Here is a 288,358-nt window from a genome sequence, read left to right as displayed (position 1 = left end):
AGCTTAACACTGCAAGTATTTGTCATGAACCACAATTAGAATTTTTCATGATGAGAACAAAAAAACTCTCGATTCCTCTAAACCTCCCTCCCAGAGGTCACACTTTTGAATTATCTATCTCATTTTCTTTGAAACTCCCTCTGCACGAGTCTACCTCTTAGAGCACTGAATTGTCTTCAGTTTTTTTTTTCTTGGGATTCAGATGGGGACTAAGAAATTAGTGCATTTCTGAAAAGTTTGCTTTCTTTATATGGACTACCTTTTTCAACTTATTGAGTGTGTTTTCAAGTTCTTACTAAGTATACAAGATTGTGCTTGGTGTGGTGAAGAGAGAATTGGGAGAGAAGATGCATTACCTATCCTTAAAGACTTGGTCTGGTAGCAACAGAGGCACTGCTACAGCTGGCATCAGAAACGTCCCCAAAAGCTTATGTGTTGAAGGCTTGGTCCCCAGCACGACCTTGTTGAGAGGTGGGGCCTTTGGAAGGCGTTGGGCTCATGAGGACTCCGACCTCATCAAAGGATCAGTCCATTCGTGGATTGGTCCATAACTCCACGGTCTGTTGGAAGCTGGGGAAACTTCAGTTCCAGGAATGGTCACTGGGCAGAGGCATGACCTTGAAGGGTATATGGGGACCTGGCTCCTTCCTTTCTTTGTCCCTGGGCACCACCAGGGATATAGCTCTGCTCCGTCACACTTGCCCGCCATGATGTTCCACAGGCCCAAATTGACGGGGCCAAGTGACCATGGACCAGAACCTCTGACACCATGAGCCAAACTAAACCTTTCCTCCTTTATGTCCATTTTTCTCATTATTTTTGCCCTAGCGACGGAGCCGACTGAAACAGGCCACAGATGCCAAATGGCCAAATGGCTAATAAAGTAGCGAAAGAATAGAGTGAGCAATGGAAGGCAGAGCTTGGGAACCAGGAGAGTGCGGGACACGGAGCACTGGCCTCAGAGCCCAGAGGGTGGAGAGTCGGCCCCCACTCTCCAGGTGGGAGGATGGTACCTTTGTGTAAACTATGCTAAGTGCCTTCACCTAAGATCTTAGTTAATCCTCTCAGGACACTATTCTCATCCTCATTTAACACAGGGGACATCGACGTTCCAAAGGCTCTGTGGATGCTCACATTCAAACACCTCGTTACAAGGCGTAGACAGTCCTCAAAATGAGTTTGGGATCTCTTTCCATTTTCACAGTTGCTCTGTGACTTCAGGGAAGCCTTGGAGCCAGCTGTGTCTCAGCAGTGCGTGGGTGAAATGAGGGGTGTGGCTGACCTCAGTACTTCCTCCAGTGAGCAACGGGGAACACTTCCTAGTTGTGCAGGGCATGAATCAGTGACACAAACGCTGGGAAAATACCAATTTTAATATAACGTTAAATTAGATAAATTTAAAAAAATTTTGATAATTTCTTAATTATTAAGAAACTACACCAATTTGTTTCTTACTTATAATTTTACTAGTTGTCGATTGATTTCATGCATTTCTATTATAACATATTGTGTTTATATATTATTAAGATAGTTAGTAATATCTTAATTGTCATAATATTTTGAAAACCGCTCAGACATCTTAATATGCTAATGAAAATTACTAACCAAGAGAGACGGTCACACATGGAGAGTTTTGGTTTCTTCTCCCACTGGTTTTGGGGGTGGAAAAACTTTTTTTTTAACTGGGGATTGAACCCAGGGGCACTAAACCACTGAGCCACACCCCCAGTCCTTTTTATTTTTTTTGTTTTGAGACAGGCTCTCGCTAAGTTGCTTAGGGCCTCACTAAGTTGCTGAGGCTGGCCTCGAGTTTGTGATCCTCTAGCCTCAACCTCCCAAGTTGCTGGATCACACAGGCTGACCCACCACCTCTGGTGCACAGAACATGCTATAGGACTAGAGAGTCTTGCTTTTAAGAAATATTGAACCCAGTTATTTTTAAGTTCCTTGCATACATCGAATTTTATGAGCCTACGGAGTAAGTGGTGTTTTGAGTTGGAGCAGCAGATGGGGTTGATAGAGGACAGCCTCCTCAGGAGTGGGGTGTGGCCAGTTGGAGGGGCGGGAGAAGGTGCTCCAGGTGCAGAGACCACCAGCAGCAGATGCCAGGGATCTGCCTCAGGAGAAGGTGTTCAGGCCGGTACCACTGGAGCTCGGGGTGGGAGAGGAGCAGGAGAGACCTCGGAGGCCAAGGACGTGGGGACTGAGGAGGTGGAACAGGTGTGTGACCCAGGTAGGCTGGAGCCACTGGGACAGGTCTCTCCATATTCCTAGTACTGCTGTCCTTCCAGGACTCCACTGATACCCTGACCCCATGACAGGCTGCTAGGCCCCATGACTCCCGTGACCAGTGACAGTGAGCCCAGGTGCCGCTGTGGCAGTGTCCCAGTCAGGGGCTCTCTCAGGACCAGATGGAGGAGGACAGAGCTTCAGCCTGCTGGCCTCTGACGGGCGCACTGAACGAGGTGAAGTGAAGCGGGTGCTGCCTGATTCTGGAAAAGATTTCCTTTCCTCTTAAAAGGCAGCCACATTGGGGGTCCTTGGGAAGCCCCTGGTGCCACTGTGAGGCAACGTGAGTCACAGAGGTCAGCTCCGTCCACACTGGAGAGAGGCAAGGAGACGGGATCCTTGGTGTCCTGAGCCCTCCCAGCCGACTCCTGGACTCCTCTGCTACAAACCCCGGGTCTCCTGGTCTAAAGCAGCACAAGGTGAGTTTCCTATTCCTGGTGTGGAAAGCAGCCCAGCTATCTCACAAATGCATTCTAAATTCTTGTGATAATTGACATTAATTGTACAGATCAATGGGTTTCCCTGTGATATTTACAGACATGCCTACATCGTGTCTTGAGCCTGGGCTTGATCAGGTTCTGTCCTCGCTTGCCTCCCCCACCATCCCCTTCCTCTTCCCTTAAAGGCCCCGCTTCTACTTTTTGGACCAACTCCTCCTCCTCCTTCTCTTTCTTTCCTTCTCTTTCTCTTGCTCCTCCTTCTTTTCTTCTTATTCTCCTTCTCTTTCTCCTTTTCCTCCTCTTCTTTTCTCCTCCTCATTCTCTTTCTTGTTCTTCTTCTCCTCCTCCTCTCCTCCTCCTCCCTTCCTCCTCCTCCTCTTCTTCTCCCTTCCTCCTCCTCTTCCTCCTCCTCTTCCTCCTCCTCCTCCTCCTCCTCCTCTTCCTCCTCCTCCTTTTCCCCTTCCTCCTCCTTCTCCTTTTAGTTTCCACATATGATACTTGTCTTATGATACCTGTCTTTTTTTGTCTGGCTTATTTCATTTCTAGCTCCTTCCATTTTCCTGCCGATGACATGATTTCATTCTTCTTTATGGCTGAATAATACTCCATTGTGCATGAATACCATATTGTAGCTTTCCATTCTCCTGTTGACAAGCACCTGAGCTGAGTCTGCACCCTCACTGTGTGAATGGTACTGTGATAAACACAGGCATGCAGCTATTTCTTTTGTTTGCTGACTTCATTTCCTTCTGATGTATTGGGACAATGAGATCATATGGCAGTTCTATTTTTAGGTGTTTTTTTTTTGAGAAATTTCCATACTGTTTCCCACAGTGGTTGTATGAATTTGCATTCCCACAGTATAGAAGAGTTCCTTTTTCTCCACATCCTCACCAGCGTTTATTATTTTTTGTTTTTTGATAATAGTCATTCTGACTGGGGTGACATGGAATCTCAGTGTGGTTTTGATTTGCATTCTCCTGATGGCTAAAAATATTAAGCATTTTTTTAAATATATTAACAGGCCATTTATACTTCTTTTTAGAAATGTCTGTTCAGATCACTTTCCCATTTTTGGATTGGATCACTTGTACTTTTATTAAGTTTTTTGAGTTATTAATGTATTCTGGATGTGTTATTCAGATAACACAACAATGAGAACTTCAAGGTTGAGAGGTAACACCGAGTCAGGAGATCCAAGGAGACATAGACCTGTATACTTACAGAGACCAGATGGGAGCTCCTGAGAAGTCCTGTAGTCACCTTTTGCAGAGAGGCCACAGAGCCGTGGAAGATGAACCTTCCAGGGTACAGGGCAAGAGTGAAGGCAGATTGGGGTGGGTGACCTACTTCTGGAACTTAGGCTAGATATTTGCATAAAGCTTCAGTTTCCTCCTACACGAGGGGAATGATAAGAGTGGCTACCTCTTGGCTTTGTTGTAACAATTAAATGTCATAATTCTTATGAAGTATAGACTTTGCCCTGCGTCAAGAACTTCATAAATGCTCATAAAATGTTAGTTTTATTGTCTTCATTATCATCCCTACCACTGACAGTGCAGTATTTATTCCTGCATAATGAATTTCCCTCATGTGGCCGTTCATTGATTCATGACTCTGTGATTTGATTGGGGTCTGTGGGGATGACCCGTCTCTGTTCCATGATGTCAGCTGGAGTAGACTGGAGGATTCTCTTCCAAGATGGCACACTTCCCTGACTGGCAAGTTGGTGCTGGATCCCGGTGGGTGCTTGGCTGGGGGCCTCAGTTCCTCTGTGCGAATTCCTCCATGAGGCTGCTTTGGCTTCCTCCCAGGGTGATGGATGAGTGTGGTGGAGACGTGAAGCGGAAGCTGTCAAACATTCTACTCCCAGGCACAGCATCACCTCTGGCCAAGCAGCCATGAGGCCATCGAGATCCTGGGGTGGGGGGGACACATAGACCTCAGCCCCCAGTCAGGAGGACTTGTAGCCATCTGTCCTCTCCCATGTAATAGAATCAAGAGGGATGGACACGCCCTTTCCATCAGGAGGCAGAGATAAAGCCGAAGTCTATTAAGTTCCAGAAAATCAAAGCTTTATAACATTCATTTAAAAGGAACTCTGCCTTAAGATTTTATTCATAAAGTTTAAAGTTGATCCAAAGTTGAAGTCAATTACTACTATTTTTTTTTATATTGAACAAAACAGCTTAGAGATCTGAAGGAATGCTTTAAATAGGACCAGAGACCTTTAGGTCTGAAAGGACCTTAGAGACTCTCACTCAGGCCTTTGTGTCCTCGCTGGGTGCAGAGCACCCCTGGCAGGCGGGTTAGTTGGGAGCCCAGCAACTGGGGGCTGGGCAGTACTTTGAGCTGAGCATCATCTGTGTCTATATATAGTCACATTATTAGCACAGCGTCTAGTCCTTCTTGGGTCACCCTCTCCTGCTTGTTTTGGAGAGAGGGGGAACAGTGAAAAGCCTTTTCTCAAATGAAGACATCAACCCCAGCTGAATTCCTCTGAAGGTGTCAGCGAGCCTCTGTGTGAAGCACACTTCAAAGGTGGCTGGCAGGTCTGACGGAGGCTGGCGCTCGCTAGGCGGGTTTGTCAGATCCCAGCATTTGGCATGGGGATAGGTAACTGCCCTGTGCTTGGGGCTGGCTTTCTAGCCAGGGTGACACTGAGTGCGGTCTTGGTGACTGTTATTGAAAGAACACTGTATTGGCAGGCAGCGGGGACACCATGGCTGGGATCTGAGGCTCAGCCTGGGCTCTCTCTGGGTCCTTGGGCCACCCACATCACCACTTCCATAAAAGTGCTTGAAGGTTCTCCTCCGTTTTATTCTTCCCAGAGATCCTGCTTTGGACAGACCCAAGAGGAAGCCTAATGTCAAGGAGAGCACGGTGCCAAGTCGGGGTGGATCCCAAAGAGTCCTTCTGTGGACAGTCTATAGGAAATAAGTGGCTTTGTTTTAGCTGTGGTGACAAAGTCTGGCAGATCCACTCTCGGGCTAATGAGAAGCATCCGCGCATCTCCTGAGGCAGTTTGGGACTTTGTTATTTTTCAAATAATGCTGTGCTGCTGACTCATGCTCACTGGGTGCCCCACTCTGACCTCCAGATATTCACAGCCATAATCACGCTCCACGTTATTATTAATAATCAGAGCCTATGAAATTATGCTGCACTCTGGCTTGTTATCAAGTCCTGGAAGTATGCAAATAGATTAATCAACCAGCTCCCACGCTCGAAACCTTGAATGGAACTTAAAGTGTGGTGGAAGTATTTGCCCTGGCTCTTAGTTGTCTCCTCCAATCAAGCCTGAGGTGTGTTTTCCTCCTAACTTTTAATTGCATGACCTCTGAGAACCTAATTTCCAGAAAACCCATTTATTATTTTAATGCTCATTTGGCATTATTATTTTCCCAAAGCAATCTTTTTGTCTCTGAATCTCTTAGGAGAGTTGAGAAGCAAGCCAAGAAAAGCTTCATTTTCTCTTCCTGGCCCTCAAAGGAAGCAGAAATGCAACATTAAAAAAAAAATCTTCTACTTGGGGCTGGTGGGGAGGGAGCAAGAAAGGAAGGGAGGGAGGAGAGAAAGAGAGAGAGAGAGAGAGAGATTGCAAGGCACTTGCTTTAGTCCCAGATGGAAAGCAATCCAGCAAATTGCCTTTAAACAGCAGTGTCCCTGCAAATAGGGCACTCTAGCTGTTTCGTGTCACTTGAAAGCATCTCGTTGATATTTTTATAGATTTTATGATACATTCTAAAGCATGCGTCAGAAGCAGCCACTTGGAGCTCTGGCAGTAATGAACATTGTTACACTCACAGTCTGAGGAGTCTTTACTTCAAAGGGAGCCGTTGAGCTGATCTTTCATCTTCTCAGCTGTTGCTCGCTAGCTCCCTTTAAATCCTGTTTGAACTCAAAACCCCACATTTCCTGGTTTGAGTGAGGAACTCCCCCGACACTTCTAATCTTCTCACTTGGAAGCTACTAAACTGTGATTGAATGATGCCATTAACAAGGAGGAGGTAAATACATTTAAACGTGCAGCCTTAGCCTGGGCTCAAATAATAAATGACAGAGGTGTTGTCAGGACTCTTGCTTGTCTTCAGACACAGGGTGAGGGAGGGAGAAAGAAAAAACAAGTGAGGAATGAATGAATGAATATTGTAAGCAGGCGGTTTTATTTTATGGAATTTCAAAGCATCTCATGCCCCTCTGAGTGGAATGACAGGAAGAGGAAAGATGAGCCCATACTGCAGCCTTGGAAAAAGGGAAACCGGGTTTTCCACAAAATCCGTTCGTAACTCAGCCTTTGGTCGACCTTATTTTTGGGTACTTTCCACTAAGAACCATTTACCTGCACTGGCTAACTTCACCCACTGATTCCACAGCATGACTTATTTTCTCCCATTACTGCAAATCCTCCTTATCCTGTGTCTACTTAAATGTAAACATCAATAAATTAATACAAAATACAGTTGAAAATTTAGTTCCTCATTTGCGCTGGTCTCACCCGAGTACCTTAGATGGGCCAGTGGCTACTGTATTGCATAGTTCAGATACAGAACAATCCTACCATCTCGGATAGAGCTGCTCCACAGACCTATCAAGTTCTCCTTGTTCTTCCCTAATTATGATTACTTGGGTTCATCATAATCCTTAGTTTGACATATTTTCATCATTGATCCATGCATAAACCAACATTTCTTTATTCATTAATTTCCATTTTGTAAGAAACACCTGTGAAACAGCAATGCAAAATTAAAGTCAGGACCTTTAAGATGACCTGCATATAATCCTGTGTCCCCCGCCTTCTCCTGTCTGCTGCCCCCTGACTTGACATTTCCATCATTGTGGCTCACATATATTCATGAGAGTGTGTGTGCATATGTACAGGTATGTGCGTATGTATGTACTCATATACATAACATTTTTGTTTTCGACTTTATATCCTGCTAAATGCAACCTGGGAGGACTTTGGAAACCTATCATAATGTTGTGTGTAGCAGTAGTTTATTTTTCTAGATATACAATATACTATTCACCGTGGGAACACACCTCAACGTATTCATCTACTCTCTTGTTGATGAGTTTTTGGATTCCTACAGGGTTCTGTTATTGTCGACAGTGTTTCTGTGAACATTCATGTGTGTGTGTGTGTGTATGAATGTTCACACACACACACACACACACACACACACACACACACATTTCTTGCTATATATGTGCAAGAGCTCCTCCTGGGGTATACCAAAGAGTAGAACTATTTGTCATAGATACGTGAATGTTCAACTTCAGGAGATAATGATAAACTGTTTTCCAAAGTGGTTTTGTCAGTTCACTCCCATGAGCAGTGTGAAGGAGACCCCGAGCTTCCACATCTTTCCAGGGATGGTTTTGTCATTTTTAATCAATTAAGTGGGTGTCAAGTGCTGTCTCCCTGGGGCCTTGACTTGTATTCTAGACCACTAACGGTGCTGAACACATCTTCAAGTGTCTAAGCTAAGGTTGCATCCTATTCTGAAAGGCCTGTTCATGTCTTTTACCCATTTTTATGTCAAATCAATCTTTTCTTATTGATTTATAGGCATTCTTTATATGGTCTTGATACTATTCCTTTGTCGGTGTGTGCATAGCAAATATCTTCTCCCAGTTTTTATGATCATTTCCTTTATGATGGTTTTGGATAAACACGATTTGTTAGTTTTAATATATACAAATTGATTAGCGTTTAAAAATAAATTTTAAAAGTAGATTTTCTTTTTTAATTTCTTATCTAAAAATTTTTGTCAATATTTAAAAGACATTTTCTTTTGGTTTTGGCTAAAGGTTTAAAGCTGTTCTTGCATATAAATCCTCGATTCTTCCGTAGCAGTTGATATTTGGCCGTGAAGGGAGAGAGGTTCCATTTGGTGTCTATTTCCACTTAGATAACTTTTACCCCTCAGTTCTGTTTATTGCACAAGTCAGTTTTCTTTACGGATCAGACGCTGCATATTTTTCAAAATCCAAAGTTCTATGCATCCATGGTACTGTTTCTGGTCCCTCTAGACTATTCCATTAGTGAATTTGTCTATGCTGTCACTGATACCACGCAGTGTTAATTACTATAATTTCATGATAAATCCTGATACACAAATAAAGCATGTGCACTCCTCATAATTCTTACTCAGAAGTGTCCTGGTGATTTGTGACCTTCTATTGTTAATATACTTTCATAATATTATCAAGACCAACCAAAAAAAAATCCACAATCCAACTGCTTTGTCATTTTAATTGGAATTGCATTGAATCCACAGTTTAATTTGGGAACAATAATTTTTAGAACAGATCTCCCGAACAACACACCATCTCTTTATTTATTTTTGTAGTATCTCTCTTGCATATATTTTGCATATATTTAATTATCATTAGTTGTTGATTATTTAATTCTTCTGAGAATATTGTAAACAATCTCTTTGCTTTATAATCTCTAGTTGTTTGCTATAGTTATCTAGGAACACAAGTAATGTTTGAATATATAGAAATGTATATATTTAAAAACATAAACACATACAAGTATCTATTTACCAGTCAATTTTAAGCACCTCTGTTATTTTAAATAAAATTTCTACAAATTATTTTGGGTTTAAAAAAATTATCACATAATCTGTAAATCATGACATTTTTGCTTCTCCCCCTTTAATCCTTCTGCCTCCAGTTTCTCCTCCGGGCCTTATTATCCAATATTATGTAGGAGTAGGACAAAATTGTTCCTGATTTTTAAAGAAATAATTAGCATTCCCAAATTTAGGGTGATGTTTACTCTGGGGCATTTTAAAATTAAATCTTTTATCAAAAAGTAGTATTATTGGGCTGAGGATGTGGCTCAAGTGGTAGCGCACTCGCCTGGCATGTGCAAGGCGCTGGGTTTGATCCTCAGCACCACATAAAAATAAGATAAAGATGTTGTGTCCACCAAAAACTAAAAAATTCTCTCTCTCTCTCTCTCTCTCTCTTTTAAAAAAAAAGAAGTATTAATTTAGTTTACTAAAAGTCTTTGTTATGGGCTGGTATTGAATTTCATTGAGAAGCTATCATAATAATATATTTTCATTCAGCATCTATCATAATATGTTTTTTAACCTTCTAATGAATAATGAATTATATTAAGGATTTTTTATTATTGAACCCACCTGTTTTGGTGTGATACACCCTACTTGGTTACATTATATAATTTCCTATATATGCTGTTGAATTCAGTTTTTATTTGTATTTACAGGAGAAGTAAGCCAGGTATTCTGGTTTCTCAGTATATATTATCCTGAGTATGCAATGAAAACTATGCTGTCCTCATAGAATAATAGGAGAAATATTCTTTTTACTATCCTTTTATGTTCAAACCAGTTTGTCTACATTTGGGATTGTGTTTCTTGAAAATTTTGTAGAATTTACCTTTATAATTACCTGGATCTTCTAATGTTATTGTGGATGATTTTAAACTATAATCTATAAGTTCTATAGATTTGTCAATAAATTGATAATCTATATATTCTTCAATAAATGTAGAATTTTCAACTTCTTATTTCTTCTTGAAGTCAATTCTGATTAGTTAGATTTTTCTATAAAAATTGCTCATTTTGTGTAAGTTTTAAAATGTGGGCACCAGGTGCTGATAGCATCCTTTCTCGTATCTGTGGTGATGGTCTCTTTTGCAATTGGTAATATTGTTTATTTATGCTCCTCTTAGTTTCCTGAAAAGCTTTGTCAAACACTTGTCTCTTTTTTAGTTTCAAAGGGTCAACTTTTGACTTTGTTGCTGCTCTGATTTTTGTGGGTGTGTGCATCTATTTCATTAATTTCTACTCTTTATCACTTCCTACTTCTTCAAATTTATTCTTTGATCGTTTACATAACTTCTGAAGTGGACATTTAGGCAATGAACTTTTGAGCTTTCTTCATTTCTAATAGTTACTTAAGACTACAAAGTTCTCTTGAAGCATACTTTTGATGAAATTTCTGTAAAATTTCAACTTGACTTAACCTACACGAAGCTCCCTGATACCAGTTCCTGGCACGTAGTGAATCAGTCAACTCCTTCCCTCCCTCCCTCTTCTCTTACTTCTTTACCTCCTTCCCTGTAAGAGCAACAAGATTCCAGGGTTAGTTTTTCTTCTTATAGATACTGAAAATCATTTCTATGTAAAAGCTGCAAGAATAGGCTGACTTGGCTGGTTTTCTTCTCTCTTGGTCTTTATTTTTCCTTGGGTACACGCCCCACTACATCTTCTCCTGAATGGAGGAATGAGAGTCTAGTAGTAGCTGAACAATTCTGTCTCCCTACCCCCACTTTGCCCCCTCCCCGTATTTAGTGTCACGGACTCCTTCATCTTGACCATGGAAATGTCATTTGGCTGCATATGAAACTGCTGGACCAACTCTTCAAGTTGCTGAACCTGGATTCCTAGCAGTTTATCTCATTTACTTAAGAAAGACTTACCTGTTGAAGGATCAAGTTCACTGATTTACTTGTATTTTTAGCTACTGATTTTCTTCTACTAGGAGGACTCTTGCCCACACTCTCTGATTTAAGTCAAAGAGGTGAAGCCGTCTTGGCCTTGAGGCATTAACACTTTGATATCTTCATATCTCCGTGGAGCTGCCAGTGGCAGGGACAATCCTTAGCTTCCACAGTGGCACAAATAGTAGTATCAAAACTGCAAGGCGCCTGCAAATATGGTTATACTTTCTGGTTCCAAATGGAGAAATGTCTTTAATCCTGCTTGTTCTTTCACTATATACCATTCCATGAGCTTCCAACACCCGAGCCTTTCTCATAGTATAAAAAGCATTAGTTTAGGCAACTAGAATTAAATATGGATCCATTCACCAGTAATTTAGCAGGGAACAGGAAAGATGCCCATTGGCTTCCATAGTTATTCTGGTTCCACTGTGAGGAGTTGATAGCAATGTGGGTTGTCAATCAAGAACCCTGAATATAGCTTGAATTAAAATGACACATGTTTTTCCAAAGCAGTGAGTATTTATACTGTGTCAGAAATATCCCCCATAAACTCGGCCGATATTTTCCTTCAGTGGAAACCTACACCATTCTTGATGAAAAATATCAATGCCTCAGAAGCATCTACTCATTCTTTAAAATTCCACTGCTCTACCTCTGAAGTCTCAAGATGTGCTAATAACAATCTGCTTTCGTTCAATATACCCATCAGCAAGTGAGCCTGGCCTTCTAGACCTGGCTGACTATCAGTTCCCAAGGCCCAGAGATGAGCCATTGTACTCTACTCCTGGGCATCGGGCTTCACTGCAAGTCCCAAAGTTATTTCTGTAAGAGATGGGGTAGAGTAGAAACAGGGCAACACCCCAAATATCCATATCTAGTAACTACAAAACTCAAAGCACAAGATCCCCTACGCTCGATCCAGCGAGCACTCCTGGTAGGGAAGGACAGCGTGCCCAGCCAGTCGTGGCCTGAGCATGCCCACACTCAGACCCTGGGTCTTCAGAAAACACCTTTGCCTTTCCTTCTGTTCACAAACCCCAGATGGAGCCAGGCTGGGCCCCCCTCTTCAGGGTTTGCTCCGTTGTCCTTCTACCAAGGATCCCTGCAGAAGTCATTACTGGGCTGAATGACAAGTCTCACTGTTACCTGCCTCCACTTTTGTTCTGTTAGCACCCCGCCCCCTTAGTTCTGGGGATGCTGGGTGCTTCCTTCAGTTATTAAAGAAGTTCTAGGGTCTGGTTAAAAAAAAAAAAGACTCAAGTCTTAGAACCTCAGCATTTCCTTTTACTGTTTCAGTTTTCAATACATATGTAATGACTCCCTCAAATAAATTATGTCCACTTAAAATACCTTGTTTGGTTCCATTTTCTTCTTCTTCTTTTTTTTTTTTTTTTTTTTTTTTGGAACTGGGGGTAGAACCCAGGGCTTTGCGAATGCAAGGCAGACGCTTTGCCACTGAGCTACACCCCAGCCCTGGTTCCGTTTTCTTGACTGGGTGCTGACTACAAAACCCCTCAGAGTTCTAGCTGTATTACACTCGTCTGAGCTAACCTAATTTAGGTAATCAATGGGTTTAATGAATCTAGCATAGGCTATTTGCTTCATTTATCATAAAATTATTGATTCAATAACTAAAAATCTGTACATATCTTCAATTATTTCCTTAAGGCAAGTTCCCTAGTAGGAGGAAGTATTGATTCAAAGGTTAAAGTTCTTATTAAGTTTCATGAAATCGTCCTCCAAAAAGTATAAATATGCAATTTCGCTAAGAGGATGCAAGTTCTATTTTTTTTATTCTCTCAATAATCCCAGCAATTTCATTTAAAAATAAGAAATAGAAACTATTTCGATGTGAATGACTGAAAGATTGCGTTTTGATAGATTGTTTTTGAAATTGCATGATTTCCTGTCCAGTTATGGTATTTCCCTACAGAATTCCTACCTGAAAGTCATCTTTTATGTATGTTCCCCTTAAAGACTGTTCTTTACAAGTAGTTGGTAAAGCGTGTTCTTGAAATTTCTTCTTAAGTTTATTCTCATCTTCTTAGGTTTATTCTTACCATTTTGGATCAGATATATTTTTTTAAAAATAAAAAGCTTTTCGTTGTTTTTTCTGCAAATTAAAAAAAGAAATACATATTCATTGTAGAAAATCTGAAAGAAGTGATAAGTTAAAGAAAAAACACCTTTAATCTCAGCACTAAGAGATAATCCCAGGGGAATTCCCCCGTGAGTCTCTTTCTAGAACATTTCCATATGTGCACAGGACACACACTTGTATTCCCCACACAACTGTTGTGCGAGCTACAAAAAAAATTTGTGATTGTCCTGGTCTCACTTAAAATACATACCCGTTTTTTTTTCTACAGTTAAAAAGTATTCAATAACATTCTTAGAACAGTGAAGGCTGTTTTGTTTCATCAATTTGCAATTGCTCATGTTTCCGAATTTGTACTATTATAAACATTATTGTGATTAATATTTCTTTAACAAAAATCTTGGCACACATTCGTAATAATTTCTTCAGAAAAAAATCCTGGAAATTAAATGGCTGGCTATAGGGTATATTATACATTTAAACTTAAATATACAGTCTTGCAAAATTGACATTGATATACAGATTATAGAAAGTTCAACCAAATTTATATTTACATAAGAATAATCAGTTCCCTGTACCATTCTCAGTTATTGGATACTTTCCTTAAAGAAAAGAATTGAAGGTTCATAGCATGAGAGTATAAGGTTCTCATTACAATTTATTGGTTACAAAGAAGGCTGAAGATTTTTAATAATGGTATTTATTGTTTATCTTTCCTTTCTGTGAACCTGTATTTCATGTCTTTTATCTATCTTTAAGTTAGGTTCTTTTCTTTTTCTCTATTCTTTAATAAGAAGTTCTTGTGCTCTAAGGACATGAATCCCATATCCATCATGTATGTTAGAAAAAATGTCTTATATGGCTATTTTATTTTATCATTCAGAAATTTTACACTTTTAACAGTTGAGATCCATTAATTTTTCCTTTATGTTTTTTGTATTATGTGTCATCCTTAAAACATCTTCCAATTAAAAGATTAAGTTAATATATGTGTTTTCTTTTAGTTTTAAAATTTCAAATTACTTATCTTGGGAAATGGTACAAAGGAATCCAAGTTGGTGACCAAATTGCTCCAACTTATTGAATAACACAGGTTTTCCTCACTGATTTGAAAGACCCCTTCTGAACACTTGATTAAATGCTGCAAATTAAGCACACGTCAGTCTGCCTCTTCATGAAAACCCAATGAGAATGACAATAAAAGCATAAAAAAACTTTAGCATGAACAACAACAAAAATAGACATCATTAAACAAACAGGTAAAAAGAACTCAAAGGAGGCTGCGACAAGGTAGGAAGCAGAAGAAAAGTTCCAACAAAATGAAAGTGATATCCTTGGGCTGGGGATGTGGCTCAAGCAGTAGCGCGCTTCCCTGGCATGCGGGTGGTGCTAGGTTCCATCCTCAGCACCACATACAAATAAAACAAAGATGTCCACCAAAAACTAAAAAATAAATATTGAAAAATTCTCTCTCTCTCTCTCTCAAAAAAAAAATAATAAAAATGGTATCCTCAGGAAAAGAAGTTAAGACAGTGCATCCTGAAAGGGGGATGGATCCTCAGGTGTGTGTGTGTGTGTGTGTGTGTGTGTTCTTAGTCCACGGGGTGAAGGCAGCAGCAAGTCAATGCTGACCACTTGCTGGGGCTTGGATGAGTGTCCCCAGAGGCCCAGGTGTTAAAGCTGTGGCCAGTAGGGTGGGGTGATCTTTGGACCCGGTGGAACCTTTAGAAGGGGAAGACATTAGGGCACTGGAAGCTCACCCTCATCCTGGAAGGGGATGGCAAGGCCCTGCCCCACCTTTCTCTGTGCTTCCCAGTTGCCATGAGGGAGCAGGTCCTCAGTGATGTGCTCCTGCCATGCTGCCGGGCCTCGCCACAGACCCAAAAGCAAGGAGGCCAACTGTCCGTGGACTGGAACCTCCAGCACTGTGAGCCCAAACAGGCCTCCCCTCCCCCTCCCCTCCTTCCCTCCCCCTCCCCCTCCCCTCTTCCCCTCCCCCTCCCCCTCCCTCCTCCCCTCCTCCTTCCCGTTTTTCATCTTTGGTCCCTTTGCTCATCTTTCCCCATCTGTATCATAAGCAATTCCACTCTGCGTTTCTTCTCCTGCTTCAAAGACCAGGAATAAAATATCTATTCTTTGGTATGGTTTTAAAAATAGAGGAAGAAAAGACAAAGAAAATCCCAAGATGGTGATTTCCAGTTTTTCTGAGTGGCCGTCTTGGCCCTCAGTCTAGGCTCAGCGCTCCGGAGTCCTGCCAGAGCCCTGGGGCAGGAAGAGGAGATGAGCAGCACTCAGTCTCAGTGTTGAAGGGTTCCCAGGCAGAGAGGCTCCGGGGTTCAGGTGCAGGGAGCAGCCACAGATGGCCCAGGCCATTACTCACCACCCTGAGGCAGCCCAGCCCCATTGTTCCCGGAGACAAAGTGCTTAGATCAAGCCTGTGACAAAGGGATTCTCTCTGAGCACTAATTAGCCTCTGAGTAATTTCTAATCTAACTCCAATTTCAACCATATGTATACACAGATGCAGTTGACTCTACTCTCTCCTTTCTGTCATTCTTACATCTTTCTGCCACCTGTCCGTATTCCTTTACCCTTTTTATTCTATTCATCAATTTTTTTCCCACCAAATATTTTTAGTATCAACCTGGCCCTTCAAGGCTGACTACTGTTGGAATCCTGAATATTCTCCCATACTACAATGCAGGGTTCAGGGATCCATCACTAAGTTTGGATTTGGAATGTCCCCCAAAGACTCCTGTGTTGAACACTTGGTCACAGGGTAGAAAGGTTCAGAGGAGCTTTGGGGAAGTGACTGGGTCATGATGGCTCTGACATCACCAGTGGGTTGACCCATTGAGGACTCATAGCTCACTGAGTGGGGAGAGGCGGTGGACACTGTGGGACGCAGGGCCAACTAGAATGCAGTGAGTCTCTTGGGGGTGTGCCCTTGGGGACTATGTTGTTCCTGGCCCCTTCCCCTGCCCCGTGCTTAAAGGATGCTGTGAGCTGAGCAGCTTTTGCCCACCATGCCCGTTCACCTGCCTCACCTCAGGCCGGGGGTCATGGAGTTGGCCTACCATGAACTGAGACCCCTGAAACCATGAGCCAAAATAACTTTTTCTTCCTCTAAGTTGATTTTTCTCAGGCATTTTGTCACAGTGACAGAAAGTTAACTCACACAGTATTAAAACTCAGCCTCCCTCTTTCTAGAATGAAAGACCCACAGGTTCAGGTTCAACTTAGGCAGATGCTGTAGGAATCCGCTGACTGTAATATCACAATTATTTATTTTGAATATGTCTTTAAAATATCTTTATTTATTTTATTTGGTGCTGAGGATCGAACCCAGTGCCTTATGCATGCAAGACAAGTGCTCAACCACTAAGCTACACCCCAGCCCTTGAATATTATTTTAATTTGCTTTAAAAATACTTCTCCATGGTTAACCACAAAAACACTCAGGTGCTTCATTGCTTTAGTTCAAGCCTGCCCCAGGCCTTCAGAGGGATCTTCCTCTCCTTTGATCCTCTTCTTTTTGATTTCAGAGGCCTTCCTGGGTCCTGGAATGCCAGAGATGACTGCACCTGGCCTTCAATCTGACTTAGCTGTCATGGGATTGTCACATTTCTTTGGAAGTTTCTGATTCTTCTTTTCATCTATTCATTGTTTGAGGCTCATTTTTTTCCCTTTTATTTTTCCCATTTCCTAAAATTCATTTCTCCAGTGGCACTGATCATGTCAACCTCCATCTCTTCCCAGTTGGCATGAATCCCAAGGAGACAGTGGAGTGTCCCTAGGCTCTCTCGGATCCCACATCCACCGCTGATGAAGTCCAGCGTGACCATCTTCTCTGTCAGGAGGCTGCCCGGGACCTCCCGAGGGGTGTCCCTGGAGTCCTGTCGCCCAAGGTTAAAGCGGGGTAACTCTGTTTCTCAACCTTGCTAGACCTCAGATTCCTCCTGTTGAAACATGGAGAGAGTGACACCGATCTCGTGACATTATTGTGAGGGCTGGAGTCATTCCATAAATTACCTGGCAGGTGATGGGTATACAGTAAGTGAACATTACTTTTATTTTGCATGAGATTCAAATCCAGTTTTTCTAATTGCTAGAACTTTTTTTTTTTTAAGGCTGTATACCATTTTTGAGTTTCAATTTCCTTATCTGTAAAATGGCACAAAAGTCCATCTTGTTGGATTCCAAGAACAACGATAGCAATTACATAAGACAATTATGCATGCTCCCCACGCATGTTCTTACTCTTACACCTTCTGAATGAGAACGTGCTCTGAACTCCTTTCCTGACTGTTTTTTTGAACAGAATAAAACTTCCGATAAGAATTATACTCGGTTGAAGGCTTTGCTGTAGCTCAGTAGAGCATTTGTTTGGATACCTTGGGAAAGCAGCATCCATTTCCTCCTCCTGATGAATAGAAATAAGTTTTCATAAAAGTCTTCTGCTATTCTCTTTATACGGGGTGTGGATGTCCTGTAGCCCTAGGGTATGATTCAAATAGGAGGGGGAAGGAGTGAGAAGAACAACTTAACTGAAGGTGACATTTCCAGATAGATGTAAAACCAGAGTTAGAGACTATCCCATTATAATAGAGGAGCTTGTAGGCAGTTGAATGAAGTCATTTTTTTTACAGTCAATTAGAAAACAAATTTGATCTTCATTAATTTTTTTTCAAGAACTTTGAAAATGCTAAATAAAAGGAAACCAATAAATTAGGGAACATACCACTCTCACCAGAGCATAAACAGAGATGTTTTGCTTCTCACAGGGCTTTGAAGAAATATGGTCTTAGAATGAAGATTGTTGGGCTGGGGACAGAGCTTGGCGGCAGACCAGTTGCCTAGCCCAGTGTGCAAGGCCCTGGGTTTAATTTTCAGTATACACACACACACACACGCACACACACACACACGCACACACACACACACACACACACACACACACACAATGAGATGGCAAAATTTGTAATTCTGCAGGAAGGCTTTCATATCTGATGAGAAGGAGGGTGTGGGCTTTGATGTCCTGCAGGCTCTGCTTGGAATCCGAGCTTTGCCATTTTTTATCACCGATGCATTACCCCCTTAACACCTCAGTTTACGTGGATGCTAACAAAGGGCACTCTAGTTCTTCCCTTCAGATGGTTTTTGGTAGGAACAAAGAACATAACCGATGTATGTAAAAGCAATTAGCACGAGGCCTTGCATAAAATAGATAATAAACATGGTGCCCCTCTCTTCTTCCTATAGGTCTGTTCAACAGTGTGAACTTGATAATCATAGATGATCAATACAAGTAAATAATGGGGCCTGTTGGAAGAATGTACCCGTGGAATTAATCTCATTTTCACTAGTATAAATCAATTTGAAGAAGCATCTGCTCTGGAGAGGAGCAGAAATGCCTGAATTGTTTTAATGCATGGTATAACGCAATTTTAATTTGGGTGAGCAAGATGAGGCTCCTGCCTGTGTTGTGACTGGTATTGATAAAAATCACTACTACCACGTGCTGACTTGGTCTGAGCCCAGAGTTTGCCTTCTAGGGAAGGTACTATGTGCATCTCACGGATAAGGAAACTGAGGCACAGAGTTGCGAGGAGGCTTCCTCAAGGGCACACAGCTAACGAGGAGCGGAATCAAGATTTGAAAACAGCTCCTCCCTTCCTGCAGTTGAGGTTTTGTAGGGCGCAAGGACAGGGACAGACCGTTGCTCTAGACGTGCATGTTATTTTGCTCACAATACAACTGAGTCCATGATGACTTTTTTAAATCCTAATTTTCATATATTCTCCGGGAGGCATCAGCAATCTGGGAGGAAGTTCATTTGAGTCTTGACCGGTGTTGGTGTGTAACTGTTTACACACCAAGTCTATCTGGATAAATGCCTGGAGTGATCTACCTTTGGACATGAGAGTCTATCACTAAGGGACATATTTACTGTCAGGGAGTTCAGAGATGCACTTTTTTTCTTTCAGAGTTTTGACACTTGCAGGGGGAAGTGAACCAGCATTCAAAATATACCGGCAGCATGACAGGAACTGTAAGGAGGGACACAAGTACATCCCTCACTTAATATGACACTGGGTGACACAAACCTCATTATCTCCATCTTATGGTTGAGAAATGGAGGCTTTGGGAGGACCAGTAGCCCAGAACAAGTAACACACAGCTGGTTTTGGAACCATGAAAATGTGCTTGCCTTGAAGAGCTCCTTCCCCATGATGCTAGTGAAGCAAAGTGTTTTAGTTCTTCGCTCTAATTTTTTACTTACCTTGACAAGGAAACATTAATCGCTCCTCCCGCTGGTGCCTTGCTCCATGCCAGGGTGGTGCTGTCTCTCAATTAAGTGGCGTGCGGTTTGAGAAATGCACGCAGCAGCAGCATCTTCAGCAGAACCCTTGGGCGGCAGGCTGCGGGGGGGATGGGGCAGGGAGTGGAGAGGGTGGGCAGCCGTAATGGAAAATGATGCGGCATCGTGGAAATTTAGATTTGGAAATGATTTTTAATCAAGTTCAACAAGGGCAGCCTCTCTCCAGGTGTCCCCAAGACGCAATCAATAACCGACGTCCCCAGCCCTCCTGTCTCCAGTGTGATTTTATTGAACACAGGTTTAATTGACCTGAAAAAGAAACCTACTTGTTTGGAAAGTTGTATGCACGGCCAGCAGAATGAACTTTCCTTGGCGCCTGTCGTGGGTGGGAGTGCTGGACTGGTTTACACCATCATTTCTGACAGTGGGAAGCTGTCAGAGCCCCACGTGGTAAATGCCTTGGAAGCCTCCGTGTGGGGGTCCATGTTGAGAATGGGCAAAAGCATAAAATGAGGTAAGGATTACTTTTTACTGGACTTGGTCATTCCAGAAATGGAATTGGATTGAATACCATGGAAGGACCCTTTGGTCTTTTTGCTCAAGAGGACCAAGTGGTGCAAAGGGTACATGGCAGGTACAGTGCAGTCTGACGTCCCTTGACATTAGGCAACCCAGGAGGACCCTGCCTCAAGGCAGCGTGCAGCCCAGGCAGCACACAGTGTCCACCTGCCTCAGAGTCATCATCGGTCAGATGATAACGAGTGGTGCTTTCCTCCAAATGGTACGCAGACTCGTGGACGTGAGCAACCCAAGGGAATTTGGGCAATGCCTTCTCACGGATCAGATTCTTCTCTTATGAACCTCATAATATCTTGGTGGCCTGAAAAACCTCCCTTGAGGCCTGAATTTCTTCTCTGAACAGTGAAAGGGTGGAGCTAGGTTATTGCTGACATTTCCCCCCACCCTAATGCTGAATAACTGTGCTTCCACCAATGTCCTGGGAGAAAGGCAGCCCTCAGCCTGGGAACACTCTCAGGCTCAGCGAGCTGCTTTGGGAACCAACCAGAGACCTTAGTCAGGAAGCCTGGACCCTTTGGCCACATCCTTGTCATCTCTAAACCTAAATGGCTTTCTCCACTAAACAAGGAGAACCACAAGCCACCACACAGAGACATGGGAAGGACTTCGTTAGATGTGTGTGTGTGGAACTACGTTTACACGACAAAATCCTACCAATGTTAAACATTTTTGATTATTGTGTAGGACAGCCCACTTATCCATTTCTCCCCAACACAGAGTTTTTAGAACCCAGATTTTAAAATGAATGTAGTTTCTATCAGTCACGAATGTTCATAGTGTAGAAGGTCAGCTGTCTCTCTAGGGCTCATGCAGCAATATGGTCCATACGTTTCTCTTTGGTCACTGGTGTCCTGCTCCCGAAAGGCAACCATTTTTAGCTCAGCTTTGTTTTTTAATGTATTTACCTCCATATATTTAAATAGCTGCCCATAGCACCATTTCTTGATTTTTTTTTAAATTTTAGGTATTATATGACCTACCAGTTACGAAAGATGAGATGTAAGTATATAAATCCTTGTCACAGCTAAGCCTCTTTTCCTCTCTAGCTCAAGTATTCGTTTCTCCTAGATTCCACATACTTTTTAATGTGTACTTGCTACATTTTCTATGGTAGTATCAATGGTTCTTCCTCAAATTCTTTCAGTATGTTTTGATGCATTAAAAAACTTTTTACCAATTTTATCTTCTTGGGGACTGTCACTGCTGGTGACTTCTCATCTCTTCGATCTTGACTTTGTTGGTTGTCGGTCGACGGCGTGATCTTAGCCTGGTGTTATCCTTAGTCATACCTTGGGGATTTCTTTTTATTCTTTTCCTATCAAATACCCCATTTCTTAGGCCCCACATCTAGATCCGTAATGGTTTATTCTCTGCTAGTTAAAGTGAAGCACCTCGTCTAGTAGCATCCTGTGAATGTGTGTATTTTGAGAACTTAGATCTCTGAAAACATGGTCTACCCTTGTGCTCTGTTAATGGCTGATGATGTATGACACCTCCACTGGAAATCATTTTCCTTATAATTTTAGTACTGTTGGTCCAGCAGTACGGTTAAAATGTCTGAGGCCATTTGGATCCTTTGCATATCCCTGATTTTTCTTTCTAGAAGCTTTTAAGATCTCCTCTTTTGCTCAGTGTTGTGAAATCTTATGGCAACGTGCCTGGGTCTATTTTAGTTTATTGTGGGAGTGCTGGCATAAGCTAGATGGCCTTCATGTTCTCCTTCAAACCTGACATTCTGCAGGACTCTTCTTGTAGCTTTTTTAACGTGGTAGTTTAGAGTTCCTCTTCCACAGTGCTAGACACACTTTTCTGTAACAAGCCCGATGACACTGTTGGAGAGTTAATTGTGTATATCCATAGCATAGAGCTAAACAGGCCCCGTATGGAAACTCAACTGTTTTTTGTGGTATAAATGAAAACAAAAATTACTTGTGATCTTCAGACAACATGGATGCAGGATCAATACGTGTAATATGGATATGAAAAATTAAAGATAGAATTTTAATGACTTCTTAGAAAACATATATCTATGTTAGAGATTTCATAATTTGCTATAAATTTTGCAGCTTTTGGTAGTGATTGACTTCCTTACCAGCCTGGACAGATGCTGGGCTACTTACTATCAGGGATCGCTTGGAACTCAGAAGGAGAGAAAAATAGCTTGAGCTTCCTAAGGTTTCTAAAGACCTTTAAAGGCCCATGGTTGGTTATCATGGAGGTGTTTGTAATCGAGGGAAGAGAACTGCTTTGGAGACATACCGTCCTTTGACAATTGAAGGTCCCCAAACAAGAATTTAATCAGAGGTCCCAAATAGATATTTCAAAATATTTAAAATTTGTAACTTAAGATTTGTAAATAGGAAACACAATATGCTCTAGCCAACTGCCTTCCCAAAGGTGCTTTCAGCAGGACTTAGGATTCTGGAACTCCTTGGCATTCTGTGAAGATCAGCCTTTGGCCACCAGCTTCTCTCTCTCTTCCTCTTCCTTCATCCAGGTCGGTTGGGTCCTGTGGCACCCAAGGGGCCTGCACAGGCTTAGATACATGGACATGCTAACCACATGGCTCAGCCCGTGCCCAGGCCCTGCAGACAGCTGCCCCCACTCCCTACCCCCAGCAAAGGGTGAGCACGTGAGCGGCTGGGCCAGCCCTTGGAGGACAGTCTTGGGTCAGAGGCCGATCAGGAGCCATTTGGGAAGGGCATTGAGAGCACCATGGAGAGCAATCCAGAGAGGGGACAAGTCCCCAGCTGTCAAGCGTGTTCCACTGGCCTGGCAGACTCCCCCGCAGGAAGAGGGCCAGAAAGGGGAGCTGTGAGTTCAGGCTGCAGCAGAGCGTCGTCCTGACCGAGACGCCCACAGACTAAGTCAAACCTGGCGTGACCCTTTGGCCCCTTGATGGCAAATCTGGGAAGGAAACAGGTTGTTGGGAGCGATTCCTTTAACTATGTACCCGACTCCGCTAATCAAACAAGAAGGAACTGACCACGTTTGGCGCTTCCTCTGGTTATTTTTAAGAAGCCATGGAACATCAGATTTCTTGATAGCTTACGCTGGTTCAGCCTACATCATAAATCAGAATTTAAATGGTTTGAGGTGAGGTCTAAGCTGACGTTATCCTTCCCCTTTATGAAACCTCAGAGGCTCACCAACCCAGATTTAGACTGGGTGGTTTGGATATTAAAAACTCATTCCTTTACCTGGGTTTTATGTTACCACTTCAAATTCTCCGACTCAAGAAATAAGTGATATGGTGAGAAAACTCAGGGCACAGAGAATGCCCACCCAGGGCTCTGGGAAGGACCCTCAGTAAGAATTTGGAAGCTCAAGAGATCGTCTCCTGATGTATAGACCGATGAACCTGGAAGAAGCTAAATTTTGGATCCTAAAGAACTTCATAAATAACTGATATATATTTTAAATTGGTGCCCTTTCTTTCCCACCCCCACCCCACCCTACCCCACCTTCAACTGCTTTTGTCTTGTTTCAATATCTACAAAGCACCTGCGATCGCCTTCCTTTATTCTGGTCTTTTTGCTAGGCTCTGGGAATGCAAGGGAAAGTGAGCCCAAATCAGCAAGTCTTGGGTAATTTTCAAATAGGCATTGTCCTTTCGGTGCATAGGGTTGGGATGTTGGTTAATAGATAGTATTCTCCCTCTCTGAACCTCTTCTCCAATCTCCATCCCCTAACGTGGAGATGGGATCAATTACTGAAGTCCAGCTCACTGGTGGAGGTGATGGGTTTGGGAGGTTCCATGTGTGGGGCCAGGTGTTGGAATCATGGGCAGCTGAAGCATAGCCTGTGTTTTTGATGCTCCTTCTTGGTCTCTCTAGTAGTTCAGATCTTGGATTGGGTCTTAGAAGCAGCCTGACTTGTTGCTGTGGTTTGAACTGGGTGTCTCCTGAGGATCAGCTCTCCTACCTTCTCTGGCACACCCGTTACCTAGTCAGCTCTGCTCTCCCATCCACATCCACCTCCTGAACTAACTTGTTCCTCTCTGTACTAGCCACTCCACTGGGGCAACCCAATTGCCCAGGTCTGTACCTGAGGCAGGACACTACCTATCTCTAGGTTAGAATAAGGAAATACTTTCACCTCTCAATTCATGACCTCTGGGTCATCTCATGCCTATCGAGTCTTATTGCTTTCTCCAGCATTGTCTTTGTGTAAAATTTGACTGTTACCCTTGGGAGAAGTTTCTAGAAAGCGCTAAGGCTGTATTTTTATTTTTTATTATTTTTTTCCAAAAGCAGATGCAGCAGAACGGACACATTGCCATGAGTGTTGGGTTTTGGTGGAATTTCCTTGAAGCCAAGTGCTCGCGGTGCTGCCCTGACGGCCTTTAAGAATGACTTCTTTGGGTGGTGCCTTAAGAGTCCTTCATGGCGGCTTCTAAGCAATGAGAATTCCTTGAAAGAAGAAAATCAAACACGGTGAGCGTTCCAGGAAGGTTACATACATATATTTAAAGCATAATATCACCCAGCCTCATATTTTAACTTTCCCACAAAATTTGGCTCAGCAAGACTTTTCAAAAAAAAGTCCATCCACAAAGGCACCAACTCTTCAACCACAGATAAAAATATTAAAAAGAATGTCCAGAGTTCTCATTCTGGTTACCATCTAGATGAATGCAATGACCAATTTCACTCCTGCCAAAACAAGATGAAATCACCAGAGAAAAGAAAATCACACTTTTATTTCATGTCACTAAAGAGCCGTGGACACAAAGAGATGGAGGAGAATGAACCTGGAGGAGGGAGCTCCTCCAAGGGGAACGAGGAATGGAGAAGGCCCACGCCTGCAGGGAGGTGATGCTGTGGGTAAGGACAGGGAGGGAGCCTGCCTGGGCAAGGGCAGCCCGATGGACCCGACACTTGGAGGCTGGTATCAACAGATACGACCCTGGAAGTTCCTCCACCAGAAATAATCCTCTCTTCCACGTGACCGAGTGGTCTTGCTGGTAGAGAAGGTGGAAAGAAGGTTATAGGGAGAAGGAGCTCTCAAGGTTTGAAATCTCATGATCTTGAAGCTTCAGGTCCTAGAGACTCTGCCTACAAGTGTCACCAGCTCCCGGCGTCAACTTGAGGTCACGGAGGTTGGCAGCTTCAAAGGCGTATGGTCCCTCAGTCTCACTACCTCTCACTCACGCGTGCTTGTTTGTTTGGGGGTTGATAAATGGGGACCTATTAGATGTTCTCACGTGGTCAGAGGCTAGAGAGTCCCACGTGGCCGTCTGCAGGCTGGAAGGCTGGGGAAACCGTAGCTGCTCAGTCCAAGACCCCAGAGCCTCAGCACAGGAGGGATCAACACTGCAGTCCATCTGAGGCTGGAGGCCTGGGAACTCCCTAGCGAGTCGCTGGTGACAGTCCGTGTTGGAAGAGTGAAGCACCTGCAGTCTGAAATCCGCAGGTGGTGGCAGCAGCAAAGAGGACATCCCTTCAAGAAGGCTCATCTGCTGGGGCACCGCTTTGCTCTTCCTTCCCTTAGGACCCAGCCTCTAGGACAGTGTACCAATATTCAGGACAGGGCTCCCCACTCAGTTTGTGGTCCCAGGGGCAGGTGCCAATCATCTCTGGAAACCCCTCACAGACACATCCAGAAGTCCCTTTCCTAGGTGTCTCAGTCCAATCAAGCCAACATCCAGATTAACCATCACATCCCTTGTCAATTTGATACCCAAAGATTTCTTTCTTTTTTTAAATTAATTTTTATAATTTATATATGACAGTGGAATGCATTATAATTCTTATTACACATTATATGACACAATTTTTCATATCTGGTTGTATACATAGTATGTTCACACTGATTCATGTCTTCATACACGTACTTTGGATGATAATGTCATCACATTCCAACATCATTTCTAACCCCCTGGCCCCTCCCTTTCCCTCCCACCCCTCTGCCCTATCTAGAGTTCATCTATTCCTCCCATGCTCCCCATCCCAACCCCACTATGAGTCAGTCACCTTATATAAGAGAAAATATTCGGCATTTGGTTTTTTGGGGATTGGCTAACTTCACTTAGCATTATCTTCTCTAACTCCATTCATTTACCTGCAAATGCCATGCTTTTATTCTCTTTTATTGCTGAGTAATATTCCATTGTGTATAAATGCCACATTTTTTTTTATCTATTCATCTATTGAAGGGCATCTAGGTTGGTTCCACAGTTTAGCTATTTGTGAATTGTGCTGCTATAAACATTGAGGTGGCTGTGTCCCTGTAGTATGATGTTTTTAAGTCCTTTGGGTATAGACTGAGGAGAGGGATATAGCTGGGTCAAATGGTGGTTCCATTCCCAAGCTTCCAAGGAATCTCCATACTGCTTTCCATATTGGCTGCACCAATTTGCAGTCCCACCAGCAGTGTATGAGTGTACCTTTTCCCCCACATCCTCACCAACACTTATTGTTGTTTGTGTTCTTAATAGCTGCCATTCTGACTGGAGTGAGATGATATCTTAGAGTAGTTTTGATCTGCATTTCTCTAATTGCTAGTGATAAACATTTTTTTTCACATATTTTTTGATTGATTGTATACCCTCTTCTGAGAAGTGTCTGTTCAGGTCCTTGGCCCATTTACTGATTGGGTTATTAAGACATGCTTAGTCTCCAAATAAAACACATAATTCCACTAACTTAATATAGCTATCATGAATACAACCCAAAATGCACTAGTTTCTTCCCCAGATTAAGGCAACATTTTGAGTGATACTTACTCTTCTCCTAACATCCCATAGCTTAAATACTACAATGCAGATTTAATACTCAAGTATTGATACTTCTATCAGTATTATGTCACACAATAAAGGCATAAAAGAGGCAAGAAAACAAAGATATCTGCTTACTCTATGTGTACATATGCATAGACATTCTTAATAAGATAGGAGAGAAATACTCATGAACAATCACAATCTTTGTTCCTATAGCAGGTCACAGGGCTGTAGTTAGTACTTACAACTACCTCCTTGTACTGCCCATTACACTGTATTCCCTCTGCCTTCAGCAAGCACTTCAGTAGGTCCATGGTATTTGCTGGAGGGGGACTCACATCTTCATGCCTGAAGGGTCTGGGTCATTGTCATCCTGCCTGGATTGGGGTGCTGTGCTTTCCCACTGACCTCCATAACTGGACCTGGAGACACCCTAAGGGATCTCCCGTGCTCTAGGCACTCCCTTCCTTACCTCCACTGTGGAGTAATAATTCAATTTCCCCTTGGTAATCTGGATCAATCATCCTGCGAATACCCAAAGTCCCTTCTTCAGGCAGGAGAAGCCCAAACCGACCAGGGGGAAGGTTTAATTTTCACTTCAAAGGAATCATGGTAGTGTCTCCTGGTAGAAGCATTCCTTTCTCCAGAACTAACACTTCTAGACTGGCAGAGCCTAAGGCTACAGGGACAGGAAGCAAAAATTTTGCTCGTGGGTCACCAGGGGTAGCAGCCAGTGCTGTTCCCCCCCCCCTTGATTCCCGTACCCTGTGAGCCCTGGATGTGGAGGAAAGCCTCTGGGTTATGAAATCTAGCAGTCTTACAGCGTTTGGCCCCTTGGACATTCCTGGAGAAGGAGGCCTGAACCTACCTTCAAAGTGTTTGGAGGAAGGAGTAAAAGAGCTGCGATGAACCCAAATTACAACCAACACTATTTGACTTGATTTCTGACGCATTTAAAAATTCCTGCTCCAGCAAGATACAGGAGTGAGGGGCTGGTCTGAAAAGCAGAGAGCCGTCTCTGTGGATCCCTCATGTTCAAATCCAGGGAAATTGAATCTGCCACCTGCCCCCAGATGGTTCAGCTCCTGAGTGGATCACATGGGTCGGCCCCGCAGCCGAGTGGCACACACTCGTTTTCTTCAGACTCTACTGTTCCTTTAGAGCCAGTGTCCAGCACACAATAAAAAATTACGAGACAGGCAGCAAAGCAGGGACATGTGACAGATTTTGAGAAAGCGAATAGCCACAAACCCAGCAATCCAGATGTTGGAATTACCCAAATCCTTAAAATAGTTATTATGAAAGATGTTAAAACTCTTTTTTTTTTTGATATAGTGAAATATATTTTACTTCTCCAGACTTTATAAACCCCATAATATATTGTCAATGATTTTTCCTTAAAATAGTAAATTATATTTTAAAGAATTGTAAAAGGAAAAATTTTTCTTTTATATTAAAGACATATGTTAAACATTTCACAGAAAAAGAGGAACTAAATGGCTGAAGAGATGGCGACATTTATGGAGAAATTCAGAACAAGTTAAAAAAAAAAAAAAAAAAAGATCCCAATGGAAATCCCAAAATTGAGGAGGGAAGAGTCTGAAACAGAAATGTTACTAGGTAAGAGAAATAGCAAATCCAACAAAACAGAAGAGACAATGAACTTGAAGAGAGGTAAGTTAAAATCACCAAACTAAATAAAGGATAGCAAAAAAGAAAAAAAAATGAAGTTTAAAAAAGAAAGGGACCTCAGTGATTGTGAGGCAATATCAAGTAACCAAACCTGGGTGTCTGGAGTACTAGAAGCAGGGGAAGAGAAAATAAGGCAGAAAATCAATTGAGGATATTTTCCATATTTGAATACAAAGAGGCAACCCACAAACCCAGAGAGTTCGATGAAGCCAAGCAGGAGAAATGCACAGAAAACCCCCAGAGATCACAGGACAGCTGAAGACCAAAGAGAGAGAAAATCACAAAATCCATGGAGAAAAGACCTTTACCTGTGGAGGGACAAGGCCCACTGGCTTCCCATGGAGGGCCGGGGAACGGCCCCTGGAAAGGGCGGAAAGTGGAGACTCGTGTCTGTATTGCAGGCCTCAGGGAGATTGAACCAGTGGCAAACTTGCATATAGAGGAAGATATGAATCGCACTTGCAATCATACATATGTGCTGGGATCTAAAAGACATTTTTTTCCTTAAAAATTTAAGATTCATTTTTTTAAAAACGGCTTACATTTAAAGGAAACACTAACAATATGTTACGGGTTTGTAAAGTATGAAAGGAAAGAAACACATGGCAACACTAGCCAAAAGAAAGAAGGTGTGTATTACACATCATAAAGTTACAGAATTCTTATAAGAAAAGCAGCATATAATTAACTCCAAGCGATGGTGGCAAGTTCAGGATGTAAATTGTGATATCTGAAGTAATCACTTTGAAAATATAAATACATATAAATACACACATACATACAAAGGCCTAGAGCTAGGAAGCCAGAGGAAGAGAGAGAAAGGAATACTAAAACATGCCCAATTAACCCAAAAGAAGACACAAAAGGATAAGAAAGGGAATAAGAAACAGAAGGGGCGAATAAAATAAATTAGAACAACTGTGGAATAAAACCGAACCATACTGATAATTGCATTAAATAAAACATTCCAATTAAAAGAGAAGTGTTGTCAGACTGGTGAAAGAAGCAAGACCCAACTATATGTTGTTTCCACGCGAGACAGTTTAAATATAAAGACACAGAACGGTTGAAAGAAAACATATACCATACAAATGCTCAGAATAGGAAAGTCGGCCTGAGCATCGGAGAAAACATACTTAAAGACGGACCAGGAGTACATAGTGCCAGAGATGAAAGGGCAATTTTATATAGAGAAGAGAGGGCCCTTGCACAGATACACAGACACAGCAATAACCATCCAACTGTATACTTTTAATCCTACGCAGTGAAATTGTATTCTTAAATGAGTGAGTGGTGTGGTCTATAACATATTTCAACAAAACTGCTAAACATGCGGAAGAAAAGTGACCTGGATGTCTACCAAAGCTTCCTGAGTCACGCCTGATGCCACTCTTTTACTGGCTCAGGAATTTTTTCTGATACAGCCATGAAATGGGTTGGATTAAACTGCTTAAAGGCCCTAATCTGGGAAAAGGCTCGCTCTAGGCATCAGTCGGTAAGAGAGCAGCGGGCTGACGTGTGTCTGTTCAACTCTGCATCTACTCGTTCATTTCTTTCTCTAGGTTATATTCATAAGGTGCTTAAAATATAACTTAGTTCACACAACCTCATGCTCACCTTTATGTTTAAAATAGGACAAAACATGTTCACCTTTACATTTTTTAACCTTAATCTGATTTAATTTTTAAAATTCTTAGCATAGGAGAAAATGTTTAATGGCCATAATTTACTCTCAGCCTAATACACCTATTTCTGAGCATTGTGGCTTTGCCACCCGTCCTTTACAGAGGTGAGTTCATTTCTCAGTGCCTTGGATAGAGGCTGGCCTTGGGACTTGCCTGGCCCACCGAGGATGCCAGGTATGGAAATCAGCTGGGCTTCTGGAGAGTGACAAGCCCCGTGGAAGAGAATCAGAGCCTTCCAGCCGCCGACCCTCCGTCTGAATCGAGCCTTATGAATGATCCAAGACTAAACCAGCAGAGCAGATGCCCCGACAAACCACGGAATTGTGAGAGTTAAAAACTGTTGTTTGAAGACAGAATTTTGGAGTGCTTCGTTACACAGCAAATGCTCAATGAAAGAGAAAGGGCCACCCAGAAGTGCACTGTGGTGGCAGACTTTGGGACTAGTGGCAGATGGAGGGGACAAGGAGTGGGAAGATACAGATTCCGAAGACTGACAGGGGGCAGGATTGTTCCACTGGAGGCTGAGGCAGACCAAGTTATAGAATGGTGGAAAGATAAGCAAGATTGTCACCTGTGGCAATTTGAAAGCTAGAAAATGGATTGAATTGGCGCGTGGATGTAGACGAGTATCTCTCTGAGCAGGATGTTGGAAGTGCTATTCTTGATAGGGGGCATGAGATGATCCGTGTGCCCAGGAAGGAACTGTTTGGTTTACAAGGAGAAGTTAAAAGACATGTCATTAGGCTCAGGATGTACTAACTTATAAAATCATAGTACTTCTTGTTTGCATTAAAGATTTTCTGCCTAGAATTTCTGGGGGTGTAGCGTAGGGATGGAGCATTTGCCTTGCGTGCACAAGGTGCTGGCCCTGGCCAGCGTGAAGGCGGGGTGGGTGATTCTCCTAGTTCTCAAAATAGGAAACAGCTTCAGGGTGAAGATTAAAGGAAGGGTGTGGTAGGCTTTAAGAGTTTAGAACTATTTAAAGTAGTGCCTGGAAGATCCTTGTCTGTCCCAGAGGAATCTTAGGAACCCCAAGGGTCTTGTCCCACAGCAGCCCCACACATGGCCTCCAGAGAGAGAGAAGAATTAAGGATTTTAGATATAAACCGAGGAGTGGGATAGCTGAGCCATATGGGTACTTCCATTCCAAGTTTTCTAAGGAATCTCCACACTGCTTTCCACATTGGCTGCACCAATTTGCAGTCCCACCAGCAATGTATGATGTGCTTTTTTCCCCACGTGTTCACCAACATTTATTGTTGTACGTATTCTTGATAATTGTCATTCTGACTGGGCTGAGATGAAATCCTAAATATAGTTTTGATTTGCATTTCTCTAATTGCTAAATATGTTGGACATTTTTTTCATATATTTATTGATTGATTATATTTCTTACTCTGTGAAGTGTCTGTTTAGTTCCTTTGCCTGTTTATTGATTAGGTTATTTATTTATTTATTTTTTGTGTTAAGTTTTTGAGTTATTTATATATCCTGGAGATTAATGCTCTATCTGAGGTGCATGTGGTATACTACAGTGATGAAGTCGCATCAATGTTTATAGCAGCTCAATTTGCAATAGCTAAACTATGGAACCAACCTATGTGCCCTTCAACAGTTGATTGGATAAAAAAATGTGATGTATATATATATTTATATATATGTCACGAAATATTACTCAGCCTTAAAGAAGAATGAAATTATGGCATTTGCCAGTAAATGGATGGAACTGGAGAATATCATGCTAAGCAAAACAAGCCAACCCCCCCAAACCAAAAGCTGAGTGTTTTCTCTGATATGTGCATGCTAATTCACAATGTTGGCAGGGAGGGGAGAGCTAGGGAAGAATAGAGTTACTTTAGATTTGGTAGAGGAGAGGGAAGGGAAGGGAAGGGGTAGGGGAGTAGGAAGGGTAGTAGAATAGACCAGACATTGTTACCTTATGTACAGATATAAATATATGACTGGTGTGATTCTACATCACATACAACCAAAAGAATGAGAAGGTGTACTCCATTGTATATGATGTATCAAAGTGCATTCTACTGCCATGTGTAACTAATAGAAACAAATAAAATAATTTTTAAAAAGAATCAAGGACGTGACTTTGGGAGCATTTGATAAATCCCAATTATATTCACAGGAAAGCAACGGGATTTTTTTTTAAGCAGTTGTACCGTAAGAAATGCCACAAGCTCAGACTATAAGGGAGAGCATCAGAGGTGGCCTCCTGGCATAACTACAAATAAACTGGACCAGATGTATAAGGCAAGTCTTTTCAGTCATTGGCCAAGGAGTAGCCCAAGGCTGTGACCCTGGACAGAGGACCAGCTCGGGAGGAGAGCTCCACAGTCCCAGGGCGTGTCCACGTGGTGCACTTTGCTAAGCAGGGTGCGGGGTGCAGTCCAAGCAGGGCACAGAAGTCGTGCCCAGTGCAGGAGAGGTAGAGATCAGAGTTCCCATCTGCTGAAGGAGCTGGAATTCTCAGGGTAGGATGCTGGAGAGAGCTGGGCAGAGGAGGACCCCAAAGCCTGCATGGGATTCTGGGGGTGTCTATGGATGAGCACTGGGATACACACAGGCAGATGGGACTCCTCATGAGCTTGCAGAGAGCAGTGACTGTGGAAGTGAGAGTGGAAAGAAGGTCCCAGGTTTCCTCAACACAGGGAAACACTGTGGTTCCCGGAAGAGAAGACTTTGTTAACATAGCGGGTGTTCTGCTGAGGCATCAGGGAGACTCCACTCGGGAATATTCCACCTGCTGCTCCTTCCACGTCCTGAAACTGTTCTCTCTGATCCTGCACAAACATCCTTCTTCTGTCTCTCCAGGTGATTCTTCTCCAACCTCTTTATGATCATTCTTTCTCTTGCTCCCTAAACAAACGGAATTCTTGGCACTTCTGTCTTCCCCCTCTACATCCATTTCCTGGGCAATCTCCTTTGAGCCCTCTGACCTGCCATTTCTGTATGGAAATTGAACTGTACAGCTTCACACCCTCTCCTCCAATGCCACCGTTCCAGCTGCTTTTATGCCAATAAACCTGTTCTTGGAAGCTCGTTTATGGCAACTAGGGAACTTTATTGACCTGTGTGCCTCCAGAGCCCAGCACACTGTCAAATGCAAGGGCAGCAGTAGAGCTGGCCTGGATTTGAGGGATATTTGTGGTGTTGGGGTGCTCAGCAGGAAGCGTGAAGGATGGCCTCTGGTTTATTCTTTGGGTTCCAGCAGAGATGAAGGCCGGTAATTAAGATGGGGAGTGGACAGAAACCAGGACATGGAAGAGGAGAAGGAAAGAGGGGAGTTAGCCCAATGGGTGCACAGTGAGTTAGGATCCCAGCCGTGTACCGAGATATCCCGACCTCGAGGATGTGTTAGTCTTGCTCACCTGCCCTGGTCCCTCCGTGCTCCTCCTGTGGGTACAGCTATTCACATACAGATGTCCCTCAGTATCCTCAGGGGACTGGCTCCAGCACTCCAGTGGACACCCAAATCTGCAAGTGCTCAAGTCTCTTACAGAAAACAGCTTTGTTATATTTATATATAACATTTCTGTATCCTCCCTATACTGATCTCTAGATCATGTATGACACCTAACACAATATATTGCTATATATATGATAGTTATACTATGTTGTTTATTTCTATTATTTTTAAAAAACATTTTGATCCACAGTTGGTTTAATCTGCTGAAGGGAAAACATGAATCTGGAGGGTCCCTTGCATGTATTTTGACACACAAACAAAACAACTCTTTCAGAGGCTGGAGATTGCGTTTCAATCCCTTCAAGTAACTGGCCTCTCGTGTGACATATATAAATGTTTCATGAATAATTATAAAAACCAAAGAGTATATCAGAAATGAATGAGTAATTGAAGGCACAAAGGAATGAATGGAGGAATGGCTGAGAATATCTGTTCTCCAGTTATTTTCACATGGAGACCCTTCAGTCAATTCTTAATAACTGTGCCAAATGTGCCAATGCTGAATTAAGCATGTGTTAATAAGAATAAGGGGCCAAGATACTCAGCTTGTTTGAATGACTATCAAAACTAGGCTCATGGCTTGGAGTGTGTGGCTGTTGGTCCCAGTTTGAACTCCTGTGCCAATTAGTAGAAGGGAGTAATAATAGAAGCCAAGTGAAGTGCTTATACTTCACCAGGCTCACTGTATATAAATTATTAATACTCCCTGATACCACATTTCCTTTGAATATATTTGAATGTGAATACATTGGTGGAAGCAGACAATAAACTTATATTTCCATTGCTCGAGTGTAATCTAAATAACTTACATATTATGTATTCCTGATTGTAAAATGAGTATGTGTTCATTGTAGAAAATCTGTAAAGCGCATGTGAAGATGAAATTAAAATTATCCATAAGGTCCCCTCTATAAGAGAAATCGGTTAATGTTTTGGTTAAATTCTTTTAGAATTTATTTTTCTCATGGGTAATAGCTTATTTTAACTTGCTTTCTTTCTCTTAACATCTTTAGAATATTTTCTGTGTCAGTACTGTTAATAACTATTCTGATACTCCATCATACCACAAATCACGGAGTTGATCTGTAATTTTGGCCATGGACTCGTTTCGCACACAACTCTATGTAACTCTGGTGCACATCCCTGTACCCAGAGTGCTAGGACCTCTCTTGTATTTTGGTGAATTCTCATCATGGAATTGCTGAGTCCAAGGATGCTCACGATGTTGTGGATTTTCGCACAGAATGTTGTAACTCGGTGGAAGGAGCTGTATTTTCTTTGGTTGTTGCTTTGTTTTTAAGGAATTCACACTCCCATCAATGTTGTATGAAAATTTTCTACTTCCCCATATCCTCTTCACCAGTGTAATAGGTAAAACGTTATACATCATGATTATTTATTTAGATTTATCTGAGTATTTGTTTGCTAAATTTCCTTCTACTTTACAAGCCCTATCATTGGCAGGTTATACCCTTTGTCCCTTTTTGTATTGACATTTTAAGAGCTATGTATAAAGATATTGATTTTCTACCCTATAGTACAGTATTTCCCCAGTGTTTGTCTGCCTATGAACTTCATTTTTTTTTTTAACATATAGAGCTCTTTCACTTTATGTTGTCAGAAATATCATTCTTTTCCTTCTGAGTCCTGCCTGTGTGTGATACAGATTCATACATTTCCCCCTATTTTTCTAAAATTTCATTTTAAATATTTTAACCTTTTGATCAACCTGTAGTTTATACTTTCAGTGTTATGAGATAAGATTATGACTTTATTTTTTTTCTCCAAATAATTAGGTCACTCTCCTAATTCTATTACTGAATAATTCCTTCTTTGAACAATTTAAAACCCAACATTTATCATATATTAAATTCTTAAGTGCATTGTCTGAACCAGACCTTTATTTTGCTTCATTTTTCTATTTATCTGAGAGGATATTTTTCATTATGGTGAAATCATAATGTGTATAAATATTTACTTACATAATTCCACCCTTATTCTCCTTTTCAGAAGATTTATTGACTCTTCTCAGTTATTTATTTTTCCAGATAAACTATAAAAAAATAATTTATTCAAGTTCCAAAAAAAGTCCTTTTAGGATTTATTGGAATATCCTTAACATTCATAAATTAAATATTGGCCAATGACGGCAGAAACATGATTTAACTCCAACTTTTCTTTAGTTGGTTTACTTTTGCATTCAACAATTTTTTAAAAATCGTATTTATGTTTAGGAATCTCATTTTGTTTCTTCTATCATGGTTGGAATCTTAATTCATTATATTTTCTAACAGAGAATTGCTAGTCAAATATGTATTTATAGGGATGCTATTTTACCCTTGAGCATGGCAAGCCTCTGTATTCAAATCCTCCATTATGTTCTATGAGTTGTGAAATTTGTCAACGTAAGTTATGTGCATGCTCAATACTTTATAAAATTTGTTGCAAATGATAGTTTATTTTCTAATTTATTTTTGATTGGTATTGCTGTCAGAGAAGAATGTTATAGAAGCACATGGCTGAACTCTTGTTTATCTGCACAGCTCCTTTTTAGCTGTCTTGTGTAGATGATCAGGAAATAATGATAGTTTTGATCTTTCCCCTCCAAGTTTTCAACCTTTGATGTGCAAAGCTGCTAAAAGTAGCAGTTATGGAGAAAATGCTCGTTTTATCCCTGGTCTCATAGGGAATGTGTTCCTAAGAGTCTTCATTGCGTGTACTGTTTGCGTTGGGTTTTATCAAGTGAAGGAAACTCCCTTTTATCACCAGTTTCCTAACAGGCTTTTAAAAAACTATAAAAAATGTATTTTAATTAACTTTATGTGTTTAACTTTAACCCTGCATCTACCCTCAATGTGGCAAATCACACTGATAGATTTTCTGATGTTAAATCACTCTTGTTTCCTAGGATAAATCTTATTGATCAGGACACACAGATTGGGTCTAATTAGCTAATATTTTCCTTAGAATTTGTGCATGAGTGTGCATATGTGAAATCATTTATAATTTCCTTCTCTCTTTCCTGATGCTATACCCTGTTTATTTTGTTAATATTATCTAGAATTTTAATTCTGGGTTGTAATGGATCTTTGGTAAATCTACAGTCCTCCTTTTATATTATTCTGAATTTCTTCCTTTTCTTGCTGGAATGATTTTTCAAGAGTGTTTCCAGAGAGCTCATTTCCCCCATATCTTTATTGGTGCACTGTACTCATACCTAATGGTGGGATTCCTTGTTATGAATCCGTACGTGCCCATGACCTTACTATACAACTGGCCAGTGTTGCTCCTTGGCATCCCCCTATCCCTCTCCCGTCCTTTCCTTTACCCTATTGATCTCCTTCTGTTTTGATGAGATCCCTCCTCACCTTCCTTTTCCCTTTGTCTCTCAGAGAGGTATTTGAGGCAAACCCTTTTATGCATACAATATCTTCATGCTCATATTTGAAAGGATGTTTCTGTCAATATAAAATTCTGGACTTTATAATAATTTCTTTCAACATTTTGAAAATCTCTCTTGTGCCACCTGCCCTTGGTGGGCAATTTCGAAGTCTGAAGCCAAACTCGTTCTGGTTTCCTGATAGGTGACTTCTTCTTCTTCTTCTTTTTTTTTTTTTTTTTCCTTTTTTTTCTGAAAGCTTTTGGAAACACCTCTTTGGTTTCGATGATTTTCAGTTTTCATAATTGGAGACGTGGGTGTTCAGTGGTGGGGAGATTTAGTATACTCTGCATGCCTTTTTAATTTTGAAAGTTATATATTTTTTGAAATCTGAAAATTTTAGTTATTTAACTCTTTCGAAGGTGCTTTTGGTTTTTTTGCCTTTTTCTTTTCTTCTGGCATTTCTGAATATAAATTTTTGGTTTTTTTTTTTTAACTAGTTTTCTTGATGTCTTCTGGAGGTGCTCATTAATCTGGTCCTCTTAAAATAATTATGTTTTCATTCAGGCTAATAACTGAGTTCTTTCAGTCTTATTTTTCTTACTTGAATATGTCCAGATAATTTCTTCATGACTCCTTCCCCCTTCAGCATCAAAAGGGTCCCTCTTTCATGTTCTGAGCAACCTCCCTTATCTCAGTGACGATATTTAACAAATGCGTTTATTTTGAATTCTTTCTCTTTTCCTGTGCTCTCTCCTTGTTGGTCTTAGCTGTCCCAGTCTGGTCTTTCTTGTGAGCCAGCCTTGTGAAGAGGTCTTGGTATTGTCTTTGGCAACCTGTGGTCTCCTTGGGGGCTTTGATCATACTGGTTCATGATGCAACCCCAGGGGAGGAATGAGAGCCCAGGCCCCAGTTTGTAGCCCCTTCTGCTAAGAAGAGCTTCTCTGTCTTTGCCTGGTTCTGCCTTTTCGGGAGCTGGAGCCCTCTGGCTATTAATATGTGGGTGGGAGGCAGGGGAAAAACACTCAGAACAAGGCCCAGTGGTGAACAGTGCTCCATTCCAGAAAGACAGGTCCACTAACTAGAGTTTAACCTCTTTGTTTGTATCAGCCTGCTTTTCAATACTGTAACAAAATACCCAAGGCAGACATTTCTTCAAAATCTCTTTTGAAGAAGAGAGATTTCCTTAGCTCACCATGTTGGATGTTCCAGGGCACAGGACTGGCATCAGCGTGGCTCTGGGAAGCCCTCCCAGTGGATGGCATCACAACATGGCGGACTGCATTGTGGTGACTGTGCCTGTGGGAGCACCAGGTCGAGCACCAGGTCACACACCAGGCAGCCAGACAGGAGGCCAGTCAGTGATTCAGGTTGGATTGGACTTTTCTGTCTCCCTCTGGTAAGAGCTAGCTTAATCCCCTCCAAAGGCAGGGCTCTGAGGATCTGCCTTAGGCTTCACCTCTTAAGGTCGCACCACCTAACTGAGCACCAGGCTTCCAACTACCGAACCTTTGGGGACTAGTTCAAACCCTATCTTAGCAGGAGAGCTCCTGTGCACAGGCTGGTTTTCAACAGATGCCCCTGGATTTGATGTTAACGACGACATTCTGCTGTGCAACAATGAAGATTCTAGCCTCGTTTAAAAGAAAAGAAAGAGCACATTGAAAAGCCCTGCCTTGTCCTACCAGCCCTCTTTTCCCACTGAGCCTCTTACTCACAGGGACCCAAGTTACCTGCCACTGCCCGAGCTCCAGCACGTTGATTGATTTGTTCCTTGGTCTGTGTGCCCCTTGGACTCACCGCCTCTTCCTGGCTGGTCACGGGCTCTGCAGGGAAACTGGGCATGTCACAGCTTTGGCCAGCAGGCTGGGTGGTGGCTTGTCTCTTCTTTGTCCCCAGGCTCTGTGTGCTTTCTTTGGCCTTTTCTAGCCCAGAAAACATCTGGTAACAACTCCAGGAGGCCCCGGAATCGGCCCCACGGTGCATTTTATGCTCTAGTTTCTTAGGTGTTCGACTGTACAGTGAAACACTCTCCCTCGTCTCTCCCACTTGAGATGAGGAATTTAATGTATAAATCCCCCCTTCTCTTTAACTTCTTGATTGGTCTAGATGATGAGGGATTTTAGATCAGGATCATGGTTCTCGATTTATTATTTAAACAGTCAGTATACCTCTTCAATGGGAAAGGCTCCGATGTAAAGGGACAGGAAAGGCCATCTTTTCCCCGACTTCCCACGTGGAGCACTGGTGATCCTAAAGAAGAGGAGGACATTCTGAGGGCTTTCAGTTTCCTCCCACCCAAACGGCAATTTCAAAAAATAAAAGAAAAAAAAAAAAAAGAAAGAGGGAGGAGGGAAGGGGAGAGAATAAAGAAAAGTGGCATAACTGCACAGGTGATATTCTAATACTTGCCTTTGCTTCAGAGCAGCTTTTAACTTACATCCTAGTTGCGAATGGCTTACCCAATGGACACTGTAAACACTCATGAGCAGACAGAGGGATTTAAGTGTCGAGTATTTAAAGGCATTGGGTTTTAGCAGAATACCAAACCTAGATGGTCCACACCGTGATGGACTTTATGGTCTAGTGAAACAAACTGGACCATCTGGGCTTCTTCAAGCTCACCTTCCACACATGCCGCTCTGTCTTCCATATCTGTGGCTCCACCCAGCAGTGGTTGTCAAGGGCACTTATGGCCATGATGTTGCCAAATCAAATAGACTTTTAACTATATTTGGTAACATGAGAATTGACTGCCCATCTTTCCTTTTTTTATTTTTTATTTGTTTTAATTAGTTATACATGATAGCAGAATGCATTTATGCACTTGGATATCAAACATAGATGGGATATAATTTCTCATTTTTCTGAGTGTACGTGTTGCAGAATATACTGGTCATGTAGTCACATATATACATACAGTAATAATGTCTGTTTCATTCCACTATCTTTCCTATCTCCACATCCCCTCCCCTCCCCTCCCATCACTCCCATCTACCTAATCAAAGGTAATGCTATTCTTCCTTAGCGCCCTCCACCTTACTGTGAATTAGCATCCGCATGTTAGAGAAAACATTTGGCCTTTGGTTTTGTGGGATTGGCTTATTTCACTTAACACAATATTCTCTAACTTCAAACATTAACTGGCAAATGCCATAATTTCTCTCTTCTTTAAAGCTGAATAATATTCCATTGAGTATATATACCACATTGTATTTACCCATTCGTCTATTGAAGGACACCTAGATTGGCTCCATAGTCTAGCTATTGTGAATTGAGCTGCTATAAACATTGATGTGACTGCATCACTATAGTATGCTGACTATAGTCCTTTGGGTATAAACTGAGGAGTGTGATAGCTGGGTAAAATGGTGGTTCCATTCCAAGTTTTCTGAGGAATCTCCACACTGCTTTCCATAATGATTGCACCAATTTGCAGTCCCACCAGCAGTGTATGAGTGTGCCTTTTTCCTTATATCCTCACCAACATTTATTGTTGCCTGTATTCTTGATGATTGACATTCTGACAGGAATGAGATACAATTTTAGAGTAGTTTTGGTTTGCATTTCTCTAATTGCTAGAGATGTTGTACACATTTCCATATATTTTTTGATCAGTTGTATTTCTTCTTCTGTGATATATCTGTTCAGTTCCTTAGCCTGTTTATTGATTAGGTTATTTGTTTTTTTGGTAAGTTTTTTGAGTTCTTTATATGTCCTAGATATTATCAGAGGTGCATGTGGTAGAGATTTTCTTCCAATCTGTAGGCTCTCTCCTCACATTATTGTTTCCTTTGCTGAGAAAAAGCTTTTTAATTTGAATCCATCCATTTATTGATTCTTGATTTTACTTCTTGCACTTTCGGAGTCTTGTTAAGAAAGTCAGATCCTAGGCCAACGTGGTAAAGATGATTTGGGCCCATTTTTCGTCTATTAGGTGCAGGGTCTCTGTTCTAGTGCCTACGTCTTTGATCCACTTTGAGTTGATTTTTATGCAGGGTGAGAGATAGAGGTTTAATTCCCCTTTGCTACATATGGATTTCCAGGTTTGCCAGCACCGTTTGTTGAATAAGCTATCTTCTCTCCAGTGAATGTTTTGGGCACCCTTGTCTAGTATGACATAACTGTATTTATGTGGGGTTTGTCTCTGTGTCCTGTACTCTCTACCATTGGTCTGCAAGTCTATTTTGGTGCCAACACCATGCTGTTACTATACATTTTTGTTACTATAGCTCTGTAGTATAGTTTAAGGTCTGTTAAGACACGTTCTCTCTTTGTTTTGATAAGACCAAATTCTGATTTCCCTCTTAGTTTATGGCTGCTCCTCTACTATCTGACAGGTAAATACTGGAGTTAGGAGGCTGACTCCTGAGTCTTCTTTTCGGTCAATATTCTCTTCCTTTTCAAATCTTATCCAGTCTCATAGCTTCAAATAATGTATAGTGAGGATTCTCAAAATTAATTTTCAGCTTTAAAGTCTCTTCTAGGCTCCAAACTCGTAGGTCTAATTTCCTAATATCACCGTGTAGATATATAATAAACATCTTAACATGTCTGAAACAAACCACAAATTGTCACCCACCAAACCGTTCCATCCCAATTGTTTTCCTTAGCTCAGTAAATAATTCTGCCATCTAGTTACTAAGCCAAAAATCTAGGAAGGAATCTCGTATACCTCTTCCTCATCTTCAACATCTGATTCATCAGATCCTCTGCCGTATAGTCGCATCCTTCTACTTTTCCCATCCCACTGGCACTATGGAGGCTGAAGCTACCATCATCTCCTGTTTGGACCACAGCGAGAGATCCCACGGCTCTCCCTGCTTTCACGGATGCCTCCCATGAAGATTCTCCCGTCTTCTCCACGTGGCAGGCAAAGTGACCTTTCCAGCATAGGAGCCATCATCCTTCTTTAGACCCTCAGTGATCCCCACCACGTGGGCTGCTTCACCTCCCTCACCCTGTCCCCTTCTCCACGGGTCCTTTTCTCTTCTGCAGCTACAACAAGGTGTATTCTGCCTTCGTCTCTTGTGTTTAGTGTCCTTCTCCGACTCTTGGTAAGGTCTTCATGCACACACGGCACACAAAGACGTTTTCTGTGATCACAGTGAGTAAAGTGTTCTCAAGATTGCTTAGTTCCATTAATATTTTCTTCTTTTCCTTTATAATACTATAAAAATTGTCTTTTTAGTTTACTGTTTACCTCACCTATTAGAAAGTAAGTTCATAAGATTTGAAACTTTGAATAGAATCATGGTGGCATTATGATTTGTTGTCTAAATCGAGACGAGTTTTTTTGTGCTGTAATACACTGATGGGTGGGATAGAAGCCTAGCATCTCTACAAAGAGACTACTCAGGAGAGTTGAGATGTGCGGTTGGTCTGCCCACAGCACAAACATGTTAGCCTTCAATAAGGAGCTGTTAAAATCAATCGCAGGATGGCATATCGCTAAGTGAAACAAGCCAGCATGAAAAGGCTGAGTACTGCATAATTTATATGTGATTCTGGAAAAAATAAAGCTATAGAGAGGGTAGGCAGAGCTGTGGTTGGTAGGGTTTTGGGGAATGGGAGGCACTGAGTAGATGAAGCACAGGGGAGTATTGGACACTGAAACTACCCTGTGTAATAAGGTAACAGTGAGTACATGGCATTCTTAAAACCTGTAGAATTTTACAGTACAAACAGTAAACTTTAATATATTTAAGTTTTTTCTAAAAAAAAAATCACTTAGGAGGTCAGGGGATTGCAGAATGGAATGCAGATTATGCCAAAAGAGTTTAACTGTATGACAAATATATAAGATTATCTCTATGAAGGAAGTGGGCAAGAAGGAGCTGACCCAGGTCACTTGGGAAGTGAGTGGAGACTGTGAGAGGAAAGCAGAGGGGTGCACATAAGCAATGCACTCTGGTCCAGTTGGTTTCCACACTGTGCTGTACTGCGACTGGACAGTCAGTGCCAATGCCGGGCAAACAGCGTGAGCCGGGTTCCCACTGTGAATGGGAAAGGTACAGGTTAGCAAGCAGAGAAAGGAAACTAGAATGATCCATGCAGGATTGACTTAGAGACATCAGTATGAACTCACATCTAGTTCAACAGAGATGCAAACGCATGTAGAAATATTTACCAATATGTCTATCAATACCGGTTAGTACATCACATGTATTTCCTTGCTGTGAGCTAAGAGAGCACTCCAGGGTCTGGGTGACCCCACTCAGCACTCAGATCATGGTTCCTAAAAGTGTCTCCTAATAGTGTCTTGAGTGAAAAGAATCAGAGCTCTTTGGAGAAATCGTGCTTTTAGGGTTGGGGCATGGAATCCACAAGAGGAGACTGGAATATTGAGTAGTTCCATAAAGTACTAAAACACACACACACACACACACACAGAGTTAGGGGCATAGCAAAGGATCATAGGAGCCAACCTGAAAGCTTCATATGGCCCAAACCAGAAGAATTTGAGCAACAAAATCAATAATGCCATATTAAGTTATAAAGCTAAAATGTAAGATAAATATTCATACTGTTACAAAGGATTGACAAAGTTAACAAATGGGGACTAAGAGGCAATTCTCACATGCGGAATTTAGATACCCTCCATTCAAGGAGAGGGAACATACTCCTTATTCCCTAAGTGGGGGCTCCACAGTGGTGACTTTTTCCAGAGTCGGGATGGAAAGAGGGAAATAGCTTTCCAATGAAGAAACAGGACAAAGGCTATTTCAGCCAGATGACCCGAGGTCAGAATCAATAGTGGTGAGTTATGTGGAGAGCAGCAAGCCTTGAGCCCCAGGTGCAGTCTACCAGGAGGGAGCAACACACACTCACACACACACACACACACACACACACACACACACCAAACTCTCACACACACACACACCACACACACACACCACTCACACACACTCACACACACACACACCACACTCACACACACACACACCACACACACACACACACTCACACACACACACACACTCACACACACACCACACTCACTCACACACACACACACACCACACACACACACTCACACACACACCACACTCACTCACACACACACACCACACTCACACACACACACCACACTCACTCACACACACACACACCACACTCACTCACACACACACACCACACTCACACACACACCACACTCACTCACACACACACACACCACACTCACACACACACACCACACTCACACACACATCACACTCACACACACACACACACCAAACTCACTCACACACACACACACACCACACTCACTCACACACACACACCACACTCACACACACACACCACACTCACACACACACACACACCACACTCACTCACACACACACACACACCACACTCACTCACACACACACACCACACTCACACACACACCACACTCATACACACACACCACACTCACACACACACACCACACTCACACACACACACCACACTCACACACACACACACACACCACACTCACACACACACACACCACACTCACACACACACACCACACTCTCACACACACACATACACACCCCACTGACACACACACACACACCACACACACACACACCACACTCACACACACACACACCACACTCACACACACCACACTCACACACACACACACCACACTCACACACACACACCACACTCTCACACACACACTCACACACACCACACTCACACACACCACACTCACACACACACACACCACACTCACACTCACACACACACACACACACACACCACACTTTCCAGAACACCTGACCAAAGCTCCTTAAAGCTGTCCAAGTCAAGAAGATGAAGGGAATTCTGAGACCCTCCACAGCCCCAAGGAGCCTCAGGAGACAGGAGGACCAATGGGGAGATGACCCTGGAGGGGACCCAGCACAGGAAAACGACATTAGATAAAAATGGAGAGGCCTCAAGCGCTTGAGGACCCCGGGAAGGGAGGCCTGACTCGCTGGTGGGGTGCAGGGAGAGGGTCCCCGAGGAAGCCACCACGGCCCGCATGGCAGGAGTCAGTGAGCACGAGGGGCTTCTGAGCTGGGAACAAGCTGAGGAATGTTCTAGGCAAAGGGGTGTCCTGTGAGAGGACCCAGAAGCAGGGAAAGAGGGTCGTCCTGAAGAGAAGTCCATGAGTCCACGGTCCCATCAGTCATCCCACGTTCCTTCACGATGGCTCCCGCGGGGATCACCACCTTCCCACGTCACAGAGGAGGAAACCGAGACCCGAGAGGAGTATGGCTTCCAAGGGCACACGGCCAGGAGCGGTTAAAACAGAACTGAGACCCAGGCCGTCACACTGGAGGCCCGCATCCTGCCCTCCATGCCAGCTTCCATTTGCCCGAGAAGCCTCTACCACTAGGCCACGGCGGAGCACCTCCTCACCTCTAAAAGGGAACAGAACTGAGCTGTGGGGAGCCACGTGCAGATCAGTGCAGCGCTGGGACGGCAACCATCAGCTCTAAGTTGCTCTCACAAGAAGCATCTTCTTACTTGCCAGGAACCGGAGCCCTGTGAATCCAGAGGTCAAATTCCAACCTATGAACCCAAGGGAAATTATGCATCATGAAAATATGGCTTGGGAGCTGGAACTCAAAAAAAAAAGCCCTGCTAAGGAAATGAGAATTAGAAATCAGCACAGTGGGAAGTTAGCTGGGGTTGGAGGCTGCACCGAGGTGGTGGGAGACGGCAAGCTGAAGGCTTCAGAATCAACCTGGAAGGGGAGGCCGGAAGAGTCGAGAGCCGCCCGGTGTGGTTGGTGGGTTTTGTTCCACCCCCTGCTCCCTCCTCCTCCAACACCACTGCAAATGAGCACCTAAAGACGCCAAAAAGAATAGTCCAGACCTAGCACCCACCTGAAGGAGCCTGGCTAACCCCAGGTCTGGGAGTGGAGCGGTGTTTGAAGGAGTGTGGTGGGAGAAGGAGACCCGAGACAGAACGTGAGCTCGAGTGTTGAGCAGAAGCAACGTGGCGCTTACAATGCCAAAGAGCTGGTCCTGCGATTTGGGTAGGTTCCCGTGTTGGAGACTTGGTCCTCAGATGATGGGACCTTCGAGAGGTGGGGCCTGGTAGGAGTTGGGGAGTTGGTTAGATCATCGGGATGCTGTCCTCAGAAGGAATTGATGTCGTTCTTGGTTGGTTCTCATGAGAGAGTTGTTACGCAAGAGCGAGCGTGACCTCTGAATCTCTCTCTGGCTTCCTGTCTCATCCTGTCATCTCTTCCTCTCTCATGCAGTGTCCCATGGTGTGACACATTATGTGACACAGCCAAGAGAACCTTTGCCAGAGCCATTGCCATGTTATATGGACCTTCGACCTCCAAAGCTACAAACTAAACTTTTCTTTACCGATTTTCCTGCTCAGGTATTTTGTTATAGCAACAGCAAATGGACTAATACAGGTGGCCAAAACATTTGTCGAGAACACTCCTACCAATGTCAAAAAGCATAGAGGGGATTGAATCGTTGGCAGTCTGTATTAATGGGTCTTCAAGGCTGGGGATAAGTATACTAATAAAAAGGGATGGTATAATACGGTCAAAGGAATGTGAATGTTGGAAGAATAAGGAAAAGCTGGAAATCTGTTTTTCCCAGTTTCTAGGTAAAGCCTTTGCACAAATGACCTCTCTGCTCAACTCTGTGACACCCTGTACCTCTTGAGCCCTCCTAGTCAGCCTCTAGCATTAAGTATGATTTGTCCTGGGTCCCACCCACCTAGAGGATGGCCTTTCCAGAGGTTGACCTGTTGTTTGTGTGGTCGTTTGGTGGATGGCCAGCATTTTCTCTAGGGTGAATTAGATTTGGGGGATGCAGGTTTGGGGCCCGCCTACCATCTCCTAATTACTCAGCCAGAAAGGCTGTTTTACCACACAGATGGAGTCAGGCGTGTTGTTCTCTTTCCAAGCAAACTTGAATCAAAGGGAGGTGTGGTGGAGATTCAGAACTTTGAAGCTGGAAGCAATTGACATTTGGATCCTGGAGGAGGAAGGGGAAGTATTTGTGGTTGGGTGTTTACATTGGCTCAGATAACAGGGCTCCAACAGTTGGGTCTTACTTTCTCATCACCACGCCTTCTGCATCAGCCCCACTGAGCTGGCTAAGTAGGGTCCCAGGGACATTCCTCACCAGCTGACCTTTGTCCGGCTGTTTCTAACACAAGCACCATTAGCCATCCTGTAACTCAGGATATTAAATGTTGGGGAGTGGGGGGTGGGGTGGGAGTTCACCAGGTCAGCTTGCAGCTCTCATTCAGAGCATCGCATACTGTTAGTTGTTTGCCAAGAAGATCTGTACAAGATGGTGGCACAACTCTGAATTTTTAATACAGAAAGTGGCTCCTTGGGGGGAATGTATGCAATATGTATGTTCAACATTATTAAATTTTTAATGAGAAAACATGCCAGAAGAGAACACTTTGAATGAATACCACCAACCTGAGTGTGCTTTGCTCACTGAAGGCAAGCTGTATCTTGGCACCGTCCTGATCCCAACGCTGGACGCACTTACGGTTGGAACTCGTCTTTGGAAGTGCTCTTGGGGGACTTGGCATAGTTCTTTGCATATCATCAATGGTGAGTCTTTATTCTTGGAAGATGCTTTTGATTTGAGAAAAACAGCCAAAATTCATAATGACTTCAACCTAGAATGGTAGGTGATTTGACAGAGAATTGTTTTTAGTAAAAATAATTATACAATTTTTCCTCCCCTCTAGTATCATCTTTCTGACTGACATCATGGAGTAAGACTTTTAGTTTTGGAAAGGCTAGGAAAAATAGCGTAAGGCATTCCAAAAGAACTTCACGCTGAATGCTGTTTGGACAATCTAAACGCAGTTCTGAATTTGGAGTATCAATATCATCTATTCAGGGACTATTTAAAAAGAATGGTATTTCAAGCCAATAAAATTAGTAATCCTAACATTTGTGCAGTGCTTTTAACTTTTCAGAGAGCCTTTGGCACCTATATTTAGTGGTTACCAAGTTTCAATGAGGCAATATTTAATCACAGAGATTTTTAACTCCTTCAGGTACTAAAAAAAGGGGGGGGCCTTAAACTGATATTTTAGATACACTTTTGATGCACTGACTGGTTGAAAACTTAATTACATGCATATGTAAAATTATGTATTTTACATATATAGTCACACATATGTGTGTATATTCATACTTTATGGTAAAGTGGTTAAGAACCTGGGCTTAGGAGCCTGCCTGTGTGGGTTCCAGTCTGTTTCATCATTTATTTATTCCAGTTGGGTAATTCTTGGAACATTAGTGCTATATGGTCTTAGATATTTTCCAAAGACCATGTGTTGAATGTTTAGATCCTAGCCTGTGGAACTGTTGGGAGATGGTGATGCCTTTAAGAGGCGGGGCCTCATGAGAGGAAGTTAGGTTGTAGGGGTGTGGCCTTGAAGGGCATATCAGGACCCTGCCCCCTGCCCTTTCTCTCTTGGCTTCCCGCCTGCCATGAGGTAAGCTGAGCAAACAGAGGCTAAAACTTCTGAAACCATGAGCCAAGATGTTCCTACTTATAAGTTGATTATTTCAAGTATTTATTACACTAATGGGAAATTGACTAACACACTCAATTTTTTTTTTAAATAGGAATAATAGTACCAGCTGTCTTTGGGTTTTGTTTTTTTTTTCAGTATCAAATGAATTTAAGGTATATACCTTGCACATAATAAACACTCTGTAAGTGTCAATTATACTGTGATTAGTTTTGTTACTTCCCAACTACAGGTCAGGTATATTCTAAATCTCAGTGTTTTTTGATTGTGAGAAATAAACATTCCCAAAGAATAAAGTATCAGCATTTAAAACTTTCTAAAACTTCCTGTACACAAGTTAGATCAGAACTGCATCTGTTTTCCTTGCCAGTCATTCTAGTGAACAATATTCTCTCAGTTTTAGAATTCCATGCTTAAATTGAAATCTGTAAATCTCCATTGTTATCTGACCATGTCTGAGAAAGTATAAAATTTAAAACCTACCAAGTCTTTAAAAATTACCATAAAGGTAATGCAGAAAATTAATATTACACAGGCATTCTAAAGTGTGTTCATTTAGAACCAAGGTAAATGGTTGCAAATTCCTTTTCCAGAGAATATTCTAGAAAACTTCAGAAGATGTTTTTAGTTGTGAAGATAAATGAAAATATCTTCCTCAACTAATGATATTAATTTCAGATTTAGATGCTTTCATTTAAATACTTGGATCTAAATTACTTCCTTTTGTTTCTTACTCAAAAGTACTATAATATACTAATACCTCATGCTTGAGGACAATGTTTAATTTATCTGGATGATCTTTGGCCAAGTTATTCCATCACTCTAGTTTTAAATTTCCCCCTCAATGGAGAGGTTAGTAAACATAGTTACCATCAGCCTGGGAAAGAAGATGTGAGAGTATCATGAATACCCTGCAGTCTTTGAATGGGTGTCTTTGTTGGGAGCTAATTTATTTTGAAAAATAAGAAAAGACACATTGAAAATATTTAGCACAAGGCCTGGCAGGTTCAAGCTTTCAGTAAGGATGAGCTGTTAATATTAATGCTATTGTCATTATTTTACTCTGAAGATAATGATTATTATTATCTTCAAGATTTCATTCAGATAAGAGTTTACTGTCCCTCCAGCCCCAGCAAGTGATTGCTCACAGGACATTCTATTTAACTATATGTGTATAACCCGGGAGCTTAAGAAGGTATGCAGACACAATATTTGTCTTCTTGTAACTGACATTTGGCTTAGCATCTTCTCAAAGTTTATCCATGTTTTAACATGTGTTAGAAATTTTTTAAGGCTGAATAATATTCCATGCTCTATGTGTACACACACACACACAAAACCCCCCCCAAAAAAAACAAAAAACATTTTTTTTATCCATTTGGCTGCTAATAATGAACATTTGGATTGTTTTTACCTTTTGGCTGTTGTGAATAATGCTGTTATGAACCTGGGTTACAAATATCTTTTTGAGATCTTGCTTTGGATTCTTTTGCATTTGGATCCAGAAATGGAATTGCCAGATCACATGATAACTCTATATTTAACTTCTTAAGGAATCATACTAGTATTTTTCCATTGCGATTACAACATTTTACATTCCCACTAATAGTGTGTGAAGGTTCTAGTTTCTCCATGTTCTCAACACTTACTATTTTCTGGGTTTTTGTTGTTGTTGTTTTGTTTTGTTTTTTGTGGTACCAGGGATTGAACTCGGGGGCACTCGACCACTAAGCCAAGTCCCCAGACCCATTTTGCATTTTATTTAGAGACAGGGTCCCACTGAATTGCTTAGCACCTTGCTTTTGCTGAGGCTGGCTTTGAACTCATGATCTTCCTGTCTCAGCCTCCCGAGCCGGGGGGATTACAGGTGTGCACCACCATGCCCAGATTATTTTCTGTTTTTATTGTAACCATATTGATAAGTGTGAGGTGCTATCTCACTATCCTTCTGATTTTTTCTTCCTTAATGATTAATGGTGGTGTATATCTTTTCATGTGCTTATTGGCAGTTTGGATCTCATCTTTACAAAGACGTGTCTTCAAATTCCCTGTCCATGATTACAGAGAGTTATTCTGTATTTGTTGTCAGGTTGTGGGAGCTCTTCACATATTCCAGATATTAACCTTTAACAGATAGGTGTATGATTTGCAAACATTTCGTTCCTTCCTGTGCGTCCTTGGCCTTTCTCTCTTGGTGGTGCCCTTGACGAACAAGTTTTTTCTGTGTAGTCCCAGGTATCTGTTTTTGCTTTTGTTCTGTGCTTTGTATCATATCCAAGAAATCATTGTCAAATCCAGTGTCATATTCATGAGTCGGAAGACTTTACATTGTTAAGATGTCAACACTATCAAAGTGATCTAGGGATTCAGCACAATCTATTTCAAAATCCCAGAAGTACAAAACTAGAAAAAAAAAACTATCTTAAAACTTATATGGAATCTCAAGGGACTTCAAATATCAAAAACTTTTTGAAAAGAACTTTTATATTTTCTTCTAGGATTTTTCCCAGTTTGAGCTCTTACATTTAGGCCATTTTCCGTTTGGTGCAACTTTTGCATATGACTATTCTGTTTGGTCAACACCATGTGTTAAATAGATTGTCCTTTTTCCAGTGAGTGGTCTTGGCACCTTTTTCAAAAATTATTTAACATATGCATCTGACAGCTTATTTCTGACTAGCTGTTCTGTCACATGATCTATAGGTTTACTCTCCTGGTATGTCACACTATTTTGATTCTGTAGTTTGTAGTATTCTTTAGGAAGTATTGAGTCCTCTAAGTTTGTTCTTTTCTAAAAAAAAAAAAAATTGTGCATTTAAATACCCTTGAGATTCTGTATGAATTTGTGAAAATCTTAAGTTTTGCTATGTAAATACTGCTGAGATTTTGATAGAGATTGGGTTCAATCTGTAGATCCCTTTAGTAGTACTAACATCTTCATAATGTAAAATCTTCTGATTCATAAGTATGATTTTTTTTCATTTCTTCATAACTTTTGTAATTTCCTTTCAATAATGTTTTATAGTTTTCAGTGTGTAAATCTTTGAACTCCTCAGTTGGGTGTATTCCTAGGAATTTTATCCTTTTTGATATTTTTGTATATGGAGTTCTTATTTTCCTTTGAAATTGCTCATTGTTGATGTGTGGAAACACAAGTGATTTTTTTCTGTGTTGGTTTTATATCTTGCAACTTTGCTGAATTTGTTTATTCTAATTTGTGTGTGTGTGTGCGTGTGCGCGTGTGTGCAAGTGCGCATTCTTTAAGGTTTTCTATGTATAAAATTACATTGCCTATGAACAGAGGAAATTTTAGTTCTTCCTTTCCAACTTGGATGCTTTTTATTTATTTTTCTTGCTCAACTGCTGTAGCTGGGACTTCCAGTACTCTGTGTAATAGAGGTGCAAAGGTGAACATCCTTGTCTTGTTTCCAATATTAGAGGAAAAACTTAGGTTTTCACACCAGGTGTGATTTTATCTGTAAGCTTTTCATACATGACCTTGTTATGTTGAAATAGTGTCATTCTATCCAGTTTATTTAGTGTTTTAATCAGAAACAGTTGTCAAACTTTATCAAAGAGATTTTTTTTGCAGTGGAGATGATCTTGTATTTTCCCTCATTGTGTTAATGTGGTATATTACGCGGGTTGATTGGTATGTTAGATTATCCTTGTATTCCAGAAGAAAATCTTATTCAATTATGGTGAGTAATACTTTTAATGTTTTGCAGAATTTTCTTTGCTAGTGTTTTGTTAAGGTTTTCTTCAACCGATATTCGTCAGGGATATTGGTTTGCATTTTCTTTTTTGGACTGTATCTGATTTTTGTTATCATCATAATGCTGGTCTCCTGGAATGGCTTTGGAAGAGCTCCTTTCTCTTCAAGTTTTTGGAAGAATTTGGGGAAAACTGGTGTTAATTCTTCATGAAATGGATAGTGAAATTCACCAATGACACCATCTGTTCCCGGGCCTTTCAGTGTCTTTCATTAGTGCATGATAGTCGTACATCTTCTTGGAGTTCACTGTGACGTAGCCATACCTGCATTTGCTCCTCTTTTGTCCCCCCCCCTTTTGACTTTCCTCCTTCCCTCTGTTCCTATTCCTCTACTCGATCTAGTCTTCCTTTTAATTACTTAGAGATTTAAAACAAACAATGCTGTACAGATGTACATGAAGTTGAGATTCACTGTGGTATATGGGTACACGTACACAGTGTCATTGGTCCATTTCTTTCTGCAGTCCCTTACTTTCCCTGTCTCTCCTCTACCCCACCCTAACCCCTCCCTGACTCCACTGATCTCCCTTTTATTTTCATGGGATTCTCCCTGCCACACTTTCCCCCTTATTTTGCTCTAGCTTCCACAGACAAGAGAAAATATCTGACCCTGGAGTCTGGTCTATTGCCCTTAGCACGATGCTCTCCATTTACATCCATTTTTGAGCAAAGGTCAAAATTTCACTCTTCTTTATGACTAAAACTCCACTGTGCACATATGTCTCTCTCACATTTTCTTAATCCATTCCTCTATTGATGGGCAACTGGGCTGGTTCCCTAACTTGGCTGTTGTGAATTGCACGGCTATAAACAGTGCTGAGCTTGTTTCACTAAGGTATGTGGATTTTAGTTCTTTTGGATAAATACCCAGACGTGGGATAGCCAGGTCAGGGGATATTCCCATTTTAAAATTCCTTTTGAGGAATCTCCATCCTGCTTTCCAAAGTGGTTGTACTAATTTACAGTCCCACCAACAACGTATGAGTGCCCCCCCATCACGACGTCACAAATATCTATTCATGTTTGCATTCTTGATTCTGCCCTTCTAACTGGAGCAAGATAAAATCTCAGTGTAATTTTGATTGGCATTCGCTGATTGATGAGGATGTTGAACACCTTATCATGCATTGGTTGGCCATTTGTGTTTCTTCTTTGGGGAAATGTCTGTCTAGTTCTTTTGCCCATTTATTGATTGGGTTATTTGTGGGGTTTTTTTTTTTTTTTGGTGTTGAGTTTTTTAAGTTCTTTGTGTATTTTGGATATTAATCTCCTGTCAGAGGAGTAACTGGCAGGTTAATTCTTGGGAAAGTGGCTTCCTGATAAAGGCCCCCCCACCTCCAGTTTCTTTCTCCCTCCCTCTTAGGTGTTTTCTTGACCTCTTTCCTCCTGCCACGTGATGATGCAGCAGGAGGGTTCTACCATATGTGAGCCCCTAGACCCTGGGCTTCCCAATATCCAGAGCTGTAAGGCATCAATCTCATAAAAATGGACCTGGTCTCAGGTATCCTGTTATAGCAGCATGAAACAGACGGAGACAGGGCCAGACACGGCATTTTTTCCTCTCTCTGGCCTTTCCGAAGCATCCTCGTTGAGAGAAGATGGAGGAGAAATGAGCTCCCTACTGTGATCACAGGAGACCAGAGGGAAACATGTGTGTCAATAAGTCTTTCCTTTATTTCATTCTTCTCATTTTTATTCAACTACCTAGAGACCCACATTCTCATTTGAGGTCCTTCCTAGAGGGAAGCAAACACAGCGGATGACAGGCAACGCCAGCTAGCAATTTTCTTTTTTTTTCTTCAAAGCAGGTTAGCAGGTTCAAATAAAACACATTGAAGAGGAATTACATGAAACTGAAAAGGAAACTGTGAAGTGCAAGCTGATATTTTTAGGAGTTTGTATAATGACAGGTCAGATTCCTGAGGATTAGCCAAAGTGGCAAATCTCACACCACTTATTCAAAGGGAGGGCAAAAGATACAGCAGGCAATTATAGTTTAGCAGCAATTGTGTGGGGGTGATGGTGGGGGGGGCGGGATCGACTCTTCTTGAACTTCTTAAGGGAACAGCTTGGGAAGTGTAATTTGAATATAGATGGCCAACCCGAAGGGGTTCTGCAGGGAGGGGGGGGCGCGGAGGAGAGGGGAGAGGGAAGGCAGGCGCGGGTGGCCAGGGCTTGGTTATTTTCATATATGAAAGCCCTGTGTAGTTTGAAAGGAGGATTGCCAGAGGGGACCAGGAAAATTAGTGGTGGTTTGATTCGGGATCAATTTTCAGATCTGCCCGTTTATAATTGTGCGACTCTGGCTGTCATCGCTCATGTGATCCAGGCTCCAGATGTTCAGGGTTGGAACGTCCCCACCTCCCTGGCAGGCCCCTGAGCCTTCCTTTCTTCCCCCACCAAACATTTTTCCTCGGGACTTACTTATGAATATCCGAAAGGCCTACAAGTGGGCGGTGGGAATAAAAAGGGACGGACACAAAGCACTTACACAGGACGCGGGCTCACTGCCCGTGGCCTTGGAGGAAGTGGTGCTGATCCAGGCCACGTGCACCGTGAGTGCTAAGGCCCTGTCCCCTTCCAGAGTGGGTCTTTGGGAGGACAGAGTGCTGGGCTTCCAGGGACCGAGGCAGACGTAGGCATGAAAGGCAGGAGGGAGAGCAGATGACAAATGTGACTGTGGCCTTGGGAAGAATCCGCTCTCTCTGGACCTGGTTGGTCACCTCTACTTTGGAATAATGGCAGAGCTTCCGAGCTGGACAGGATCATGTAGGCCAGCTCTTTTTCAAATGGGGTTTCACCAATTCCTAGGACCCCCAAACATAATCTTAGTAGTCTATGAATTCTTTTTTTTAAATATATTTTTTTGGTTATAGATGGACATGATACATTTATTTTATTTATTTATTTTTATGTGATGCTGAGGATCAAACTCAGGGCCTCACACATGCTAGGCAAGCGCTCCACCACTGAGCCACAACCCCAGCCCCTGTAATTTCTTTATAAAAATTTAGAATTTGATTTGTATTCTTATTTTTTTAATATATGTGCATTTTAGTTGTAGATCGACACAATCTCTTTATTTTTATTTACTTGTTTTTATATGGTGCTGAGGATCAAACCCAGAGCTTCATGCGTGCAAGGCAAGTGCTTTACCACTGAGCTACAACCTCAGCCCCATGTATTCTTATTTTGATGCTGATAAAATTGCATTATCAGAATATTCAGGGTGTCTAGATGAGGATCAGAGCTGTGTGATCCTGGGACTGTGTTGATACTCTTTGAGGGGGCACGGTCCACTGTCAGTAGGCCGAGGGTCCTCATGTCACAGTGACAGCTACCAACCCTGAGCCTCTTAGTTTTCACATGAAGTTCTTTACCAGTCATAAACGCATGACTTATTTTTCCAATGATAATTTACAATTCAAAGACATTTTCATGGGTGATGATGTTTATTTCTCAAGACTTTTTTTTAAAAAAATAAATGAAGACTTTGATTTGGTGTCATGAAAATGACGTACTCCAACAGATGGCCAAAAGAACAGAGTCCGGCTTAATAGATAAATCACACATTTCGTAAAGTTATGATTAAATATTGTCAGGCATGCTGTATGAATTCAAGTTTCCAGTAATTTTAAAAGAGAAAAGTGATAGGAAAATTTAGTCATCCCATAACACACAGAAGTATAGACATACCAAACTGCAAAGAAACTGGGTTGTAGCCTTCAGCACCCTATCCACAGTGGGAATAGCAATTTAGCTTCTGCCAAACAATATTATTTGTTATTTTAAATTAACGAATTTTACTGCTTTTTTTGAGTTTTGTTTCTATCCACTTAAGTGAGTATGACTTTATAACTGCTTGATACTTATAAGGAGTTATACCCAGTTTTATGTTTGTACAAAACATAATAAAAATGTGTTGAGTCAATGCTGTGGGTCTGCCAAGATTTTTTTTTTCCCCATTAAAAGGAGTCTGACTATCACTTACCCTGGAGCAACACTAATCTAGTCCGCGGCTGTCGTTTCTAGAAATCATTCTCTTGTGTTTGTTCCCATGTTGGAACCGCCATAGTCTTTCCAGAGAAGACCCAACCATCTTTCCACCTTCATCCGGGTCACTCTAGTCCATTTATGCTCCTACATCCACCGCAGCACAAGTTCTGCTCATGTTTCAAGGACAGCCTGTCAAAGAAGGCTTCTCCTCTGTGACGGCCTCCTTCTCTTTTGATGCACAAGCTGCCCCTTCTTTCTCTCAGTACCTGAGAATTTTCCCATCTCACCTAACACTTTCCACCAAGGATCTCGACTTGAGCTTCTCAAAGGTGCGGACTGCCTGTATTTCATCCTCTGTTTTAGTCCACGGACTTAATAAAAATTTGTTGAATAAATGTGTTATTTTATGCCAAAATAACCCATCCTAATAAAACCAGTCATCCGACCATGATTTCTCAGACACAGTCTCTGTTATCCTTGCAAGATATCCAAGAGACCTTTATGAGGCTGCTAGAATTATAATTATTATTTTAAACCAAATAAGAGCAAGAGAGGGATAGAACAGAAAACAGGGGGAAATTTTGCCAGCAAGACACCATAAAGATCTTTGGAATTTACAGGCAGAAGTGGGCAGGAAGCTGTCTCTAGGGTCAGCTTGTGACCTTTCCATTTGTGTTTGAGGAGAAGGGTTGGGAGTTGATTCTTGTTTGAATCTGGCCTTGCGATTGGTTGCAGATGGAAAGACTTCTCTCTGCAGGAAATGATGCCATCACATTGAGAAGTTGTTTTTTTGGACTGGCAAATGGAAAATGTTCTTAATGAAAACACAGAATAATCAGTCTGAGCATGGGGGAGAAGCACTGGGAGGAAAATGAGAAAGAATCCATATTAAATAGATGTGCCTACCAGCATACTGATGAGAAGGGGGATTTAGAGGTTATTGTAGGGGGAAAAATTCTTCAAGTTATTATCCTAATGCTTCTCTGCAGCTTAAAAAGTGAATATAGGGAATGTGTCACAAATGGAAGGAAAATGCCAATCAATGACCTCAAGCTAGAAGTGTGGTTGTCACTTTCCCTGGCCTTAATAGAGTCAAATGTTCTGGGCAATTACTCAGCCTAATCCTGACATTGACTTTTACTTGTGCAAATTTTTGTTTAGAAAACATGGTCGCCACGTGATGGGTCAGTTGTTAACAGTACCATAATGGCTCCCAGTTACAAAGCCCTGATAGGGGGTTTTAAGTAGCTCCTTGAATCTTTCCTATCACACTTTAAGGTAGGTACCAACATTGTCCCCATTTTATGCAGGGAATGGAGTCAGCAGGTGGTTAAGAAAGATGGCAGGATCCCATGGCCCGTGGGTGGTGGAATCTGTGTTCAGCCCCCCACGCCTGACTCCAGAAGCCTGCGTCCAGCAGTGTGCTGTACTGGGGCTTCCGTTCCTCCTTAGTGGGAAGAGCAGGAGCTTTGGAATCAGACCAGGCCACACAGAATCCCTGAATGTTGGCTCTTGAGGTGTGACACACTATTCAATGTTTCTGAGCCTCTGTTTTATTACATACAAAGTAAAAATAATAATATTCAACTCAGGGGATTTTTATGTGGATTGAATGAGCCAATGTATGTTTGTTTGTTCTTGGGATGGTACCCAGAGGAAGTGAACGATTTCCTCACACCTACACCATCCTGGCTTTAGGAATCATTAGAAACGGGCCGTAAGGTTTTTGCGATGAGAGATGATGTAGGAGACATGAGTCTGATTTCTGGGCTAGTGAACCCCAGGATGTGTGTCCCGGGGGTTGAGGGGTGTATGAGGATGCCCAGAGGCTCTTTCCCTGCTCTTGGGTGCTCTCAACAAGGGGATATGTCCTAGGAAAGTGAGGACATGAGACTGAAACCGCTTCCCATTAATCCTTTATGTTTCCTGCAAATAGGGTCCAACACCTCCGCAGCATGCGTAAGTTCAGCCGTAATCCCATGGTGGTTTGCTCAGGTCCTTTGTGCAACCTGTAGTCTCAAACAGGCCAGAGTTCTTGTCTTCTTGGGAGAGGGCATGAATAGACTGGAGGATGAGGCAGCACTGGACCTGGTAAGCAACCCCAGGTCAGGGTGGGGGGTGCATGCCTGGGACCCCGTTCCCTCAGCCAAACACCTGTATCCACCAAGGAACAGACACTGGGAGGTTCGTGGAATCCTTTCCACCATCCTAGAAACTTTAGGGTAGGCAGATCAAGAATCATCTCAACTAATATTTAAGCCAGAGTATGCAACTATCATTTGGTGGCCCCAAATCCCAGCCTGGACCCCCCCAGATTTACATTGCATAGCCAGACTCTGCGCAGAATGCCGCTGGGCAATGCGTGGAGAGTTCACGGGTCCTTTCATCAACCTTGGACTACGGAGAGACTCCATGCTACACAACTCTACACACCTGAATCTGTATGGACATCACTTACCATGTGGCTGAGGGCTTTAATGAATATGTTGAGTGTCTGCCATTTGGGGACATAGGCTAAATGCCAAGAACTCAGAAACAAACACAGTTCCCACCTTCTAGGAACTCATGGCTCCGCAGGGAGAGAGTGAAGCCCACAAGCGATTATGATGTGGCAAAAGCTGTCACGGTGGGGAGCCAGGACCACTTTTGGACTGCAGGGGAGACATGGGAGGGGCTATGGGAGCACCTTCCCATGGAGCCGCAGGAGGGTCATAGGGCACTTCCAGTGGAGGGAGAAGCTCGTGCCCTGCCTGGAGGCTCAGAGACGGTTCTAGAAAGTCAAGAACAGAAGCACGTGCCTGAGATGTGAGACAAGACAAGGGAGGGCTGAGTCATAAAGGGACCCCAGTGCCCTCATCAGGCACTTAAACTGTGCAGTACATGATTAACTCTTTACCTTTTCTGTGGACTTTTTGGTCTTTTTCTGTGGAAAGATGTAGAACACCACACACAATTTCCATTTTGCCTTCATCTTGGAGCAGGGTTGTAGACTCTTGGCCGCTGGACCTATGTGGATCCTGAGTTCCAAACCTCCATTCAGCAGTAGGAGAGAACAGTGAAGTATTTTAAGTTGGGCAGCACTACATCCATCAAATAACTGAACAGGCAAACACTGGAGACAGCGTCAGGGTGGATGGTTTGGAAGAAGCCAGCCTGACGGTATGGAAGAGGGGACCCCAGTGAGGATGGTGTTGTTCAAACGCCTTCTTCTCCACTTTTGTTAGGTGATGGATGAGATGATGGATAAGATGCAAAACCCACCTGCTGGACTAGCATCTTCTGCCTCACCGTCCTTCATCCTTTCTGGTGAGGAACCCAAGGCCATAAGCCCAGCCGTAAGGGAAGGCGAGGTGAAGGTAAGAAGAGAAGCCACGATCTACAGGCGGGGTTCCCTTTCCTAGGGACAAATGTCACACCCTGACCTCTGGAAGTTCACCTCTGAGAATGCATTCCCAGGGCACCACCTCTTTATCTGCCACCCCCCCCCCCGGTTCTCACCTGAAGAAGAGGCAGGTGGCAGGTCCCTCCTGGATCTTCTGCACATTGGCGAGGGGCCGGGTGATGTGGAGAGGGGAGAGTGCCTTCGTCTAGCAGTGGAACCGGGATTGAAGGATCTCAGGTAATCCCGACTCTTCCTGCGAGACCCTGGGAAAGGGTCTCCGTGCTGTTCTTCCTTCATCTAGGAAATGGGGGTAAATAAAAATGCTAACCTGTGTAGAAGGAGGACCAGGGAGAGGGTTATGGAGCACTTGGTGAGTGCCGCGCGATTTTTCCCCCCTTCGAAAAATCACCCAGCAGTGATGGATGGTCGTGCTCACGGACAGAAACAGCAGAATTATAGCCAACCTTGACTTTCTGGCAGGCTTTTGGTTTTTCCCATCAGAAAAAGCCCTCCCAGAAGCTCTGAGAAGCCAGGGAGCTCTGCATCCCTCTCTCGATGCCTTCTGCAACCAGGCTGTGGTGTGAGAGCCACGGTGTGAGAATCCGAGCGGGGTTGGGGGGGGAGTTGGCAATGAGAACAGAGGCCATGCCAGGACACCTCACCAGGACAGCTGCCTGCAGAGCCTGGGCGGGCTGCACGGTCGACACCTGCTTGTTTGTTTCCAGGTGCTTTCCTTTATTTATTCTTCCAGTGCTGGGGGCTGCACTCGGGGTCTTGCCTGTGCTGGGCAAGCACGCTATGGCTGAGCCCTACCCGCAGCACAACTGAATCTTATTGAAGCCGAGACAGTGTGTGACACTTGCTGTCACCCCAATAAGTGGCCAAAAGCTGCTCAGAATGGCTTAGGTCCCCCGCAGTCACGTTGCAAGAACAGATACACCCGCCCACCCAATTCCATGCCTGCTGCTTTTTCTTTAGGATCAAGCTTACACCTGGATGATGTGGACGTGGTGAGCCCTGTTGGGATGCGAAGCGCCCCACATTCCCTTCAGACTCCCAAGTGCCTGCTCCACAGAGGGCTGCCTTGCTGGGCTTGGGGTTTTTCAAGAGACAGGTTTGTTGCCATCTCTGTGGGTTGCTCTGGAATGCAAGAGGAGGGTGGCTACAGGTAACAGATTATTTTTAATTCTGCCTTGTTATTTGGAACTGATTTCCCATATGTTGTTGTTGTTCAGTTCCTTGCATGAATTTTTTTTTCAAATATTTGTAACATATGTCATATCTATATGCAGATTTTAAATTATGGATGCCTTCATCCAATCACTTTCGAAGGGGGGGGAAAAATCCAAGTCTAATACTCTCGAGCAGGACCACGGTCTCCTGGGCTCCGGATATCGTTCAGGTAGACACATCTGGTGAAATGCATCACATCAAATTAGTATCAAGGGTATTCAGACTCTGAGACTACAGGCGGACAATCCCTTCTAATGTACTGCTTTTTAGATTGTTGGGGAAACTTGAATCCCAATTCTCCTGTGGAATGAGTGATACTAACATGCCTGTTCAAATGCTCAAAGTGAAGATCAAAGCCGCAGTGTCCAAATTGGCTTTGCAAACACAGCAGCCCCTTGCTTCCCCCTGGGGATACTGCGCTAATTTTATCAACCCTCCCTGGCTCTTCTGCTATTAAATAGCAATAAATAAATGGTTTTCCAGGGTTTGCCGGTGGCTTATTTGCCTGACAAACAAGCTCATTTCCTTTTAAGTGTGAGGTTTTAGTCCAACTAATAGAATTAATCTATTTTTAATGAAAATGCGGACGGCTTTTACTTAGAAATCCACCTACCCACCTCCCTCTCTCTGCACCGGGTCCCACCCCCAGCGTCTCTCTGAACACAAACATCCAGCCATGAATATTTCAATACATCCCGGGCTTCCAGATCAATATAGGCAACTCTCAAGCCCTATTGATTTTCAGAGGTTTGACTCGCAAGGGTGATAAAATATTTCTCGATTTATGAAACCCGAGTTAAAGAGGCTCTGCTGCCCTTCAACTTTCACCAGATATCTTTGTCTCCTTTTCCTTCCTCCTCCCCGATTCCTCCTGCTCCCTCTCTCCCCTTCCTCGCCCTGGCGCCTCCCCTAACCCCCCACGCAGCCCTGGGATGGAGATTTATGACTAAGCAATAAGTCCTGAGGAGCCAGGCCCCACGTCCCCACGGGATCCACTTCAGGTTGTTGGAGGGAGAAGAGGCCCAGGGAGGAGGGCAGGCCCTGCGCAGCCCGGCCCCCATCTATGTGCCTGCAGAGACCCTGCCAGCTTCCCTCCTGTCTCTCTGATTCACTTATCAGCGCGGCGGCTCCTCCTCCCGCACACCTCTGAAGATGTAATCCCAGAAGGCCACCCTAGCAACATACGAGGAATTCCCCACTGAGGCGCGGGAGCCGAGCTGCTCCATATGGGGAGGAAATAAGCTAATTATACAGTCAGCCATGTCCAATGCCAGGATGGATGTCGTTATAAGTTTATCCAGCCTCGTTACAGAGCAGTAAGACCGAAATCTTGGAAAATTTGACCAAAGCTTGGGTGGTTGATCCGCTGCCATGTGTAGGTATTAGGTGTGTGGAGATCTGGGTTCAGATCCTTCTAGCAAGCTCTGGGACGTTGGTCACGTCGAATCCCTGCCCTTCCTCAGGGTTTCCTTGTTGGTTACATAGATGCATTCATTTAACCAGTTAGCAATCTTTGAATTCGCCCAATGTGCCAGAGACGGGGATAGAGAGTGAATAAGACAAGTGCTGGTCCCTGGTCTCATAAAGCCTCCTGTCCACCTAGGACTGGCCAGGCACATAGGAATGTTCCGCCTCCTCTGTGCTCCCACACTGTGCGCCTGTCGCTCCCGCAATGTCTGCTTTATGGAGCTGTGACAGCACCATGTTGATACTCGGGCCTCTTGCTAGAGTGCACCTTGCTTTTTGGTGTGGTTGGTTCCCAGGACTTAGGAGAGGCTTGCTCACTGGATATTAGCTGAAGAAACTGGCTCTTTGCATTTTTGTGTCCTGCCCAGCTTCAGTGAGGGCTGAGCAAGGAAAGCCGCCTGTGTGGAGCCTCTGGGAATGCCCATCAGTAGTCACGGATCCTGCCTTCATAGGTCTTCATCCCATCTTTGGGAAGGAAAAGCATCTACGAAAGGACTTACAGAGAGCAAGTCACAGGACATCTGGAAACTGTCGCCTCCCCTGGAAAGGAAAGTTAGAGAGGACCCCAAAGACCCAGCACCAGAAACAGACAGATGGACAACATCTTGAGGCACCATTAGACGTTGAAGGAAATTGTGGTAGGACACGTGGGTGAGGAGTCTGCAGGGGGCCACGTTTTGCGTTTGAACCCGTTGGTGGAAGTCAGGTTTGCTGCCCCGTAGAGGCAAGAGCCTGTCACCTCAGTTTGGACCTCATCTACAGACTGAGTACCTCAGATTAGAAAAGACGCACGGGCCCCTTCCAGCACTGACGCGGTTGGTTTTAAGCAGGGTAACTTCTGTGAGCTCTGAAATAAGCGCCCTCCTTTTTCTCCACCACACCTCTGAAAGTCACACGGCAAGGGCTCCGCTGCACCAGGGGGCCCTCTCTGGAGCTGGCGAGGTCCACGCCCCTCTCTGCTTTCTCCCACATGTGCCCTGCCGCCATAGTAATTTCCTTAACTGTCTCCACTAAACTGGGAGCTCTCTGAAGACAGGAACTGATGGTTTGTCTTCTCCTTTTTATTTATTTATATTTTTTTGAGATTAATCTTGAACTTATTAATTTTTAGTTACATCCTGTTTTAAAGCATCTATTATCTCATGACACTCGTTGAAGCTACAGAAATCGAAATGAAATTGGTTTGTTGAAACTGTAAGTAAAATATGTCTGGACCATTTCATTAGTGCATCTTAATTGTGCAGAACAATGGTGTCCTGTGGCATCTTCGTACACGCAAATAACGCACTTTTTCACACTCACTGTCACGTGTCTCATGCCTTCCCAGTACAAAGTGGCACAAAGTGAGTTCTGATTGATGCCTATTTGAACGAGGTGGAGGTTCCTGGAAGAAGCGCTCTGCTTACCATGTTGTATTAATCAATTTTAGTCCAGGTATCCTAGGTCTGGGGATGTGTAGGGTTTACAGAATTGACTGGCCATGGGGCTGCAGGCACAGAGGAGGAGGGACTGGAGAGGGGAACAGACGGTTTGCGGGGCTGATGGGACTCCAGCATCTCTGCTTTGCTCTGAATGTAATCAAAGACCTTCCTGGGAGACAACCCAGGGCTGGGCATGTGAACCGCGAGGCAGAGCACACAGGTGCTGCTCCCCAGCTCTGGAAGGGTAGGGACTAGCAGCCGGGACCGGGGTGTGGGACAGCGTGGACTGTGTGACTCGGCTCTCTGTGTCTCATTCTGTACCACCTCGCATCCTTCCGTAGACAACGTACTGTAGTCCTCAGGGTAAGGATCAAGATGCCCACTGTGATGGGTTCAGCCTGACTGGTCCACTTTGAGGTCACAATGGCTGGCTTTGCAAGTTGTGCTTGTAGCAGGGAGAGGCACCTGATAAGCCCTTCACATCGCCTCACCTCTGTTCAGTCATTTTCCACAGGGCTAGGGGTTATTTTAATTTTAAAAAAATGGAATGCAAGTTTTATTAAAAGATTAGAAGCACATCTGCACAGGAAGGGTGGACCTTGGCAAGCTTTGGGCCCCTCCCCACCCCCTCGTGGGGTCAGCAGCACAGGGCCAGGGGCTTCTCCAGGTCTGGCAGTCTGTGGCCTGGAGCTCTGGCTGCCTAAGGGGTGGGGAAGCCTCTCTCGGGGTTCCAGCTTCAGTCCCCGGCTGTCCTGTCCTCACTTTAGAGAAGGAGTAAGGGAGACTGTTATGAGTTAAATTTTCAAGAGTTGTTGTTCTCTCGCTCAGTGGGATGCTTACACCCATCCACTGGTGTAGGATGCTGACCCCCAGTGGCATGTCCTCCGTTGTCAATAGCCCTTATCCCAAACAGGACATGCCCTGGAAGTACCGCCAGCCCTCTGTATCCACACGTCCACGGATTCAATCAACCACAAAATGAAAATGTTTAGAAAACATGTAATATCTGTAGGAAGATGTACAGACTTTGTGTCATTAGTCCTTAAATAATTCAGTATGCCAACTGTGCACATAGCATTTACACGTTTTATTAGCTATTTAAGTAATCTAGAGGTAATTTAATGCACATAGGAAGATTGTGTGGGTTCTATGCAAAGGCTACACCAGTTACATATGGAACCTGAGCATCTTCAGGTTTGGGTACCATTGGGTGGTCCTTAAGGCAACCACCACTTATACTGAGGGACAGCTGTACATCACATATACACATTCGGGTGATTTTTTTTCTTTTTTGCTAAATTCTGAAAGTCTATGTAGGATGGTCTGATGTGAAATGTAGCCATATGAAGCTTGTGAAATTTACTTTGGGGGACTTCAGGAGGACTTCAAAGCAGGGATAGCTGTCCTCCAAAGCAACTGAACCTGATTCACCTGAGACACCTCTGTGGCTTCTGATCTGCGCCTTAGGACCCCATGGAAAGAGAGGAAAGAACAGTTTCAAACGTGAGCCCCTCCAAATTAGCCGTCTCCAGGCAGGTGCTCTGAGTGGACTTACTGCCGATCTTTCCTCCCAGGGTGAGCAGCTCTGTCTTGTAAAGCCAGGGCTTTGTTTGCATGACAGCTGATTCTCCCAGCTGATGCTGATGCTGGGTTGGGGTGAGGACAGCCAGCATCAATTTCTCTTTCTCCAGCACAGCAGAACCACTTTTGCGACTAGAGTCTTCATTGTATTGAGTTGTTCTCTAATAAATAAATATTAATCAACCATCTCTGCATACCCCAAACAACATTAAACTTCAACTCTAAAAGGCGATCTATCATGAGTTAGAACGTTAGGGCTAAAAGGCACTTTGGACATCACCTGGTCAAACCCTCTTACTTCCATAGTGAAGAATATCAGGCTCAGGGTGATGAAGGGATTTGCTCGAGGTCACATAATTAGCCAACAGTAAAACTAAACGTGAAATCACACAGAGGGTCAGCACTCCGGCTTCCAGTTGAGTTCTCTTTCCGTTGTTCCAAATATTGCACTTTCTCCAGACATAAAAATACTACTAATAAAAGATTCTGACTCATTTGGTCCCTTTCCCCCAAAAAACAGGGTGCTCATGAAGTATAACACAAACTGAGAAGTTGAAGGCGATTTCTCCTTGGGGATTTATGATTGGACAATTATCTGCTCTACTCTCCTTCCCTACCATATGAGATGTCCTTCCCCACGACATCCATGCCTCATCCACCTGCCCCGAGTGGCCAGAGGAGCCAGAGCATGGAAGCACTGTTCCAGCAGAGCCGTGCTCTGACTCCATCCCTGGGCTCCTCTCCTCCCAGGGAGAACACATGCCGCTCGGACTTCTCCTCTGTCCTGGGTGCTAAAGCAGAAAGACCCCAGGCAGCCTGAGCGGGAGCAGCACTGCGCAGGACCACCCACAGACCCAGACTCGGGAAGTAGGTTTGCTGTTGGGAACCGTGAGATTTGGAGAGTTGCTTATTGTTGAAGCACAGGTGAGCACATTCACAGAGACCTTCCTTAGATATTCATATCCTGACCTCACTTTTCATAAGTCAGATGGCAATCTATTTATCAGATGAGAAAATTGCATCAGTCAGATTAAATGCTTTTGATAAGATCACCCTGGGACAACAGAGAGGCTAAGTTAAAATCCATATCTCCTTCCTGAATTTGAGAATTCAGTTTCCCTGTGATGTTTAAGTATGAGATTCTTATTGCTTTTGAGGTTGAAAACAAACCAAAGCAATTTGGTTTTGCCTATCTCTTCTCCGTCAATCACCTATGTTCTGTGCATCTATATTCTCTATCAATCATCTATTTGTATCCATACATCTGTTCTATCTGATCTATCTTATTCTATTATATATCTATCATCTATCTTCTTCCATCCGTCCACCCACCTGTCCATCCAACTCTGCATTTGTTTGGGCTGCAAGGGTATTGTCTGAAAGTCCCTTTATGTTCACTGTTGTGGGTTGACATTTTAGTGACTTAAAAAAGTCAGCTGAGTTGATAATGTTCAGGTTGTTGTGTCTGCATCTGATTATGCTTGTTTCCAGATTCAAGCAGTTGCTAATGAAACAGTTGCTGTTTTGTTGACAGAACATTAATTACTTGATCTTAGGACTCAGTAATTGCACAAGCCCCTTCTGTATACATTACTAATTACATTAGCAATTATATGGCATTTTAAAGACAAAGAAATGACTGAAGCAATTGCAGTGTCACAGGTAACCTGCTGTTAGATTTCAATCACATTCCCAGTATTTCCATGATGTGCCGTAGCTAGTCCTGGCAGATCTCAGGACATTGACGTGAAGAAATGGCCTAAGACTTCTTGCCTGTGAGTCCCCTGCCCAGCTGGAAGTCTAGTGCATCGGTAGACATCATGTGCAGAGTCTTGCTACCTTGTAAGCTGGATTTTCTTTCTTAGGAGACTCGAAGGAATTGGACAGGAAAAATGTCTTTATTCAACAAATATTTACTGAGTACCACTACTGCATGGACCTAGTCCAGAACTCCAAGAGGCTGATAATCTTTTAGAGGAGATGGATGTTAAGCCATAGAAATAGATAGAAGCTTCTAACGGTCTGGGTAGTGCTCCTTAGCAGCTGCCACTCAGGACCCTGCAGTCCCAGACTTAACCGCGGTACAATCATCTCCTGCTCCCACTCAGGCCAGGGGTGACTCTGGGATCAGGGCTCTCCCAGGGCAGGCTTCATGGTTCTCGACGCCTTAGTTCATGGTCGGGACCTTGCAGGAGATTTCAGAGACCAGGGCTGGAAGGAGGAGGTGGCCCTGACCTGAATTCCATCAGCCTCCTTCCTGTCTGCAGGGGAGGCTGGAGACTGGGGGGCAGTGAGGTCTGCCCTGAGCCTGCCACGCCATGTCATTCCCCAGGGTGACTGTGGTATCGAGGGGACCAGGGTGGCACAATGGGGTATGATATGAGCAGTCACCAGTGTCACCCAACGCCCATCCCCTCTTCTCCCAAGAGCCCGGTTGCCTGGTGGAAACCAGCCTCCCTCACTGTGTGTTGCTGTCATTCCAAGTCCCCTGCCACCGGACCCTGCCCCATCAAGTGATCTGAGCGAGGCCAATTAGCTTCTCTCCCTGGGCAGAACCCTAACAGACTGACCCAAAGAAAAAAGTTTGATTTGCTACCATGAAAGTGCCATCAACAGGCCATCAGTTCTGGTCCTTTGAGTCCCTGGATCCCAGCCCCTGACCTCCCCGAGTCCATTTCTCAGCTTTCCCTTTGACTCTCTATGTGACCTCGTGTCATTCCAATTATTTCTTTTTCTTCCTATGTTAACAAATTGGCCTGCAGCCAGAGAACCCTAATTGATACAGGGGTGTAATTTAGATTAATAGGTTTCCAAAAGGTCTCCTTGAGGAAGTAGCATTTTGTGGACAAATGAAGCAAAAGTTGAAATTAACTAGGCAAAGAATGGGAAAACCATCTATGCAAAGGCCCTGAGGTAGAAAAGGCTGGTACCGTTTGAGGATCATAAAGCCTGCCCAGGTTGAGTTGGTGGAATGAAAGAGAATAGACAGGAGATGAGGCTGGACAGGTGGGAAGTCACGGAGTCCAGCACTTCATAAGCCATGATTAGGATTTTGGATTTTATCCTCAGTGCCATGGGAAGCTACCGAAGGTCCTGAGAGGGAAAGAGACGTCATCCAACTTACACTGTTAAAAAGCCACCCAAGCTGCCCTGTGGCCAATAGGAAGGAAGGATCGAGAGTGGAAGTGGGAGGAGAACCCGGAATCCTCGGGTGTGGACAGGGGACGGTGGTCTTGATGACTGGCAGAGAAAGTGGAGAGAGAAAGTCAGACCCCACTATGGACGGAGAGGAAATCAACAGGCGTTAGTGCTGAGTAAGTTCGTGGAGACAAGGAAAGGGCCACAAGAGTGACCCTGGGCTTCTAGAGGTCATATTCACTGAGCTACACAAAGGAGAAATAGGTGAGGGGGAGAGGCTAAGAATTTTTTTTTTGAATGTTAAATTTGAGATCAACTTGGAAACTTTGAGTGGTCATATCCAATGTCCACACAGTAGCCCCCTAGCCCAGGGAAGACTTCCCCAGACTCTGGGGGTGCCAGAAAACACAGATAGTACTGAACCCTCAATATAGTATGGCTTTCCTAGGCAGGCACACCTTTGATAAAGTTTAACTTATCAATTAGGCATAGTAAGATATTAACAACAATCACATGAACAACTAAATAGAACAATTATAACACCGTACTGTAACAGAAGCTGGGTGAATGTGGTCTTTTCTCTGTCTCTCTCAAAATATTCGGTTGTGGTGCACTCCTCCTCACCGACCAGGTGACTGTACTGTGGGAAAGGAAACCTCGGAGGAGGGGACCCTGCACACAGATCTGGTGTGCAGAAAGGACGCCTTGGTTAGATTTCCAGGTGGAGGAATTGTGGGTGTAGATATGGTGTTTGAAGCCAAGGAAACGCAGAGACAGAGTATCTCTGCAGCCTTCCAGCTCGGTGTCTCCTATGTCAGCCAGCGACAGGCACCCACATCCCATCTTCCGGGGTGCACATGCTCCAAGGCCTCGCCATGCAGCCGGCCCACGGGCCCTGCCCTGCTCACCCAGGACATCATTAGAGTGGCTTCCTGACTCCCTAAAAGAATGGGAAAACTTGGTCCAAGCCTCACTCCCGAGTCGTTTCCCTCACCCTCCCAAGCCCTTGCCTTATCTTCTGTCCAGTCTAGAGGTCGTTCCTGAGCCCGCCTGCTCAGAGAAGCTCCCTGGGTTTGCTCCAGCCTCTGAGAAAGGACATGAGGCCCCCGGGCCCCTTCATGGTGCCTTGGGCACAGGCCACTGGCGTAACTGCACTCTCTTGAGTGGCAGGAGTGGGTGAACCAGCACTGCAGGCAGCAGAGGGTGGCCCTCGGAGGCCAGCCTGGTGACCTGAAACCGGAGCCATTCTCCAGACGGTGTGAAAGGTCCTCCTGCCCTCTCACCTCCCATCAGCCCTGGGCCGTCTTCCTCTCTCTGCTGAGAACAAGTATGTGAGAAAGACCGGGAATTTGAACTGGGTCGCGCTGACATTTCGGCCTTGGTCTGTGCTTACACATATGGGTTGGATCAGACGAGATAATTTATGCAAAAGCACTTTGAAATTTTCCAAGGACTTTCCCTGGCGTGGCTTGCTGTCGCTGTTACTGTTACACAGGAGGGGCGTCCTCTTGGACATCGCAGCGGGTTGGATGGAAAGGAGGTGGCAGGCGGACAGATGTATGGAGAGCTTGCTTGGGCAGCCGGTCCCCGGCACCGAGGAGACCACGTGCTCTCCATTTCCGGGACAGCCTGGATTTTATGTAATTTTTTTCTTTACAACAAAAGTGATCTGTTGAATTCTTAGTGGAATTTAATTATTAATTATTTAATTATTAAAAGGCTCTGTGAAACTTTTCTCAAAAATAAATTCATATGTCATAACCCTTGAATCAAATGTATGAAAGATGATGTCAAGAGCTTTGTAATGTTTTGAACAACCAATAAAAAAATAAAACCTTAAAAAAAAAAAGACTTTTGTGATGAATTCATTAGGCCTTATTTTTCTTAACGAGTTGGGTGAAACACCCCCTTCATTTCCATGGGTCACCTTTTGTCCTAGGGAGTCTTTGCCGAGTCTTGCCATCCAAGCGTCTGTATCCATCTCTTCCATGGTGGCTCCTAGCTTCATAACTACATTGTTTATTTTTTCCCTCTTATACTTGAACCAGAGGTTTGATGTGTCTTGGAAACTGTGAGGAGCTTGGTACTTTCACACACTTTTTCTTTTTTCTTAATGGAAACGTATCTTCCAAACAATGTTATAGGAATGAAATAGCTATGCAAAAACATCTAGCAGAGAATGAGGACATTGGATCTCATAGATGCCACCTCCTATTAATTAACATTTATTAATTAATATTTCATCCAAATTAATATTTCTCCTCTGATGTGGGGCAAAAGGTATACTCATATGTTGCTGGTGGGACTGAAAATTGGTGTAACCACTCTGGAAAACAGAATGGAGATTTCTCAGAAAACTTGAAATGGAATCACCATTTGACCCAGTTATCCTACTCCTTAGTGTGTAACCCAAGGATTTAAAATCAGCAGACTATAGCGACACGGCCACATCAATGTCGATAGCAGCTCAATTCACAATAGCTAAACTATGGAAGCAAACTAGGTGCCCTTCAACAGATGAATGGATAAAGAAAATGTGCTACATGTACATAATGATTTATTACTCAGCCATAAAGAAGAATGAAATTATGGCATTTGCTAGTAAGTGGATGGAACTGGAGACTATCATGCTAAATGAAATAAGCCAATCCCTTAAAATCAAAGGCCAAAAATTCTCTCTGATATGCAGATGCTAACACAAATTAGGGGGTGGGAGGGAAGAATGGAAGTTCATTGGATTAGACAAAGGGAATGAAAGGAAGAGAGGGAAGGGAATTAGGAAAGACAGTAGAATGAATCGGACATCACTTTCCTCTGTTAATATATGAATCCATGACCAGTGAAACTCCACATCAGGTACAACCACAAGAATGGGGTCCTAATTAGAATAAGCTGTATTCTGCAGATCACTGCCGCCCGGAGGTCTCTTCTCTGGGTACGGCGGCATTAGTGACCTTTGATGTGAATTCTGATGCTAACTCGGTGGTCGCTGCTGCTGAACTGGAGGTCTCTTGTCCACCTGCACTGCTACTGCTACTGCTATTGCTTCTGCTACTGCACTGCTACTGTGACCCGCTGCCTGCTGCCAAGCACCACTGCCGCTGCTGCAGGGGAGACTCCAGGTTTGATTGCCTGTGGCAGCACCCATTTTGGGACATCTGTTAGGGCCTGGGGCCCAGGTGCCAGCAGGTTGGTCACCACAAGAGCCTCTGTCTGGAGACTTCAACTGGGACCTGCAGTTCCAGTGTGGGGGTGACTGCAGGTTTGGAGGAACCTAGGGTCTTCCTGCGGAGAGTGCTGGTGGCCCTTGTCTTGTTGCTGCACCTCGGGGTTGCTCCTCTGCATGAGTGTGTCCCTGGGGGTCTCTGTGCAAGAGGAGCAGCATTGAGATCTTGGGACTGCAGTGTGGCTGAGTCTGAGGTATCTGGAGCCCAGGTAGGTGGGATAGAGACTGGGTTTGCAAGGGCTCACATGGATTTGGTGATCCTGAGAGACGTCAGAGACAGGGCTGAGAAACTATTGAACACTGACAGACAGTTGGACTTTCCAGCAATATTTATTTTACTTTTTGATTCACTACTCTCTCTCTCATATTTGGAACAGGACTTTTTTAGGCATCAGTGTGTGGAGGATAATGATGGATGAATGGTGTTTTGCATTTTTGTTATATTCTTATGTCTTTAATTTTTTTTCTTTGTTTGTATTCTTCCTCTCTCTCGTCTATTTTCTTTGCAACTTTTCTCCAACCAACAGCCAATCTCTGTCGGCTCCTTTTCCACTCTTCCTGTGAATTTTTACTTCTAGCTTCTCTCTTCCGCTCTCATGAATACTGCATAGTACATACCTCTGTTCTCTCATCCACCATTGGAAATTGTAAATCTTTTTGCAAATATTCTGTCTGTACTAGAGATAGTTATTGAACTCATCATTTTGGTTTAATATTAATTCTGCCTACCCAGGAGCATGGGAGGTCTTTCCATCTTCTGAGGTTTTCTTCAGTTTCTTTCTTTAGTGTTCTGTAGTTTTCATTGTGGTGGCCTTTCACCTCTTTTGTTAGATTGATTCCCAGTCTTTTTTTTTTTTTTTTTTGAGGCTGTTGTGAATGGAGTAGTTTCCCTAATTTCTCTTTCAGTGGATTCATCACTGATGTATAGGAATACATTTGATTTGTGGGTGTTGATTTTATATCCTGCTCCTTTGCTGAATTCATTTATTAGTTCTAAAAGTTTTCTGGTGGAATTTTTTGGATCTTCTAGGTATAGAATCATGTCATCAGCAAGTAGTGATAGTTTGAGTTCTTCTTTACCTATTTGTATCCCCGTAATTTATTCCTTTTGTCTAATTGCTCTGGCTAGAGTTTCAAGAACTATGTTAAATAGAAGTGGTGAAAGAGGACATCCTTGTCTTGTTCCAGTTTTTAGAGAGAATGCTTTCAATTTTTCTCCATTTAGAATGATGCTGGCCTTGGGTTTCACATAGATAGTTTTTATAATGTTGAGGCATGTTCCTACTATCCTAGGAACATGCCTAGGATCATTTTTTCTAAAAAAAAAAACAAAAACAAAAAAAACAAACCAACAAACAAATTCCACAGAACAAAAAATACTAAAATCCTATTATCCAATCCATGAAACCCCAAGTCTCCTAAAATTAAAGAAGGGTTGAGAAGTGCAAGTCATTTTGAAAAGAAATTCAACCGTCTTGCCTAACCAGGAAAATGTCTGGAAAGAAACAGCCAAGAGAGGACTGTCACATTCTGACTCTGATGATAGTCTAGGCGACTTCAAAGACGAGTGCGGTTCCTTGTTCAGTGTTCAGGTGGCTCAGGGAACCCCTCCCCGTTCACTTTTCAGAAATAAACTGATTTCTACAAAAACCCTCCTGCAAGGCGTTGGGCCTGCCTGGTTCCCGCCCCACGAGCTCTGTGCGGTGTGGACTGAACACAGGGGGCCCGCAGGAGAGCATCCTGAGGGTGGGAGGAGATGGAGCGAGGGTTTTGCCTTGGTAACACGTGCTGGGAATGGAAGGGATGTTTCCACCTTCGCTGCCTCATTCACCCACCACAGCGCAGCCAAGAAAGAGGCAGGTAACGTGGCTCTGGTTTTGCCAGTGAGGAATCTGAGACTTGGAAGGTAACCGCTTACTCATGGTTATCAGCCAGTGAAGAAAACCAAGGAACAGAGCACCCAGGTCCCTGGGCTGAGCACAGGTCCACCTGCCACTGCCCCTTGCTAATGCGAAGGTCACCGGCTCAGGGTGAGTGTCGGGAAAGATTTAGAAATTTGATTGACATCTTGAGTTTTCCAGGAGGTATCCAAATAAGCAGCGGCCTGGACTTCAAAAAAGAAAATGTAAATTTGAGAGAGAATCAGACATTAAAAAGTATGAAAAGTCAAGACCAGAACCAGGGTACAATTTGGCACAACCACCATAGATAAGGGCGATCAAAACTCATCATCCAAAACCAGACACTTTTAAGAACAAAATGTACTTGTGCTGATAACTACAGTGACACAATGTCCTTTGGAAACTAGAGCAAATAGGCATTCTCTCTATAGAAGGAAATCTGCCAATATCTGAAAATTAAAAATGCACATTTTTATTCACACATGTCTGGGAAAGTATCCTGTAAATATGCTGTAGGGATCCTACGAGGATATGCACGTTATGTGCAAATGACAAATTTATTAAATATTAGCTATATGATGAATATACTAGCAAAAATAAAAGCAACTTATATGCCAACAAATAGGAAAAAAATGGTCCAATAAAATATTTGCATTAAAAATGGAATACAGATGATATAGAATATCTCCAAGATGTAAATAGATTTTTTTGTTTGTTCGTTTTGTTTTTTAACAAAGCAAGATACAAAACAGCATGTAGCATATGTTACATTTCTGAAAGAGAGAAGAATGGGTCATACGTGTATATGTATGAACCACCTCTGGGAAAATACACAAGAAATTGGGAATATTGATTACTTCCCAAGAAGAAAATTGGGTGGCTTTGGGTAGTTGTCAGAAAAAAATTTTTTATTTTACCCCTTTGATTATCTTACATTTTGAATCATGCTAAAATATAGGACAACATTAGTTCTAGAGTGAAGGTTCTTCTAGATTGTTCTTTACAAACTTCAAACAAATCCACAAAAGATCAAGTGGATCAACAAGTAATCTAACTGCCTTTCAAAACAAAAATCAGCACTCTTTAAAGCAAGAAAACAAAATTCAAACACTAGACGATGCTATGTTTACAATAATTAGGATCCAATTTTAAAACTTAGTAGGCATACTCAGAAGCAGGAATATGAGATCCATAACCATGAGAAAAATCAGTCATTAAAAAAAATACTAGCAATTATAGAGATAATGGGGTTAGCAGAAAGAATCTTAAAATAGCTGCTATAAATAATATATTCAAGAATTTAGTGAATAACATGATTACAGCAGGAAAGAAAAGAGAAAATACAAAAAAGAGTCAATTAGAAATTTTAGAACTTAAAAATACATTATCTCCAATGATCAAATAACTGGGCTCAGTAAATAAGATATTCTGTACAATACAAGAACATATCAGTGTACTTGAAGACATAGTAATAGAAATTGTTGAGAGAAAAGGTTGAAATAATGAACAGGACTAAGTGGTCTGGGGAACAGTATAAAATAAAACATGTAATTTGAGTCCCTGAAAATTATAAAATGTTGCTGAGGAAGTTTTTAAAATATCTAAATAATTTGAGGAGTAGGCAAAGTTTGTTTAAGATGTTAAGATGTTCATCCTTCCCAAATGAACAGGTTGAACACAGTCAAAATCTCAGAAGGCTTTTTGGTAGAAGTTGGCATGCTGATTCTAAAATTTATATGGAAATACAAAGTTTTAAAATAGCGAATTTTTTAAAAAAAGAGTGAAATTAAAAGGCTGATTTTAAGACTTGCTATAAAGCTTAGTAACTAATAGTATGGCATTGTGTATGTGACTCAGTGGTTGAGTGCTCCTGAGTTCAATCCTGGGTACCCCTCCCTGCAAAAAGAGTGTAAACACAGATTGATGAAACAGAATTAATGAAATAGGTGCACCAAATATAGGATCAGTTGACTTTGACACACATGTCAAGGTAACTCAGTGGAAAAAGAACAGTCTTTCCAGTGAATGGTGCCGGAACAATTGAAATTCAGACAAGAAAAAAAAAATTGAACCTCTACCTTTATTTCAGGCCCAACATACAAAACTTGAAATAAATCATAACTTAAACATAAAATCTAAAACTTTAAAATTCTATTTAAAAAAAGAAAATCTTTGAAAAAAGATGTATTAAGATATATAAAGTACTATCCATGAAAATTTTAAGGATTGATAAATTGAACTTCACTAAAACTAAAATGTCATGCTTTATTTTTTTTTTAATATTTATTTTTTAGTTTTCGGCGGACACAACATCTTTGTTTGTATGTGGTGCTGAGGATCGAACTCGGGCCGCACGCATGCCAGGCGAGCACACTACCGCTTGAGCCACATCCCCAGCCCAAATGTCATGCTTTAAATGACATTTCAGTTGGATGTCCATAGGCCAAAAAAGAAAGACCCTAGACGTAAACTTTTTACAAATATTAGCTCAAAATAGATCATAGACCTAAAAGTAAAATAGAAAACTATAAAATTTTTAAGAGAAAATCTTTAGTACCTATAGTTAGGTGAAGAATTCTTAGGTGGATGGAAAGTTTGGCATGTGTACAACCACTGAATGAGAAATTATATTCCATCTATGTTTGCTGTATCACAGGGCATTCTACCGTCATGTATAACTAATTAGAACAAATTTTTTAAAATATGTAAAGAAAAACCATTTTGGTTGAATCTGTTATAGTGAAATTTTAGGTAATTGGTATGCTCAAATTTAGTAGGAAAAACCAAATGCAAAGTGTTAGTACCCATTTCTGCTCTATCAGAAGGTAGAATCTAAATTTAATCATATCATCTGAAACATTTAATCTTATCCATGTTTATTTCAGTCATTAGGTTGAGTATGCAGTGGTATTACATTGTGGTTTTAATTACATTTCCTGATGACTAATGAGGCTGAGAATTTTTCTATGTTAATAGCCATTGAAATGAATTTTCATTGGAAGTGCTTGTTCAAATCCCTTAGATTATATCTTGTACTATATCTTTATTGATTTGAATTTTTTTCCAAATATAAGATTTTTTTTAAAAAATGTGTTATAAATGTCTCTCCCCATTCTGGGAAGAAAAAAAAAAAGAATTCTTAGACTTGATACCAAAAATACAACCCAAGAAAGAAAAATTAAAATTTTTGTGCTGCAAAGACTCTACTAAAAAAATGAAAAGATAAGTACAGACAGGGGAAAATGTTTGCAAACCACATGTGCAACAGAGGAGTACTAGCTAGAATACATAAAGAACTCTCAGAACTCAAAAGTTAAAAAATAACACAATTAGGAAATGAGCAAGAAACATGAAGAGACACCTCACGGAAGATGGAATGTAGATGGTGAATAACTACATAAAAGATACTCAACCTCATTAGTAAATATGGAAATGCCAATTAGAACCACAATGAGAATTGCTACATGCTCATCATAATGGCTAAAATAAAAAGTAATGACAACTGTTGGCAAGTTTATGGAGAAACTGATTTTCTCATATATTACTAGTGGGAGTGCAAAATGGTTCAGACACTTTGGAAAATGGTTTGGCAGTCTCTTATAATACTAAACATATGATTACCATATAATCCGACAATTGCATTCCTGGGCATTTATCCCAGAGAAATGAAAACTTGTGTGAGTATTTTTTTTAAACCCTGAACATGAATTTTCATGGCAGCATTATTCAAAATCACCCCAAATTGGAAACAAACCACATGTCTTTTAATGAGGGAATGTTTAAACAAACTGGTATAGAGTACTACTCAGCATTAAAAATTAGCAAACTCTTGATGTATGCAACCGCTTGAATGAATCTCCGGAGAATTATGCTGAATGGAAAAAACATCCCCAAAGATTACATACTGGGATTTCATTTATATAACGTTCCTGAAACGACAGACCTATAGAGATGGAGAAGAGATTAGTCATTGCCAAGGTGTGAGGACAGGGTGTGGGAAGAGGGAGGCTGATGGGTGGAGGGGGTCTTAAGAGAATAACACAGGGATTCTTCTGTTCTGCATCTTGCCTGTGGTGGCAAGTACCCAACCTACACACCGGAGAAAACCAGCTGGAACTAGATGGAGGTGCATAAAAAGAGAAATCCGAGTAGGGTGGTGGATTCTATCTATGCCAGTTTCCTGGTCGTGACATTGTCCTGTGGTTTTCCAAGGCGTTAGCCCTGATGGAAACTGGGTCAAGGGTTCACAGGCTCTCTCTCTCTCTGTTATTTCTTACAATGGCGTGTAATCAACAACTATAAATAAAGTCTATAATAAGAGATATTTCATCAAGAAAATGAAAAGGCAAGCCACAGACTAGGAGAAATTATTTTTAATGATGTCATCTGACAATGTATCCAGAATATATAAAAACTTTTAAAACTCAGTCATAGAGAGATAATCACCCAGCTAAAAAACATGTAACTGACTTGAACAAACACTTCGCAAAAGAAGATGAACAAATAGGTAATAAGGGCTTTTTGAAACATGTTAAATGTTATTAATCATCAGGAAAATACAAATCAAAACTACTGTGAGATAAACCATACACCCATTAGAAGAATTAAATAAGAAATTCTGACAATATTAAGTGTTGGTAAGGAGGAACTAGAATCTCATTTACTGTTGGTGTGTGTAAAAGTTTATAACTACTTTGGAAAACAATTTGTTATTTTTCATAAAATTAAAGATGCATTTACTAGATGATTCAGCAATTCTATTCCTAGATATTTTACCCAAGATAAATTAAAATATAAGTCCTCAAAAAGTATGTGAAGGGCCAAGGATAGAGCTCAGTTGGTAGAGTCTCACATGCCCAAGGCTCTGGTTTCAATGCCCAGAACCACAAAAAAAAAAAAAAAAAAAAAAAAAGAAAGAAAGAAAGAAAAAGTCTTTGAATACTATGGCAGCTTTATTTATAACAGCCAATATTTGAGAAAACAAATACTGACAGGTGCATAGGTAAATAAATTGTAGTATATTCATAAAATGGAACACTACTCTTCATTAAAAAAGAATGAGCTACTGATAGAAGAATCTGGATGAATCTCAAAATCGTGTTTGATGAAAAAAATAGACTCACCTAAAAAATTTATTATACACTATGTAATTAGGTTTATTATTAAAAAAATATTATACACCATTTACATGAAACTCTAGAAGAAGAGAACTGATTATAGAGTCAGAAGACAGATCAGCAGTGACCGTCACTTGGGGGACCTTGACTGCAGGGTCGTGAGCGTGTGCTTGGAGACGACGGGAACATTCTATGCACCTGGATTGGTTGGTGTGGATTCACCAACATGTATCACACTGCACTTCAAATGGGTGTGTTTTATTGTAAAAGTCATAATTAATCAAAATAGATTTTATAAGTAAAAAAAGAAGTCTGAAAAAGTACAGAGAGCCTGCGCCATACAAAGTCTGTGAACAGAGAAGGGGCTGGGGGTGCCCTCCTAGGCTGCCCATCGGAAGCTCAAAGAAAAAGGCAACGAGAGAAAAATCACAGACGTCAGAGACAGAAGGTTCCAGAAACCCAGCACCATCATTAGCCTGAAGAAGAGGAGGACAAACGGAAACGCAGCAACAATTTAAACCATGATAAGGAGGAAAGGGAGATGATGGACAGGCAGACGTACGCAGGATATCGTAAATGTAGGTGACTTCTCAGTGCTGGAGGAAAAGAACTCACGGAGCACACAGTCAAAGGCAGAAAACTGAACACCGTAAGGTCCAAAATACAGAAAATGGCGTCTCCGACACGAGACCCAGCGAATCATGGATAGCAATAGACACAAGTGGGCCAATCTTCCTCCTAAGAGGAAAATAGTATGAACTTCTAAAACAATGACAATTTAAAAGCACAAAAATTTCAAGTTTTCTTACATTTTTAACTGAAATGACCAAAATAATAGAGGCCAAAGGAAAACTTCACCATTCCTAGATGTTAGGGAAAGAAACTGTTCCAACTCCTTAAACTTCGAAGAATTCACGAATTTGTCCAGAGTCCGCATGACGGTAGAGTGGGTCTGTTCTAGTAAAACGACAGAGGTCTTCTGGACGAGGAACTGCCTGCCGAGTGACATCCCTCAGCACTGCCCCCCGGTCCTTGGCGAGCTGGTTAACAACAACCACCAAGGGCATAAGGCTGGAAGGTTCGCTCTTGTACTAATATTGAACTAATGGATGCCTTTCTACCTTAAAAAAACTTCTTCTTCATTTTCAAAGTGCTGAATTATGGATATATATGCTGGCATCCTGGCCCACCAGGTGATGCTGTTAGAAGGCGGGGCCTCGGGAGGTGATGAGGTCGGGCTGTGGAGCCTCATGAGTGGGATTAGTGTCCTTGTGGACGAGGCCAAGGGAGACCCTCACCTCCCACCCCGTCAAGACACAGCAGGCACGAACCAGGAATGGACTCTGACCAGACGCTCAGTCCGTGGGCACCTTGGTCTTGGTCTTCCTGGCCTCTATGACTGTGAGAAAGAAATGTCTGCCCTTTAAAAGCCATCAGAGTGTGGCATTTCAAAAACTAAGAGACACCTCAACTCAGAAGGATACCCAGAAAAAACAGAGATGAATGACAAGGTGATAATGTGAAAAAGTAATAACGTGAAGATTCTCATTGCTTAGGAACTGGAATTAGGACTATTCAATAATGCTTGGGAATCTTAAAATTACTATATCAATTCCATGGTTCAGCAAAAAAAAAAAAAAGATCACATTCAATGAAATAGAAAGATGATTTGAAAGGATCCTGATGTCACACACAGAACTGAAAGAAAAGATGAACAGGGAACTCTCAAGACCTGAAAGTTGAGTCAACTGTGCATGCTGCTGCCCTGCACAGGTGCCGACTTGGTAGACAGCAATAGTTACCACACTCCACAGATGAGCGAATCACAGGTGGAGACCACGGGGTGGGAGTCAAGTCTGTAATTAGAGAAATTCAATGCCACTAAGTTCATTTCGAATAAACAGATGAATAAACTTCGGTCAGAAAGGGAAACATCACCACCATGCCATCCTCAAAAGAGTTGTAAGAAAGAAGCAATGAGTGACATTTTAATAATGTTTAGTCCTAAACCCAAGAGCAGATTCTTTTGGAAAAGAAACAAATTAATAAAAGTCTAACAAAAAAAAAAACACTCAATTAGTTGGCTAGAAAAATAAACATAAACTGTCTGTAATTCTGTGCTAATAAGTTTGAAGTTCTCAATGCAGCGGTCCTTTATGTTGTCAAGTTTTATAAAATTGACACAAGATGAGATAAAAAGCCTTCATTAATCAATAATAATGAGTAAAACAGAAAAGCCTGTTAAAGAATCATTTCCAAAAAGGCTCCAAGCCCAGAAGTTTTTATGATCAAGCGTTCAAACTTTTTCAAGAAAAATAATTCTCTCCTGTTATGTAAGCAAGAAAAATGATAAAATTATTCCAATTTTTCTTACGATGTTTTGTGTCTCTCAAGAGCACAAGCTGAGGGCTGCTAAAAACTAATCTTATGTTTGGCTTGACTAGCAAATCAAACCCAGCAGCTCACTTGAACAAACAGAGCAAAATCAAGCACGGAAAAATGGAAAATCTATTGATACGATTCAACATCTGTATAAATCAAAGGAGAGTGAGTCACATGATTAGCAGACAAGTTTGCCAAAATGCATGTGGTAAGTTTCAATCTCATTCCCGATTTTTAATAACAACTTTAAACAGAAACTTCTTAGCAACAAAGAGTGGAAGACCTCCTTAACCAGATGAAGAGCATTTAGGTCAAACTAGCCACTGTCACCTCTGTCGGGGAAACCCAGATGTTAAAGTCAGACCTCGCCATGGGAACTTGCCATCGCCCCAACTTTTAAATATTTTCCTGGCACTCCTAGTCAACAATACATCAGCAGAAAGTAATATGAAGTGTAAATATTGGAGAGAGGAGAAGAATTGTTTGCCTCAGAGGCGACACGGATAATATCCTTGATGGGCCTGGATCTGGGAAAGCGGACACTCCTTCTTTTCAGCTCTTTGCCCTGAATCTTTGCTCCCTGAGGTGATGAACACATTGCCTTCTCGCTGCCCGAGGAAAGGAAAAAAAAAGAAAGAGGGGAGGCGCTAAGAAGGGAAAGAAACTTGGGAACAACTCAAAATCACCAGTGGTCTTTATAGAACGAGTGTGCGCACACCCGCCTACACTCACCTAAGTGGCAAACAGACACTGAGAATGCACGCCAAAATGTTAACAGGGCTTCTTTCTGAATGACAAAATCACAATCGCGATTTTTTATGCTTTTCTGTCATTTCTAGATTTGGTGCAGTGGAAACTAGATGCTGTTTGTCAAAAGCTGAAGACAGATAAGGGCAGGAAAACCGTCTCAATTGCACTGGAGATGAGCGGAGGAGATCTGGGGGGAAGCGGTGGGTCCCTGCACTGATTTTAAACATTGTCACCGCCGAGTTGAACCTTCTGGCTTTGGAACCAGGAGGCCTGCGCTCCTCTCTGACTGCCCGCTCATCCCGTGCTGACTCTCGGAGCCTGTGCTTCCTCCTCTGCCCGCTCCTCAGGTCCCTGCGTGCAGCAGACCTTAGGCTCCTCAGCAAGCCACACAGCCCAGTGCCCAGGACCTTGGCGATCTTGTCGTTTTGTATTCGTTCGTCTCCTCCCTCTGCATACTGGAAAATCTCCTAAGGTTAAACCATCACTTAATTTCATATGATGTGTCCAATCACAGAAGTGTTATTGGTGGGAAAATGGCTATTTTCAGACCATTTACCTAAAAAAGTGGACTTCAGCAAATTCTGGCTGCCAGACCCAAGAAGGTAGGCCCCCGGCCTGGGTCAAGGACCCTCCAGGTGGCTGCCGCTAGCTTCACCTGAACCTGCTGTGCCCAGGGAGGCATGGTCGTTTTCAAAGCATCGGTGGGCAGAACGGTGCCTGCAGCTTTGCCCGGGCCCAGGGGCGAGCCTCGCACAGATCCACAGAGCACAAAGGCAGGGGTCAGGAGGGCTGGATCCAACGTCCCAAACGCCATTCTTCTTTGTGTTGCTTCTGATCTTGTCTGGAACTGAGGGAGAGGGCTAGGGAGGGATTAAGAATTGGGTTGGAGTCCCATGTCTTGCTGGCCGGTCAGGAGTTCACCCCAATTTGGCCCTAGACTTGTTAAGACATAAGCTCTGATTAACATTTTAGACTTCAGGACCCCAATTGTGGCTTAATCCACAGCTTTTCCTCCTTCTTCCAAACATTGCTGGGCCTCTGGCAAGACTGAATACCAGATTCTGAAAAAGCAATTTTGCTCGGATAACTGCTCTGGTGGCCGGGGATTTCTTGTGGTTCTAAACTTTGTGGAAGAGGAGGCTGATACGATAATAATCTTATGGGTTCGATTGACTCTTTGAACTCTTAAAATAAAAGGGTGGGGGGCTGGTGAGAGGCGGTGAAGGAGACACACCCATTCCCATGGAAGGCCGCCCAGGCTGCAGCTGCTCAGGTCACCAGGCCAAGTCCTCCTGGTGGAGACTAAGCAGGACTAGAAATTGGGGGCGGGGGAATTTTTGGACATGAATTTCTTTACATATCAAGTCACAGGAAAAATAAAAACTTGAATTGAACTTTAATTTCTTTGGACTTTTACTTCTCTGTGTTAAGAAAACTTTGGACTTGTGATTCTTTTTGGACTTCAACTCCTCTGGACTTTCCTTAGAAGGGGATTTAATTTTTGGACTTCAATGTCTCCCTTGGAATTTCCAGAGGGGAGGGAGGTTTTGTTCACATCCTGGTCTCCTCCTCCGTGTTGCTGGGATTATACTGAGTATTTTATATTGTTATTCAACCACATTGCAGAACTTCTGAAAAGAATCGTATTAGACGCCGTGGCTGGGCCATGTGAGGAGAAAGAAGAACAGAAAAAGGAGTGAATTTGTACGTCAGTTAGTTAATAGGCTCTCTGGATCCATTCAGAGTCTAAATTCTAAGCTGTCCCCCTTGGGTCGCAGGAGGAGATGGCTCCCCTCTGGAGAGAGGAGCTGTGGCTATTGTCTGGGGACTGGCCTCCTATGGAGGAAGAAGCATTGGAACAGAGAAAGTCCCCTCAGGGAAAACAGCCACCCCACTGGAGCCCTGTGCTGGGTGCTGCAACCCAGTGCCTGGGGTATTTCAAAAGAAATCGCTTCTCCTCACCTTGGGTTCCTGGTGAGGAATGCTCCTGGCTCTCTTGGCCTCAAGGTCACTTGTCCCCATGAGGAAGAGGGAACTACAGCCTCTGGATGCTTCTCAGTTAGCGGGAGCTCACCTTCCACAAAGCTGCAAGCCTGAGGGGGTTGCCTCCCCTCCGGCCCTGGATTCGTGGTCAGTGCATCAAGCATGGCTTCAACTTCAACTTGGATGGGCTGCCCCAGGGGCTGCGGGAGTGTGTCTCCCGTTTCTGTGGGGAGTGGGTCTGGGGGGGGATATTGACAGGCTCATTGCACCCCTGAGCCATGCCTCCAGCAGGCTTCATCAGCAATAAAGCTGACCCCTTGAGTTCACTGGCTCCTGTTGTCTGCTCCGCTAGGTGCCAAACTTGGGCAAGAACAGGGGGTGATTTGTAGAGTGTTCCCTAAGCTGCATCTTTACAGGTTGAAGAAGAAGTCCTCCACCGTAGAGTGGCATATTTAGAAGTTAGCTAGATGGTGGACACGAACATATTTTGTAAATTGCTCATCTTTACATGATTTGGCCAATTACGGTTGTTAGCGGGAGTTGTTCTGAGATCCTCCTCCTCCAACGAGGCTCACTGTGGTGGGTCGTGGCAGGAATAGCTACTGCTTACTAACTCCCGTGCTGGGCACACAGGAGAATCTCTCACTGTGAGCATTGCTTGCTTTATCCACCTCACAGCTGTGTTTGGAATGTTGGGAAGAACACGAAGTTCAAAGGAGAACGTTACGGTGCATGCCCGATAGAAGGTGCTGGATGTCGTTACATAGCCATTTTCAGAAATCCAGAAAAATGTTCACACTGGTTATCGGTGTTGCCTGGTGCAGGAAGAGTTGCAGACAGCGGCTGCTGCGCTGCATTCCTCCTCAAGGTTGGAAGGGGGCACAGGGTCACCCACTTCCTCTCTTCTCGGTTGATGTCTGTGTGTGTCAACTTCCCATTAGCTATTCTGCCGACACCCGTGCAGCCCCAGCTGCCCAGTGAACCCTGTCCCCCACGCAGAGATAATGAGGCAGTGCTACTTATATAACCCGGTCTGATTAGAGTCTCGGATCTTTGCACCTCCACAGCTGTGTGTTGTCACCAATGGACATTTTTAACTCATCTGCCAATTCCCAGGTCGCCCAAATAAGTGGCTGAAGGAGTGGCTGCTGTTCCATCGTTTATTAGGGTGGAATTCAGGTCCTGATCAATCCTAATGCTGAAAATTAGCTCCGAGGAAACTGCGGCTGCGGTTCCCGGTCTCTGGCTGATAGGAACAAGCAGAAGGTATTCAGGTGGGTTTTCTCCTTTCTTTCTTTTTTTTTAATCCTACAGCCAGTTCAGCACACAAATTACTTCGGAGCTATTTTTAAAAATGTAATAGGACCAATACTTAGGAGAGCCAGGTGCAGTGTGAGGAGGATCAGAAAGCATCTATTACGGCTCTGCGTCCGCTCTCCCTTAAAGCCTCAGACGATATTGGAAAAGCTCCCCGTGATCTTCCCAGTGGCTTAGCCACGTCGCTGGAATCCTCCGGGTGCCCCGAGACCTGCGGTGGGTGGAGGAGTCATCTTGGCACGGAGTCACTTTGGAATTAGCCTTTTGATATTGGCAAAGGCTTCTCAGACTGAGTGCCACCCAGAGGTGTCCCCAAGACTACAGGTGTGCGGTCTGCTTGCAAAACCTGGGCCCCTGAGCGCCCCTCTGAATTCTCCAGAGGAAGGGAGTGTTCCTTGGTGGTGTGTTCAAGTGTCCCACACCCATTCCAGACCCCAAAAAAACAAGCCAAAGAAGAAAGAAAGAAAGATTTCTCAAATGCATTCTAGAACTTTCCTCCTTGCCCTGACATCATGGAGTCCACTCTGTCTTGGGCCCCTCTCCTCTTCCCTTGGGTTCCTTCACGCACACTCCTTGGAAGTTGCGATTCATGAAGCCTCCTTGACCTTTTCTCTTTTTTTTTATTTTTTCAACTAAATGATGGACAGATCCAGAAGAGTGTCCTGTGTTCCCAGCTGAGAAGCTGGGGGAAGAGGAGGAGGCCCCTGCCCCCAGGCCCTCACCACCTAGTGAACCAACCCTCCCTCCCTCCCTCCCTTCCTTCCTTCCTTCCTTCCTTCCTTCCTTCCTTCCTTCCTTCTCTCTCTCTCCCTCCCTCCCTCCCTTCCTTCCTTCCTTCCTTCTCTCTCTCTCTCCCTCCCTCCCTCCCTCCCTCCCTCCCTCCCTCCCTCCCTCCCTCCCTCCCTTCCTTCCTTCCTTCCTTCCTTCCTTCCTTCCTTTCTGCATTACAATTCTTATACACCACTGTTCCGTAATTCATCATCTCTCTGATGATATATAAGGTATGTTGACACCAAATTCACATCTTCATACATGTATTTTGCCTTTTTTCTTAAAAAGTATTCCGTTAAGATAGAGTAGAGGGTCTCCTTTCGCCCTCCCCTTCACTTCTGTCCCCTGGTCGGGAAAAGTCTTCTCTCCTTTCTCTCCCCAGCCCTTGCTCATTTTGGCCATGTCTTTCCCAAACATTTCCAGGTTCTCTGTCCTTCCTTCACCTCCAAGGCCCAGCTTGAATCTAACACAGGGAAAACCATCTTATTTTAAAAGATTTAAAATTGAAAAAAATAACATCTTGCTTATATTATTTTAAAGTGCAAGTGGGAAATCGGGGGAATTAGAGGCAGGGTCAGGTTCTGGCCGTGTCACCGGCTGGCTTTGAGATCTTGGCCATGTCCCCAACCTGTGTCAGCCTCAGCTGAGTCACTTGTAAAGTATGGAAGGGGACAGCCCATCCCAGGCTCGGTAGGAGTGTTAAGGACTCAGTATAGAAAGTCCCTCACACCGACTTCTTTTTTTGTAGTGAAAAATGTTAAGTACCCAAAGTCTATTGTCTTTTTTTGTGTGTGTGAATGAAGATAGAAGCAGCCCACGGTTTTCAGGGCCCAGGGCACCTGGTCCTTGACCATTCCCCGAGGGCCTGGCCTGCCCTTCCCGGATCCCCTCTTTCTTGGCATCTCTTCTACGCAAACTCAACAGCCTCCCCCACAGCCAGGTTTTTCAGTCACCTCCAGGTGGGCCAGGGAAACACAGGTACAGAGGATGGACGGCCAGAGTGACAGGAGAGAGACCCAGGGAAACCAGGTGGGGCAGGATGGGGGGATGAACATTCAGCCCCCCCACATATATCATGCCCAGGTAGAGCGCAGGCAGGCAGTCCTGGTCTGTGCAGCCTTGGTCAGCTGCTGCCCTCTGTGGTGCAGGAATGCGTGTGACCGTGCCTGTCCAGGCAGCTCCAGGTTGTCCCCAGGAGCATGCCCGCCCCCCTCGCTGGTTTACTCTGGGCCGTGGACTCTCGTCTGAAAGAGTTCTGTGAAGTCCACAAAAACACCTTGAGTGGTTTTAAACCCCCAAGCATCACGTGGACAGGAGAAGAGGCGCTGACAGCTGGAGCCACACCCCACGGTGGCCTCTGATGGGAAGCCCTGCTTTGTCTTCACCGCGACTCTCTTGGCGAGTGCAGGCGGGAGGGTGGTCCTTGCTCAGGTTGTCCACATTCACTTTTCCAGGCCACGGGGTCCCTCTCCTGTGGGTCTGGGTCACCTCCTTGTCCACCCTGGGTCACACCTAAGCGCTTTTCCCAAGCCTTGGCTAACCTACTTGCTAATGCTTCTGTCTGAGCCCAGGTTTCAGGCCCAGTCGTTGGAGCAGCTTGGTGAACCCCCTGGGCGGCACAATGCCTGCTCACCCCAACAAGAGGGGAAGGTCCTTCTGTCCCCTTGACCCTGGTGTTCCATCCTCGGTGGTGCTGGAAGCTCGGCTCTCTGCCCAGCTGGGCTTGGGCCACGTGAGGGGACAGATGCCCTGTTTTCCATTCTGTAGGACAAAACAGGTTTCATATAAAGCCTGGCTGCCCAGTGCCCGGGAGCAGGACATCCCGGCGCCGTCTCTACCAACCTGCGTTCTGACTGGGGCCCACTCGACTCTCGCTGTTGTCCTCCGTATCTCCCATCACGTGTGGACGCTGAGTGTCCAGGGGCAGAGCCTTGCTGGCATCTTCCCCTGAGCTAGAAGAGGAAGGGGATGCCCAGAGTCCCCGAGGGTGGGCCTGAGCTCCATCCTGTCCTTTGTGCAGCCTCAAGACACTGAGTAGGGGAAGGAGGAAGGGGACCCAAAACAGGCCCCCTGCTCCCCCCGCCCCCCACTCTGTGCCTTGGACATTCTTCTGCTTGGATTTCTGTCTTCATATGTCCTTTCGCCTTTTTCCTTAAAAATTTCTTTATTAAGGTGCAGTAGATACACGTAAGAGGAACGTATTTAAAGCGAACCCTTCGATGAGCTCTGACCGATGTTGACACCTATGATCCATCGCCAAGATGCCACGCGTCACCCTGCAGGTTTCCACGCCCCTTTGGAATTTCCCCTTCATCTCTGGCAACCACAGGTCTGCTCTCTGTCGTCACAGACAAGTGTTCAGGTTCTAGAGTCTTATCGAAACGGAACTACACAGCTTGTAGTTCCATCCTGAAAAACAATTTTTTCAGGTGTAATTTATATACAGTGAAATTCATTTGTTTTAAATGCATGTATGTTTCAGAGTCCTCTAGAGAAACAGAACCAATTGTGTGTGTGTGTGTGTGTGTGTGTGTGTGTGTCTGTGTCTGTGTCTGTGTCTGTGTGTATGGAAAGACAGAGGGACAAAGATTGGTTTACTTTAAGCATTTGGCTCATAGAGTTGTAGGGGCTGGCTAGTCTGCAGTTGGTAGGGCAGACCAGCGGGCTGGAAACTCAGGCAGGAGTTGTGGTTGCTCTTTGGGCTTTTTCACCTGATTGGGTGAGGCCCACCCACGGCACGAGGGTAGTCCCATTCATTCACGGAACAGGGGTTGCTCACTCTGTCTATGGAGTGAGCTCTGCTCTGAGCACAATCAGCTCCTGGGTCTGGTTCAAGATCACTGGGCTCCACGGACACGTCCTGAGTCCTGTTCTGTGTTCCACGTGCTCCTCGAGGTCACCTGGTGTCATTCTCACCACTGCTCTGGGAGGAGAGGAGGCCCTGGAGAGGCCAAGAGCTGATGCCACCTGTCCAGAGGTGACCCGAGGTTTAAAACGGTTCTGATCTGGGTGTGTCTTCACCGGGTCCCCCAGGGTGCTGGAAGCTTGGTCAGTGTGGTGGTTTGGGAAAGTGGTGGGAACTTTTTAAGGCGGGGCCTAGTGGGAGGCAATTAGGTCTCTGGGGAGTCACTCTTGAGAGAGAGATTAATGGAGTTCTCGCAAGATCCTGATTAGTTTCTGCAAGAATTAGTTATTAAAAGAGCAAGACTCTCCCTGAATCCCTGTCACCTCCTCCACATGTGCTCCCACCATTGTGATGCCATCCGGATTGGCAGCTGGACAGATGGGGCTGCTCAATCTTGGGCTTTCAGCCTCCAGAACGGTGAGCTACGTAAACCTCTTTTCTCTATAAAGTATCCAGCCTCAGACATTTTGAAATAGCAACAGAAAATGGACAAATACATAACTAAGTCCTTCCACTGCAGCCCAACTGCCCGTTTTAGACACGACCTGCCCTATGTTCTTTAAAGTGCCTGATAGAGCATCGCGTGCACATGACAGAGCCCTGCAAGGACGAAGGGACCTTGAGAAGGTCCTGCATGCAGGGGGCTTGGCTGGGATATGGAAATCACAGGCAGGTTCATTTGGCATTTCCCCTCATGCTTCAGAAAGGACACTCAAAAAAAAGAAAAAAACGCACTAGGATTTCTGCAGTTTTCTTTGTTGCTCTTGTTGGAGTCTCTGGCTTTTAGAAAACTAGGTTAGAACATGTTGGAGAAAGCTTTCTTCCCTGGCTTATTCCCTGTTGCCTTTCTTTTGCCAACGCCGTCCTTAATAGGCCGAGAGCAGCCTGGTGTTTCTGGAGGGCCGCCTGGGCTCCCCCGCCCACCTCCTCCAGCTGCTGCCTCTGCCGCGGGCTCCTGCTCCTGGCGGTCCTGATGGATGTCAAGGTGAGGCCTGGCCGCGTTCTCCTGTCATGTCCTGGGTGTGGGTGCCATCAATCACGTCTCCTGAGTTCTCACAGAGGAGCAGCCCTGTCTACACTGCCCGCATCAAAACATGTCCTACAGCACAGGATCTTGGTGGTCCTTCCTCTTTCTCTTTGACGCCTCCTTCCTGTGCCTAAGTCCTCCGTGCATTGATTTAACAGGACTTTTCTGCAGTGCGGTGTTCAGTCCTGGGTCGGCCTGGATGGCGCTGCTAGGAAATCCTTCCACTCTTTGTTCATCAAACACACACCCCGTTCTCTCTCCATTTTATCTCGTCTTCCGCTCCAGGACATTCTGACTTTCAAAAATTAACAAGAGAGGAAGAAGAAGGAGGAGAGGAGAAGAGGAGGAGGAGAAGGAAAGACAGACAAATAGGAAAGATGTCAACGAATAGGAGAGCTACCTCTGGAATTTGGCCATAGGCTCATAAACTTGGGGCCCAAGACTAACATGATACAATTTAACACAGAACAAAAATTGAGCCGGCTGCATGAGCATTTCCTCGGGTTGCTGGTCTACCATCAGTGGGCCAACCCTGCTAAGCTTCAAGAAAGGCCCGGTCTTGTAAGAGGCTTATTATACACAAAAGTATGTCTCTGATTTTCCTGCAAAGCCAGGACAAAGTTTCCCAGAAGAGCCGGTAGATTTCTGCACTCACCTCTCTCACATTCACTGAATTCAGGGACGTGATGGATTCTTTTTCCTCCCCGAAATGTGCAGCTGTAAGGACAGTGGAGCTAAGAGTCAGTTGCTTTGAGTTTCAAAATTAAGAAAGTGAAGGCACCAGCCTGGATAACTTCTGTGACATGTGCCGCAGGAATCTGTATGTCCTGGACTTTCCAGAATAATTCCAATTTCCAATTTCAACAATTCCAATTGTCAGGTCACCAGTTGTGGTTGTTGGCTTCCAAAATATGGCCACCTTGATTATAGGTGAGCCTGTGCAATGGAGGGTCTCTGAAGTCACCAATTTTTCTTGGATGGTGTCAAACACAACTGAGCCCCACCAAACTGTGCTCCGTGAGTCAGTCATATTATTGAGATGATACAGTGCAGTTACCAGGTGGTTCTGCGAATAATTAGGAACACATTTCTATATTTCAGAGGACCAAGGCAAGGAAAACATCACCAGGAAAATTTTACATGTGGGGACAATTATTCAACAGGCCTTTGGCTGGGATTTGTGGATAGGAACATAATTCAGAGGCAAAAATGAAATACTGGAGTAATACATGGAGATTTCTTTTATTGAAGCAGAATTACAGAACACAGGAATTAGCATTCAGCCAAGTCTTGATTATTCAAGGAATAATGACCCCTCTGTAGATTACCAAGCCTTCTCCTGTCCCTTCTCCTTCCCATAATCTAATATTTCTCAAGTTTGGGTAATATATTTGGAAATTAAAAATTTACAATTCCTAAAAAAATAAGAAATAAAATTCTTAAAAGGTCATGGTATTCCTTAAATTATTTATATTAGAATTGCACTAAACTTTGCACAATGCTAAAATTTAAGATTAAGTTCTCATGCTTTTACGGATCTTTGTTTAATAAAAGTTTTTCACAAAGTAAAGAAAGAATAAAGACCACCAAAAAAAAAAACACAATAAATTCATTATTAACGATGTTGATTTACAGCAATGGGTGATGTTTTACTGGAAGTGCAAGGGACTTTTCAGTGTGCCCAGGAGAAGAGAGGAACCGAGCCCTGGAGATGGGTCCCGCCCAGAGAGCCCCAACTCCCAACTCCTCCTCCACAGAACATGGTACCCCTCGCCCGGGGTGGGGGGGTTATGAACCCTGGCTGGAGACAGGAGCTCTGCTTCGATCTTCGTGAAATTGACCTTACATTTCTGTGTCCCAAGACTTACCCAAGGGCAAGGAGATGTTCTGAGACAAAAATGGATCAGGTGTGTTCTTGTTGGTGAAATTGTTGCTAAAGGGAATCCAGGGTCATCTGTGGATTAGATGACCCTGGGGCTCCTTTCACTGGTTTCTGTGGCCATGGGTATCAGAGAACTAGCTGTGCTATTGTCTTTCCAGAAATGCTACTTCCCCAAAGACCCCCACTCAGAGTGACAGGGCCCCTCTCCTAGGACGGCCTTCCATGGTCAGGAGCCCTTTGAAGCCGCCGCCAACTCCTCCTGCATCGTGAGGTGCACGGTGCCGTTGCACATGCAGTACTCTTATCATCTGAGTGTCTCACAACATGGACTAATTAATGATCTTCTTCCCTGGGCTGCCAGGGAGGGGTGGTAAGGAACGAGGGATGCATGGCTTTCCAGAGAAGCACGTGTTAATTTTCTTCCCAGGAGAAGGGAGGAGAGACAAAACTGTACCGAGCTGAACGCTTGCTGTGTCTGCCACTTTGACATTCATCATTTTATTTAAACCTCACCACAATCTTGGCAGGAAAGGAACCTTGGCATAATGGTCTTCTTATCTCCATTTTTTTTATTTACAGATGGGGAAGTTGCAGCTCAGAAAGATGATTTTCTGATGATCCTACAGTGACAGGGAGAGAGGGAGAGGAGGTGGGATCAGAACCCAGGCCTTCAGGCCTCCGTTGTGCTGTTCCACAGCGCAGAGGATGGGGGTGGTTAGCATTGCCACGTTCTTCGTGATTAACACTATTCTCGGCAACCGGCCTCATAAATATTGAATGACCATAATATTTCAATTGTACATAGCCCCAATCTGTGAGGCACTTGAGTTCCATGCAGCTATTTGACTCTTGTTGAGTCCAGAAATGGTGAATATTTGGATTTGAGGCTCGAAGTCATTTTGGGTTCATTCTTGTCTTAAAAGCAATTTTTCATGGGTTCAAACTCTTGGACTTAGAAAAATCTGGAACTGAATACAATGCTTGCGTTGTCCTCAAAAGTCAGAGCCATGACACACCAGATGTTCTAGTCGATGATAAAAAAAAAAGTCATTAACTTTTAATGGGAGAAAACATAGACTGATGTGAGGACATATTGTTTATTCTTTTGTATCAGCGCTTATTGAAAAAACAGGGAGTGCGGCTTCTCCTGTGCACGCAACTCCCTTCCAAGCACACAGTGTACTTAGGAACTACTTCCTGGGGTGGCATCCATTGTTCTACCCTAATTGTCACTGAACCAAAGGGTACCCAAGGTCAAACAGTGGTCCCACAAACCAACTTGAGCAAATCCTGGGCCCCGGCTGCTCCCTGTCTTGGCACCTGTCCCATAAGTAGCCGTGGCCCTTCAGAGGCAGATGTTCATTGACCCAAAGGCAGGACCAGGGCTGAAACTCTGCATCTTTGAAGATGACAAACCAGTGAAGCCTGAGTGGCATTGATTATTCCATTCTGTGCTGGCAAGGGGACAGCTGGGGACACATTAGAGTCTGTGAAGCTCTGGAAGCCATGCTGAAGACATTGTGGTTGAATTGGCTGAGCGTCACACGTAGGAATTCTGCATGCTCATTCAACTGTTTGTTTTTCATGGAGGGCTTATTCATGTCAAGTCCTATTCTCATGATCTGGGACCACAGCAGTGAATTGAGAGGCTCCCCCGACACACACTCCCAAATTCAGCCCTCATTGAAATGACATTCTCTAAAGTACCGACATTTTTTTCTCTTAATCCTAATAACTGTGTGTATGTGTGTGTAGTTGTGACAGGCACATGCACATATACACATAATGTCCTTGTTTTGCATTTAAAAGACGAAGAATCAATGCAGTCATTCATTAAAGATTACATAGCCAAGGATGGTAGAACTTGAATTTAAATCCAGATCTAGGAATCCTAGCTATTTTCATCCTTCCACACTGAATTCTGTCCATAAAATATGTAACGAATTAGGGGTCTATTGTAGGGGAATAACTGAGAACCACCTCCTACTACCGGAGCTATGATAGTTCAGGCACCATTTTAACAGATTTCTTAGAGTCAGGCAATGGATCCTTTTTCACTTTCCCTTCATTAGACCAAATTCCATTAGGACAATCTCTTTTGTTTGTTTTTTCAGGAGCTGCTAATATCTTTGTTTTTAATATTCATTTTTAAGTTGGACACAATACCTTTATTTCATTTATTTATTTTTATGTGATGCTGAGGATTGAACCCAGGAAGGGCCTTGCACATGCGAGGCAAGCGCTCTATTGCTGAGCCCTAGCCCAGCCCCATGTATCTTATTTCTTGTATTTGGCAGAATCCAATAGAGAGGGTGAGGAATGCAGCCACTGCACCAGACCCAGGGCTGGTTATCTATAAGGTCAAAAGTGAGTTGGTGAGTGGTGGGAGAATAGAGAGGCACACAGAACTGTGGATCTGGCTGCTCTTCTTGAATTACTGCCGTGCACTGCAGAGTGCATGAAGCTACCCAGACCAAAAAGCCATCGTAAGACCCTTTCTGCCGATTCCCCCTCGAATCACTCAAGAAAATGAAGAAATGAGAAAGAAGGGCATGAGCCTCATCTCGAGGAAACCAGGAAACCAGTTGCCAATCCAGTGCTGGTGAAAGGGCTGGCAAGGGCAGTGGGAAGCGGATGGGCGTGTGGGAAGGCTGAGATGGCACAGCAGACAAGTCGCTGGGACGCCAGGGGCCACCCTGAGGGACAGCCCGGGGTCTCTGGTTGGAAACACGTAGAACGAGCACACCGTCTGCCTGCAGCCACGTCTGGACCCCATTTGGCAGAGGGAAGAAGCGCCGTCGCGGAGCTGATTGAGGGAATGACCTAAGAAGGCCGCACAGGTAGGAAGCCGTGAGCTGGTGAGGAAGAGCTGCCACCATGAGCCGCCGCCCAGATGCTGGTCTGTTTTTCCAAAGAGGCAGAATCTAAAAGAAGTCTCTCCCTCTGTCTCACACACCTACATGTACACACACACACACCACTGAAATACGAATTCCTGCTAAGCTGGAACATCACCTAGACCCTCCCCTCTTGTGTTCCTGGACAACAGCTGGTTCAACTAAAGAAAGAAATTGAAGAGGACCTTAGAAGATGGAAAGACCTCCGTGTTCTTAGACGGGCAGAGTTAATATTATCAAAGTGGCCATGCAACCAAAATCACTGTAAGGATTTGATGCGATTCCTATTGAAATTCCAATGATGCTCTTCATGGAAATAGAAAAAGCAGTCACGAAATTAATTTGGAAAAATAAGAGGCCCTCCCTGAATAGCCAAAGCAATCCTTAGCCATAAAAGTGACACAGAAGGCATCACTATACCAGACCTTGACTGTACTACAGAGCTACAGTGACAAGAATGACATGGAATTGGCACCAAAACAGACACATAGACCAATGGTACAGAATAGAAGACACAGAGGCAAACCCACGTAAATACAGTTATCTCCTTCTAGACAAAAGCACCATAAACATACATTGGAGAAAAGATAGCCTCTTCAACACATGGTGCTGGGAAAACTGGAAATCCATATGTAACCAAAGGAAATTAGACCCCTATCTCTCACCCTGCACAAACTCAACTCAAAGTGGATCAAGGACCTGGGAATTAAACCAGAGACCCTGCACCTCCTAGAAGAAAAAGTAGGCCCTAATCTACATGATGTCGGCTTAGGAACCACATTCCTCAACAAGACTCTAAAGCGCAAGAAGTAAAATCAAGAATCTGTAAGTGGAATGGTATCAACTAAAAATCTTTCTCACAGCAAAGGAAGCAATCAAGGACATGAAGAGAGCCTACAGAATGGGAGCAAATCTTTGCCACCTGCAGCTCACAAGGAGCATTCATCTCCGGGATATACAAAGAATTCAAAAAACTTAACACCAAAAAGACAAATAACACAATCAATAAATGTGCAAAGGAACTGAACAGGCACTCCACAGAAGAAGAAATATGATCGGTCAACCAATAGATGAAAAAAATATTTAACATCTCTAGCAATTAGAGAAATGCAAATTAAAACTACACTGAGATTTTCAGAAAGGCAAAGGTACACTCATATATTGCTGGTAGGACTGCAAATTGGTGTAATCTCTCTGGAAAGCAGTATGGATATTCCTCAGGAAACTTGGAATGGAACCACCATTTGAACCAGCTATCCCACTCCTCAGGACTTAAAATCAACATATTATAGGGATGTGGCCACGTCAATGTTCTTAGCAGCTCAATTCACAATAGTTAAACTATGGAACCAAACTAGGTGCCATTCAACAGGTGAATAGATAAAGAAAATTTTACACACACACACACACACACACACACACACACACCAATGGAATGTTACTCAGCCATAAAGAAGAATGAAATTATGGCATTTGCCAGTAAATGGATGGAACTGGAAACTATCATGCTAAGTGAAATAAGCCAATCCCCTAAAACCGAAGGCTGAATGTTCTCTCTGGTATGCAGATGCTAATAAGGGTGCGAGAGGGGAGAACAGAAGTTCATTGGTTTAGACAAAGGAGCGTGAGGGGAAGAGGGGAAATGGGCATAGGAGAGACAGTAGAATGAATGGGACACACTTTTCTATGTTCATATATGAATATGTGATCAGTGAGACTCCACATCACGTATAACCACAAGAATGGGATCCCAGTTAGAATAAGTTATACTCCATGTACGTTCAGTATGTTTGCAGCTGTTTTATTTTTTAATTATTTTTTATTTGTTCTTTTAGTTTTACATGACAGTAGCGGGTACACACTGTACCCAGTGGTGGAGGGCTCCCTCGCATGCATGGGGCGCTGGGTTCCATCCTCGGCGCCACATGAACAAATAAAATAAAGGTTTGGTATCCATCTACAGCTAAAAGTTTTTTTTTAAAGCAGCACTTAGAAGATGAGGTAGATGCCAACGGGGACAGGAACCACCAGAGCCCCTCCCAAGAAACAGAATTAAGGACCAGAGGATGTGTTTTGATATTATGATTAAAGAAAACTTTCCAGAAATGAAAAAAGACTTCAGTCTATACGGTGAAAGGGGATGTGGTATCCCAGGGTCAATGGAGAGGAGGGGATAGGGGGACAGAGAACAATCAACACCGAGCAATGTCCAGGGGAGGTTACTGTGCTTCCAATGCAGAGAAGAGTCCTTTGGGCCAGCAGACAAGAAAGAAGCACGTCACGTGTGAGCAGAGTGACCCTGGGAGAGTCCCAGCTGACAAAACAATCTATTGTATCCTTCTTCACTCTCAAAACCAGCACGATTTGTACAATAAATTCTAGGATGGCCTTAGGTGTATAAGAGGAATACTAGAAGGGAGGGAGGAAGGTGGGGCATGGCTTCAGACATCTCCATAGCAACACGAATACGAGGTGACAGCAAAACGCACAAACCAAACCAACCACACTCCTACAAGTTCCTCAAAGCAAGTGTAAGCCCAGAAATTCTACACTCAGCCAAACAGATATTGAAATAGAAATAGAGCAATTAGCTGGGTGTGGGCCCCACACACATGGAATACACCAGGGATTCTGGAGGCTGAGGCCTGAGGATCTCACATTGAAGGCCAGCTTGGGCAGTTAGCTCGTGAGACCCCGTGTCCAAATAAAGCATAAAAGGGGCTGGGGATGTAGCTCAGTGGTACATCCAGGATGTGTAGCCCCTGGGTTCAGTCCCTAATATTAAAAAAAGAGATTGAGAGAGTATGCAATCAATTTTATATGCATAAGCCAAGGAATATAATTCTCCTTAATCCTATTTGAAAAACTAATGAGAAATAATCTCTTCATATAACCAAGAAAGGAACTGACAAATGGTAGCAGGTTTGTCCCAATTTAAAATCATTGTGCACTTCATTCCCTATCAGCTTGGTCTCCTTTGTGCTTGTGGCTTGGGTTCAGGATATCACAAGATCTATCTAATCTATAAATTAGGAGTGATTCTAGATGTGATCCTCCTGCCTCAGCCTCCCGAGTCACTGGGATTACAGGCGTGTGCCACCACACACAGCCCAGAATGTCTCTTCAATCCTCCTCCTACTTTCCATCTCTGTGGCCCATCCATAATTCAGGAGGGAGACATTCCTGTCTAGGCTACCGCAAAAGTCCCCTAAGGGCAGAAGAAATTGGTGTGATAGCTGAGCTGACCAATCAGAAGCCATTCATCCTAGTGGTTCAGCACACGGGCTAATCCACTTCCCATCCCTGCCTCCATACCCACTACTCTGATCCATGACCCACACAGGAGTTCCTGAGATTCTTCTCCAGCACCAGGTGGACAGAGTCACTCCTGGACCCCGGTTGCTTTAGTAGCCTTCCCTTACCTGCAGAGCAGTCCTATGGAGAAAGTCTAGACTTCTTGGCCTGGTGAACCAGGTGCTTTGGAACTTAGTCTCCATTAGTTCTTGAAGTTCTGAGTCTCAGCACCTTCCCACGAGCGCCCCACAGCCACTCAGAACCTCTTGGTGCCGGTGCATGGACCGCAAGCCCTTTGAGATTCGAGTGGGTGGTTGACAAGTTATCTGGAACCGGAATGGCCCGATGGACTCCTTCCTAAGAGGCTCAGTTCTGGTTCTGGAGTTAGATCTCAGCAAGGGAACCCACATGGGGTAAGTTCCAAAGCCAAGGGGCCAAGCCACCGGCCCCAGGGCTGAGCCAGAGCGTTTCTTCACGTCCCTCCTGGCGGCTTCCCGGTTAGTGAGCAGCAGTCACATGACACACTTCACAATATGTTTGATGAGTGACTGACAACGAGGTCCCTAGGAAGTCATTCTGAGAGTGATGCCATTTGAGACAGAATAGGGACAGCGGCCCTGGGGGTTGGCACCAAGCCTGCTTGCTCACTGCTCTCCAGGGGCTGCAGAGAGCTCAGGCACCGGGCTCAGTTTCCACCCAGCACTGAGATGGTGCAGTCCCTGCGCTGCTGGGCCTCCTGTGTAAAGGGGCAGAACCGACGGAGAACCAAACAAATGGTACAGATGATGACCAGGACACGGACATCCAGCTACAGAGACCAAGGAGGTCAGCAAAAGCCCCCCTGGGAAGCCGACCCTGGACCAGGCCTGAAGGGGGACAGCCCACCAGGCCCAGAGGGGACACCTACCAGCCCTGCCCATCTTCAGGGAGGAGGAGCCAGTCTTCAGGGAGGAGCGAAAGCCCAGGGCTTCCTCAGTCCCCGTTGGGAAACACAGCTCGTCCTGCTTACAAAAGGAAGGTGATGTGTGTGGTTTGAAGGTCTCTGTAGCCTCGTGGGGAGAAATGAGCCGATCCATTTAAACTTGTGAATATTCTGGTTGAAAATCACATTTAGGATCAAATGACTCCAAGTGTGTCTTGTGCAGTTCCCTTTACACATCCCTGCTCTGCTTGTCCTTCCCACCTGGGACAGTCACTGCCAACCTCTGCCACAAGATACCCAGTCCTCTGGGTGGCCCTGTGCAGCCCAGCCTCCCCCCTGGACACCCTCTGACCACCGCAGCCCTTTGTGATGGCCTCAGCCCCTGTGACTTCCCATTGAGCTGTCCCCTATGCATGCCTTCCTTCCGTGGGCACCTGCTGCGCCCCTTTCCTAAATTTGAGAACAGACAACGAGTCCGTCCCCTCCAGTTCTCCACCCATGTCTAAGGATCAGCTTAGAGCACGTGTTCAGCAGCTTTAAGTAGATGGCCCAGGTGCCTTAAGAACTCCAAGAGCCAACAGCCATCAGAGCAAAGGGGGTCTTTGGAGTTCAGGGGTTTTTATGGAAGAATTTGATCAGATGAATCTAGATAAATACAGAGAATTGACAAAGTCGTTCAAAAGCTCTCCTCCAGGTAAGCACCACAGTGCACTTTCCACATAGATAAAAGTTGTAATGAAATTTCCTCAAGGAAAATTCAAGAACACCCCCCCCCCCGGCAAGTCAAGAACAGATCCAAAACTAAATTTCTCTTAAATAAATAAAACTAAACAAAAAGGAAACAAAGCCAAAGTCCAATTTTTACAGTACAAAAATTTTATTTTTTTTTGTTAGGATAATTTAAAGTTTAAAACTGAAGTAGACATATTCATTTTACAAACAAGATATTCTTTCATAAGTAAGACCATTAAAAACAGTAAACAAAAAAGCCGTCTTTACAAAAAGCTCTGTGCATAGCAACTTTATGCTGTATATAACTGACAAAGCAAAACAATAAAGTAAAACTATACAGTTTGAAAATGAGGCCGTACTGTACAAAAGGTAGAGAAGATAATGGCTGTTAAACCATGCATATTGAAATGTGCAAAGAAAAACTGGGAAGAATTTCGATGCTCTAACAAAAACATGAGATAAATAAGGAAGTAAATTGTCCCTTTAAATGAAAAAAAAAATCGTACACAGCTCCTCTCACCAAGATAGGTTAGAATTTTGTAGTTACCTATAGAAATACTCATATTCCAAGTGGCACAAAAATAACCTGGGACCGGATGATTCAATAACAATAATGAAGGAGGACAGTGTAGTTCTGTTTTTAATTTATTAGTACACTAAAAATAATCCTTACACACATTTGTACAATTAAATAGACCTGTTGCTGCCAAGGTTCTAGCTGAATGGTCAAGGATGTCAGGTATTTAGTTACACATTTTTCCGTGTAAAGCTACCAACAATTCTACAATCATTTTGAAGACAGTACTGTACTCATCTTCATGCAGGAGCAAGATTCACAGGTTCTAAAAGCAATGCTACTTAAAAAAACATTTCCTTATGTTGGATTGGCTCAAATCCAGGTCCGAACATGCTTAAATTTGTTCTGCCTTCACTTTTGGATGGTAATGTTTGTCTTCCATACATTCTTCCCCTTCCCTCGAATTTTTCGCTGGGGAACGTTTTCGCCTATGTTTCCGTGTGTTTTGGCGCTTGGAGCCCTGACGGCGAGGCCTGTCAGCAGCAGTTATAAGCATGCCACATTTCCAAAACCTTGGATTCTCAATGTGCATAGAAAAAAGTATAGGTTATATCGGATAATTCCAGAGTGAGCTAAAGGCAAACAAGACGTCGGGGGCTGGGCGTGTGGGGGCATGAATCAGCGGGGCAAAGAGGTCATCTAAAAATTGGCTCAGATATCCTAAGGGTGTTTTTCCATGATAGCTGCATCAATTCCTAATGTTAGAGCCTCAACCAAGAACCCACAATTAAGTCTGTGTATAGATGCTACTGTGGTGCCAGGGAGTCGAAAAGAGAACCCCAAGTGGAAAAGATGACACAGCGTTGTCAGCAATCCAAGCACACCCTGGACGCATCTCCAGGGCCACTCGGGCTTTCCAGAACCTATCTCTTTGAGCAGCTACTGCAAGGTTTCCTCCCTAAGAGCTAGTCCCAGAACTACCAAGAGCCCATCCAGGGCAGAGTCACTGCACTGTTTAGAACACGGGTGGCCCTGATCTCTGAATCTCCCAAGAATCCCCATTTCCATGGCTTTGGACATCAGGAGAGAGGCTCAGGAGTGTTCACATTTCTCTTCCACATCTCATCCCACTCTCATCTGAAAACAGTGTCAAGTGGATTACATATTCTTTTCAAGAGAGTTTAATAACGTAAAAGAGGAAATCTGCAGACAGAGTCAAGGACATGGCCACTCTTAGACTGATCCTGAGAGTTCAAGAGACAGTCATCATCTCCAAACTCTGTTTCTGAATTTCTGTGGGGCTTTATGCCTCTGTGCTGAGTATCAGGCCACCAAAGAGGAGGAAGTGTGTGGCTCTGGGGACGAAGAATTCCAAAGGGGCCCTTGGTTAGCAAAGTCGGTGGCTTTGGCTCTTCTTGAAGGTGAGACATTCCTTCCCTTGGGATGCTCCAAGAGCGATGAGAACAGGGGATTCTCTCCATTGTTCAGGGGAGAATGTTAGAAGCTCAGATGGATTTTTAAGAAACTATTCACAAAAGGGTGAATACCAAAAGGGATGTGTAGACCACTTAAGGAAGCAGATGGAGCTGGGAATGACAGGAAGCGTTAGAGTGTGTGTGTAGTGCATGTACTTGAGTCTTGGTTTTTGCAGTGGGTTATTCTGTAGGAATCCATGTAAGTTACATGTTCTTGCCATGGGTCAATAAAATGATGGAAAAAGAGGGGGATGCAGGCTGGGGGGTAAGAGTCTAGGAAGTAACTGTAGTAATAATCACACACTTTTAAAACTTGTTACTACATGTTTGCATCATCTTCATTTTACATCAGAAAGAGAAACTCTTCTCTCTTCCAGAAAAAAAAAAAAGGTCTTAATTTCTACCTCTACTTACAATAAGTTACACGTTTATTTATTTAAATAATTGTAAAACATTTTAAAATTTTTTCCCTTTTTTGTTTTTTTTTTTAAAGAGATTAAACTATAAGCAAACACACATACATTTCATCATTCAATTCAGGTTTCATTTTAAGAAAGTCTTCCATGCTGGTACCCTGTTTTGTTCAAATTTTTTTTTCTGCATAAACTAAATTGGTATCTGAAAGGCTTCATAGAAAATAGAAACTTTCAACATTTTTTTTTCCTACAAAGAAAAACAAATAGTATCCAAAATATTAAGCATGAATCGTTTTGCCAATTTTTTTTTCTTAAATATTTTACAAACATAGGAAGGTGGTTTTCATAGTGTTCATAACAAAGAATTGCATTTCTGCTCTTAGCACTGACTACGTCAATGACATCTTTTGTCCTTGTCCCCAAGAGGGTCAGTTTGTGTAGCTACCATCAGAGCTACAGGAGACACGTGAGACCAAGGAAGATGGTGGCTCCTTGCATTCCCAAATCTGTCCGTCACGTCCAGGGGGGGCACAACACTCCCCAAAGAGCTCAGAGTGCTTTCCTCGTTATTGGTCCATCCGAGTAAGTAGTTTTGTGCTATGAGAAAGCAGTTCTTCCTCCTCTTTACATGGGGGGCACGACAAGTCCCGTCATGGCTGCAAGGAGAGAGTGGCACAGGAATGAGACTGGCAGGCTTTTATGTGAAAGCTTATCTGCACAGAGAGAGAGCAGAGGCTGGGAATGACAGAGTCTGAAGTCAACCAGGGAGCTGGTGCCCTCGGCTGGTATGTGAACCCGTTTTCTCCAGGTTTGGGCTAACAGAAGCCTTAAGGGATCACTGTGGAGTTTATCTTATGGGGCCAAGTGTCACATTTTGCTTTATATTACTGGGTAGTATAAATGAGATGCTAAACACGTAAACCAAAATGCAATATAGGTGAGCTATATTTTTTATTATTAGACTAAAATAATTTCCAGATGATACTGTTCCAAATTCCCTCAGTGGGAAGCTCCAGCTGTTGAGCCTGTTGACTTATTGCGCCTGACTTACAGCAGAGCCAGCTTTCTATCCATCCTACATGTCTTAGGGTGGGGGATGTAGCTTTATAGCCATTCTAGCCTATGCCTGTTTAGTGCTTTTATTGTTTGTTTTTTCCTGAAGGAGCTCATTTTCCTTTGGTGCTCACTGCTGATGTGTGACGCCATTCACTTCTGGATGCAGGTGACTGGAATAGAAGACTTGATTTAGTTCCTAACTCAGGGGTACCCCAGTCCCCACTCCTCATGCCCTGTCCAAGTGCAATATCCAGGGCCTCCTCCATCTAGCCAAGAGGATGCGACCGATGCCTGTCTGGGTGGAATCAAGTCCCAGGTTTCCCCTTGACCTGGGAAATAAAGTGGCACAAGCAAGATGTTAAAAAGAAAATCACCAGGGAAACCTATTCCTCTGGTTTTGGCTTTGACATGACAAGTCCTAAATTATCACATTCTTGGAAAATTGGCAGAATAGGTTTCCCTGCAACCAAACTTCTAAGTGTAATCTAGTATTTGATTCTGTGGTTTCTCCCATGTACACGACATCTAGGGGATAGCAAATTGCATAGGAGCATTTGCTGAGCGGTGCCTACTAAGCTGATGGGGGAAATGATGGACAAAATGTTTTTCTTCTTGCCCAATCTGCCAACTCTCTCTTTTATTTTTCCTCTCCTTCCCTCTCTCTCTCTCTCTTTCTCTGGCTCACCTCCTGCTGCCCCTTTGCTCCATCCCGGCTAGTCCTCTCAGGCAAAATTGTCAGCCGTCTATTTCCCTGCCCATACAGGCTTTATTGAATGTTTGTGAGATCTGGATTAAGGTCTTACACAGCTAGCAAAGCCTTAATTATTTTTGCCTGTATTACTATATATTGAATCGATGTAACTTTTCAATAAAGGCGGTTCAATTCTGGACACTCCCCGATGATTTGGGGATATAGCAACTCGAGTAATTATCCCAGAGTGTAGGCGGGTTCTTTTTTTTTTTTTTCCTGGAGGGAACTGGAAAATGAATCAGACACACAGTGTATAATATTATCCTGACAATCTATACTTATCAACTGTAAATGCCTGATAAATAAGGCAGAATGGGAACAAGAAGTGCGCGTGGAGAGCTCTCTGGCAGTAAGATTCCGTCGACTCACATTCTCACCTTTCTCTTTCTTTTTCGTTTAAAACTTCTCAGCCCCTTCCTTTTTTCTGGGTCTTAGAGAGGGACCAAAGGAGCGTTTGAAAGGGGGCCAATGCCCTTCTTGCTAGCCCTGCATCCAACTCTGGATCTTGGCTAGATGGAGACCTTAGCTTTTTAAGGAAGATAGAATCTGGAGAAGCAGCGAGCATCTTCACTGGTGGGGAGAGATGCTGTTGGCTGTGCCGACGTCCGTTTCCTCTTTACCTTTGGCATTTCGTGAGAAAGCAATAATCTCCCTTTGGTCCAAGTGGCAAGCAGATATGAGTGAAAGGTGAAGGGCAAAGAGGAATTTCATTACGACTACCCTGGGCAGACAGGGACTGTCAGCGCCTAGGCTCTGGAGTCCCAACCTCTGTGTTCAAGTCACCCATCACTGGTCCTGTGACCTCGGCAAGCTACTTAACTAAAAAGGATGATCACGGTGTGACTTGAAGGAGGTAATTTATGCAGGGCACTCCGTCAGCCCCCCATACTCAGCACAAGTCATAGGGAGTGTTGACAGCAGTGCCTCTGTTGACAATTAGGATATGTCACCTCACCATTGTCTAGAGAAGAGCCCCTCAAAGGCACCTTGGCCCACATTTCTCTCTCTCCTATCTCTGAAAAGATGGAGACCCCAGCTTAAGAGGCCCTGAGGTTCCAGGATTTGTTCATACAGTGCCCATGGACGGTGCATTCAAGGTCAGCTTGGTCTCCTGCCTCTCCATACCAACAGGTACCTGTGGTGCTGGAAACTGGGCCTCCATTCACCTGGTCCAAAATGGGGGTGAGCCAGAGGCAGCCACGCACTCATTCCATCATTAATACTCTTGAAGGTACTCCTCAGAATTCACTTTCGCTTCTCCTTACTGCAGGTTCTCGTAGTTCTTTGTAATTAATTTTAAGGCAACAACCTTTAATTGACAGGTACTTTTTCCTTTTCCCTCTCTTCCTCCTCCTCCTTTTTCTTTTTCAGGTTCAAATCACCAGGGAATTGGGAGGAAGCTATCGGATGCCAAAGAGATCTGGGACTTCAAAGAGATTCTAAAGAAACGAAGCCAAAACCTAGAGCTGTGCCTAAGCCTAGCCAGCTAGCTAAGTTGTCTCCCCTACAGAAATAATCCAAACGTGGAGCTCGGCCACTCTCCCAGGATGAGCCTTCTGACCCCAGTGACAGGCAGTGTGTGGCCGTGGACCCTGCTGGGGCTGCTCCTGCCCTGCAGGTGAGTCTCCCTGGGTAGGACAGACCAGATGGACACTGGCCACAGCCAACTCTATGCACCAAACTCAGCACACGCGTGAGAGGAGGCAGGGGAGGCTTGCAAGTGGGGAACCTCTTGACACTCTTTCCCTTCAGGTAAGGCTGAGCCCATTTGCTGAATTGCAAATCCAGGGAAAGCAGGGCAGGGCTGTGACCTTCCTGTCTCCCTCCCATGCCAACGTGGAGGGAAGACCGTGCTCACTCTTGGCCTCTCCTGTCCTTCCCATTCTGGGTTTTCCCCACTCGGTTTAAAGTCTGTACATAAAGCCCGAGAACTCAGAGGGCTTCATCTCTGAAGTGGTTGTGGGGAGGGGGAGATTCAGCAATAGTTTTGTTTCCATCTGGAGATGCAGCCATCCTGGACTAGGTCCGGCACAACCCCCCCATGACAGGGTGCAGACCACAGCCTTTGAAGAGAGTCGGGGCAGGTGGGGACACTTAGCTACAGCCCGAGCTATTTCTCTAAGGCTTAGACACATGGGAGAAAACAAAACAAAGATATTTCCATAAAATAAATTCCAATGTGCCAACTACCCCCATGTTGGATGGCACGGGGTCCCGGCTGCTTGGTCTAGCTACATGTGCAGGATTTTCAGTTCAGGTTCTGGTTTTGAATTTCTCTGTCAAAGCACTTGAGTCGGAGGACACATCATCCTCGAGAGCCTTAGGATGGGACAGGAACCTCAATTACCTCTCAGCTCCCTTCTCAGCCACTGATGGAGAAGGAGCCTCACTGTGTCCCTACAGGACTGGGACCCACGTGCTTTTATGCAGCCCCAGGAGCTGCCATCTCCTGTGTGGGTCAGCGCACCCCGGGTCCCCACTGAGCTCTGCTCGCCTCAAGACTTGGACGCTCAAGGGGTTAACTGAACGTCACTCTCTGGTTTCACCTGCCTGTCCTGAATGTTGTCATGTCAAGACAGGAGGAACTGCCTGAAAACTACGGAGACCCATTGTGCACAGCAGTTTCCAATTTGCTTCTTGCTATCGGCTGCCTCCTACTCGCGATGGGATGATTGGATTCTCATGTACTCATCGCATTTGTGTTACGTCACGTCATATTATGTTTTAGGACATTGCTCAAAAGTGGGTTTGACAGGTGAGATTAATTTTTGTTCTTAGAAACAGTGTGTCTTTAACTCTTTCTTCCCTACACCACCCCTGATTGGCAGGCACCTGCTATCAATTTGGCTAGCGTGTAACCAGCACTCCCGGAGCTTCCTGGTTGTTCCTGGTGGATCCTTCCACGTGCGCCGCTAGCATATTTGTGGGCTGCAGATGGCAAGCCACTTAGGGAGGATGCAATCCCTGCATGGCATCAGGCGGGGTGGCGTAACCAGGCACCTTCCAGACATACTGCAACAGCTCACGGACAGTAGCGCTAGAGATTCCAGACCCTCTTGGGCTCTAGGTGTGTTTCTCAGTGAACTGTGCAACCTGCAGTTTGCTGACTTCTCTGCCTTCCCCCCACCACCCACACCTTGCTTTTACCTGGAGTCCCAGCGCAGTTGCACAAGCCGTTCATGACTCGTGATGAAAACACCAAAGCACCTCTCTACAGGTGAACAGCTGGAGCTGGGAAGGATGTCGCGCGGTTTGCTCTCACTTTCGGGCATGGCGGCACCTGTGTGGTGCACACACCTAAAGCCGAACCCTCACTCACCTCTGAATCCATTTCCATTGCCACTGGAGCAGGCGGGCGAAGGGGAGCCTTGGGGCCTGATGACAGGGGCAAAGGCACTCTTCTGTTTGACAGCAGGAAAAACCGAAGAGGAAAATGGGAGGATGGAGGACGTGCTGGAGGATCCCACGGTGGGACTCGATGACATGACTGAAAGCAAACGCACAACCCTCGTTAGAGTGAGTCCTTCCGTACACGCATCCCGCACACTCCTGTTGAGAAATCATGAACTCCCAGGCATTGTTCTGGATTCCAAGGATGAAAAAACAAGTTGAATGTGACAACACTCCCCCGTAGCCAGTGAGAGGAGCAGCCACAGGTAACGACCACTGTGGTCATGATCCCGTTAAAGGGACACGCATGATGATCCTGAGATGCTTTCTGCATGGGAGGTGAGGGAGGGTGTTATGGTTTAGATGTGAGGTGTCCCCCAGAAGCTCGTGTGTGAAATTATTAGATGATACGAGCTGTGACCTACTCAAAGAATCAATCCACTGCTATGGTTTCATGTAGGAGGTAGGGTGTGGCTGCAGGAAGTGGGTCACCGGGGGCGGGCCTTTGGGGTTTATATTTTTCCTAGCTCTCTCTGCTTCCTGGTTGCCATGTCTTGAGCTGCTCTCCTCCACCACACCCGTGGGCCTCGATGATCTGCCTCACCTCAGGCTGAGAGCAATGCAGCCGGCTGACCGTGTTCTGTACCTCGGAAACTATGGGCCAAAATACACCTTTCCTCCTCTACGTTGTTCTTTTCAGGTTGATCGGTCATGGCCACGCAAAAGCTGACTAACACAGAAGATGTCACAGGAGACGACGTTGTGACAGATTTTCATTCATGAACAGAAACGTGGCAAGAGAAGACTAAGACCATCACACCTAAAATAATCATCAAATCTACCCAGCCTTGGAGGCCTCTCCTTCTCCTCAGCAAGGAGCCTGGTCTGAGAGCTCCGTGCCTCCCTGGCCACTCCCAGGGCCCAGGGGTTAGATGTTGGGGTTCACGGCTTCTCGAGAGTGCCATCTCTGTGGGCTACTTCCTCATTAAATGTAAGAGTTTATTAACATTTAGAAGATTGCCTCTCTCTCTCCCTGGTCTCCTAGCTCTCCTGGGAAATAAGGCTACGGGTCAGCCTCCCCTGACATAAAGTTTAGAAAAAAACACCAATATTAACAATATTAACATTAAAATGACTCAAGGGAAGCCGAAAGCCAAGAGTTATAATTTCAAAGAAAAAGAAAGGCAATTTACACCGTGAAGTACCCACCTCTTAATGTCAGACACTCCACCAATTTGCGCCATACAAGAAGATATTTTTACTTACTATGTTCCAGTTGCTAAAAAAGGGGTAGAGTTCACAAGGGTTAAAAAAAAAAAAGCAAGGTGACTTGAAGGTCAAACATTTTGACATCCGGTGGTAGACTCTCCCCCATTTTCCCTCTCTATAAATTATGCTTCACACTAAGTTCACTCGATTGCATATTTAAATTAAACTCATTTAAAAAAAAAAGAGCTTTCTCTAAAAATCTCTTATCCTTAGGTAATCCTGATTTAGAGCTATGGAGAAGGAAGTATCTGAGTATATCTTTTTATTTTATTTTGTGTGGTACTGGGGAATGAACCCAGGGCCTTGTGCATGCAAGGCAAGCGCTCTAGCAAGCACTCTACCAACTGAGCTATATCCCCAGCCCTATCTGTCTTTTTTCAAATAATAGAAATAAAAAGAAAAAAACTGGACAGGATAACAGAGTTCTGGAAGAAGCTCACCTAATACTTGACAATGTAAATGCATAAGAGAGGGTGTTGGATTAAGCATGGAAGTAGGTATTAGTCACAATTCCAAGCAAGAGCTCCTTGGGTTTTGCATCAATAAGATAGAAAAACAAACAAACAACAACAAAAACCCCACAATTATCCTCTTTCTTTAAGATGTGGAATTAGAGGCCAAAGAAAAACTGAGGCTCAGGAGGCCCCAATTCCGTCTGCAGTCAGCGTGCCTGATGCACCAAAATGGCACCTTGGTTTCTGCATCCTCAATAGCGGAAGTTCCTTTCTTTCCCTGAGACAGAGCAGTTTCCTTCCACAAGGGCTGGGTATTTACATATGCTCCATCCCACTTCCACCCAGCACTCGTCTCATTTTTATAAATGCTTTTTACCTCGTAACCGATCTCAGCCTAAAATGTAATTGCCTCATATATGATTGCCTCTCAGTGGAAGACAATAGACCACACACTTTTCCAAATGACTTAGAATAACTGTTGCAGAGTTGAATAAGCACAGGACATTTTAAATACTTTTTATAAAACTTTTGTAAAAATGCCAAAGACTGTCCAAATTAATTTAAAATTTAATAGAACTATAACAGAAAATCCTAAAAGGAAATTTAATTTTTATTTTTCAGTAAGCACGATTTCTATGCTGATATGTTTCAACAACAACATTGTAAGAGTCAGAAAGTTTCGCTAAGTTTTCAGAAAATTTTGTTAAGTAGGAGGGAGAATACTGACCTTAGATATTAAAAACTATGATGAATCTACATCAGTTGAGTCAGTGTTATACTAACAAAGAAAGGTAGACCCACAGTTGGGGCAAAATAGAGTCTAAAAACAGGCATGGCTGTGTATTAGAACTGATAACTTCATACAGGTGACGTTTCATAGTACATAGTTGGGAAATGAAAGCATGGAAATACTAAACATTGGGAGACCAAGTTTAGAGTACTTCCTCTTGCTCAACACCAAAATTAATCTAAGGCAATCAGAGGTGTTCGTAAAAATAAAATCATAAAATGCTAGAAAAATTAGGAGGGTTATATATAATTTGCATATCTTTTCAACTGGCAAACCTAGCCACATATTGAAAAATGTCTGTAAACACACACACACACACACACACACACACAGCAAAAGACAAGAAAAGTATTCATGTCCTTGATAGTTAATACCTTTTTTATGAATTACTTAGAAAAAGAAAAGCACCCTAATAGAAAAGTGGGCAGAAAACACAAAAAGGAGAATGGAAAAGACCAGGAGGGCTGTACGGCAGCACTGAGATGGATTAGTAATAAAATGCTTATTAAAACAGTAACGAGATGTTATTTTCCACTTATTAAGTGGATAGAGATTAAGAAAAAATTAACAGGGCAGGGAAACACACACTTTCTCTTTTCTGAGGGGAGAGACCTCTCTGAAGGGACTTTGGCAATACTTAGCAAAGTATTTTCAAATGTGCACATCCTTTGACCCACTAATTTAATCTCTAGAAATGAATCCCAAGGAGATAATCACGAATGTGCCAAAAAAAATAGATCCCAGGGCATTTTTATTATAATGAAAAATTGGAAGATAACTTAAATAAGTGACCCACAGTAGGGTAAATTATTTGAAGTCCATGCTTCAGAATGAAAACTTTAAGACTAATATTGGTGAAGAATATTTAACGGATTATAATAAAAAAGAAAAGAGAAAAGTGAATTATAATAACATATACAGCGAACCCACTTTTATTTTTTTTTAAGTATTGCAAAAGTCTAGAGGGATATGATGTCCATCCAGTTTTAAGGATAGTATCTCCAGCTGACAAGATTGGGAATATTCTTAAAACATTCCTTTTTACTTGTCCAAATTCTCCATTTCTACAATGAACATGTATTATTTCTGATGTAGCTGAAACTAGTTAAAGCTACTGAAACTTTAAAATGGAAAATCTCTGTTTCATAGATAAGAAGTAATACAGTCCTTTGCAGTAGGGATTAGTCATAGCTCTCCTGAATGATGGTCATTTTCTTCTTTGATTTAAGACCTTACTGCTTGCACACAAAGTTGTCTGTTAACCTCTTTTGATACAAAAGAAAGAAAAAAAAAGAGAGAGAGAGAAATGGAGTACTAAAACCTCAAATTCCCAAGAAGAACATAATGATCATAAGAAACTTTTTTAAAGCAAACATCACTTCTAATATTTGTGCTCCATTCTCAGGACCGAGGTCTGCATTCCTGACTGATCTTATGAAGGCCAACTCGGTATGAGTGACTTTGGTGATTCGGCCACCTTTCCCCAGCCTCCTTCCATTGATGGGATGGCAGAATCTCATTAGTCATGCATGGGAGCAAACACTTCAATTTTCAAAATGTGTCTGTCCACAACTGGGAAGGTGTGTTAAAAGTTAACAGTGGTATCCCTGCTTAGAAATGGAGGGGTGGTTTTGCTTTTCTTCTCTTCATCTTTATGAGCTTTTCAAAATGTCTATAATGAGAACGTTACTGCTGTAATAGGATTTTTTTCTTCTTTTCTAAAGAAACATGATAGAAACATCAAAATATTAAAAGAGGTCTTTGCTTAGGGTGAAAGTATGCTTCCTTTTAAAAACTATCTGCACATGTTCTACATTTAATATCTTATGACAGAAAATGCCTTAATATTTATTTCTGATAATATAAAAAATATTGAAGACTAGGGCACAGTGTAGGGCTCTCGGTGAGGTAGGAATCTCTGAGGACAGGTTGGACTCCTGCCTGGGTGGATTCTGTCCCACACTCTGGATTGGCTTGTTGGCGATTCTGCTTGGGAAGAAATGGCCCCCTGGGTGTTGCAGACTTGCTAAGTCAATCAATCTTTGGGGACACCAGACCTACCATTTTAGGAAAGTTGATCACACATACTTCCAAGAGAGAATTTCTCCGGACATCTCTCTCTCTCTCTCTCTCTCTCTCTCTCTCTCTCTCTCTCTCTCTCTCTGGAAAGAGGCCAAGCTAAAGTCAAGCAGTGCTGGCCCAGAAATCCATGTGAATGTGGGGAGTTCGGGAAAAACTACTTTTCTTCTCCCAAGGACTGATTGGCTTGCAGGGCCTCAGCTGGAACCCCCCGGGCACAGAGCCTCCTTCGCACCGAGCCATTGAGTTTGCTGGCGCTAAGGGGTCTGTCAGCATTTCATTATAACCCCCTATTGTCAGGGGTTTCGAATTCAGCCATAAAAACTTCCACTGAGCTGGAACTTGGCACACACTGCTACCGCCAGGAAGTGAAGTTTGTATGTAAAATTGAAAAAACATCTGTTTGGCCATTTTTGAAGTAGTGTGGAGGCAAATGCAGGAAGGAGGCAGAGTTCTGAGTCTGATTCTCTGCACCGGCTGTAACGCAAGTCGAACTTGACCAAGAGGCTTGATGCCATTTTTTTTTTTTTTTTAAGGTCTCTGGCAAGTGACTGCCCCACAGCATGGTCCAGCCACATCGGGCATCAGGCTTGTTTAAAAAAAATTAAATGAGAAATCGTAGGATCGTGTTTTCAGACACAAGCAACTGAATTGACGAAATGTTTTCCCTGGGTTTTTATTTTTCTCCCTCTTTCCCAGAGAGGGGAAGAGCTCTCAAGGCAGGGGCTACTGTGATGAACTCCGTCGGGCATTTGATAGTTTTGCAGTAGAGGAATTTGGAATTTGATGGTAACGAATTCACTCTTTGGAATCCCACTCCCATCTGCAACTCCTGGAGACCCTTTCTCCAGATACAAAGGTGCAAATCATCACTCTAGTGCCCCCCGTGCTGGGAGGTGGCCCGCTGTGGCCTTCCCTGCTCCCACTGGGCAAGGCAGCTTCTCTGACTCGTTTCCCTCTTTTGTGAATGCTGACTTGTTTTAGCAGGTGCTTTAAAGGTTTGGGGTGTCATTATTCTTCCTGTAGCAGGGGGCATGAGTAACCATGCAGCCCCAGGCTGGGGTGAGAGGAGTCCCTCCCTCCCAGGTAAATTATATTGAGGAGCATCATGCCATGAGCCCTCCCCCCACCTCCGGGCATTTTCCTTCATCTGTTCTCTCCCCTCCCTGCTCCTCCTGTCTCCTTCCCCCTGCCTGCCCACCACCACACTACGCCCTGCATTGTTAGCTGGCCATTTTTATCCACAAAAACAACTACTTCGTGTGGCTCACCCTAATGCATACATGAATGATCCAACCATATGGAATTTCCATTTTGAGATCCAAAACGGTCCACTAGAAGGAATTTTGTGTGGTTCAACTTGATAACACAAGTTGGGGTTGTGGCTCAGGGCTAGAGAGGTCACCCAGCACGTGCGAGGCCCTGGGTTCCATCCCCAGCACCACATAAAAATAAATAAAGGTATGGTGTCCACTAAAATATTTAAAAAATATGTGTGCACACAAAAACTTCTACAAATAGTATTCCTCTCTGCACTTTAGTATTTTGTAAATTCAGAATCAAACTAATGGTTCCCTTGCATGGACTCTAGGCCATCAATGGTGGCCCTCGGAGTTATCTAATTTTGCTAAACTTATTCTTTTTTTCTTTCATCACAGTTTCTTTTTCTTTCTTTTTTTTTTTTTTTGTGGCACTGAGGACTGAACCCAGGGTCTTGTGCATACTTTGCCACTGAGCTGCATTTCCAGCTCCAGCTCTATCTTGGTTTCTTACTAGTTTCCACTTTTATCCATTCATTATTATGATTCCCCCAAACATTTGGGGAACAAGGTAAGGTCCCAATAAGTAAGGAAACCAATCCATCCGTACTCCAGTGGCTTAGATGATCTAATAAATCTCGGCCATCTCACGAGACACGACCTGGAACTCCTGTCTCTGCGGTAACAAAATTTTAGCTGTGCTAAAAGAAGTGACCTCTGCCACCCTCTGCTGTTGGGTGCTCTGTCCTCGTTAGGCAGCATAGAGTATTGTGTGCAGGGACGGAACACACAACCCAGAAATAACTCATGAGTGTCCCCTGGGAACCAAAGGCCCAGAGGCTGCAAGAGGCAGCCCCGAGAGGTGCCGCTTCCTGAGCCGGGGTGGACATGGCTGTGCTCTGTCCTTGACACGTCCCTGTTCCTGGCACCAGGGAACCATTCATTCTGGGTGAAAAGAGGGCGAGCTACTGGGCTTGCGACAACCCCCAGCACGTCAATCACTCAGACTCTCCAAGTCTGCATGGCCCTGGCCTGATGTATTCCCTAAGTAGGTTTGAAAAACATACCCTCTCCGACTCCTGGGACCATTGTGCAAGGTCCCAACTTAGCTCCCAAAGCAACCCAGTGAGTTTTCACAACTTCCCAGAGGGTCGGCTTCGCTGCCAGACCCTAGATTAAGATGAAGAGGTTCTGTCCCAATACACCACACTGTTGCCCACAGTCAACTCCCACCTCTCTGGAGGTGTCTCATGGAGGAAGAGCCACCTCACACAGGAAAAGCAGACCACCATGTGACAAAATAACTTGAAACCATGGATCCCATGCCCCAATTGTTGCCCTGCTGTACCCTAGCCGTGTGATCTTGAGCAAGCAGGCTAACTGCTGGGCACTCCAATTCCTTACCTATCATACGGAGGTAACATCCACCTAGAAAGTTCTCCTGAAGATGAGATAAAAATATCGCCTCTCAAAGTGACTAACGAGGAAGGCGCATATTGTTAACCGAAATGGACTCTTAATTCCTCCTTCCTGTGGACCTACGTCACACGGACGCGGTCTCTGTCATTGTCTCGTCTCTTTCTTTCCCCAGAAGGCCTGGAGTGACCCAGCTGGTCACAGTCCAGCTCAGGGAAACCAAAGGCCAGCAGGACATTTCATCAGGCAGTGGGCGGAGAGCAGGACGGACGACGAGGGGACTTACTTCCATACGGGGAGCCTGTGGGCGAGCCGTTCAGAAATCCCGGAGACCCCGGGACGCCCAGGTTGGCCATGGGGACGTTGCTGTAGCCATTCATACTGTTGCTGGAGGTACTGTAGTTGGATTGCTGAGGCGTGGAGCTGGAGGAGTATCCCCTCGGGGAGATGCTGCTTGTGTTGCGGATGTATCCTTGACAACAAAGGAAGACGCCAGGTCAATCAACCAGTCTACACCGTAGCGCCCAGCGTGGCCAGCACAGGTCCACGATGGCCCGACTGTCACCAAGCTGCTCCTGGGCAGCAGGGGAAGTGGAAGTTTATTTTCAGCTCTTCTTTTTGAATCCACATATAATTGTACACGTCACAGGGGACAGTGTGAAATTTTGACATATCAGATGATGCACAATGACCAACTCAGGGTAACTGGCATACCTACCACCGCAAAGAGTTATCATTTATTTGTGTTAGCATCATTCGAAATTCTCTCTTCCAGCTGTTTTGAAACATACAAAAAACCCGTGTTAACTCTAGTCACCCAACTGTTCTATACTAGAACTTATTCCTCTCTTCTATCTGGGTCTTGGTACCTGATGACCAAGTCCTCATCCTCTTATCCCTCCGTTTCTTCCCCATCCGACACAAGGCCATGCCCCTCTTACCCCCTCCCTCTTCTTTCAGGCCTGCAGCTGGCACCTCCAGCCCCTGTCCAGGAGCCGTGGGAGTCCTCAGACATGAGCATTTCCTAAGGCACTACAGTCCGAGGAGATGTGAACTGGTATCACTGAGAAGAGCCTTTGGGGTTCAAGTTGGGCAGATGCTATGTGCTATGTCCACATCTTGAGGATTTATATATAAGAAGGCCTAGAGAATAAATCATCTAGTAACTTTGCTAACCTACTGTTTCTCAATTTAATACACCATAGCACCTTTTGGAGGTGGGAGAAAGGCACCCTAATAACACGTCACATATCACACATTTCTCCTCATTTCCTAAGAATTCACTCTGGGCAAAAGAATGAGGCATTTTCTTCCAATGGATGAATAAAATTAGAAATAAAACTCTCCAGCTTACAGGTGTCATTAGGGACAATTAGTCTTAAAAAATAATTTATGATAGTTTAGCCTTTTAATAATCAAACCAACTTCATTGAAAAAATCTTTACCTGATATACTTTGCACATAAAAGTACAGCTGACAATAAGTTTGTAGCTATTTAAGGTAAAGTACTGCAGAAGTTACCCAATAAAACCAACTCATTCACTCTTGGTTACTAAAAAGAGAGTTGGGCATAATAAATGATAATGGTGACAATCAGCCTCTTTTCATTAATCCACCTGATTATCATAATAGCAGAAGTGTAAATGGTATTCAATCAATATCTGTAAACCTCATTTCCATATGCCTAAACCATTCTAAATTTATAGTAGTCAATCTTCTTCTTAAATATTTCCAGGCAAAGGGATTCTACCAGGTACATAGAAGCTCAGAATCTAACAGTATACCACCTAAATTTTTGAAATAATCCAGTGTATGTTAGTTCTGCTTATCTGGGGCCACGCTGAAGAACAGTTCAGGACTCAAGCTCTACCTCCTTCTGCTCCAGCAGAACCAACCTTTTAAACATAAAAGACATATTTGAATTCTGACTCTGAGAAAGCCGGTACCTTGGTTATTTCCTTGTGTGGACTCTGAGATGCTGACCCCAAGCTGGCTGCCGTAAGAATTGATTCCCATCATGCCGCTGTGAGCTGGGGAGCTGGAGAGAGCTGGAATCTGGCTGGGATTCCTGGGGACACTGTAGAGAGCTTCGGCAATGTCTGCAGCTCGCTTCAGAATGATGTCCTGCAAAACGGCAGGTCAGGGTGAGCATTGGGTGCAGCAAAGAGTCAAGCTGGACAGAGCAGAAGCTGTGGGCTCCTAACCTGGTTATTGTGAGGCGTGCCGTAGAGGGCCTCCACGAGGTCTGCGGCTCTTTTCAACAGCATTTCCTGGAAAAGGAAAGAAAGGCTGGGTGTTAGGGTCTGCATCTAAAGTCTCCCCCAAAGATCCCCGTGTTGAAGTCTTGGTCCCTAAATGCGGCAATATTCAGAGGCAGGATTTAGGGAAGACTTTCCATGAGGGCTCTGACTTCATCAGTAGATGAATCAATCCATTAATGGATTAATAATTTGGTGACATTCGTGGAAGATGGCGGAAACGTCAGGTGGTGGGACCTGGTTCGAGGAAGCCGGTCACTGGAGCAGGCCATGAAGCTACCTCTTCTTCTCTCTCTGTGTCTATCTGTCTCTCTCCCTCTCTCCCTCTCCCTGCTTCCCTGTGCCTTCCTCCACCATAGTCTTCTGCCATGATGTTCTATCTCACTTCAGGCCCAGAGCAAAGGAACCAGTTAACCATGAGCCAAAGTAAATCTTTCTTCCTTTAAATTGTTTAAGTATTTTGGTCACAGTGATGAAAAGCTAACTAACACAGTGGGGGTACCATCAAAAGCAAAACCCCAAATGGCAAAAAAAAAAAGAAAATTACAGATAAAAATAAAAAGTGCACACATCCCCCCAAATGTAAATAATTAGCCAAGAGGTCGAATATAATCATAGATCATGAATATGTACCTGCATGAAATTCACCATTAAAGGTCGTCAACCACACATTGAGGGTGAGGTTGGTTAAAATTAACGTCATGGGAATTCTATTAGAAACTCCTTGCAGACCACTGTACGAAAAAAGTCTGGTAACCTAATTAACCAAATATTCCTAAGATGATTGATGGGCCTGGGTTTAGCAGCCTGCCAAGGAGTTGTCCAAAGTACTGAAATTATCTTGGCAGTGCCTTCTGCAAAATTCTCTCCTAATAAAGATGAATTCTTTCAATAATATTCCCCCCTGTTCAGTTTAACCAGAGAGAATTAGTAATCATGAATCCCTGTCCTCTCATTTTGTCTTTTCCACCTCCTGTTCTTTACGGCCTTTTAAATTGCTATTAACCTACTTTCCAGATATCATCTAATTTAATGGTGGGGCTGGGGATTTTTCCAGGAGGAAAATAAAGGTGCGAGGTAGAAGCAACTAGTGCTTGAATTTTACTCACAGTACAGAATAGAGAACATGGCATTTCATACTGTGTGTGTTTAAAAGACAAATATAAATGCAAAAATTTAATAGTTTCTCATTCGTTGAATGACAACTAATAAGTTGCTGTATTTTTTTAAACGAAGAAAGCTAACATCATGGGCCAGATGTAAAATGTAGTTTCCATAAGTAAGTTCATTTAAAAATGATGCATTTCACAGAAGTTTTGTATAGAGACACTTTTATCTTCATTAAGTTCTTATGCGCACAATTGGCCATCAATGAATACTTGATTGTGAATTGATGGGCACCTGCAATTACAGGCAAATAAAATCATTTATATACAAACAAGTGCAAGCTTAAACTTTTAAGCAATTATGCAAATATTTATTTTTGTGAAGTTGGCAGTGTTTTATAAAGCGAGTATTCTTGTAGCATATCTGTTTTATAGGCCCAAATCTTCATATTTCATATATCCTCCGAGATTAAACAGAATATATTTCATCTTAGTAAGAATTTTATGTTCATCTAATATCTGAAGCTTAGCTAATTGCAAGGCCTAATTAATTTTAATGGGACTTAAATGGCTGGATCTGACAAAACTTGCTGAAACTGTACAGAAGGTTTTCATACATCAATTTCCAAAGCGTTTTTACCTTAGCCAACCTCTCAGGATCTCCGGGATGCCTGGGGATGACTTTCTGCAGCCTCTGGAAGCCGTAGTCTATGGTGGGTTCATTCAGTGCTGAAAGACAAAAATCCTCTTTGAGTCTGCGTCCAGACCTCAAAGCAAGCGAGAAAGTCTTCCACAGGTAAGAAAAAGGCTCTGATCCTGTCTAAGAGTTGATGCAACCATTTAAGGGTCCACTGACATCAGTTAATTCACACATAAATTTAGAATTCATAGTAATTTTATGTTTTCCCATTAGAATAACATTTCAAGATTTCAGGATTATTATAATCATCTTGCCATTTCTGCCTTCTCACTCTCAAATATCAAAATATTCAACAACCAAATGTATTGGAATTTCTTGTGAAGGTAATAAACTACCGTTATTCTATTTCCCTTCTCTTCTTCCTCTCTTCTCTTTCCCTAGTATGCCTTTCCATCTATTTATTCTTCTAAGTATCAGGTTTTCTTATTCAGTCTCTTAAATATTTGCATTCCTACATACATAAACCTTCTACGATCTTGTCCTCATAACTTTGTTCTTATGAAAAATGCACTTTCACAATTTGCAATTATAGTTAGTTATCCATACTTTTTTTTTTTAAACACCAGGCTCCCTCACTACACAATAAGGTCCAGGGGAACAGAGCCCATTCTGTTCCACTCTGTGGTCCCACCACTGAGAACAGCCTGGTTCGCAGGGAGTATGAGTCATTATAAAACGAGTGAGTGAATGAGTGACACACTTCACCACTTTCCCTACTGTAAAGCATTTTTAAAAAACATTTAGTTTTTAGTTGTAGTTGGATATAATACCTTTATTTTATTTATGTATTATTTTATGTGGTGCTGAGGATTGAACCCAGGGCCTCGCACGTGCTAGGTGAACACTCTACTGCTGAGCCACAACCCAGCCCCTGGAAAGCATTGTTTTCAGAGTTAATTCCTTTATTCTTTCTCCTTCGTCCTCCCTTCCTTTATTTTTAAAGTTTTTTGTTCAAATTTTATGGCTTTAAAAATATTGCTTGATCAAAGAAAAAGACACAAAGAATAAAATAATAATTGTCTGCATGCCTGTCAAACAACAATGAACACCGGAAGGAGTGTTTCTTTAATCTTTCTATTTGCATATGTGTTTTATGAACATCTGTTGCTATTTTTCTATCAAAACTGTACTTTTTTAAAAGAAATCATGAACAATTTTAAACATATAGTAAAAATAAAATCCTCCATTAACCCACCGTTCAAGAGATGATCAGGATGAACATTTTTTTACTCATGTCCTTCCAGATTTAAACACACACACACTTAAAATTATTCAGATATACTATTCACACTGTTATATAACCTACTTCATTCCATTTAACAATACTGTACAACCATAAACTTCCTCCAGGTTATTACACATTCTTTTTATAGCATTATTTAAAATCCTTGCATATTTTTCCATGACATGTTCTATAATTTATTTAAATGACTTCCTAATGTTGGGTATTTAATGTGATCCTAATTTCTCACTATTATAAAAATCAGAGTAATAATTATCTTTTGTGCATAACTTTAATTACTGCAATTGGGAAATGCCGAGAATTAGAATTACTGGACCAAAAATCATGATTGATATTTAAGGCCTGGCACACATACTGTGTAATCACTCCTCAGAAGGACACATGAATTCACGCTTCCTCCAGCAACACACACAATCATCTCAACTTCGGCTTGTTCATTCCCCACTGAGGTCAATGAATATTTTCTTATATTTGCAGATCATTTTAATTTTGCTCTTTTGGATGTCTTAATACTTTCTGCAATCTTTTCTATTGGGAATAGGTCTTCTGACTTGTAAAAAATATGTTACTATATATTAAGATTTTTAACACTTTGTCATCATGCTACATTATCCCATTACGTACAGAGAGACCACCCTGACATCCTGACTGCAGCAGGGTCTATGAAACACACACACACACACACACACACAGGCTCCTGCTCAGAAACCACATAACAATGTTCAGTCAATCAGAGGCCCCATGTACAATAGTATGTACACACAGCCTAGGTGTGTAGGGCTGGACCGCCGGCGTTTGTGTGAGCCTGTTTTGCAATGCTTACTTAACCACCAAAATTGCCTAACGATGCGTATTTCAGAATGCGGCCCACTGTGAAGTGATGTGTGAATCATACACACAATTCCCCTAATTCTTAGGAAATTTTTTTTTTAAAAAAATTCAGTTGCATTGAACCTACAGCTAGAGAAAACAATTAGTTGATTTTATATGAATGCCCCATTTTCTCCCTGAGGTCCCCCTGGAGAATGTGTGGTGTTCATGACCCTGGTGTGGAGCTTTCTGGTTTTCACTTTTGTTTTCTACCTATCTCACTTTTTTCTGTTTTCATCATGAATATGATTATGACTGCATTATGTTTTTTAAGAGTCTTTCTAGTATCTAGGAACTCTCTTTATGGATCTGTGCAGTCAGTGCGCGTGAGCGTAGATCGTGGCCACGCGTAGTCATTAAGAGTATCAGCTTTAGAATCAAGATGTGGGTCTCAGTTCTGCCTCCACAGCTGGCTTCTGTAGGCTTCTATTTGAAGTCCCTCTCATGGCTGGCCGTCCACATCGCTGCAACAATTTATTAAGTACCCAGTGCAGTGCTTGGTGTATGGAAGATCTTAGCCAAACAGAGCTGTCTATCCTTCTGTGGCCGCTCCCCTGACCCCGCTCTCTTCCTGCTCTTAGTCTTTGCTTTCCCAACATCTCCCTGTAGGATGGTCGCCCTTCCTTCTGATAGGTAAGTCTAGCCCATTTAGCCCTCTTGCTCCCATTCTCATCTCAATCAAAACCCGCAAAGAAGGACAATAGATACTTCCTGCTTGTTTCCCTCTAGATGGGAAAGACACCAACATCTCACCACCAAGTGTGGTGCTGGTTCTTTGAGGCGGATACTCTTTACCAAGCTTCAGTCAGTGTTTCATCAGGACTTGCTCCAATTTTAGAAAATTACAATTGGGGGAATTTTCTCCTCTGACCAGTTTCTATTGTATTTTTAAAGGAATCTTCCAATATTTCACAATTAAACATGAACTCCTGGATGTTCAGAGAATATTCTTAGTAAAATATGAATTTAATTTGTTGGCATTTTCCTGTGATTACCGGAGTGAGGATTAAATCAGTCACGGACCTAAGAATAGTGCCCGGCACATGCTGAGCCCCTTGGGTGCCCATAATCATTGCTGTCATTAGGGATTCATGTGTCGTATGAATAACTGGGATCAGGAACACTGTTCTGCCCAGCTTGGGAGTTTTGAAGAATAAATTGAGAAGTTCTCTATGTTTCGGGCTGTGCTATATAAAACTCATAGCATGAGGAATATCCCTTGGCTTAAAGTTGAAAGGAAACTTACTGAAATTGTTCTTGTCAAGGTCGCCAACAACATCTTAACCAAACGGAAGGGAACTTTTCCATCCTTAATTTTAATCTGACATTAGCCTGAGACACTGCTCACACCCTCTCCTTCTGGAACTATTTCCATCCATCATTGGTTCCTTCCGGAACTCTCCCTCCTCTGCTTTCTGCCTACCTCTCTTCCCAGGGCATCCCAGCCTGCTTTCAGGACCGTATCTTTGCCTGTTTTGTAGATGTTGATGCTCTTCGAGGTTCCTGAGGAGGCCATCTTCTGCCTTGCTACACCTTCTCCTGGCCAACTTCAGCCATTCCCCTAGAATCCCAGGTCAAGCTGTGTGTGATGGCCACAAATCTTCATCCCTGTTCCGGATGATGTGCTGGGGATTCAGCCTCGTGTAGCCAGCGGTTGGCTGGAGGCATCCACCAGGATGTCCCTTAGATTTCTCCCAACCTGGACCCCCAAGCTCCCGAGATTCCCAGTGAGGGCAACATCAGCCACCTGATGGCCAATCAGAAATCTTGGACTCATTCTTTATTTTCAACTTCATTTGGATTTTCCTAGAAAGACATCCATTTCCTCCAGATGTTAAATATATTGCTGTAGATTTATTGTGGGTTTTTGTTCAAAATTTAAACTCCTATCATTTTATCTCTCCTTTTGGTTGTCATTTTCCAAATAGTCATATTTCTAATCTTCCTTTCATTTCAGAAGAATGTTCTAGAGAGTTGGGTAAGAGATTGCAGTTGTTTATTCTAGGTAACGGTACTGGGCTTTACAAATCTACCTTTTGGAAATTGAATGTTTTTGCGGATGAATACATGTGTCTTGTTGGTATCCCACAGGTAATGCTTTAATGTTTTATTTCATAAAGTTTTTGATACATTATTTAACACATCCTACCCATTTTTGCTAGAACAAAGTTGTCTTTCCACCATGTCCCTGTGTTTGTATTGCTGCTGTTTCCTAGGAGGAGAATCAGGGGTCCAGCTTGCCCTCGGGCTCCAACACAGCCCTGTTGGCACAGGGCACAACATTCTGGCATCTCAATGACACCAGCCTAGCTTTGAGCATGAAACCCACATTTCCCTCATTTTTATGTTTTTCTGAAAATATCCCCTGAGGACCTTGGTGGAGTGGGAGGCAAATTAAATGTCTGCCCTAACAATACCATCTTACCCAGAAACACATGCGAGAATAGCTGTATGCATACTTAAAATCATTCTGTGAACTTTATTTTCTACTTAGCACCATACTATCAGTCATTTCAGAAGCCTTTTTTCTTTAAAAACAGTATTTTGGAGGCTATAATATGCAATAACTAAAATTCTAATGACCACTGTTAGAATACACTGGAGGCTTACTGTTTCGGACATCCGGCTACCCATGCCACACCTATTCATTCTTTAAATCCTCATTGCAACCCCCGGCCTGGGTTTCATCTCAGTGTTAGATTCAGCTCCAGGTGGGATCGGAAGCCCGGCTTCTCTGACCCCAAAGCCTGCACCCTTCGCTTTCCTGCTGTGGAACTGAAGACACTCCTCCCGTCACTCTTGGTGCTTCCTCCCCAGTTTCGAGACAAGGGCTGCAGACGTGGAGTATGGAACCATCCCCCTCCCCCCATCACCTGACTTCTCAGTCACTGAGAGTGGAAAAAGGCCCCACTTGGCATCAGTCAGCAAAATAAACGGCTGTCCTGTGCTGCAGGACGAACTGAGCTGGTGACAAAATCCTCCAAGCCAGTTATCACCTGGTCTTTTGTGAACCATGCACTATTTTGCTATCCAGTGCAAGGATTTCCTTGGATGGATAAAACTGAAAAAGTTCTAGCTATGGGTTTGCTCCTGATGTGCCAGACACAGGTGACAGGAAGATCCTGGGAAGGAAGTCCATCCTTCACTCTCTCCACTACCCCTCTGTCCCCTCCTTCCCATCTGCATGGTCACCCCCCGCAGGGACACACTGCCTCCCCCTGGACTATGGTGCTCCACCCATGGCCCTCCCGCCACTCACCTTCTTGCTTGGTTCTTTCTGCTCTTTCTAGGGGAATTCTCAGATGCTGGGCCCCAAGCAGTACACAGAGGTGGAAAGTAGCCGACAGTTTCTCTTTCAGAGAATTTATCACGTGCTGTCCACGAACAGAATGGAAACCCCCAGGACAGAAGGGTCCTTTCTGGCTTATCGTTCCTGCCCTCCCCTCGCCATCTCCTCACCCCCAGGAAGAGCAGAGTATCTCGACCACACGGGGTGAGGACTTCATGCTTTAAATGGAAAAAGTAGATCAGACGTAATTGTCTATTTTTTTTATGCTGACAATTTTGACAGGTCCCTGCCACCAGATGTCCTAGGTGCAAACGGTAGGAAGGGTCACATGTGTATCCAAATGAGAGAGAGCGCAGTGAAACACAACATTGTCATCTGAATGGACAGGGAGCAAACACACACACACACACACACACACACACACAAACACACAATCTCATTTAACCAAGCGCACATCTGAAGTAGCAACCACAAAGACAAAATGACTCAGGCTCTGTAGAGTCAACACCAAACCAAAAGAGGAAACACCACTTTCAGCAGCCTTTACAACACCAAGGTTGGTTTGACGACTCTCACTTGGGTTCCAAACTAGCTTCCCACTGACCAGTTGTTTCTGCATCCTCTAGATTGAGCTTCCTTTGAATCGCTGCTTCCCTGCCACATGTCTTCTCCCCAGGTCCCTGGGTGTTTCCTGCCTTTTCAGGCCTGGTGCAAGCCAAGCAAACCTCAATTAGCTAATGAGGTGCCCAAGACCAGCACCAAGAGGGTCTCCAAGGGCCAGCCAGGTCATTAACCGCCACCACCGTGTTAATTTACAGCCTTGCCTACCACATGGCAGGTGGGATGTTGTGAAGCTCTGCCAACCCTCTGGCTGACAGAGACAGAGAAGTGCTGGCAACGCAAAAATAGAGTAAATTAAAAATACGCTTCAATCTATAGGCTCTATTTGTCTATGTCTTTCTTTAGTAATATAACATTAAGGTAAAAGGTCATATCCCCCACCGAAATATAATTTATATTTACCTTTTATTAAATAATTATGGCTTGGCATGAAGTTAAATATTACAGAAGCTAATCAAGGGGGAATTCAATAGAGAAAACTCAGACATGAGAATTTCGTCTTTGCTATACATAGAACATCTTAATCCTCCACTGGGAGTCATTTGAGTTTGCTCAAGGAGTTTAATAATACACATTTCAACTGCCACAGAATCTAAATCCCATTTGGATCAGCCTTGAAAAACTTTCATCAATACCTTGAGATTTCATAATATTTCTCCTGAGAGCCTGGATCGTACATGTCATTTCTCATTTTGATTGAGAGTATAATATACGAGGTTACTTACATATCTTGGGCCCAACAAATAGATATAAACTATAAGCAATGTGTGAAAGGTTTCCTTTTTTGAGTAAATATTATTTAACTAAAAATATCTACTGGGAACCACTTATTTAAAAAACAAAAAATCTGGCAGGTGCTCAATATTAATTTTCCCAAAGGATTGATGAAACATAAATTCTATATTTTTATTTTCTTTCTTTAAGGGAAGTACAAGAACAAAGCCACTTTACCCCAGCTATGCTTCTATTTCTGTTTCCCAAAACCATCAGGATGCCAGGCTAATGCTGCAAGGAGGCCCTGTGCTGGAGTGCTGGTCAACCCTCCATGATACAGCATCAACATGGCGGGTGTCATTTTTGCCTGTGACCAGCGGGGAGTACAGACCACAAACATGGCAAAATCATATTTGGAATTTGAGAGGAGAAGTCAATGGGGTGAAGGGAGGTCTCAGTGCTCCATCCAGCTGCCATTCTGGAGATGTGGGTGGAACACATTGCAGGTCTGGGGTCCATATTTGCTCACCAGCAAATCTTCACTTGGGTCCTAGGATCACCATGAGGTCTATGGATGGCCATCAAGAGACCAGCAGAAGTAGAAATTCCAATCCCAGCTGCGTGATTGTGCATGTGCATTCATTGGGTCACATATCCAGAGTGGATGGTCCACCAAAAGAGACAGCCCACAGAACCAGAGGACCCTGGAGTCCCAACTCTAAATCACCACTTCTTTCAAGAATAAACAATTGAAAGAAATCTTTTTGTTTTATAAAAAGCAAAGCCAATATAAGCAAAAAAAAAAAAAAAAAAGAAAACCTGTGGAATTTGATTGCCAGATAAACAGCAGACCAGAAGACGGACCTGGCTAAGCATAGGATACCTCCCATGGGGCTTCAGTCAGGAGATGCTCTCTGTTGCCAAGGCAGGAAGGCACAGAGCCACGCAGCTCTAAGGTTAGTTTAGAAGCACATGGGCATTTCATCTTCAGGACTTACCTATGCTCTCCTTCCTTTATAGGATCCATGACTTCAGAATCCTTCAATCCCTTCAATCTCTCTCTCTCCCCTCCTGTTCCCAATCTCTTCGTCCAATCGTCTACCTACACCCCACTCCTAACAGGTCCAAAAGTCAAAGGCTATATCCCGTATCTGAAGTGCTTGGGACCAGAAGCTGGCTGTTCTTGGGATTTGCCTTAAATCCTGGCACTGACCAAGGATGCCAGGTTCACCCAGCCACGCAGGGGGCTCCGTTCCCTTCAAAGACAAGTAGTTGGACTACATCGTCTCCAGACCCCCTTGCAAACTCTTGCATTTTATGATTCTAAGGCTATTACTTATTTTGAGTGATGACATTCTTCTCTGAGAAGTCGAGGTGGGTGGGGTTGAAGTCATAGGCTATTGAGTGGCCCTTAACTGTGACAACGTGGCAATGTCTCACCACATCAATTTGTTTCAATGTAGCCCAAGTCTTGTAGAGCCAAAGAGAAAATAAGAGGAATAGAGATAAGGCGGGAACAGGTTATTCAGAGACGGCACCTGCCTTTGTGGACACAAGAACAAGAATACGAGGCGAGAATCAACAGTGCACAAGCCAAAGATTAGACTGAAGCCTCTGATATTTAATTTTAAATGAAATATTAATTTAATATTTAATTACGCTTTGGTTTCAAGAAACACTGCAGCCGCAAGACAGATTGTTTGAAGAAGGGAGTAATATACATGGTTAAGGAGACAACTGTAAAAATTAAAGATAAATTTCAAGGGTAAATCTAAATGCCACAACGGAGCAGTTATGAGTCCGCGCCTGCTCTCTGTAATGTGCATTTAGAATATTATAGCCGGGAGCACCAGTCCATTAAGGGCCTGGGATGTCTCCAGTGAAGCAACGCTTCCTACTCTGGGGCCAACCATGGGATGTCATTCCTCAGACTCCGCTAAAGGGTGGATGGGGATTTCGATGCAGGTCGGGCACAGGCAACTTCACAAAAGTGCAGGAGCCCATGGGGGCTGTTGATCCAACCTGTTTCCAGGGTGAACAGGGAACGATTCAACCCAGGGCCAGTTTTTGATGTCTGAATTGGGGATGTTTAACTAAGAACCAGGTTCATTTCTTCAATAGGATTCTTTTTTGGGGGAGGCGGGGGGTGCATGCGTGCAGATGATGCTATTAAAAAAGAAGAAGAAGAAATGCAAATCGGATGAGCTATTAACATTTGAAATCCAGTCTGCACATCTGTGCAGAGCAGCTTTATGGAGGGAAGACCCCAGGCCTCGTGCAGAGCCTTCGGGAAGACACTATCTGGGGTGTGATTTGAAAGTTTGTGGCAAAATCCAGGCTTCTAGGTTCTCCCCCCAGCTGCTGCCTCTTCCTGTTGGTGAACACCAGTTCTCCCAAATGATGAGCAAGGTATTTAATCAACATGTTTAATTTCTGCTGGAGTCAAAGGGAAGACGTATTTGGGGGGTAGAGGGTATTGCCACCATTTCTCTGGTTTCCCAGTGTGTCCCATCCAGTCCAGCTGCTTCCTTCACCCCTAAATTCCACTGCACACCTCCACAAGCATCTGCAGGCACCCGTGGCAGCTGGGGCCCCTCCTCTCTTGACCCCTCTTGGCTTTCCCTTGACCCCCATCTGCAGGGTCCGCATTCCTTGGCCTTCTCTGTTTCCCGCAGAGCCCTGAGTTCTAATCTAGATCGCAACATGAAGGGCATGATGTGGGAGTTCTTTCAACAAGAACCCACCTTTCCCAAGAAGACACGGAGAAAGGCCACCCAACAGTGACCAGGGAGGAGCCACCGGGGCTCTGAAGACCTGCTGTATAGGCATCTCCTTCCAGTGCCGGCCACAGTGAATTCTGCTTTTGTATCTATACATACAATTAGCTTTGCAGACCTCTCGACCTTCCTCTTCCCAGTTAGCTAAATATATCTCCATTCTTTAGGGTAGAAAAATGGTGCAAGGAAGAGTTACATGATTCTTCCCCCAGAGCTGGGATGAAAATCCGAGTCTCTCCATTCCGTCTCTGCCTCTCTACTGCTCAGCAGCAACCCTCGGGGTGTTGCCTACCACCTGGTGCCAAGTTCCCAGGAGTGATAAGCCTGTCATGCCTTCATCTTCTGCAAACTCAGTTATTTGTGGACAGGCACGTGGCTGTCACTTCGAAGGAATTCAAAGCCCTTCACAGGCTCTGAGTCACCATGTCACACTGAGAGTGTGGCCTGTAGAAAACCTAGGCAGAGGTAAGCCTTCTTCTGAGACCCCTTCATACTCTCTGGCTGTCCCCTGTTTCCTGGTCCCTTCTTCAGAGTAACAGCCAGAGAGACAAGTAAAACCACCAGGTGAGACCAAAGAGGTGGCCCCCTTATCAAGCTGCACAGAATCAGTAAGTCATACAGGTTAGTGCTGAAGGGCAGGACTTTGTACTAGGACAGCTTGGAGTGAGCCTAGCTTGGTGGCCATATGCAGGTGACTTAATTTGCCTATGTGACAGATTTCTCATCTATGAAGTTGAGGTACTAATAAAACTGTCATCGTCATGGGAAAGGTGGTGATTGTCAGAGCTCCCAGGAAGAGCCTGTCCCTGTGTGCTCAGCAGACGACAGATGTGATTCTTGAATTTCTATCATCTTTAATTTTCTTTTTTGACTGCTTCTATCTGACGATAGAACTTAAGGGAAACTTGTTAATCAACATGGAATGGGTAGCCCAGATTCTGCAAAGAGCCACAGGAACAATAGTGGAAAGCTAAGCTCACCTCCCCCCAGGGCCTCCACCACCTGAGCTCCTGTGGGTGGTGCAGTTTCCACAATTACAGACAACAGCCATTCCTCCCACGAATGCCAGGCTCCGGACTCGTCTCCCTGTGGACTCCCTGCCGCCCGAAATGAAGCCAGCCAGAGCCACCGGCACCCGCCGTCGCAGTAGACCCGCTGCACGGGCCTTGCTTTTCTCCACTACTGACTCTCAGGGGAAATGTCTGCAAGGAGAGCAGAGGAGGGATCTCTTCCGCTAAGCCTAGGCTGCCACATTGCCTCTGGGTCTCAAACCAGACGGAGGCAATTGGACTTTCCTGACGAGCCTCGGTCTCATGTGGCTCTCTCAATTCTGCAGCAGCAAGCTGCAGGTTAGCAAACCAGGGGTGGAGGAAACAAACCCGAAACGCCACATGTGTGAGGAGGACGTGTTGTTTTCCAGAGCCCCAACGGGGTGTGTGCTGTGCTTGGCAGCAGCCACCCGGGGAGCTGATGACTGCATTTTGGCTAATTACACCAGATACATCTAATAGGCGTGGGCTCATTATGGTGGTGCATCCTTGAATACAGAACCATCAACAGCTGCAGGTGGACCACCAGGTGTGCGTGTAGAGGGGAGGACTGAAGGAGGAGAGGTTCACGGGAGCCTCCCTTCTTGCCTCTGGGTTTTTGAGTCTCCTTCTAGAAAATTCCACTAAGAATAAACACTACTATTGCGTTCATGGGGAAACAGCCCAGATTCATAAGGAGACCAGTCTCTCCCACATATGGATTCTTTCCAAGCCAGAGAGTCTCTGCAAGAGCCTCATGAGCAGAACTCAGGTCTCCTACATTCATTTCTTTGTAAAAACTACAGATTCTCAGACCTTCCCAGAAGGGCATGATTGGTCACATCTGGAGTGGCGCCAAGCACTATTCTCACGGTCAGCCACATTAGGGAAACACCTGCAGGTAGCAGCCTAATTACTACCTGAGCTTTCCAGACAGGAGGTCAGGTGACTTGACGAAAGGACACCCAATTCCCCCAGAGCAGCCTCCAAGAGCAGCTCTTCTGCTCCCCAGGCCCATCCTCTGGGACGGCTCCTACCCAGAGGGCTCAGCCTGCCCCCACCAAAGTTTGCTAGGTTGCCAGGTTTTCCTTCCCTCTGGGATCCGATGGGTCTTCGCACCTCACCGTTGGAGTTGAGTTTTAGTCTAGGCCTGCAGGGACCTCGGAGCACCCATCCCGCCAGGACGCACCTGCACAGGAGTGAAGGCGCCGACTCCCAAGGTGCTCAGAGAGCTGCCAGGGTTTGAACCGCGGTCCTTCGAGGACAGGCCCACTGCAAACCCAACAGGCTTCCGTCCAGCGTCCCCCAGGGAGACAGGCATGACCACAGGGCCAGCTGGAGCGAGGACCCAGGTCTGGGGAGAGCTCTCTCCTCTCCGGTTCCCTGCCAAGTCCCTGCCTTTCCACCATCAGACGGAGACGAAGTGAGCTTTCATGGTGGTGCTGCCCATTCATTGGGAGAAACAAGGACCACCCACCCATTTCCTGTGGGGCCTGGGACCCTCATGGATGGCATTGGCTTCTCGTCTCCATGAGCAGGAGTTGAATTTGGCCAGCAACCTTAGGAGGACGTTTCTCGGTGAGTGACCAGCCTCCTGTGCCATCCTGGGCGGTACCTGCACGCCTGGCCTCTTCTCATTCCCTGGCCTCCGCACCCTAACTGCCCGCTCCGGCCTCCCCACTCAAAGGCATCTTCTGCAAGAAGCTTCTCTGGCTGCCTGGCTGGGCGGACATCTGAAAGATCGTTTGCTGGTGTGTGCACCTTTGGTCTTTAAACATGTGTGATGTTAATTTTTATTAAATTTTATTCTTTTCATGTTTAACTAAAATCATTTACTTTTGTGAAAAAATAATGGACACAATAAGCAACATGAAAATAAGTTCAACTCTGACTCTCAGAAACCGGCCCTGCCAACTCAGTGGCCCCGGAGTGCCTTCTGTACCATTGTTCATTTTTCATATCTAAAAAAAAAAGGATCGTCCTATGCATTCTGTTTTGAAGCTTTTTAAAGAACGTACATCACACCTGTCTCTCCTGTAAGTATCCGTCAATGGTATCATTTTTAATGTTTAAAAAGTGTAAAGATGTTACATTATTTACTTAATGATTCCCCTAATGGACACTAAAGATGTTTTTAATTTTTTCACTGCTATAAATAGTGTTCCAAAGAACAGCCTTGAGCAAATTCAATTATTTTCTAAGTATGCATTGCTCAAGGTAGAACTTTGGGGTTAAAGGGCACACGTATTTTTAAGGCTGGTACCATCGGGGCCCTCTTCTCTCACCATCTACCCTCCTACCGTGGGGCGTTAGAATCTCCACCTTTTTCTAATTTTGCCAACGTGGATATTTTTTCATTTGTTTAAGAAATAGCTTTGTTAACTCCATAAAGAAAAATTTGTGGTACTCTTAAGAGTTGCCTTCATTTGCATTTGTTAGATTATTAATGTGGTTGGACTTTTTAAAATGTTTATTGCTTCATTGGACTCCTGAAATAACATATATAGCAACTGGTGCCACTTGCTAGCTTTCTGTGTGGGTATTTGCTTTTTTCCTCCTTAATTTGCAAGAAATACAGCGTTCACCTCTTTATCATAATGCATAACATGGCAGTAGATAAGAGCAGGCACAAAAGAAATTTTGACTGAACACATGAATGAATCTTTTTATGTGTGACACAGTATATCCTACAGAGTAGACACATCCCCAGTTCATTCTGTCTTTTGACTTCATGCCTGGCTACTTTCACATGAGAAATTTTCTTTTTCTGTAACCCCATCTTTTCTGCCTGGTATCTGCCTTTGGGGTCAAGGCGGGCAAGGCTCAATGTAATAATGATGTTGTGGATTATAATCTTTTGAAATATCTGTATTTTTAATTGAATTATTTCACTTGAGTATATTTCAGTTTGCCATGTGAAATTAGAAATCTTTTTCTTTTAACTACGTCTTTCTTCACTGGTTGGCCTGACACGTTCGTTAAACATTCTCTATTTTCCACGTGGACCCGAGATGGCTCCTCACGAGGCTGATATTTGGGTATTTCTCCACTCAACACGTGCAAAAACAGTTTGTTTTCAAATTTTCTCTTCTGTGGCGTGACATTTCTGTTTCTGCAGAGCCCCATATTCTTTTAATTATTGAACCTTAAAATAGGTTTGAATGTCCAGTAGGGCACGGCTCTCTCATTTTTCACCATCAAGCGTCCTATTTTAACACCTTTCCAGGTGAACTTCGTGGAGTCTCCCCCGACGTCCTGTTGGTATTCTGATTGGCGCTGTGTTGAATTCGTCCACTAATCGACATCTTTACAATATTAAACCTTCCCACCTCTCCGCCAGCTGGAAGTATTCTGTCCTTCCTCTGAACTCCCTTAGCACTTTCTACCTTTGAAAAAAAATCACTTTCTGAACTATACCCACCCAATTTTTCAACCCTGAAACCTGAGCGTCGCCCCCTCCCCTCCCCTCCCCAACTTTCACCCCATCCCATCCATCATCCCCATCAGGGCAACCGCCTCGATTCCACCCACTTCTGCCTGTCCCCACATCAGCACGCTGGCTCAAGCCACCATCATTTCTGGTCTGAGCCAACGCGCTGGCCTCCAACTGACCTCTCCGCATCCACATTGGCTTTTGAGCCATTCTAGCACTGCGGCCACAACAACCTCTGCAAGGGCAAATCCGATCGCAGCGATATTCCCTCGGCTGCCCGCGGCACTTAGGGAAGAGCTGAGCAAAGGACCTGGGTGCATTGTGGCCCCTGTATCCCCCTTCTGGCTTGTACCCAACTTCTCTCTAATTCTTTCTTTCTGCCTTGATCACAGTGGTCATCAAATATATGGTACACTCTCTCCTACCCTGGGGCCTTTGCACGAGCTGTCCCTCTGTCTGCACTGTTCTGAGTTCTCCTCAACACCTCAGTTTAAGACTTGATTCCCTCAGTACATACTCCTAGAATCCTATACAGGTCATTTTTAGAAACTCATCACCATTTCAATTCCTTGTTTAAGTCAGTTTCCATGAAAATACCAAGGACAACAATAAACATTTCTTGAATAGCAATCTATGGCTCCCTCAACCGCCTCTCTATCCTGAGTTTTTTATGTGAACAGATGGGCTAGACCTGGCTACCAGCTCTAGGGAGAAGGTGGTTCAACTTTCAGAAACTTTGTGAGCAGGCCAATGTCACACAATAGTTTGAATTCAGTAAATGCTACAAAACAAAACTTTTGAATCCCTCTTTTTTTCCTGTTAAGCCTTTACCATCCTGCCACCATTTCCATGCATGGTATCAATCAGTCTTCTCAGCTGGGGGAAGTAGGTGGTCCGCTTTATAAGATGGGGAAAAGAATTATTTAGAAGGCGAGCGACGCTATGAGTCCAGGCCCCTAACCCGGGGCCAAGAGCAGCCCAGGGCCTAGGAAGGCAGGACCCTGCAGGTCTTGGCTTCAACCCTGGCCTTGCAACCTCGGGGAGTTCTTGTTAGAAGCCCTTCCTTCGGGCCTGTCCTACCTCGCCCACCATGGCTCCTCTACTATCTGCACCAAGCTTGTTCCCACTTCCCAGGCTGTGATCCTGGAAGGGAAGGGCCTTGCAGATCCGGGGACTACCAGGTAAGGCTCCAGCCGACACCAGTGAATCCAACAGAGAACAGCCCACAGAGCTGCCGGGGGCGGGAGAGGGGAGTCTGGGGGAGGGGGCTGGAGAGGAGGCAGAGAGGAAAGGAGGGAGGGCATGGGTGTCCACGGCTGGCCCCGTCCTGGGATTCAGGTCTCTGCTCATCAGAGGCTCCCACCTGTCCTACCCACCGCCCTCCTTCCTTCCCTCTGAAATCACGTGATTTGTTTTCTTTCCATCTGTCTCTCCATCTAGAAGGTAAGATGGGGCACTAGACTTCACTAGGATTTCCCAGGACAAGTGTGCCATACATACCACCCTGAAGGAGTGGAGGAAAGGTGTCCCTTTGGGGGGTAGGACACTAACTTTTTAAACTGCCATTGCAATACAAGAGATGAGCAAGGTGTTCATTTCCAAAACCACCAGCCATGACCATCCCTAGACCAGGCAGAAGTTGCTCAAGTAAAATACACATTTAGAATTGAGTCCGCACTTTCCCCATTCAGTGCCGAGCCCTCTTCCCACACCACTGGAAAGACCTAGAGAAAACCAAAATGGTTTCAAAGAGGGATGCCGGGCACCAGAGCCAAGGGGAGCTGGGGGCCGGTCTCCCCGACGCCGCTCCGTCACCTACCTGTGTAGATGAACCTTCCCGGGGCTCCTTTGCAGAACTGTTTGGATTTATAAGATAATGTCACTTCCACTACCCCGGGGATGTGCCGGGGAGGCGTCTGCACCCGGATGGCATGAGGGGTGATGAGCTGAGGAAGGAACGGGAAGGGACAGGAGAGAGCCGTTAGACAAGCCATCGCCAAGGAACCGCCGCGGTCCCCCTTACTGATCCGGCCATCTTTTTTGCTGTGTGTTCTGTTGTTTTCTCTGGCTAGAACACCAGCCATACCCAACTGAGAAAATTGGGGAATCACAGAAATAAAGGAAAAAAGAAAGAAAGAAAGAAAAATAGCATTGCCTAACCCAGAGACACCCAGCAGTAATATTTGGTGTGTGTCCGGTACATTTCTGGGGACGTGAGTCACAGCATTAGATTATGCCTAGGCAGAGACCCGTTGTCCTGATTTTTCTCCCAAAGAGCATTATGGCAGGCGCATATCTCTGCTCCTAGATCAGGAGAAGTTTTTTTTCAGACCATGATTTTCAACGATGGAAAAATATTTTACTATTACTCTTATTCCCTCTACCGTGCTCTTTTAATCCACTATGCGGCCTCTTTCTGATTCTTCGCAATTTTACCCAGTACTGCAATGGGTGTTTGCCATTTTAACAATGTCCCTGCAACGAGCATGACTTCAGGCCTTCTCATCCTTCATGCCCTGCTCATTCTGTTTCCCCAGATAAAAGCCACCTTTGGGGGCTGGGGTCGTGGCTCAGGGGGTACAGCGCTGGCCCAGCATGTGCGAGGCACTGGGTTTGATCTCAGCACCATGTGAAAAATAAAATAAAATAAAGGTCCGTGTCCATCTACCACTAAAATAAATATCTATATTTTAAACAGATCTTTGGGCCAAAGGAGGGGAGAGAAGCTGATTGCCTACCTCGCTCCACACCAGCATGGTGCCGAACACCACTTGGAGACCATCGAAGAAGTTGTCGCCAATGATGATGACCATGGCCCCTCCTGTGGTCCAGCCTTCGCTTGGGCTGATGGCTTTGATGCAGGGGGTCGCTGAGAGGATAGGAAAGGAAAAGTCAGCCCGATCCTCGGTGGTGGGAGACGGGAGCTTGGGGAACGGCTGTCCTGGGAAGCTGTTGGCCATTCCGTGAAGTTCAAGTTGAGCTTTCTTGACCTGCCCGTCCTCCCCTAATTGGTGGTTGGTGGGCACCAGGTCATTAAGGCCTAATGAGCTGAGCATGATGTATGAAAAAGCGGAACACTTGGCTAATTGTGCAAAGGGTGTTTTGGAAACTCTGTTGTTTTTGCCCATATTTTTATAAGCTGATCACGCTGGAAAAGTGTAAATCCCTTTTCTCTCCCCACCTCCTCTGCCCCGCGATGTTAAAATTTATTTACAAGGCCCATTAATGCGCTGGGCGGAGAAGGAGAAAGCAAGCTCTATCATAGCGGAAGGGTTTTTTTTTTTTTTCCAACTCAAGAGACAATTTCTAATCCGTCTCCTAACTTGTGGGAAGGATTTTCCTCCTTTTGTCCATATGTCTGGGGTCCCTGGACTTCACATCCCAACAGGAACCCAATATGGTTTTCAGGCCATAACTAAAGTCAATCCATCACTCCATTGCCAAAGTTGACAGGGTCAAAGGTGGAGGAGAACTTTGGCAGGACTCCAAAAACATGAGCCCCCTTTGAACAGCCAGTCAATCACATCCAATCAGTCAAAAGAAACTCGAGGGGCTCCCAGCTCTGAACTCGGGGGTTTTCTTCTCTCCTTTCAGAGCTCACTGTGGGAGCATTAACACCACTCCAAATTCTTTACTGATTCAATCATTTTCTTTCAGTTCATTAATTCCTATTTAAAATGATACAAGATACATTTTCAGGGCCGGGTTGGGGGTGGGGTCCGGTGGGCAGCGTCTAGCAAAACATCACCTTCCAATAGTAGCCTCATTTGGTTATTCGTTCTAGATTAGAAGGTCTCCCCACACCCCGAGCCGGAAAGTCCAGAAAGAAGGGGAAGGAGCGGGATGGAATTTACTTAGGTTTGTCAGTGGCGTTCATCGATACACTTTAATTTTTTGGACAAGTTGAAGTTTAACAGTGACCAGTATTTCTAATTACTTTAATGCACTTGGAAAACTACCCAGAGCAGCCCACGATTTCTTCTTGTCCAAGCAAACAAAAATCAATTAGTGTCAGTTTCATTCTGCACATTGTTTTGTTTTGCTCACAATCTGTTTAAGGGCACATCTGACACTTATTCATACACGTCTGGCACTGTAATGTTCCTGTTTAACTAAGATGTCATAGGCCTACATTTGCCTGAAATGCCCGTCTAGCAAAAAGAAAACAGAGCAGAATGGGAGAGGCCGGGGGCAGCTGGGGGGCCCGGCCCCGCCCGGGGCAGGCTGTGTTTACAGCTTCCCTTGCAAACCCACACGGCTCAGTGGACTTTCCCCACTCTAACTCCCACATGTAAATTGGAAATTCAAACCAGAAAATCTGGGGAGGACTTTGCTGGTCTGCCGTGCTCAGCCGACAGCCCTACCTACCTTCGGATGGGTCGAGCCGCCTGGCCCTCCGTCCGTGCTTGGAGTTGTTGTGCACGAACATGTTGTCGGAAACGGCCAGCACGTGTCCGTCCACGTTCACCGTGGTCGACAGCACCACCTGCGGGGTCAGCATCAAAGGCGGGTGAGTTTGGCGTCAAATCACACGCGCTTCAGAGTTCTGTTTGGGCACACTTCCTCGTGACACAGGGGACAGGGTGGGACTCGGGGGTGGACCATGTTCTTCCCAATTCAACAGGTGCTCCTCTTCCCATGATCTAGAAGAAGCCGATGGAAAGATGGGGCAGCCTCCCTGTGTTGTCGTGCATTCCTATTCAAACCCTGCCTGGGTTGCCAAGTGGGAAAACGGGCCCTCTGCCCAGTTCTCTGTGGAAGGCCCAGACCATCCTTCTGAGAAGAGCCTTCAACTGCATCCTCACAAGGTGGGGGCTGGGTGTGACCCAGAGGTGGGCAGGAGCCACCAGCTGGAAGGTCACTTCTCCAAGCTGGGGAAGGGGCTGTTGCTCTTCAAAGATACCCTGACATCGTGCTGGGCATCGGGATGCTGGCCGGCCACTGTCTGGGGCACCCACCCACCAGGGAAGAGCGGCCAAGTCTGTGGGGGAGAAGATGAGGGTCTCAGAATGGAGCATCGAAGACAGCAGGACCTTTTGTGTCTAGCCGGAGGAAGGGGAAGAGGTGGGTGTGGAGTCCTGGATGAGCCTGGGTTTGGAGTCAGCACTGAATCCAAGTTCCAGGCGGCTGCTCTCTGACATGAAACCGTGGACAGATTACTGAACCCTTGTGAATCTCAATGTTTTTCATCCATAAAACACAAACAACGCCGCCTATCTCACAGAGCCAAATGAGATAAAAGGAGGAAAAATGAGATAATACATTGAAACCGTTCAGCACAGCGCTCTGTACGTGCCAAGTGAGGATGAGGCCCTGTGCTAGCTGCCCCGCCCCTGCCTCCTGTGACCAGTCTGAGGCCACAGGACACTTTCCCCGGAGATTTTCCCAGGGTCTATCCTCTGGGCAAGGTTCTAGAAAGGGGCACAAGGGGGCTGGGGACCAGCAGTTAAGAGCACGGCCCCCACCTTCAGAGAGCCACTTTCAGGCTGGAGAAAGACACTAACCCATGAAATAGGGAGCAGAAGGTATTGAATTGAGGTCCACAGGGTGCAACGCAGATCTAAGTGGGAGAAGTTCAGAGCGGCCAGGGCTAGCAGGGTGAGGCAGAGGAGGGTGACCTGCCACACTCACCCCACCCAGGAAGCTGAGTGGGCCAGAATGCAAGTCGGCTTCTCAGCTCATGTCACTTTGGCATGGTAATTTTTTTTTTTTTTGACAAGGAACTTGGTATATCCAAATTCATGCATATGTATAGCCCTTTTGAGGACCGGCATTGAATAGGTACACAATGACAAGCCATGTTTCAAAATTATCCCTCCTGCCCGCACCCCAAATGAGATTTGTCCATATTCTACTTGTAATTGTTCTGCCAACCCTTTCCCACTTCCCAGATGAAGAAGGAGGGGAGGGGCTTGACCTGGCCTTACCTCTTAATATGAAAGAATTAGATGGCATTTAAAAAAAAAACTTTTTATTATGAATAATTCCAAACAAAATAGACTAGCATAATGAATCCCTAGGACCCACCATCCAGCTCCAAGAGTTATCAAAACCTCGCTCATCTCATTTCATCTACACCACTGCCCACGCCCCACCAACTAGTCCATAAAAGATGACGACGACCACAGATTTGGGTTTGCTCTTTTTAGACAAAATTAACATGTTGTGGAATGCATGGAACTGAGCTGTAGAACTGACAGTTTACACGACTCTCACGATGTGGAATACACCATTTCCACCCCACCCCGACCCCGGAAATTTACCTTATGTCCATTTGCAGTCAATCCTAACCCCGGTTTTCACAAAGCAACACTTTTCTGATTTTTTTTTTTTTTTGGCCTATGGAGTTTCACATGGTATCTTTTAACATTTTTATATTTATAATGTAATAGGATTGAGAGAATCCCCAGGACCCATGAGTTCACAAATCATGCCTCACTCCGTGGGCATGAGGGAGCACATGTGAGGTTTTACATGGACATGAGTGGGTTTCCATCACTCAACTCAACAGGCATTCGCTGGGCTTCCCGCTGCACGCCAGGTATTACGACAGGCCCTGGGGAGGCAAAGGACAGACTCCAAAGAACCTCAGTTGTCACTCAGAAAATTATCACCCGTATAATTGCTCGCCATTCGGGGACGTAGCCCGTCTCGCTCAGGGTCTGTTTTCAATTGTGTCTGTGGTAACGTGGGAGCATCTGGGAAAAGTCCTTCTAGATAGTTCCTATCCTGCAAAGGCAACCATCAGAGATACCCACCCTGGGTGGCAGGCGCCCCCAGGCACAAGCCCTTATCAGAGAGACCTCAGCCCCGTCAAGGGAGGGATGGGACCTCACGGCCCCCTGGGTTCAGGTGAACGTGGAGGTTAGAAGCCCACACCTGGGTGCGTGCTTACCCTCTGGAAATAACAGGATAAAGAGGGGGAAAGAGGAATTGGACCACTCTCGCAAATCGTGTGTGCAAGTGGGTCTTCAAAGGCACGGCTCTCGGTGCTGGAAAACAGCTCAGAAATCCCCCAACAAGGATGACAGGGTGCTCCAGGGCTTCACCACCACGAAGCTGTCCTGGACACGCTGAGGGAAACCCCAGCTCTGCCCGGGGATGAGGCGGACGTAAGGAGCGCTCGTTCAGAGACCACTTTCACCCATCCCACAAGCTCCTTGTCAGACCGTCCATTAATGCTCCCGCCACGGAATAGGGGGCTTTCCCCGAGCCAGCAGATTTCATCATTGTCCATTTGGGTGGAGTGAGACCCAGTTCCAAAGTGAACATTTCCCGAATGACATACCCTGGTGGTTCAGATGCACTTCATTATTTTCTATTAACAATGGAAATAAATTTTAATCTCTTGCTGGCTAGCGCCGGCCTCTCGTGACAGCAAGGGAATTAACCTGAATTATTTCAGTGTCTGCAAAATTTATTACAAGATTTTAAATTACGTCCAAATGTATGTGTGTGCGTGCGTGTGCGTGCGTGTGTGCGTGTGTGTGTGTGTGTGTGTATAGATATGAGGCAAGTTCCAGTTTTTCATATTCTAAATATCTTAGGCTGTGAGGTACCTAGAAAAGCCTGCTACTAAACTGAATTTGCAAAATGTCATGGACTTAATCCACAAACTCCGCCACATGAAACCAGGCCTGCTGGGCCGCTGCTGCTTCTCTACATGGGGACTCACACTTAAACACTGATTTTACACACATTCCCCCGACTTGTGGAAGACTGGATGACATTACGGAGGCGAACATACATTTGGTTTAGTCAAAGCTTCGAGTTGAACTTCCTTCACCGTTTTCTGATGAACGATGACAACACTGATATTATTCTATTCGGAGAAGTTAAAATTTCTGGATGTTTTAAGACGAAAGGAAGTGGAATGTGCATTCCAACATCATCTCACTCCCAGGCCTTCCCCTTCCCCAAGCCAACTTCTTTCCCCTAGTGAGTATTTCCTGGGTCACGAAGGCTGACCCTTTCCATCTGGAATCAATCCGTCAACCCCTGACAACTTCCTGAAACACCTCACTCCATTTCCTGTTCCCTCCCCCTTCTCGCTTTCCCCCTGGTTTGCTTCACTCTTCAAAACTGCAGGCCACAGCAGCTTAATGTTAGAGGGTCAGGCACAGTTAGACTCCAAAACACTACACAAGGACACCTTTGACCTTCAAAAATCTTTACATCTTAGCTAAACAAATCAAGGTCAACATTTCTTACCATTACCTTGTTAACTATTTGTATGCATCTTTACCAACGGTCCTGGGATCATGTGGCCATCCATGCCACTTGTTCTTCTACGATCAAAAACCCATCTGTTTTAAAAGTAGCAAATTTAGTAGGGACAAAATGTGTCCTTCGAAGGCACCTGAAACTAAAAATCCCCAGCATCGTAGCAAAACATATGGAGAGTATTCCATCCCAAAGAACTTTCCTGCCTCATCAATGCCTCCTGTCACCTCACCCTGATACCCCATCTCCTCGAAGCCTGTCCCAGTCTCCTGGTGCTGCCATTCTGCTGGCGTAGCCCTAAAGAATGCCAATTAGGAATACAGATGTCCACAATTTGTGAGGGATGGACCTCGGGTTTTGCTGCTAACACTAGTGACAAGTTTCATTTGCTCCTCTGCCTTGATACATCTGTACTGTAGCTCTGAGCTCTCGTGGCAAGTACCCTGGAAGTGCAGACCAGCTCCTTGTAGCTGTTGGGTCTCCTCAACAGAAACATTTCCATTCAACACAAAAGCTACAAGCAATTCATTCACAGTGACACCTTCCAGCCAAGTTTCCAGGAGGGCGGAGTTGGAATCAGCCGAAAGAGCCTGCATGTTTTTAAGTGAAAGTGGTTTTTTGCTTTTTGCCATTTCTTATTTTGTTGGACTGTGATCTCTCATCCTGGGGAGAGAGGCCAGCTCGGTGACCACAGACCAAGTGGAGAGTGGCGGTGGGAGGTTTCGTTTTGAGTCACCCAACTATCAGGCAGTGTTTTGCAGAAAGAGAAACACAGATAAAAAACCTGTCCCTCCCCTGGAAAAATACAAGGAAGTTTTCAGGAGAATCTATGAGCACGTTAGCAGTTGGCAAAAAAAGCACTCGCGAAAACTGATTGGCTTTCTCAAATTCTATTTTTCTTTTCGTTACCCAGACGTTCTCCCACGTCTCTCTAATAATTTACACAAAGCAGGAGCTGAGGTGTAAAGAGCTCTCTCCTGTCCATAAAAGGCCACTGTGGGAGTAACCCTTGGTGGACACATCCGTGAACCTGCCTGTGTGGCTAACTTTCCAACTGAGGAGCAGTTTGCTTGGTACCAGAATGATCTCGGATGGGATGGGGACTTCCACTCAAGCGACTTTTCCTACCTTGGGGTTATGCTGATGTCTTGCTCTGAGATGTCCTTGGCTTGGGGAACACCACACGGTGTGGTGGCTTTTATTTATCCTTCTCAAAGTTCGAAGGGTCTGATTTAGGGGAGTCCGAGGAAGGGCCAGCTCAGGCCCTCCTGCAGCCAGCCCGTCTCGGCTGACGCCCAGGTGTTCCTACAGACTCCCCCGTCTCACACGAGGAGGGTAAGGAAGTCAGGATGAAGAATGTGTGGGATGACGAGGTGACCTGCCCTCTGAAACAGATGACACTTCCATCGTCTGGAGTCAGGGGAATGACACTAGCTAGCGACCTGCCCCTGTGGTCCGAGCTCCTGCTCTGAACCACACCAAATTCTGCCATCCATCAGAGGCAGGTTCCTGCCCCTTCAGCGGGGGCTGTCCACCCCTCAGCTCCATGTGGGGCCTCAGGAAAGCTATTCCACCTGGCATTTATGGCCCACTCGATGTCGAAGACTCTCTGATACCCCACTCACGAACGTGCGTACACCTAGCTAAATAAAAGGGTCTCGAAAATTCCTGTTACATTGCCAAGTATGGGAAAAAAATTCTTTATGACATTTTACATCTGGAAATGGAATTAAATTCACGATGTGCTTTTCCCTTATAACTGTTCAGTTGCTATATATGTTATTTCAGCTTTCCCAAGGCATAACTGTTATGTGGGATTTTATTTTCCACCTGTGGAAGGAGGAGAGACATAGAGACCATGAAAGCCACAGAGAAAAATCAAGACAGACTTCTGGCTATCGTGGGCCACCTCGCTGGGAGTCCACAGGGTGAGGAGAAACAGACGGTGGGCTTTTGATACACTGGCTCATCGCACAGCTGACCAGGAGAATCCGATGACACGAGTTTGCCTAAGCCTGCATTAATTCGGCCCGGGCTAATCACAGACAAATTGGCAACTGCCATTGGTTTCTCCTCACCACTTTTATTCTTGGCACACATCAGATTTTCGAACCAGATTTAAAGCCCAGATTCTTCTTTGTTACTGGACTCCAGAGTCTCCAAAATCACCTTTAAACACCTACCCCTCAAGCATAAATTTTGTTATTTAAAAAAAAAAAAAAAAAAAGGGGGGGATTCCCAGAGTTCCTAGCGCTAGCTGCTGTTTCCCATTCCCCAGGGCTAAACTGCCTGTTCAGTCAAGTATCCAGGCCCAAACAGGGGAACCCAGAGCTGGTCTCCATGGAGACGGGCGCGGGGCATTCTGGGATGGTTGGTACCAAGGGAGGGGAACCTGAGAAGGTGGATCACCAGGCAGCGCTGCGTCCCCATCACTCATCAGGTATTTATGGAGTCCGCAGGCCCGGCGCTGCCTGCAGTGGAAGTTTATAGGAAACATCGTGGCTGCCTCCAGGAGCTGACTGCCGAGCTGATGGGGCAGAACCACACCAGACGCCATCAGGAAATGTCACTGCACGGTAATAGATCGTGGAGGGCTGGACCCCGTGGCCACTGGATGCTCTCGGGGGCCCCAGGTACGAGGAAGCCACCTGAACTCCAGAGCGGCCACAGACATTTTCACGGAGGAAGCGGGAATGGAGATGGGCCTCGAGGAGATGAAAAAAAAATCGAGTGCACAACTCCAGGCAATGGAGACGGTGATTCTGGAACTTTCTAAAGGAGATTCCAGTCAACGTAAGTGGAGCCGTAGGCCCAAGAGCTTTCTGCTGGGATACGTTGGCCAATTCGGCTTCGGGGTCAGGAGGCAACACTAAAAGAGCTGGCTTTGTGAAACGCAGCTGGATCTGGATGGAAATAAAGCGCTTCCTGTCCCCGGGGAGCTGCTGGTCCTTCACCCGCCTCACCTCGGAGACACCATCACTGGCCACTTCTGCCCCACCTCCGTTTCTTCCACGGGACTCATGGCTTTTCCCATCTGAGACGTCTGCCTTTGACCCGGAGGGATGTGAGGGCCAAGGGCCGCGTTTTACTAGCAGAAGTTAGGGGAGCCCCGGGAGCCGTCCAGCACAGTCGATGCAGTTCTCTGGCTCCATCATCTTTCACCGGGGAGCCCCCGAATCACCTGCCCTCCACCAAAAATCAGAAGCCCCTCTGAGCAGCCGAGGAACCCATGCACTCACACGGCAGGACCAAGAAAGCTCTGTGTTCCAGAAAGTTCTGTATCTGGTTGCACTGGCATGGGTTCAAAGGCAGGTTTTGGTGTTCTTATTGGAGTCCCCCAAAATCGTGGCGCGTTTTGGCACGCTTCCACCTGACTGCAAGTCTGCGCCGCCCTTTCCTGAAAGTCACTTGGGCCGCTACCCCTTTTCACGTCTCCCCCTTCTCCCCGACAAAGAACTCAAAACACACTTCCTATGTGAGTCAATCAAAATTTGTATCCCCCTGATTCTTTTCCATACTGGAGACAGTGAAATCCAGGCATGAGGGGACAAAGGGTCATTCCGTCAGAGAAATCTTGAAGGAATCCACAGCAAGCCTTCCCCCAGCTTTAAAGCATCAAACAGACTGAAAGACACTCAGACCCTCGGAGTTTTCTTCTGCCTCCAAGTAGATCATTATCGTGTTACTTTTTTTTTTTTTAACTTGGACTATCTGGTTTGTTTTACCAGCAGATAATGGACTCACCTGTTGATCAGAGAGGCCATAAGTCAAGTGATTTTCATTATGTGCTTTAAAACTGCTGCTCAGTAGCACAGCAACTTTCAAATGGTGGGTGAGATCACAGAGCGTCTGGGCAGCTCCCAAACCGAAAGATTTGAACTGAAGAAACCTGCAGGCAGCAGCTGGAGCTGTATTAAATTCTTACCATTTGGAGTTCATTTAAACTCTCGTTTCCCTCTTCAGTGGGTGTGAGAGAAACATTCAACATTTTTTATTTAAGGAAAATAGATGGTGGTGCCATTAAAAAGTTTTATATAAGAGCTGGGGGTTTAAAAAAAAAATCATAAGGGGTTGTTGGATGGATCTTGGCCCCAGGCCAAGACATGAGTAGCCATGCCCTTTGCTCTTGTATCGTTTAGTAAAACAGACTAATGGCTAACGCCCAGCTGTGTGCACTAGGTGTCTTTGTCACAGACGTTAATTTCCCCATCCTTCTTGTGCAGCGCAGGCACCCAGCGCGGCGGAGCGCAGGCGCGAGGCAGCCTGGACCGTCCAGCTACCCCGGGGCTGTCAGTCAGTCCTTACGGGGCAGACCAAGTGAGACCAGTCCCTTTCTCTCCACTACCATACATTCCTTCCCACTTCCTCCTGGGTCTGGTGGACCTGCCAGGCATGTCCCCGCCCCAAGCACCAACCCTGCCCTCTGCCCTGGGAAGTCCTCCAAGATGCCCCCCCCAGAGGCCCTCTCTGGTGTGCATGAATCCAGGGGCCACCATCAGGCAGTAGCAATCTCTCCCCACCTGGTCCCCTAAAACAACATTCCTATCATTAGAAATACAGGCATCCTTTCATTAAAAATGACTTGGAGGGGCTGGGGATGTGGCTCAACCTGCAGCGCGCTCGCCTGGCATGCGTGCGGCCCGGGTTCGATCCTCAACACCACATACAAATAAAGATGTTGTGTCCGCTGAAAACTAAAAAATAAATATTAAAAAAAAAATGACTTGGAGGTTGGGCGTGTATCAAGGTCTTCAATGCCAAAATGATCTCATGCACAAGGTGGTTCTGCCCTTGGGAAGGAAAACATCGCCCTCAGCCCTCTACGGTGATCATGCCTTTTACAAACTTAGCCTTTTTGAAGCCACAGGTTAAAACTCGGTACCCAAGTCTTTAGACAGTCCAGTCCCCAGGAAAAAGTCTGACATTGTAGACGATGCTTCAGAAGTGCCAAACACCTCACAAGAGCAGCCACACTTGCTATTATGGTAATGGTGCTGTCCACTAACTCCCCATCACCCACCCTTGACCACACTACTAGGTTCCAAGGGGCTCCACACAGGTGACGGCACTGTGCTGAGGTCCACTGTCTGCAGGCAAGGTCCTGGAGGACCACCGAGAAGCCAACCTCTGCTGTGCAGATCCCGCGGGTGTTCTGGGTTCCATGTCTCTCCTCCAGGAGACGAGCCTTTGCAGGTGAGAATTTTATCTGGGCTGCTTCTGCTGTGTCTCCAGCACCTCACACAGTGCCAGGCACATGGAATGTCTTTAGCAACACTGGGTAGCAGGATGCATAATGGAATGGCACATCTCGAGTTTTAACCTGGACACCTGCCTGCTTATCATTGCAAGAGTTAGCAAGAGTGAGCCCTAAATTATTGTGTGTTTCTACTGTTTTTGTTTTTGTTTTTTAGAATTTGAATGTGGGAAATGATGATGTATTTGAGTCCCTTTGGGGGCTTGATTTTCTCCTGGACTTTATAATGGCCACCCTCACATGGCAGTGAAATAAAGAATGGGGTTTGTTACACCTTAACAGAGTGGTCAAAGCAGCCAGGCGGGTTGGTGCACAATGGTAACCATCCCAGCAGCTTGGGAGGCTGAGGGAGGAGGATCTCAAGTTCAAGGCCAGCCTCAACAACTTAGCAAGGCCTGAAACAACTTCGCGAGACCCTGTCTCCAAATATAATATCAAAAAGGGCTGAGAATGTGACTCAGCAGTTGAGCACCCCTGGGTTCAATCCCTAACACCAAATAAATAAATAAATAAATCAGGGAGGTCATCTTACATTGGGCACGTATTTCGCTTTCTTTCCTTCACTGAGCTGTTAATCGAGGTGTTTCTCTTCATTGCCTGATTTCAAGGAAGGCAGACGTCATTTTCTATATGCATGTATTTGGATACTTTGGGGATCCAGAAAACTTGAATTGTCCCTTCCTTCTTTTTTTCTTCCCCTCTCCTCTTAAAAATAAGTAAAGCATACCCATCACCTTCGAGCAGCACCCAGAATACTGGAGAGACAACCCCTGGTGGCCTGACAGCGTGACACAGGAGAGGACTGAGGAGAATGGGTGCTGGCACAAAGGAGCCAGCGGTGCTGCTGGAAGCCAGGAAATACCAGGGATGTGACGGGCAGCTGTGGTCCTGGGGGAGGCTCCAGTTAGAGGGGCTTCTCAGGCAGAGGAGCAGGCACATAAAAAGGTCCTGGGAGCATGGATGGCAGTGGCAGGCACAAGCAGTGGACCTCTGGGAGCTTCGGAGATGGGCCTGGTGGAAGAGTCTCCTGGTAAGAAGCTCCCCAGCTGTGCCTTTCAAAACCTGAGCTGTGTGTCCTTAGCTAGTCGACGTCCGTGACGGGCTTTAGAAGATGACTTGGCATTAAAGCTGAGGGCGGATTAGACAGGGAAGGAGGAGAGGGCCCACCACGGTTTCTGGGGAGAGAGATGGATTTAAGAGACACTTCGGAGGAGGGAGCAAGGCTTCAACCATGAAACTGGGGGAAATGAATCAGGGGTGAGAATCGAGGTGTCTGAATACGTGCTCATTAGTCTTGGGAGGGAAGATGCCCAGGAGAGAGGCCGGGCCATGGATCTGCAGCTCCGAGAAGGAGGACCTCGGCGGATGGGGATGCAGGGATCCACTGGAAGCAGATGGCACTGAAAACCCAGCGTGCTTTCAGCAGAGTGTCAGAGTGGGCGGATCGTCACTAAGGGTCACCTCACATGAAGGACGCCCACGTGGGGCTGGATGGATTTCTTGACGTCAGGAACCCATGGAACCCTAGGAGATGTTTCAAGAGGTCTGGGAAGTCACTGAAACTTTAAGCCAAACTTTCTTCCAATGCAGTTTCTCGTGGGGATAGAGATTACAGCTTTTACTAGCTTCTCAGAGGGATTTGGACCAGAAAAGGGTTAAGACCCCATTGTGTTTCAGTACGTATTTTGTTATGTCCTGTCCTACTTAGAATTTCAACTGAACTAAAGAGGATTGGTTCAGTCTCCAGAATAAGCTTGGTATGATTTTGGTCTCATCTGATTATTTTTGAGAACGCAGTCCAGGTTTACCTGTGTTCCTGATGTAGAGTTCATGATTTTGTTAGAATGGCCTGGGTTCCTATTCTGTTTTGAACAAATCATCACCAAAGAATCCTTGATATTAAACCTATGTTTGATCATGTAATAAAAGTAATGAATTGAAGTTTGTCGACATGGTTAAAAACAATTTTAACTTTCATCATTGTGAATGAGATACATATTCCAGGAATTCCTAAAATTTACCGCCCCTTTTGATTACTCTCTCCACCACCATGAGTGCCTACTGTCTCTGGCTTTGCTTCATGTTTGTAATTTGATCCAAGTTTCTTAATTGACCGTCATAGCACATAGAAAAGCCTCCTCCATAATAGCTTTCTCCATGTAAAAGAGCGCTCACGGAAAGATATATTCTTAATAGAATCTGAGTACAACAGAAAAATTGCCAATTCTTTTATGCACCAAAGGACACTGAAGACATGAAAAGGTGACCCATAGAATGGGAGAAAATATCTGCAAAATACATATCTGATAAGCACACGATATTCCTGATATACAAAGAACTCTATAATTCAACTACAATGGGAAAAAGTAACCCAATTTAAAAGTTGGCAAAGGACTTGATAGATAAGACTCCAGATAAGACTCACCTATGAATGGTAAGTACAGGAAAAGAGGCTCAGCACCTTTAGGCAACAGGAATAGATAGAGCCAGAGTAAGACAAAAACCACTGTACACCCACAAGATGGCGAGATCTTATGAAAATCAGAAAGTAAGTGTGTCGAGGAGTCAGGAAATTGGTACATTACTGGTGGGAATGTAAAATGGTAAGGCCGCTGCGAAATACAGTTTGGTCGTTCCTCAAAAAGTTAGAGTTACCACATGATCCAGAAATTCTACTCTTCGCCATAATCCCGAGAGAATGACAACATATGTTCCCGAACACAACTTGTGCACAAAAACCCACAGAAGCATTATTTAAAATCACCCCAAAGTGGAAACAATGCAAGTGTTCATTAACTAAATAGTGAATAAATATAAGATGATGTATCCAGGCAATGGAATCTTATCCCACCGTAAAAAGAAGTGGAGTATTGAATTCTCGTGCGTGAACCTGGAGAACTTATGCTGAGAGAGAAGCCGAGTGCAAAAGGGCACCTACTATAGGGTTTCCTCCACATGAAATTTCCAGAATAGACAAATCCACGGAGAACAGAAGTAGAATTAGGAAGCCCGGGATAACTTTCTGAGGTCATGAAAATGTGCTGGAATCCAATGGTGGAGATGGTGGCACGACACTGTGAAGGTCCTAAAAGTCCCTGAACTTTAAGGTGGCTAACACGGTGAGTCGTCTGTTGTATGCATTTGACCTCAAGGTCAAAAAATGCCTGACAAAATTGATTTTAGCTTTCACCTAGAAATAACGCAATCTACAAACTTCCCCCCCCCCCCCGCATCCTTGCAGAAGTCAAATATGCTCAGATGGGATGAAAACCCCTCATCGCGTTGAGGCAGCAACATTTATTCTAAGCCAGAGAAAAACCCAGGCACGAGGAAGACCTGGCTTAGTGAAGAACTGGGGCAGTGAAGTTCAGGTGAGCATGCGTCAGCTTTGTGAATGTGCTTCTAAAATTGGGGAGAAATAAAACATCAAGGGATTCTATTAGAAGCTCTTCCCATGTAGAAGCATCTTCTCAAACTTAAAGCCCCTTGAGAGTAGGGGTAGGGAACAGGGTAGAATAAGAATCCAAGCCGCCTCCTCCTTTTCCTCGCCCCGTGTGTCTTCCAGAAATGGAGCTGAGCTTGGGTCGTTCAGGCTCTTTGGGATGTCTGTAAATCTCCCTCTTCCTTGGACTAAATTTATTTTACTCTGTATTTGGATCAGTGAGTTCAGTGAGGTTTCTACTGGGGATGACATTCATTCCTGCTGGGTCCCCAAGAAGGCTGATTTGTAGTTCTGTGTCTTTTGGTCATACTGCAGGGGAAGACTGCATGATAAGATGGGGGGGCCTTGACATTTTTAAGGGAGCCTAGCAATAATGTTAAATATTATAACCATACCAAAAAAAAAACATGTCCTGGTCACAGCAAAAACGCTTGGTCACCATGCAAGGGAAAGAATTAATAAAAGGAATTGTTTTCAAAGTAACTCTCTCTGGCTTGTGCACGCCCACCTCCCTACACCTTTCCTTCTGTGTTTCACTTTGCAGGGCTGGGGAGGGGAGCCAGGCCTCCGTGCGAAGCAAGTGCACTGTCCCCGAGCTACGACCAGCCACCCTGTTCACTCTCATGAGGCTCTGTTCCCCAGCGCCTCTCTGACTGTGGCCATGCCTCAGAAGCTCTCTAAGGGACAGGTGGGACCAGACACATGACTTGTGGGATCCTGGACAAGATGAACTGCTCCTTGTTCAAACTTATTAAGAATTTCAAGAAGTGTGTGATAGCGAAGCACAGACCCAGCAGCCACCACATGCCACGTATCCATGGTCTGGTGGAGATTCGATGACAGAGCCTCCCAGCTCTGCCGCCTTCTTATGGGATCAGGGGTAAGTTGCCTAGCCTTCCGGAGCCACCCTGCCCTCTCCTGAAGCATGGGGCTCACCATCCACCCTCATTCCTCACTTTGCTGCAAGCATTTCCCCAGGTCTTAAGCTTGCATCCCATTGTCCAGCCCAGTTCTCATTTGCCCGTGGAGAAGGGGTGCCATGTACTTAGCGTGGGCACGAACGGCAGCAAAGCCATTTGGAGAATTAAATGTGGGTCCTTCGCAGTGTACGGAAGGGGGCTGAGCAGGGCGGCCCTTGCTCCCAGCAGCAACCCGTGCTCTTTGCTTTGCTCTGTGTTTTTATTAGCTCGTCTCAGTACATCAGTGGCAAGGGTGATGAAACCGGTGGCAGATTTAACTGCCAGGCAGCTGGGTCACCGTCCCGTGGGTCTTGTTGTCATGCTGCGGTCTTAAAGTGACCACGGCTGTTTGGACTGCTGCTTTCCAACAGGCTTGGAGACAGACCACTGAATAGTTAATGGGTGGGAGAAGGAAGGCAGGGGCTGTTGCTTGCAGAAAGCACAGAGAAGCAGCTTTGAAAAATCCCAAGGTGGCTGAATATCAAGAACACGGTTCCTGCTGTGGGCAGCTGTGTGTGCAAGGGGCAGCCTGAGGGCTTAAAATCAAATCTCCAGCAACGGGTTGGTGCCTCTCCCCGTGGGGATTTGGCAATGGAGGCCGAAAACCTAAACACTACAAAACGAGGGACCCCTGCATACTAGCAGAGGAGAGTTATCATTTACAGTTACCTTTTGTATTGCTCACAGTATCAGTGAGTAATGGTTTGGGGGGGGGGGGAGAGTAGGCAGGAGAGAGAAAACTGGATGACTTATTTAACAGGCGAGATCTTACCTGAAACCGTCTCATGTCCCTTGGGTTTCCTGCTGTTTTCAAACAATTCTGATTGCACTTGAGGAAAAATTTTAAAAAGAATCTGTGAAGAGAAAGCAATGTGTTACATTTTTCAGTAAACATTTTTTAAGGGAGACTCTATCTGCATTCTATTAGATTTGATTTGAAAAAGCGATTGTGTTTCAGGTCTGGGGAATTTCAACCAGTCCTGCCCAGAGAGGAACATGGCTGACCCTCTGCAATTTGCAAATTTGGATGTTTTCAATCCAAGCCCGACACCCCCTTCTCCATTACTGTGGGGGATTGTTAAGTGCTTCCCAAGCTGGGCTCTGGTTTGTACAAGGGCTGGAGCTTCCACAGCACTCCTTGTGCAAAAAAAAAAAAAAAAAAAGGCTTCCAACGCAGCAGTGACCCCTGCTGTACAGAAAATCGTACTGGGGGAGGGGGTGGTAAAAATGGCAGGATGTGGTCCAGAATCCCAGGGTTCCTTATGCATTTGGCTCTCTGCTGGCACAGACACCTACCAGCTCACCCTTGAAAGTGGCCTGATATTTTCAAACCGATGCATCCAAAATCAGAAAATGACCTGGGAACAGCCAAAGACGAAGTTGGCTGGGCAACATAATATTGGCTGGGCAGGTTTGCACTGGGGAGTTCATGGTTAATGACAAGTGGGACTGTCCTTTCAGACCATGGATGGATTCTCAGAAAAAAATACAAAGACATAGACTGAGGTTATCATTTGTAAAACATATTTTCAAAGCCAATATTATTTTAAATGATCTGCAAAATTTCAAAACTGGGTATCTCGGATCAGGCAACGACATCGACCAAGAAAAATGGCAAAAGTGTCCTCTGCAGCAATTCACCTGGCTCCTATTTGAAATTTTGTTTCAAAATACAGTAAGTTTTTTCATTTATTTCACTGGCAGAGTCCTTTTCCTTAAAAAAAAAAAAAAAAAATCCAGCTTTGCCGCACTCAAGTCCCAGGTGAGTGAGGCCTATTTCCCTTTCTGTTACTATGACAACGAAATTTTACCGCAGTCCCAAAGTCCCTCCAGAACTCTCACATCCATGCCTTGAATTAGAACTTTAAAGGAAACGATATACATTTTCCCTGGGATTTACCAACAAAAAAATAAGTAGGAATCAACAATGCTTCCAAAAAAAATTCTATTTTAAAGCATCCATCAGTGAAACGCTCTCGTGGTGACCCTCTGCTTATTTTTATTGTTTTAACCATCACACAAAAGAATTAGAGAGCGCTCCAATTAACTGTATGTATCACTTGGAAAAAAAGAAAGAAAGAAAGAAAGAAAACCCTGATGAGAAGATAAACAGTAAACAATGAAGGAAGGAGAAGGCGAATTGACTGTTCAGAGCCTGTTCTGAAGCTGAGGCTCTTTCACTCTTGTTTGCTAAAAACATTTGGCAACACACTCACTCCTGTCTGGATCTGGGAACAGGGCTGGGTGTGAATTGGGAAGTCACAGCTAACTATCTTTTCGTTATCTTCTAGCATCTGCTTTTCTCTTCTCCTTCCTTTAGAGGGTGTGTGGGAGGTCAGGCGTGGCTTCCCCTGCCGGAGGTGTCTGGGTCTGGATCAGAGATGCATCCAGAAGGATGAGGCAGAGCGGGTGGTTGGCGTGGCTTGCGCCGTGTGTGTCAATTCACAACCTGCCACGGCTCAGGGAAGTGCAGGGAAAGGTCTGCCTGCAGTAGCTGAAGCAAGGAGAGCTGCTTTGATATAAGTAAAGATGGAGCAGAAATCAAACATGTTCTTTTTAGAAGGAGGAATATTTGCTATTTGGACACTCATGTCAGTCATTGCGGCCACTTAACAACCTCGGAGATGTCCTGCCGACGTGCTGAAAATTGGCTATTTCTGACTGCAAGTCTTTCCAAACAATAGCCCCCATCCACATCTTATCTGCACCCCCCCCAACACCCCCGACAGCGATTTATATCTTTCTCTTACCTAAGCCAAACTGAGTGCTTGTCCACATTTACTCCTTGATTTTTGGAAAGCTCTGCTCGGGTCGGACTGCTTAGAATGCATTCTGTGTACCACACTTCCCGGCCTCCCCCCGTCCTGCCCCGAAACGTATCTGGCGAAAACATTAGTGTTCACGAAGGCATTATGATGTGAATGGTGTGGTAGGTGGGAAAGTGCAAAAGAGATAAATGTTTACATAAAATCAAATTGATTTAGGGAAACACGGAGCCTGGTGAAAGGCTTTATTCATTTTAAATTAGGACCCTTAACAGTCATTTGGATGAAAAAACACCCCGTTACTCTTTCGCTTGTCTGGGGGCTGAGTCTGGAACCTACACAGACCCCTGTCCAGCAAAGACCTAGCATTTGGTTCACAAAGGGGGAAGGGTGGTGGAATGGAGGGGAGAGAGAGAGAGAGAGAGAGAGAGAGAGAGAGAGAGAGACAGAGGGTCTGAGAGGGGGAGATTATATAATAGCATAACCTACAATGACTACTTCTAAATGGCCAGCATCAGAAATTATGGTCTGGATTTTTTTATAAGTAGATCTAAAAATTAATTAAAAGAAATCTGGACTTACTGACACGTCAGATTTTCTCCAGCCCTGTCCTCTCTCCTCTCCCAAGCACTGTGCTCAGGGCCTTGGTACCAAACCCTCTGCTATCCATACCATCTACCAGCCACAGGGTAACTTGCAAGGAACAACTGCTCTCCGAATCCCCTGGGTCTCCAGCTCTCCACAGCCAGAGTTGCCTGGAAAATATCAGCTCTCTCCACTCAGCCACGGAAAAACCAAAATGAATTACAAGATTCAGACCAAATGTGCAGATTCTCATCGGGATGGGAGTTATTTCCACTTTCTCCAAACAATGGTGACAACATAAATACCATGGCCACTTAGTAGGCTACAGTTTGCAAGGCTTCTGATTGCATCCCTTCAGAGGGAGCCCTAACAGGGATCAGTTTATCCTTGTTTTATGGACCAGGAGGAATGACGAGATGGGGTCAAAATATGAACTCAAACCCTCAGATTTCAATCAAGTCCCCAGGTCACTGAGGCAGTATCATGTATCAAAAGGCATTTCTTCTCCCCACAAATATGTATTCAGGCTTGCGAGGCTTGACCCGCCACCAGCTAATGATGTAACCAAGTTACCTCCCATCTAGGGCCCTCAGTTTCATCAACTGTGAAAAGAAAGGTTTAACTGGATCAACTCTAGGGTTCCCCCAGCATCAACATTTTATGATTGCAAAGAAAAAGGGGCAGAATCAACAGCTCTCCAGAAAGGGGTATTTGGAGGAAGAACCCACTGAAGACAAAAAGACCAAGCTGGTAGGTATGTGGTGGGTAGCAGCAAAGGGGTCCTAAAACATAGGTCAAACCCATCAAGACTGTGAAAGGAAAACAAGGGGGTGGCTGGTTGGTGGAAAATATGGTATGGGGGTGATCTCTTGGCTGGGGCTGGCAGTGCCCAGAGCTTGACGGCAGGTGGCTGGGCAAGATGCACCAGATGCTCAGGATCCTTTCCTGTGCTCTGAGGCAGGGGAAGGTCCTGGGGGAAGACTGCATCTCTGTCCCTGCTCACCACCCCATGTGGTCTGCAGCTGGAGGCCAGGGGGTCACGGAGGACAGGAAAGACGACTTGCTGAACATCGAGTGCGGCCCCTTTATCCTCAGGGAATACATTCTGAGACCCCCATGGACGCCTGAAACCCCAGATGGAACCAAACCCATGTCCCTTCCTGTAGATACGCACCCAGGATAGTGAGGAATTTGTGAATGAGGCACAGTGAGGGATTTACAACGACATCTATAGTAAAATACAATGATTACAACAGTGGGCTATAAGAAAGGTATCTTAAATTTATGAACTGTTTATTTCTAGAATCTTCCATTGGGTATTTTCAGATCCCAGCTGACGATGGGTAATGGAAACCTTGAAAGGGAAGCCCTGGAGGAGGGACTCTGCGCTCACCTGATTCTCACAATAACCCTAGGAACTGTGAGATGTCCTGCCATGGGGACAACAGAGACCTCAGAATTTAGGGATCTGCAGTGATCACAGACCTCATCAGCGGTGGACCCAGGATTGGAACCTGTATCTTTCTGGCAATCACCTCCGCCTGACTTTCTCTGTTCCCTGCTCCGAGGGCAGGGATGGTTGCCCAGCTCTGAACATATTTAAAACCCTTGAATTGTACATTTGAACAGTGGGCTCTATGGTATGTGAGTTCTGGCTCAGTAGAGCCACTAAAATTTTTTTTTTTTCAAAAAGTGATCTTAAAAGGTAGGAGGGGGGAGTGAAGGAAAACAAATTGGGGGTGGAGAGAAATGAAGGATTCTGGCTCTTTAGAGAATAACATCATCAAAGAGGAAAACACCAGGTCAAAGATAGTCATGAAAGAGAACTTGCTTAATATTGAAAAGCAAATTTATTTATTTACTCATTTAACCAACACATATTAAGTGTGTGTTGCATGCCACAAAGGTTCAGACACAGGGACAAAGCTCAACCTTGTGGAACACATGATCAGACCAGTCAAAATGTGCTTCTGTGAGTCTGAGATGAATCTGGTGACCCTGGGTGTGGGTCTGAGTGAGATCCCAGCAGATCATGTAGTGCCCAAGAAATCTCTTCTGCTGTCCTCCAGATCTCTGCCATGACAGAGTGCTCTGCACTGTTCAAGAACATAATGAAACTCAGGTGGCTTAGGCTAGTCCTGCACCCATCTTACAGAGAAACTGAGTTTCCAACTAAACATAGAGTTCAGATGCAGAGTTAAGGTCCAGTTCTGGGGCCACACAGACCAGAAACCACAGGAAGCACAACTACTTAATATTCTAGGGAGACTCTGGAACTACAACCAATGGTGTGGCTATCAAGAAACCCAGCACCCTGTTGCTCAGGGTTTATGGAAGAGACCATCCAACTTGCCTCCAACTTGAAGCCCACAATCTAATCCCTTCTTAAAAATTTTAATACAAAAATATCTTCAGGCAAGCACAGTGGAAGGTACCAAAATTTCTTTTAAGAAAAAGACCAGACAGGGATGTGTATGGAAGAAATGTGAACCAGGGAGCACTGGCCACAGCTATCAGAACACAGAGGCTCACTCCATGTAAAATAAAGTGTGACACCCTTCACTTTGAAACTTAGTTCCTTATTCCCATCAAAACAAACCAACAAATAATCACTTACTTTTCCTACCCTGGAAACAACTTCTGTTATGACCAGGCCACACTTTACACAGAACCCTCACATGCTCCCCAGGCCAAGAGCGTGACGCAGTACGGGTCCTCTTTATCAGCCACATTGGTCACATAATCAGGCTGGATCTCTAAGGCTGAGCCAAGTATCCAGTTAAGTAGCCTCACAAGCCCTGTGGGTACCTAAAGGTCCCTGTCCATTGATTTGTGAGGAAGATACCTTTTATCTGGATTAGCTGCTAAACCTCCAGTTTTAGAGTGCAACAAATTAAAATACAGTTGACTTTTTCTGTACTTCTGAAAAGAAGCTAGCCCTTTTCCTTAAAGCGCTCTTCTACCATTTCAGCCACCAGATGGAGGGACAGGCTGGATCACAGAGTGGCATTGGAAAGGAAGTGGGTACTTGCCTTTCTTCTCTCCCAGGATCTCCCTATAAACTCACATCCTTTGGGGGATTCAGCAAGCTCTGCTCAGGTGAGAAGCCATGCTGGATGGACACAGCCCCTGCTGGATGGACACAGCCCCCTGCTGCATTTCCCAGCCTGCACTTGGTCCTCGTGACCGCTACCTGGCTTTCTATGGTGGGAGGAACTCCCTAGGATTGGTTTCCACTTATGACCAGTGAAAAACACAACCAAAATGTCCCAGCTTTAATCTAGGTCTTCCCGGTAGCCTCCTCCTTGAACCTTCCAACAACAGAAGAAACACACTTTCTTTCCCCCAAAACCCCTTGTACAGAATCCATCCCAGGCAGCACTGTGTCAGGAAAAGGGCAGTAGTGAGCCCTGCCTTGGCCTGAAGAGGAGGAACCTTGAAAGATCTGCTGAGGGTCAAGGTGTCCACCCAGGCTACAAAGAACGCTGAAGCCTAAGGGTCTTGCAAAGACTCTGACTTGGGGCCCCCTGAATGAGGAGACTTTGGGGTTCCAGCTCCAATGGGCTCTTGCTGCCTCCTAAAATAATTTTGCAAGAGACTGAGTGCTGGTACTGGAGATCTGCTTGGCAAGATGGCGCAGGTTGGCACAAAGTCCCAAGAAGAGAGAAGATGTTCAAAAGTTTTCATTGACTGGCTTCCGTAGGCTGAGATCAATACCTAAGGACTTGAGCATCAGTTGTGGTATCCATAGATACCAGGGATGACTATGCTCATTTTTTAAATGAGTACCTACTTAATATTAAATATGTGATCGGAGAGTTATAAATTCTTTAATTTCATCATATAGTCCTAAGAAAGGGACATATTATATAAAAGTTATTCACCCGAATGACTTCGATGAAAGTCCATTTCAGATGCGAAAATTCTAAGTGTATGGAAATTTTTTTAAGCAACACATTTTCTTACTTCCACCGACACTCAACCTCCCCAGCGTCTTTTGACTACCAGACTATGGTGATCATTACTAAAATTAGTAAAAGCCTGTATTCAACGGACTCGTATTATTTGCCATGAACAATTTCACCCGATCCCCCAACCCTGGGAGTGGGTGTGTTCCCATCCCCATTTTATGGAGGTCATCAAGATTAGGTGACGTGCCAGGTGGTAAAGCTTGTCCGATCTTAGCAAGATGTCACTGTGGCTGCAGCCTGGCCATGCTTCCCTGTAAGAAAAAGGCGTGGTGCCTGGCCAGGCAGCGGTTGGTTTCGGGGGACAAGTGCCTCCCCATCTCCATGCTGACCATGCCACTTCCTTCCTCTTACTCTGGAAACAAGTGCAGAGTCCTTCTTCAGGTGGCCAAACAAAACAGGGAAACCAAGTTGTCCACCGCTCCGCGTAAAGACAGCCTGCTTTCAGTCAATTCCGTGACTGCTTCGGACTGGGCAGAGGACAGTCAGCAAGTCATTCAGATGCTCAGAGAACAGACTTCCCAAGAACCCAAAGGCTCCAAAGGTGGTGCAGCCCTCTCCAAAAACCCGAAAAGATTGCCCCAGAAGATGAGGAAGAGCCTAGGCCACTGGTCCACCAGGACGCTAAGTGGAAGAGCCAGAAATCAAATATGTAACATGAGAGGTTGAATTAAATCTTGGAAAACATTTTTCTGAGATTCAAGTTACCAAAACTAAAATTTGAAAGCATTACCCAAGGGACAGGAGCCTCTTCTATGATGAAGATGCTTAAATAGAACAGGAAGCTAATTCCTTTGGCGGCAGATAATTTCAGTTTTATATGTGGCAGCTAACATGGAGTCCCTCTCAAGCCATTTCTTTGTGATTTTGAGACTTTTGATATTATTATTATTATTAGTAGTAGTAGTAGTAGTAGTATTAAACATTTGTTATACAAATTAGGGACCTTCCAAGGCCAGAAGTGAGAACTACTTACCCATGTAGGGTTCGGGTAAATGCCTGGCACATAGTAAATTAGCACTTTCACCTGTCTCTGGACGTGCTTATGTCCCCCTGGCCTGTACTGAGCCTCTCTCTTCCACTGTATTTTAAAAAACAACCCAGCTTCCAAACAAAATCTTTCCAGAGGGGATTGCCACAAATTCAAATCTGGTTCTTTCTGCACTGGTTATCTCTCCAATATTGATATGTTCTCTAAGAAGTCCCCTAATTGTTAAGGAGAAGTGTTAAAAGGAAAACACACACACACACACACACACACACACACACACACGCGTCATTAGTTCATTCTATCAGATTGCATGGAAAACCTCCACCACCAAAAGATAGGGGGCGTGGTCAAAGTCCTGAGTAAACTCTGGTGGGCACAAGAATTCAGAGCTGTGCAGACACAATCTGCCGATTCGATTCGTAGTAACTGGCAACAGGCCCCATGGAATCATTTCCTATCGACATTCACTCCAATGACAAGCTCCGGGAAGTGGCACTTGAGTTTGGCAATAGATCCTTCTTTCTGAACATGCTGCCTCCTGAGCAGGATCTGCTGTATTCATTTAGGCACCAGGAGGGAGCGGCTTCCCCCACTGTGTAAATCTGACTCGGTATCGATAGACTTCATTTCAGAGCCGTTTCCTGATTTCTTCTGAAGTGATCGTCTCCCCTAGCCCCAGCGGCAAGCAACTGGCTGCAAACCGCCGCTGAGCTGCGTAGGCAAGGGGGCCACTTGGACTCTCAGCTTGCTTCCAATCAGTAACACACTCCAGTTTCTGAGGACCGGGGCTTCAGTATCACTTTTTTTGTTTTGGTTTGGTTTTTTTCCTTCTATATTCAGACACATCTTCACTCTCTGGAATTCCATTACTTGGCACCATGAGGCTCACAGGGGGGAAAAAAATCTCTAAGGAAAAGCCCTTGTTTTTGCCTTCAGATGAAAAATCTGACAGCATTAATGAAAATAATAATGGAAGTCTTTGGGCCTGCATGGGAAGGGGACATCACCCTGAGAGCATGCTTGTCATCCTCATTGTTCTCATAAAGTGTCTTTGGAGGGTTCTGGACAATGTGCACAGTTTCATCTTTTCCTTTTATATATATATATTTTTTTCAAATCCACATTCTCTCCTTCACCCTATCCCTTTCCTCTCCTTTCTCACCCGGAAAAGAAAGAATAGAGTAAAAGAGTAAAACTGAATGTGATTACAGACTTCCTTCAGAAAAAAATCTTTCAGTGAGACTTCAGAAGGCAAATACAAGTCTATTTGCCTTCCTAGTACCCTGACTCCTCCGGTGAAGGAGAGAAATGAAGTTATTAGCCCGCCATCAGCTTCATGGGTCCTCGCTGTCCTGGCCGGCCCTGTCCCTCCCACGCCCCTCCCCCTCCGGCTCTGCCCTCCCAGCGAAGCTCCTCTATGCTAGGCTGAGCAGTGAACACCAATTACACCAAGAGCCCTCTGCCTCTGCCTGGTCCGCTGGTTTTACTGTTTTGCCAGATGGTTGAGGCCAATGTGTAAAACTCTCTACCCTACCATTAATTCGTAACTCGGTAATAACTTTCCCACGACTCCGGGAAATTGAAATGAAGTGCAAATGTGAATATTTGGAAAGGGAATCAAGGTTGGACAGCTATTTTCCACCTGCCAGAATAGATACTGGTGATGCGAAAAGATGCCCGTTTCCCCGGGTTGGAATGTGCCTTTCCCAGAAGCAAGATTGGATGACGAAATATACAACGCTGGAGAGAGGGAGCAAAGAAGCTCAGAGTTTGGGCTCCTCGTGCCATCACCCTCTCTCTGCGGTTTGCAGTTTGTAGCTATTGCACCTATGAGTTCACTCACTAATGACCTTGAGCTCAGCATCGATGTAACATTATATTCTTATGACAGATTCATAGATTAGCAAATATGAGTGCATTCTCTTGCTAAGACAGGACACCGTCCAATGTTTGTTAGCATCATTAAACTAAAACTGACTTTTCACCTGCTCCCATACCATATGCAGCTGCAAATTTTTAAATTAAACTATGAAGCCATGCATAAATTTACATATATTACAGACTAGCCTCTCCATTTAACATGCAAATGTACTCCAATGTTTCAGAACACCTTCTGTCGCTAATTAATTTGCTGAATTATAATTAGACTAATCCTGCATAATTAATAAGCACAGATTTTTTTTTAATTTGTAAGCAGCTTGAGGAGATCATTCACTTCCTTCTATAAACTGCTAAGTAAGTGTTAAAAAAAATCTGGAAAGAACATGTGTGAAAAGGTATGTTTGATGTCGCATACAAACTCAAACTAGCGTGGAGGATACAGAAGTCAGTATTGATAAAGGTACATATTTGAAGCCAACATTCAAACAATCAAAAAAAATCGCATCCCGAGGATGGGGACTAATTCTCCCTTTGTCTCCTTGTGTACAGTGTTTTATTCTTTGCCGTCTATCCGTCGGATCTTCCAAGATCACAGAGGCGGGAAAGGATTAAAGTAACCGTATGTTGTATTAGGAGAGATAATGATATTAACACTCCACTGTATATCAAAACACTCTGTGCATGCTGGGTGCTTATAAGCCCCTTTGATGGTATTTGGAATCATTTTCATTTTGGCTGCCAAAAACACCCGAGATCCATCTAGTGGAAACAATTAAGTTCCATTAGTACTGTATCCATTCGGTAATGATTACAATGAAGGGTCTCTCTTTAATGCTGGAGAGTTTAGTCTCAAAGAAAAATAGGCATCTGTGCACTTGAAAATGGGAAACTGTAGAGTTTTGACAACCAAGAAGGAAGCTTAATTTTGACACTCCCCCCCAAATAAGCTGGGATCAGGAGAGCTCAGGGTGTGGGTAGAAGGCTTGTTAGAAAATTCACTGCAGGGCAGCAACGTGGACGGACAAGGCAAGACTGACCAATCGTCAGGCAGTCGAGAGACTCCAGGGAGGTAACATGGGAAGTGCATGGGCTGCAAGGGGAAGTTAGCAAACCTTCAGAGAGAAGAGGCTGTAATTTTAGAGAAAACACAGGCAGGACTCTGTGGTCCTTCCATTGGTGAAGTCACTAACATCAGCGACCAAAAGATTGTTAGGCCAGAATGACAGAGTCCCCTGAAATGTGCCTGGCTTTCTATCACTGCAATTTAGCTTTTTTATAGTGAGGTTTTAAGTCGGAATTTTTTCCATAGAATAGAAAAACTGCTTTCCCAGGGTCATTAGCAAATACACCTTCCCACGACCAACCAGCTGAGATTATATATATATATATATATTTAACAGACCTAGGAGGTAAGCTAACTTGAGAGATAAGAAGAAAGGGAAGACGCACACCAGCTCCCTGGAGGTCCCTGGCCAAAGCTGGGAGCAAATGCCCAGCCTGATCTGAAGTCTGTCTGTCTTCCTAGGAGACACAGACTGCAGAGGACTTGGCTCCATACCTGGAAGGAGAACAGGGGTGGCTGCCTCCTGCGGTCCCAGCAACAACTGCCTCAAGGGCAAAATGTATTTTGGAAACACCTGAAAAAGGCTGTAATGGTGTTTCCTTTTAAGCTCAGCAGCATTATTCCTTGGGTAGTTTGGAAACATAAGACACGTGGACAGTTTTTCTCGACCAAACCATAGCCCTTGCCGTGGGTCCCTGTCTGAGAAGATTAAATAGCTCAAGATAAAATTTTTTTAAGTCTAAAAATAAGGAGCTTTCTGTGCCTTTAGTGACTCCTTGGAAGGATCATAATAATAGCTGGAATCATAATACTAAGAAGAGGCAAGAATTACTTTGTTTCAAAAGACACGGGAATGGCTGCAGACATGGGAGTAATGACCAGATTTCAGGGAAAATCATTTGAATGTGTTGTATTTCTTCCAGATTTCTCACGTCCCATTCTGAATGGTTATGGTGGGAAACCCGGGTTCTCTATAGTCAGGGCCCGTGAGCCGGCCTGTTTTTCTAAAGTGCTGAATGGTGAGACTCACAAGGTAGGCCGGATGGAGGGTCTCCCTGCTTCTCCGTGAAATGCTGGCCTCGCACTCCTGGAACTCACCAGAGCAGAGCTTAGGGCCGGGAAGAGCCAGGTGCTCACCCCGCCGTCCCACCTACCGAAAGGCAAGAAGTTCTACTTTGTGTTTCTTCATCTTTGCGCAGCCCAAATTACATACTTGGAGCAGAGAGTCAAGGGGAAGCAATTGGGACCATGTATAGTTAGCTTTTGAGCCATTTCTGACAAGTTGTCATGGAGAAAGAGAAACTGTGATGTTTAAACGCTGGGATATAGAACAGTTCACAAAGCCGCACATTTGGTTAATGGAGTTTTTTTTTTTTTTTTTCCCTAATATACACATTCCGGGAAACTTCTCTACTTTTATTTTTTGGCAGGAGGAGGATTTTCCTCCATGAGCACCACTTCTCGTTGACTCTAGTGACTCATTCTCTCTCCCTCCTCCTTTCTCTCCTCTCCTCTCTCTGTCCCGAGTTCCCAAATTCAGGGTGATATGTTGGGCTTTTGGATACTACCTAAAACTTGGGACAGGGGGAAGTAAGTTGGGAAAGGGGAGATGGAAGAAGAAAACCCCAGATAATTACAGTCAATCCCGATTCCATCCAACAAATATAATGACCTGCCTCCACTTTTGCTACAGAGACCCAGATCCACAGTTAATGTGACCTTTGTGCCCAAAAAAAAGGAATGTGTACCCTGACAGGTAGCAGGTGGCACATATGGAATTATCATTGGCCACTAAGACCAGGTCAGGTATCACATCAGCCACCTTCTTACTGCGCTTGCCGAACCCACATAAAAATATAAAACCAGTATTTCAATATTCTGTCACTCCTTTCGCAAAACAGACTTTTTTCTATTACTCAGAGTTAGCTGGCTTTCATTGGAATTTTTTTAGCTTTTTTTTTTTTTTTTCCTTGAAGAAGAACTGAACCTAGATGATATAAAAGAGAAACTGGGACAAAAATCAGGTCAAGAATTTGATACAAAAGGCATTCAGATAAGGCTGGTAATATTCTAGAGCATTGTCAGGTGAGCAGATGTTGATCAGATCCGTCTCCTCTCAGCCTGAGCACGTCTTCACCAGGCCACAGGAACCGGTCTTTATTTTCAGTTGTCTTTTTGTCATTCGAACTACACTGATTCTAAAGCATCTAGTAACTCTGTGGGCAGCACCAACAATTGTGTAGATTTTCAAATCTTAGTATGGAAAGTGCTAACTTTCTCGGCAATGACACGAGAGAAGTTTCTGTTTCTGCATCGTCCTTCACAACCTCTGCCCTTTGTACTGAGGTTGGTTGTGGCAGAGGCCAGTGCCCACCCCGTTTTCACTTTGCTTGCAAGTCGATGACCAGAATGGCTTCTTCCATTTTCTCTTTAAATAGACAAAATGTCTCATGTGAGCCTCAGAGCCTGGTGCAGACTGGAGCACTGGGGTCAGAAGCAGCCTTGGGCACCTCTTCCGGCCCCGCCCCCATACATTTCTAATGTTTCTTTCCATACATGTCCATGTGCTCAGAAGTGTGCTGGATTACTAGACCAAGGTGCAACGGGGCCATCTTATTTCAAAATAGAAGGCCAGGCATGAAATCTCCGTCCCATTTGAGCTACTGAGCTTCTTCACCCCAGCTTCAAACAAACGCTAAATGTGAATGGGGCTGATTCACCGGACACTCATAAATCAGCCCAATTTGCCTAAAACAAGAACCTGAGTTTTTGTTAACGTTTCAAAAGTCCTTGGTGGAGCCTAGCCCAAACTCTGGCTTTCCAAATAACTCCAAAACGGATGAGAATTTTCTTTTCTTTTCTTTTAATATTTTTAAGTTGTAGATAGACACAATAGCTTTATTTATTTATCTTTACGTGGTGCTGAGGATCAAACCCAGGGCCTCACACATGCTGGGCGAGTGCTCTACCACTGAGCCCCAGCCCCAGCCTGAGGTTTTCTTTTTTAATCTGGTTTTATGCTATACCTGGCTTTACAAATCTCAACCACTTTTAAAGCTCATTCTAGTTACTCATTCCTACCCTTCATTATCGAGGTCTGTTCTTAAGCCCAGTGCAGCAGAATACCTCTCTGTAGTCTGCTCACTGGAGACCAGGTATCTGGATACGCCAACAGAAACAACAACCATAACACCTTTGTTAACCAAAAGAACGTGGGAATATCGGTTATCTAGACAGACCCTGAACTTTCAAACAGTTCAGTCACCATTTCCTTTGCCAGAAAGGATATTTTGGAGTTAACACACACATACACAAATATATATCCTAAAGATGGTGACACAAAAATATAAAGTTCCACCTAGTCCCCCAAACTCAGTTACGACTTTCTCTACCATTTGGTTTTCTCACCCTCCAAACCGCCTTGGAAAGCAGTGCTGATAAGCCAAAGGAACCATCTCAAGGTTTTTTGGAGTCAGGCAGGGAATTAAATAAGCGACTAAAATTTTAATTAACATCAGTGGGTGGGCGGGCAGGGGAAGGACTAGATAATCAACACACCCAATATCCAATAATCTGCAAAAGCCAGGGACCTGGTTTTATCCACACAGCCTTCCCGGCCCTGGAGTTTGGAGCGGGATTCGTGGTTTATCTCTATGCAGCAGATAAGGGAATACAACCATCAAAGGAACAAAAATGACTTTCCTCGGGAGTCAGCAGCTGACCTGGAAGTCAAACATCTCGGCCCTTCCCTCTGAGGCCGCAGAGCCTGCTCTGCTTTCTCAGGGAGCAAGCGGACGGGGTCTGCAAGCCTGGGAAAGAGAAGCCATCACTCCCTGGGGAAGACGCATGGAAGAGCTGGCTTGGCCAGGCTGGGAGGCCACAGCGGACTTGGACACCAGGGACCTGACACGGGGCTCTCCCCACCTGCCCATCAGCAGGCCTGCCCCTCCCAGAACACCTCCGCCCAGCAGCACCACCAGGAAGGCCGTTGCACCTCAAGGCGGAGAGGCAGAAGCCAAGGCTGCTCCCCGCAGCCACAGCCTCACCCTCGCTCCGCACAGGCTCCTGCCTTGAGGGGGTTGGAGCTGAAACTCAGGCTCAGAGTGCCAGGGAGAGCTGGAGAAACCACACTGGACACGCGGCTCGGCAGATGATCCCGTCTAAAGTTCCTAAAATGAGTGAATAAGGAAAGATGCCCACACCCTCAGTACCCACCTGGTCACGGTAAAAAAATAAAATGGTCATGCCGGTTGGCCACTGAGCCAAAGGTATTCTGGTCTCTCTGCTCGTTAACCGAGGTCTCGGGTGAGGCAAAAAGGGGCGGCGAGTTTGATATGATTAATTTGAGTTTGATATGATTCAACTGAGAGGCCCAGTGAGGTCTAGTCCCCATCATTCATGACCTGTCTTCATCTCCGTCATCCTATTAGAAGTGCACTGTGACTTGACGCTGGCCTGGCATGGTGACTCTTATGTCACACTTTTCTCCAAAGTGACGAAGCCGTTCGTGGCTCCATTTCGTTGCTAGTGCCACTGTTGGCACTGAGTGTTTACGCGCCTCCTAAGGAGATGACTCACTGCAAAGGGAAGATGAATGTCATCCGCTTTTCACGTGATCTATAAAATCAATCTCCCGTGCCTGGGTTAACGCCGATAACGCAACGCAGGAGGCAGCGCGACCTGCAGGAGAAAGCCTGCCCTCACCCCGGGTTCTCCACAGAACTGTCACCTCCCCGCGTCTCCCTCCCGGGCTCTCTCCCCTCCCGCACCTTCCCTCCCAAATCTCCGCTGTAAAACGGGGTAATCCGCTGAGGGATGCGAGGAGAACCTTCTAGAACTGTCTGGTGACACAGCAGGTATCGTCCACGTCCCTACTGCAGATTCAGCCTCCTGGGCAGTCACCGCGACGCGCTCAGCAAATTGTCTTTCTACCTGGTAAAAGCGACCCTCTGTCTGGAGCTGAGGCGGGTCACCCTCCACCCAGAGGGCTCTGGTTATTTCCAGAGGATGAACTCCGCGGAGGGAGAGGGCCTGGAGAGCAATGAAGCCTCCACGCGAAGGAGGGACGGATGCTCCCAGGTCGGGGTGAAGCGTGGAGCTGAGCACATCCAGAAGGGGTCTGTGCTCCGTGTTCAGCCGTGAAACGAACGGGGGGCTTTGTGTTGGGTGTCTGAAACATGGCTCAGAACACTCAATCAATTTAATGTCAATAATTGCCAGATAGATGCTGGATTAAATGAACCAACGCAGATAGTTTTGTTCACAAAGAAAACAGGGCCAAATGGCTTTTATGAGCATGACTGATCCCAAGTTCTGGGGTTCGGGAATCAGATGTCTCCGCCTGAATCTTGACTCTCGAGTCTGTGGATGGGCAGGAGCTCTTCCGTGCCTGTAGCGCGCAGGCTGGGTTTCAGTTCAGCCAAGTGACACCTGAAGAGCCGCTCTCCATCACAACTGTATGCACCGGGGCTCAGAGACCCCCAGGCCCACGGAAAGCCAGGGGCTCGCTCTGCAGTCCAAGGCTGAGGGTTCCCCCCTGGAGACACCTGCTTTGGCCTGGGGGGACACTCGGTGGTTCCAGGATTCAGTCCTGCTTGCTCACCTGGCCAGCAGCCCCGGGACCTGGTCATCTTCGATTGTTCTGGTTCCAGGGCCCCACGGAGCCCTGGAGCTGGAGGGTTGGTGGTGTTCTCGCCTCAGCCCCGAGAGCACTTCCCCTTGGAACAATCTGAAAAGTCAGACTTCTGTCGAGTTTCACTCTTCAACAGCCTGTGAGTTCAGGATCTCGCGTTTCACTCTCAGAACACAGAAAGAATTTTCTTCTTCTTCGGAAAACCAAGGGTGCACAAAATGAGCCGAGGGAGGTCATCGGGGTGACGTGGAGGTGGCCCCCCGGGGAGTTGTCGGGGTCCTGGGCTCCACCAAGACCGCGAGGCCCTTCACAGCGCAGCGGGCAGACGTGCAGCAGTGTCACCGAGCACTCAGAACCTCCCAAGGGCCTCCGGATGTTCCCCTCTGTGGCCTCCAACTCCTCATTCCCAAGTCCCCCCACCCCACCATTATGTCACTTCATCCCGTCCTGTGAGCCCACGGCGCCCGCTGCCCTCTGCAGTGTGTGCATGAGTGTGCATGTGCGTGTGCGTGCGTGTAAGTGCATGTGCACGGCACCTGCCAGAAACACAGAACAGCTCCTGGGACCCGGTCGCCGGCAGCCACACCTCTGGATGGTGTCCTTTGGGGGCCTGTGGGGGCCTCAGGGCAGAGCAGCTGCTTCTGAGTCACTAGGGGCTGAGGGTCCCAAGTCCCGTCCCAGCCAACTGAGGGGACAGGGACAAGGGTCAGCTTCTCGATCCCCAGGCAGAGGAGGGTCCGGAAGCCCTCAGAGCCCGCGCGGGGAAGGCATCTGCCAGGGGAGGGGGACGACCCCTGAACTTGGGTTTGGGAACCCAGACTCCAGTTATACTCGGTCCTGACCACAGCTGGCATGCACAGGTGTCAGCCAGCTCCTTGGAAGTCCCCCCGAATCTTTCTGCACAGGCTGTACTGGCCTTTGTTGTGTGTGTGTGTGTGTGTGTGTGTGTGTGTGTGTGTGTGTGTGGCCGACTGTGACGGCTCTCCTACTTTCCCAATTTACGCAATGGCAGACCCTACTTCAGCTCCCCAGGTCCGAAGAGTCTCCTCCGAGGGGTCAGGAGAGGGCTCTTGTCCCCAGGAGCCAGGGGGCCACAGTGCCCTGCGTAAACAGGACTTCCTCATCCTCTTCATGCTCTGCTCTCTCTCCAGCCTGGATGGCAAACCCAGGTTTCTTGTGTCCTCTGGGCCTGACAAAGGCAGGCTGCTTCAGCCGTGGTGCCCTGTGCACCCACTGCCAAAGGAAGGTATTTCGGAAACATCCCTCCTCCCACCCCCGCCCTTGCTTTCTCTTCTGCCCAAGTCGACTGAGACAGGATCAGCAGTCTGCTGGGACGGGATGGGGATCCAGGCTCTCGGATCAGCCCTGTGAGGCAGAGAAGACCCCGTCCTGGGCTGGCATGGGTCCTGCTACCTCCCTGTCGCACACCCCTTCCCCTCTCTGCCTGGCCTTCTCTGAGTCAGAGCACGCTGGAGAGAGCTCTCTGTCACTCCGCAAGCCTGCGTGGTCTCCAGGATCCTCACTGATTCTTCCAGTGGTCCACTTGTCCAAGTGCAGACATACAGACTGACATCCGAGTCGTTCCAGATTCCCAGCCTATTTCCTAAGGGATCTTATCACCGCTAGACCCCAAAAGACACCGATGACTTCTAAGCAGAGTTTGAGAGGCACATTGTAGGTTCGACTCAGCTCCTATGGAATGATCTGGATTCTCCAAACTTCCCTGAAAATCAATCATCTCCTCAGGATGAACAGGGATGTCCTTTTGATATTTAGGGGCCAGCAAGAAGATTTAGAAGTTCTGGAATTCAGGAACCAAAAGACAGTATCAGGGCTGTACTCAGCCGGGCCACAGCACCCAGCTATTTAATCCAGCGCTCTAGGTGCTGCTCTCAAGGGATTCGTCCACGTGGTCAACATCAACTTTAGGTTCAGAAATGATGCTCAAGAATGTTGGGGGCCTCATCCAGTCAGTCGAAGGCCTGACAAGCAACAACCAAGGTTTCCTAGAGAAAAATGAAATCTGCCCCCAAAATGAAGCATCACCTCCTGCCGAGTTTCTGGTCAATCCTACAGATCGCAGATACCAGTCCCCAGCCTGCCCCACAACGAGCCAACTCCTTATTAGTTCCGCTTCTCTGGAGACCCCTGACTGATATGAGGACAACTGGGAATTTCTGCTCTAGAAGGACCTTCCACCACTCTAGAACGTTGAAGACGCAAAAGAACCCGAGGACACAAAAGCGCGGGCACCTTCCTGCCAGGGTGGCCCCTCCTGCAGAGAGTGTGGAGTGCCTCAAGCCTCAGGACCTTCCTACCTGGGAGAAGAGGAGGCGGGGGTCAGGGTGTCCCTGTGGCCTCGTGAGGCTCGCTCTGACCTCTCAGGCCGAGATGCTCTCCAGCCGAGCGAGTTGGCGTGATGTTGCTACTTTAGCCCACCTGGCCCACTGTGTCAAGGGCCGTGATCTTTTTTCCCCCCGACTTTTCTAGAAGGGTTACGTGACTCTAAGAGAAAACCTTGTCAAGAACAGAACCTGGCCTCCAATGTTCCAGGAAAAGCCCAGAAGGTGTTCAGACCCACAGGCCCTCTGCCCGTTGGAAGGGGCAAGCGCTGTCCTGTCCTCTTGACCTTGACCTGCAGCCAAACTTCCAGAAACAGCTTCCTCATGATGGAGGGAAGTCGGCCGAGTCCGGTCGGGTGAGCGCTTTGCTTTCCCATCAAGCCCAGCTAACGGGCTCCTGGGACACTGGCCTGCTCTCCTGGGCTCTTGGGCATCTAGATGTCACGCTGCAAGATCCTCGTAGAAGCCCACACTTCAGAGCTGAAGTCTTGTCGGGTTCCGTGTGACAGCAGCATGAGCCTCCCAGGACGTCACCTCAGCTGCCACCCAACTGTCCCCCTGGGAGGCGGAGGGTGGCAAAGGACCAGAGGACATCCTTCGCCACCAGGAAGGTGACCAGGCCTGGCCAGCCTGCGGACAGACCAGGAAATGCACCCCACTTTCCAAGGCACACCTGCCACAGGGAAGCCCTGAAATCAACTCTCCTGTCCTCAGCGCCACGGTAGGGCCTCCACACCAGCGCTCAGTAGTAACTGCTGGGATTTAATCATCACGGTCAGGTCAAAAAGACCTGCAGAGAGCGTCCAGTTGAAAGTCCCATTGCTAATCTTTGCGGAGTGTTGACCAGTGGTCTGCTCATGTTCATCCACTAACGCTCACCAGATCTCCTGAGCTAGGGGCGTTCACGGTTCTAGTTCGTGCTGAAGGGGAAATGGGGGTTAAGAGAGGTTAAGGAACTTGCACGAGGTCACACAGCCATGGCCTGGCAGAGCCGGGACATGCTCAGACCACGCGGCTCCAGCTGGCGGGTTAACCGCTGCATTAAGCCAAGCCTGTTCAATTTTCTTCCTGAATTTTTTTCTTCCCAGGGCCTTACGTCAGGGTGTAGCCACGCAGAGCACTTGGTACAGAGCTTATGGAGAGCATTTCCTCAACACGGCTCTGCGCTGAGGCTTTTTAAGGCAGGGGCCTTCTCTTCTAACATCCATCACGTGGGCCCTTCACCCCTCTCTATTGGGCCAACTTTTCTACTTTGCTCTTGAAACCTCCAAAGTCCATCCACCGCACCCAGCACACACCCACCCAGTGTCCTCAGGCCTGGTCCTCTGGCCCACAACCTTCGCTGCAAGGATATCCACGCACTTGGGGAAGGGGCCTCACAGCTTTGCGCTCTCTCTCTCTCTCTCTCTCTCTCTCTCTCTCTCTCTCACACACACACACACACACACACACTCCACCTGGCCAGGAAGCGCCAGCCCTCACGCAGGTCCAGCTATCCAGTGGGAAAGACCCGGAGTCCTGGCCAAGAGGCCCGTGAGGGACCAGGTCTTGGGGCTGAACCTTGGAGGGAAGGGAAAGAAGTAAGGGGAGGGGCTGGGAGAGGCCTGCAGAGCGACAGGACGCTGGGGGCTGGTGTGACACAGGCCCCCGGGCTCCCACACGGAGAGCTCAGTCTCCAGTGGGCCATGGAGAGGGGCCCAAGGGGGGAGGGGGCTGGGGAGAGGTCCTCACACCAGTGGGGCCATGTCCCCAGAAGGGACCCAGGTCAGTGGGGCCATGTCCTTGGAAGGGACCCAGGTCAGTGGGGGCCATGTCCCCAGAAGGGACCCAGATCAATGGAGGTGTGCCCTTGGAGGGACCCATGTCCCTGAGGATGTACCCTTGGAAGGACCCAGGTCAATGGGGGTCATACCCTTGGAGGGACCCAGGTCAGTGGGGGCACGTCCTTGGAAGGACCCAGGTCCCTGAGGATACCCTTAAAAGGGACCCAGGTCAGTGGGGGCATGTCCTTGGAAGGACCCAGGTCCCTGAGGATGTACCCTTGGAAGGGCCCAAGGTCAGTGGGGGCCATGTCCTTGGAGGGCCCCAGGTCAGTGGGGGCACGTCCTTGGAGGGCCCCAGGTCAGTGGGGGCCATGTCCTTGGAGGGCCCCAGGTCAGTGGGGGCACGTCCTTGGAGGGACCCAGGTCAGTGGGGGCACATCCTTGGAGGGACCCAGGTCAGTGGGGGCACGTCCTTGGAGGGACCCAGGTCATCTTCCTGGGCCCCAGGTTGGTTCTGAGAGTTGTCAGAGGAGCAAGGCTGCCCTGCCCAGTCTCTCCAGCTCCCCGTCTCACGTGGGATCTCTCCCTCTCACCTGAGCTCGCACCACGATCGATGCCATTTGCTGTAAGGTGACACAGCCACAGGGGCCTCACCAAAGCCAAGCAGATGTTAGCACATGTCTCGAACCCCCAGACTGCAAGCCAAATAAACCTCTTTTTAAATAAAGTCCTCAGCCTCTGGTATTTTGTTATAGCAACGGAACAGAAAAGGGACAAATACAGGGGATACTGATTTCAAGGTGGCTGAGATAGGAGAGAGAGAGAGAAAATAGTGAGGAAAAAAAAATATTGTGCAGTAAATTCTCTTTAATTACCTTAATGTTCTTTGAAGGATTCGTAGGAAAACAAGAATGACTCTGAATTACTTTTGGCTACAGAAACGTTTGGCTGTGGCATCATTGTGAGGTGGGGAACACATGTGAACTTTTGGTTTTATTCAGATTATGTCTCCAAGACTCATCCAGCACCATGTAACCTTCCCAACTGTTATCACTTGATTGGAATAGAATCTTGCGATGACTGATCTTGTCTCAATTCGTATAGAACAAACAGTTCAGGGAGGCCTGAACTGGAGCCCATTACTTCATGGCTGTGTGACTTTAGGGAAGTTGCTGAACCTCTCTGACGTCTCACAGATATTATCTGCCTAGGAGAAGGCTTAAGATAATCGATGGGAAAGTGTGCCAGGAACCAGAAAGTGCTACATAAAATGCTACCACTGCTCAGTGCCTGGCAGGGACTCGTGAAAATCTTTCTGATTGATTGATTCATTAACTCTGTGCAGCTTCCTTAAAAGTCTGCTCATCGAGCTGAGAAAGCCATGTCTCCGTAAGTGAAGCAACAGGCAAGAAAATCCCGAGGCTTCGTAGCAGCCTCGTCCGAGGGGTTTGAAGAGGATACTATATTTGAAAACCAACCTCCTTCTGTGGTTCTTTGACTCTGACTTTGGGATGACGAGGCCTGTCTGCAGCCATGAGTGTCGTCTTGGCTGACTGCACGTCTGAGGACAGAAGACCCTGGATCCCCAGACCCTAGGTGAGGAGGTCAAGGGTGCCAGCCCCCAGGGACCCGTCTGGACATCCAGCAGCCATTTCTGAAAACACACAGGCTTGGACTGAGCCTGAAGTCCATGGGTCCGCCCCACCCTGGCCGAGGCCACTGGGCGGCCCACGAAGGTATTCAGGAAGCACCCCAGAGGTGCCACGGCCCTGCAGACCCCAAGGTGACTTCAAGCCTAACCAGAGTTGCAGCGAATGGAACTTCCAACTACATTTTTATTGCCCTTCTCCCCGCTGCCGGCCGACATTTCCAATTTCCATTTCCCTGCCTCGGCCCATTTTGCCATAGAAACTTGGATGTTTTCATTGAACTGCCGCCAGGGGACTGCAGGGACACACTATAAATTTGGAAAAATAAATAAATGCTTCAGAACTTCCACTTGAAAACCACAGCTAAAAATGAAATCGAATCTGACCCACCCCTTTTCTTTTCAATGGTGGGAACGGACCGGGTCGGCCTCGATGTGTTTTTTGTTGTGTTTTTTTTTAAGCCCATGTTAAATTTTACATAAGCACCTTGGAGACCAACCCTGGGCTGGTGCAGAGCAACGGTGGGACCCGGGACTCACACGGCGGGTTGGGACAACATCACCGGGGGTGCCCTCCCTTGCCCGCACCCCGTGTTCTTTAATAAACACGTGTGCTTAAAAAATAAAGAGGGAAGAAAAATTGGTTTATGGGCATAGAGAGAATAATTCACTCCAAATGGCTCCTTTGATGAATGGGGACAAAAGAATAAAATTTGTCACCCAGCTAATATTACCATCAATATTTTGTCCAGCTACATTCTTTCCAATTTAAAAACAGTTCAATATCCCTTTTACCTTCAAGTAGCAGCACTTAATAAACAGTGATGGATGGTTTTTATTTTTGTTCGCATTTGAGTCTTCCCTGCTTCTGTTACAAGGGGACTATTTTGCTTGGGGGAAATGTAGATCTGCCGTCTTTCTTACATTGACATGCATCCCTCAAGGAAAGACGGCCATATTTAATTCATAACCCCCATCGGCTACACAAACATACAACTTCCCATCAATTAGGCAACACAGAGATGTTGTTAAAAATCAATGAGCTTATTATTAAATATATTTTTTTCATGTAGCAATAATAGTTATTGCTGCGCTCTTGTTATTATTGCCATGTCAGCTGTTTAGACGGTTTTCAGAGAGTTTGATTGGCTTTGATCTTGCTAGCAAGGCATTCTATGAAAGGAGGGATCCGAGGGAAGCCAGTCTCTCCTCTGCCATGTTTAGAAGCCACCAAGAGAAGGGGGGAGATGCATGCCATAGTGGAACAAACCTCGGATGGGGGTGCAGAAGACCTAGGTTCTAAGCCAGGCTCTGCACCTAGCTAGCTGTGTGACCTTGGGTAAGTCCCTTCTCCATTCTGGGCCTTAGTCAGGGTTATCCTACGTGATCTCTGAGGACCCTTCCGTTCCAAATTTCGGGCTTCCTTAATAATCTGTTTGCCTAGCAAAGGAAACAGGTAGAAATAAATGGATGCCATTCAGCATCTCTCAATTGTTCCTTTTCAAAAGACTCTGAGATAGATAGATATATTTAAGTGGGGGGGAAGGACCAGAGCAGGAGAACGCTACTGAATCTGCAGCAAACGTTCAATCGATCCAAAAACCAAATATGCCCATATTTGTGTTTTCATCCTCGCTGCGTGTTTATTAGAAATAATTTTGATATTTTGACACATGCCACTACTGTGGGAGCCGCCTGCCTACAAACAGAGATGTTAAAACCGTGCCAGCACATGCAAAGGTTAAAAACAACATTGCACCGATTTTGGCAACTACATCATGTGCTGTCTGGCCGCAGCTGATCTGAACCGAGTCCCCCGTAATTACAGGAGAAGGTGGAACAGGTTTGCTGCTAATTGGAAAATTCTGCAAATGGCAGCTCAGAAGTAAATTGACAGTCGTTAGAATATTAGCAAAATGAGAGCACTGATTAGTGAGAAGCTCAGAGGCAGACTTTTTTTTTTTTTTACTGCTGGAATCTACTGGCAAATTGATAATAAAAGCTGAACTTAATAATAACAGCTGTTATTTGACCTGGTAATATTTTTTTTAATCTGTTGCTGTTCCCAGACCAATAACACATAAAGAAGGTCTGTATCCACTGTTGCAAAATTATTTTGAATCCCAAAAGGTATATTCCGACTCAGGGAAAGCAAACTGCGCTTAAAGGGGCAGCGTCGACAGCCACGCTCAGTGGAAGTGCCCTCCTTTGGAAAGCCCTGCGCTGCTCGGCGATCTCCACCTTCCAACAGGTCTGGTCCGCAAGCCCGAGTGCCATGTGTCCGTTTCAGAGTGGGGCCTGGATTCTATTTCCAGTTTGCTTGAAGGCTGTGACTGGTAAAAATGTGAACGTTCACTTATTTTTTTTTTTTCATTTTTTGAAACAGGGAGGAATGTAGGGCGTCGCCAGACCTGAGCTTTTTATCAGCACTTAGCTGTTCATACTTACTATTTTCCCGTCACCACCAGCAGAAAACTACAGATGGAAAGGGGTTGGGAAGGAACATGTAAATTAGAAATTCCGCCTTGAATCTACAGAGAAGGGACTCTGACTTCACCAGGTTTACGGCCACATTATGGGGACATATCTGAATATGCCCAAAGACTTCCATGGTGGGGTGTCCTGTCCTCCGTGGTGAGTCTAAACTGGAAAAACCTTTCTGCTCCTATTTCAGTGTGATCAAAAGTCTTAAAAATGCACAGGACTATTGGATCAGTAATTCTGTTTCAAGAGTTTGTCCCAAAGAGCCACGCCATGGAGAAGCCCAAAGATTTACCCACCAGAGATGTTCCCGCAGCATCGCTTATAACAGGGAAAATAGTGGAAACCACATTTGTCCTGAAATGGGTAATCATGGATAGACAAAGGACTACGACGGAGCTATTTAAATTATGCTGTAGAATAATACCAAATAACACTGAGAGATAGTCTGGTATTTTTTTTTTTAAAGAAAGAGTGAGAGAGAGTAAGGAAGAGTGAGAGAGAATTTTTTTAAATATTTATTTCTTAGTTTTTCAGTGGACACAACATTTGTTTGTATGTGGTGCTGAGGATCCAACCCGGGCCGCACGCATGCCAGGCGAGCGCGCTACCGCTTGAGCCACATCCCCAGCCCTGGTATTTAAAAAAAAAAAAAAAAAAAAAAAAAAAAAAAAAAAAGATCAAAACAGTAACCCTAGGCTCACCACTCCTTTTTTAAACTACAGAGAAAAGAGTGAAGACTGCAGCAGTGGTAACCAAGGGGACTGGTGGGTGAATGGGTCATTTTCATTTTATTTTGCTCACATGTTTTCCTATTTATTTATTATTTATTCATTGGTAAATAAGGATTGAATCCAGGGGCACTTTACTTCTGAGCTATATCCCCAGCCCTTTTTTAAAAATTTGAGACAGAGTCTTCATTAGGTTGCCCAGGCTGACCTCAAAGTTGTGACCCTCCTGCCTCAGCCTCCCAAGTAGCTGGGATGACAAGTGGGCACCATTGGGCTCAGTATTTGCTCACATTTTCTACATTTTCCAAAACTGCCATCCCTTGTTTCAGTCGCGGGGGTGAGGGGAGATATATATATACGTGTGTGTGTGGGGGGGTAATTTTTAGAAATTAAAAAAAAAATCTGTTGAGGGTTCTGTTCTCTGAAGTGAAACATTCAGTCTGTGGCGATGGGAACATCAGTGCTCTGAATGGCAAGTTGGCTTCTCTGACCCTGGCCTTGTGTGATGTAAGTTCACCCCGTGTAAAGGGCAGGGAAATGGGTGGCTGAGGGCAAATCTTCCACTCCAGGTGGAAAACCAGCCTGCAGAGGATGGCCAAGTCTCTCTCTCTCTCTCTCTCTCTCTCTCTCTCTCTCTCTCTCTCTCTCTCTCTCACACACACACACACACACACACACACACACACACACACACACCAACCCTCCTTCTAATAACCTGTTTTCTGAAAACACAGGCCAGCAGCACTTCCGACCCTTGGAGATCCGGATTTCCTCTGTGGACTTTTGGCTTCAGACTCTGATAACTTTGCCGTTTTTTTTTTTTTTTTTTTTTTGCCCTGATGATGATCCAACAGAACCCCATTTATTCTGAAGCAGTGCAGGAGGGAGCCCCTGCAGCTTGCCGGTTTTGTCTATCCCCCAGTCAGCTGCAGCTGAAGCAAGGTTGGAACCACCGCGCAATTCCAAACCCAGCCCACAGCCTCACAAAACAGACCCTGCCCACATCCTCCAGCAAGCAGGGCTCACTCCCGCCTCGATGAGGTCATGCTGCACAGGCCCGGTGGACGGAGCTCTGCATCCTTCACGGAAGTAACAGGATGGTGGCAACTGAGCTTGCAGGGCCCTCGCTGTACTTGAGCGTCAGCCAAGGAGCTGAGTGGGGCTGCAGCCTTTCAGAGTTGACCTCCGAGTGCGCGAGCATTTGCAGGGACAGCGAGGGATGCATTGCATGTTCCATCAGGTCCGCTTTTTTTTTTTTTCCAAATCCTTATTAATATCTTACGGCACCATTGCCAAAAACATAAAATTCCAAAGGTAAATCCCCCAAGCCCTAGCACAGCCAGAACTCATACAGTCAGGCTGTGCTCGGGGACCATAAACAGCCACAGTTGCTTCTAGCACGGAGGACAAAGCCCACCCCATTAGCTTCAGCCACAGGACCACGCCACTCTCAAGCTGCTTCTGCCAGGAGCGTGGGTGGGCAGCGGGCAGGATCCCAATGCGACAACTAGACTCAATTGACTGTAACCCAGGGTTGTTTTTTTTTTTTTTTTAAGTGGCTTTTTTGGACGGTGGTATACAGGTCCCCCATCCTTCATTCCTTCTAACAGTTGTGCATCAGGAAAACAAAGCAACTAGGAGGGGGAGGTGGGGTGTCGCTGCAGCCAGTTTGTGCCAAATACAGTTAAGGGTGGAGAGGGAGGTGGGATTGGAAAGGGGGGAAAAAATCAAGTCACTTTCAATCAAATGTCACACCTTTAAATAGTGGTTAAATCTCTGCATTATGCAGCTCATCCCTTTACAACATGGGGTTCCCTTAGAGAATTCCCTGTTTACACTGGGAATTCCTCCAGGGCCGCATCAATAAAGCTGAACAGATGTCAGGGTGGAATGCCAGCGGCAGTGGCTGTTGTCAGGGGTACTGGGGCGGCAGGCGCTGAACAATGAGAGACGGCATCTGCTACACAAAGCCCTTGCGCGTGGGTCAGGTTCTGCCAGTGTGTAGAGATTCCACCCTACCCTTTGTCTGGGCACATTGCCTTTCTTGTTTCTCGATGACAAGGGTTGACACATGTCACCCGGCCCTATCAGGAGTGTTATTTGTTTGCCACTTGCATATGCACCCGTGTTCCTGACCTCTCCTGCATCTCCGCTGAACGCATCTAGCAAAACAAATTCTCCAGCCCTGCCCCAATCTACAATTTCATTATGCACTTTGAGTCGAAAGTGGGATGTAGATGTCCTTCTTTTTAATTAAAAACATGATTGATGAGACTTAACTGACAGTAGGAAATGCAATTTAAATATTCCTTAAAGAGGCACTAACCCCGTTTTGTGTGCGAGACTTGCGCTCCCTTCCAAAGTTGCAACCAGCGGGGGGAAAGGAAATTAAAATAAAAGCTCCGTCCAAGTCCATCCGGCTGCTGCGGAAGGCGGGTAACATTAGACAGCAATTGCAGCTGCAAAACCAGAAACTTGTGCATGTTGGGAGCTCCTTGCGAGGTGTTGCTCTGTAACGGGAACGTTCCGTTCGACGAAGGGGAGCAGACAGTGCAGAAAAGTCACGCGGCCACGAAATCCGAATTTGCTGCATGTTTAGGTGGCAATCCGCATCTAAAGGACCTCGTAGTACCAATACTCTCCACTTCCCTAGCCGACAAAAGTGGGTTTTCCCCTTCACTGTCGTGATCCTGAATTTCTTGTCCTTGGCTCCCCAAACTTTTAAAAATATGCACCATAAGGAAAATCCTCAGGGCCTCGACGGCGGGGCGTGGGCTGCACCTCTAAGGCAGAAAGGAAAGCTCTCGCCCCTTCTCAGATTCACTCCCTCCATGACGGCTCAGTCATCAGGAGATGCTGATCGAACCTTGCATCTAGTAATGCACACCCCACCCGAACCCCCAAACCCCCAGCCAGGGCCCAGGTCAGCTTCCCTTATGGCCAGGCCTTCCCACTGGTGCGTTCAGTGTAGAAATAACAGATGAAGTCGCATCCTGATCTCCACCAAAATAGCACAACCTAAATAATAACAACAATAGCAGCTTCCGATTTATTTTTAAAAGAGCGCACTCTTCTCCATAGTATGGTTTACAAGAGGGTTTTTGTTTTGGTTTGCCATGGAAATAGTTATTCTCTGAGAAACAGAAACTTTGAATTAAAAAAAGAAATTTCCTAAATGTACATATAAGAATAGCCTCGTGTTGCGTTCCCCAGGGGCTTGCTAAGGGTATAATCTTCATGTTTTTTTTTTGAGTCTAAAGATTTTACTCTAGGATTTAGAAAGCCCTTAAAGAGCACTAGATACCACACAGTGTAGTTCTTTTCCACTTAATGCCTAATTAAAGACTGTTAAAAAGAAAAGATTTTATTGAAATTCTTGGATTAGAGGAAAGGGGGCCACAATTGGAGTTGATTTTTTGGTAAGTATTTAACTAGCAAAGGTTAATTAGGACTGTAGCACTGAGATGTAGAATAACAAATTCTGGTCCATTGACTAATGAGATGTCAGAAGATATAAGAACTCACCTTTGGGAGAAATGTATTAAAAATGAAATATTTTGCAAAGCCAATGAAGTATTCCTTCTAACTTAGTGTATTAATGTGAGAGGAAGCTGTGGATGTTTTTCCATGGATACCGACAAATAGAAAATGAATGCTCCCAAATCTCCCAAAAAACACCACCAAAATGTCACCCAAGTTTCAGTTTCCTGCAAGTTGCCCCTCACACCCACCAGAGCGAACCATGTCTCTAAAATAGAGACCAGAACCTTCAGGAATCTCTGCCTTCTTTCCTGTTACTCTTTCTTCCCTCTGCATTATGCATTCAGAATAAGTTAGAGAACAACTCATTTTAGGATTCTGGAGTTGAGATGACTAAAAGAAGGCCTTGTAAAAGGTGCTCTGTGGAAAGATGGATTCGTCCCTCCCGATCAGCTTCACTGTGGACATGGGGGATGGGCGGGGAGAATGTATGGCCCACGGTTGTCCTTCCCTATTGGACTCCACCGGTGAGCCCACAGACCTTCCTGTTTGTGGCATAGATGTTCTTTGTCACAATAAGCCACCGTATATTGTGTTTATATGTGTCCTTCAGGCATGTCACAACAGTTTGGCATTCGGAGCTGCTCCACCACTGTGTACATTAAATAGTCATGTAGTTACATTAAACAGTGGGGAGTTCACACTTTCCAGCCACGCCGGGTTTTAAAACAGATGTGGGCTGTCTGTTGTCAGACACCAGCGCAAAGGCTCGGGAGCCTCTTGGTGGGAACACCACCTCCAAATGACTGCGGGGATCCCCAAACTCCTCCCCGAAGTCCCCCTGCACCCCCACACTAGAGGGTGTGGGCGAGAGCGACTGGGAGAAAGGAAGGAAAAACAGGGAGGGGGGAGCCACAACTTTTATGTCTTACAGCACAGAGATCTGAAAAAAAAAAAAAAAGAATTCAGAATTCGGAATAGTTTGTGGCATGGAATATTTTGAGCGGGGTGGGCTCGCCGGGGTATCGTGGGATTTACTGACAGGAGAATTTTTGACAGTTGATGGACAGATGAATTCCGTCATGGAAGCGTTAGTCGAAAGCGGCAAGGCCAGATGGAAACTCACAGCTTGTCTTTAATATTAATTTTCTTTTTTTTTCAAGAGATCAGAATTCCCTAATTCCCTAAAATGTTTCAATGCATCTTGAGGTATTATTTTTCCGATGCTTTTCTCCACCTCCTCTTAGTAAGAGTGTTCCCTTTGTGTTCATGTTATTTTTCCTCCCTTACTTTGAAAAAATAAAAGCCTAGTTTTTTTTTTCTTTCTTCCTTTTTTTTTTTTTTTTTGGCTCTACTTGGACAGCTGTTAAAATTTTTCCTTCATTTACAGCAAATATAAAAGACAAATGCCCAACCTAGTTAAATACTCACCAAATCTAAATCTAGATATGAGAAATGCAGCGGCCACTACTGTGACTTTGAGCCTCGGTCACCTCTGGGGATGATAAGGTCTGCTTGGTGGCTGAATGAAAGGCACAAGTCCCCAAGCTTTCAGACGGATCATCATTTTAGGGTGGCTCTCTTCCTGACAGTAAATTAAGTCATCCACCTGGCTCAGGGACAGGAGACCCAAAGCCCCAAGTTCTAGTCTTGGCTGTGCCTCGCCAGCTGACTGGTAGTGCAAGGCCACCGAGAGGTCTGGGCTGGATTCCCTCCCTGGCAAAATACGGTTGGTGTTGGGAGGCAGACAGTGAGTCCTACAAGGTCTCCACATCTCCCCTTAGGACGCCGAGAGTACTTCTAAGTGACAAGCTGACTATCACATCAAGATGTCAGGGACAGCTGCTCTCCATCCGCTCACCGCTGAGCTTCCCCAGGACCCAGCCACCCCCCCCCCATGAACTCCTAGGAAGCGGGACCATTTCCCACCTTTTGATTAGCCTTACCTTTTTTCTGGTGCTCCACAAGAACATAACTACGGTGCATTTTTCTGTGGTTGCAACCTCACTCTTAAGACAAAAATGTAAAAAGAAAAAAGAAAACCCACCACTAACCAAAGATGACATTCCACCCACTGACCAGAAGAACCCAAGCTTTTTTTTTGTTTTTTTCTGTTCAGGGATCTTTTTTTTTCTAACTTCTTTCTCTGACATGACTGGGTTGGTTCAGGTTGAGGGCTTTACTTTAAAATGCAGTGATATTTCTCCAATGTCTGTGTGTTTTCTATTTTCCTGACATTGTTTCAAGTTTAATATAAAAGGATTCACCTGCGACAGCTTTCCCTGGTTTCCTCACACATCCCTTTGGTGACCTGTTGGGTCCTAGGGTGTGACTTATGGGCACATGTGAGCATGCACACATTCGTGGGTTAAAGAGGTAGTGTGGGGTCAGCCAGAAAAATCTTTTACAATTAGTCATGAAAATACTTAGCTACCCAGCAGCTCAGGAGGCTGAGGCAGGAGGTTGGCGAGTTCAAAGCCAGCCTCAGCGTGGGCAAGGCCCTAAGCAACTCAGTGACACCCTGTCTCTAAATAAATACGAAATAGGACTGGGGATGTGGCTCAGGGGTCAAGCCCCCTGAGTTAAATCCCTGGTACCCTGCCTCCCAGAAAAAGAAGGAAAGAAAATACTCGTTGGTAAAGTGAAACAGGAACTTCCCTACGTGAGGTGACAGCCCACTTGCATGTGGCTCAGGAGGGTTAGCCTACAGCCTTGAAACCCAAGAGCAGCAAGTTCTCATCACACTCTGATGGTCCCGCCACATGCCCAGGGACCAGCCACTTAGCCCCTGTTCTTTCTCCTTATCTGTGAAGCAGGGAGAAGATGATGAGCCTAGAACCGAGAGGTGTTTGAGATGGAACTCGTGTGAATCACGTGGTTCTGATTCCAAAGGACAGACAAAAGCAGCAGCGGTGGGTATTTACCAAGGAGCAGGTCTGGCTCCACGTGTGGAAGGCCAGCAGGACTGCAGGAGGCCCACACTGCCCCAAATCCAGGACACTACCGTCGTGGGTGTGATAACTACCCGGGCGTCAAGGATGCCCCAAAGAGAACTTGCGTAGGTCAGACTAGATGACACTGAAGCCCCTTCTGGCAATTAAATCTATAAAAACTATGCCCTGTGTATCAAGCACTGTACACAACACGGTTTACATATGGACATTTACAAACATATACGTGAACATATGGAACATGTGTCTAGGGTGACAGATATGTGCAGAGCCCACCTATGATGGTTAGAAGAGATATGTAGCCTGCCGACAGGGCGTTTTACAAAAGTACTCAGAAACATCATCGTGAAAGAACAGGCGATTAAAACTGGAAGAGACCTCGGGGGAAAACATCTGGGCAGCCCTGCGTTCACTCCCTTGAAGCTGGTGGCAGAGTCGGGGTTAGCAGTGACTTATATTTGCAGAGCATTTTACAAATTAATTTTTCATATCCCTCTTTGGAGACCCACAGCAAGCTCCGGGCCACACGTGTTCCTGATGCAGACACCGAGGGCAGCGAGGGCAGGGCTGGACTTGAGGGTGGCCTCCAGCTTTCTCCCGCAGATCTCTGCAGGTTCCTCCCGCGGTCTCCGTGATTCCCCGCATCCCATCCCAGGAATGCTAGGCACTCGGTGGTTACCAGAGAGAGAGAGAAGCTCCTGTGATCCTTTCCCTCCCTCCTCCATTTTACCCAAAAGGAAACCAACGCTGGGAGAAGTTGTCCTTTTGTCAGTCCATCCAAACCGAAAGCCTTGATTTCCAGCAGATCCTGGAAGACCTGAAAATAGGCAACCCGCCCACCCCGCCAGGCAAGCAATGATTTAAACCAGGTGAGTGCAAGAATGACTTCATTCATGGCGCTCTCCAGAGCCTCGCCAGGGAAGGCATGTGGAGTACGTATAGAGCAGGGACCTCCAGCCACCAGCCGCCCCCACACTCACCGTGGACCAGTAAACGTTTGCTAGCTATTTGCAGGACTGACGGCAGGGCTTATTTTTCCCCTGTGCCAAACAACTTCATCCTAGAGGAGATATTCCACTCTGGCAAGATTTAGTAACAATTATAAGGATCCTTTATTTCGATATGGCACTCCAAGACATTTTTTCATGCAGTATTTCATGAGTTGGCATGGGACACCAAACCTCATGGGTGCCCAGAGTGGAGGTGACCCCACTGAAGTCCTTGGGCTCCCCACCGCACCTTTCCACGGCTACCATGCTGGATGGCCACCCCTGTCCCTGCAGCACCGCTGCTCCCCTCCTTTCTGCTCACCTTTCCCATTAGACGGTATTTGGGGAATGAGGCCAGCAGAAGCAAGGTTCTTCTGGGAAAAACAGGGGCCGTGGAAACCATGATCCCTCATCCTGGGACCCTGGTCTGTGCCCTACTCCATGGAAGAGCATGAAAGACGCCCAGATACCCAGACGGTCAGAGCCCACTATCCGTGTCCACCCTTGCTGGCTGATCCTCCTTCTCATTCTCACCAATATCACTGATGGCACCCAAAGCATTTGTTAAAATGCAGCGTGGGAGTCGAAAGTGAACACTTCTCGTTCTAAAGATGGCCCCGGGCTCTAGTCCGTTTTACTCCACACTGTGGCTAAACCACAGATCTCTTGTTCACAAGTCCTGGAGCACCTGGTACTTGCCCCTCACTGTCCTGAGGCTACAAAGCAAAAGTTTCTCTCCTGTGCCTAAGGCACCCACCAGGCGGCAGGGAACAGGAACACAGGACAGGAAACTGCAAAGTGATCTCAACACCCCAGACAGAGGGGAGCCCAGAATGTGCTGGAAACACTTAAGAGAACAACAGACCCATCTTTAACACGGAAGGGTTCTCAGAGTACACCTTCCAGTTTGAAAACAGAAATTCTCATGAAGCCTTCTCCTGGTGGAATTTGGTTGGTTAGACCCTAAACTGAGCCGGGACCCTTTTTTGATGAATGCACAATTGAGTTGCCTCCAGCACAGGGCGAGGCCCATGGTCAGCCTCCTTCTGCAGAGTGAGTAGAGCCCAGGAGAAGGAGAACATCCCCAGAGCAGCTCAGAACTGGACAGAACCACATGGTGGTGTTCAGCAGTGGGTGTGTTTGACCTTCTATGTTTGACCTTAACTGCTGTGTGTTTATGTTCGGTTAGTTCATCGCATACTGTTTGGACACATTCACAATTAATTTTAAAACTGGTAACAAAACACATTTTCAACTTGGAAAACCGGTCCCTAAAACGCATTCCACGTGGGCCCACGGTGGCCCCAGGTCCTGGAACAGAGCAGGTTCTTGTGTGCGCTACTCGGCCGTCACTCTGGACACTTGCTGGGGTAACAGACACCAGGCGATGCCACACGACAAACACCTTGCCTGTCATCTGTTAATGAGCATGTGTGTCAGTCTTGGGAAATACAGACGGATCCTTCTAGGCGTTTACTGGGTCCTGTGCCTGATGTGAGCATAGACGTATAGACGCTGAAAACATATTTATAATGTTTATATGTAATGTCTGATATGGGATATACGGAACACTTATCGTGGATGCCGTAAGTGTTGGCCGGGTTAGTGAATTCACCAATACAGTAATGAATGGTGGCAGCTCCTTCGCCAACACCTTGGATTTGAGGCAGCAGCTCTGACATAAAAGATTTTAAAACTGTCTCCTCCCTTTGCCTTCTTTCGTGTCTTCTCACAATGGCCCCAAGACTCTATCCTGAATTCGTCTTCCTCTTCCAGGGCTAGCTGTTACCTGGAAGTTCCTGGGTCCCTTAATGGCGGACTCCAGCCCCACCACTCCCCGTGGGGAGGGAAGGAGAGAAGTGGACATCCGCTCCTGGGCGGGCTGCGGCTGTGTGACAAAGGCATGCAGCCCTCCCTCCTCTCCCCCGTGCTGGGAGCCACGCTCCTCCGGCACTTAGGCCTTCCACAGTCTTTTAAGTCATTAGCAAATGGACGCATGGTCCCCGTGGGGCCCGTCCCCCTTTAGTGAGTCTCCATGGAGAGTAACTGATGTCTGAGGTCACCCAGGGCAGAGTCCATACCCAGCCCCTCCTCAGGCTGCTTCAGAGACAATGCATGTGGCAAAGTCATTCTTGAAATGGCAACAGACTGTTGTGCCTCGACGGAAGCTTCAGTTGGAGATGCTACACCCCTCCTTCCCTGGCTGATGAGGTGAGGAACTGGGCGGCAGAGCTAAGCTGCTGGGAAAGCTGGACCACCCTCCGTCCTGCCCACGTACCATCCCTACACGCCACCCTCACGCGGACCAGCTCACGGGTGCTCAGGAAGCTTGGCCGAGCCCGTGGCACTGCAGCCTGAGCACCTGGCTCAGTTCTGTAGGGTCTGGACCAACAAACCGCCCAACGTTTGTTTCTCCTATGGAATAAAATTGTTAAACTAGGAAAGACCTCCAAGACCGCCTGGTGGGAAAGAGCCCCCTTTAAAATGGAGACAATCTGACTCTGAGTTCTGACTTCCTAGTCCAGGTTGCCCGCACAGAGCCTTCCATGTGAAGGCCCTTCAAAAACTCGACCAGGTCAGCTTCAGAGCCTCTCTCCAGGGCTCGATGACAACTCCCCGTCCTTTAAAACACGAACTGTGGGGTCTAGCCAGGGAGCTGGACAACCCCAGAGAAACCCAGCTCTTCCCAGAGCAATTCCCCACTGAGACATCCAAAGACCATGACGGGGCCTTCTTTCCATCCAGGGCGTCCTTCTCCTATTTCCTGTTGCTTGTGGGAATTAAACAGAGCAGAATAAGATAACACAGAGTCCCCGTGACTGCCCTGATATCTTGACGCCTCACAAATGTCCCTTCCAGCTTTCAGCCAGAGGAAACAATTCTAGAAGACACATGGCACCCATCACATCCTGAAAGCCATTCCTGTGGCCGCTAAGGAAAAGATGACCTGGAGAGATGAGCCTAAAAAATGGGGAACCTCCATTTTAAAATATTCATGTCCTTCTCCTTCTACACTTTTTAGGCTGAGCACTTGCTATTAGTTTGGCTCATGCAGGGTATTCCATGGAGGGAAAAAAAGAGCATGGAAGACTGTGTTCGGGCCTCCGTTAGCTTGCCCGATGTGTCACAGCTAGTTCCGTTGCTCATGGGTCTCAGTCTTCCTCCTTCCCAGAAAAGACTAGAAGTGTTCACAGGCAGCAGTCCAGAGCAGACGGGTGGAATCCCTAGTATCTAGCAGGGGACTTTGTTCATGGTTGGCCCTCAACAAAACAGACGGTGACTCAGTTACTAAGAGCCACTGCGATACCCAGCTAAGGAGCAGGTGGTATTCTAACCAAAGCTAGTTCCGTAGGATAGGGGACGGTACTCAGGCCTGCCCTCAGAACAGGTTCGGGGGCCTCGGGTTTCTCAAAAGTAAAACCAAGCCATGAACTGGATTTGAAGGCCACCAGTTTGATTCCTGTCCTGACTCTGTGTGACAATCCTTTAAGGACACGAAAATTGCTGTGTCGCTCTCCCACCCCAGACTCTTCTGCTCCGAGCTTCCCCAGACCCCAAAACCTGGACCCTACTGTCTGGCTTCCTGGCCTGATTCCAGTGGCTCCCTTTGACGCAGGCCAGTTTGCCACTGGACACCTGCTGTGGCCCCCAGAGCTAGACCCATACCTATGTCTTTTTTCCCATGAGCTCCTACTGGGCGCCAACTCCCTGGTCTATATTTATATGGCAGTTCAGATCAGAAACTTCTAACATCTTCCCCACTACCATTCCATGGGTTGCTGACTTTGGGGGCAGCTGGGCAAAGATTCCACCCTCTTCTGTGTTTTTCCTTGTGTTCTTCTCTGCTCTTTCCTAAATGCAGCTTCTTGCGTCACCTGGTTAGGAGAGCAGAAAGTCTTTAAAATGGAGGGTCACTTGATATTGAAGGTCTCTAGACCCAAATACCAACACCCGGACGGCCTTAGATGCCACCGACTGCCCCCTTCCTCATCACTGCCTCTTTGGCTTCCGTGGTTTGGTTTGGGGTGGACAGGGAGGGCCTGTGGGGTTTGTTTCTGATAGTGCCATCCTGGGAGGGCCCTGCACCATGGGTCCGTGAGTGGAATCATGCAGAAAAGACGGAGAGCTAGAGGGAGGGTCATTCTGATTCTCGAGCTGTGGATTCTATTTTAATTTTTGAGACAGGGCTCCCCAAGTTGCCCAGGCTGGCCTCCACCTCGTGCTCCTCCTGCCCCGCCTCATGCGGTGATTGCAGCGCGCCCCGGCGCTCCCAGCTCTGTTAAATTTTTAATGCAGCTGGAAAGTAACTAAGTTGATGGGGGAAAGGGAGATCATATTCCCAGGGCTGCAGAAGGATTCAGAACTCCTAAGCCTCCTAAAATAGCCTTTCTTTCCTTGCAAAGGTGGGCGAGCCAGTGACTATTACTAAAGAAAACTTGAGCGTGTCGTCAGAAGGACGACACAAGGGATTGCACCGGGAGGGACTGTCCAGGCTGGCGGGCAGCTGCTGCCTCAGTGGTCTGCCGATCACAGCACCCGCAAGCCCTCCCAGGCTAAAGCCTCCTCCACCTCTGTCTGGCATGGTGCGGAAGGCCACCATCAGACTTAAACGTTTCTGATAAGAAATGCTTCTAGAAGCTCCTGTCACAGCGTACCTGCTTAGAAAGCCCCAGACTCCCAAGCTTAAGGTCATCATCGTGTCTGGAAGGATGTGATACTGAGAAGGTCCCTTCAGGAGCACGGAAATGTGAGCACCAAGGGGAACAGGCCTAGGAGTGTGTGTGTGTGTGTGTGTGTGTGTGTGTGTGTGTGTGTGTGTGTGTGTGTGTCTGTGTGTGTGTGACAGAGAACGAGAGAGAGAGAGCCCAGTGGGAACCCCTGGGGACAAGGGCTGGACCTCGTGTACCACTGGGCCACCAGTGCCTAGCCTGGCCTTGCCCCTTACCTAAATACACCTGCTGAGAGAGAAGTGGCTGGGGAAAACGCAAAGCACCAAAGACATCCTGGCTCCCTGACAGTCATCTGTCACGGTGGGTGAGGGACAACGGCCACCACTGGAAAGATCCAGCCTTCTGAAATCCACAGAGACGGTATGGTCTCCACCTTTCTCTGCTCCCACCCTCTGTGTCATCCAGACCAACTCCCACTCCCACGCAACCCCACTGAAGGACGGCACCCTGGCGGTGGTCTGGATGTGGTTTGAATGTGCCCCCAAAGGTTTCATGTTGACATTCAAACCCAATCGTGAGGTATTCACAGGATGGAAAAAAAAACTATCCCTGGTGTTAGAGAAGGGCCTTTGGGAGGTAATGAGGGTTAGATAAGGCCATCTGGGTGGAACCCCAGACTGAATGAACACTGGTGGCTTCATAAGAAGAGAGAACTAGACCCTGTCTCTCACCGTGTGTGTCCTGTACCACCGTGGGACTCTGCCAGCAAGAAGGCCATTGCCAGAGGCAGCCCTAAACCTTGAACCAGAGCTATGAGCCCAAATAAGCTTCTTTTCTTTATAAGGTTACCCAGCCACAGATATTTAGTTATACTAATGAAAAATGGACCAATACCACCCTCCGTGTCCCCCTGTCCACTAAGGGAGAAACCCAGAAGATCCCCCAGGCTTGGCTCTCTGCCTCAGATTCACATCCAAACCAAAATGCTCTCCAAGGTCGTCCTCTGCTCCTCCACCACGCTGCTGCCTTTGTCAAGCCCTGATGGTCTGGATTACTGCGGAGTTCCCTGAGTCCTCGTCCTGCCTCCGGCTGTGTCCTCCATGCCCAACCCAGGTTCACGCTCTAGTCCCAGCCGACCAGCTGCAACCCAAGAGAAAGTCCTGAATTCCTGCTCATCCACACCCAGCACCAGGATAAACTGCACACCTCTGGGCTTGGCCCGTGGGTCCCCGAATAATCTGGCCCCTGCCTCTCTCTGCAGCCCCAGCGCCCCCTGCCCTCGTGGGAGCCCTCCTGGAGGTTCTGCATCATGGCTTCCCTCCCTTCTCTTTGCACCTGCTTGGTCCCTTCCACTGGATGCTGGTCCCTCCTCCCCGCCAGGTAATGCTCCTCCTCCGTCCCAAGCATCCTGCACCAGGGAAGTGATCCGTGATTCTGGGGTTTCCCGGGCAGAGTTGGATGCCCCTCCTCTGAATGTGGAATGGACTTGGGGTAAACACTCCTGTGCTCCTTGTCACCTCTGGTCTCCTCGTCTGCTTCCCCAGGTGGAGGGCAAGTCCGCGGCACAGAACTCCGTGGACAGCGGGAAGCCCGTCACGAGGAAGGCGCGTGGAGACACCTCCCAAGGGCACGGATGGTGCCAGAGACACTCCAACGTGCTTAGCAGGCCCAGCGGCCCCTTGTTCATGGCCACTCTGCAGCCCTCTGGAGGCTGGACACGGGGTCTCTGTCCCCAGACACCAGAAATGACAACACGCAGCCTCTCCTCTGCCCCGAGCCCCACCCTGCAGGGGTTCTGTGGTGAACAAGGGTTCCACCTCGTTATCTCTCTAGAGAGCGGGCAGCCTCACTCTGGGGACACACAGGGGTCCTATGTGTGAGGCAAACACACAGAGCAGCTTGGGGTCAGCTGTCCTTCTCCAGTCACCCGGGCGATCCGGGGGAAAAACACCAGCTCCTGGCATTGCCCCCCCCCCAGAGTCCCAGTGCCCTGTGAGGACAGGCCCAGAGTCCCACTCTAATTATACCCTGTTTGACTAGGAAATGGAATTCCTGATCGCATTCCTGGATCTCCCACTGACGCGACATTTATAACTACATTAGAAAGGAAGTGCTCTTTGCTGTGTGCCTGCACGCAGGATAATTGGAAAGGAACAACAGTGTGGAGGGGCCTGAGGCCCTTCCCAAAATGACAGAGCAGAACCATGACTCATAAAGTAAAGGAAATAGTGGTTCCCTCCGTGAGCCCCCTGAACACAGGGGAAATAAAGGGAGCCTTAACCGAAAGATGAATACATCTCTCCAAACCCCTGGGTCTTGGAACCCTGGGAGCTCCAGAGTCTAATCCAACATTGGCGCTGGCTGTCTCAGCCTTTCCCTGTCTGCAAAATGAGGCCAGCAAGAAGAGAGCTGAAGTCCCATGGGAAGCGGGGGGTTACCGCGAGTCACCCCGGAATCCACATGCACACCCCAAAACAGGAGCTGAAAAAATAGCAACAGAGTTTAACAAATAGACTCTTCTACCTCTCAAACGACCTCACCATCATCGTCCTCACCATCCCTGATACCATTATAGAGCGCTCACCGCCTGCCAAGCACTTCCCGAACACCAGCTACACATTTTTATACTTAATTCTCATGATTACCCAATAGTCCATTACCACATGTTCCCATCTTTCTGAATGAGAAAACTGAGGTACAGAGAGGCCAAGTAGCTTGCCCATGCTCACGCAGCCAAAGAGCCAGAGCGCCGTGCTTCCAGCCAGGCACTCTGATGGCAGATTATTTGGTAACCATTGCAGTACGCTGCCTCCATTTTTCAGCTCACAGTCATTAAAAGGACCCTCATGATCATGGTGGGAGTCTGACTTTTTATATGTGTTATATCAGACAGGGGTTCTCTTTTAAGTTGGAAAAACTTAAACCATTCAGAGATTGATCGCTAATTAACCACTAATTGGGCTAAATAAAAAGGCTGTAAAACTCCTGCTCAGCCTAAAAGTTGACCATCAGAGAGCTCCCTCCACCCCCACGATTTCTAGGTGACCCTATTCATGAGGCCCTTATTACAATGCAAGTCCACCTGAGAAGGGCAATATAAGAAGTCACTAGTACCTTAACACCGTGATGCTTCCAGAACATTCCTTCATTGTCAGGGGGGAAAAAAAAACCCAAGGTCATTAGAAGGATATTTTACTGGAAATGGGGAGGGGGTTACGGGAGCAGGGATCCCTGGAAAGGGTGGAAACTGACCACGTTGGAGGCAGTCGGGGAAGTCAGAAATAAACTTGGCCGACTTCACAGTTTTGCCTGGGGCCGGCTGGGGGCATTCAGCAGTACCACACAGGATGACATTTTTGGTGAAATGCCTGAAATCAGTTGAGAGCTAAATCATTATTTTCAGAAATATTAACCTCGTCCGTCACCTTTTGAAATAAAAACTGTACCAATAAGCAGGAGGCCGAGGCGATCTGGGGTTTTACCGGACGGAGACAACAAGGCCTAACTGGTCCGCCTGGAAACGTATTCATGAACACCACTGGAAGACCAGCTTTGATAACGGGGTGCCCTCATCAGAGCATCTGAAATGAGCTGCCCCACGGAGTTGTTTCTTCTCCTTTTATCACCGGCTGATAAATAATGGAAGACTCAGGTTCCGCGACTTTGGCAAAGCCCCTCTTCATTAAGCCCAAGCGATGGCCTCTCAAATTCCATATTTGGCTAAAAGAAGATGGCTGCCATCAGGATGCCCACCCCCCAGCAGATTCCAAAACGTTTCTTAAGACAAAATCACAGAAGTGTGCGATAAAAGGTCAGAAAGCTCTGACAGACTCCTGCTTAAAGGAGGCGTCTAAAACACACAGGTCCTCAGAATCTAAATGCTTCTGTGCTCTAGAAAGTTCCAAGCTGCTGTGGCAGGTCACCAAGCCTCCGCTGGTCACTGCCATGAATGTCTCATCTTGTGGGATCACATGGGACAAAAGGGGCCACTACGGGTACCTTGACCATTGCTGCACCTGACTCTAAATGCACAGGGGTAAGATATGCTAAAGCTGAAAGAACAAACCAAAGGTTGGGTCTCATCAGGGAGGAAGTTCTGTTAGACCACTGGCCAGAGTCAAAGATGTCCCCCTAATTGTTCACCATCCATCGCAGGCAGAGACCCGTAATCCTAGGGTTTGGGCAACTCCTGGCTGACTTAATGTCCTGGTGATACAACTAGTACCAGAAGTGCATGATTCATAGGCCTGTAACCCGTTAACAAATGAGGCCCGACTTCCACAACCTAACGCAAATTGAAAATAAGCCAGATGAAGTCAACAGACAATCCAAAATAAAATGAAAAATTGAAAAAGACTAATTTTCTTCTTCCTCCTTTTTTTTAAAAAAATCTGATCTGCTTGACCAACCCAAAGTGGTATTGATGAATCTTAAAAAGAAAAATAAAACAAAATCTCTGTTTAACTTTTCCCCCAAACGAAAATCAAAGAGAGATGGCTGCTTCTCTCTTCCTCCCGATTTGGAAATTATTTGGCATTTTTAGAAATTAATTTTTTCCAGGCAATTAAATTAGCCAGTAATTTGATATCACCATCTTATTTCATTATATAGAACATATGCTGAAATGACACACAACCTCATTTTCATTTATTATTTTTGCAAATTCAGTACTCATAAAAAGGTGTTGGATTGACAGTGCCAGCGACTACGATCTTTCCTGCTGGCTGAGAGCGAGCCTGAGAGGTGGTTACGTGAGCTGGAGCCCAGGCCTGTCCAGCTGCGAGAGAAAGATCAAGTCCCACAACATACAGTCCTTTATTCTCTGCTCCAGACCCCTTGCTGGCCCACCCAATGCAGCATGATAAATGGCGTCACCGCTGGATGGAACCCGCCCCCTCACTTCCCAATGGCCACCTGGTATTTCTATGATGCCTCTGTCCAAAGAACTTTCAGATGCTTTCCAAGTCATCTGACTAAGTTCTCCAACCCTTTGAGACAAAGATGGATCTTTGAGAACCTGGAAACTTACTTGGGAGGAGAGAGGACACACACATTTAACTAGAGAAAAGATAAGTGAGCTCTTGCTTAGTCTGTGTCTGGTATCTGTGTGCTGGTACGTCCTACCAAGGAAGGATGAGGTCAGAGATTCCTTTGAGCTCCATAATGTTCCCAGGAAGACTTGACATCACTCTTTGCCCGTTTTATAGATAGGCAAGCAAAGGCACAGAAGGATAAACGGAGACTCAAGCACGTACCTTAAGTAAAAAGTCAAAGTCAAGATCAACATTCAAGGTTCATGAGAAATGACACCGTTCTTCAACCACTTTTAATATGAAGGCCCAGAAGAGTGTTCAAAGAGGAGCCTCTGAATAACTACACTAGGACAGCAGGGCAAACTAGGATGGGTGCCCACCCCGTGTGTGTGTGTTTGTGTGTGTGTGTGTGTGTGTGTGTGTGTGTGTGTGTGTGTGTTTGCAAAGTAGCTGGGCACTCGTTAGGCTAAGGACTTTTACAGATCATTTCAGCCTTTTGACACATCCCCAGCTTCTGTGTTCACTCCTTCTTGCAGGCTTTGCTGCTTCCCACCCTCCATGCCTAGAGTATCCTCCCCGATCTTTCCCTCATCTGTGCAAATCCTATACTTTATTTAAAACTCAAAAGAGGCTGGGTGCAATGCTCACACCTTAATCCCAGCTACTCGGGAGGCTGAGGCAGGAGGACTGCAAGTTCATGGCCAGCCTGGGCAACTTAGTGAGACTCTATCTCCAAACCAAACTTTAAAAGGGCTGAGGGTGTAGCTCAGTGGTAGAGCACTACTGTGGGTGAGGCCCTGGGTTCAATCTCCAGTGCTGCTAAATAAGTAAATAAACCACGAAGGAATGGCCACCTCTGCCAAACAGCTGTGCCTGCCCCTCCAACTCGTTCTATTCTTTCCTTTCTGAATTTCCTCGGCTTTTATTGGAGGTGTCACACAGCACAGCTCTGACCTGCAGAATGCTTTGGCGTCTCTCCTGTTGTTGTGTGTGGGGTTCTTTCCCCAATTTTGCTTCCATCTCCTAGAAAGCTGGGGGCCTGTCTGTATTTCTCTTGCATCCACTATAGGTGGACCTCACATCTAAGTCAGGAGGTTAGGAAAGGAAAACAAGCAAACCTCTCAGAGACCACCTTCTTCAGTTTTAGACCAAGAGTCTGATCTTTAAAAGAAAAGAGGCTTCCTGAGCACCACAGCCCGGACAGCCCGGGTAGGTCCCTGCCCAGTGTCCCCACGGGATGGTGCACCATCGTACCACCTGGTGCTTCTTTACCATAATGGCTCAGCTACTTAGGTGTCCACCCACCAAACTGGAAAGTCCTGAAGACAAGAATTTGTCCTGGAGGGCAGCCGTACCCTCGACAGTTGGTACAGCTTAGGCCCTTGCTAAGTGCTGGTTGAGTGAATAATTGAAGGAACGAATGAACATAGCTTTCCTTTAAATAATAATCGAGGCATGGATTGGATTTCTAAGATTTATTTCAAGAAATAAATCTGCTCATCCCCAGAGGACCCACTAGAAGCACGCTGGGGTGGTAGCACCCATTTCCACTGGTGGACAAGGGCACTGGACTCAAAGTCAGGGCAACTGATTGGGGTCTGACCCTTCACAGTCTCTCGCTTTTGGCAGGACCACCGGGCTGTGGAGGAGGCTTCCTGGCTGCAGTGCCTGCTGGCCCCACAGCCCACTCACCAGGCGCCACCCGGAGGTGGGTGGTGGCCCCCGTTCAGGGCGCCCTTCCTCGGGGCTGGGCACTCGAGGCCCCTGCCCCGCACAGTCAGGAACGGGCAGGTTAGACAGAGCTTCTGATTCCCCTCTGCAGCTGGGCGAGTGAGCCTCCCCGCGCACGTGAGGGTGCTTATCAACAGATGGGATGCAGATTTGAGGCTCCTTAAAGGCTGAGGCCTTTCCTGGTTCATTCTTTCTTTTTTTTTTTTTTCTTTCTTTTTTTTTCAAAACAGGCTGCTGTCAAGGTGTGTTAATATCTCTTCATTTCAACAAGCTCCTTGGTACACAAAGCTGGGACTTCAAAAAAAAGTTGAGAAGAATAAATAATCTATCATGCTAGCAACATAATTATAAGAACATATGTCAGCTCGGCTCGCTGTCTCCTCTCGTATGAAGGCTATGTGTGGGAGCCGGAGGGACGGCAGGAGTGTCTCAAAATAGCCTGGTGGGTGGAGGAAGAGTGATAGGGGACGGGGGACCCAGTGAGCTCAGCTTCCCAAGGGCTGCCCTTGAGGGCTTTTGGCTGTCAAATGTGGCCACCCGGGTCTGGAGACCCCTGGGCAGTTCACTGCTCAGCGGCGCCACCTGAACAGGCAGGTAGGTGATGGTAACCTGCTGCCACGGCACCTGGCGGTTCTGGGGACTCACCGAGCTCTTAGCTATGCAATGGCTGTTTCCTGAATGGACTGCGGTGGCCGCCAAGGTAGGAACTGTGTCTGATTTGCTCACCCCGGTGACTGCAGCTGCCTGGGGACCCGGGTCTCTGCCGAGGACACAGACATGGGAGCCAGGGAGGCAGCTGTAAACAAGGGGCCCCCGGAGCTGCCCTGTGCTGGGAGGAGGACAGCAGGCTGCGGAGGACGGCCTGGGGCAGGAGCCCAGAAGAACATGGCAAGAGCAGATCAGCACCCGGGGCAGGTCACAGAAGTCAGCCAACCCTGATGCCCCTCAGCCTGGACAGCCAGACACAAGTGCCCTGCCAGCGTTGGGCTTGGAGCTGCAGCCAGGGCTGCGGGCAGAGGGTCCAGGAAGTTAATTCAGTGGATAAGAAGGCCCAGAGGCAGGAGAGCACCTGGGAGACCATCATACTCCCCACGTGAAAACCAGGGGCCTAAGATAGGGTGGGGCTAGAGGAGGGGGGCGGCACTGTGCATAATATGAGACCATAAGCATTTGGTTTAAGACTCTACCAAATTAAGGACCTAATAGGGATTTAATCAATATTTACCAATACGTTTACCAGCATATGCCAACATTTACCAATATATACACTCACGGGTCCCGGAACATGTAAAAATGAAAACAGATTTTTATGAAAATAGCTTTAAATATTATTTTAACACATTTCTGTATTTTTCTGTAGCCTGCTGATGTTTTTTACAAGAAAAAGTAAAAGATATGAAATAAGGAAGAAGGAGAGAGCTTGGGAGTGTCACATGCTTAGACTCTCAAGAGCTGGAGCCCCGGGCCACGTCCAAGGACATTTCCGTGGACGTCTGTGCCTAGGTTGGGGTCCTTTCAAAGCTCGCCTGGCTGTACTTGTGTCTGTCTCTGTGTTTAGTGAGCACAGTAAAGAACTGAGGTACCAGTGGAACTTTCCTACCCTCAGACAAGCATGGGACCAGATGCTCAGGATGTGAGGATGAGGGCACCCACGGGGGTGGGGGAGCCGTTATTTTTGATACAAGATCATCAAGAAGGGAGGATCAGGAAAGGACAGAGCTCCCCAGGGCAGGTGGTGTGCTGTGGCAGGGACGATTAAATAGTCACCTCCCTGCAATCCTTACCTGATTCGCACCCTTCCATGCAAACATCTAAACAGTGTTCCCTCCCGAGATGACACACAATCAGACGGGAAGGAGATCCAGACAACTGTGTCCACAGCGTTAGAAAACACGACATTGTGCATCTCCTCTAGGGTGAGAGTGGAGGAGGCCAGGTCAGCATTTCACCCTCTGCTGTGCAGTTACCAATATCCATATTGATCCATCAGGAATATTTGGCAAGAGCCACACCCATTATTGTGCCTTACACTGCTTTTACAACATGGGACAGAGAGGTCAGAAGCACACATCAAGAAGCACTCACTTTACTCCTTTGTGGAAAAAAAAAAGGGGGGGGGGAAGAAAGAAAGAAACAATAGTAGTGGGATTTTTGTGTCCAAATGTCTCCCTACCCCCTGACCCTTGTCTCAGCCATTTTCCTTATAAGAGCAAATCTTCTGCCCTGTAGATGCTCCAAGATGATAAAGATCACTATCTTTTACTTAGTAGAAGACAACACAGGAGATTTGCAAAACACTTTCACACGCATTTCCTCACTAGAGTCTGTCCAAACACCCAAGTAAATACACTAGGTGGTGCTCAGCAGTCCCGATGGGAGAATGAGAAACCAACATCCAAGGATGGCAAAGTGACTGCACCTCACCTCCTACTCCCCGCCACCACCTGGTCACCACTGCAACTGCCAGTCATCCTCACTACCTGCGAGGACTTGTCTGGGAGCCCAGTGGGAGGCTAAGGCTGGACAAGAACAGAGGACCGCAGGGGGGTCTCTACAACTGCAGAGGGCAGTTAGCGCCTCCTGTTGGTTAAACCAAGTATTTCAGAGGATGTCCTGCAAAGTGTGGACCACTCAAGGGCAGTCCCTGACCCCACAGTGTCATGCAGGGATGAGACAGCAGAATCCAATGGCCAGGCTTCCTTCTCCAACCAGCAGAGACAGTGGGTTGCACGGGGAGTCAGACACTCTGCTTCTCACGGGCTCCCCAACGGTCAACAAACCCGCACAATGATCCAGACTCTCCAGAGACACCCCAGTGATTTCTAACTGAAGAGGGACTGAAGGGTGCAGCTCCTGAACAGACCCCAAACCGAGACTCACACCTGGATCCAGCTGCCCAGCGCCCCTTGGAGCTGCCTGTCAGAAACAGCCCAGTCTGCCCAGAGCAGGAAAAGGTAAAAGTAAATAAACGCAGCCTTAATCTCTCCAGTAGATTGGAACAATCTGAACCAACCTGTAATTTCATCCAGACACGCAGGAGAATAATTTTGAAAGCTCTGCTTCAACATAAACGCACCTCCACCCGTCACGATTTCCCCAGCATTTTTCCCTTCCTGCCCCCTTCCCCATCTGCACTTTATTCAATGAACACATCTGCATTCCTTCTCTCTCTTTCTCTGGCCAGAAACTCTATACAACCTTATCACTGACACCTCTCTGCAGTTTCAAATTCCAACTTTGTGCCAAATCCCCATTTCCTGCTGCTTAATTTCCATTCATTTACTCTTGTTTTTGCTTCTTCTGCCATTCCCAGCATGGACCAGCTCCAGCCCAGCTTCTTGTAATTTTTTAAGGAAGGCTCCCCATTGAGTGCTATTGGAATCCGAGCCCTGCTCCATGCCAGTGGTGGCCATTGTTTATACTACCTAACACGGTTGCCAACAGGCCGCTCTCTCCCTCTCTTTGTTTCCCTCCCTGAGTGTATATACTAAGGCCCAAGAGAACTTTTTCCCCACATATGGTGACCTAGTAGGTCTAGTTTTATTATTGCTTCAGGAGACTCCAAAGTAGCCTCTTTCAATTTCTTTTTTTCAAGAGGAAAAATAAAATCTTATCTGGAAGCTCTGCTTACCCGATGCTCCGTGGCATGATGGGCCTTCACTGGGGATGAACTGCGGTTGGGACCAGGTCTCTGGGAGCCTCATCAAGGAGGCTCAGTAAAAGGACAGTGGGAATGGCCCTAGCAGGGACAGGCTGCAGACAGACTTTGTGGAGAGACAGAGGGATGGCCACCCAGCATTTCTTCAGCTCGAGGACATATTTAATGTGTTAGATGGCAAAGCCAGGAGGGTTAATTTTCTGGCTTCCAGGGGGCCCAACTCCTGCGTAAAATATCTTTTCATAAGCAAAAGAACTGTGGTAGGAAATCCTTCCCGCTATAGGACTCATTCTGCCCTGTTATATGGGAAGATCTTGGTTCCATGTTGCTTTTCCTAAATGCATTGTTCAGCTGCAGTTCTGTCCTTTACATCGTAACCATTTCACTGTCACTATAAATACCTTGGCCACAGGTCCCCCCTACATCTGCTCCTCGGTTCTGCCCGCCATCCTGTCTCCCAGGTTTTGCCATGTCTACAGTTGCCTCTCGTAGCCCTGCCTAAGACACCGCGTGGAAAATGGAAGGACTGAGTCAGGAACAGGGATGACTCTGAGGCTAGTGTCATGAAGGGACAAGAAAAAGAAAATGCCAACTGGACATCCCGTGTCTCCGGAGGAGGCTTCTGTCCCACAAGGTGTGACATGTTCTCAAACACACCTTTCCCCCAGCTGGCACGTGGCAACCATCTTCTTACACACTGAGAACATTACGGAGGAAGCCACCTTCTTACCCACTCTCAGGGTGCAGGTACGCCGTGTTCGACTTCTGTTGATTTACTTTATTCAGATATTAAGGGCAAAGTCATCCTAACAGAGCAGAGTGGGGTTACCCTCTTAACCCAAAATAAACCGACAGCCTCTCAAGGAGTATGATTTGCACAAAAATTTAGAACACTAAAGACCTGAAAGCATTTCTCCTCCACTCAGATCTTTAAAAATGATGTGTGTGTGTGTGTGTGTGTGTGTGCACTCGCGCGTGCATGCCCAGGGCCAGTTCATCTCCAGAACAGGGATAAGAATTGGGTAGTATTGCTCCTTCTGCAGATGAGCACCCAGCAGTTCAGGGATGTGCCCAAGGGTAGCCTAAGCTCAAGAGATCCGAATCCCAGTGCACCTGACCTCCCTGGTTTCTGGCAGGGCTCCCTTTGAACTCAGCCGTCCCCTAAAGCAGTGATCTTCATGTATCAGGGGCGGGGCGGGGGGGGCGAGTAGGGAGAACCTCACTGGCCACACACATGGTGAGTGTCCACCTTCACCCTGTTCCCCCAGCCCTGGGGGTTCCGAGTCATGACAGGTGGACCCAGCCCTTGCCTGCAGGGCAACAGCATGGCCTCCTCTGTGTTTCTGAGTGAGGAAAATGTACCACCCAGGGCCTTTAAGGAACAGCTGTGGCCCTCTTCCCGGAACCAGCCCAGGGCCCTCACAGCGAGCTTCTGAAGCAGCCAGGGGTGCCCGCTCTTCCCCAACCAGGCAACAAGGCAGAACAATGCCTTTGAAACGAACTCCAGGTGCCAATGAGCGAGTGGATGGCTGGAGGAAATGTTTATACTTCAGCATTTATCAAAGCTCCAGAATGATGAATAAATGAGGGATTAAAATTATGGGGGATCCTTCGTCACCTCCCTTAGAAAGGCTCAACTCACTGTTTATTCTCTGCTCTGCTGGGGGGACACCTGTAGACAGTCTCACATTAATTTACTGGACGAGTTCATGAAGGAAGATTTGATCCTCTGAAAACGTTTCACCTCTGCGCGGCCTGGACTCCTCCTCGGCCGCCTTTCTTCTCTAGAGCGTCTGGGAAGGTCCCCTGAGAGACGTGGCTGTGGCCGTGTCACCTGCTGATGTCTTGGCTCTCTTCGTTTGTGCAAATGCCCGCTATGATGTTCCCCCGGGATTAGACTGCCTGACCACACCTTTCTCAGAATGTTTTCCCCCTGGGCAAGCGGCGCCTGTCTCTGGGTGGACATTATGCTACATGGTATATACAAGGAACTAAAATGGCAGATAATTACAATTCAAGTTCAAAAAGAAAGTGGTGGTATGCCTAGAACAAGTTTGGATAACACAGTATGTGAAGGATTCTCTATATTACATGCTTAATTTTCTTTAGCTGTGTTTGAAATTTTCCGTAACTGAAAGTTTTAATCTTTCCATAACTGAAAGATTTAGATTTAAAAGAAAGGACTTCAATTTCCCTGGGGTAATTAAAGTAAATTTCATAATTTGTTGTTTATGGGACATTTCAAATAATCAACAGCACAGAAACGACATCTCATTAGGCTGGATTTCCTCAACTCTTCCCCACAAAAAAAAAAAAAAAAATGGTTTTAAAAGAAAAGAATAATCAGTCTTTTTGAAAAGGGCCCATGCACCAGGGGAGCTCACAGTTACAAACGGTGGAAGGGGACCCAGTTGGTGGCGCACAGTCTCCCTGAGAGGGAACAGGCATGTGGCATCATTCTTACCAAGTTAAAAGCCCACTTTTAAAATAAACTTTCTGATGATGACAGCCTTTCTAAATAGCCAAGTCATGTTTTCTATGATTCTAGAATGTTCTTCCACCATTGCCCACCTGACCTGGGCATAAGGAATACCAATGCACTTGAGCCAAGTTGAAACACAGATATTAATAGAGGGGGAAATGTGCATTCTGAATGCCAGAGGCGAGGCCTCTTGTGAGCTTCTCCATTCAGGCACACACCGTGAGCTCACGTGTTCCTATGCACGAAGGGTAGAACAGACCAGCAAGGAAGAGTCCAGATCTTGATTTGCAAATCCTGTCCAAGACCCATTTCTTGAAGGACTGGAAGCAGCAGGAACACAGGGCACTGGTGCTAGTGGCCCTCTGAAGCACCTGGTTTTCTGTGACCCCACTGCAGAGGGCTGTCTGGGGTAGTAACATCTTTGTCCCCGGATAATAAGCCCTCTGGAGGCAAGTGCTGGTCTCAACATAAGTATGCTGGGCCCCCTGAGACAGCAAGCCCTTCAGATCAACCTCCAACTGTCATGCAGACCCATCGGGGTCTAGCCTCCGAACCTGAGACCATCCACCTATTACTCGTAACACCCACACTGCCTTGGATCCGCACAACCCGACCAAAAAAATACATCTGAAAAAAAATCCTGCCAGTGTGTGACATCAACATGTTTTTCTCAGCTAACAAGCTTCTCTATTCACCAGCAGCCAAAAATTTTAAGTGGCTCTTAAACAAAGACAGCCCAACAAAGAATAATGATGTCAAGCCCAAGCCATCGTTCGGTGGTGTGAACACAAAATCTACAGGACCCAAGTTAAAAAATGATTTACAGACGGTCTGATCAGAGTCAGATGTAATGTGGTGTCTTCTGGAGACGAGCCAGCGGCTATCAATCCGAATGCCCTACAACAAGTTATGTCATTAGTCAGAATCAATACATTATGGAGACAATTTTCTCCTTTGTCTCTCAGCCCAGGGAACGTTGTGTGCTGAGCTTCATCGCTAGATTGCGAGGTGCTCGCGTTACCAAGTGGGGAATCAGGACCGCGACTCCCTCGCGTGGCTCTGCTGGAGGGTCAGGGGAAAAGTGGAAGAATAAATCCAATTAGACAGGGGAGTCTCGGAATAGCAAGATAAACCCGCCAGCCCTAGAGAAGAAAGGCGGCCGAGGAGTCCAGGCCGCGCAAAGGTGAAACATTTTCAGAGGATCAAATCTTCCTTCATGAACTGGCGGGTTTATCCTGAACTTGTGAAGCCCCTTCCTGCTCTTTAGATCCCTTTTAAGAGCATGAGCTTGGACTCACAGGTGTCAAAGGAAGACAGCAGCAAGATGCTCAGCTCTGGGTCTACCCCAGGGGCCACCTCATCACCTGGGCTTGGCCAAGACAAGGCCAAGGGCTCGCTGGCAAAGGCCAAGACCTGCAGCCTTTGCCTCTGTGCCATCATTCCCTCCGACAGCAGACAGCCCCCTCCACCTGTGAGATCTTCATGTGCCCACCCTCTTCCTTAGTCCCTAAAGAATCATCACAGTGTCTTTTTTTGGTGGTCCTGAGGATTGAACCCGGGGTCTTGAGCATGCCAGGTAAGCACGCCGCCATTGAGCTATGTTCTCAGTCTTGGTCACAATACAGTGCCTTTATTTTTTTTTTAATGTTTTAAATGTTTTTATCAGTGCATTATGCTTAATAGTGGGGTTCATTTTGACACAATCCTACATGCATGGAGTATAATTTGCCCCATTTGGGTCCCTTGTACTTCCTCTTTCCCTCCCCTCCTCCCTACCCCTCTTCCTCTTCCTCAACTTCTCTGTTCTTCCTTCTATTCATTTATTGTTTTTTTAATTGGTTCTTTATAGATAGACAGAAAGGTGAGATCCACTCTGGTATAGTCACATATGAACATACCCTAATTTGGTCAGTTTCACTGGGCAGTTCCCTCCTTTTGATACAAGGGCCATTCTATATGACCTTTTTCCAAGCACCAACCTGTGGGCAGAACCTTTTCCACCATTAACGCTGGCCAAGATATTTTGCACCACAGCCTTGGTGTCATCCTTGCAGAATCTTCCAAGAGTTTGAGAGAGAACAGAATGAGAACATAGCAGAATGGGGGTGGGGGTGGTGGGGAGAAAAGAAAGAAAGTCTCATTTTCTTACTGCCTCCAAGCTCTTCCTAAAGAAAAATTCTCTCTTCACTCCCATGTGCGACTCTAACACATGATATTTTTCCAGCTCACTGGTATTTCATAAACACCATTTGTTGTCATGTGGTTAAATTAAAACTGAGGATATCAAACATCAAACAGTATGTTAATGTCAAGTATGCTTGAATAAATAGTAAGAGTTCAACTGAATGGAATATGTGGATTGCTAGCTAATTAAGCAAGAAGCAGGTGTGAAAAAAATCTAATTTAGGCAATTTTTTATAATTAATAATGTTTACTTGTAGTACCCTTCTAATGGGGCTCTAGTTTAGCCTCTTGTGAATTGCTAGGAGTTTACTCCAGTATTTTAAAATTATAATTGAATGGAGAATTTTACGAGGTATCTGGTTTCCTCACTGAAGCTGAAGAGCTGTCTGCTGAAGGTCCCTGACAGTACTTTGTATCAGGATCAATTAGCATATCATCCCAGCAATTAAAGCTTAAAACGCACCCAGGCAGGTCCCCACACCTGAAAGTTCCCTTGAACCCCCAGCCCAAGCAGAAATACCAGTGAACTCAGATGAACCAACTGGAATGAGGAAGTCGTCCTCAAACCAATCACTGGGAATGGATGATGAGGGTTTCAGCCAGGCTCTGGGAAGAGCATCGACAGAGAACATTTTGCTACAATTAGAACCAAAAAATATTAAGATTCTATCTAAACTGTCCGGGCAAATTGCACACAACCAATCAATTAATCCAAGCATACGTTTAAAGTTGATTTTTCTTCCCAAGCAACTAAATGGAAGTCGAGGAGGAGAAAACGGCCACAGATGTGCAAACAGACCTGGAATATTTCATGGACGTGACATATCTACTGCATTTCATTAAAAGAAGAATGTATGAGAACAATGTATCCTTCTCAATCCAGCCCAGGGACCAAAACAGGACTGGATTAGATAGGACAACTGCAATCTCCAGAGACCGCCCCCCGTTTAATGGGAGCGCCACATGTTTGATATGTAGGGAAGTAGGTGGGTGTCCTGGACAGAGTCCACCATTCATCACAATACCACAGCCTGCTCGTTCCCAGAGAGGAGCCTGAAAGCCACGCAGCCATATGTAGAATATTAAAAATCATTCAGTGTTAGAGTGCACGTTTAAAAGGCACGCACTTTGGACAAGACTGCAGTCCGGTAGAGCTCTGAGCTCAGTACGTAGAGGTTGTAAAGGTAAACCGAGTTATCTACACAAACACAAGCATGTGCACGCACACACGCACGCACACACACACACACACACAGGGACTGTCACAGAAATGCACTCTTCTCTGATCTCTACAGTGAGGCAAGAATCAATAATGAATGAAACTGTATACCTGAGCATCAGCACATTAATTTATAATTAAAGATGAGAAACGCCAGTTCCTCTCCCACCACCAATCATCTCGTATTAAATATATATATATATGTATATTTATATACACGTACACACATATGTCTACACAGTAGATATTAAATTGTTTCCCAGATTCAATAACCTTACTATATTTCCATGGTCCTTTCATTGCCACTGAATTAATCACAGCCCTGCCCCTAACCACATGGAATTTTATTTCCCATAAGAGCGATGTTTACTTTGGTTTACTTGGTTGGAACTCTGAGCACTTATTCAGTCTATAAAGATTTAGTGTGACACATTTTGTTGAGCAACATTAAAAGCACTCCCTGACAGACCGCGCCCGGCACTGCTTTGCTTATATGCAGATCTGCACCCTCTGGATCTCAGCTGGCGCCCGTGGCCACGTGTCGTCTAGTTCCCGTGTCTGTAGAAATGCTAACGAGCTTGAAGACTGAGAGTTGTACTTATTTTCTCAGTCGCCATAAATAATATAAAAAGAGAAAAACGGATGACACAAACCTCCCTACACGCCGGGAAGAACCAACCCCTCCAACTTTTAACATGCGACAGTAGACAACCCCAGCTCACCCTGGTGTGGGTCCCTGGGCCCCTATACTGCAACCAGAGACACAGGACAGACGCCTGACAGAAGGGCCCCCAGAGTCTGCTGAAGGAGACCCACTTCATGCGCAAACTCACTGTGGGACCCTGGATCACCTCTTGTGGTGACTGTCCGTGTGCCTAGGGTGGGGATGCAGAAGGCTGCGGCTAGCACAGGCAACCCTGGATGGAGTACAGCAGAGAGGAGCCCAGCCGTCTACACCTGACCAGAGACGTCAGGACCTGTTTGCCTCTGGCACAGCTTTAGCAAAGCGCTTCCCTCTCTCTGTTCCACTAACTGCCGTGGCCATTGCCCGGGGCACATGGACCTGCTCCCTGGATGTGGAGGAGGAGTGTCCCCTCCCCAAGTGACCAATGGGGAGAACAGAGCAAGGTGGGAGGAGCTGACGAGAAATAAGGACAGGTGGCTCTAGCGGTGGAGCCAGAAGCATGCTCTGCCCCTCTCCAGGTCGGGTTGGCTCCTTCTCAAAGGGAAGGATGGCCTCTGCCCAAGGCCTGGGCCTGAGGGACAGCAGAGCTTTTCCAAGCCAGGGAGCTGCCTTGGCTTCTAAGAATAGGTACTTTTGATGTGGGTCACTCACAGCTGCTCCTGGCCCCAAAGAGGTGGACAAGGGAAGGGGAAGGTGCAGCACCCTGACATGGGGTCTGGCTTTCTCCCCCTCTGTCCCCCACTGCACCCCTGGGACCAGAAGGAGATCACTTCCCAGCACAGCCTTGAGCTGCACCCTTGCCAACAGCCACACCTCTAGGCAGAAAGAGGGGGTGGCGAGGAGGTGAGGCAACCTGAGAGGGGTGCATTCACCCGCAGGGGCTTTAGTCCATCACAAAGCAGGAGGCAGAGGCCTCTGAACCTCCATGTGGGAGATAGGAGAGTCAACCAGCAAGGCGGCCAGGCGGCCCCACACCTTCTCCAAACCCAGGTGGTCAGCATGCTGCAGGAGACAAGAAGAAGAGGAGGAATCCCCAGCCCAAGGCAGTGAAGCCGACGGCAGCGAATCTTGGGCACCCCCTGCCACAGGTGGGCCAAAGAACTTTCTCTGTAGACCGTCCCTAGATGGCCCACCCAGACACCGTCTCCGAATAATCCCAGCACCTACATCAACAATGGGCGGGAGTGGCAATCGCGGATAAGCCGCAGGGCACACAGCTCTAACACAAGAGGAGGAAAGCCTGCTCAATTCATCTTCCACAAAGATGCCAGGAAAGGCAGAGGGTCTGTGTAGTGGGCAGATTAAATCCCCAATCCACAGTGCACACACAGCAGGCTGCCAAGGGCCAGCTGACATTGAGAGGGGGCTGAAAAACGAAAAGATGATGTATGTTTTTTTTTTTAATAGGTGGACACCATGTCTTTATTTTTCACCTTATGTGGCGCTGAGGATCAAACCCAGCGCCCCACGCATGCTAGGCGAGCGCTCTATCTCTGAGCCACAACCCCAGCCCTAAAGATGATATATGTTGATGCTACCACTGCTAAAGATAGAGGTTACAGGCAAGAGGCTGGAATCTGCAGCTGTGCTTTATATGTACAGATACCAGGAAAGCTGAGCTCTTTCTTGGGTAGAGAACTGGGATGTGTGATCACGTGTGCTGGGGGTGGGGGCACGTTGTATTTCATGACGAGGATTCTTACAGAGTCTCCACAAGTCTCGGGGAGGCTAGACTGCAGCTCTGGAACCCAGGTCCATATCCCCTTTGCTAACGTGGACATATTTCTTAACCTCTCTGGGCCTCAGTGTGTACGTATGTTCAGGGATGATAACAGAACCTGCCACACAGGACTGTCATTGCTAAGGTTGAATGAGGTGGCCAGGAGCTAGGAAAAGTATTTGGTACAGTGCAGGCATGCATACAGAGGTACCATCAGCTGTAGATGCACACAGTGTGTAGCTAGAATACGAAGAATGACTGAGGAATCAGGAGCAAGACTCTAAAAAGCCCCAGAATATGGGCTCTAACACTACTGGGCTACTGAATGAAATCGGGGACCCTCAATGGCTATTTAAGAATCTTCATGGATCCAGCTATTCCTCACTTGAGGATCTTCCCCAAAGCAACTGAAAGCTGGATATTTGTACACCCATGTTCACAGCATGGATGGGTGAAAGGGTAAAGAAGAGGTGGGGTAACCACACAGTGGAATATTACTAGGCTTTCAAAAAGAAGGGAATTCTAACAAGCTATAGCAAGGACAAAAGGCCATTAGGCTAAGTAGAGCAAGCAGGTCTTGAAAAGACATATACCGGATGGTTCTACTTCTATAAAGCAACCAGAGGAGTGACATTTGTACAGAAAGAAGTCGAATGGTTGCCAGGGGCTGGCAGGAAGGGGAAATGGGAGCTATTATTCAATGGGCACAGATTTTCAGTTTTATAAGATTGAAAAGTTTGGAAGGTGGCTGGAGATGACAGATGGTTAAGATGGCAAATTTTATAGTATGTGTATTTTCCCACAATTTAAAACTTTCTAAACCTAAAATGGCAAGAAATAAAATAATTTAAAAATTTAAAAAAAAAAAAAATCTCGGTGAATCACACAATCCAAAAGTTCCCTTCAAGGGAAGATTAATGGCCCCTGGCCTCTGGATTCTCCCTGTATGAGAGACTCCTTCTCTTAAGACATCCCAAAGTTAAACCTTGGAGAATAAAGAATTGTCTAAAAAGATTTAGGCTCAGGTCTGGTTCACAACAACATCCATCATGGAAAGTTGGCAAATTCCTCTCCGTGAGTTGCATGTGAGTTGCTTCCCTGGTGTCGAGAACTGGCTCCGTTTCTGGTCCACAGCCTAGGAAGTGGGATAAAAGTTCATCAGGCTCTGCGAGCTGGGAGGGGAGACTGAAATCAATCACCTGCTTCAGGCACAGACACAATGGAGACTCTTGTCTCTGCTGATCTTCTGGGAACCGGGGATGGGCCTCTGGCCCCTCTGGGCTCCACCGGGCGTGGACTCTTTCTTGGCTGGCAGGAAATGCAGTACCAACACATGCGCAGCCTCATCCCAGAGGACGCTTTCCAAACAGAGACGACGGCAAAGACCCCGTCCATGATGTGTGCTCACCCGACCAGAGCCAGACTCGGGGCACAGAGATCCCTGTCTTCCTGCTGGGAACTTCTTCCTGGCCCTGGAGTCTCCTCAGAGGCAGGGCGGTTAACAGCTCAGGTTTGGGCTTGGGTGGATCTGGGTGGCTGAGCAACCACAGCAAGGAAACACATCTCTCCCATCACCCACCTCCTGGTCCATAAACCATGACTGACACATTGCCTATTTCTTAGGGTTAGGGTAAGCACCAATGGGATGCTGTGGAAAGCAGGCTGTGCCTGATATCAGTGCCTCATGTGGCCAATGGTAGCCACTATGATTTATGATCCTCCCGACCGACTATTTGGAACAGGCTGTGTGAGCCTCCAGGAATCCCCGGAAAACAGCCACGCAGGGAGGCAAGGACTTGGCTAAGGTGACGTGGCCCCACCCATGTGTCACCTCTTCTCCTGGCCTCCTTCTTCCTGGGCTGCTCAGGAAGAAAGGGGACCCTTCACACCAGAGCAGTGGCCCTCGCTAAGCAGGGCTGCCCGCAGGGCTCTGGTCACCAGGTGGACCAGGAGGCCACCTCGGGGTTGGCTGCTGAGTTTCCCATCCTAGGTGGTTCCCAAAGCGCACGTGAACGCCTGTCCCCTGCTCTTCCATTAGCCTCGACGGGAGCCTTCATCTGCTCCGCCTTCTGGGAGTGCCTGTCGGTCTCGGAGCCTGGCGCGGAAGCAGGTGTGGGCATATTTTAAGCTCGAGCAAATAACTTTAATTGAGCTCTCCTTAGACATATGAACCCACAGAGCGATTTTTTTTCCTCCTCTAATAAAAAAAGACCCACAACAAACCAGATGGGGCTCAGTCCCTCTCTGAAACCCCCTCCCCGCTCTTCAGACTCCCCTAATAAATCTTTGAACTCTGAAGAAATCACCTTTCTTGAAATAGGCGTAATTTGGGGGTTTGCACGACTGTTCTCGAGCTGCCTCTGTGGGACAGTACGTGGGTCAGCAGGAGGCAGGTTCTGGCTGGGTGGGGACTTCCTTGTGTCCTTCCTGGTCCAGAGTTTCCTACCGTCCACTGCCTCCCCAGGCCTGCGCTGACCCCCAGCTGCTCCCCCATCCTTCCTTGGATCTGTACAGCAACCTCTGTCTCCGTCTCATCTCAAGGAAAGTGCCCTTCTTGGTGGACACTGCTGACCAAGGTGGAAGTCCCTCCACCAAATCCAGCTAAAGTCCTTGGCAATGTGTCCAGGAGGAGCGATGAAAAGGGAAGCCAATGGCTCTTGTCATCAGAAGCAGGCGGCCCAGCGGGGCAGGGTGGACAGCGAGCGGAACCCCACTCCTTTGGCAGATGTGTGTTCGCTCTGATGCCCCAGAGGAAGATGGCCGCAGGAGCACAAGGGAAATGGGACAAGGCGAATGGATTCCAGATTTCCTTCCCCAGAAAAAAAAAGACCCCGAGAATAGCCCCGGGCTAGAGCGGGGAACACAGCTCTGGATTCTGATTTATGAGCCCTGAGTTATTGGTAGGAGGGCCCAAAAGGAGTCGTTTACAACAGAAATTATTGCAGGCAAATGTTGGTTGGTATTTTAAATCACTCACTAATATTGATAGGTTAATGCCTGTCACACTTACTTAAGGGTCATGGGAGAAGAAAAAAAACTTTATCTTTGGCTTGTTCCTGGCTGTGTATGATGGATCCACCTTTCTGTGTTTTCTATTTTTCCTCAAGCAAAGCCTGCTAGATTATTTATGGTTTTCTGAGTCCCTGGCTGTAGCCTGCATCTGGATTTTAAAAGGCTGATTTGCAAGAAAACAAAAACAGGGCACCCGTCTAGCGGGGCTGGTGGGAACGGCTCGCCCGGCGCTGGGTGGCCCCACTGAGGACCTCAGCTGTGCGCGGGGCCGGGCGCCTGGGGCTGCCTGGCCAGATGGCGAGGGTGAATTGTTCCCTTCCTGGGGATAGTCCTGCTGTGGCAAATAAAGTTAAATCAAAAGGTTAGGGCCCTGCAAGGGCTGGCAGGGCGGGCTCAGCTGACAAGGGCCACAGGTCCCAGCCGGGAGCGTGTGGACGCAGCGGCCGCTCCCGGGGCAGCCAAAGGCCTTGGCTGCAGAAATGAACAGGGAGGAGCATCCCGGCCTTGCGAGCCTCCCAGGCCACACTTCAGACAGCCCTCCCTGACCGCCAGCCATCTCAGGTCCCCGTCCTTTCCTCACTGGACCAGAGGGAAGCCAAAGAGCCAACCTCGAGCCCCTCCAGTTCAGTGACGGAGGAGGCCCAGCCCCTCTTCCTAGGTTTTAGGATGAGCCCCCCAACTCCCCCAGGCCCACAATGTACTCCTTAGGGTAGGGACTGGGGGTATTTTAAGAGGAGGTGGGGATGGTTTGGGAAGGTCAAATGACCGCTGTCGCAGGCTCTGCCCAGGGCCGTTCTCCACCAGTCTGCCCTGCACTGCAGGGACGCATGGGCCACAGGGCTAAGTGTGCCAGAGATGTGCAAGATCACAGGCCACACAGCCACATTTTAGATACAACCAATCCGGGGAGATGATATTTTACACAAAAAAACAAGCTGGTGCAATATGCAGGAGAATGTGGCAGAGTCGCCTTCTACAATCTAAAGCTTTTCCTAAGCCGAGTTGAACCCTCCCCTGCTCCCTGCCACCCCGGCCTCCACTCCAGGGCGGGAGCTTCTGCGCTGGGCTCTACCCTGGGCTCAAACTCCAACGCAGTTTTCGCACTCCTTTTTCACGGAGTTTCCAAAGCACAGCGTTTACCCCTGAGGCCCGCCATCTCCAATTGGAACACAATTAGGCAGTCTGCAAAGCATTTGCTATTTACCTGAGAGACCCAGACTGTCCTTCCATGTCAATTGGTCTCTCAGGTAAATACGGACAAGGGCAGACTTTTAAAAAAAATAAACAAGGTAAACAGTAAGATTTCAAAAAAAAAATTAAGAAGTAAACAGTAAGCTTTGTATGTAAGGATATTCAAGTGGAGATTACATCCTTTTAGCTAAGTACCTTTTCTTTCCCCTGCTGGGCTTCAGTCCCCTAAACAGAATATTATTCACACCATTTTAGGGCCTTGATACCTTTCTTATTTGGGGCCAATTGACAGGGTAGTGCTTTTCCTTCTGCCATACCAGGTGGCTTGAGTTTTTTTGATTTATTTTATTTTATTTATTTATTTAGGTACTGGAGATTGAACTCAGTGGCACTTAACCACAAGCCACATCCCTGACCCTTTTCATTTTCTTTGAGACAGGGACTTACTGAGGCTGGCCTCATACTTGTGATCCTCCTGCCTCAGTCTCCCGGGTGGCTGGGCTTACAGGTGTGCACCCCCACACCTGGCTCAATTAAGCTCTTTTGAAAACTGGTTGGCAAGGAGGTAGTATTTCCAAAAACAAGTAAAAATCACTGATAAAACTAGCTTAACTTTTTAGAAACTGGAGTCCCATTTCAATGAATATTGATTTAAAAAAAACAAAAAACAGACAAGCAACTCTCCGGTCACATCTCCATCCCTTGTATTAACCCCTCGGAGCTGGTGTGAGGTTTTTCACTTTTATTAGGAAACCTACCCAGGCTCTCTCTCCCCTCTTGACTCCAAAGAAGGCAAGCTCCCAGCGCTACATCTCCATCTGTGAAACTTCCAAATTGGAACTATTTGCCACTTTCAAGTTCTTACCCCCAAATAAGAATACTGGAATGGGAAGAGAGAGGGGGGATCACACCGTCAAACTCTGATTTTACCCACAAAACTTGCTGAAGACAGAGTCCCTTGAAGCAGCACAGGTCACAGACAGTGGCCAGCCCCAGACTCCACCTCCAGTGCTCTTGCCAGCACCTCCCACTCACTTCCTATCACCCCACTGATGGTTTGAGCCACCAGGGACCTCCTCCTGCAGGCCTGACTGTCACCAGAAATGAAAGTCAATAAGTGCCTTGATGGAAGTCCAGGGCATTCACGGTTCGGACCACAACCTGAGACTCTTGCTAGGGAAATACCCTCATTATCCAAGCAAAAACCCTTCACAGTTTTTTTGGGAGAATCAGATTTGGACATGAGAGGGTCGCTAGAACTAGGGTAAAACCTGAGTTTGAACTTTTGCTGTTGTGTCGACTATACACACAGCTGCATTAGAGTTTTGTTATTTAATTAAAGTGACTTAAATGCACCTTTTAACTAATATTTTAAAGAGATGTTTCTGAAAATATATTAACGGTAGAGAAAGTAGGACTTGGACTGCAAAATAATGAGCCCCTGCTCTCTCCTGCGAACCCCCCCACCCCACCCCACCCCCACACACTCGCCATATCACACTAGCCCCCCAAACACAGTTTTCCAAGAAGTGCATTTTTCTGACATTTGTGCATTCCGAGGTCCGGGGAGACTTCCCACTTTCCACACTCAGCACTTTGAGGGCCGTCAGGTCAAGGCACCAGGATTCCCAGCAGATCCCTGGTAGTTCATCCAGAACAATCGAGCTACCGGCTGCTCCGCCCCTCTTGTTACTAAGCTGACATCAATTTCCCAAATATGCATTTATCTTGGTAGTTTTCTACCAGAAACGCAGAGCAAACGCAGGCATCGGGAAGACTACAAAGTTAAGCCATTCCAGCTACAGCTCTAAACGCCCGTCCTTAAACACCATACACCCCAGCTAGAAAAAAATATAAAATGAAACTTCACATCCCAGTCTCAGGAGCTTCTGTGAGCCCAGGAACCGCTGCACTCCAGGCTGTGAGCAGGGACTACTGGGGGAAATGAAAGAAACGATACATGCTTCAAATTTTACAGCAGTTTACATCATGCAAAACTGAAAGGGCCTTGGAGGTTTTGTTCTCCATGAAGTTTAGTTGGTACGGAATCAACCATTCAGGAATACACACCACAGGCCCAGAATAGAAGGCAGGCAAGGGTTGGAAGCAAGGTCAGATACCATCTCCACTGCTTCTTCATGATAAAATTCAGATGCAAATGTTTCCTGATTAAATAATGTGACAAGGTCAAGTAGACGTCCAGGAACTTAAAAGTAGAGTTAATGCTTTGCAAGGTTATTAATGTACTGATCCTACCCATCCACCGTCTTACGTGAAATATTCAAAATGTGCAGTCTTTTTGCCTTACTCCCAGCTTTAAAAAATGTACTATTGGAATTATTTCTCTATAAACAAGATTCTAAGGTCATCTCATCTTTTTCTTGCCTGACCCTCAACTGCAAGATCACATTAAATGAATGTTTAGTTTCCTGAGCAACATTTTGGGGGAAAAAAAAAAAAGTTTTCATTTCTACAGTAACTCGACAGTATCCGGAGTTGCAAAAACTGGCTTTGTGCATGTAATTACTGGGAAGGATTAATAGGCAGAAAATCACAACAGAATCTGAAATTCTGTTTAAGCAAAGCTGAGACTGGTGATTTGAGATCGGAATCTACACAGCTGCGAAAGGAAAGTTAAAAACTACATCTCAGGGCTGAACAGCTGCAGTGTTCATCTTTATGAGCTTCTGCGATAGGATTCAAACCAACGCCAGAAGCCTCCAGAGATCCCTTCTATAGAATGAGTCATAGTCACCATGTTGGGTCTTCCTTAACATAAAATAATAATAAATCCAATGGCATTAAACCTCTCCTCAGTTGGAAATTAAAAATTCAACTCTTGCACCATCCTTTTTATAAAGATGAATTAAAATGTCTTCATTGCTTTTCAAGGATGTGGTTAAAATTATTCAATTATTATTGAAGCTAGGTCTCAAAAACCACTGGCAGCCCTTTTTTTCCATGTTCTTCCATGTGCTGGGAGGGAGAAGCTTAAAATCTTGCCAATTTAGCAACAGGTCCAAGGGATTGTTATTAGGCACAGCCTGACTCTTAAGGCTTCTGACTTCCATAATATTTTGTAGCCCCTCTAGGACCCAAGCTACCTTTCGCCATCTTCAGAATCACTCATAATGTTCTGGGCAAAACCTTAGGAAAATGACAGAGTTCCTATTAGCTGCCAAGAGACAATATATTTTGAATGAAGACTAATAATATTTGGAAACCATTTCCTGTATTTCTTCTCTACTTATTTGTTAATCTGATATCGTTTCCAGGGTTTGGAATGCTGTGGCCTTTTCTATGCTAAAGAGAGTAGGGGCTTCCTGAAAAGGGAAAAAAAAATCAACTTACTTTCTCTAGACGAGTCTCACTTAATGCTGAAGGTCTTTTAAACCTAAGTAAACATAGATGTGCATACATTAGTGGCACTTTGTGTGGGGTGGGGGGGGGAGATTGGCCTTCTCCCTGTAAACATGGACTCTTAAGCCTCTAAATGATTTGCCAAACCAAATCAGATAATAAAGGGTTTAAACTTTGCCACTTTGGGGTTAATGTGAAAGGCTTGTCAACATCGGATTGTTTAGACATTAAAAGGAACGCGCTGTGCGCCTCCTTTTAAACCCGGTGCTCACTGGAGTCGCGGCTCCCAGCGAATTTACCCAGCTGTAAGTGATTCCAGATGCGCGGCAGTGACAAGCCTCAGTCTCAGGGTACTTATTCATTTCACATTAAAATCTCATGTTCCCAGGTCTGAGCTGTTATCTGACTGAGATCTGATTAGGGAATTCAGCAAAGAGGCAATTCCAAACCCAGAGCTGCCCTCCTGCCTGGGCCAGGCTCTGACCATCAGGCACCTCGGAAGGAGGGGTGGCCAGAAGGTGCGGGAAGGATAAGGCCTGGGCTCAGAGCTGTCCTTCCAGTACACACCGAGGTCATGGACAGGGGCTGTGCTGAGAACTTCCACAGAGCCCAGCTCCTTGGCCCTGGCCAGGGGGACTAGACACCTTGGCCACCTTGAACCTAATTCTCCAATCTAGCACAAGCGGGCTCTCCCCAGTTAAAGGGCAGGGCCTGTGACCTCCACAGCACCCCATATGCAGAGGGGCGCTCAGGAAATGCAAGGTGAGTGCTGACCGGTTTGCCAGATCCACAAGTCTTCCCTTCTCTCCTGCCCCCAGCTCTGTTCAGACCACAGCACCATAAGGCACGGAGAGAGCCAGGGGAGGGACAGAAAACCAGAAAGGAGGTGGGAGGCATGGTGGGAGCACCAGTTTCAACCAAGCTACTTGTGCCTTTGTTCCTGTGCAAAGGGGGGATGTCCTCCCTAACCCCCTTCCAAGTCACATTTGACTTCCTTACCTAGAGTGCAGAAGTACAGACGCCATGGGCTGACAGCTTCTTCCATGACACATGTCAAAGACACATTTTTCTAGCTACAGAACTATAAAGTGAGCTGGAGACTATGGACGGAGACTAAAAATAATGGAGCGCAGGCGGGAGCCCGCCACCGTCCTGGTGCCCACAGAAGGGAACAAAGCAAGGATCTCGTCAGTTTATTATTTTCCCCTCCAGCCAGGCTTTTTGGTTTGCTTTGGGCTTTTCTGTAATTCTTTTTCCCTACCCCGTTGTCACTTTGAAGAGGTAGATAGCACCATGAACCCCCAGCTGATCGACTGTGGTCACAGGCTGCTGGGCAGCCCCAGAGCCCGTCAGAAGCTCCTGTCACCGAGATCGTCACACTGGAAGCCCCAGAAAACATGCACTGAATACTGCAGCCCCTCCCCACGAGCTCCGTCTCCCCCAAGAGGAACAGAAAAGAATTGCTCAAACCCCAGATTCAAAGGGGGGAAGATTAAGAAGTCAGGGAAGCCTCAAGTCCACCTGAGGTGGGGGGTTGGGGGGGGGGGGACATGGGATAGCCACAGAAAGGAGCGCAGCATTTGGTTCGGTGGTGGGCAGGTTTTCTTTTACGACTACTAAATGCCTGCCTTTCTCCCCAAGCAATTACAGTGCTGCTGCCCATCAAGATGGCTGTGAGCAGCGGACCTCCAAGCCACCGCAAATAAATCGAGAATACTCTTGCAGCTGTCTGGAAAAGTGGCCTAGGTGGTCATCCTGGTCATCCCATGATGGTGGCAAGGGTCACCCAAGTCGAGCTCTGTCTTTCAGAAAAGCAGGGTAGTGGCCCTCCTGATGCCCAAATGGGCCAAAGAGGAAAAGTGCACTTTTCTCCCTGGTTACGAGTTCAGAGCCAGAGCAGAGCCACCAAGGGTGGCATCCCCCAGGTCACAGCCTTGCGGGGCCACCTTCCTCCAGCATGCTGTGTGGTACCAAACACAGTGATTCGGTACACTGTGGACACCAAGTCATGCTACAATGAAAGCCTACAGGAGATGATGGAGGTGCAAGTTAGACACAGAGGGCAGACCACAGGTGCAAGGTCAGGGAGGGTCCCCTCCACAACCCGCAGGGGCTCCAGGCTGGAGAGCAGGCGGCAGCATTGTGGAGTCCCGTCCCTCGGGGAGCATCTTCCAAGTATCTTCACGTAAGTGGACATACCCACATGAGTGGTCCACACTGAAATGACAAGAGACCCCCATGCGGTGGCTCGAATCTCCCTGCCCGCGCTGTCACTGTCCAGCCCAGAGCCCACAGGACCACTGCTGCCCCAGCAGGTTGCTCCGTGGCCCGCAGGTGCAAGCAGCACTCCTCCATGACAGTGAGGGGGTGAAATGAGAGTAAATGGTTTGGGAACTCTGCCAGGGGTATCTGGAGGCCAGGTGGGCTGTGTCCTCCGAGGGAAGCGCGTGCTGGGGCTCCAAGGCAGTCCCCACGCTGGACGGGCTCTGCGTGCCAGCTGCAGACCTGAGCCCTGCCCCCGGCCCCGGAGTCACACTGTGTCATGCCACACAGCATTTGGATCAGAAGCCGGCTGTGGCATGCTGCGTAATATTCTTTAAAAGCCCATTTCCCTGTTCAAGGGGGAAGCAGGTGGAAAGCAGGACCCCTGAAGGGCACACTCTGAAAGGCCCCACAGGCCATTCTCCAATAAAAGAGCGAGCGAAGCTGGCACATATCCCAAACTTTCCAATTGACCTTCTCCCTTGATCTGGGACTTAATGCCTCCAAACCAAACTAATTCCAAAAGTCACCTTCTCAACTTCGCCATACAGTTTTTTTTTTTTTAAACAAATGAAAGCCCAGGTACAGCCTCCCCTTGCAGCCCTTCTGACGTCCTTAGCTGCTCAAATTAAACCTGAATGGTTCGTCTCTTTTTATTATACGATGGGCCATATGTCACTAAAATAAAAACCCAGCTGAAATCCCAGTACAGATAAAGGGCATGAAAAGCTGTTCCGGCCACAAAACAGGGAACCCTGTTTAAATCTTATTAAACAATAACACCCACCCAGCCCTCCCCTCCCCCTCCTTGGAAAAAAAAATCAGGAAGGAAATTGTGGTTAAATCATCTCATAGTTTGGCAAAAACTTCTACCTCTGAAAAATGAAAAGAATAAAAAACACACACACACACACAACTTTGCTCTGTGCTGGATCCACACAGGCTAATAAAAAGCAGAACTGTGTTGCTTTGCACTGTAGCTGTCAAACGTTCAGCAATGAAATACAGATCCTGACTGTCTCCGTCCCTGGGGTGCTACCCCTCAGACCACCAAAAAGGGAACAGCGGGGGTGGGGTGGGGGTGGCTTATCCTCTCCTACTCCAGAGTGAATCCCGCTTGTTGCTTTGTTTGAGTTTTAATTTTGTTTTCTGGCCTTGTACATCTCTTTTCCTGGATGAAGTTTTCCACTATGACCATAAACACAGTTACATTTGTAAGGGGTGTTGCCCGCGGAAGAGCTGCCACTCCACATGCTCACAAAGATGCAAGTGTCTACACTTGTATTCAGAGAAGTCCACAGATTGCAACAATGGTGTGTGTGTGTGTGTGTGTGAGAGAGAGAAAGAGAGAGAGAGAGAGAGAGAGAGAGAGAGAGAGAGAGAGAGAGAGAGAGAGAGAGAGAAGAGAGAGAGGAGAGAAAGATCAAAAAGAAAAAAACATTTCCATTTCACAAGGTCCCCCAGTGGTCTCCAATGCTCCTCCTCCACCATCAAAAATTCATAAAGGGGATCAGCATTCTTCACCGAATGGATCCCAGTGGCACCGTAGACCTTGTTGGGGAGGGAGGCAATAAATATCGAATTATACACCTCCTGGGAAGAGAGCACTGAACCCTGGGCTTGGAGTCCTCCTCGAGGTCCCTGGGGGAGCTGGCTCCAGGCTCAAGGTCCAGTTCAGAAAGGAAATGGGTCAAGTGTGTCCATTTCTAGACTGATGACCTTTGACTTGCTTAATGACACTGGAAGGCCATCCCAAAAAAAAGGGGTGCCAAATGCCTTGGAGGAAAGAAGTGGAGGAGGGGTGTCGTGGGGGCCACAGGAGCGCTCCAGGGGAGCCCTTGCCCCTGCAGCTGGTCTTTGGGAAGATCTGACCAGCTCCACGGTGGAAAGTCCTGAGCAGAGAACTTCAGCTACAACCTACTGCAGGCTCCCAGAGCCGGGGGTGGCTCGTCTTCTGCCTGAAGTTGGAAAAGCACTCCTCCTTGTTCCACCTCCAAGCCTTGCCCAGGCAGACCCCTCGCCTCCGCCCGCTGGGCCCCACAGCTTTCTGCCTCTCCCTCAGAACCCGGCTTCCGGCTGCCTCCTCCTGGTGCTCAGGCCTTGGCTCTCCCTGTCCCTTGGCAGGCACTCTGTTTTGTCTTGCTACTTCTAACTTGTAACCAGCAGGAGTGGCCTCCATCTCCGACAGGTCCCGTCCTCCCTCACCCGCAGTGTGGAGCTGAGACCGTGATCCACGCGATCTCCAGGAGGCAAGAGGAAGAGTGTGGGTTCCAAAATGAAACATTGGGGCTGGGATGGGGGGGAGCACCAACAAACGCAGCCAGACAGCACGCACACATCTGCATTTTCCCCACTGAGACACGTGCGTGGTTACTCCTTTGCAAAGAGAATCACCCAGAACTCCTTCCCTGAAGTGGAAGAACCTCGATGTGAAGTTTCAAAATACCCTCACCGGTCAATGCAAAGTAAGAATCCCACAATTGGCTAATAAAACAGAATAGAATTTTCTAAGGACCAGATGATTTTAGTGAGAGTCCAGTACAGCTCATGGACTCAGCCTTTCCACAGGCTCTTGGTTGCCTTTGGCCCAGAGGGACATCTGTAGGCTTCCAGTCTCTCACATTATATATAAAGTTGATCCAATTAGAGTTTGGGTGAGGTTGGGCCTTTTAGGACACCTGGGTTGAAGCTTCCGTGTATATATATGCTGCAAAACCAGTTGCCGTTCTTCGTTCCCATCCTCAGCTTTCTGGAGTCCTCTGCCAACTCTGAGCTATGCCTTCAGACATGTGTTCAATGGCCCGCGGTGAGTGAGGCTGGAACACCCACACGGAGCTGCTCATTCTTCCCATTCCCAGGGCGCAGCTGGGTGGGGTGGGCCTCAGCCCTCCGTCAGCTGGAGTCCACAGTCACGTCCCTCCCTCCCCACTCCTCGCCTCTTCCTGGGTGATCTAATCCTCCGCCACGAGCTGAAGTGGCCAGTGAAAGGGGAGACTCAGATCATCCCAGGAGAAGCGTTTCAATGCCAGGCTCCCAGGTGAGGGCTCCGGAGCTCCCATCTAGGAGGAGCTAGGGGTGGGTGGGGGTGTCACTGATCCGCGTTCACACCTCCTGCCCAGACCATGAAGGCCCTCAAGGCCCCTAACCTTAGGAGAGGCTGACACTGGTGCCGTCTGATCCTATCCTGCCCTGCACCTCAGGAGGGCAAATGTTCTATGCTTTGCTTTGCTTTGCTTTTCTTGCTGGGGATCAAACCCAGGGCCTCAGGCATGCTAGGCAGACACTGTGCCTCTGAGCCATGTCCCCAGCCCTATGTTTCTGTTAAAGTTAAGGTTGATATAAATCCTCTTGGCTTTCAGAATATGGAGAAAGTCATAGAGTTAAATAGAAACAGGGTGACGTGCACAAAATGTTTTGCATTTATATCATGATCATATATTGAGTATCCTATATGTACACATTTTAAGTACATCATACATAAATATATACATGTTTTAAGTATATGTATATGTAGGATATTAGATGTGTACATATATAGGGTATACATGTATATACATATATGATAATATGAGATGATATATATTATATATACATATATAAAAATATAATTATATCAACATATTGTCTTTTCTATTATTGTTAATCTTATATATTTCTATTTATAAGGTTTATATTTGTAACTAAAATCCTATGATTAAAAAGTCAAAAATAGTCATTCAATAGCCTTTTACAAATCACCTAATATGATTCTGCTACTGTGAGCCAGAACCAGGACTCACACCCCCAAATTCTCCAGATGTGTATGCTTCTTATAGCGTTTTTAAAAGTAAAAAATGAGAACCTCCCTCTACCAAAAATCATACTGCAGAGGTTAAGTAAGTCACATTGCATTCATCCACACAACGGAATAGTCTTCATCCATTTAAAAAGGCCCCACGAGCGCATCAGAAAGGTGCACAACCAGGACTCCCTGACGGAAATGCACAGCTCACTGCGAAGCTGAGGTACCAGGACCAAGCCGTGTGCGCTCCAGCCCCGTCACCTGCACCTACGAAAGACGGAGGGGGACACAAGAGCCCAGCCGGTTCTGCTCGAAGACCAAGAGCCATAGTGACTTTTTTCTTCTGTCTTCCAGACCTGTTTTGCCATTTCATTTTATAACTTAACTCTTTAAACCTGGGGTTCTCTTGCATATTTACACGTGGACTTGGGTGTGAGTCAGAATCCGAATCCACGATCTCTGGAACATGAAATCAAGCATGCCTCCCACGGGAAGCTGGCTGTCCTGCCCTCCTCCAGGACGTGTTCTGGGACCCGATGCTCCCAGGAAGCCACGAGTCCCCAGTTCCACTCTCTCGCAGTCACCCCAGCTTCCCAAGCACATGCTGGGCTTGGGGTGGGGGCGCAGCTCCCCGGGGGCCTCAGGCTGAGGAGCATGGAGGACTCATGGGGCCCACTGGCACCTGGGGATCCGCTGAGACCCCAGCTCTGGAGCCATAGCAAAGGACTCCCCTGGTATCAATGTCAACCTAAAGAGGCCAAATTTGGCCTTGAGAGCTTGTCCTCCCCTGCCGGTGGGCGCCGGCATGGCTTCATGAAGGGTGCTTTCCTGCAGTGCCCGCGGCTCCGCTGCGGATGGGGTTCTCTTGCATATTTACATGGACTTGGGTGTAAGTCAGAATCCGAATCCACAGTCTCTGGAACATGAAATCAAGGAGGGGCTGGGTCTCCCTATCTACAGAGACTATAACAACTTGAGCATTTCACTGAGTGGAGCTTCACTGGGACAGCACTGATGATGTGACAGGACTGTCCCCTTAGCTCGCAGCTGCACTAACCAGAGAGGTGAAAGTGCGTGCTATGGCCCCCAACTCCAGGGTGTGGAACTGACAAGCAAACAGGCTCAGAGCCCAGAAGTCCAAGGACACCCAGGAGCCAATCAGCACCTAGAAACCCGCCGTCTCCGGGCGATGGGATGTGCCATGTTCCTTCTTTGAATAGAAGCCTTTAGAGTCTTGCAAAATGAGATTTGAAAAATGAGCTCAGATCTGTGGCCACCCTTCCCGGGTGTTCTCAAGATTTTTGTCCACCCACCCAGCCCCTGAAACTGAGAAGTCTCTCAAAAACTCAGCACTTGCCAAAAAAAAAAAAAAGAAAGAAAAAGAAAGAAAGAAAAGAAAAAGAAGGAGAAACTCATGGCTCTACAATAACCAAAAAAAACAAAAAAAAACAACAAAAAAAACAGTGTCTTTCTTGTGCCTCCAGAGGACCTCAGGGACGTAAACTCTGCTCTTGAGGGAGGTGGAGGGACTGTTTGTATTTGCAAAGTGATAAAACAGAACTGAGCAAAGCGTGGGCTGCGGCCAGGAGAGAGGCTCCCAAACAGGAGCTCACCGGGCCACTCGCCTCTGCTGATCCTCCAGGTCCTCGGCTCCTGCAGTGGGTCCTCCCCCATGGCGCTGCCCACACTGGGTAAGGCGTGCTCCCTGAATCAGCTGGTGTTTCGCTGCGGCCTTCTCTGGAATACCCAGCGGCTGCTAGAGCATCAGTGGTACCACCGCAGATCCCTTCACACGTGAGATCCACAGAAAACCTCAGCCGGCTCCATCAGCCAAGCAGGTGGGAGCCTCCAGAGAGCAAAGCAGAATAAATGATGTGGGGCTGGAGGGGTTTCGGTGTCAACTTGGACCCTAATGAGAAACCCGGGCACACCCTTGAAGGGCCAGTCTCCTGAACAGAAGTTGCTAGTCGTTCCGTGGCTAATGAGCTGTGTGACTCTGGGTGAGTCACTTAACTTCTCCTGTTTCAGTTTCCTCCTGTCTAAATCAAAGGGTTGGTCTAGAGATACAGTAAAGGTCACTCTCAAATCCCTGACACTCACCAAAAGGCTCTTCTTGGTCCAACTAGGAGAGGAGAACAGGATGTAATGAGAATCTTGCTATTAAATAAAGGCAGGTAGGTGTGGGCAAAGTTTCGTGAGTTTGATAAGCACTGTTACGCAGCCTAAGACACGCCTTCACGTCTGCAGCCCGCATATTTGTTGAGGAACTATTATGTGCTGGGCACAAACCATGGTTCTTGCTCTCTTGAGGCTTATGGTTCAGCAGGATGTTTGTTTCCAAATCTCTCTGACGTCTTCTCGGAGGTTTATACTTATCCAGCTGGGTGGACCTCCTCACCCCTGTGCACACTGTAGCCCCCACCTGGAAGACCCTCCACCTCTTTCAATTTTACCCATATTTCAATTCCTAGCTCCTGTGAGGGGGCTTCCTCTACTTTCAGGTCGTCTGCTCTGACTCCCCTCTTCTGTGGCAGGAGTAGTCAGAGAAGCGTGGTTGAATATAAAACCGCGTCACTTTTGAATTGTTAAGTGCCCCCAAATCGTCACCCTAATGAGATTATTAACTTCCCAAAACAGAGACAGTCCCTTTGTTTCTGTCACACACACCCCCCCACAGCCCCACCCTTCCCCCCTCCTTCGTAGACACTCCTTGCTTGATGCTCGTGTGAAAATCTGTTCAGCTCAGTGGACTGGCCAGCGGTCACCTGGGTGTTAATTTTCTGTCAAACATTTTTCAAACTCTTTTCCAATGGGATTAGTCCACTTTCTTTTTGTAGTACACCAACACAGTTGGTTTTTTTAAATTAACATCTTTATTTGGGGATGCCACACGGGTCCGTGACTATCTCCCACATCACTATAAACATGGTGGACTGTGGATGGCAGAGGCCCCTGGGCCAGCAGCCGGATGCATGCTGGGGTCTCAGACTTTTCAAAGCACCTGAACTCTTGTTAAATGAAATCGTACACAGAGGCCCAAAGTGGATAAAGTCTCTGCCAATACGGGAAGCCCAGGCCCCAGCCTGGCCCCCATGCTCACAGGTCAGCTCCACGGCCTTCTCTGAGATCCACGAGGCTCTACTGAGCAAAACCCAAAGGCTCCTGTTCTAGAGTCGACCCTGGAGCTTGAGAAAACATCCAGGACACCAGGCCCAATGGACACACCCATAACTAAGGCAGGAGGCTGAGGCAGGAGGATCACAAACAAGTTAAAGGCCAGCCTGGGCAACTTAGCAAGACCCTGACTCAACACACAGTTTTAAAAGGGCTGGGGATTTAGCACAGAAGTCAAACATCCCAGGGTTCAACTCCAGGTACTGAGAAAAGAAAAACAAACAAACAAACAAACACCCTCCTCATTCAATCTTTCTCATCAAAGTGGAAAAGAAGGCTAAGAGCAAGCAAAGATGTCATAATCTGATTTGTCAGACGATAATCTAAGGTGCACATGATGTGTGTTACATGATATGCATATGCACATCAGAGACATACTAATATTTTATATCAAGTCAAATAAAAACATGGATTGAGATCCGAGTGTTAATTTTATGTCAAAGAGTTTTCAAACTCTTTCCGATTGGATTTGTCCACTTTCTTTTTGTGGTACCCCAAGCTCAAACAGCAGCACTATTATTTTCCTTATTTTACAGAACACAGACAGGTTCGGTAGCCTGCCCCACATCACACAGTTGGCAAGCCCTGACTCTGGGAGTCCATCGCAGGCAGTCTCGGGAGTCCTTCTCTTCATCACTCTCCCACAACGAACTCTCAGGTCCTTCAGGTCTTCCAAAAAGGCCTGGGATGTAGCTCAGCTGTCGAGCACATACCCAGCCTGTGTGAGGCCTTGGGTGCCATCTCTAGCACCACAAATGACCACAGACGAATCATATCACCTTTTATTTGGTCCTACTTTGAGACGCCCGAGAACTTGTTGGCACGATATCACACCCGAGCCCTTTGACCATCACGGATGAGCATTTTCGCCTCAGATCTTCCACTGGGGAAACTGAGACACACAAAGACGACGTTTTAATGACACAGAATAACACACAGTCTGACTTCTAAGTTCAGTGTTTTCATGTGACACAACTCTTCTCCAAAGTCCACCCTACAGGAATCCCACCCTCATTCCAACGCCTCCCAAAAGCTTTCCCTGGGCCCTCTAGAAGGCTCTGCCCTCCGGGTCTCCAAGCACCATCCTGGGCTGCAGGCCGTAGCTTTGTGTCTACAAATCTGTAATCACCACCCAGGTGCGTTTCAGTCACACATGCAAATAAAATTCACCCTCTCTGGAGGAGACGTGTCATTCTCTGGGATTTTATGGAACGCTATCATCCTCTGAATTATTTCGTAACACAGATCCGGGGCTGGGTGTAGCTCAGTGTTAGAATACTTGCCCGGCATGTGCAATGCCCTGGGTTTGAGCCCCACTATCACAAAACATAAAACTAAACACATAACACAGGAACGTTCTAAGGACAGCTTGGTGGTATCCAGGGTTCTGGGGGCTGGGCCTCGTCCTCCATGGTCACAGCCAGTACACATTTAAATCAGTTTCACGCTGGGGTGACGGCTCTATGGGGGAGCGCTTGCCCAGCAGGTAGGAAGCCCTGGGTTCAATCCCCAGTATTTATTGTCTCTCTGCAAAACCATTATCTGTAAATCAGTTTTACAAGTCAACGCCCAACCCGCTCTATTGCTTGCAAGTGAAATGCATGACTTCGCACAGATGCCGCAGCGTCTTGGGGCCTCAGTTTTCTGTAAAATGGGGACAAGGACAGCTCCTCCGGTAGGTCACCGGAAAGCAGGAGGAAATAACATACATGCACATGCTCTGCAGACAGAAGAGGAATAAGTGACCTAACTGGACATGACTCGTTAGCGTGGGCGGCGGGGCAGGAGGAAGGGCCCCTCTGCTAGAGTGCGGACAGAAGGCCCAGCGCAGGCCGCAGGCCAGCACCACATTAAAGCAGGTCTCACTGTCCCCGTGTGACACCCAGAGCAAGGTTTTGGCTTGCAACACATTCATTTGTGGGTTACAAAGATCGATGTCGTGGCCACTTGGGGAAGAACAAGACCTCGACTGATCCACACTAAAAATGAAAAGAAAAAACATACTCCATGATTATTTGGCATATGGAACTCCAATTCTTTAAATGAATATCCACCTAAGAGGAGTGTACAGAGACAACAGGCCCGAGGCCATGGGAATCCAACTGATTCCGACCCGGGACAATGTAATCGGCTTGCTGAGAGCTCTCCCTGCATTTCCAAGTGGTTTGAATTTGTGACCCCATCTCTGTCCAGCTCACCTATAATAGACACTTTACCTATTGCATGTAAATAATGGGACCAGAGCTCCCCGTCCACAAGCCACGTTGGCTTGGCTTTCTAGCTACACGTCCAGTGGGTGGCCTGCCCTCCGCTCACCAGCAAATATATGTCCTCAACAGAAAGACACACTTCCCGGGAAGCCTTCCACGGAGACTCGTGGCTGTCTCCTCTGCCAGGTCACTTGGCCCCGGGGGGTCAACCCCTAGCGTGAAAGCTACATTGGGATTAGCTTGGAAACTCAGAGCCTGGGGGCTCTCTCCTGTCATCTCCTCTTCCTGTTCCTGAAGTTTGCAGACAGAAAAGGAAGACGGGGGTCAGGAAGCAAGATCTATGTCCACTTGCACACAGTAGGTGGACAAAAATAGGTCAGTGGTACAGTGCTTGCCTAGCATGGGCAAGACTCTGGGTGGAATTCCTAGTACCAGAAAAAAAGAAAGAAAGAAAGAAAAATACCCTACTTATCTATGCATTGCTATATTAAATAATAGAAAAAGATCTATAAGGAGAAACTTTAGGAGATCATATATGTAAATGTGTTAGACAGAAAACTTAAAATGCACAATGTTGTGCATGAACCAAGATCTCTCCTTGATCTCATCCTGGAATGGAAAATAAAGATCCAGATTGAGTCAGCTCGGGCCAAGCCTCATGTCCAAATTCTTAAAGACTGTGCTGTAGAAAAACAGCCTGTCCCTCATCCCAAGAAAACCCACCACCTCCCCAACAGAACCCAAATCCTTTGCATTTGCAGGCCAAGGAAAGGCACCAGGGCTGTCCTCACACCACAACAGACGGGCCTGGAAATATTAAATTGACTCCGCCATGTTTTATTAGACACAGCTTAACAACTCCGAGTTTACAAAACTCAGCCAAACAGCATCAGGCTTCAGCATAAACTTTTGCTAACTAGCCCACATAGTTCCCATATGCTACGAGATGTCGTTTGAGCCAACTCGGTACCTTATAATTATAAACACACGTCTTTCAGCTCTTCTGTGTATTCTTCCCAGGCAGAACGGAAATATGTCACTTAAATTAGCACTTGGAGTAGAGAGTGGGTGCCAAATTTGGGTTAGCACAAACAGGGTAAATAAAGCAGCACCAAATTAAAATGGTAAAATAAACTTCTTTCTGCTCCAGTGGAAACTGCTAAGACCTCGCTGAATGGCAGCTAATGGGTCTGGGAAAAGGAGATCCCTCAAACTGTAGCTCTTGGCTTTCGAACGCGGTTTTCTCATCCAAGGATCTCGAAGCAATTCCTTGCAAAAGCTCGAATCGTGTGAACAAAGCACTTTTTTGAAAAAATAGACGCTGTTTCTTCTGCAAACTCTTTTGCCATCGTTTTTCTTCATTGTGGCCTCCCAATAATGTGAGGCAGGTTTATATTTTTATCCTTAGGTAACGCGTAAGGAATGGCAGAGATCTTAGGGGACTTTGAAACAAAGGCACGCAGGTGTGGTGCAACTTGGCAAAAGCCACGAGTGGAGAAAGTAATGCAGAAACCAATCAGAAGAGGTTCTGAGAACATAAGTGGTTTTGCCTCATTCTGAGCAATCAGGAACACTTACTGAGCACCTACTGTGTGCAGGAAATGAACTGGGAGCCTGGTATATACTTCCTCCCTTTCTTCCCACACAAGCCTGTGAGATAAAAATGTCCTCTCCATTTTACTCATCTGCCTTGAGTGTTCTGGAAGCAAGGAGGAGGGGACAGAAATGTGGGCAGAAAACAGGGGACAGCAAAAACAAAAATTAACACTCAGAGTGGCCTCATTTGTAATGACAAATACCTAACCACTGGTCAGAGAACAGCTGAACCCTCTACAGCAGGTCTCTGATGGAATACTACTTGGCAAAGTAAAAGGAACAGCTACTGATACAAGCATCCGTTTGGATGAATCTCAAAAACATTTCCTGGAGTGAAAGATGTCATCCAGAAAAAAATATAATTTTATTCATTCCATTTTCGTGAAATTCAAAATAGACAAAGTTTATCCATAGTGGCAAAATATTAGAACAGTGGTGTCTTTTCAAGGGTGAGTGGGAGCAGGACACTTTCTGAAGTGACTGGAACTTGGCAGGTTTCCCCGGGAGATTCTTTCAACGCCATGAATTTCAGTATTTTCATAATAAAATGTTGGGAACCAGCGGAAGAACAGGGAGAGAAAACAGAATAGGAAGGAAGACACAGTAAATGAAAGCAAGAGGGACCCGGGCAGGAGGGAGACCAGGAGCGGACCCCCAGGGAGAGCCAAGTGGGAGGGAGGCTGGGAGATGCCAGGAAACAGGAACAGAGTCACGGGCGGAAAATGTAAAGGAAAGAGCCACCACGAGGGGCAAGTGCGTAGGGACAAGAGGAGACAAGGCGGGCGGGTGGGGGGAGGACAGGAGAGGAGCCTTCTGCAGACCGCGCTCGGTGGATCTGGACCGTGAGCCGCGCAGTCGCCTCCTGGCCGGCCGTCCACCTTGACCCTGAGCTGCTCAGAACCGAGATGGAGAAGGGCAGCAGAGAGGGTCCCGTGACTTGTGTATTAAAGCCACCTGCCCATCAGCCCAAAGACTCGGGGCAAGATGCTATGCTGAAATGGTTGACTTAATGGTTTAGCCATAGAATTCCTTTAAAAAAAAAAATCTCAAATTTCTAAGTTTTTAAAAAAAAAAAAAAAAGACAACAGGGGACATTGGCCAAAACTGGGGGCAGGAGGACCAAGCCTTGCGTGCTAAGGTGACCTGCCCACACCCCACCCAAAGACAGTTCTGGAGTCTCTACTGACACCTAAGTCTCTGAATACATGGATTCATGGAAAATCCACTGCACTGGAAAACAGAAGATGAGGTCACAATTCTGCCCCTAAAGGTGACCTCAGGTCACTGAGCCACCCAGCACCATGATTTTCCTAAGGCTCTCTGGGGTATGAGACTCCAACGAAGCATTGAGGTATAAATTTTTAGTCACTTTGCAAATTCCCAGCTATTAGGACTCATCTTCCCTATAAATTCTCCACATCTGTTAGCAGAGTGTTGGTTCAAAATGACTTCCAGCCAGCAGTCCCCATGTCGCCTCTCACAGCAAGACCCAGAGAGATGACAAAAAAGCAGCCCACTGTAACTCTGAACAGTACCCTAAACTGTACTTCAACCCATCCACCTCTTCCCCTCTGCACTGCCACTGCCCCGTCTGAGCCGTGCTGAATTATCTTCTGTATCTCTGTGCAGGCTCCTGAACTGCCCTCCCAGCTCCTGTGCAGCCGGAGCCTGGCTGCTCACCTCCATCACAGAGGGAAGGACAGGGACAGGCAGTGGAAGAAGCAGGACAAAGGTCAGAAAGAAAACATTTCTGAATTCAGGTGTTCAAAGCTCATCATGTTCCAGGAATAATCAATGAAAAGCAAAATATTACCAGGCTTTTTCGTATCAGCAATAAATGCAAGAATCCATGGGGTGATCTCCAGATAGTTTTAAGTAGAAATATATGAGTTTTATGTCCAATATTCTGTAGTAGGAGACCTCAGAAAAAGACAACTACAAATTCAAAGTTGCAGAGAACACAGCCCCTCTGTACCCTTCTTGACCAGAGAGTGAAGATGTAGGACAACTCTGGAAAAATGAAGCAAGAAGACAAACTCAAAGGTGTGATTATCATAATGTGAAGAGACTTGTGAGGGTACTGAACTCAGTTAAAATCTAAGTGAGCCTAATAATCGATACAAATTGTGCTACAAAACTTAAAAATAAGTACTAAAAATAATTACTCAAAGGGAAAATATGTTGTGGAAAATTGATATAATTTCATTAATCTGGATTAAAAAGCCAAATTTATTATTTTAAAAGATGAGGAAATGGCATCAGAAAGAAAAAAACAGATGATGTGAAGAAAAAGTCATACAAAATTTTTTTGTGTCAGATAGAAAGATGCCATTTCATCCATGAATGGTGATAACAGAAATACAGGCTGAGAAACAATTCTGAAAAAAATTAACCAATAGTAAAATTAAAAGAACATATATATGCATATCCCTAATTATTTGAGAGGATAGCAAAAATAAATAAATGAATAAATATGGTCTATATACAAAAACAGAAAGAGAAAGAGAGCAAATAAAGGAAATTAAAAAACAATAAAAATGAAACAAGACAATAGATGTATGACCAAAATTATCAGCTATAACAATAAATGTAAATAAGCTAAACTCTATTATTAAAAGGCATTGAATTAATTCCTCACATTGAATCAGAAATGTCCAACTATGCCAAGTGCAGTGGCACACACCTGTCACCCCATAGGCTCAGGAGGCTAAGATAGGAGGATTGCAGGTTCAAAGCCACCCTCAGCAACTTAGCAAGCCCCTAAGCAACTCACAAAACCCTATTTCTAAATAAAATATTTTTAAAAGGCTGCAGATGTGGCTTAGCAGTTAAGCACTTGGGGGTTTAATCCCTGGTACCAAATAATAAATAAATAAATAGTCCAACTGAATGCTATAAACTACAGTTCAATAAAACTGTTTTTTAAAAAACACTCATATCAAAGATTAGAAATAAAAAGATGTGCAAAGGATTATGAGGCAAATGTAAACCAGAATTCTAAAAAGACATAAAATTAATAGTAGACAAAATAAAAGTTGAAGGCCAAAAGTTCTGAGCTGGGGAAAAAAAAATACTTTCTCAATTTGGAGATATATATATATTTTAAATTGTTTTTTCAGGACCCTAAAAATTGCCTAAGCCATATTTTCTAACCAAAATGTTGTAATTAAAGGTAATCTCTCTAATTTTGGACAAATTCAATTAATAATCCAATCACTGAGAAATCAAGACTGAGATTGAAATGCTCATAAATAAATGACAATTAGAAAGAAAAAATATTAAAACTCATGGACACCTGGGGCCAAATCTGTGCACAGAGGAAAATGCATAGCCCCAAATTATCTTCTTTGATTTAAGAAAATAAGTAAATAAACTCAGAATTCAATGGAGAAAAACTTGAAAGTGAAATAATCCACAGGAAGGAGGAAGATGGAATTTAAAAGATGAAAATCAACTATAATTCAGACCACAATTAAGCAAAAGGGACAAACAGACTGAAATATAAACTAGAAACACTTCCACCAAGGAGAAGAGGAGAGAGTAAGAAGTGGGAGGAGAAGGCAAATGTACCCGCCTTAAAGGGAACAAGGGACGCTAGCAGTTGACCACAGCTGAAGAGCTTTACAACCAGGGGGATCGTGGGGGGTACTACCCACAACCACGTGTTGGGGAATGTGAAAACGGAAATGAAACCCACCATTTCTAGGAAAATACTGAATAAAACTGCTTCAAGAAGTAGAAACTAGAAATAGACCAATAATTGTTACAAAATGGAAAGGTCTCACTTGGTGCTTTAGGAGCAGAGGTATCTGTGATGTGAGCTGGTCAGAGAAAATACCAGAGGCCCAGGAGACAGGTGGCCAGGAAACCCTGAAAACCCAGCAGCCAGAGTTCCTCCAGGTGGGCCTGACAGGTTGCAGGTGCGACCCACACCCTCCTGCCACCTGAGCTAAAGTCCACTTTCACGCTTCGGTTTCATGGCACTGAGATCGGTGTGTCCAGAGCTGCAGTCTCCCGGGTCATCATCGTGTTTATATAATCTCTAAAACATTCTCATCAAACAGTTCTGACCATCTCCGACTGGCAGGGGCTACAGCGGAAGGAACACTCACATTGGAGACCAGGTCTCTTGGAGAAGATAATGGCTCTTTCTGGTCCTCAGCAGGTAGATAAAGCTTGGTTCAAATACCCTGAGATTCTATGGAGCTGGGTTCCAAACAAACCTGAGACTAGGAACCATAATCCTGGTTCCAAAGGCCGTGTCCTCCACAGGCGGGTTCCATCTTCTCCCCTGCCCGCCTCTCCCTATCACACTGCTGGATCACAGGAGACCTACCACGAAACATAAGGATGTGACGTGATCCCACCTGCCAGGGTCCCAGCGTCATGAGGTAGGTCCCTTATGAAGTCAGGCAGCAGGAGGGACAAAGGCAGAGAAGCAAGGGACCAGCGGTGTCTCAGGCAATTCCCAGTTGAAAAAGAAAGCAGAAGGGACAAGAACGTAACGGAAGCAAAACGTGAGCTTCCCGCAGACACCTGCAGCCGTACGTGAAGAAAGGACGTCCCGTCTCCAAGGAAACCCAGGCATCGGGAAGGATTTAGAAAAGGCATCTAAGGTGGTCGTGTTGGAGCAGAACCGCCGTCGTTTGAATAATCGCCACCACGTTGCGAGTCAGGTGGATCATTCCACGTCGACTCCTATTGGGGGTGTTCTCTCTCTCTTCCATTTATTTCTAGTCCTTTCTGGGTTGTGTTTCAGAGTGTCATTTAATGTCATTTTATGACTCCCTGGTTGTAAGTGTCTGAGTATTACCAGGGCTTAGAGATTTACAGCCTATTTTAAACTCAGATAATGATGTTTAATTTGTTATTGGCTGTGTAAAGGTTAACAAAGAAATAACTCAAATTATCATCTCAGGGATAACACATTACAAGAGGGCAATTAAGCTCAGTACCTGGCATTACACAAAAGATTGATATCTCGTTACAAGAGTGCAGATGAGTTCAGATTTCACAATACGGGAAACACATCGCTGTCTCTCTTTGGATAAACAAATAACGAGCCCTACTTATTAGAGCCACTGAGTAACTCACAGGGGCAGGGGGGAAAGGAAAAAAAAAAAACTTTTCAAGGAAAGGGAAGACTGACAGCCCATTTCTTGCAGAAGCGCCTGAGAAGAAAGGGAGAATCTCAGTATCCTGGAGAAAATGAGGTTGGTGTTGCTCAAGTCAAAGATCAGGTTCCCTCTCAGTTACAAACAAACGATGCTAACTAACGGCGAGCAAAACAGACCTGTACCCAACAGGCCCTGAGAAGAGCAAGCAAAATAAATAAAAGCGTCAACGCCAAATCGTTATTAGATTGTCTCTGAAATGGAAAATGGAAAACAATCTTCTGCAACAACCGTTTCTGTCTATTTTCTTCTCCTCAAGACACCTTTCCACAATGAGTCGGCCTGTGTCCTGGGGATCTGGGTGCCAACAAAAATACAAATAGCGTTTTCTTAAAACTCATCAGATAAGGATCTGTTCGAGTCTCCCAGCCCCTCTCCTGGAGTCAGCTCGGAGATAACTCCAAACGCCAACAGTCGGTGAAAATCCTCTGTGGCCAAGGCCCTGCGTCTCCGGGAAAGAGAGCTTCCTTCCCTCTTTACTTTCCCTTCCCACTCAGTTCCACCCTTGCTTTGCTTCCTCCTGCCATCTTGGTCTTTCTACACCTGGGTATTCATTTCCTCTTCCACTATCCCCACAAACGTGCTTTCTTTCCCCCTGTCCTTGCCTCTCCTTGGCCACCATCTTCCCGCCTGAGGTCCTCCTCCCTGTCCCCTTCTGCTGTGCCTGTGCAGTCCTCCTCTGCCTCAGTTTCCCCATCCCATATCCCAGTGGTTTGCTAGTTCCTCCTCTGCGCTTCCCATCCCCCACCAAGTGCCTCCAGCCCAGTTCCGTGGCTCAAGAACCTTCCCCACTTGGGCTAGGACTAAGAAAGTCTCTGACCTCTGACCTGGAGGCTCCCCCAGGTTACGGGGCGTCAGAACCAACCTCCGCGACAGCACCAGCCTCTGGGAACCCACAGGTCCACCCACCACCGTGGAAAACGCCTGAGCAGCCAGAAACTCGAGTGTGCGGGCCAAGAAAACCGTGGAAATCGCAAGGTCATTGTCCCGGGATATTTTTGGAGTCAAAGAACCTAAATTACAATCAAATGAGAATCTGGCATTTGAGACCTTATTTCCAAATCAAACTGTGCTGGGTCTTGGGACGGGCCAGGCCTTCTGTGTGGTTTTCTGTGGTCAAGGGGAAGAACCAGGCTGGTGTGTGTGACCTGCCATCAGACATCGTGCTTTTGGCCTGCCCAATCCACAAAGCAGAGGAAGTGCCACCATCGTCACCATCGTCACCATCATCACCATCATCACAGTCACTTAGGAAGCACAGACACATTTCGGGTGTGGTGTAAGTCTCAGGAAGATGGAGAGACGTGGTCCCTCTCGTCTCAGCACACACAGCCAGGAAACCACCCGCAGCAGCGACACTCAACAGGGTTGAGGTCACGGAGGGTGAGAAAAATAAGGGGAGCCCTCTAAGTAGCCTCTGATGGCACGTAAATAACCTCACTATTCATTTGTCCCTTTAATCAACTGTCTGTTCCCAGGTTCTGTCACCCCTAATAAGTGGAAGTGTTAGTATTTCGTAAGACGTGTGCATTCTAGGGCTCTTGAATGACACACCCGGGAGCCGGGCCCAGACGACTCCGTCACATGGAAACACCTGGGACCACGGGATGCAGCGTTCATTAAGCAAACTGACCTTGAGCCTTTGGAACTGAAATATCAACAAAAGGATAAAATAAATGTGCAAATGGTCCTTCCCTGTGGACACCAGCCAGGTGTTGGTTCTTCAGCCAACAACATTCAAGACGCACGTCGCGACTGTAAAAGTGCCAGCCACAAGGCTCATCCCACGAATAAAGAAAAGTTGACATCACGTGGACCAGCCACCGGTGGTCAGGCTGTGGAGAGAGACGGACAGACTCCAGGAAGAGGGCGGGGCTGGAGCCAAATTCAAACCTCTCTCAATGAGGGGCCCTCAGCGCTCACACAACCTTCAGGCTGTCTGAAGACACGATTTCCAACCCCAGGAGCCACCATATGGCGTCCAGGGTACCTAAAGAGATGGACTGAAACACAGCTCCGTGCATGCTGAGACACACACGGTGCCAGGTGCTGAGCTTAACAATGGCTCCTTGGGCCTTGGAGGGACCCAACCCTGCCAAGCCGCTTACCCAGCACCACAAGGTAAAGGAAGGGAAACGTGGACCGTGTCTTGCAAGGCTGGTTCCAACCTCTCAAAAGAGACCTGCTGAGATGGGAAGGCATCCAAGCAGAAGAAGGAAGGAGGAGGAGGAGGAAGGAAGGAAGAGGGAGTGGGAATATCTATCAGGATCTAGCGGGGTGGTCTCTGCATGCTTATCAAATATCTATGATGCTGAATGATCTTTCTCCCATCAGACACAGGAAATGCATAAAAGGAAGTAAATGGATTCACATTTTTTAAAAAATAGCTGCTCCACCTGTTTCCCATCCCCGCTAAGATCCTAGGGTGCTGTTCCCATGGGGGGTACCAGCAACGGGAAGGGTGATGGAGGAAGGGGGCTGGGCTTCCCATTCTGAAGCCCAACGGTCAGAGGGACTCAGGACCACCTGTCGTTAGCAAGAAGAAGTGAATGAAGGGCTCAGAGAGAAGGGAAGAGGGACTCCGGGCCTCTGGCCGGAGAGCTCCGTGAAGCCCACCTCAGGGCGGAGCCCGGGGCCTCCCTGCCTAAGGCCACGTGTGGACAAGTCTGCAGGGTGGACCAGACACTGAGGGGCATGGGCCGCCTGGAAGTCGGATTTCATTTTGCTGCTCTGTTCTTGGACTGGGTACGAGGGAAAAAATTATCGATGAACGACTGTCAACTTTAAGAGTCTCGCTGACACCCTCTCGGCAGGCCCACTTGGAGGCGGCCAGCGCGGGTCTACCAAGCACCTTCTGTAGCCTTGACGTGTGCGGTGCATTGGCCGAGGTGTGTAAGTCATGGCGGTTGTGTTCGTACTCAGGGAAGGCCCAGGTCCGAGCCTCCTCTACCTCCTTTCCCCTTTGTGCTCTGTCTCCCCACGGCCCTCGCCTCAAAGCCCGTGAAGCTCCTTAGAGAGAACATTAACAGTCAGAGGCTCCAGCTTGGAGTAAATATTGCAGGATTGAAATGCGGAGGGAATTAGACTTCTTTTCCTTGCAGGCTTTGCAGTGCTGGGTGAGAAATAAATAATGAGGGTAATAATGGGCCCGACTCTTCCCGGCTGCGTCTCTCCCCCTTGGGTGTGGAGCATCCTCTACAGTCGGAGCGTGGCTGCCGGTGGTGACGGATTCAATCTCAAAGACCATGAACTAGCCAGCCTTGGTTGGGCGAGCAGGTGGTCTGGGCAGTTCCCAGACAGCTCTCATCTGGGGGAGGTCACATCCCTGCCTTCTTTGGCAGAAAAGGAGTACAGATCACAAAGGCCGGCCCCAAGTGGTCCAGGAGACAGAGCATGATCCTGGCCCTTGCTCCCTGGCTGGGTTGCACCCTCCCTGGGCTCTCTGGGAACTGTGGGTAAATTAGAGCCGGAGGTCAGAGTGACAGGTGCAATGGACACACCGCAGCAGAGCTTATCCTCAGGCACTGTGCGAAAACCTGCTCAGAAGAGAAGCTTCCAGACCCTCTTAGAAAGGCCCTCTCCTCAACAACTCCCCCCCTTCCCTACGCCATCATTGCTGCTAAGTGACTTTCTGTGAGCAAGAATTTTCAGGATTTTTTGATGGCTCCATTTCTTTCTTGCTTCTCCCGACCCTGTCCCCAAAAGGGTGGGATAAAGTGGTCTACCGTGATTTGCAGGCAGCTCGAGGAGCACTGAGAAACCTCCCTCGCTGGAACCTCTGGAGTGAGAGCCAGCGTCACTGCAGCTGTGGTCTCCATGGAGCGCACCCGTGGACGGGGACCCGTCCCTGACCAGAGGCAAGCTCAGGGTGAAATCCGGGGCACACTAAGGAGCAACTCTTGAAGGTGTTCAGGCGCCACATGAAGTCTCAGAACACTGGGCTGTCATCGCAAGTGGACACATGACCTCCCTGCCTCCTCTGGGCACGGGTCCCAAGAGCAGGTGACGGTCAGGTTTGCCATGAGCCCTATCTTGGAGGGGCAAATGCTTTTGGCCCTCCCCACCACCAAATTCTCAGCTCTTCCCACCTGAACCCTCATATTTCCTCCTGAAAATCGTCTCCCTGGCCGAGCACCAAGAGAACAATTAGGGATTAGCCAAAGTGCTTGCTCTTGCCAGCAAGAGTGTGGACTCTCGAGGGAACGAGGCGGTTCGTCCCAACACCCCTCGTGGCTGACACCGCCTCACCTGTGTTTTCCATCTCGTTAGGACAGCGAGGCATTCCACCCCCACCACACCCAGGGCCTTGGCTTCTCGGTGTCATTCAGTGGTAGAATTGGTATTTCCTCCATGTCCAAAGGCCTTAGGACAATATTGACATGTTTTCAAAAAAAGGATCAAAACCACGGAAAATGGGATCCAGGTGTGGTTTGTTGTTGCTGTGGTCCCAACACTTGTAAGTGCTTTACACACTAGCTTTTCCTAAACCAGGTACATTTGGTAATCTTACAAGAAAAATGAACAGGGGGTAGAAGTTTACCCTGATGACTTGTATTGATACCCAACCTCCAAATTGGACTCAGGGTGCCGATGACTTCACCTGCTGAGATAGGGCCCAAATCAGAGTGGTCCCTTGTAGAACGCTGTCTATAAAACACATTCCAGAGCTGGGGGTGTAGTTCAACGGTAGAGCACTTGCCTAACATGGGTGAGGCCCTGGTTCACAAAACAAAACAAAAAAACTATTCCACCAAAAAATAAACACATCAGTTTTTAAAGCAATAAATCTCTAACAAGCTCCTCAGCCCCTGGACATTCCAAAAGGTAACTTCATAACCAAGGTTAAGAGACGGTATCAAGGTTCAAGCAGGTCCCACCTCGCCCCGTGATACAGACTCTTTACAAAGAGTAAAACAGAATTATCCTTAAGCTCCGCATTTATCTAGAATAATGAGATCTATATCCAACAGTCCCATGGGGTTGACGGCACTCCTTTGAGGTAGGACAAGAGACACAAAGACAATAATCGCAGCACACAGAGGAAGAACCACCTTCCCAGAAACACAGGTCCAATGGCAAAAAAATCACATTAAAGCCCAGGAAGGATTTTCTTTAGTTATGCTTTCTTCCGGGTCATGGAAAAGCCTATGCAAGCTCCTCAGATATTAGAGCCACAGCTGGGCTGTTTTTGTAAAGTGGTGTTTTCTGTATGGACGTCCACAGCCACAAGTCTATTATGAGAGAGAGCATGTTGTGTGTTTTTTCAATGGAAAGAGTTTAAAATGATACCAGGTAGGACTTGTGCTCTGAAGTCACTGCTTCAGAGCAAAACTCTTTCCCAAAGTCGCCACAATTTAATTGACCCATTGAAAATGGTCAGGGTTTTTTGGCATTCTGGGTTTTTTTCCCCAGAACCAGGAAAACTTCCTTTCTGCAGAATAAAGACTCACTTTCACAAAGGGCTAAGCCATCCTAGACAAATCCAGAATGGAAACCAAAAGTTAAAACACACTCTGAAGCAGGTCTTCAAAAAGTGGGACCAGGTAAAATTTTTTTGGAAACATTGATTGTAATTGCACTAGGGACAGTAAAGAAAGTAGAAAAGAAAGAACAGACCCAGAGGCATCATCACTCCACCCTAAAACACAGACCATTTTATTTTCTCTGCTTTCCTGCAGGCACAATTTACAGAGGACACACCGAGCACCCTTCATCTGGAAGCCCCCAGATCTCAACTGCTCCAAACCCAGCACTTCCCCAGCAGAGACAGGAAGTCCCTGAAAGGACTCTAGATTTTGGAGCACTTCGGATTTTGGATTTTCAGATGAAGAATGCTCAAATTTCCAAATCAAAACAAACCAAAAAAAAAATCTGAAATTGGAAATACATTTGGTCCCACACATTTTGGATACAGAAAACTCAGCCTTTAGTAATCAACAATGTATATTCTTCTTTTTCACCAAATATTTTCTCATACTGCTTGACAGCATCCACCCCTCTGTTCAGTGGCCGGGGCACGGTGCATTCGGTGGCTGTGATGTCCATCACCGAGCCACGCTCCTGGAGTGAGATGGGCTGCTGGGGTCTTTACTACTCTAGGTAATAAACAACGGAAGGAACATCTTCATGATGCAAGCCCTTTTTAATCTTTCCTGTTGCATTTCCCCCCATGAGTCTGGGTTTAACTAAACTGCCTCCCACAGGCTCCTGATGAGGAAACTGCATCCTGCAGACAGTCACATCACTGTGATCTCTCCTATCTCTTAGCCACTGCTCAGCAGGACAGCTTCCAAAGCAGCAATGGAAAGCACGCTAGCGAGGCCCATGTTGGCTTTAGTGGAATGGAGCGAATGGGGCACACTGCCAAGTCCCGGTCCTCAGTGTCTGGGTGACTGGAGGTAGGATTCTGACTCCTGGGCAGAGTCTCTTCAGAACCAGGGTGATTGCTTTCCCTGTGGAAGTTGTGGGACTCTGAAAAGGGATCACCACGGGATCCACCTGGCACCCACTTTTCGATCCGTATCAGATGCTGCTGCTGGCGGAAAGCTCCTGTCCCCTCACTGTGACTTCACCTGCACCTAGCGCACAGGGTCTTCCTGCCAGAAGGAACAAATGTGTTCCTGAGACGCTCTGTGTTCCTGAGACGCCAACCCTCCAGGCAGCCATTGTAGCCAAAACTGAAGGAGTTAACACAGAGAAGCCTCAGGAATGACTGTCCCAAGGAACAAAGTACCGATAAGACCTGGTGCCTCTCCTAGCTCTGGGAGCTCCGATCAATGAAGTCTCCTGGGATCTAGCCATTTCCATCCCTGATGTTATAACTGATGGTCAACAGGGAGAGAGCCTGGGGGACGCCAGGCTTGGGGTCTGGTCTCTTGCACTGCCTCACTCTGAGACCTCGACCAGGCCCTGAGCTCACCCTGTGGCCCTGGACATCCTCCACCCGGCACAGCTGAATCACTTTGGTTCCCTTGGAGAACCCAGAGGAGCGATTTGCTTCACACTGTGTTCCTATCCTATCCTTCACACAAGGTTCTCTGCGTCCTCTGAATTGTTTTTTGGAAAATCATCTAATCCAGGGTCCATTTGTTTAAAAAAAAAATGCAGGTATGTAGAGAAATGATGGCAGCTCAAACAAAAGGAGACCACAAGTCCAGGCTGCGAGGGAGGGGCCCAGCACACGGAGAGGTCCACAGGCACGAGGAGGCTTGCGGTGGCCCTGGAGCCCTAGAGCGCTCAGATCTGGACCTTCCGTGAGTCCTCTCCACACCCTGGCAGCTTTGCACTTACACCACGAGCACCATGGAGAGGGCAGCTCTGACCACACACCCAAGCCCAGCCTGGTGCAACTTGCAAAGGACAACGTCCCAGGTTTCCCTAAAAGACAACTTCACCAGATATCTCAGCAGTTTTCCCTGAAAAGGAAGACATCACTGCATAGTTTCCAAATGAAATAGTTCTCAATGTCCTACATTTGGGCTGTTCGCAGAAGCTAATATTTGAATCCACTTGGGAGACTCTGTCCCCAATTCCAATGCGATCGTTATGACCAGCAGGGCCTGGGAGATCTTGGAGGTCAATATCAGTTTTCACCAATAGTGTACAAGATGGACTGAAATGACACACGGCTGAGGGTCTCTTTTTACCAAGCCGTCTACACAGCAGGCGCCTCTCCTCAGCCGCTGCACAGGGCTGATCCTCAGGAAGTCATGGGAAATCGTGGCAGGTCTGAGGTCTGCATGCAGACGTTTTCTCCTGGTTTTTTGCTGCATTCTCCTCCGCTCTCCCTTCATTTCTGAGTTTCAGCGATACCGCTGCAAAATGCACACTGCCTTTATCACCCGGAAAGGCCTCAGCTGAGAATGGACGTGTTCCGCGTCCATTAAGTTAGCGGTGAAGCTACTGTGTGAGCGCCAGAAGCCAGCCTTCTGGGGCCACAGAGAGCAGGACCCGGGGCCGCTGAGGACCCAGCTGGGCAGTCAGCCCTCACCTACTGAGATAACCACCAAAACGCCCACTGAGAGCATGAATGAGTAGAGAAAGTCCTCTACGGAAGTGACAAGTGCCATCACGATAAAAATGAAGGCTTCCCACTGTTTTTTTTCCCTGAAATTTTAACATCAGTATTAAATTAACAGCATTTTATCAAGTTGAATTTTCATATCCCAAGCACGTCTTTCCTTAAAAACTAAACAGAGAAGGACAAGGTGCCACATGCCTATAATCCCAAAGGCTTGGGAGACTGAGGCAGGAGGATCTCGAGTTCCAGGTTGGTCTCAGCAACTTAGTGAGACTCTGAGCAACTTAGTGAGGCCTTGTCTCAGAATAAAAAAATAAAAGGGCTGAAGATGTGGCTCCGTGATTAAGCACCACTGGGTCAAATCCCCAGTACCAAAAAGTAAAAATAACCCTAACAGAAAGGGGGACAAGTCACTCTACCTGGAAATACAAAGTTTGTAAAATCACCAAACAGCTCTTGGTCTTATTCATTAACCTCTCAAACACACGCACACACACACACACACACACAAATAAAAAAAATAACCATACACACTCTGCGGAGATAAAATTGTAAGCCAAAATAGTGAATTCCAAAAGTTTGTGATCTCTTATACAGTGTGCTCACAAACCAAAAACAAATTTTTCAGTGCTTATATATTCTGAAGTGTTTCCTGCCTACATATCCTCAGAAGTCCCAGGAGCTTTACTGGACACATGGAAAATTTCAAGTTGAGCCATTTTTAAGTTATCCATGAGTGAAAGGGAAGGGGGGAAAACACACACACACACACACACACACACACACACGGAGTGGGAGTTTGAATTTGTCATAAAAGAAGGGGAAAAAAAGTTATTTTGCTCTTTCTTTTCCTTTCCTTGAGTTGCTTCACAATGGCTAAACATACTTTGCCCAAGTTTTTTTTTTTTTTCCTTCCCAGAAAGAAGAGAATCACCTCTGTGCTGCAGCCAAGTATGAACATGTTGAGTGCACTCCACTCGGCGAGCACCAGGGAATTCTGCCGCAGAGCTATTCCTAACAGTACAGCTAGCATCAACAGACACACATCAGATCGCACATCATCATGACAAATAACTGCAAGAATAATACAGCGAGCACATACTTAGTATCCATCAGCCAAAAAGAAAAATAGTTTTTTAACATTATTTTAAAGCACTGAACATGGAAACGGTTCTCTGAAAGGCAGACGTCGTTGGATGAATACTCGGGTCTCCACGAGGTTTTGCTTCTTCCAGTTCTGAGTCTCGAAGAAATACTGCCCCCAAATTAAAGGCTTCCGAGACCGTTCCTAAACGGCATCCGTGTGGTATCTGGAATAGCCCAGCAGCCGTGGGCCGTGAGGTATGGAAACGCCGGAGTGTTTTAAAGTAGAGGTTGGACAAGTTCAGCAGAGGGGAGAGGGCAGAACTGTTTTCCAGGGAAACACCCCACTCAGACATTTAGCCCCTGGCTTCACTTCATGAATCTCACATGAATATCTAAGGAGATTGCCGACAGCCTCAGCCAGTAGGGAAAACATGCATTTAAAGGACAAGGAGAGAAGCCAGAACATGGATCATCATTTCACTGGACTCCCTCCACCTCCGATGCTGTTGGCTGGGACTCCTATTAAGAAGGAACAGAGAAAAATGGAGGAGAGATACTGCCTAGCCAGGAAGGGAAGAAACTTTGCTTTTATAAATAAACTTGTCACCGAGATAGGCCACACATCAGAAAGAAAAGTAAGTGGGGGGGGGGAGTGGGGGGACCCAAAAGGAAAAGGAACCTGAGGTCATGGAGCCCCCCTGTCTCCTAAGAAGGCTGGTACTGAAGGGAAGGGGAAACCGAATATTAGCATTGTCTGGCCGTGGCATATTTCCCCCTTCTCCTAATATAACTTTGTGAATATGTTTAAGAGAGTGCCTGCTGTTATTGGTCTAATGAGCTAACTCTGAAATCTGAGCTAAAGACAGCTCCCTAGTGGCTGCTCACTGTTCCACAGACCGAAAGGAAACTCCTTTCAGGGGCCCATCAGGGCGAACCACTGCTGACAGCTTGGAACGGCACAACACACAGATTTATTTCACAGACAGCCACAGACAGGAATTTAGCACCCTGGGCTGGCCTCCTGCTTAGTGGAGAAGGTGTTAAAATGCAACCATGCAGAGCTCTCCCTTGAACAAAACCCAGTAGCGACTAATCAAGCGGTCACCCATTCCCCGCAGAAAATACCCAGCGACGTGCAGCTGAGCGCCCGCCGAGAAGGAGCACGATTCTGACAGCTGCTGCCGGGGCCGCCGAGCTGCAGCTTGAGAGCTGCTTCTGAAAGCTCTAAATATTTTGCATGACCTTTCAACTTACAAATTAACTGATTTATAAACAACGGCAAATGTTATTTATTTATTTATGACATCTTGGGATGCCTTCCCCGGATTCGAGGGCACAGCGCCACAGAGAACATCCCTGGTGCCTGTGGAGACGGGAGACGCAGGGGGTGGCTCTTCCTGTCCTTCCACACCCAGGCAGAGACCAAAGTGGGCATGGAGGTGCCGCTATTCACCTGCCCACCCTGAGAAAGTCCATAAACATAGTATCGTCTGCAAAATAAAAGGAGCACCCAAATGTTGTTTTACGTGTGTGCATTGCACACGTGTGTAGGTAAGCGTGTACTGACATACATGTACCTATAAATCTCTAAGGGAGAGTCTCCTTTATGTCTGTAGCAAAAGTTAATAATTCCCTCCTCTGCTCTGGACTCTAGGCGCGCGCTCAACAGTTGATCAGCTTAGCTCCTTACCGATGCAGGCAACCTGCACTCATCAGAGCAATTGGAATTGCAGTGCGGTAACTCAGGGTTGTTCCCAGGGAAATTGCATACAGTTGGTAATATTGTTGCTATCGATTACACTGCTGATCTGCTTCTCATTCTCACCGGCCATGGCTTCTTAGGTTTAGCTGGCCTTTAGGAAATGACCAGCATGGTCTAGTAGAGAGGAGAAAGGAAGGGAGGAGGAAGAAGAGGATAAGAACCCATTTCCTTTCATATTCTCTGTGCGGGGAACAGGCTTTCCTTCCATTGTCTTAAATTCCACTTCCAATGGCCTGAACTGCTGTCCTCACCTCCTGTGTCCCCAGTAAATAGATCTCTTCAGACCACTGATCTTCTACCAGCCTCAACTCTTGAAGTCTGATCATCTCAGTTACCAATCACCAGCCACCCGCCCGGCCAGTGCTGGACCCGCCGCGGCCAAGCGGAAGGCAGACACTTCCCTAAAGGACCCTCAGCTCCCCGCAGGTCCTTGATAACTGGACACTAAGTACACACCGAGGGTGTCCTCCACTAAAAGGACCCTGAGCAGAACCAAGTCCACATACACCGCCACCGCTCGGGGGCGGGCTCCCCGGTGGAATTCTCCGGGTGCCAGCCGTCGAAGGAGAAATAACATTTATTTGGATTTTTTTTTTTTTAAGGCAACACTTTATCCTATTTCTGCGACACAGGCACAGCCAGAAGCATCAGACGTCAATAATAAACAGATGCCTGGGCAAGCCCCCTCTCAGAAGTCGCCCCTCTGGGGGTTCACCTTGTCCCCCCTCACTGTGGGAACCTCACAACGGGAGCCTGAAAGAGCAGAAGCCCCAGAAAACAGAGGCGGGCGAGGAAAGAGACTTCATCACCCCGGGAAGCCAGGTCCGCGCTCCCATTCCAAGTCAGAGAAGAAAAACTCGGGCCCTGTTTATTTTTCTACTTCTTCCACATCTCTGCAAGCATATCATTTTCCTAGAGGTCTGGGGTCAGCGATTCTGGTTAAAGGAATGAGGGGGGGGGTTGCCCTTGAAGTTAAAAGTAGGAGGGGTGGGGCTGGGGAGGGGAAGTCACAGGTAGGAGAGATCTCCCATGTAAACACGTGTGCTCAAGATACCTACCCGGGTGGGGAACATAATGTCTGTGGAACATAATTTATATGAAAATCAGGGTTTGCAGGAATCCAATTCCAAAAATCACAATAAAAAAATAGCTTGAAACAACTCAAGAAATTTGTCTGAACCCTAAATTAAAAATCGCCACAGTGATGCCAGATGCCTACCCCACTTGTCTCTGTCACTCTCGATCCTTCCTGGAGTGGCATCTCATGTACCACAGGGCCCTTCCATTCCCACTGAGTTGGCATCCCTGGTGAGATCTATTTAGATGAAGAGTGCTCGAGGCACGACAGGAAGGTCAGGCTGTGAACGGTTCCACCAATCGTCAGAGTGGCCGTTTTTATTGTGGACTCACATATGTGTGCTTTCTGAGACACTTCTCCACTTCTCAAACAGGTGCTACAGGTGAGGCACACAGACGTGAGAAAATGTCACCCCCATCCCCCCGCTCACCGCCTGTGCGGTGTGCGCTCAAAGCACCCCACCCCTCAGGCACAGTCCTCCCCGGCCAGCCCCTCGTAGTCATTCACTACACAATATTCGTGGACACTGTGCCCTAACACAGGTCAGGCATTATTCTCAGTGCCAAGGATAAACCAATGAACAGGAAGACAAAAATCTCTCCCCTCCAGTAACTCAGTAGTGGGAGTGGGGAAGGAGAAGGCAGGCCATTGAGGACCGAGTGAAACATAGCTGGAGAGCAGTGTCACCAGGGAAACTGAGTCCGGGGTGGGGAGAGGAAGTGTGGGGTGGGGGCGGGGTGTGCCATGGTGGAACTCGAAGGCCCAGTTAAAAAGCTAACGGGGGCTGGGGTTGTAGCTCAATGTAGAGTGCTTGCTTGCTTGTTTAGCACGCGTGAGGCACTGGGCTCAATCCTCAGCACCACATCTTTAAAAAACAGATAAGTAAAATAAAGGTATTGTGTCCATCTGCAACTAAAAAAATATTTTAAAAAAAAAAGTTTATGGGCATTCACCCATGAGTGGGCTCCATGCTGGTCCCCATCACCCCAGCAGCAGAAGAGCTATAATTCTTCAAGACCAGATCAGGCCTTGGCACACCCTCTTCTGCTGCTGCTTTCACTAACCTTGCCCTAGGGAGCCCCTGCTGTCCTACCCCAGAGGGTGACATTGCTTTCAGCAATATTTGCAGCGTCTACTCTCTTTCAAGCACAAGGAGAGAAACTTCAAGAGAGTGTGGAGGCGGCCACCTATTGTCATGTGGCTCTCATAGTCTGTCTTTTCCCTCCAACCAGCGACTCCCTCTCCTTCCCTTCTCAATGTGGACACCTTCAGCGTGTCCCCAGTCAGCACTTGGGATTCCTCACTTCAGACTCCCACAAATCGTAAACCCATGTGCTGGATGGAGTTAAGACAATTCGGATTCCCTGGTTTTTCTGAGCCACACTCCCTGGAAGAACATTTCCGCTCACTATTAAAAAATCAAGACAAGCCTCAGCAAGATGACGCTGTACAATCTTGTACCACAGGTAAAAGGAAACCTTGTCGATATGAAATCAGACAGTGTAAAATTCTCTCCCCGAGGAATCTGGCATTATTACATCCCCTATCAATCACGGCATTGTGTCTCCAACAACTGTATCAGATACAGCATTCGGGTATTGCTGTGTTGTCCTACCAACTAGGGAATCTCTTTCCTTCAAACCATGGGGTCAGACGTCACAGACAAGGACAGGCCCACTCCATTCTAAACTCTTCCAGAAGACTTCAAAGCCTTCCATTGTTTCCAACAACTATCAACTTTCAAAATTCCAGGACTTCAGTACTGGATTGAAATGGAATTGCACCCATACATTTATGGAGGACCTATTCACACACACTTGAGAAAACTACAAATTTGGCGTCGGCCTATGTGGGGAAACACTACCTACATGTTATAATATATATTGGAATAATAACGTTTTGAATGGCACATACTTTAGACTTTAACTTATTGAAGATTAGCTCCTGTTATGGACAATTCCGTTTAATGATAGGCGACAATTCTTTCCAGTCCATGTTATGAGTCACCCATACATAGCACTGGGCATGGTTCCAGCATCCAGGATATGATAAATGGAACTGCCTATAGGTCCAAGAAAGTCTCTGCCCTCTGACTGGATTTTCTTTCTTTTATTCCTGTCTTCCTTCCTTCTTTCTTTCTTTTTTCTTGGAGAGATATTTGTTTTTTGTTTCTTCCATACTTTCAATGTGGACAGAAACTGTATTAAACTTAAGCTTAAATAGAGATACTGCCTGAATTTTGAAATTGCCTTTACTTTATCCCCTAGCCTAATTAGGAAGAAAAAAGTCTCTCTCTCTTTCCCTCTTTCTCTCTCTCTCTCTCTCTCTCTCTCTCTCTCTGTATGTCAGACACACTGAAAAGTTGATTTCGAAGGCTTCAATTTCCCCCAACATTTCCCTTTGTCCTTGCCACTGATAACCCAAAGCAAGCAATGTGAGGACCTTGCTCGGCCCCTGCATAGGAAAAGCTCCCAGTACATCCACCTTATGCACCTTGTTTATAATCCTCTGTAAATTTGCCCAAAAGTCATGAACTACATAATACTAATTCTTATAGGTTGACATATTTCCCTGATCTTTCACGAGCCACATGGGAAACAGTTTTCTCCTGATCTGAATGAAGAAGAAAAACAGTGATCCTAATCAACCATTTGCCCTTAGTGGCTTCCCTAAACAAATCTGGGAAAGCGCTTAAAGGCTTGGGAATAACCATGACCCTGCTTGATGCACTGTAATAACCCTACCTAATTATACTGATATAAAAACTAATTGGAAAGATAGCAAATGTCAGGGTAAGATGCAAATCGTAGGGTGTTAATTGCTGAACAGGTGCTGGAGTAGAATTAAATGAGCATTCTGATTAAAAGAGTAGAGGAAACAAATGTGGACCCCCGATACAAACTTGGCCATGTGACTTCTTAAGCAGTTCATTCCACCAGGAAAAGGTCATGGCGCTGTGACCTCTGTTTTGTGATGGGTGGGCCAGGAAAATAATAGTGACCGTCAGAAGAAAAAACAACCTAGCAACAACATCAACATGACTTCCAGAACTAATTGCTAAGTTCGAGCCTCGGAGACTTGCAGGGTGTCTTAAGAGTTCTGAAAAACACAGGTAAGCCTGGATAGCATCAAGAATGCATCAAGGCTCACCTCTCCCAACCACGAGACTGTGCCCTTCCACCTTTAACCAGAGGTTCTCACATCCCCCACCCACACAGCACAACCACAGTGCCCACTGCTACAAGGTGTTCACTCCATGTTTGGGGGTTGATTGAGCAGTTGATTAATTAACTGAATCAATTGTGTCACAGGCCCTTCGATAACTTGGGATAGTATAACCGCAGTGGAGTCAGGGAGGGGGACATGGGAAGTAAATCCCAGGCTTTAGCTGCTAAAAGCCAGGCATTTTTATTGCAAATTGTATTTATGGATGCTTTAGCAATCCAAACTTGAAACTACAAGTAGAAAGGAGATCACCTCCTTAGCCTGGTTTTGCAGGGAAGAGTGCGTCTTCACAAGCTCCTCGTGAGCTGGTCAAGCCGTGGGCTGTCACTAAGTCTCCTGACACATGGCAAAGCCTCAACCCATGAAGCCTGAACCCTCAAGAGAGGAGAGTCCCCAGGGCGTGGCTGTCCTGGATGCTGGGCAATGGTAGTCAGCAGCTCCCCAGCTCTGAATGACATCGCCCCTCTCCCGCATTACAATGCCCTCCAGGCCTCTGCCACCTCAAGACAACCTCTTCTCCAGCCCCCCTGGACCCCAACACCGGAAGAAATGCTCTGTTGGCGATTCTAATATTTTTCCCACACACCACCTCAAATAACCTAGAAGAGAATTCTTTCATTTCCAGGTTGGATGTGACAGCTCTTGTTCTTTTTCTCCTCAGGGTTTGCAAGTCTTTGAGATTCAAACCTAAACCAGTTCTTATGTGCAGGGAGAGGGAGGCACTCAGTTTTGCTCAGTCTAGATGTTCTCCCTCCACCCCACCCCACCTCATTCACTGTGTGTGTGGTTTTAGTGACATAGTCCAAAAGGATCCGGCAACAGAGAGCAGGAGAGTTCGTTCTCCTAACTCAGATCTATGTCTACTAAAGTTGGAGCACAGAGCTGAGCAGTCTGCATTCCTTTGCTCATTCATTCATTTCTTCTTTCTTTGTATTTAACTCATTTGGCCTCTGTTTATGTTGAGCAAAAGAAAATAAAACAGGTTTCAACTCAGAATCCTATCTCAAATGCAAAGAAAAAAGGCACCCAAATGCTTTAAGAGGGACATGGGGCTACAGGAGATTCCGACTTGTCTGTTTACGCTTTTGTGAGGATGCTGAGAATAATAATAAAACAGGGTGGGAGGGGGGAAACTTTTTGCCCCTGCATGGAAATGGGTGAGCAGAACCTCCTCCATCTTTTCTTTTTCTTTGATCTTATGAAAAGCTCCCTCTCCCTTTAAGGAACAAAAATAAACTGTCTCTTGAGTAATAAAGTCAAGACACTTGCCAGTAAAGATTGGTTAAGGTCACCACTTCTGAAGGTCAAAAGAGTTTTAGACAAGATGCCGTGTGGAATCACCATTCAGCACATTTAGTTAAATGGTTAAAAATAATAAAAAGTAATGACAGTAGTGGAGTTACTTTAAAAAAAAAAAAAAAGACACAGAAGTCAGAGAGAAAATGAGAGAACCAGATGTGTGGAAGGAATGCTGGGAAATGCTGGAGGAAAGATTTCTCCCACCCCAAGCCAAAGCTTCCCCAAGGATCTTCTGAGACTCGCTGTCAGAATCTGATGCCAACACAACATCGTATATCTTGTCTGTGCTTTGCTGTGGGGTTTTCTTATTTATTTATTTTATATTAACAAGGAAGACACAAGAGGGAAAAGCTTCTTTAAAGGAGGACGATTCGAGCTGACCCCAAAGCACGGACTTCCCAGGCCTCTTTCCATCCACCTTGTGTTAAGATCCACAAGATTCCCGAAGTTGCCCTGTTCCTGTACCGGGGCACTCTTCAGAGGCCAGCCTCACTCTGGGTTCCTCTAAAAATGACACCTTTGATTTAAGTGAGGAGGTTCCGGGGGATGACCATCGCTCTATAAAAGAGAACATGAACAGGCCAGAGCCAGGGACTGTCACCAGATGCAAATGAGCTCTCCCGGGAGGCCTCTGTGGCTCCAAAACCAAACCCAGAAGCCACACCGGGAGCCTGGCCTGGGTGGCAGGTCGTGGCACACCCTTTCCCAGGGCCAAGTGGGCAGCCAGGAGGCCTGGTCCTTTTGATGAGCCATTTGCTTTCACAGGCCGCAGCTCACCCCCGGAACCAAAAAGTCTCCTGTGCCAAGGGAGGCTTGAAACCTCCAGTGTGGCCACGGCAAGATTCGAGTTCCAAGGACTGACTGCTCATTGCCAGTGACAATTAGAACAATCTGAAAATGTTTCTCCCAGAAAAACACACTCTTTTTTGTTGTAACAGGGGTGGAAACGCCAGCCAATCTCTCTTGGCACCCAGTGCTGTAAGAAGTGGTTTCCCTGTGCCACCTCTCGACAAAAAACGCCCTCAATGAGCATCCTCCAAGGACTGGCTCTGAAAAGGGGTTTCGCGTATCAGGTTAATGCATGCACTTGGCACGGCCCAACTTTCGCACCGAGCCTCTGGGGTACGGGGTGATAAGAGCCAGGTTCTGTTTGTTAACGATAAGGCAATTATTTCTTGGGTACTTCATAGAGGGAAAAAAAAAAAAATCTTACAGCAAAGATTCAAACAAGGATCCCTAGGGAGACGACGAAACTCGTAGGTTGGAAAAGTTTTGTTTTGTTGTGGTTTTTTTTTTTTTTTTCCCCTCCTTCCTAGGAGCAAACACATGGGCTGTGAGAGGAACAGAACAGAGCTCGCTAAGTTACCCACAAACACACCGTGAGCTGCTCCCGGGCCTGTCCTTCTCAACTTGGGGAGAGAAAGGGGGCAGCAAGAGGGAGGAGAGGCGGAAAGACAACCCATACACAATGAGAGGGAAAGGAAAGAGGAGAGTAAAGACAGAGGGAGAGAGGGAGGCAAGAAAGAGAAGAAGGGGGTAGGAGAGGGCACGTGTGCCCCCAGTCGCACTTCCTGTGTGCCCAAAGATGAAGCCGTCTATGACCCTGGACGGGTAAACGTCGTATCTTATTTTTGCAGACTTCTAGCCAAAACATAACATTTTTTCCATTTTTTTTTCTTTTAAAATTTTATTTATATTGAGATATTGATGATAATCAAAACTTGTATATATTTACAGTGTATACATGTTTTGACATCATATTCCTTGTGAAATGGTTTCCTTCCATCTTGAATGTAAATTTATTTTATTTTTTTTAATATTTATTTTTTAGTTATAGGTGGACACAATATCTTTATTTTATTTTTATGTGATACTGAGGATCGAACCCAGTATCTCATGCATGGTAGGCAAGCACTCTACCTCTGAGCCACAACCCCAGCCCCCATCTTAAATGTAAATAAGCCACTACAGTGTTACAGAGACACAGCATTCACTGAGCCATCAATGGGTTTGTGGCCAAAAACAAAGACATGAACCCCCAAATTCTGGGAAAGCAAGTGGCATCCTGTCCCTTTGCAGGCACATAACAGCAGGGGTTGGGTGTGCATGAGTTTGCTGGGAAAGGAGGGCCTCTCACGGTCGCCCTGGGTGTGGGCTCCTGCCCCTAGGGCATGGCTTCCTAACTTCCCTGGATCTCCAAGGAGCAACAAGTTTAGGGAGCTTGCAGGAAGTATTTTTCAAGGTCATCACTTTGGATTAACAGCTGGGATGTCCTTCCAGAGCTTCGGGGGTCAGGTCCAGCATGACGATTTTGCTCAGCTGGGTTCTCACTGAGCGTGTAAAAGTCAAGGAGAGAAAGAAATATCGATAAATGGATGGATGGATAGATGGATGGATGGATGGATGGATAGGAAAGAAGGATAGAAAAAAAGAAAGGGAGGGAGAGAGGGAAGGAAAAGAAAGGAGGGAAGGAGGAAAAAGAAAGAAAAGAAAAAGCTAGGCCCAGAGAAGTCTGTCTCTGAGTCTCATTTTTAGTTTCCTTTAAGGAGGAAAAGCAAAAGAATGTTGAAGAGACCAAGATATTGCACAGAATGGATCTCAATTAAAAAAAAAAAAAATGTGCTTCCGTCACCGTCCCCAGGATGACACCATGGAGTCCCAATTCCATGGAGCCACAAATCCTGTTCTCAGGGTGAACCAGCTTCTGGGACCATCACCCTGTGACCGGCAGGGTAACCTGGCCCTTTACAGATGGGTGGGGAGCTGTGCCCTCGGCAGCGCCTGCCACGGGTCCCAGCCCCACGGGTCTGCCTGGTGTGACTGCCGGAGATCACACCAGCTCACTGACAGCGCCTTCTCCATGTTCCCCAGGTGCTGGGGCTTACTCTGGTGTCCAGGCTCTGGTTTAGAAGTTCCCAGGCCAAAACCGTCTGGGTCCTCATGAGGCAGGGAAACCCTCTACTTTACTTGGGGCTTCTTTTAACACGGGAGCCAGCTGGACATCTTGAGAAAGGGCATCATCAAAGCCACCTGCTTCAACATGGCTCCAGAAGCTGGGGGGAGGGGTGCTGCTCTGAGGGTGGCACCAATTTTTTTAAAAGTTGGAGCACCTTCTCATCTACGACAGGGAATATTTTAAGAGCAGGGCAGGGTTCCCCAGCAGATCCTCATTCGCCCACATTTATACCTTCCCTACAGAAAGGAACAGTACCGCCTACAGGAAAGGATCAGAGCTCAGAGGACAGGGTAGACCTGTGGGTAGGCAGATGCCACCATCAGGAGAGTGCCGGTCAGGCAGACAGAGGGAAAGATGGGAAGAAGATGCACTCAGACCAAAACCACGCAGAGTCTCTCCTCAACGTCTACTCCATTTGCTCCCAGGCTCAGTGATGGGAGTTAGACAGTTGCTTTAAAAACTTCAAAGCCACCCTAAACATAGGAAATTATTGCTTCCTGTGATGACCAAATATTAAACACAGTGCACACCTAATGACTCTATCCCTCCCCAGGGAAGAGGCTTTATGAACAATAAAGTCCCAGCAGACTTCCACTGTTTGGGTTTGGAGGTCTCATTATGGGCTCACTGATCCAGTGCAATTCACAAGCCCAGTGGACGCTGCTCAAGGTGAAAAGCACCAACCTGGAGTTCTAAAGGGAACGCCTACAGCGAAGCCGGCTTTTCATTCCTTGTCCGGGAATGGACAGCAGAAAGGAGGAGTCAGAGGAAGGCATCCGGGTGCAAGTTGCTGAAGGAAATGTTTCTAAGTGTCCCTGGTGGGAACTGAGGTTAGACCTTGCACCAGAAATGCAAGGCAATGGGGAGAAAGCCAGGGAGACCCTAAAACAGAGGGCAGGAAGCAACAGGGAAGAGGAATGAAGGAGAAAGAGGAGGAGGAAGAGGAGGGAAATTTAAAAACCTGCAATCCTTCCCTTTGTCTGCGTGGATTAAATCTACCCGACATCAAATACTCCTAGTTAGATTCTGGTGGTTGCTGTTAGGTCACTGAACTATGCAGGTCTGTGTCTAACGGGTGGCTGCCCTTCCCCCTGTGGCTCCACTCTGGATGACAACACGTGCTGGCCACTCGTTTACATGGGCAAGCAGCAAGTGGGCTGCTGGCCTGAGATCCAAGTCGAGTCTGGCTCTTGTTCAAACATCAGCCACAACCAAGCAAGGAGAGTGGAGCTTCTTCTGCACCTTTAACTCTGCCATTTATCACTGGAGCCCAAACCATCCCACATGTTGGGAGCACTGAAGAAGGAGACTTCGGGGACACGGAACAAAGGCTTTTAGGGAGGTCAGAAAGCGAGAGAGCTGGACACAGACAGGGGACACTAAGCAAAAGCATTCCAGGGGAGGTGACAAGTCCATAAAGCAGGGTCTAGACAGAGCATGAGACCAAGGCACTGAGAGGTGACAAACCAGGAGGGAAGAGACGGAGCCTGGGGGCGGGGAGGGGGGTCTGGAAGGAGAAACTGAGCAGGAGAAGATGCCCAGCACTCCCGGGTCTGCTTTCTGCTTGCCTACTGGCCTTTTAAATGCATCTCTAAGTGCGAATCAACCTCAGTGTGGACCAGAGGCAAAGAGGTGAGCCCCACAGAGGCTCGCCAACAGGAAGAATCCTAGCACAGGACTCTGGGGCCAGCCAGGGTCTTGAACCACTCCTGCCCCTCCGGTGGGGTGGGCCAGGTGTGACTTTCTGTTCTTCCAAGAATAAACGGGATCAGATAGGGTTGTCAGATCAAGTACAGGAATGCCCTGTTCACTCTGAATTTCAAATACATAAAGAATCATTTCTCAGCCTAAGTCTGTCTCTAACCTTGTCTGGAACAGACTGATATGGAACAAATGAGGGTTTATTTACTTAATTGGGATACACTTACACTAAAAAAGTGTCAGGGGCTGAAGATACAGCTCAGATGGCAGAGTGTCTGCCTCCCATGCACAAGGCCCTGGGTTCAATCCCCAGCACCACCAAAAAAAAAAAAAAAGTGTCATATTTATTTGATATTAAAATAAATGGGCAAATTGAATTTTTATTTGCTGAATCTGACCACTCTAGATTTTATGAGAGGGGGGACATGAGAGAATGGCAGAGGTTCTGATGCCAGATCATCATCATCGTAATTGCAACAAGGATAGCCCCCTCGATTCCTCAGCCTGCCTGTCCCCAGTCCAGAGTGTCCGATGCATTCTCATTTCTTCTGAAGTAACAAAATGCCTTTTACACAGAAGAAACAGGCTTCACCCAGAAGTACTGACGCCAGTGAAATAAAACGCCAGCAGCGTGACCCCTGGCACACGTCTGGAGGCCGAAGAGTCCTCCGAACCCTGAGTCCAGTTGGAGTCTTGGTGACTCGGCCGCAGCACATACAGGAGCCTCACTGTTCTGTGCCTCTGCGGTGGGGACCACCTCGGGTTTTGTCCTGGGAGCCTGAGGCCTGGCCTCTGATCCCAGTTGAGTGTGTGAACTGCTACACGGTCTCTGAAATAGCTGATCTCCAACCGGGTTCTGTCCTCTGAAATGTGGGATGATGGTCCTCGTACGCAGCTAACATGAGCTGTGGGCACGGCTTTAAGGTCATCAGGAGAGCGTCCCGCATGATCACACACAAAAAGCTCACCACCTGCCTTCATAGAGAGCCACTCGGGCTTCATGGGAGGGACCAGCATTCCAAGGTGCACTGTGGCCCTCGGGGTAGCAGCACACAGAGGTACAGTGCCAAAGCCCTACTCTCACCAACATCTTATGAGTTATCTTTTGAGAAAGCTCTGGTTTCTCATGGGCCTTAAAAATCCCTCCATTGCTCCATCATGTCAGCGGGATTATGAATTTCTTCCTTATTTCCTTCCCCAAACCTCTTGTTCATGGAAGCAGCTACAGCATTTCTCACCAGCTCTGGCTCCCTGGTGGTCTTGAGGGGACCAGGATAGTTCTCCTTTACTGGAAATGGTGGGTTTAGAACAAAAACTTCCTGAAGGTCAAACATTTAATGGCCTGGCCCGGAGGCTGGAATCCTGACTCCTCCTGGACTCGGGTCGGCTGCCCAACAGGCCTTGAGTCTCCTGTCACTCAACTACTTTCCCTGCTGATGAAATTCCTTCCAATGGCAACTCTAGGTCAATGTGAAGAACACGGCAAGAAAGAGTAATTCTTGCAAGATTTTGATCAACAAACAATCTTTCAAGTCCTGGTGGGTTGAGTCCTAAATCTGCAAGTCATGTGGGTAACTCCTTCTCACCTCCTTGGGATAGGCGTCTCATTTCCCAACCATTTGGCCTATTTGTCTCTTGGCTGGGTCAAAAATAAACCAAAAAGAACTGATTCAGCCCCATTACCCAAGTCAAAAAAATAAAAAATTTATATATATCAGAAAGTTCTGGAAGGTCCTCCTTAGGTTAATCTATCATCTTTCCCAAGCTCCAGGGCTTTTGTTTCCCCAGAGCCAGATAGACGCGTTTGGGAAGAGACTTCTCGTCTAGAAACAAATGCGTCTCTTCTTTGTGGCACAGCACAATTTCAGACCTCGGTTCTTCTCTTCACCTTGACTCACCCACAGCCTGAGAAATATGCTGTTTGATCACAACACACAGTTTTATAAGGAAGAAGCTGAACACCAGGGCAGACTATCATCTGTTCTGAGTGCCCCTGCATCCAGGGGGCCCCTTGAGTTTCCTAGGAAATTGATGCGGGCAACTTAGACCAGCACTTGGATTGAACGGGCTGGTTATGGGGAACCCAGTTTGGTCTCTCTGCCTCCGGTTTTTTCCCTTTTTCTGGAGAATTATTTACCAGTGGTTTGGATGCCGGCCTCAGAGTCTCTGCTTCCTCACAGACATCCAGGCTACTGAAAAATTCACGGATTGCCAGATGGCATAACAGCAGCTCTTCGCAAAGGATCTGAGCCTCCGAGGGAACAAAGGGGACGCAGACTCGTGGTGACAAGTGGCAACATCAGCAAAACCTCGGAGAGGGTGGTGGTGCCCGGGGGGAAGGGAAGTAAGGGTGTGGAGAGGTGAGAAAATGACCTTTCACCTCCAGAGACTGAAACCGGGGTAGTTGGGGGGGGGGGGGACGAACTTTCTAATAATAGATTCCTCACCTCCATCCTCAAAGTTACCCTTCCCACATGTCGGCCTGAGCGTGAAACTGCACTACACAACAGCCTTTCTGTCTTCCACTGCCAATAAAATAATGTCAAAATATGTTTGCCTGGGCATAGGAAGACCCCCAAAATCTGATCCCAAATAATCTTTCCAAGCTCTCCTACCTCTTCACCCACGTCCATGCACCTCTAAACTGAGGGCAGATTTAGGGAAATCCTTTCCTTTTGCACTTGCCTTTCCCTGCACCCATTCCTCCTAGGATGCCCTTCGGCCCAGCTGCACAACCAAGCTCCACCCATCACACCACCCACCTCTGCCAGGGTGGATGTCACGCCACCCTTGGGATCTTCCAGAGCCCTCGTCTCTGCCTCTCACAGCACGCTGTGCATTGCACACCGCACCACGATGTGTCTGCACCTAAGAGCTTCACGTGCGGTCAGTCTGATGGTCTCTCAGAGCACCCTGCGGAGTCCATGATGTCACAGGTCCTCCATGAACATTTCCTGAATAAATAAGGGTTCATTCTGCTTCACAACCCTAGATATCTGTTCTTGGCACTGTTTTTTCTTTTTTTTTTTTTTTTTCTTTTTAACCTATGTGCCCCTGGAGGCAAGATTGCTAAGCAGCTGTCAAATACAAACACTTACAGGAAAATGCCTATATGTCCTGGCAGAGGACTCAGTCACCCAAACTCTCTGATGCTTGGCAGTCTGAGATTAATCTGCCAACTAATATTCACAGAGTGCCTATAAGATCCACGCCATTGTATAGACATCGTGGGAGATGCAGGGATAATAATTGCTATCGCTTTTTTAAAAGCGTTTTTTTCTGTTACGCACCATGTCGGCAACTTACATATGTTAATGTATTTCCATCCAACCACTCAAGGGGAAAGGCAGTATTCTTAACACCATCGCCTCGCTCATCAGCATTGGAGTCAAATTTTAAATGACATATGGTGTCTGGTATCTAAGAATTATAATGTCGCCGGGAATGTAAAGCAAACACAAATAGTAAAATAGATAATAATATCCATATATCCAAACAGGAGCGAGTGAGTATATGTGATAAATGTTAAACGAAGATACTTTGGCCACAAGAATTGATATCTGTGACGAGGCAGAACCCTAACCTGGGTCTGGAAAAAAAGAACAGGATTTACCTTGGCAGAGGGTTTGTGGTGGGTATCCCAGGTAGAAATGGAAAGTACAAAGTGAGAGGACAGCAGATACTAGAGATTTGGGAGAGCAGATACCAGGGCATTTGGGAGGGGGAAAAAAAAATGGTGGACCTAGAATATTGGAGCCTGTCTGCCAGCCACTCGCCCTCACAGCACGTTTCAGTTGGCAGTGATATCTATCTGCGTGGTTATTTAAGCTGTAGGCTCCAAGACAGTAGGGACAAGGCTCTTATATCCCCTGATGTATTCACTGCCAGGAATTCATAAATACTCACTTAATAACTGAACGAACAAGCCATGACTGAGGGAAGGAGAGAGGGCCGGAACCCAGGTGGAGGCTGTTAAGTTAGTGAGCACCAACCTCTGCCGCTCCGAAAGTCTAAGGTCACCAACAACAAGCATCATCCTTAAAATTATTCCAGGACCCGGGGTGTAGCTCAGCGGTAGAGCACTTGCCTAGCAAGCACAAGGCCTGCGTTCCAGCCCGGCACCCAGAACCCCCCCCAAAAAAACCACCAACCCAGCTGCAGACATGAACATCAAACTTTGCAACGCCACCTAGTTCCTCATGAGGACATCCCTTCCTCAAAGGAAATTCTGTTTCCTATTTCTCCTTGGATCGGGTTGTCATCCAGTAAAGGACTTTTTTAGTAAGAAAATCTAAACCCTCCCTGAGGAAATGGAATTTTCACTAAAAACAAACAAACAAACAAAAAAAAAAAAAAACCCAGGGCCAGGCTTTTTCAGTTTTTTTAACAGAACACTGGGTTCTACCCGTCTTGGAGATGGGCACGGAGCCTGGGCAGAAGAGGCACAGGTCGTGATGGCGTCTACAAATTATTGATGGGCAAGGATGACCATCAGTATGCCTGACACCCAGACCCAGCCCCACAGCTAGAATCAGAGACTAAAGCTGGAAGGTGACATAAAGGTCACCTGTCAATCCAAAGCACTTCATTTTACAGACAGGGAAACTGAGGCTCGGACCTCTGTAACATTAGACAGCTACCGAGATTCCATCAAACCTGTCCCACAGTTGAATGGGACTCACTCAGTTTCAGAGTGAAGTGACACTCCAGAGCCGGCAGTACACACCGTATCCCGAAAAACAGACCCCCTCTCCACTGACCCCACCAAGAGTTTTTTCAAACAGGGAATTAAACCAGGAGGGTTTTACCACTGAGCTATACCCCCAAATCTTTTTTTTATATTATTATTATGTTATGTTGAGACAGGATCTCACTAAGTTGTTTAGAGACTCACTAAGTTTCTGAGGCTGGCCTCAAACTTGTGATCCTCCTGCCTTATCCTCCTGAATCACTGAGAGTATAGGCATGTACCACTAAGCCCTGCCCTCCAGAGGTTCTTACCTACCAGGCTTGGCCAGGCCTTTCCACCTTCAAGAATTCTGAATTCTAGAAAGTTTTTCCCTTTGTCATAACAACATATTTCTCTCTGTAACATCCACCCATTGACTAAATTCCAATTTCACTACTGAAATTGGCTAAGTGACCTGGGCTGAGTTACAGTTACCTAATTCCTTAACACTATTTTTTTCCCCTCCCTATAAAATTGGGATTTTGATAAACCATTGAAGAGTAATTAAGAAGGCTATTTAATTAGCACAATTGCTAAGCACAATACCCAGCACACAACAAGTGCCAATTAAATATTAGATAAATGTTTATTATTGGAGGAAGGTCACACTACCAATATATCTGCTTGCCATACCTGAGAAAGAGGAGGGAGTGGTCACAGCCTGAGAACTGGCTCGTGGCCTAGGACGCAGGAACATGCTGGGCTTTGCAGACCCCCACCTAGGGCTCAGTTCCAACTAGAACTACCTAGAACCCAGCATCCAAATCCGGCTCTGTGATGAAAGGAACAATGGGATTACAGAAGAGTCTCTACTACAAATCAAGAATAGACCAATAAGAAATTCACTTAATAAATTAACAAAAAAGAAAAACTCCAAGTGTCCAGGACCGATGCAAACTTCTGGAGCTTTACTCCCCCAGTTATTTTCTAAAAGTTCTCATCCCACAAATAGCACTTGACTGGGGTTCAGTGATAACTCAAGAAGGAGGAACCACGCATGTGCTTTCAAGAAACAAGGAAATCTGTGAAGCACAGAGAGGTAGGAAAAGACCATGCCAAGGGGCAGGGAAGGGCCCAGAGAAGACGGGACCACAGCTGAGAGCAGCCAGCAAAGGTGTCCACCAAGACGGCAGCGGGGGGAAAACATAAAAAAAAAAAAAAAAGTCACACCCATTAGGATGGCTACTATCAAAAAATCAATTACAGAAAATCACAAATCTGGGTGATGATATAGAGAAATGGGAACTCTGATTTGCGTCCTGTTGGTGGGAATGTAAAATGCTGCAAACCACTTTGGAAAAGAGTAAGGTGGTTCCTCAAAAAGTTGAGAATAGAATTATCACATGATCCAGCTATTCTATTCCCAGGTAGCTCCCCAAAAGAATAAAAAATAGGGACTCAAAAACATATTTATATACCTATTTTCATAGTAGCATCATTTCCAATACCAATAGGTCAAAACAACCTCAATGTCCATCACTGGGATAAATGCATTCAAAAAAAAAATGTGGTCTAAATAGACAATGAAATAGTATCTCAGCCTTAAACAGGAAGGAAATTCTGACACATGCTACAACTTGGAGACACTTTGAGGATATTATGCTCAGTGAAATAAGCCAGTCACAAAAGGACAGAGTATACGATGCCACTTAACATGTGGTTCAGAGACAGAATGGCAGATGCCAGGGACCGTGGAAAGGAGGTAATGTGGAGTTGCTTAATGAATATTACTTTCCGTTTTGCAAGATAAAGAGTTCTATGAATGAATGGTAGTGACCAGGGTACAACAATGTGAATATAAGTTAACATGAAACTTAAAAATAAGTAAGATGGTAAAATGATGTTATGCATATTTACTAGAATTTTTTAAATTTTTTTTAACAATTAAAGGAAGAAATAGACAGGAAAAGTTATGGGCAATTAAACTCCAGATATTTTTGAGAAAACCTTTTGAACAAGGATCACTCTGTTGTTCATTTGGCTTCTTGCAAAAGAAAATAAACAAAACACATCAACACTAAATATGGTCCTCCCAGGGAAAGAAATCAGAAATATATGAGACAAATGTTCCAAGACAAAGACTGGGGTATTTAGCAGGTGAGAAACAGATCGGGCCTGCCCACTTTATGGAAAATGCTCTACCAGGATTCCCACGGGCAGGGGCATCCCAAAAAGATTCAAGAGGAAATCTTGCCTTCTGTACCCTCTGACTTTTATGGGGCTTTTGGAAGGACAGAATAATAGTGACCCTTCTTCTCTCAAGCCAGAGACCCCTTAAAATCCCCTTTCTATCTGGGTATGGAAGCACCATCTGACCCAGCTATCCCTCTCCTCAGTCTATACCCAAAAGACTTTAAAAATGGCATACTACAGGGACACAGCCATATCAATGTTTATAGCAGCACAATTCACAATAGCTAAACTGTGGAACCAACCTAGATGCCCTTCAGTGGGTTGAATGGATTAAAAAAATGTGGCATTTATACACAATGGAATTTTACTCAGCAATAAAAGAGAATAAAATCATGACATTTGCAGGTAAATGGGTGGCGTTGGAGAAGATAATGTCAAGTGAAGTTAGCCAATTCCAAAAACACAAATGCTGAATGTTTTCTCTGATATAAGGAGGATGACTCATAATGGGGTAGGGAGGGGGAGCATGGGAGGAATAGATGAACTCTAGATAGGGAAGAGTGGAGGGAGGGAAAGGGAGGGGACAGGGGATTGGCAAGGATGGTGGAATGTAGTAGACATCGTTATCCAAAGACACGAATTGGTGTCAACATACTTTATATACAACCAGAGATATGGAAAAATGTGCTGTATATGTGTAATAAGAATTATAATGCATTCCACTGTCATTTATTTTTTTAAAAAATCAATTAAAAAATTATCCAAATCTCCTTTCTATGAACCACCAGGTTATTCTGAGAACCAGAAACCAATGGACATTCAGAAGACGCAACCCAACAGAGAGTCTGCAGAAAGCTCAGGTGCTGGGTACAGCTCAGCAATACCTTGCCTAGCATGTATGAGGCCCTGAGTTCAATCCCCCGCACTGCAATGAAGTAAAACTAAAATAATAAAGTTGTCCATGAACAAAGTTCAGCCCGTGACAACTTGAGTTCAAGCTCCCTTCTGAAACCTCAATGGAAATCAATCTGAGCCTTTTCATTTCCATTCACCTCACAGGTCTAATCGGCAAGATTAGGCAGAAGACCACACAAGGGATTGTTTTGTTGGTTTTTCTGTGTGTTTCGTCACAATCTGCCTTGCATTTTTTTCCTAGATAGGAACTTTTGATTTTTTTCCCTAAAAATGAACAAGCCCGATCTGTGCCCCCTTCCCACAGTTTCACATAGAAGGGGGCTACTGCCGGGGACTGTGGATTACTGCCGGCCTCTGTCATGGCCTGGCCTATTGCAGAGGGACAGAGTTGCCCAAGAGACAAAAGCATGCAATCAGGCAAGGTGTCATTTAGCAGGGGGAAATAAAAACACTCCAAGTTTGGGGCTAGGTCTTGGGACACGGAGAACTCTGTCCCTGAAGGTCAGTCCCCTATGGTAAACATCAATGGTTGTCAACCAAGGTGCCACAAGGTGGTAAAAGCTGTCTTTAATGTTTCATGCAGCCTATTGGAACCTGGATACCTGCAGAGACATGGTCATACAGGTTCCTGAAAAGTCACGTGACTGTGTTGAAGCTGAGGTCTCTCACGTGGCCGTGACAATGCTGGTTTTGTCATTCTGATCAAATATTGACTGGCCATCGATGATGTCAATGACATAACCTGAGATGAGATTTTTTCCCCCATCCGATTTTGTTCTATGTCTTTAATTTAATTTTTAAAAAGGGGAGTTATAGCTCATTAACACTCATCCACTGCAGTTTGGAAGGCAAAGTCTTGCAAGACCCTATGTTCACGAAGGCAGAAATAAAAGGATCCTTTGGGGTGAAAAGTTTGGGAAGCACCCCTGAGCCCCCCCTCCTCCTCCACAGACATGCACCATTCCAAGGGAATAGACGGGCTTCCCTTGAGCCGGAATGGAGCAAGCCTGTTAAGTGAGGAGACTCGAAGAGAGTCGGTGTAAATTAACTGCATCTGGTGAGGTGGGGTGAGAAGGGGGAGGAGATAATTAGTTGACATTATAGGAAGGAGGGCAAAGAAGAGCGTTCTATATTTACTCAGAGGAAATCTGAAATAGACTACTTTGCACCCATTTGGTGCTCCATGAGGGATCGTGTGGCAGATGTTGAACCCAGGGACCAGAAGAACAGTTCAGCCAAACCCCTGGGTGATGCGAGGCAACCCTCCCACAAACAGAAACCTGACTTCCTGCCCCTTTGCTTCTGAAAATGAAGGCGAGAAGGCAAAGGCATGCCAAAGAGACATCCGGGAGCAGCGAGACCAGGCTGTGGTCAGGGAACAATATCTCCACCCAAAAGCCTGACAATAAGGAAGGTGAACCAATGTGTGGTTTATAATAAAATGAGTTCTCTTAAAATTCAATCCTGGCCGGTTTACGGTACCCTTTGGTACGTATGTTCCACATGTAGACGGGTAACATTTCGGAAGTAACACGTATTTCAAGTGATGCAGAGGCATCACTGGGTGGTTTTATTGTACATAGAACAGTAAAAAATAAATGCCACAGTCACGTAAAACTCCATAACACAGCCAAGATACAGTTTCCACCTTCTTGGATGAATTGAAGGCATTCCGGCACACACTATAAAAGCACCTACTATGAAATCTTTTCTCTCCATAGATGCAAAGAACCACTTTCTTGGGTGCATGTAACATGTGTATCGCCTCAGAGGAAAACATAAGCATGTCCAGCTGTCTCCATGGACGCAGGCGACACGTAGTTCTATAAAGACCTGCTGCTCAGTTCAGATCATCAGGCTGTGTGCTCGTAAGATGTAAGGTGCAGGCTAGCACTTATAGGTTTGCAAACACTTCTAAAACTGGTTTATGGGGTGTTTATTACCAGAAAAGATGTAACAGTCATGAGGTTAGGGCACCATCTTAAAAGAGGTGCTAGAGAGAGTGGGAAAGACTAGATGAAGAGCCACAAGCTCACTCTACATGCTGGAAAGGAAAGGGCCAGCCTCCAGCCGACCTCCAGCTCCCCCAGAGGATCCCAAGGACATCCTGGGAAGTAGAAAACGATGCAATGTGCTATCAGCAGACCCAACTCATCAGGCAGGACAGGGAGCGGGGAGGAGGCTGTGGCCATGGAGGGTCACGAGCCCAGCAGTAAACACAGCTGTGTTCCAGCGTCGGCTCTGCTCCACCAGCTGTGCTGCTGCGGGCAAGTCGTGCCACCACTGTTGGGTTCAGTTTTTTCAACTATAAAGTAAAAGACGAATGACCCCAAACAGTCCTTATAAGTCTGTATACTTAAGCTTGTCTGCACTTCCAGAAATACCCAAGGAAACCCCAGTCGGCTCCATCAAATGGCAAAAGCTCCCTACATATCCGACAGTTTCTATTTGCCTATTGTCCTCTTTCAGGCATCAGCGAACACTGCCAAGCTGCCATGGAGATTTTGGTCACCTCCCAGCAGCACCCTCGGGCCTGTCACTACATACACTGCTGCAGAACAGAGATGCTGAGGGTTTTGTCCAAGGTCAGAAGCTAGGACAGGACCAGAATCCCGGCTTCCTCAATTCCTACAGCTATGCTATACTTTCCACGAAGAAACCAAGCTGGCTTTCTGGGAAGAACGCCAGAGGTTCCATTCTCCCAGCTGAGAATTCATTGGAATATTGGAATAACAACTTTGGAGACTGTGGTCTCTCCAATCCATTTCAGGACCTGGCTAGAAACACGAAAACCCAAAGAAAGAAGCAATGGGGAATTATTCCGTTTTTTAACGAAAGAGAAAAAATTAGGGGTGGGAATATGGGGTTTCTTAAAAATTACAGGATGGCTGGAAGTTAATTTGGTATTTTTTTTTTCTGGTTGGTTTGTGAGTTCTGTTTCCAATCACAAAAAACAGACAGCTGAGGATGCCTAAATCACATCTCAGTGAATTTGCATCTTGTCCCAAAGACTCTTTCCCACCCTGATAGATCAGAGACCCTAGAACGTGGTCCTCTGTGGTGGAAGAGAATCTTCCTCAGTGCCAGAGAGCACTTGAAATAAGCCTCTTACACTGAAGTCTAAATGCCTGGGCTTCAAGCTCCACGGTCACTAAGCAAGGAAAAGGATGCCACTTAACATGGGGTGCACTGCCTCTTCTAGAAAACAGACAGAGGCCATTACAGATGGTAGCCTTTCCCCTCCTTGACCATACACACTCCTTGTTAGGATGAAGTCATTGCACCTGGAAAGGAATCCGGCGGAGATTTAGAGATGTGTGTTCTAAAAGGAAGGTCAAGACTCCTTCCAGAGGAAGCCAACCAGCCAGAGGACACCCTTGCTATGATACAACTAAATGCCTTGGAGAGAACAAGAACACAGCCTTCCAGGACAGCACAAGTGGTCGGCACTCAGGGTTGAGACTCGTGAAGGAAAGAAACCAAATATGATCTACAAGTCCGCTGTTCCCCTACCTGTCGATGATGACAGGGTCTGAAGGAGTCTCGTTTCGGTTTCCACAGCTTTTCTTTTCACAACATCGACTGTAGATAGGGAGGAAAACAAGAGAGTAAAAGAATCTTGTTATATATATTTAAAAAAAAATAGTTCACTGAGCATACAAAGGTGAGAATGTTCACTAAAAATGAACGTGTCCAAGCTATAAGCTGCTTGAGGGCAAAATTTGTGACCATGTTTTATTTTTAAAAAGAAAGAAAGAAAAGAAAAACTTGAACCTGAACCTGAAGCCAAAAACATATTCAAAATACAATCATTCACATGTTCTCACTCTGGGACTCACGAGCCGGCTAATCCGCCACAAATCACAACTCTCCCAAGAGCTGTATTTGTAACTGAACCACGGATGGTTAGATTTTAAGTTCTCCAAGGTCTCTTCCAGGCTGGTGTTCAATGATTTTATGATTGCATATTTTAGTTCTTTTTTATCCCAATAAATATTTGGAGAAAGCAGAAGAAGAAAAATGTATTAAATAAACCACAAGCAGGGCTGGGGATTAGCTCAGAGATAGAGCACTTGCCTAGCATATTTGAGACCCTAAGTTTGGTTCCCAGTATCACACACCCACCAAAAAACTAGACCATGAGTAGCTGTTTGGATGACCATAAATCTTACTGATATAACACCTTTCTCTGGAGAAGTTGGTGTACTTTGTGAACAATTTATTCATTCATTCATTTCCATCATTTCTCAAAGACAAAGGAAGAAGAGCAGAACTCTGGTGGACGTTTCTACATTAGAAGAAAATGAGGCAGGGAGCCGGGGTACAGTCTCTCCAGTAATTTTTACCAGGACAGAAATGGGACTTGACCAGATGTCAGTCCCATCCTAAAAACGATTTCCCAACACTTCCCCCTTGCAAAGTGCTGGGGACCTGGGTGATCCATCAATATTGAGAGAGGAAGACAGAAGAGGATCCCTCAAACCAGTTAGAACAGAAGAAAGAACCCAAAAGGACCTGAGAGGGAGCAAAATTCTCCAATCCAAAGGTATCTGCTCAAAATACAGGGACAGATCTGAGCAAGGAATGAACGCCACACTGCCCACCTGCAATCACAGCTTATTAGGGCCTCGGACCTTAGAATACCTATTGGCTCATTTCAGATGCATTATCCACTATCAACTGTAGTTGATTTAGGGTGGAGCCTCAATGTGGCTTACAAAAAACCATGGTCACCCAAATTAGGTGGAGAATACATCTAAAGTTAACAATAGCCCAGGTACCCATGACTGCTGCCTTTCCCAGGCTGGATCCTCTGTAGCTTAGGGTGGTGTAGTGCCGTAGAAAAATTGCTGATCTGGGAATCAGGGCTCTGGCTCTAACTCCTCACTAACCAGTTGCATGAATTTAGTCAGATCTCTAATCCCTCTGAGCTTATGAAGAAAGAAAATGAAAATGTTGGATTAGGTTATCTCCAGAGTCCCTTCTAGGCTTTACGTGTAGGAGGCTATGGAATTCCTTGAGCACCCTTGGAAAAATGGGAAGCCCTATGGCAGCCAGGACCCAAAGGCCGGCCCCAGGCCAGTCACCAATTTGCTTTGTGGCTCTCTCTGGGACTTCCAGCCTCTCTGATCCTCCACAGAATCAAACATAAACAAACAAATCAATATTTTAAAACTTTTCAAGCACATCTTTCTCATTCAGGGATGTGTGATTTAGTTAGTGAACAATTCTACCACCTTTAGAAAGTAAAACACACCTGAAAGAAGCTAACACATTTCCAGCAAATGGGCTCAATGAGGTTTTAAGAAATTTAATCAAATTAGTAGAAAGTAAAAGAAAATTTGTCTCGACTTTTCTAAATACCAGAGTTTGCCATTGGGACTTTCTGAAATAATATTTGGCCTTTGAAATTATATGAGGTCTTAACTTTTAAAATTTCAATCTATCCCAAGATTAACACCAATAAAAATGCTGGCCAGCTGCACTCCCACCCCCCAGAGCCCTTGTCTCTCCTCCCAACCCCCACCCATTTCCGGCTCCCACCTCTGGGGATCCTGGAGCATTGCTTATGTCAACGTATACCTTAGCAGCTCAAGGCAAACCACTTTTCTTAGCAACACGATTTCAAAAGACCCATACATGCTGGTTACCGAAAGGCCTTCAAGCCAGACTCTCCTTTGACATCACCAGCTTGTCAACCTAACCCCAAATATGTGTGCAATGCGGGTACAATTTAATTACAGGAGCACACACTGTCAGAATGTGCCCGTCTGTTCAGTTTGGGCAGGAATGATTCTGAGGAGGCCAAGTAAGTTTGCAAAATGGCTCGGCTGAATTCAGCTGCTTTCCATGGGGATTTCCTCTGGCGGAAAAGAAAAACAGATAAAAATGTAACCCTGGTGCCAGCGAAATACAAAGTGGAGAGCCAACTCAGGGAAGTAAATGATACGCAAAGGGAGAACGCAGGGAAACTTGAGGACCCCATCCTCTATTTTCCAACAGTCATGTCTCTAAATATAATCGCTAGCGTTAATATTTAGCACAAAAAAAAAGATGACACGGATGGTTACTTGGCTACTGAACTACAATGACAGTAAAAGCATAAAAATACCCGATCCCCAGAACCACACCAAAAAAAGGACAAAAGTAATAGGATCTGTTGTATTTGCCCTATTGGATCCCCTCTTAAAACTCCCAAGTTAGTCAAAGCAAAGCCCTGTTCTCTTTAAGAAAAGTTCTCATTAATATGTTTTACTTGTTCTTTATTTTGTTCCTTAAATGACATGCGGTTCTCAGGTCAGCATTATTAATCACACAAGCCGAGAGACAAGGAGAACCCATGATGTTTAGGAAACCACACTCTGCAAACAATGTGGATCTGGGGTCCCTGAATTAACCCAGATGACAAACTCAACCCTGCCTTCCCTTTGCTCTAGAGGCATAGCCAGAATGGCCAACTCTGGGCTCAGCTCTTTTAGCTAAAGGGCTCTTAAGGTTCTTTTCCAACCTTCAAGTCACTAAGGTTCCTGAGAAATGACCGTAAAATAGGAAAACGAATGAATAAATAAATAAATAATAAATAAAGGAAGCAAGCAGAGAAGAGGAAACTGAACTTGGCGATAGGTTGTGTTTCAAACTACCCCAGAGGGGTTGGGGGGCTCCTCTTTGCTAGTGAATGAAATGAAAGCTGGTTCTCTGGGTCTCTGTCTGGTTTGTTTTGTTTTATTTTATTCTAGTACTCATTTGGAGACCCTTCTACTTGAAACACTCTCAATTTGCTTACAGGCCCCTTTCCTCCTCCCGGTCTCCACATGGTGTCTTTGAAGAGGTTAAGAGGAAGAATAAGTCAAGCTAGGGGGTGGGAGGTGGGAGAATAGGAAAAAAAAAAATTATCATGAACCTGAATCTCACCTGCATTTTTCAGAAAGAGAAAAAAGAAAAAGATTTTTAAAAAAAATGACTAGGGAAGAAAATAAGAAGCACCCCAATCCTGGACAGAGGGTGTCCAGTCAGCCCTACTCTGGCTCTTGATAAGCTAACACATCCCTCTCTCCTCCAAAATCGTTTTTTAAAATTCAACCCTCAACTTTCAAAAATCTGTCTCTAATTTCAAACTCAAATAAGCGCACAGCATGGTGGCTTTTGTTTTGTTTTCTTCTCCCCAACTCCTCCCTGCGATTGCATAACAAAAGTGTCTAAATTCACACCATCTGGCCGATAAAGACACTGGCCCCACTGCCCGGCTGGCCCATCTGATTAGGGCCCTGTCTAGCCTGCGCCTTGTGGCGAAAAGTCACAGCTGTGGGGTTTGCTAGCGCTCAATACAACTCTGTTATTAGCCAGCTGTAGGCCTTGAGACGACTTCTGTTCAAATTATAATATCTTTTAACCCTCTGAGCATTGAGGGCACAGGGGTGGCTGGCAGCAGCATAACAACTAGATTTCTCCTTGCTAATAATTGGCAAAATGAACTAAAAGCAAAGCAGAGAAGGGGGAGGAAGAAGTTATTCCTAAACCAGATTTATTTTTGTCCCTTTGCTTGTTCCTCCTAAATAATAATAATAATAATAATAAAGTTAAACACCAATTTAGAAACATTTTACTAAAGATTATAGGATTATGGACATAAAATCATTCCAGCAAGTGCCCAGGTATGCAGCATAACGTGGTGCAAATGAAATGAAGTATGTGCAATAATCATTGAGAAACAAGGATATCTGATCCATCTCCCCTGTGTTGACTGCTGTAACCAGCTTGTAAACTGTGGGAGAAGGAACTTGCTCCCATACCTGAGAATCAGCTAGCTCTAACTGACAGATTGAAAGAAAACTTCCCTTTCAGATACATCTAATACTTGCCTTCACTTACCTTCGCCCAACACAGACACACAGACACACACAGACACAGACACACACACACACACACACACATACACACACACACACACGAGACAGGACCCATCCAATGGATCATCTATTTGCCCATAATTAATATTTGTTTTAAATTCTAGTTTGGGAAGAAAATAGCAGAGCACCCTCCCGGTCTCCAATGCAGAGAAGTTACAGTACATTAAATTTTTATATTGTGTTACTAATGCAGACTAAACCAGAGGCTTTAAAAATTGATGCTGCTACTTAAACAGCATAAAATGAGGAGGATTTGATTGGGCTTAAAAATAAAAATGTCAGCCTCCACTACAGCTGGATGGGGGGGTGCGAGTATTATGGAAAGGGATAGGTATAATTCATTAGACAACGGGTTAGTTTGGTGGTTTTGTTTTCTTTTCCTTTAAGAAGGTTATTGCTCCAGACAAAGGCATTTAAAAGTGTAGAGAAGAATAAAAATCCTCTTTGACTTGCCAACCAAATTATAGCATTAAATTATATATTATTGAAGTATATGAATTTATAAAGTAAAATATATAAATTATATATTATTAAAGTATTGCATACAAGTACATCTTGAAGTTGTATTTTCTTTCTGAACCAATTTATGAAGGGGCCCTGGGATAATGGAATATCTATCTTCTTACTTCATCACCCAACTCTTCACCAAGCAATTCAGTCAGGGAACCTCAGATCAGACAGAGTCAAACTTTGTATTTAACAAATTTGTTTTTCTAATACTTGGTCAAAACCAAAACAAACATGTCCAATTGTTATGATTTCTTTCTGACTGGGTTGTGGATGGAGATGGGGCTTCAGGAAGCTGCCCATAAAATAGTCCATACTAAATCAGATGGCCTGTGATTGCCCAAACCTAGCAAGTCTGGAGGCAGGAACCATTTACTGCAAGAGCAGGTTGAGGGGGGAGAATGGAGGCCTTCCCTCCAATCAGATTTTGGAGGGGAGAAAATGCTGTAAAGAATAGAGTTCTAAATTTTTTAAATAAAATAACCATGTTCTTCCCAGAATTTCCTTTGTATATCCTTTCTATTTGCAGTGGGATCCTCAACATCTAGCCCAATACACCTGCAAACACTAGGCAAAAAAAAAAAAAAAAAAAAGATTCAAAAAACATTTGTAGAATGGTTGAACGTGTGGATGAATTTTATCTTCCAATTTTAAAAAAATGTGCAGAACTCAAAATGGAATATATTGATCTCTGAAAGGTAGGTGGGAAAATTGTAGGAACCCAAGCATACGGTGTGCCTTTCTCAAAGTGACCTCGGGATCCTAGGTTGCTCTAGACCCCAGACATCCCAGCGGTGAGGGACTCTCAACTCACAGGTGGGAACCAGGACCAGTCTTTCTAAGCTCCTCCTGACCTAAGAAACACCTTCAGTGAGAAGTGATAGAGAAGCGACTTCATGCAAGGAAAGAAAGCCACTTTGGCGCAGGTGCAGGGAAATAGCTGGGGAATGGGAGGCTCGGCACTCTGATGGTTCCCGAGCCCAGACTGCGATTTTCCAGGGTTTAGACTCAGTAACTCCACAAGTGGCTCCGCCTGGAAATCCACCCCAGCGGGCAAGGAGGGTATCCAGCAGAGCCGGCCTCCAGCAGAGAAGTGCAGGGAAAGTCCTAATCCCCAAAGTCCATCACAAACCTCGCTTGGGCGGCCCATCTCCTTTGGCAAGGGTCCTGCCTAAGGTGGACAGCGAGACTTTCCACTGGGCCCGGGAAACTCCGGCAACACCAGGGATTTGGAACCATGAATCTTCCGGTTTGCTTTCCTCTCAAAAACTGACCTTAAAAGGGATGAGGGTCCTAGAGAATCTGCCCCGGGCAGCTCCACCGGGAGCCTTCGCTCCCACAAGTTAGTCCGGGAAGCCAGGGAGCCAGGCAGGTTAGCCGTCTGTCTAGTCCAGCCCCGAGGAGAAGGTGGCTCTTACCTGCACATCACCTCGTGTGTCAGAAGAACTCGGCACATCTCCGGATTCTTATTCTGTCCCTCGTAAGCTATAGGCTGAGAATTGTGCAGGGACAGGAAGGGAAGACATGTAGCCAGCCGGGTGGAAATACAAACAAAGAGGGGACTTTAGAACAAGAACAAAATTCTCACCCTCTCCCTAGCTGCTACCCCATTTGCAGTTTTACCTACAGGGGAACCTGAGAAGTTACCTGTTACTCCAGCTGAAGAAATAACAAAAGTGTGCCCCATAGTTCTTTGCAAAAAGGAATGTTTGGGGGTCTGAATCTCCCAATTGTGTCCTCCTTTTATCCCTCTGCTCTCCTCCCCTTGCCCCCAGCATCTCCAAAACCAGATAGACACAGGACACTGGAGAGAGAGGGGGAAAGAAGTGTTCCCAGAGTGGACACGGTGGTATGGAAGGAAGTTTGAAGTTTGACCCAAGAAATCATGCAGGAGGGTAGAAGTCAGAGATGAGCTGGGGAGTTGGGGGCCAGAGACAGATGAATAGGAGCCAAGTGACTCACTGGGCTCACCTGCTTGGTGACTGAGTCGATGAGCCTGACATAGAGGTCCTGCTCCGTGCGGACACCTACAGGAAGGGGGAGACCAGCAGGTATCAAGGACGGCAGAGCCCGCTCTCCCACACCCAAACCCTTCCCGCCCTGGGGTGGAGGCCCAGGCTGAGCTGTCCAGGAGGCAAAGACCTTTAATCCCCAGCCCCAAGCAAACCTCCCACAGCCTTAGGCTCCCAAATCTGTCTGCCAGTCCTCTAGGCAATGCCTTCCAGGAAAGTGAGATGTGCTAGGTACTCTGCCGGCTACCAGGTGCCAGCCGATAGGATGCTCACCATTGCTGTACAGGAGCTGTAACTTGTAGTGGGTGCCATTGTTGGTCTTCTCATTGCCTTGTTCCTGAAAAGATGGAAGGCATTCGATTCCCTGGTATTTCAGTCCCCCCAAATGAGGGAAACAGGAAAGAGTGCTTCCTTATACCATCTCCCACCACTTTGAACAACCCTCTTGTCCAGCCCTGGGTCAAAGGGCAAGAGCCCTTGCCTACCGCTGACTATCTCCAAGGCTTGCCAAGCGGCAGGGGAGATAACCCAACACCACAGCAAGGCTGTCTTTAGGAAGGCCCCACCAACCCATCTGGTCTATCTGTCCTTAGGAAGCCCTGAGGCTTCTCTCAGCAGAAGGGTGAAGCAACCTGTCATTTAAAAGGGCAGAAATTGGCCCTACTCCCCTGAAATCTCAGCACCAAGGCCCAGAGCTCAGGGACCAACTGATTCCCAGGTTCAAGTGGGAACTTAACTTTATAGTTCAGGTGGCACAGCTGAGAAGACTGAGGCCCAAAGAGGGCAAGAGATCTCTTTCTGGTCACATATCAGTTTAGGCTGACTGCCCTCTATTTGAGATCAAATCCAGTCCCCAAATCCGGACTTGAGTTCAAACAAGGTGCTGCCTTGGGGAGTGGAAGAGAAGGCTTCCGTGCCTGGGAGATGGGTCAAGGCTGGGCTGTGAGTTTCCACCATAGGACTGATTCAACCCAACCTGCTCCACCTGGCAGGTGAAAATAATGAAAATAACCCAGAGGAGGGCAGCGGCAGCCTTGTATACTTTTTAACTATGGTCTAGTCCAAAGGGCTTTTGCTCGGTGGTCATTCTACAATCGCGCGCTAATAAGGACCCCTAGGTTCAGCGCACCCAGCCGCCAGCGCTCTGCAGCCCGCAGGGTGCGGGAGTAGGGGCAGGAGGAGGTGCGGGGAAATCTACTGATTTAGTGGCTGGGGGTGAGAAGCCTCGATTTATCATCCTTGATGATGCGAGCGGAAAAGTGTGCAAATGACAGATGGAATCTTTAGAGCTCTGCAAGGAGGGAGTCATTGGGGGGAGGCGGGGGCAGGGGTCCTCTTACTTTGTCGTTCTCCACAAAGTCCACGAAAGCCGTACGCTCTATCTCCACCGGCTGCCCCTGCCTGTCGTAGAGCGCCAGGACGAAATGAAAGAAGTTGGATTTCCTCAAGTTAGAGGGAGGCTGCTTCTCAAAGTGGGCACGGGACAGGGCGACCCCACTGCGCAGGAAGAGACAGGTGGGACACCGGACACAGAAAGAGAAAAGACAAGCCGTTACTAATGTGCCCAAGCAACGCCGCAGATAGGCAAGGGACCACATCCCAGGTCCAGATTGCTGGACCTGACAGGTCTTTTATCAATTCCGATTAAGAAGTAAAAACTCCTTAGAGGAGTAGTGGCCATGAGGTCAAACGGCAGTACCACCGCCCAGTGGTCCAACCTCCCAGGGTCCCACTACCCGGCTGTTCACTGTTGGGCCTTCAGTGGAAATCGAAAGACTCTGGCTGCCACAAGAGGTCCAGAGCTGTCCCCCACGCCACCCTCAAGGCGGCCCCAGCAGCTGGATCAGATCGCGAAGCTGAGGCCCGGGGTTAAGGGGACTAAACATCTTGTTTGCCGCTGAAGAAGTGGCTCCTTTACTTCATCTTTATTACCTGCCCTCACGCGACAAGGCTGTGCATGAGAACCCTGAAGCGCGGGTAGAAAGCCCAGAGCCCAGGTCTAGTTCCTACAGGCCTCACCCCTCTGCTTCCCTCGCTCTTCCGAAAAGTTGCATCTCAAACAGTCGCACCGCGGAATCCCCGCGACCAGCCCTGCGGGTCGCGGATCACTGCGGAGGTCGCGATACTGGACACCTTAGCCCCTTGGGTTACTGCGAGTGGAGAAGCCAGATTGTTAAGAGGCAGAGAGCATCCTCGCCTGAGACCTAGGCCATCCGGATACAAGCTGCGTTTCCCGGTGGCGCCAGCCAAAGCCACAGACCGTGAAATCCAAGTCGGGGGACTCAGAAGGCATCCTCGGAGCGCCTCGAATGTGTACACACATCTCCCTGACTATGCGTCAGGGCCAGTGCTAAACTGGCCACCAGACCCACTTTTAACTAAAAAGTTGGGGAGGGGGGGTGAGCGCACAGATGGCGGGAGCTGCCCCGCGGCGCTGAGGTCTCTGGGCCTCCTGTCCCAGGCGCAAGCACTTTCACTCTTTTGAAGGGTGTAACATTTTGGCTAGAATTTCCCCAACTCAGGCCGCTGTTCCAACTTTAACAAACTCTTTCATTCCGGAAAGGAAGGACAGTGAGGAGGGCATCTTCCCCAGCCGGGCTCAGAAAATGCGCGGCAGAGCCGGCTCTGCGGTGCTGCTGCCTTTCTTCCCTCGGCCTGAAGCCCGGTAGTCCCCAGACCGCTGCGGAAAGTCGCTGCCGCCGCCGTGTGCGGTCTGCCCCAGGGACGCTGGCGCGTCCCGGCTTCCAGCGGGCGGGCAGGCGGACAGGCGGGCATCGCTGCCGGCGTCCCTGTCCCGAAGCGAAGCGACTCCTGCTTTCTCTCCTCCAAGAGTGTGGCCGGGTTCGCTCTACCCGGGACACCTGGAGACGTAGCCTGTCTGGGAAAAGGATAATTTCTCCCTGGGATGTCAGGACTTCAAGGAGGAAGGCCCGGAGCGCAGATGCGGGTGGACGAACGAAAGTTGTGGAAGAAGTTCGTGGGCGCCTTGGGAACAGGAAGGTTGCCTTTCTCAGACAGGGACGTGGAGGTCTCAAATCCCAGCTCAGAAGTGGTGACGAGGCAGAAAGACTGGAAGGTGTTCGTGGGGTGACACTGCGACACGGCGGCGTTGACTATCCCAGCTTGCGGACGCTCGGAAACAAGTCAACTTTAGCGTCGAGCAAAGCTGGAAGCCAAAGATCCCTGCAGCTTTCTGGCGGCGAAGCCTCTTTCCTTTCCTTTTCCTTCTTCCGCGACTCCTTCTACTGCTTTTCCTTCATCTTTTCTCTTTTAATTTCTTCTCTCCCCGACTCCGTGCATCTGGAACCCCTCTCTGAGCCGCGACCCTCTGGCCTGTCCCCCCTCCCAGAGCTCCCGGGCCGCTTCGCCTTCCCGGGCAGCAGCCGCGTCCTCTCTCCACCTCCGCCGCCACCATCTGGTCGCTGGGCTCCGGTTCTCCCGGAGCCACCGAGATGCGGGAGAAGAAGCACTCGCAGGCGGCGTGGGGGAAACCTGGTAGTGGCCAGGAAGTCGTCTCTGCTCCCGCGGTGGTGACAGCAGGCTCCGGTCCTCACGCGCTCGGCAGAAATGGGAGCCGAGATGCGAGGCATTGGATGCTACTCTATTTTTATTTTTTTTGTCTCAGAGAGTGGACTGTGGGAAAGGAGTGGGGGAGACACACAAATGACCCAGGCGGTTCAGAAACTCCAGTGTTGGCTGCCGGGTAAGTGTCCCCCTGACTGCAGCAACTTGCTCACCGCAGGGAAAGCTTGCCAGCGTACGGGGCCAGAACGACAGATGGGGGTACGGAGAAAAGGAAAGAGATGCGGAGCAGGGGAGAGGGCACACTGAGAGACACCTAGAGCAAGAGACTTTGAGAGCATAATAAATGTGCAGTCGTCTCCTTACCTCTGAGCCGCGACATTGGCGTCCACCACACCGACATTCCGGACCCAAGACCTGACCGAATCCATCTCCGCGCCCAGCGATTTCTCTTTCAGAGCTGGTCCTCTTCCTAAAGTATCTTGAATCCCAAACATTTAAAAAGTCTGGTCCTTTACTGTCGCTTTAAAAATGAGTTTACAAAAACACAGTCCTGACCGTTCTCAACGCTGCAAGCAAACCGTCTCCTCCAACGCAATCCAAGAAAGGGGGATCAAGTGCCGAAGTTTGGGTCTGTCTTGAAAAAGAAAAAAAAAAAGTCCTTTGCTTCACGCGCGAGGTGCGGAATGATGTAGTCAAAAGTTGGGGTTTTTATCCTCTGCAAGTTCAGATCTGCCGCTTCAGGCCCTCCACCCTAGGTCGCTCGCATCCTTCCAACTGCAGAGCTGCCTCCACAAAGTGGTCACAATTTAGAAGCATCACCTGTTCTGGGAGAAAAGGGGGGAGATTGATAGCTGCCTAATCTCTCTGCTTCCTCCAGGTCCTCCCTCCCTGCTCCTCCCCACGGTTCCTATTTAGAAAAAAAAAAAAAAATCCCCAACAGGATCAGTTTTAAAAGGAAGGGGAAGACCCGGAGCCGAGAGGAGGCGGTGGCTGCGAGAGCCGCTGAGCCGGGCTGCATCCGCGCGCCGGCCCCATGAATGGGTTACTACTGCCCGGGCCGCCGGAGGCGGAGCCGCGGCCCAATAAGGAGCCTCATTTGCATGGACGCTCGGGATTGGCCGGCGCCGGGCAAGCCAGGCCGACGTCCTCCGGCGGCGCGCACCACGCTCTGCGTTGCCGGGAGTCCGGGAGGTGAAAGGGGACAGAAAGCTGTGGGCACCGAGTCCTCGCCCGAACCCTGCGCGCGTGGCGTGAGCGGGATGGGGGCCCCCAAACCCTGCACTGACGCAGGATAGCTGGGTCCTACGGCCTAGGGACGCGCTGGCTCCGCCTGGCCGCGGGAGCGGGGAAACCTTTGTGAATTTGCCTCTTAGATGTAGGTTTTTGTAGCCTGCCAGGAGGCATGTTAATTTTCGGGGTTTGGATCTGTGTGCATGTTTGCGAAAAAGCGGAGCGTGTGACCACTTGTACTTTTGTTTTGTGCAAACGTTCCCCAGAGCACCCAGCTCCCTGAACGGCTCTCCCAAGTCTCCTGGGATTCCATGGTGACACTCAGATTTTGTGTACGGTTTGCAAGATGTTAGGGGGGAAAAAAGGATATTTAATGAAAGTCGGGAGTGGGGTGTGGACGAGCGAGGCTCAAGTGCTGTTCAAATAAATAATGACGGGGAAAACGGTAGAGGAGCTAAGAAAAATATACCGGGCGGGCGCGAACGAGCGTCGCACCCGTGCAGATGAGAAGTTGCTGACAGATCGTGGCAGGCTTAATGCGAGAGCTGCCGGGGTGCATCCCGGGAACCCTCTTCTCTCTCCCTAGTTCCCAAAGCTGCCGGGAGCCTCAGGGGGGGCAACCCGGGAGTCACGGAAACTTTGCGTACCGAGCGCGGTGGCCGCGGTGCTGGCCCGCGGGCTAGTGGCCGAGAGGCGGCAGCAGCTCCGCCAAACAGCTGAAACCCTAGACGGCTTTGTAACTACGCCATGCAACTCGCGGTGCCTATTAAAAATCCTCCTGGCTGGGTGTTATTTTCTTGCTTCTCCTTTTGTATTCTGATCTGTGCATAGATCTGCTGCTGAAATCTAGAACACCAGCGCGAAAACAGATTTGAAGACAATGAATGCAAATCTGTGCTCAAAGACCATCTGCCGTGGAGGAGACAATCAGCTGTTCCACAGTGCGAACGACTGCACCCGAGTCTCCCGGCCTCATTACGCACAGGGCATTTACGAAAGCCTGGATTTCATTCAGGAGACTCTCCTCCCCACCCCACACATACTTAGGACTTAGTTTTGCGCATCAATTGACTCCGGACCAGATCCCTTAGGTGTAGGTGAGCGCTCACAAATGAACTGCGAGGGTTTGCCGCTAGAGGACACAGCTCCTCGCAACTCCTTTGCCTGCGTGGATAGGAAGCCTGCGCTTTCAGAGAATGAGGCTTTCCTAAGAAAGGGATCGGTGCGCCTCTACATCACCCCTGGGGCAAACTGCAACCCCAGACTGTACAGGCAAGATCGCGCTCTGCTGATCTGTACTAGAGAAATTCGCTAGAAAACGGACGAATACTCTTCATAGACCCACGGTCAAAGGACTCAAGCAGTTGCTTTGGGGGAGGGGAGAAAAGGTGAAATCCTAGCCTCTGGGTTGTACTGAATGGGGCTCCCAGGCTCCGGGGCTTTAGCTGGCTATTCCCTGTGGGACGAAGAAGAGTGAGAGGAGCCATGAAGGAAGTGTCAGAAAATAGGAGGTGGTAAAAATCCAAGCCAGGAGTTGTTCAGAGGAAGAAGAGGGTAGGTGGGCAAGAAATTTGCAAAGAATGAAATCTACTACCCGGTTTTTCAACTTGGCAATTTTCTGTTCCATGCCGCCTCTGTGGATAATTTCAACCCCTGCAAAAAACAACTACCAGAATTTCTACTCCCGCTTGCTCTTTTTGTAAATTTTTCCATCACCACCCCATTCTCTTCCTTGTTTGGGGTCTGCTCCCAGCAGGGCCAAGCTTTCTCGTTTCTCCGCGGAAAGTGTGGATCGGACAGTCCGTGAGCCCTCCAAAATGTGCCTGGTGATCTTCTTTCCCAAGGAACCATTTGTTGCCTGCACCTCGACTCTGCTAGGGAAAGATGCGGAGAGTACCCCGAGGGGCCGCTAGTCAGCAGTGGGCCAGAGCCTGGCCCGGTCACTCTGCCCCTGAGGCTCAGGTTGGCTTGGGTTAAGGGGCACAGCCAAGGTCGGGAACGCCGACTTTTCTCACCAGTAAACAGCTGCCACCCAAATTATGTCCCTTAGGAAGCGAATGAATTGCTCCTTTCTCCCAGCTCCCTGCTGCAGTCCCCAGATCAGACTTCGCAGGGGGGCGCCCCCTTCCTCCGCCCCCAGTGACAAGTTCAGGGACCGCAGTGCCCCGCTGGGAGGTAGTTTATGGGAACTGTGGTCCGGAAACTTTGACCTGGTGGGGCACACCGCGCTTGGCCGGTTGCTCTAAGGGCGCCCTCCCGGTGGCTGCTCTGGGTACCGGGAACCGATGGCTGGTGTGATGCTAGAGGTCCTGCGGGTGGCTAGTCCGGAATACAGAAATTCTCTCCCGGGCACGACGAAGTTGCCTGGCGAGTGCGGCGGGGGCGGAGTGTCGCGGGTGGGGGGGATAGGTGGGGGATTGTTAAGTGCGGCCGGGTGGCGCTGGCCGAGTTGGGAGCCTTTCTGCCAACCCAGTTGCGTTTAATTATGTTTGTATGGCTTTTGGGGAGGGGTGGCTGCTGAGTTGGCCACCCGCGCCGAACGAGAGTGGATTATCACTGGAGTGGGTGGCGTTGGTGGAGCCGGAGAGCTGCGTCTCTTACTGTTGCCTGCGGCTACCGCCGAATAACCCTCCTTTTCCAAACCTGAAACGCAAAATCCGCCCCGGGCCGCGCAGGGCCCGGCTGGAGCAGCTGCGGCCCAGGGAAGCCTGGCCCTGCGGCGACGGGGCCGAGCCCGCGCGCGCCTCTCAGCCTTGGGCTGGCGAGCTCCGTTCCGTCTCTCGCCGGGGTCAAGAAAATCCAAGATGCAGGATCACGATTCTTCATGACAGTCTACTACGCAAACTTGGCAATCCGCCCTTTATCTTGACCCCTTCTTTGTTCACCTTTCCAAATACAGCCCCCCGAGTTTTTTCCTTGACCTTGTTTCACATGGGCACCTCAATACGGTGCTTCCGGTCACCACCTAATTGGTTTTAAGACCCATTTGTCCATTATCGTCCGGTCCGGGCTTCCTGGGAGCAGCGTCTCTGCTCTTCCTCAACACTTTGGAAATTTTCCTTAAAAATTGCTCTGGAGCCAGTGTCTCCTCCGGCAGGGCTCTGGAGAGAACTCAGATGTGTCGAATTCCCCCACCTCATGATCCTCACCTCCAGGATTTCAGTCACACTGGGTGGCTAAGCCCAAAACTGGACTAGTACCGGGGAATTCGATCCACCAGGAAAGCCGGTCTGGGTTGGTAAGTGAAATAAGTGGTGGCCCCCATGTCCTCTCTTTGGATGAGAATTTTTCAATGGGTTAAAAAAAACAACAACAACTAGATTCTTTGCTCACTATCTCAAGTCCTGCTGAGAATATTTAATCTACAATTCGTGAATGATTTTTTTTAAATATCCAATTTCATTAATTCCCACTCCAAATTGCAACTTTGGCTTTTTTCTTCCGGAAGCTAGATCAGTATGTTCTATAAATACAAATTCCCCAGAGAGGGCGGGAGGGGGGAAAAAAACTATTCATGAAGTCACGACAAATATCTCAGTAGGACTCTGCCATCTACACCTAACATTCCCCTCTAGGACTTTGCTTTAGGACGGTTGGGTGAGAAGTAGACTCGCTTCTGGTTTTGTTTTTACATAGTGAAGGAAGAAGCTACAGAAAAGCTACAGCATGGTAGAACCCATGTGCCCAAGCCTATGCGATCAGTGCCATGAATTTACCCAAAAATGGGTCGAAGGAGCCAGATCAGCTGTACCCAACAATTCAAAACTCCACAAAGTCTTTCTCCTCGTCCTCCGCCGCGTATTCTTGTTCCTCCTCCTTCTTCCCTTAGTGTTCTTCTCTAGAAATATCCTTCCTTCTCATTTTCCCATTCCGGGTGCAGACAGTGAGGAAGCACAATCCGAAGCCGAAAAGTGGAAAGGTCAAGGGAACTAATTCCCGCAGCAGCCACGCCGGAGCTCAGGCGCCGGCGCTGGACAGCGCGGGAATCTCGCTGGAGAGGCGAGTGTTGGAGGACAGGTGGTCTGGAAACCCAAGAGCCTGCTGTGTCTTCTTCTAACATGGGGAGCCAATTTATCGGGAGGTGTGGTGGCATGCGAGCCAAGCCCCCGATGTTGGGCTATGCTGGAGTAAACTGGCCGGCTGCAGCCCCTTGCAGGAATCTATGCACGAAAGCAGTGGCATCTCCACCAGCAGCAGCGATCTGGGGGCAAATTGGCCTGCATTACCAAGGGGTCTCCACGCAAGGTGACGCTGAAAAAAGTTCACACGAACAAAAGCAGGATGCTTACCAAGCACTTTCCTCGAATGCCAGACACTGCCAGCACTTTCCCACCCTTAAGCCTGACAGCAACTCTTCAAGGGGGATTTTTTTTGCTTCCATTTTACAGATAAGCAAAATGAGGATGGGAGGTGACAAGTGGCATCTCCGCAGATAAATAGGAGGGGGGAAAAACCCCACAATACCTCCTCTCCACTTCCAACACTCCACGATGACAGCATGCACAAGGCCTTTAAAAAGAAAAAAAAAAGTTAAGTGTGACTTTCTCCCTCTTTCACCCCCCCAACCCCCCGCAGTTTCTCAGCTCAGTCGAGAGGAAAAGAACCAGAGTTCTCCGAATAACTGGTGGTCCCCGCCCCCCGCCAGCCGGCAGGGGAAAGCCCGCGGGACCTCCCAGCTCCCTCCCGGCTTGCGGCAGAGGTGTGAGCGATGTGTTGATTATTCATATTTTTGCCGAGCGCACACTCCGCCGCCGCCGCATTTCACAAGTACATTCACGTACACACTTGTACACGCGCTCGAGGGGCAAGCATACCCGGCCTAGCCGCCCCTAGGGGGCGCCTTCCTCTTACGGGTAGGGGTGACAAAAGGCTCCCACTCATCCCCTCCGTAGGCCACTTCGTTCTCCAAGCTTACAGAAACACACTCTGGGCTCCCAGGTCCAACATTGTTCGAGATACACTTGTCTTCCCCACTTCCCCTCCAGGTGTGTGTGTTTGTGTGGAGAGGGGAGGGGAGGGAGGCAGCTACAAATATGGCACCAGCTAGAATTTCATTCCATTTGGCACTAGGCGATCCTCATACACACACACACACACACACACACACACACACACACACCACTATCACCTCCAACCATGATCACACGCCTCGGGTGGCAAAAGGGAAAATCAGGAAAGGCACTTCAGTAAAATGCATGGTTTCATATTGACTTTAACAATATAAACTGGACTTCTTAAGTGTGAGATTTCCGCAAACCCTGCCCAAGGCCTAGAAATTTCATGTCTGGCTCATGGAACCCCACCTTCACATCCCGGCATCTCCAGGGAGACGACCATGCATTTCCGGGCGGGTGGGTCCAGGGCGCACGCCACAGGGCACCCACGGGAACCTCAGAACAGCTGGGAAAACAGAGGTCGCTCTCCAGGCTGGGCAACTCGGTCCCACCCTCAAGGAAGGGCAGCAAAACTTCCATTAACTTGATCTCTCCAAGGAGAACAGGCGGGAGCCACTGGATTTGAGGGAGCCACCGCCTCCTACAGACAGTCCCAGGCGCAGGAGCGCTAGACCAGTGTCGAAGGCAATGCTGCCCGCGCCACACAGGGGGCGCTGGAGTCCAGGCTGCGGAAACCCTCACACCTCCGCACTTTCTGCAAGTTTGGGGCAGGGCAAGTTCAACAAGTTGCTTCAGTTTTCCCCACGTAGTAGGGCGGCAGGTCTGCGGACCCAAGTTAGAGCCTGAGTCTCTTTTGATCTCATTCTTCTGAGCCCGAGCTTTACTCTGGAGAATAAAACAGAGCTGTTTACTCCCCAGAGCTTCACTTTGACTTTTGGGTAAACGTATCTGGCACGTAGTAGGTACCCTCAGCCCCTGAGTGGGTAAAATGACAATGATGATATTTGCTGATTGAGTCCTTGCGAGTCTGCCGCGTTTCCTGTGGGGCTGTTTCCCACCCCCATCCCCACCCCGGCCTGCGAGCTCTGGAGGCAGGAGCTCAAGCGGCTTTGCAGCTACTTGGCCTAGCAGAGGCGCTGGTTCGCGCAGTGCGTGCTCAGTGATTTAAAAAAAAAAAAAAATGGAATTGTTTCTAGGAAAGTGCTTCGGAACCTGTTCGATGCCCACAGGTGATGGAGGCCACGGAAGGCACCCGAGTGGTGCTGGCCTTTTCCAGGAAGGGAATGCGTCTTCCAAGGAGCCTGCGCCGGGGCTCAACGGTGCCTTCAGCGCAGCAGTTAGCAGGGCGCTCTCGCAACTCCTGCGCCGGGAGAAGCGCGCTCGCTGCGGGCGGGCGGGCATCTAGGCACCTGGAACTCCCCAGGGAATTGAGGAAACCCGCGAGGACTTTTGGAAAGGTCCTTCCCTTTGTGCCCGAAGTTAGTGACCAACATCAGTCAATTAGTTAGTTCACAGAGAGCCTCGAGTCTCCGCTGTGCGCCCTCCGCAGGAAGAAAAGCGTCTCTGCCGGTACCACGAATTCCCGAGCGACGAGCTCCCAGAGCCACGCTTTCCAGATCCGCCTTCAGCGAAGCTAAGAGGGAGGGGAAGGCGAGAGACTTGGGGGAGCAGGGGGAGGAGTTTCCTACAAACCCCTTGCACTTTTAATGCAAATACAACACCTGTTTGTTGCAGAAAAAATACCACATAAACCAAAACAACAAACGAATTAATAACTACCTTTAATCACATCAATATAAGTATCTAATTTTTTGTATTTGGCAGATTTTCTTCCATTCTTTTGTGCATATGTCTATGTATGGTAAGTGGGAACACAGATTTTATATTGATTTGTAACATTTTGATCCACTTAATATAGTGAATACCCTTAAATAGTTTTCTACAGTGACATTTAATATTGACAGTGTTTTGTTTTGCACACCACAAGTTGTTCAATCTGCTAACGTTGGACCTTCTAATTCTTTACCATTATAAACAACACTTTGGTGAACATCGTTATAGCTGTAGCTTTCCATATAACTATACTTTTTCCTTAAATAAAGTCCCAAAAGTAAGTTGCAAAATCAAAGGCTATGCATGGTTTATGTTTGTTTTGTTTGGTACTAGGGGATGAACCCAGGGAAAATCTAACACTGAGCTTTACCCTCAGCAGAACCACTCCCTTTTAAATTTGAAGAGTCTAGCTGACCTTTAACTTGTGATCCTCCTACCTCAGCCTCCAGAGTTACAGGGATGCATCACCACAACCAGCAAAAGTTATGCATGTCTTTAAGCCTTAGTATAGACTGACAAATTATACTCTTTAAAGATTAAATTTATGTTCCTACCAGCAATGCCTAAGATTGCCTTTGGGCCTCAGTGCTGACCTTCCTCAATCCCTGAATTTATCTTCTTATTTCAAAAATTGGCCAATTTGATCATAAATGTCCATTTATTTTAAATCTTATATTTATTTTGTGAATTTCCAGTTAGGAAAATTGTCTTCCGAACACTCTTGGGCCAGTGTATATCTTTGGGGAATTTCAAGTTTTATTTTTCTAAGTATATTGAATCATAATTTATCATAGACATTGCTAATGTTTTCTTTGCCTTTCATTTTATTTATGATAATTTAAGCAAAAATACTTAAATGTTTTTCATTCAGAATGTTTTCATATGCAAGTAACAAAATAAGTGGCCAATTGTTGCTGAAGCAATAAAGATATTTATACACTATTTTGCATAGAAAGAAGTCTGAAGGTGGATGTCTCCGATTGGGTACAGCATTCACAGGTTCTTTTTCTCTTCACCCCACCAACTTTTCATGTTAGTTTGAACCCCATGTTCATTGTCTCATGGTGGCAAGGTCGCTGATGCAGCAATAATTAAGCACATGCTCAAGACAGGACATCAGAGAAACAGAACTCCAGCAGCTCCATTTCTTTGTATAGCTCAGTAAACGCTTTTCAAAAAGAGCCCTTATGTCCTGTTGCTATAATTGAGTCAATATGGACACCCACAACCGGAGGGGCACCTAGGAAAGCAAGGATCCCTCCTTTGGATCCTTTCTCTGAGAGGCTCACTGATGGGGTTGGAAATGGTAGCTCGTATAGGCAGACAATCAAATCCACAAATGCCCTCCCCCCAAAACAGCACCTACAATGTAGTTAAATCCATCCATGTTTTCCTTTATAATATCCTCCTTTTGTCCCATTCTCAGGCAACCCTTCCCCATTCCAAGATAAAAGAAATACTGACATAGTGACATATTTTCTCTTTACATTATTATTTTTGCCTTGAACAAATCAATTTTTTTCCTTATGGTCTTTTTTCCATTCAGCATCAAATTTTAGAAGTTAATTTAGTTTAATTACAGATACATATAAATATTTAATTATTGGACTCTTTTATTCAGAATAGATATGCTGTTTATGTACCAATTATATGCCGTCTGGGATTTATTTGGGTTCACATTAAGAAGTAAAACCAAATTTATGTCACCAAATTCTTAGTTAAAAGCATTTATTGGGCTGGGGTTGTGGCTCAGTGGTAGAGCCACTTGCCTAGCATGTGCAAGGCACTGTGTTCATTCCCCAGCACCATATTAAAAAAAACAAAAACGTAAATAAACAAGATAAAGGTATTGTGTCCATCTACAACTAAAAATATTTTAAAGCATTTATTAAATAATAATTTCTCCCAAAAAATGTATAATGTCACTATTTATATTTCTTAACTGTGTATATATCATTGATAAATATTGAAATTTTAAAGTTAGAATTTGATATATTGTTATAGCATCTGAATAAATAACAATGAATGAATGAGTAACAATGAATCTCACTCTTGTATATAGTTATATGCCTCAATAAAATACGGGGAAAAATGAAGTTAAAATTTGAAATTTATGATTCATTTAAAAAGTAGGCAAACCACGTTTCTCAATTTATGGATTTTGTTTTATGTTCTACAAAAAATTTTGTATTATTACATAATACATTTTTGTATTATTACATCAGGAAACACTTTTAAGATGTTGCTAGGTAGATTTTAAATATATTTTTTATTACAGTTCCTAACTGATTATTGCTGAAATATAGGGATTTTTTAATTTATCACATACTCAATCATCCTACTAGCTCTTAAGTTGCAATAGTTTTAAAATTGATTCAGTTAGACTTTCCAAATAGACAATTATATTGCTTACTAATGAGAATTCGGCTTTTTTTTTCCAATAATACACACCTGATTTATTTTACTTGTTTTATTGCATTGGCTAAGGTCTCTAATACAATAGCAAATAGTAGAAGAATTGGAGATAAAAGTTGTTTTATACCTGATTACAATGGAACTTTCTCTAATTTGGACTATTGGTGTCTGATATTATTAAATAAGTATCTCTCAAGTTACAAACAATTTTGAACACAAATAGATGTTGAATTTTATCAAATATATGTTTAGCACTTAGGATGGTTATAGAGTTTTTATGCTCTTCCTCTCAATACATTAACTAAAGTTGTCCTATCCTTGCATTTCTATAATAAACCAAATATGGTCAACTATTTAACCATTTATTTATTCATTGAAAATTTGTCAAACTTACCTTCCTAGGAACACCCTGTAGAGTTTACACATACGCTTTTCTCTTGCTAATTCTATCTTTGCAGCTGTGGGATGTACTCAATCACTTGACACTCATTATTTATTCCCACCCCACTTATGTTTCATCCTGTCCTGGATGTTAACTTTTTATGTTTTATGGATCATTCTTGAAGGTCCTTCTTGGAGTTCACCTCTTCAATTCTAACAATTATTTTGCAAATTCTAAATTTCCTTTTTTAAAAATCTCTTTCTGCTGGGTGAGATGGCGCATGCCTGTAATCCCAGTAGCTGGGGATGCTGAGACAGGAGAATTTCAGAGTTCAAAATCAGCCTCAACAAAAGCAAGGCACTAAGCTACTCAGTGAGACTCTGATGTGGCTCAGTGGTCAAGTGCCCTGAATTCAAGCCCAGGTACCCAGAAAAAAAAATCTTTCTGTTAATTACGTTTGAAACCATTTATATTTCTGGCATCAAACCTATATTTCTGATCAAACCATCAGGTTTGGGTATCCAAATTATACAAGTTTTGTAAAAATTATTTCTATTTTTTCTTATTATGTTCAGGTTTGGCTTAAATAGCATAGGATCATAGAGCCTTGGTTAAATGATTTCATTTGATGGTTATTGATTCATTTAGATTTTCTATCTCATGTTGAATATGTTTTGGTCACTTTTTATTCTTATGGAAAATTATCTATATAATCAATATTTTAAAATGAACGAAGATAGAGCTGTACCTGGATTTCTGCTGTAACCTTAATTTTCTGCATCTGAAATCATTTCTCCTCTCATTTCCACTCTTAAGCCATTTGCTTTTCATATTTTGTTTTGTTCTTCTTTCTCAAAATTTTCCAGTTTACTTCCCATCCACAAAGCACTGGGCATTATCTGATGTCTTAATTTGGGCCCATCTGATAGGCATAAAGTTATCTTCTACTGTTGTTTTCATGTGCACTTCTTTAAACAATTGATAGTTGAGCATCTCTTCAGACACCTCTGGCCCTCCGGGGCTCCCTCCACTTACCCACTTACCGCAGTCTCACGTCTTCCATTGGATTTTCAGACTACTTCTGCAGCCTCTGTCGTTGGTGGATTTGCAGGAGAGCCCTGTGTGTTTGGATGTTAATCCTCTGTCAGTTTTAGATAATACAAATATTATCTCCTAATCTGTCATGTGTCCTAACTTTTTCAGTGTTGTCTTTTGTTAACTAAAAATGATTCATTTTTATATGACTCTTCCACACATTTTTGTGCTTTAGGATCTTATTGAAGAAGTTTTCCTGCACCTCAAGACCACAAAGAAGCCAGATATAGTGGCACATGCCTGTAACCCCAGCAATTTAGGAGGTTGAGGCAGGACAATCCCAAGTTTGAAGCCAGCTTGGGCAACTCGAAAGACTCTGTCTCAAACAAACAAACAAACAAACAAAAAATATATATATATATATAAAGGACTGAGAATGTAGCCTGTGTTCAATCCAAACCGCAGTACCATGACAGAAAAAGGAGAATGAAAAGAAAACCACAAAGAAATCTACCTACACTTTTGTTATAGTTTTATTATGGCTTTATCTTTCATATTCATGAGCTCAGTCTTATACACATGAAATTAATCTGTGACATGATCTAAATAATAGGGGACAAGATTTTGTTTTTTTCCTTGAGTGAACTGATTTAACTGTTTTAGTCAGCTATTTTGCTGACCAATCCAACCAGAACAATTGTAGAGAAAGA

General features: G+C 46.0%; 1 protein-coding gene across 1 annotated transcript; it reads right to left on the bottom strand.

Annotated features, from left to right (window-relative positions):
• Positions 1–100,433: 100,433 nt before the first annotated feature.
• Ebf2 (EBF transcription factor 2) lies at positions 100,434–276,894 on the bottom strand. The gene is made up of 16 exons (XM_005339890.5): positions 276,222–276,894; positions 273,674–273,830; positions 272,607–272,670; positions 272,293–272,348; positions 271,740–271,813; positions 265,421–265,489; positions 151,364–151,445; positions 137,082–137,199; positions 135,452–135,582; positions 134,533–134,659; positions 118,679–118,767; positions 116,879–116,944; positions 116,621–116,798; positions 114,961–115,146; positions 107,336–107,503; positions 100,434–102,865 (listed from the first exon to the last, which is right to left on the bottom strand). Exons 1-16 carry the CDS (start codon positions 276,350–276,352, stop codon positions 102,834–102,836), a joined length of 1,728 nt encoding a protein of 575 aa, XP_005339947.1. The 5' UTR covers positions 276,353–276,894; the 3' UTR covers positions 100,434–102,833.
• Positions 276,895–288,358: the final 11,464 nt, after the last annotated feature.

Source organism: Ictidomys tridecemlineatus, chromosome 14 (genome assembly GCF_052094955.1).
Source record: "Ictidomys tridecemlineatus isolate mIctTri1 chromosome 14, mIctTri1.hap1, whole genome shotgun sequence".
Lineage (NCBI taxonomy): Eukaryota > Metazoa > Chordata > Mammalia > Rodentia > Sciuridae > Ictidomys > Ictidomys tridecemlineatus.
The sequence above is the reverse complement of the archived record's forward strand: the minus strand, read 5'-3'. Positions and strand labels throughout refer to the sequence as shown.

Coding starts and splice junctions, on each gene's coding strand:
- Ebf2 (XM_005339890.5), bottom strand. CDS start 276,352: ATGTTTGGGATTCAAGATACTTTAGGAAGAGGACCAGCTCTGAAAGAG. Junction 272,349..272,606: donor ACAGCTCCTGTACAGCAATG/GTGAGCATCCTA, acceptor CCCTTCCTGTAG/GTGTCCGCACGGAGCAGGAC. Junction 137,200..151,363: donor GGGACATGAGACGGTTTCAG/GTAAGATCTCGC, acceptor CTGACCCCGCAG/GTGGTGCTGTCGACCACGGT.